This window comes from Sturnus vulgaris, chromosome 3 (genome assembly GCF_052056855.1).
Source record: "Sturnus vulgaris isolate bStuVul1 chromosome 3, bStuVul1.hap1, whole genome shotgun sequence".
Classification (NCBI taxonomy): domain Eukaryota; kingdom Metazoa; phylum Chordata; class Aves; order Passeriformes; family Sturnidae; genus Sturnus; species Sturnus vulgaris.
In genome coordinates, this window is record NC_142245.1 from 26,420,386 (window position 1) to 26,706,317 (window position 285,932).

Below are 285,932 nucleotides of genomic sequence, written 5' to 3' on the forward strand. Positions count from 1 at the left end.
CTGAAATGAAGATAACCCTGGGCATACAGTGGAATCAGCTCATGCTTCAACCAGGATGCAGGTGGTGAGGTGCAGTATCCCTCTGCTCCATGGCACTCTGCTGGGAGTGTGCTTGGCAATCCCTCCACTGAACAGGAATCACAGCACACCCCTATACTTGACACAGGCAAGCTGTCAACAAATAAAAAGGCCCCAAGAAGCTGAGAGGATTAGGGAGAAAAAAATCAAAACTACTAATTCAATACATTTGAAAATCCCCTAATGATCATACCAACCTGTTTTAAATCAATCCCTATACTGAGACCTATACCATTACATCAATTTCTTTCAGACTATAAACTAAAACAAGCATGCAAGCCTCAGTCCTAACCAATGATTAGTAAAGCCCCCATTTTCCAGATCTTTAAAGTAATTTTAAGTGCTACAGCTATTAAGAGATCTATCACAACTCTGATGGGCAATAGCAGAAACCTTAAACTTCCTTAAGACAAAGCTCTTGAAAAAAAAACCAGTTTATTTTTACACAGTATTTATCAATTTATTGCAATGTATCAGAAAGTTCTGAATGGCCTGACCAGCTTTACATGCTTTGCTGAATTTTGAAATGAAAGCAAGAGAACATTTGCTTAAGTCAACAACATAAGTCACCAGTTTAAAGGTTAACACTTGATTGTGCAGCACAAGAAACAGACGCTTTATCTTCCCAGTTCAAGGACTCCCAGATTTCTGAACAGCAGAACATTAACACTGCAACGGGCCAGGTTGCAGCACACTTTGGAGATACAAACAGAGCAGGGTGCAGCACAGAGGCCTCAGAGTGTCACTTGGGAAGAGAGCAGCTCAGGCCCAGCTGTCCCCACGCACTGGCATGCCAGCAGCCAGCTGGGAGACACCGCTGGGCCATCACCCATCCTGTCCTGGCAGCAACTTTTTAACACACTGAACACTGGCACTGACACCAGCGCGGTTGTGATTCATGTGGGGCAGCTGCTGTAAAGCTTCCAGAGCTCCTCTTCCAGCCAGGAGACACCAAAGCCAAGCCCAGCACCCTCACCAAGATCCCATTCAATCAACAGAAAACCACAGGGAAGATGGAAGTACTGCACTGATGCGAGTACAGCTGTCCCAGATAAGGGAAATATAGAAATAAATAAGGTCCTTATCTACTGCAGCAAGAAAAAGGCAGGCTCAGGGGAATGGGTGGGTGAGTGAGAGAAGCAAAAACTGTACCTAGAGAAGAAAGAAAATCTGAAATTAAATGAGGCATGCATTCCTAATTAATGCAGTTTTAGTGTGAAAATTAATCTCAAAATCCCAGAAGTGAGTTAAGACATCAGCTTAGGCACTGGTCAAACCAACAGCCACCCTCTGTTCCTCCAAAACACTGGCATGGGCCTGCTCCTTCCAGCCAAAGCATCTGTACCAGAGCTGCCTGGGGAAGGACCCATCACAGCTCAGTGCCACTGTACAGACAGTGACAAAAAGAAGTTTCATCAGAAATTAGTCTGGGAATCAAAGGGAGCAATTCTGAGCCAAAATGTCAAACTGGATCCATTAAAAAAAAAGGTGATTGCTGTAGCTGGGCTGTGTTGTCATACATTGCTTACGTTTGTTTTAATTTTAAACTAAGTGTCAGTCCAAGGTTTGTTACACAAACATATGGCACCAGTATTACATTCTATCTTGTATTTATAGAAAGTGCTGTGGCAGCCCAGGCAGTGCAGAAATGCCATAATGTTAACAACATTTATTATTAGTATGACAAAAGAACAAAAATAAGCCTGTAGAAATCGTGACTTAAAAGTTTTTAAGGGACCGATTGGAATAGGGTGCCAAAGTGTGGAGATACTAACTAAAATTCTTCCAGTATTAATACTCATACAGCCCCCAGGCTGCCAAGTATTTAGTTATATAAATACAGCCTCGAAAAGGTAATTTGTTTAAAACCCAAGCCCTGAAAACTGATTAGCACATTTAATGCTAGCCCGATTAACACAGATATGCCCTCAGCTGGGTGATGGGAGCATTGAGGCAGAAGTCCGCATTCCTGTAAGTGAAGAGGAACAAAGCTTTTGGGACAAAGGGTAAACCTTAATTATGCCTTTTTATTACCCAAACTGCCACTTCCTCCTTACCCCAAACAAGGCAAGAAGGCTAATGGCACATTCACATAGCCCCATAAGCGATGTGATTGATAAATGCCACTACTAGATTTTTCCACTCCAGCTGTTGCACTAGAAGCAGCAGAGGTTTGATTCCCCAGCCTCTTAAAAAAAAAAAAAAAAATTAAAAAAGAAGAAAAAGAAAAGCAGGATACAGTACACCGCTGACATTCCCGAACCTTCTGGAAGCGTTTATTAACTTTGGCCACCGACCAGCGAGGGCTGCAGGAGCAGCCTGGAGTGGCAGTGCAAACTGGTTAATCTGTAGCTAGACATATCTGTGATTGGGGGGGGTGGTGTTTAGCATGAAATACTCCTGCCTGGCAGCCAGGGCTTCGGCACTTGGAAGGGTTACTGGTGTTGTTTTTTGTTTTGTTTTTTTTTTCCAAAAAATTTTATTGGGAGAACTACAAAACATTTACAGTACAAAGTTTACAGTCTCACATAATCTGTAGTGAACTGACTCCCGAAAAATATATTACAACTCAAGTTGACTTATCCTTTAGTTACATTCAAAACATACTTCTGTTAAAGTAGTCCAAAAGAGTACATAGTGCTCAATCTGTACCTATGTACAAACAAAACTAAGCTACTGCTCATTCATCCACCGTCCAGGAAACTTTTGGAAAACTCCCAACTTTCTACAATAGGGAAAAAAAAAATACAGGTTTTGGAATTCAATAAACAAGATATGTTCCTGTATTATAGAAAGTTTCAGATCCAAAGATGGCCTCTGTTCTTATAAAATAGAGTGGCGAAATTTTGCTGTACTTAAAACCCATCCCTACATTCAAATTATCTCAAGCATTAGGAAAAATACTTATTTGGTTGAGAGATATTTAAGGCAAGCATGGACCCTCAAGAAGGCACTGTGAGACATAATACTGGGACCCCCAATTATTGCTACATACTTTGAGACTATATCACAGTGTGATTCGTGGAGTTAGGCAACAAAAATACTTTTTGGTTATTTTTAACAAGTCTGAATTAGATTTGCCACTTTGAAGTCTGATTGCTAAGTCAGTCTTTTTTTTTCTTTTTTTTTTTCTCTCGTTTTTCAACTCGGACGGGCTACAACCATTTACATTCTAAAAAAAAAACCCATAGAAATTCCGCAAACTACTTCCACAGCATCGAGACCGATTTCTATAAAGAAACCATGCAATCTTTCAGATTTACGTAAACAAAGAAAGAAATTAATGAAATAAATATTACATACCATCTCTTAAATTAAGAATTTTACTCATTTACAATAAAATAACCAAGTGAAGTTACAAAAAGGCATATATTACTGTGAAAAGAACACACTCCACATTTTGCCGATTAATAATGAAAATCATAATTTAAACATAATAAAAGAATATATATCTATTGCTTTTCATCATACCCGATAAATACAGTATGAACAAATTACCAATGTATACTTTTCACAAGATAATAAATAAGTTAAATAGTTTCATATTGAGTTGTGTGCAGTGACTCATACATGCAATCAACTCAAACAGCTAAAAAAAAAATTTAAAAAATCAGCAGTTATTCTCCAACAATTACAAACTAAACTCAGTTGAGTGCTTCCAAATAAAGCAACAACAAAAAATTGTTCTAAAAGCCAAACATCCACTAAGTGGTGGCAATGGAACCAATATTAAACTTTGGAATGAAGGTTTTAGCATTTGTTATAATAATAATATATAGATATATATAAAAAAGAAGGTTGTTATCAAGGCATATTCTTGGCAGGATGTTGGATTTTTCTTTTTTTTTTTTTCCTAAAAAAAAGCTTATAGGTTTAGTATGTTCTGTGTTTTTATTTGAACTGGATTGAAAGACAAACTAGTTTGTAACTTTTTTTCTGTGTGTCTGCAGGATTGGAGGAGCTGGGCTGGCGAACCGGCGCTCCCCGGATTGTTTGTTGCTTTCTGGTGCTGTCTTTTCTAATGCTGTTTTGTTTTTTTTTTTTCGAACACAGATGGAATGGCTGCTGCTGGTGCGTATCATAACTTGTCTCCAAAGAACGACAACAACAACAAAAAAAAACCCCGAAACAAAAATCCCCTTCTTCCAAGGTCTCTCTATAAAAATAGGTTTGTTCAGTTCGTGTCATTTGCCCTTTTGCAAAATGCTTTGTTTCTCGTTTTGTTCAGCTCTCGGTGGATAGATAGATAGATATATATATATAAAAAAAACCCAACCAAAAATAGAGAGGAAGGAGAGGTTTCGCTTTCTTCGCTCGGTAACTTACTTGCAGGGCCGCCGCGGGGCCCCCCCGGCCGCTGCCCCGCGCTCCCTCAGTCGTCGGAGATGGAGAGGCGGCTGAAGATGGGCAGGCGGCGGCCCGAGTCCAGGCTGGGCGACTCGGAGCCGCTGAGGGAGCCGGAGCTGAGGGAGCCGCTCAGGTAACTCTCCCGGTCGGAGAGCGAGTCCGGCGGGCTGGGCGGCGCGTCGAAGACGGGCGACTCGGAGAGGCGGCGGAGGGGCTGGAAGCTGAAGGGCGGCGAGGCGGGGGGCGGCGGGCAGGCCCCGCCGGGCGGCGGCGGCTGCTGCTGGCAGCGGTAATAGGCGGCGGCGGCCGCGGCCGCGGCGGCGGCAGCGGCGAAGTTCTGGGTGTGGAGGGCGAGGGGGGCGATGAGGCTGCCCAGCTCCTGCCCCGAGAAGGCGAACGCGTTGTTGGCGCAGGGCGGCGAGAGCAGCTCCTCGCAGTAGGAGGCGGAGGCGGGCGGCGGCGGCGTGCGCGACCCGCCGGGGCTCTCCAGCAGGGCGGCGTCCAGGCGGCCACCGGGCGGCGGCGGCGGCGGGGCGGTGCCGTGGGGGTGCGGGGGGTGATGGTGGTGGTGGTGGGCGGAGAAGCCGGAGAAGCTCAGGCTGTGGTGCAGCTTGGGCCGCTCGCCGCCGCCGCCGCGCGGGTGCCCGAAGCCGCCGCCGCCGCCCAGCGGGTGGTCGCGGGGGGCGAAGGCGCGGAGGTCGCCGGTGCTGCCGGCGGGGTGCGGGGCCGCGTGGTGCGGGTGGTGGTGCGGCCCGGCTGCGGCGGCGGGCGGGGGGGCGGCCGTGCCCCCGCCGGGCGCCGGGCGGCGCTCGTCGGCGTTGTGGATGAAGTGGCAGCGCGGGCCGTAGGGGCAGAAGCCGATGGTGTGGAAGGTGCGGCAGAGCTCGGTCTTGTACTTGGGGTGGCGGGTGAGGCTGCGCAGCTCGTGGAAGCCGTGGGCGAACTGGCACTTCTCGCCGTACTTGCAGGCGCCGCTCTCCTCGAAGGGGCGGCACAGCTCCGTCTTGTAGCGCGTCGAGTTGATGGGGGCCCCGCCGCCGCCGCCGGAGCCGCTCCCCTTGCCGGCCGCCTGCTGCTGCTGCTGAAGCTGCTGCATGAGGTGCTGGCTGCGCTCGCCGTTCTCGCTGAAGGAGCGGTCCCGGAACTTGTTCTCCTTGTTGAGCAGGGCCGTGGGGCTGCTGCTGCCGCCGCCTCCGCCGGAGCCCGTCTCCTTCAGATTGCCGAACGAGGAGGAGGAGGACGACGACGAGGAGGAGGATGTGGAAGAAGAGCTGGAGCCGGTGGGGCTGGGGAACTTAGAGCCGCCGGCCAGCGCCGTCAGGTTGCTGGTCGAGTGCCGCCGCAGGAAGCCCGGCGCGAAGCTGGAGCTGGGAGGGGTCACCGGGGTCCCCACGGCTTTCTTGTCCAGCATGCTGCTGAGGTTGGTCAGGGACTTCTCTGTCTGCCGGGGCGGGGAGAGGGGAGGGGGTGGGGGAGACAGCGGGAGAGAGAGAGTGTGTTGCGGGTGACCGCTTGCCCACGGCCACGGCTCCCCACGCAGCACCGCCGCGGGAGTCGAGGCGGGGGTCGCGCCGCCCGACCAACCCCAAAGCGGGTCTGCCGGCAGCGCCGGTGGGGCAGGACAGCGCTGGGGAGAAGCCCCCGCAACAGCTCTGCTGCATTTACAACTTTTCTCAAAAGTTCCTCCTGGCAGCGCAACACGCGGGCAGGGGCTGCGGAGCGGCCCGGCTCCCCCGCGGCTGCAGGACCAGCCCGCCCCAAACGCGGCGGCCGGGACACCACGGGGCGGCATTCCGGGGCTCGCAGCCTTGCGTCAGCCGCTGTCCCCGGGCGGCTGTCAGACCGTGACCCGCCCGCAGAGCCTGGCCCGGCACGGGCCTCCCGCCCCGCCGCGCTGCCCCGGTAGCCCCGAGCGTCGCTCTGCACATGGCGGCGGCGGCAGCGGCAGACCGCGTCCCGCCCGGCCAAACGCGGTCTTCCCTACCTTGCACAAGAAGTCAATGTCGTAGAAGGCAGATAAAAGTGTCGTCGACATTTCTAGATCCTGTAATGGTCGGATATACAGGAAGGACCGAAAGATCCCGCTCTCCTCGGAGGGTTTGGAAAAGCCACGACTAGATAGGAGAGGGCCGTCTGCTTGAGATCCGAAACGGTCCCGACTCCTTCCCGGCGGGACGGCGGGTGCCGGGCCGAGGCGGCGACGGCGGCTGCACAGCAGCGGGCGAACTGGAACAACTCAGCGGCGCCCCGCGCTACTCCCATATAAACGCGGCCGCGGCTGCTTCGCGGGGGGCGGTGCCCCGATCCGCCCGCCCCGCGCCGCCCGCCGGGCCCGCCCCGCTCCAGCCCTCGGGCCGGGCCGCTCCGACTCTTACAGAGGGCGCTGGCAGCGGCGGCGGGGCAGGTTCGTGGGGAGCGGCTGTGCTGCAGCGAGCCCCCGGTCCCCCCGAGCGGGGTGCATCCGCAGAGCAGGCGGGGGGAGCGGGGAACCAGCCAAGGCAGCGCTCACGGCGCCCTACGGGCTCGGCCCCTGCGGAGCGCCCCTCCTCGCCCCAAAGACCCGACGCCCCCGCGCTGCCGCTGTCCGCGCACGGCTGCCGCCGAGCGGAGGATGCGCGGGGCCGCGGTAGAGGCGCGGCAGCGCCGGGGACGCTTCTTCCCCCCGCCCCGCCGAAAATAAACTTTTGCCACGTAATTGCTCGAAACAAAGGTCGGGACCTCGTTGCCCCGGTGCGGCTGCCGGGACGGGGCTGGGCATGGGTTGCGCGCCCCGCCGTTTCTTCCGTCTTTTCGGGAACCTCGGGTTTGGCGCTTACTTTCTCTCTGAAGTTTCGGAGAGGCTGACGGCCAGGCGCGGAGGCGAGGTGGCGTTATCCTCGCAGCGACCTGGCTGATGAACGACCCCCACCTAACCCTGTCTGCATCTCCCTCCCGCGCCCCGCACCCCTGCTACGTCTCTCTTCCACGCTCGGCCCCTTCCCCCCTCATCCCCGCCAAGGTCCTGTGACCCACCGAGTCCCCCGGCCGCCGCCCCAGGTGGCCCCCACCGCCGGGCCGCGGGCGAAGGCAGAGGCCGGTCCCCGCGGCGGGGCTCCCTCCCGGGACGGAGTCGGCCGCGGGCCAAAACACCCCCGCCCCCCCCGCGCCGATAAGGCCGCGCAAACACGGTGTGGGAACGGCGGCGGCGGCTCCTCTGCGCCCCCGTCCCCTCCCGCGTTTGCTCGGCCCCGGGACAAATGGGAAGGAGAACAGAGACGGGCGGACGTGTAAAGTTTTATGGCTGCTAAAGCCAGCAGAGGCGTTTGATCCTCTTGAGCTTCCGAGCCGGGATGGCAGTCCCGCGCACTCCGAGGGAGCAAACCCGACCACGTCAGCAGGAGCGCGGCGCTGTGCAAACACATTTGCCATGGACAGAAAGCCCGGGCTGGGGGCGGGGGTGTCACCAGAGCCCCTTTGCTTCCTCCCCTCGTCCTGCACCTCCCAGGCCGCTGCGGGAGGGAGGCTGCAGGCGGGACCGTGCCCGGACCCCGCCGCGGCCCGGGAGCCGTCACCCACGGCCGGCCGAGCCCGGAAACCGGGATAGTAATCTCCCGGGAAAGACGAGGAGCTGGGCGGCGGAAAGCCCAAACCTCTCTCCCTCCCGTGTCCCGGCAGTCCCCTGGGGCCCGTCCCCCGCTCGGCGGGCGCTGACGGACTCGGCCGGGCAGGCTCCTGGCCCCGTTCCCGGCCCCGCTCCGGTGCCCGGCCCCTCCCGCTGCCCGCGCGGCTGGCGGGGACGTGCCGCCCCCCAGCGGCCGCGGGGCCCGCCGTGCCGGGACACATCCCACGTTCCTGCTGCTTCCCCTCCTCCCGTCCTGGCCACGGGCGCTGCCCCGCACACGGGGAGCCGCCGGAGCGCGGGGCTGCAACCATAATGTGCATCGCTTCCCATAACCTTCTCCAGGGCCGGCCGGAGTCGCCTCCGGGTCAGTACCCGAGTTCAAACTCTTCCTCCTCCCACACAACTGCGATGGCAACATCACCTCGGAGTTGATCCTGCCCACCAGCCAACCGAGGGAACAGTTTACTGTGACAATCATGCACGGATCAATGTGTCAACGCCATTGGGAGGAATACTTTGATAAAGTGACTTTGATCAAACACACGGCCGATAAGTGCTCTGACATTAGGTTTTGCTAGCTCTCTCCTGCAATCGCTGCTCGGGGTCTAAAGGTTCTTCATTGAGTAGTTACACAGTAACCCGTCATCAGCACCGTGTGGTGAAATGTATGCGCACTGATATAATTCTTATTTGCTCTCTTATAAACTCGGGCGGGATGACAGAGGTTCCAGTTGGATCTTAAAAACACAATAAGGAAGACTGAGTTTTCGAGCTGTTTTGGTAACTGATTAACCAAGTCCTCAAGGCTTCACCAAGTTTTACGGTCACTGTGGGTCTACTCTGGGTTACTGTGCTGTCTGCATTTATCGATTTGCCAGTATCAAATATATATGCATACGCGTTTCAAATTCCACACAATTAAAAAAGATGCCAACGTTACTGGAGCGTCTTATGCTACCCACTGACACGAGCAAGGTCTCAGAACTTTACAGTGATTTTGATACATACAAAGTACTTTTTTCTCTCCTACTACAGAAGCTAGTTCAGAAATGATGGAAAGATGTGGCAAAATCAGCAGTTGTTAATTAATTGTACAGGTCTTGCGTATTTTTTAAAGGGTGGCTTCCAGACACAGTCTGGGCTATTCTTTCCCCAGGAGCTCTAACCAGATGCATACAAATTAATTTTTAGCCTAACTCGCAGAATGGCTCATTAAGCTGGATAGCGGGCATTCTGCGAAACACCATTTCAGATTCCAACATTTCTCTTTTGTCTATTGAAGCCTCAAGTTTCACCATAAATTACTTTTTATATAAGTAACCCTGAATCCTGGAAACTTAGAACGAATACTAAACTTTTATTCTTAAGTTCTGTTTGTTGGGACTTTGTGCAGTGTACAGATGTCCACTGGACTCAACGCGGCAGCTTAGCTCTATTTAGAGCAGAGTCTATTTAGACTCAAGGGAGTCGCCTGCTATCGGCTATGGGGCACCGCAGCACCAGCACTGCGAGCACCGCCGGCCCAAGCCTTACCCTGCCCCGGCTGAGCCCGAGCCCGAGCCCGAGCCCGGCCCGGAGCGGCGGTGCTGTGGCGCCACCTGGCGGCCGCGCGGCGCAGCAGGCCGAGCTGCTGCGGCGGGCCCGGCCGCGGGACGAGCGCCCGAGCATTACCGGGGCGTCACCGAGATTCAGGGCTGACCTGCGCTCGGACACCGTCAGCTGGAGAGGCCGAAAGCAACCAGGCGTGCATCGGACGTGTTCTTCTTCCAAGGACACCGAAATCACGGCGTACAGGGCCGCACATCCGTGTTGTGGCGGGCCCAGCCACGCTGCAGCCACGAGTCCAGTCGCAGCCCGTGGCTATGGGAAGGTAACACAACCTTTTCACATCAGCATTTATTTTTGATGTCTCATTTTCATATCGGAACCCAATTCCAGTTCGCAGGAAAAAACCCCAGACAACATTCAATGTGCAATGAGCTTTTTTGTGGTTTAGACACAGCAAAGACCCCGGAGCACTCAGAACAGTCCCTGCAGCTGCCCCACCTGGTGAGAGCATCTCCCAAAATCGAGGGCTGCAGCACAGAAACACCTCACACTCCTCGGCTGGACCTCGCTTTCCAGGCCTGCTTGCACTGCAAGGTGTTTGAAGTAAAGATGAAACTGTTTCATTTTCAATGGAACAGCTGCTTTGTTTCGAACACAGCAAGTCTTCATTTTAGAGCCATTTTATGAAAGCAGTTTTTTGATTTGAAGGAGAAAAGAGGGATACAGAAATCTAAACAATGGTGTTTCCATGTGCAAAACAAGGTTACTACCAAAGTGAAAATCTTTGTCTTCCTCCAGAGGAAAATGCAGTAAAATTTACAATGTACTCTAAAAATTGCCATAAACAAAGAAGTCTCGGTTTCTTTTTCTATTAGAAACACTTAAAGACTTTTTAAAAAGAGCATATTAATTTAATAATTAATATGCTACATCTTAAAAGGAGACCAAAAAAACCCCAAACTTTTTCTTGGTATTAAGATACAGGAGGTAAAAATGTGGGACAAAACATAACAGAACTACAGGTGGCCTGCACCTGGATGAATGGAAAATATTAGGTTTAGCTGCTTTACTTCCTACAGTAGCTGCAATAAACAATGCTTAGCTGAATGAAATTAGCAAATGTATTTAAAAGGAAAAGTCTCCCACTGCATGTCCCACCAAAAAAAAAAATCAATGGAAATTAACCAATACAAAAAATGTAGCTCTAGCCTGAATACTGAAGGTAATGCAAGTTTCCTGAAGTCATCACAGCAATCCCTGATTCCTTGAACATTGCTGGAATTCACACTCCCTGCCAATCCAGTAATGTGTGCAGCTCCCTGAAGATGAAATTTTACTAAATTACTTTTCCAGATTTTCATTTTTACAAGTATCATCAGGCTTCAGCAGATTTAATATTTTAAGACAGACTGATATTCTCTCCCTTTGAATAGTCAATTTTGTGAATTCTGGAGTCCTGGAGAACTCTGGAACCAGAGGTAGAGATCCAAGAAGTTGTTCAGTGCACTGGGCTTGGTCCAGTGCTATTCTTGACAGACGATTAAGTTCCTCATGATCTAGTAAGGTGAGATGAGTCACTGATATAAGATGTGAAAGGTGCTTACTAAGTTGTCTCACATGAGTCAGCTTTTCTGCCCAAAAATTCACTTCCCCTTTATCAAACAGGGAATCATCTTCTTCCTTAACAAAAAGAAAACCAACAGTGATTAGAAAATGACTCGTGGTTTGATAACAACAATAATAAAAGATAATAAAAGATATGAAAAAGGATATATATAGAAATGATGACAACAGAGGCTGTCATAGAACAGCTTTTTATATTAAAAAAACAAGGTAAACATTCATACACCTTGTTTTTAAAGGTTTGGGAAAACACAGTAAAAAGGTTCCTACTTTGCCAAAGAAATTTTACCTTCAAAAATCAGGCAGTTATGGCACAAGTCTTGGGAAATACTGAAATAGTAGGCCTAATCCTTAACATGTGCTTGCCTTCCCCTATGAAGCAGTATTATATTTCACAAAGACCTCTGTAAGCAGTATGGTGATTTGCTATATCATGGAGCTTTTTGACTGGATTAAATGAAAATTGTATCAGTCAGTGAAACATCAGAAATGCACACCTAAACTACAGGCTTAAGAAAAGATTCATGATATATTTCATGAGTCATATTAATTGCCAACAAACTTCTCAAAGACGTAGCTGCTCCTGCTCCTTCCAGTTTATCTCTCAGCATTATTTTGACTTTTACTATCTTTTAAAGACAAAAAGAACATGGTGTATTATACAGTAATAGCTTTTACATAGCCAGTGTGGCAAAGCTCGTCTTTACAGAAACAATCCTATAGTCAATGACTGATGTAAGCAAGGCTGTTTCATGTGTCGTGCAGAACCAGTCACATGGATGATGGCATAATATTAAAATATTTAAATGCCATCTCTGGGAAAGCCAGGATTGGTAGAACACTGGTCTTGAATGCCCAGATATGCCTGGCACCTCCAACAGCAGTTCAAATTCAAGGGAAGCCATCATCTGCAGTAATACTGAATGTATTTACATTGCAGCCTCAAGATGTTTCAGTCAACAATGCTTTGTGAAGTAACTCTTTATTTATTTCAATGTTAGCTTATTGATCTCTTTAATTTTATGTTGGTATTAACAGGAAACAGACATAAAACTCTTTTCATTCTAAATAATATCCATATGAATTTTTAAAAGATTGTAAATCAGTAAGTACTGCAGTAGCAATTATCAGGTTTCATCAGATGAGACATTTCATTCTATTCCTACCACAAGACTGCAGAACTGTAGTGCTTCTAACATGCTATAGCAACTGCTTGTCAAAATTACCAGGGCAGAAGTCTCCCCATCTCTTTGCAGGTCGCTGTCTTCTCCCAAAAGCCACTCCAGTAGGATTGGGACACCAGCATGGACCTCTCCCCACCGCTGGAGCAGCTCACACACTATGCCAAAGGCTAAATCCAAGGCCATTGGAGCATTCACTATCCTAAATGCAAACTCTGTTGAGAGAAAATATGTGTAAGAATACAGAGCAAGACCACAAACATTTTCAAATAAAATCAGCACAAAAATGGCTTCTTGAAAACAGATGCTGAACTTACACAAACACATGCAGAATGATAAATTATACTGCAAATAAATTAGATGGATGTTTACTTGTGTGCCACTTGGGGCCTTCTCTCAATTCCAGAATAACACATGAAGCAACTGAAAATGCTGATGCTTAATTTTTTTTTCTCCTGCCCATGTAGTGACATTTATTAATCTAGGTTTAAATATACAGATACGTCTGTTAGAAACATCTCCAGACAGTCACTATTACACGGACTATTTTTGCTAAACAACAGCTATGCCTTAGATCTCATGTAACATTTTCACTGGAACTCAAAACCTACAACACATGATATGTTTTTAAAGAGCTGGGATATAAAATGAGTAATTATTTGGTGTGTAATCTCTTTATATATAATAAGATATACATACACACACGTAAGAGAGATCAGGCACGAAGACAGGCTTAGAAAAGATGTTTGAGAAGGGAAAGGCAGACACTGTTTACGACCCCATCACAGAGCTATATTTATACAGGTTTTGGCATCATGCCAGAGCTGTACACAAAGTTATTATCCACACTGTATTTCTTCCCTGAACTTCCTCACTGCTCTCATTTGGGGAGATACTGATTTAACTCTCTGGGTCCTAGGGCTGCCTTTGATAACAGAGTATATAAAAATGCCACAAGTCCTGTGTGTCCACAGGTAGGACTTTCTCCACTTGTAACTTTAATGCAATTTTTTTCCATTTTTAAAAGGGGTGCAGGAAGAGGACCAGAAGAGGAGAGCTAGTGGACAAGCCTCTTTAATATTCCTATGGCAAAATTAATCCATGTCCATAGTCACCAGCAAACTGAAAAATGTTCACTGAATGGTCTAAGCAGTGGTACATAAGGACATGCCATTCTTGAAGGCCATAATTTGGGAGCAGACAACACAGCAGAGTCAGAATTATTTGTTAAGAATCCATACAGATATGGAAGGTACACGTTACTTTGTGTGTGTGACTGTATTTAAGCATTTCTCCTGGAAGAGAACAACCATCTACATGGAAGAGGCACAGCAGTGCAGCCAGGACTTCTCCCTTACAACCCACCTCCAGAGCTGGAGCATGGACCCCTGTGCTGTAACCCCTCCCGAGGCCTCAGGCCAGCTGCAGGTTTTCTGGGGTACGTTGGCACAGCAGACAAACTCCCATTAAAACACCAGGATTAGGCAAAAATACACATGCCAAGGAATAAGGAAACATCTAAGGGCATAAGAGACTGATGGAAAGATGAGTATATGCACCTGACAAGCCGGGCAATGTACCGAGGACATTGGGGAGAATGAATTAGTAGTTGGGATGATGAGGACAAAGGACCATAATAAGGAAGGGAGTGAAGGAGAAAGAACAGATGGTCCCTTCTTTATCTTGGAGTTAGATGAGGGTAAATGGAAATCTCCTTGAGCAAGCAACAGGAAGGCAGGCAGTCAATCTCTTCGTGACACTAATAATGTTACATACACAGTTTGTCTCTGCTAGACAGTAAAATCAAATGATCAAATCTGTTTTCTTCATGTCAGGAATTATCACGTTATTAGGACACCCCTGAGCTTTTTCCGTGAGGGAGTGCTTGACAAGTTGTGTAGTGCAACATTTCCATCCCATTTATTTTAGATATTGGGGTTTTTAGGTATTGTTTTTGCTGACATTCCTTTCCAGGAATTTGTTGGGGGGTTTTAGTTGTTTTTTTCTGGTGTGGGATGTGTGTTTGTTTGCTTGTTTTTTTAAGACCCTTGCTTTCCCTGTTGCTGTGCCCTATTTGGTACCAGTCTGATACTCTATATAATAGACACAATGGTTATCTTCTTTGTTTTGTTTTGCTTAGGTTTAGGTAGGAAACAGTTTCTTTCAAGTGCCATAGAGACCTCAGAAATACTGGAAATCTTCAGAGATGAAAAAACAGAGATTAAAATGGACTGTGATGTTCTGAGCCTGAAACAAACATCCTGGTTATGAATGCTTACAAAATTTTAAACTCAGCTCTTTTGAAGTCTGATGATATTTTTGAGTTTCATGATGATTCCTGCATGCCTACAATTGTAAGTATTTATATAAGGCCTCTTCCTTATGTGACTTTATTTGTATTTGAATATTTAGCAAATTAGGTGATGCTGGGAGCTAAAAACCAAACATGATACTTCCCATTGCTGAGTTAGCTGTTGCTTTGGAGGACCAGTTATAGATAGCACTGAAGTTCTGGGGCCTTTTTAACATTTAGCCTCCTTAAATATAAATGCATACAGTGATGCTCTCTTTGTGAATGAGAACACTGAACTGCTGAGAAATGCATCAAGAAATAGATTTGGGCCTCTAATTGTGGTATTACGTGACCATGCTGAAAACTACCAAGAGGTAGCCAAACAAGTAATGCTAAGGTTCAGCTTAGACTAAACTTGCTTGCTAGCAGTTTTTCAACAGCATGACACAGAAGAAAAGGCAGTTTTGTGGTCACACTACAGCAGTCTTGTAGAGTATCCTACAAGTTGCAACAAAGGAAATGGCAAGTCTTTTTTGTTGCTGTTTTTCTTTTCTTCAAACTAAAAAAGAGAAAAAAATACAGGGAAAACATGCAAAGGATGTGTAGCACCCGGGAAGAAACATGAAGATTCTGAACACACCGACTACTTTTTTGTGAACCACAGATGCCATTTAACTGATCAACAAAACTTGTGTTAGTTCTGGTGTTGAGACCAGAGAAAAACAAAGCCACATCACTTTGATAACACTAAAACTTTGGGTTCCCAAGTCTGGGTAAGAGCCTGCAAGAGCTTTGTGTTAGAGAAGCTAGCACAGCAGCATCTTGGTACTTTAGGGCTTCACAGAGACTCAACAACATACCAACGTCTGGAAGATGAAGAATTTTCACTTCCGCCCGCTCATTCCATCCCACTCCTGCAGAGTACCAGGAATGGCTCCATGATTTCTGAAATGCTCCCTCAGCTGCTGTTATTTACAGAACACCCTGATATTAACTGACTTTGATACTGGTTTACGCAAATTTGATGCTAGAATAGTTCAGGATTAGATTTGTGGACTATCAATGCCACCAGGATAATGAAGAGATATACCATATATCCAGAAGAAGTATATTAACTCTCCTAAGGTTGGAGTGCTGAAGTAATGCAAATGGGTAACAGCAAGCAAAGTTATATAGGTATTCATGATTTAATAGGTAAAAACCACTTTCACAGGGGGAAAATGTTCTACTGTTTTGATGGCCCCCAGCTCTAAAAGTAACTGCCAGGGATGCTGTAAGGATGCACAGAATCTTTGAAGATGCCCACCAAAGATACGTGTCTTCTCAAAAGAAATGTACGGTTCTCACTGTTTACAAGTGCTCCTCACATCATTGCCTGACTGCAAAGGCAGGGCTGATTTTCAATAAGCCACATATTACACATGACGCTGTGTCCGTGACTCATGCTATGACTTCAGAGAGAGCTCTGAGCAAGATGCAAGTTCACCAGGGGCAAAGAGGGCAGGTGGCTCCCCTTTCACCACAGCCCCCAGGCCCCTGATGCTTACCTGGGAGCCAGCTCGGGTACTCTGCTGATCACCTGGTAAATTAAGGCTCAGAACAGCACAATAGGCATTTGGCACGCAGCTCTGGCGTGTGGGCTCTTCTGCTTGGCTGGCAAGCCGAGCTGGTTACCCTGCGGTCAGAATTGGTGTAGCTGGGGCCAGGGAAGGGAAGATCACAGGACAGCAGGAGGAAGGAAAGAAGCCAAAGGGAGAGCAAGACCTCCCCGTTCAGCAAGCTGTTAGCCCAGGTCAGCTATCATCCCAAACGTCCCCATCAGAGCCTTGCAAACAAAACGCTGACATTATTTAAATGACTGAGTGTTAATGGCCTTTCCTAATGCAACTATTTAAAGTAACTGAGTAAAAAAAATTCAAATAGCCTGGGCTCACAGCTGATTACCACGAGAGGAACTACACCTGCAAAAACCAAACCTAAAGATGTATCTAGTGCTATAAACTGAAAATACAGCAGAGCTCCTTCCACAGCCGCTCTACAGACTATTAAAATTGTGTTAAAAATATGAAAAATTTGAAAATGCGCATATGTTCCAACATGCAAAAACGTCACGAGCAAGATAAGTATCTTAGTAAATAAACCACTACAGGGGCTGAAATATCAAAAAAATTCTCTATGACTTAAAACAAGTAGTTACAAGCAGAATATTTAATAATTCTCATCGAAATGAAAAATAAAGATAAGAATCAGGTACTACATACTTTTTTCATTTTGAGGAATTGAATTTTCATAAAGGGAAAGGGGTTAAGTACTGCAGTGTTTTGGTCTTTGTGAATCCGCCCACATAAAAATTAGACCTCCCACATACACATTCATATAGTCCAAAAGCTTTGATCATGCCAGATGTAAATATTTCTTCTAGTAGCCTATTACATGTCCTCCAACTATACAATTGCTCTCTGTTAAAGCCTTGGTGATATTATGGAGAACTGAAAAGATGTATTAAGAGCACATACACAGATTTTAAGGACAACCATGATAAAATATAGGCAAAAGAGAAAAGCAGAACATATCCTTGCCTAACAAAGCATTTTGTAATTTTTGTACTACAAATTGTTAATTGAAGTTCATTCTAGATCAAAGAGCAATGCAATTTTTGTAAACATAAACTTTGTTCAGGACAAACAGAAAGAAAAGTGACTCTGCAAGGGAACTTCATGTAACAGAGAGAAAATCTCACAAAGACCAGTGGACCAACAGTAGTAATATTTTCAAGGAAAATATATAGGGTAAGTTCTCCAACTGAAATTACAGAAAGTATTTTAGATAGACCACTACCATCTGAACTGGTAAAATATTTTTTACTTTCTTGCACAAAGTGCTGCCCATCAAGTTATAAATATTAATACATTACTATCAATATTGTACCTCCTAACACCCTGGTAAAATGAGGTAGTATTCTTACTTCAGAGGCAAGCATGGACATTTAAAGCAACAAAGATCACTGAATGTTTGCTTGGCAAAACTGGGGATCTATCTCATGTTTTCTGATACATCACTGTAAAAGATGGTGAGTATCAAGCAAGATATCAGGTTCTCATCCAAATGATGGCAGATTCAGCATCACAGTCACTAATACCTGTAACATTAGATTTGCAAATGGAAAATTTCACCTAACCACTAATCACCTCTTTGTTGTATAAAGGTTGTCTTCCTTTTGGTGTTCAGTAATAATCAAGCTTGTTCTATTCTCAGCATATGAAATCTAAGAGAGCTGAGTGAGGAAGTGCTGCAGATACATTTTTTACTTAAAATGCTGTGTTTATGTATGCCTAAACTTCATAAAAAAGAAAAAAAAAGAAAAAAATCCCATTGGCCCAAAGCAAGACTTAAAAGAGCTGGTATATAAAGTGAGGCTAGAAAATGTATTTCCTATGTTGAAATAGGTTCTGCTTTGAGGTAGGCAGGAATTGTGCAACTGCAGAGCAAGACAATGCATAGGTGTCTTGCCATCAGAAAAACAGCAGGGCAGAATAAAAGTAAGTAAAGGGGTGTTCATACCCCCCCAATCTCCACAATAATGTTAGAGTGCAATCACCCTTCTGGGCACTAGGATTAAAATAAGACAAGAGAAGCAAAAGCAAAAAAAAAATCTCCAAAACCAAACCAACCAACACCGGAAAGAAAGAAAATATAAAAATGGTAACTGTTGCATCTGGATGGCTGGCAGATGGCTCTTGCAATTGCACTGTGTCAATTTAAGTTACAAACATCAAACTTTCCACTTTTTAAAATGACCATTTATGTAAAATCTAATATATAAGCAGATTCCTTTTCATAGTGCTTCATAAAATCAAAGGCAATTAGATCATTTCTATCCTCTCGAGAAATACCATTCCCTAGATGACGTACAACTGCTTCATATGTTTTCCATTTCCCTGCCTGAGTCTGTTTTATAGTGTGCTTTTCAGGATGGCTTTAAAAAGAGGCCCTTCCTGACATCACGCAACACGATGTCAAAACACAACACCATTACAAAACAAACTAATCAAAACTAATTTCTTAATAGTTGCAGTCTCTGAGTAGAGCGGCAGCGATGCCGCTCTCAGCTTTGACTTTGATTATAAACAGATCTGAGTTAATAACATGCCTGATTAGCATGGAAACTTACAGCTCAGGACTGAGCAGAAAATTAAAGTCCCTTCTTGAGCAAAAGAGCACACACATATTCATCATCTTTTCAAGCCCTTTTTTGGAATGTGAAGCGAACAGTATTTTTCAACTCAGTTGAAAAATAACAACGTTATTTTTCCTTTTTACATATATATGTCTGTATGTATATGTAAGATTTTCCCATGTGAGCCATGCTCCTGTACATGAAGGGTTTTATTACAAAACAACCACGGCTCACAGATCTGTCAGAGGAAATGAGCATTCTGACTTTACCTCTTACATTACCACTTTTCCAGAGCCTCCCCCCAGCCCAAGCCATGTTCTAATTTAAACAGCAAAAAGACAGTATCTCCTGCCTAAACCCACAGAACGCATACTTTTCCTTTTTATTAGGCAAAAATATTATTCAGCTAAATTTTAAAACAATGCCAATGAGACCATATGGGTTTTTTTAAACTCAAATTATGTATTTATTGGAAAAAAATGAAGGTAAATACAGTTTCAAAACTAGTAGCAATGACTAGATTCAAATGTAAAACTGAAGACTCTTGTAACTGGCATGTACCAACTATATACAAGTTTTTGCTTAGCAGTGATGAAGGTTACTGAATGTGAATGAGCTGTATGTTAGCTCTGCTGTAGGAACACAGGAGACACATTTACTTCTCTATCATAGATGGAATTTGAGAGTGACATCTGGGTAACAATGGTAAGAGGCTTATTATTTAAAGGATAAAGGAATAAGGAAAGAATGGGTAATGAGAACAAAAAACTAAAAAAAAAATATTCTCCCTGAAATACCTGTAAACCGTTATAATTTGGGTAGAACATCATCAACAACAACAACAAAGCTATTTTAAAAGCAGTAATAGAAAGGCAAACTTTCCTTTATTGCTATGGAGCCACAGCCATGACCATCACAGCCTGCATGAGGAGCCTACCAAGATCTGTAAGCTGCTGTCCTGTTTACTCACTCACAATTAAAACGCTGATTAGAAAAAACACATTTAATAGATTATTTACATGAATACTCTGTTTAACATTTACCACTTCCAGACTCCAGCACTGAGTGCATAAAATAATTTTTCATGTATTCTTTCTTAATTTTTCAAGCATGACCTTTACATAACAGTGCCACTGAGTAATTAATAGAGCTAAATGAAGCACTGTCAGTAAATAATCAGTAGCCAGTCTTTGATGGATGAGCTGATTCTAATTCAGTCCATTCACTTTCAGCTTTAATTAGTGGCATTGTATTCTAGAAAGCAAACAGTTCCTTCATCCATGTGATGATCTAATGTTGTATAAGTGGGCTGGCAACAACTTGTAAGGTGTTGACATAAATTTGGGAATACAAAGTAAAAAATCACAGCGCTTACACATTTTCTATATAGTATAATTCTTCAAAAAGAAGTAATATAAAGTTCCCCCTGCAAAAGCCACTGATTTTAACAAGTTCCAGACACAACAGTAAATCTTGCTAAGACAATTACAAGTCTCAGTGCAAAAGTTCTCTCTCCTTCTTCTTTAATTAAGCCAATTCATGTGAATTATTACGTGTATCTTGGTGAATTTTTTGCAAGACACAAAAACAAGCATGAAAATGCTATTTATTTCTAGATGAGTACTGACACAACACTAAACTTTTTTGGTGCTATAACCCTTGTTTTGATGCAAGCTTGACTCAGCTGATGACAACTGCCAAGGAAACTGTACTTTTGAATTACTGGAATTTAGAGTAATCTTAGATTATTGAAAAAACTTCTGATTTTCAAGGCCTCTTAGGTTACAACATGTTTTGATCTCATTCTACGCTTTCTCCTAAATGTTAGTTTACATTGGTATTTCTCATCTTTCTTCCAGCAGTTCTCTTTAAAGGGTGCAACAAGGCAGATTCCTGCAAACTGTGACTATTGAGCACATCTGAGTAGAGAAGACACTTGCTAACTTACCACAGCACATCTGATTCAAGTGTATGTGTGACTTACTGAAGAAAGGTATTTTTGAGCAGAATAGCAAAAAAAACCAGCTCGGAAACCTCCATAACTCAGTCTTTGCATCACTTCTGATACATTTTATAACATGCTGGGACACTGTTTTTAGGATGGTTTATATTTAATTTCTGTCTTTGTTTCATATTACTTGTTAATAGAGGGTGACATTTGAAAAGAAGTGGCCATAAAATTGCTCTTACAGAAAGTGCCATAAATCTTTGTACAATAATTTATGTCAAATATGTTCATAATACAGTCTCAGCTTCTTTACTGGCCAATTTTCTAAACCCATTTCCTCACCATGTAACAGAATACACTTAAAGAGCAAAACCCCACAGAAACCATTCACTATATGAATGCCTGATGAAAAAAAGCCCAGCCACCCTTACATGAAAAGCTTCCAATACACCTTTACATTAAGAGCTTCCAGATTGTCTGTTCTTATGCAGATGTCACCTAAGGGATGAAATATGTGTAAAGAACAGCTCATATTGTTTTTATCTTTTTCCTGATATATGGACACAGATACACAATGCTGTGAAAATACAACTAAATTTGCAAATGCTCTGTAATGTAAGAAGCTACCAGGACCACAAAACATTCACACTGCAGGTGCTAAGTACAAACGACCAAGAGAATTTTCTTGCTTTTTTCTGTCAAGATCAAAACGCCTTCCAAAGCCTACTTGCCAATTGCTTTCAATGCAGTATAGTGGGATCCGTTGTAAGTTTTCTGGCATTCCAACAAAAAAGTCAGCCAGACTATTGAGCTGCAGTCATATAGACAGGCAGGTGCTGTTTATCCTATTCAACAACTCAGTGATTACAGGTCACTTAGGGGCAGTGATCTAAGGAGAACTTAGGGGCAGTTCCCCTGCAGGTGTGTAACAGGTAAACAGCCTCAAGTCCCAATTCTGAGTGGAAAATATCTATCTCCAAAGATTTTTTCAAGAGCATTTTCACTCCAGGAGAGAGCCACTGGCTATTTTCAATGGGAAGATGACGTACCAGCGATTTCACTTGAGAGCAAATTGGTTTTTGCCTTTCTTCCTCACACTACTACCACAAGTTTTGATTCACAATAAAGACCTGCTGATCCTAACCACCCTATTGGGACTGAGGAATTTCTAGAATCAGGACTCTATGTTTCTTCCCAACGTGATGCTCACATTAAAGAAATCCTAAGGAGTGGTTCACATCCTTTTTCCTTCACACAGTTCTTGCCACCCAGGTGACTGCTGGATTTTGCACCTTCGGTGACCCAGGACACTTCTATTTACACGGGCAGGTCTACACCTCTCTGGAAGTCACATGACTTATTTGTATCTCTCTGACTGAAATACCTCAGGCTCTGGCATTTCCATACAGCTGTACTCTAAATGTGTTAACAGCTGGCTCAAGATTTGCTAGGAAACCTCTAGCTGTCATCAGGACATCCTCCAGCAGGCTCCAAGGGTCTTGGATAATGTATCTCCATCTCACATATCAGTGGGGCGGCTCCCTGCAACTTCATCTGCATCTTCAGCAGACATGGCATTCCAGGGGCCTTGGCACACTCAGGTGGATCAGTAAATTGTAACAGTTTGTGTTAATTACTTCAAGGACTTCGTCCAAGTGAATTTATGTAAGGAGCGGGAACTGCTTAGTTTTGCATAAAGTGTAAATATATACACAAACTCTGACTGATAAATATCATTCAGTCAGTAATCACAGTTCTTCAATAGAAAATCCAACACAGGTACCAATATATTTGTCTATTTACTTTTCCATTTCCTTTCAAGTTCTTTGAGGAATTGGTTTGCAACTCTTCAACTGAGAAGGAACTAAATGCTGAAGTGCTCTCCCCAGTGTACTGAATGGCAGTGTTCCCTGCACAAGACAAAAATTTAAAACATTTGTGTCTCACATAAGTAATGCAGACATGAACTATGCAACACCAGGGACTTCCCCATCACAGGGAAGAAATCTCTCTTTCTATTCTCTACACATTTAGTACATGGCTTTGAACCTTTCTTATTCAAAATATTCCAAAATATTCTAAATAGGCATGGAAGACAGAATGGCTAAGTAATCTGGGGCTCTCAGTCATTCATCGTGATACGGAGTGCTTCACAAATCACTTATAATGATGTGCACAGAGGGAAGGAATGGCACTATCTATTCTGCAGGAAGACCAGACAGTCATGAAGATATTTAAAAAATCTTAACTGGTTTTAAATGTCTGATCTGAGACATTATGACATGTTTCACTGAGGAGTCAGCACCCCAATGCTTTAATATTCAAAATGCACTTCCCCCTCTGGCTTCAGCTGTGTGTGCTCTGAACTCCTGCAAATCATGCCTGCAAGGTATCCAGCTAAGCATTCAGCATGGTGACCTCCTTTCCAAACTCTGCTTGGTATGACTTGCTTACCTGCACAAAACAGCTCTCTGGGAGAGGCGGGGACAGAAGGCAAAATCACAAGGGCAAAACTAATTAGCTTTAGCATGTCCCTTCTTGTGATCCTGGTCTTATTCTGTTTATCACATTCAACTTGCAGCTAAAGCAGTAGTGCTGCTTGAGATGATAGTTTCCTACACTCTATGTTCCTGATTCACCACCAGAGCAAATCTGCACTGTCTACTGAACTATAAAAGAACTTCTATTAAAAAACCCAGGCAGTGAAGTGATAGCGCAACTTATCCTTGCTTCTTCATACATGCCGCATTACAATGCTGAATTAAAGTTGAATTTCCTAACATTTGTATACCTGACCTTGCAATCTTCCAAATACTCTTGGTGTGGGGAAAGGCTGGAGGAGGAAGATGGCAACATATACTTATAATTTGCCAAGGTCCAAAAAGAAAAAGAAATCTATACCTTCATCATTTCAAGTATCTAAACACAGTCTGGACCAGAGCTACCTACAGCCACGGCAGTGTTCCAGGCACCGAGCATCCTCAATAGCACTGCTTGGAATGCAGGTAAGCATTTCAGGAACAGAGAAATTTAAGCTGCTTTGTGAACGCAAAAATCTTCACAGGTTTTAGCTTTTAGGCTCCTTTCAATCTCTATTGAGTGTGTGTGTATATATATATATATGAAAAGTATAGCATTTTATAGTTCTATTTCTCAAGCAAATTTGTGCATATTTTACCAAAAATATCCAGCATACCCAAAGCATACATGTGTAATAGCATTCAAAGAAAAGGCCTTCAATCTTTTTCACAGCCTGCATAAATATAGTATTTCCTCATAAATTCATATGTAGAATCATGTCTACAGTAACAAAACCCAAATAATTAAAGTGTACAAAAAATACAAAAATACTCACAGTATAGAAAAATCTCAGTACCAACTACCAAGGATTAACTAGTTGAAAACCATCATTTTATAATGAGGGGTGTGAGGCAACCCTAATAATAACAACCCATCAACCCTCATAAAAATATTCAGTTCACACAATTAAATTTACAAAGTAAATAACAAAGAAACAAATGAAACAGAAAAGCAGAAGGCTGTGAGGTTACAGAGGTCAATTAAAGATCTCTTGAAAAGGTGAAAGAACCACGGAGGATGAAATGTGAGGTCAGGTAGAGAGGAAGGGAGCACTCAGTGCACAGAAAAGAATAACAGCTCTCGTATATTTTATTCAATCAGATTGGCAATCTGAAAGAATAAACAACACCAAAGGGATTTCCCCCCCATTTTCAAACAAAACAAGGAAATCAGGAGGCATACGTCTGTGTATGTTTTCCCACCACAATTTGTGAGCCAGTTTCAATACAGTTTGACAAAAAAGGATATGGGAATCTGAAACTGAAATTAAGTCTTGTTTCTATGAAGTAGTCATCTGGGTAAAGAAAAGAGACCCTATTGCTGTCATGCCTATCAAAAGGGTGAAACTTGAGTCATCAAACATGAGAAGATCCACTTACCTGCAAAACAAACCCATGAAAAAAACCCCCACCAAACCTAAGCTTCCTTCACTTCACAGCTCAAGGAACTTTTTGCTTTTTCTACTTAGTAATGCCATTTGAAGTTGCAGTCCACACAGTGACTGTAACATGTGTCTGTAAGATAAAGACTCCTTCTGTCTTTAGCATCTTATTTTTCCATCTGTATATTTCGAATGGGTTTCCTTCAGGAAACGCCAAATTCTACTTCACTTTGCCATGGATGGCACTAGGTGAGCCTTAATCACAAATTGTGAGAATCAAGTGAAACCCCTAATCTGGAGAATTTACCTCTACCCTGTGACAGCCTTTCACAGTGACACACAGATGATCATGCTAAAAAACAAAACCCATTGCAAAAACGGCAGCTAACAAGCAAAGGCTGCCTGTATTGCCTCTGCTCCTATGAATTTGAAATGAAACCATTGTTAAGTTCTACAGACCAGCCTAGAAAATAATTCAGTTTGTGTATATGTAAGTACTACTTCACCCTGAGATCATTTTATCCCTAGGCTCTCCCTACACCCACTATAATTGAACTCCAAGGTCTGTGCTGACCTTGCTTTAGGAGAGCATTAGATCACTGACTCCAAAGTATCAAATCATCTTTATTTTGATATATAACCTTAAAGATAATTGCCCACAAGTATGATCTTGCCTGATTAAACAGATCTACCCAACACACGTTGCTTTCACAGAATCCTCACGGAAGGGACCTCTGGAGATCATCTAGTCCAACCCCCAAGGAGTTTGTTTTAGGGGATGGAAACCAGTATTGTGAACATCTTTTCTATAAGGCCCTTCATTAAACACAGTTTATGTGATCCTATTGCTATTAAGCTTCAGAGAACATGGCATGTGCCTGTTTTCCTGATGTTTCTCAGAGGTGGTGGTGATGGAATTAGTATTCTCTACTGCAAAATGGCAATTGACTGGAATATTTACATTTGGGGAATTTTAATTAAAGAAGAAAGATATTCTGGAAATTCAGTTTTTAGTAGTGCTTCTTAATGCATAAGACAGCAAGCTTTCAGTAAGTATGAGAAAATACAAAAAAATTAAAAGATCTTTTCTTTTATAGTAAATATAGGTTAAATAGAGCACCTAAGTGTAACAATCTATAGTCTTGAAGGTCTACTATTACAATATATGGATTCTGGAATTAGGGAAGGTTAGTTTTGTTTGGGTAGTAACTTGTAAGTAGAGCAAGGAAAAGTCTAAAAGTGTAACTACAGTCTTCAACACAAAGATGAAATCAGGCTCTGTGTGTCTGCCCATAAGGGAAAGTAAAAGGGTAATTAACACAGTACATGAAAAAATGAATGGGTTTTATTAGTTCTGGTAACAAGATATTCTAAGTCTAAGCTTCACTGTGATCAAGCCAAGTGTATAAGTTAATCAAGACCTTCACTGAAGTATTTCTGTTAACACTTTCATCTTACCAGTGGGAATTATTTATAAAACTGTTTTCCACTGGCAGCATGACAAGGTGATCATTAACACAGCACAGACCATGTGAAAGAACAAAATTAAAAACATGCGAAAGTGGCATTACACTGGTACTGTAAGCAGCTGCCATAAATAATTCTGCTCCTCAAGGTGATTTCAACAGTCTTGCTCTAAATCTAATAAATCAAAAGCCCTTTATAAAAAGTCTAGTTCTCCAAATTTAAATTTCTAGGCTTCCCAAGGATGTTTAACTTTACTTTCTCAAGCATGAGAAATCAATTTGTTCAACCAAACCAGTTCCGAGTTGTCCCTGTAAGCGCTCATTTGGAACTGATTATAGAAAAAAGAGACGTTGAGTTTTACACATCTCGGGTTTTGAAGTAAGAGCCCATTGTGTCCCACAACTGCTTCCCCCCACCTCCCCTCCACCAACACACCAGGAATTAAAGTAACCAAATCAGTGGGAAAGCTGTGGCACAGGAAATCAGTAATATAATAAAACCAACTTTCATTCTAAGGTGCCGCTTTGACTCGGTCACAGGTAGGAATTATCTTGGTCATTAAAAATTTTGAGTGCTGACTTACGTGAAAACAAGGTGGTGGTTTAGGTTAGTTTGCAAAGGTTATTTATATCCTCTACCTCACTTCCACCAACACACAAATGAAATTCTGTGTGCAAAAATGTGCTTGCAGGAATGGATCATCTCCTCATTCTTGGTGAAATACCTCTGGGATCTGACAGGCATTCCAGCTCAGCCTTTATAAAGAACTCCATGTGTGTACGGGTGTGCCTGCCCAGGGCTCTCACAGGTCCTTCCCTTCAGAACTTCTAGCATGCAGTCCTCAACTGCACTGTGTGGGAAGTTAATATGCAGGATACAAAAAATATCAGAGATACTGGTCCATATCCACTTGGACTCCTGCATCTTAAGCAATTTGAGGAGGAGTGGGGCAGTCGCAGGCTATGGATAACCAATGCCTTTTTGTGCACAGTCCTAGTTAGAACAGCACCCTATTTGTTCAGCTTTCACCTGTGCCAGGTCACAAAGGATCAAAAAGCTACCACCAACTTCCATATCCCAGCTTTTAACTATGTCTAGCCCTTAGCTGGATGTTCTGAGAAAGTGAGCTCCATTTAAAATGAAATTATTTTCTCTTAATTTGTATGCAACTCCCCTTAATTCCTCCAGTATTCTTTCCCTTATTCCCTTTTCTCAATTCCTAACCAATGAACAATTCTTCTTGAAGTAACAAGATTTCTTTTCTATTGTTGCTTGGCTACTTTCAATATAATCTAGCTTTAAAAATTACTTTTTAATAGTACCTGTCCCCTATACCAATTTACTCAAGTAGCCATTGTTTTTACAAAAATAAACTGCTTGGGACATCTTTACCCTTTCATAGTATCAGTGAAACAGAAGAAGCAGTATTAATAAAAGAACTGCAGCAACTGGTGACCAAAATAACACAATTTGTGCCCAGACTTCATTTTTACAGATAAAGGACAAGCTACAGCCTTGTAAGTGCAAGTCTCATTTCAGTATTTTTTAACTAATAAAACTGGAGTCAATTTATTCAAATAAAATATTTGAACCTTGGTGTAACAAGAGCTGAATACAGTAGCAAAATGCCATAGAGACTACAGGCCAGCTATTGCAAACTTCTTGTTCACAGAACTACAATTACATCTCCAAATAGATCTGTTAAAATAATATTTCACAAGTCTAGATATGATTTAAGAGCTTAACATTTTTCTTGATTATTAGCATGCCCACAATTAGCGATGTAGAATGCCAGCTACAAAAAGCAAGCAAGGAACCAAAACAGCAAAGCCCCACAACTCTTTCTGGCCTAGCTGTGAAAGCTAGCCAAGGTAGGGTGAATAGTACAATTTCTTTTTCCCTGGTCTTCCCTGACAATCTGTCACGCTCTTGTGGAGCAGAGTACATTTGCTCCAAAGCACTGAGTCTTCTGCACTTCCAGCTTGTTTAGAGCAAGCACAAAATAGCTCTATTCAGAAGAATATGATCAGTCCTTCCGTTTTTGTTTATTTCTGCAGAGGCTGATTTCACACAGTTTACTGGCCTAGTTTGCAAAATTGCTTTTTCAATGAAGATAATTAAGACTGCTCCTTACTTCTTCTATAATTAATCAGGAGTAAAAATCAAAGCAACTTTTAAAAAAAACTAAAATACCATAGATCTCTCTCAGAAATAAAGTGAAATGCTTTCAAAGCAGAAGATGATCATTGATTATGCTATTTTGTTTATATCAAAAGGGCACACACTTGTTAAGCTAACAGGAACAACACATACACTTTTATCAGAAAACCTGGCTTCAAAAGCTTTGGACGTTTCATAAAAAACTGCAGGAGTGTGTGTATTCACTTTGGCTTCAAGTCAATGCTTCTTCATTAATATTTTACTCACACACAAAGACTCAAGTTTAGGAGGTAAGCTGTGGGTAACAAACAGCTTTACTCTACACTGGCATCAGAAAGGAAAAAAAAAAAAAGGCAGTCAGCAAATTCAGTGATGGGTCCCTGAGCCCAAAGTAATCACTAAAGAGTTTTCTGAACAAAAAATATTTAAGCCGTATTTTTAGCCAACTCTTCCTCTGTATCTAAGGAAGATAGTTAAACATTATTCAAGAGTCACCATTAAATCAGGAAACAATCTTACTACAAATGGACTTTTAAGACCTAATTGCTTTCCAATCAGAACTTATGAAAGTTTTCATAACAATAGGAGTTATTTTAGGGATGCAAAAGTAGAATGTCACACATAACAGAAATACTATTACAAAGACACAAAACATACTGATTAGCATAAAATATAATGGAACCAGGCTACAGGTCAAATCTACTCCTGAAACAGCCTTGAATTTATTCTAGTAGAAAGACCAGATGAATTAGTTTACACTCCTAGACCTCAATTCTTTCATCCTTGTAAGTGACCGGTAATTGTTACCTTCTTAGAATTACTACAGAAGATGTAAAAACCCCAAAATTACAGCTTCTAGCCACAGTAAGTGTTTCATAATCTCTACCACGTGTGATTTTGCTCTCTGGAAGAAACCTTTTTAATGTGAGGTCATCATAGTCATCAGGCAGTCACCAAATAGCACAGGTATTTGACACTTATTTTGTTTGCCAAGATTTAAATGGTCATTGTTACATATTTATCTCTCCACATAAATCCTTCTCCATGCAGGTGCATGTAAAGTATTGACCATTAAAAGCTTGGAAAGGATAAAATGATGCAGCCAGAGCCAGGGTCCCTTAAGCAGAAGGTTCAACACTGCACATGTTAAAGATCATTTTTTCTGTTTGAACCCTGCCTACTTATGATCCTACAATTACAGACAACTTAAGGGTGTCTATCAGTGATGCTCCCTTCCATGGTTTACACTACTCTTCAGTAACATGTGGTGCACTTCACCCTGCACAGAGTTCTGGTCATTCCAGGCAGCACCCACTGCCTCCTTTGGCAGGGCCCAGGTCAGACCATTCCCAGAATACACACACAGCTGTGTGACCTTCCCCCTGTCCTCAACAGGTCTTATCTAATGGAACTGAGGAGATGTCATCACCTTACAGTGTCTCAATACAAAGTCCTACACCGTGTTTGAATAGAACACTGCAAACTGCTGCCACTGCTTTACACCTCTCCACTGAAGCCTCAAGATGTATGGCTTGTAACAGGGTATCACAGAGAGTCCATACACAGTCTTTCGAAAATAAACTTAAAATTATAGAAAATCATTCTGCAACAGGAACAGCTCTGCTCTGCTGTGATTTTTTTCTGCTTTTGACTGCATTGCATCTTTTTCATAATTTCTTCTGCCTGGATGAGTCTTGTCTATGTCTACTCTGTTTTCTACTGCTTAAAGGCCATTTGGATAAATGCCTCCCATTTAAATCCTAACATCCAGCTCAAAAGGCTCCTCTTTCATAGCAGGCTTAGAAATTCTGTTTAGTGAGCTGCACATCTAGTTACCAGAATGCAGTTTTTAAGAATACACACAAAGCGGAAGAAATCCTTGAGCTGATTCCAGAGAAAAATTTCATTAACCTTCTTTCCACTTGTCCCCAGTACAGGGAACATAAACATATTTTGGCTAATATGATTAGCAGTTTTCCATTAGTAACCCGGACAACACTGTGAGAACTTCTGGACGGTGCCCAAGCACCCGTGGCATATCACAAGATCTGTCTGGGAGATTTCTCTGACCAACAGACTCCAAAATTATAAGCAATTCTCAAGGCAGCTTGAAAATCATAGAAGGCAATAAGGGCATTTTAAATGGTCTTTCCAAACTGCTGCTTTTACCTACCCATGGCATTAGCAAGGACATGAAATTCATCCATTTGAGGGAAGCTGTTAACTTTCCACACCATAGTGACTGTATCACAGCAAGTCACATGTCTAGAATGAAAGTGTTCAGTCTTCTGTATGCAGCTGTAGCCACCCACCCACAGCACTACCAACCACTGCAAGAGCTCTAGGCAGCAGTGTCAGCAAGCTCTTGCTACAGCCACGTTCTGAATTCGTGCTTTTTGTAACTCCTCCATCAAACCTCTAAACAGACAAAATAGAGAAGAAAATGCACAAGTTTGACTTGAATCAAGCAAAGGAAATCTTATCACCTTATGATCTTGCCAGTTAATGCATCTTTAAACCAGTTTGCATATATGCAGTTCCCTAGTTTATGTTTGGGCAATTACCACTTATTCCTCAAAGCCAGGCAGCTGCCAGAACTGGTTTGAAGAGCCACAACTAAAGGAGCTGTCTGGGGCCTCAGAGGCCCATTAGTCTAACCTGAACATCAGGGCCAGTCACCTAGTGCATGAGAGAAGTAGAACCCTATACACTAATCTTTGTCCAGGATCAGAGTAACCTGACATTCGTTTTATTCACCACAGTCCTCCCACTTGCTTCACTGGAAGGCTACTCCAGAACGGAAGTAGAGCAAAAGGTGGTTAATCTATGCCCTAGTTTGGTAAGAGGATGAACACGTCAATCACATGAAAAGGAAAGTTCTGAACAGTTTGCTGGCATCTCTTCTTTATATTTCATGGAGAGAGACACAACGACTTCAAACATGCATATTGCACACAGCAGTGGGGCACAGGTTCTAACCCCCAGTTATTTTCCCATCTCCAATCCCACAGCACAGACTTAGCACTTGGCAAGTAAACAGGTCTGGGGAGGTGGGGGTTAATTTGACATGCTCATGAACTAAAGCTTTAAGGAATCTATTTAATGCATTTACCCAACGATAAACGTGAGGAAGAAAAGCTCCTTTTATTTTGGACAAAGCTGGCGCTTACTTTAATGAATAGTTTGAAAACAGTTTCAAATGCCAACAAGCAGATGAGGCAATGAATAAAGTAAAGTATCTTTACTGTTTCCCATGCAGTATGTGGGATGCTTTTATCGTGCAGTTAAACACCACCAATGTCAATGGTATTTTTAGCATTTAAACACTACCAAGGTCCATTTAGCATTTTAGGTTAGCCCAGCACTTACTCATAGCTGTTTCACTAGCAACTGGAGTAGATGAAATTTGAGCCACTTGTCCTGAAATGCTTCATGGACTAGTTGTAAAGGACATTTGGGGTACAAGTTTTGGGATCATGCCAGTCACCTATGATTTGCTGATATCACCTGTGGTGTTGATGATGACTGCCAGACCACTGTGCTGCATTAACATCACACAGACTACGTTATCTCTTATCTCTTGCTCAAGTGATTTACTAGATCTTCTTAGGGCACATATGTATGAAACCTTTTGCACAGCTTTAGGTTCACCAAGGAAGATTTTTAGAGGACAGGAAAAAGAAAAAGAAACATAAATCTGAGCACGATTTCTTCTCCCCTTGTTTCTTTCAAATCTTAATATAGTGAGTCTGATTGTCCCTTAACTTCCCCTACCTCTGCTAAGGCTTATTTACACTGTCGTTGTGCCAGAAAAAAAACCCACACATAAATCTTCTTCCACACACAATCATGACAGCCACAACTACTCTGGGGTTCATGAAGAAGTTTCGTTTGAATTTGCCTTGACTTTTACACTAAATGATGTGTGAAAAAGAAAACTGAGGTGTAAGCAACAAGCAGCCTTGCTCTTCTCCATGCCGAGATGACAGCATGGTTCACAGAGAAAGGTTCTACCCAGTCAGATGGTTAGGTCTAAAGTCTTTTTAAATCTAGAAGAGAATTCAGAGACACTTTGAAAATGTTTTAGTGCTTCAATCTAATTAAATTATATTTTTTCTTCCCCCACCACTACCCTAAGCAGCACATTTTAACTTCTCCCTTTGCACACATTTATACTCACTGGCCAATAAACAAAATAAAAGTCGCTGAAATGCTCCTACATGCCTGAAACAGTAAGATAAACTTGAAATAGTGCAAGCCACTAAAACAGTCAACACCCAGCAGTGAAGACTTCCACAGGAATCTTAACCCAGTCTGCTCTGTAATGCCATCCCCTTCCCAATAGGATGGTGGAAAATAGTTCAGAAGGTGGAGTCAGCTTCTTTAAACCAGCCAGATAATAAATTTCTTTTTTTTCCTTGCTGGTGAATCAAAAAAAACAGGACACTTGTCCTTTTCACTGATTATCTTCCCCAAAGATAAAAAGTAGAATCTATCAAGAAGAGAGCAACCATCAATAGAAGAAAAGAGAACTTTGCATTGCCTTTTGCTCAGAAACTTCTGGCACAGGAGTATCAGCTTTTGCTTATTTCTTAAGCATGTGAAATGGAACCAAAGGAACAGAGTTAATATATCTGAAATTTTAGCCAATGGATTAAAACTGACTACATCATGCTCAGAATTACTCAAAAACCTAGGCATGTAACAACAACAACATTAGACTGATTTTGATGGTGGTGCTCAGAGTGGGCCATTTACCCATTTACCTGCCCTGGGCTGCACAAGCTCTCCTGCAGCCACACAGCTGAGCCCAGGAGCTAGCCTGCTCATCTCTGTACAAAACTGCTATTTCACAACAAAAGTAGCAGAAAGTTCCTGAAGTCCTCAATTATATTCCAGAAGAGTATTTAGGCTGCTAAATAATTCAGGCACTTTCAAAAGATTTCCTCAAGTTTGCAAATCTAATTGCTCATCTAAGCTTAATTCAGCTCAATTTTAAAAATCAGCTAAATTGGTGTTAATGCTGATGACACTAAAAATGCTCTTAAACTCATTTAAGGTTAATTTGGTAATTTACCAACATAAAGGTTAAGCTGACTAAAGGTGGTCTTTTATATAGAATTTTATAGAATTTCATTGGCTTTGCTATAATGGTAGAAAAATAGTTTATTCTAACTTCTCTAATACTGACAAGCTTATAGCTTCATGTAGTTCTTCTCTAGATTAAAAAAGAAGCCATAGAGAAAAATGACACCAATAAATACAGTTTTTGTACTAGCACAGTTACTTGAATTTTTCAGGATATTTAACAAAGCAATCACCAGCAGGGAAAAAGCCCTCTTGTTTCCCCAACTTAAATCATCTTTCTTGTAAGGAGTAACCCTCTTGTATAAAAAAATGCCGCTGTGAATAGGTCTAGACTTTACACAGCCATGGGTCACTAATTTAATTAGATTTCAAAGCAACTATTCTACCTTTACACTGAATACAATACTTCCTGTACCCTCCCTCATACTAAAAGGAATAAAACAATCTCCCAGAGGTTTACACCTCAATGCATGAGGAAACAACAACAAAGTGTACGCACAATACCTTGAGTTACAGATGGGGTTTATATTGTTCCAGTTATTAGGAAAACCTTAACTACCTGCTAAGTTGGTATTTTTAGCAAGGAAAACAGAAGCTTTTCTCCCTTCTGTTGAGATAGGATTCTGTTTGACCTGCTCTGCTCAGAAAATGACTGCCATCATCCAACCTCAGTAACTTCCCCTACTAAATATGAGTTTTTGCATATACTAAAATCATGAAACAAACTTCACTGTATGAATAAAATAAATGTTAAAAGTGAACTTTACTCATAACAGTAGAAGTCCTTGCCTTCTGTAAGAAAACAGGGCTTGTAGGGTTTTTCCTGGGGGTAAATAGTAGGGTAGAGTGAGGAAAAAAGCCCTGCAGTGTATCAGCGTTTGGTCTTTTGAACTTTTCTCCTTCCAAACTAAAATGGGGACTGCAGTTTCCACAGAATTCTTGTATCACATGTGTTACCACACATTTCTGACTCCACAAGCTTACTGCTTTCATAATTTGAGTGATCCAAAGCTGCATGGATTAGGTATCTGAGGAGATTGGGGGTTTTGCCCTCACCAAAAGCCACGAGGGAACAACAAGAAACCAAGTTCATATTCTCCTCCAGGAACTCATGTAGCATTTCAAAGAATTACACAAGATAGGAGCTGTTACTGAAAGTAAAAGCACACCATAATAGATAGGAACATTTGCCTCCAGTTTCACCACCTATAAATGACGTGAAAATACCTATTATACTGCTATTCATTTGTGCTGTTATTCAGCAACACGCATGTAAAGGAAAACCGTGCTACAACAACTCTATGAACAGTCTGTGCAGATAACTTTGTTACTGTTAACAACATTCCAGCTTCACTTTGCTCTGCTGAACAGGATGCAAATTCAGCCTTGGTTTAACTGTAACACACAAGTACATAACCTTTCCTTCTCTACTCTTCCACATGAAAACAAGATGCCAGCTTGTATCAAACAGGAAGGGCAGAAGCAGTTGCCAGGTTATAATCACAGATTCTTCTGGATCTTAATATAAATGAAGCACTTGTGGCATTGATTCCCTAAGCTGACAATAAATGAAATTATTCTGCAGGCAGCTATAGGTTACTCCTCCCTTACATGCTGTGTACACAGTGAAAAAAGAGGATTTTGTGAGGAGTGGGTATGAAGATGGTAGCACCACAATTTCTGGCAAGTCCAGTGCTTGCTTGTATTTTGTGAACAGCATTCCTGCTCTCTGTATGGCAAATTAACAGCAGTAAAAGGTGAAACATACCATAACCTATTCCTACAGTGCTGCATTTCTGGAAATGCAATGGTTACTAGGACACAACACTTTTGATGCATAAATGAAGCTGTAATTATAATTGTCTCATTACTCTCTTGTGTTAGCTAGTGATAATGTTAATGATATGAAAGTGAAACAATTACAGAATGTATGAAAACAGGTTTCTAAACATCCATTCCTCTTTCTGATCTCAAGTCATCTTTCAGATCTCATGATAAAACTACTGGGCCACAACACTTAATTTAACATCGTATAATGGAAATGAAAAGTTACTTAATTTATGATATCTAGTAATTTGTTATAAATTAAGAATTTTATAGAGACCTGTTTCACAGCTTCTATGAATTTCAGTCTATGGGTTCAGTTCTTTTAAAGTCAGTGCTGTGATGAAAAATCAGACTTTTATGGTATGAAAACTAGGAAAAAATAAGCAGATATTTGAATGTAATTTTAAAATTCCCACGACAGAGATGTCTGGTGATCCATGAAATGTCTAAACCACAGACCCAAACATATTGTATACTCTCACATGCACATGAAAAGAAAGGGGAAAAATGAAAGTAAACAAACAACATACAAAGGTGAGCTTATTTTAATCTGGTCACAAATAAAAAACCACAAGGGCAAAATTGCTGCCCCAAAAGCTAGAAAGCAAAGCACAAAAAGTGAAAAGAGTTTAGTGGGAAAAAAAGATCACAGGAAGGAACAACAATGATGGAAAATGGACATGAAAGGAAATTGAATTATCTCTTTTCAAATGAAGCACTCTTTTCTAGTCACAGAAGACAGACATTCATTTCACTGCAAGAAGTTTAAATGAACAAACAGGAAGGCACACCTAAGTGGAACTAAGGGGTTAACAGAAGTTTGGGGAGTGGGGTTCCTATCCTAATTGGGAACATAGCAAATAAAAATTATTATGTTATATTCTCAATATGGTCACTTCAGCTTTACAAAGTGGTAAGCTCTAAAAGCAAGTGCTGAGGTGACCTTAGTATTAATTAGGAGACAGAGGACAGAGCTCTCATCCAGTTACAGGAAAATATCCCTTGGCACCAGGATACAACAGGGAAGAAGGGAGAAGATACAATGAGACAGAGAGACAATCCAGCACTGTATTATTCCCGAAGAAAGTACCATCTTGAGACACTTGAGGATGCCCCCCCAGACCAGCACTGGGGACCTGAGGCACATGCACACAGAGCCCCTTGATACTCAGAGAGCTGTAGCAGGGACTAAAGAAACTCTCAGAGCTGTGATGCCAGTGCTGGAGCTGTGGGATTTAACAGGAAGATGAAAGCTGTCCATACCATATCCCTCCTTTTATTTTCTTCTACCCCATAGCTCTGTGCCTCAACAGCACCAGCTCAAAACCACACTTGCCACATGAGCAGATTCCTGGCTACTTCTATCTACAGTAGTGGCAAACATAATTTTACTGCCTTTTTTTTTTTTTAAACTACAGAGCTGCTTTATCTCCAGCCTAGCAGAAGTTCACATGGAGAGGGCTGACTAATTTGAACTGACTGCAGACAAGCTGGTACGGGCATTACTGAGTAGCACAGACCAGGGACCACCAGAGAGAGATGAGCTTGGTAGTAAATTCTAATTTATTCACAACACATAGAAGAATGTGTCAGCAAAGACTCTCAAAGTGAAGCACATTAATTAGTTAAGCCTACTCAAGTTTTGTGGCTATTTTAAAATTAACAGGGTTGAGTAAACTAGGGCAAGCAGACAAAAAGGCCCACATCCTCAAAAGCACATTGTGGGTATGCTGTATATTGTCTTTGTTGATCTGGATCTAAATGGATTTCAAGGTCTAATAATGAATCAATGAGTTGAATACTATTTCCTAGATTCCTATCTCTCTGTGATTAGGCTCTTATAACAAAGTGGGATTCAAGGAGTGTCTTACACTGCATTATATTAGACCAGAGCTGATATTAAAGAACTTTCAAACTGAAATTATGTGAATGTTGACTCATCACAGCATGAACCATAAAGCTGAGTCCTGCTATTGTCTTTTTCACATCTCCATGTAACTATATGCAAATTAAACCACAAACAGTAAAAGCAAAATAATAAAGCATGGTGGGCGTCAAATTTGCTGTTATCTTTTATGGTACATATTTATAGGAGATAGATGAAGCACTTCACAGCTAGCAAGAAATTTGTGATGAGAAGAGAAATACTTTTGCCTCCCAAACATTCAACAATATTTAAAAGTAATGTTAACATACCTGTTCCTCCATTACTCTTTTTTTCCAACTGTGCCACTTGTATCACTTCAGCAGCAGCATCCCTTACTACCAAGTCTTCATTCTGCAGCAGTAGAATCACACATTTCCATAGACCAAGGGTATCAGACAGTCCTATATTTATTTGTGGAGAAAAATTAGAGTTCTATTTCTTACATGGATTCAAAGAAGTTAGAGCTCTGTTTCCATACCTAAACACAACACATGAAAAGCACTGGCAAATTGCTGGGAAAAAGACTGGCAATACGATCAGAGTATTTTCAGCGTGTGTGAGCCTTATCTAGGTGGCAGACTCAGCTTGGTTTAAACAGTGGGCAACAGATAAGAGAACGGGCCTCTCTATCTGGGTTCAACTTCAGTCATGAGTGCTCTCAATTTTCTACAATTTCTAGGAGTGTAGAATTCCTGTTTGGCAACAGCAAAAATTTTGTGGCTGGAGATCGATCACTGATCAACACACTGATCATGGATTTGCTGTTGCAATCTGCCTGGAGCAGAGGCTGCCAAAGCAAACTTTCTTCAGCTAGTGCCAGTAGTGTTCTCTGCTGGGAACAGCAACTGACCCCACCTCTCAGGGATCTACCTGTCACCACCTCCTCCCACATCCACCTGTCCCCACCACTCATCAGCATGCCCTGCCAGCCTCACACCCACTCTCTGCTGGAAACAAGTTTAATCATGGGGTGATTACACGTGCACAGCTAAGACTAACACCAGAGAGAAGTGCCAAGATGGAGGTGCTCATCTGGTAATGCCCAAGGCAGACAGCACACACCACGCCAGTGGCAATCCACACCTCACAAGCCATACTTCCCTTGCAAACCTTTGTGCCATTTTCATTTCATGCATGACTAGCTCGAGTCACTTGTCTGTTTGCTGTGTATTTTTCAGGTCTTGTTAAACATCCTGATTAAAGGAATCCAGTGGAAGATCACTTTTAGATGCAGCCAGCTGTTAGATATTACTTTCTAGTAACCACAGACAACACAAGCGTTGTGTTTCATTGCTGGTTTTCTTCTACTATGTTTTCAGCAGGTTTATCAGAGATTTGTATTGCAAGGCTAGCCAGGCAACTGTATTTCACTGCTTGGCCAAAGTAAATTGCTCTAGGCTTTAGTACAGAGGCAGAAGAAGCATTCTTGTATTACCTGTAACTTCCCTATGTGGCAATGGCATGAAGTATAATTATTTCAGAAAGAAGTTGCTTTGTTTTCTAGCATGACAAACTCAATAATGTTATACTGCTACAACTAGGGCAGAATAATTGTTCCCTTACAGATTCAATTGCCAGATTTCCCACCCAGACATGTTCTACTGTATTTCCAGAAGCAGTGGAAGTCTGCAATGAGAATTTGCATAAAGACTTTTTCTGAACCCTCAAGCAGCTTGATGAAGAGATGATGGGGTCACCCAGAACAGACAGGCATTCACCCTCTTTCTCTTAGGAACATAGTAATGGAAGCTCTTGAGAATGACTACAGCTTCATTTCATACAACCACAGTTTCCTTTAACTTCTACTTTTTACTGTCTGTGGTCAAGCAAGCTGATGCAGAAGAAGGCATAGAAGTCAAGAATGTTTATATGCACACAACCCGTTTAAGGTAATTATTCTGGGTTTATATCACTACAACTAATCACCAGCCCATGCCCTGGATTTGTCAAACTCCTCACTGCAGTACTGACAGTTTCACAGTTGTGAAGATCCCCAGATTGACAATTCTAGGTACTAGGAAGGGTCAGCTCTGCATCTTTCTTCCCTTGGATCAATTTCCAGAGCAAAGAACTAATTCAGATGGCTTGCCCACCAAGGCCGTGGGGCTCTGCTGTCTGGGCTATTTGGGGAGCACTTATTTTTGTTTACTTGTCTGTTTTCATTTGTTTTGTTAGGATTTTACACATGATATAAACTGCTGCTATTTTTATTTCAGACCTGCACATCTGCCTGACTGGAAAGCATGGAAATCAGCAACTGTTTTGACAAGATCGAAGAGGAAAGTGTTGTCCATCATCTATGGACCACATCCATAAATAACAACATGATGAGAAGCACAGCATTTGGGAGATTTTTACTCCAAAACTTCCACTGTCTTCATTTGACATAAAATGGTAATGTCTGTCCTATGAAGAGCTTTATCTAGATGGTGAAGGTCAGGATTTCCAGAGCTGATACTATTAACACTTAATAGTGCAATGTCTGCCTCATATAATAGATTTAGCTCTGGTAAATGTTACCAATACCTCTTAAAAGGCACATCTCAAAATAATAGTTAATTTTTCACAAAACCACTATCTACACATCAAGAAATATCCTGTTCTTTTTGTCTAAGAGATACATGTATCCAGTCCACATGGGTGGACTTAAGCTACTTAAACTAAAAGCATACAACTACACTGGCATGAAGTATCACAGAGTTAAAAGTATCTAAAGCTGTCTGTCCTGTTCAGGATGCAAAATAATTTCTTTACCTCCTATTATCACCTATTCTTGCATCTCGCCTGGCCCTTTACTCACAAAATCCCCTATTCTCTATTCACAGAAGCAGGGGAGGGAAAAATCTAAAAGAAAAACTCCATCTATTCTACAGAACAAACCAGAGCTTTACTTAGCTTTGCATTAGTACATTCACTAATGTACTGTTGCATAAGGCAGGGTAGGTTTTCTTTGCTCTCCTTCTTTCCTTGTTTTCTAAAGAGACAGTCTAATGTTAACTTAAGACAAAAATCCTTATACCTGGGAGATGATCCAATAATGTGATCCAATCATTCTTCCAGTAGAATGTGTCTCTCATTTCTAGACTGAAGCATCTCAACATCCAGCCAGCACAGCTTTGTTACACTCCCAGTGTTAAACTAAACTATGCCCACCTCACCAATAGAGTACTACAGAAAGATTCAAGTTACAGAACAATTGCAAGCCAGTAATTCTGTACAGCAATGTATATTGAACTGGAGACCTAACAACATCTCATGTGCCCCTTCTGCAGAGTTCTTGCCAGAGGCTGGGCACATGTGCTTTTTCTACCAGAATTTAAATAAATCTGTATGTTTAGTAATTAAATCCTATTAAAATTTTTTTTAAACCCTGTTTGATGTAATTATGTTTTGACTGTGCATACACAAACAATACATTTGAAATCATGTATTAATGGATTTCATCAAAAAGATCCAGAAAATTACCATCAAGCTACTTACCAAGAACGAGCTTTTCACTGATCAAAAGGAATGATGTTATACTTTTAAGAACTTCAGCAGCTGCTAACAGCATCTCTGTCTCTTGCTCATCTCCACAAAAAAACACTATCAGCTGAACCCATTTTTTCAAGACTTCTTCTGAAATCTGAAGGCACAGAACATGTGAGAAGTATGCTACACAAGCTGGTGTTATCTCTTACCATCACACTGAACTATGGCCTGCCTAAGGGATACTGCTCATTAGTAAATGCCTGGTTTTTCCAAAGTGGTGAATCCCACGTGAACATTTAAAACTTGGGAAATTTTCTTTTAGTTAGAGCAGTATTCACAGGCAAGTCTTTCACTCTGTTCCTTCAAAGCAGGCTCACCAATGACCACACAAGTCAAAGCATATTTTTGTGTGCTCAGGCCTTTGACACATGCAAGCCAAGGACAAATATGCTGGTCCTTTGCTGAATTTCAGAGAGCTCCTCTTGCCCACGTCTCCAGCCTGTCGAGGTCCTTCTGAAGGGCTGCACAGCCCTCTGTGGTATCATCCACTCCTCCCAGCCTTGTGCTATCAGTGAACTTGCTGAGGAAGCACCTGCCCCTTCATCCAAGCCATTGATGAAGAAGTCAAATAATACTGGGCCCAATATTGACCCTTGGGACACCACTAGTGACAGAGCAATGTGACCCTGTGACACTGTTTATGACCCTCTGGGATTTTCCATCCAGCCAGTTCTCAACCCACCTCTAACTGAGGAATAAATGAAACCTCAGTCATACTCTGCCTCATTCTGCCTGGTACAGGGTCATGCACTGCACACAGGGACACAGCCAGAGCATGTCCTACAGATTCTATAACAGGTGAAAACAAAACAAAAACATATCCCAAGATTTTACAATGACTGAAATTTCAAGGAGACACATGGACGGACTATCTAGAAAGACAGAACTTAACCTTTACCTTATGAAAGAAAAAATCCCTTCCACAGATATAAATACTGAATGCAATCTCAAAGAAAGATTTCAGATGGAAAACTGATGTACTTGGTCTTTCCCAAAGCAAAAGCTCTCTGTAGGTATATCTTAGATCTCCCATGGTTTATATGCTTAGTAGAGGAAGTTGTTGTTGCATTTCTAGTTAAGATTTTTACAGCATTTTTCCTTAAATCCTCTTTGTTATGTTAACTTTAAGTATTCACACTATGCCTTTCCTTTAACAAAAAAGATCTAACATCATAATTCATGTTCCTCAATTCTTGTGTGCAAATCTGATTTTGTATTTTTTATAATGAGACACAGTTATTAGCATATAATATGAATCTATTCTGCTGCTCATCCCATGAAAAATAATAGCTTTGTAAGGAAAATAATCTTCTTTTTAAAACAGACCATGAGTTTTTTTTGCTTTAAAGTATCCACTAAGTGTGTTTTGTGCCTTTGAAAGTATTTTTTAAAATGTCTAGCACTAAAGCTGCTTTTGCACTGCTTTTCACATACATATGTGACATCACAGACTGACAATTTCAAATCAGAAGACATCTGAGCTGGCTGGGAACTGCACCCAACCAGTGCTTCAGCTTCGTGCCTTTCCACCCGACATGCTCTCCTGTGGGCTCTCCAAAAAATCAAGAAACCACAACAAAGCTGCACTTCAGTAAATGGCCTGGATTTAAAACAAGCATTAAACACCGCAGGCATTTCCCTTTCCACATTATAGTGACCGTTTTGGATGAGCTCAGAAGCTGAAATTACTCATCAGAAATATTTACATATATATTTAACTTGAAATTATTTTGAGAGGGGACTTGGATCTAAAAGAAGCCACATTACTGCAATCACTAAAATCTCCAGGATTACAAGACTTATCCAGCTCCATTTCCCTTACCTGCTGATAGTTCTGCAAATGGTGGATAATCAATTTGGAGGCAAATTTGAGAGCTATGGTTTGACCTTCAGGGCTGTGAAAACAAGGCAAAGGACATATTAAAAAGTCAGCTATTTCTGTCATCATTTCATCTCTAGAAGAAAACCAGCCAGCTCTTAATTATTTCTGATTATCACCAATGGGTATTTTTCAAGCTGAGCACTTGGAGTTACTACATTAGAGATCTAGATGTTAGCTAAGTTCTCAGCTGACATGCAAATGAAACATGCCCTTACTTTCACTCCTCTCATGTTTATTTTCTATTTATATACTTTTCATAGAAGAACACATTTGAAAATGGAACCTGAGTCAAATAAACCAGACATTATTTTAAATTGTGAATAAATGCATCTCTTGAAGCTGGTGTTTAGCTGCAGGAATATCTTTTCTACAGGTGCTACAAATGCTCCTAGTGCAGAATATGCCTACTGCCAGCTTCCAAGCCTCCCTGCTGCCCAGCAGGATCTAAGGACATGGCTCTTAGCACCATGGCTTCTGAAGCCTATTCCCACCATAGGGAATGGCAACACCTGGGCAGCAAGGCCTGCTACTTCAGCCATTTCCCTCTAACAGCACCAATCAGTGTTATTTTATCACCAGAATCTTACTTCATCCCAGAAATGACCACTCCCCATCATCATCATCTGAACCTGAACAATTTAGTGTAAATCATCAGCAAATATGCACAGCTATAAAATGCTGTTCTACACTCCATACCCTCTGTATTCAATGTTTGTAACACTGGACTGCAAGGTTTACTTGGCTTAAAAAACTATCAGAAACAGATAGAGCCTGGACACTGTAAGCCTGTTTGCCCATTCCACTATGAATGGATGGACACAGCTTCTAATTCAGTAGGAACTACAAACTGGCTCCATATTTTTCAGTGTTTTCTGCTGATTTTACATATCAGGACTGTATAAGGAGTGCAAATCCTAAGGATTCAGATTAACCATTTCTGCCAATCCAGTAAGTTAAATGAGATCTGTCATTCTTTCCATGTACCATCTGCTCATAAACCAGGATAGAAGAGACAGCAGATTCAAAGCAAAAAAAGTGCATGGTTGGATCATTTTTTGTTAGTTCTACAGTAAAGTGTGTGTTTCCCAATTACCATTCAGGAAGAACTATGCTCACTGGCTATCACAAGGCAGCCAGAGCAACTTCTTGTTTAAGGAACCATACTACTGGACATTTCCAGGGTGCTAGTATGATTTGTGGGCCTTTTTAATAATTCAGATAAAGGCCTTCTCTGAAAAATTCTCAAGAACCCACTTTACTCAAATAAGCCACACTCTCTTTTCTGAAACAGATTTTCAAATGAAAGGGCAGTCCCAAACCAACATGTATTAATGTTCAACGTTGAAAGTTTTTAGAATATAAGTATTTCAACATGCATGACAGACCATACCTGCTGGAGATATCTGCAAGGTTTAAACTCCAGGTTAAGAGCTCATTTGGATTCATTTTTATAGAGCTTTCAGTCTTTGGAAGCACATTTCTGAGATCCATATTATAAAGGATTTCCAGCACCTGCAAACACAAGTCACAAACAAAGAATTTACAGACATTTTCAACAGGAATGTGCACATTTGAGATCAATAGAACACTGACTTAAGCTTTACTCCAAGAACACAAATAGTTTCTCTGGACAGTTCTAAGAAAGTAAAGAGGAAGTTCTTGCATTTTTCACAAGAACATCTGTTACAAAATTATTGCATAGCTCTTGTTCAGTGTAAAAAAAAACCATCAGCTACTCATCTACTATTTAAAAAGTGTAATGAATGTTTGAAATATATTTTTGAAACTTACAAATATGATCTAAAAATTTAAAACATAATGTACTGAAAACATACAAAACGTCAATAAAAAAAATCACCCTCTTACCTTGCAAAAACACTGGGGATTTGTCTCCTTCAAAGCCATTGTGAGAAGAGTGTCTTCCAAATCAGTGAGTAAACATAATACACCTCGTCTTCCTTCTGCAATTTCCTTGGAATTTCTTTGTTTCAGCCACAGCAGTATTGCTTCCAATGCCAGCAGACGCACTTCATGGAACTCACAGTGCAGGAGAAGAGCTACTGACAATGAGGGCTTGGCCACTTCCTTTGCACCAGCTGAACCACAGCTCTGGGTGTCAGGACCTGCAGCCACTGATAGCACTGATATTACAAGTCTGGTGATGCTCTGCAGATACTGTATCAGTCCTGGTACTGCAGAGGAGTAGGGAATACCAGACACCAATTCAGAATCTGAAATGATCCTTTTCATCTCTTCCCAAAAGTCAAGCAACTGCATTCCTGGAATGAGAGTAACACTTAGTGAACAAATCATTGATGTTACCATCTGCTCCAGACTATGAAGTTGACAAATATCAAGTATGCAAAAGGTATCATAAGATAAATTCAGGCATGAAATGAAAATCAGAGTTCTCCTTCATTTTAACCTGATTCCAAATTATTAAAAAGCTTTGCTAGATATCACATGTATTCGTATTTAAATCAAAAGAAGCAAGGACACAAAGTTTTCTGAGAATTACAACTGCTCAACACATGAGCTGAAAGTTTCAAACAACTTTAAAAAATGCTACAGTACCTTGCAGATTGCCTGCAATCTTTACCAATTACATCTGTTTGGTAAGTATTTCTTTAAATCAAGCTAGTAATACAATATTGCAAATTGTACAAGCCTACCATTTCTACCACTGCAGAACGTGATTAGCACAAATAAACTATTAAATATACGTGGGAAAAATTTAGATAGTTAGTTCTAAAATCAGAGACCAGACTGAACAAAGTGCTGTCTGTCAGACTATTCAGCTGCAACTGAAATCAGGAGAAATTACAACAGAGGCCATTCTGATAACACTGAAAATCTCATGCCTTCATAGTTTTAGTCAGAAAAAATTGCTATTAAGAAGGTGGCCCTTCGAGATAAATAGACCTGTCCTGTGTATATCAGTCTAAAGAATTTACTTATTAAAAAACCCAGGATACTTTTCCTATTCTTATTCATTTTGAACAGTTAATATAGCAACAAATGAGCTGCACTGTAGCCCCTCTTATGTATCAGCACAAGAACTGTGACATTTCAGCCATTTACATTGGTGCAACCTCATCCAAATGGCCCAGCATAGTCTGAGAACCTTCTTTAGTGCTTGGCCACCTCCTGGAGCAAACAAAGAGGCCACTGACATCTGTGATACAGAGGGTTACAGGCTTTAGCAGAGCTGGCAGTGTAGACAAAATGAAAGAAAAAAGTCATCAATGGTACTATCTCACACCCACATACACTGAAATACTCATATGCCTTGACCTCGACCTTCTTCTCCATCAGCAGGAATGAACCATTTTATAATACTGAAACCATCTTGCCCAGTTCAGAGCCTGTATAGGTTGTACCACAAGTAAATGAACATGTTATACCACACAAAATTCAAATGCAAGCAGAGAAAATCACAAAAGAACAGAGAACAGTGCCACTAGTTCTAGGGGATGTTGGAAGTTTAGGTTTTTTTAAAATGTAAAAAAGGAATAAAGCTAAATACAAAGATTAAACAAACTTACATTTCTTCAGTATCTGCAAGAAGACAATTCATTACCATATAACTTTGCTATTTATAATTAAACACTGAGCACTGCTGAAAGCCTGTCTAAATAGTCCTTTCTAAATTCCTGATTTTGACATGAAGCCACAGCACAAATATAGATTCATTTTGTTGTCCATGAAGACATTTCCCTAAGCCTTCTATTTAGAATTAAATATCCTGCCCTTTCATATTCAAATTCTTCCAAAGCCATCCTAATTTGTTTGACATTTACACTGAAAGTTGAAATGGCTGTACACTGTTTACCACATTAGACAGAACCATTTCTGAGTAATTCTGGATACGCTTCAAAAAGATCTAGTATTTGTAAAAAAAATCTCAGACATACTGCCCAGCCATCAGCACTGTCATTCACATTTTTGCTGGAGTTTCTTTTCTGAAGGGACTTGATGCAGCCAAAGGAACTCCAGTATCAGTGAGAAGCTGTCTCACAGTATTATCCTCTACATGACACAGCTGACTTCCTCTCATGGCAATGCAAACTTGTATATTTTATTTGCTACATTTGTAAACCCCCTCCAAGCACTGCTTTTACACACTGGCATCATAGCATAAACTAGCATTAATGCCCGTGTCACACGACACGTATACAACTGCCAGAATTCCTCAATTTCGGAACTGTCTGGTTGCCTTGGAGAGGGATTAGGCTTCGCCTCAGTTATTACACAGCCTGACTCCACAGACAGCAGTTTAAAAACAGAAATAATCCCAGGCAGCTGAAAGAAAAAGGTTCAAGGTCAAACGCCTCAGTTCAAGAAGAGACACAGCTTCAGTTTCAGAGCACGACACCTTTTCAGGTTCTTACCTGCTCCTGTCCACCTTGCTTTACATTGAGCTACACGCAAGCACTAATGGGAAATGAGACAGGATGGAAGGGTCTCAAAGCTCCAGAGCAGGGAAAGGGAGAGTAGCATTAGGTGCACACAGGGAGAGATAGAGAGGGAGCAAGAGAGAAAGAGAAAATCAGGGGAAGGGAGAAGGGCATCTCCCATTTTGTTGGTGTCAATGCTGCCAACCTTGCCAGAGCCTGCAACCCAGGATCAGAGAGAGTGGTGACCCTCCCATGGACTCCAGGAGCTGGCCACGCACTGACTTTCCAACTCAGCAAACTTTCTTTTGTATTGTGCAAGGCCAGCGCAACTTCTCTTTATGTCTTCATCTTTGAATATAAATTGAACTTTCATATAAAAAACATAGCAGAGCAACTCACTCCCAGAACTACTAGCTTGCAGAGACTGTGACACAAGAGTCTTTGGCAACAGACTCTCTTTTTCTGCATATATCAAATACTTCTGCTTTGGAAGCCTTCTGGATGACTTTTTTCCCATGCAATTGTGAAAGACTGGATGCTGTGGCTCATCTATTTTACAGAAAGTCTCTTTAAAACTGGATGTCTCAATGGCAAGGCTGTCAAAAAAGACTGTCTGCGTATTTGCTTAGCCTCAGCACACCAGAAAGCAAATCTTTCTGCATTCATCTTGTGCTCCACACGCTTTCCAACACTCTTTTTTCACACAAATATGTACAAAAGGAAAGAATGCCCCTTGTCTTAGTACAATGCTGTGGAAATATTCCTGCTTTCAACTTCATCACTAAGAAATCTTTCCAGGCTTTCATGTAAATGTTTTCTCGTCTGCTTAGCTTTAAGTAAACTCTTTCCTTTGGCTTACATCAAAATATCCAACTAAACCAGAAAACCACACTGCTTCATAAAGTAAATGTCAGCCTCTGTTGTTAAGATACAGTAACGACATACTTTTGTTTACAAACAAACATCACTGTACAGTTTGAATGACCAGATGCTGTGAGAAGGAAGAACAAATTTTGGCTGACCAAAGAAGGGTCCTGGCAAACAGCAGTCTCTCCAGGATGCTGACAGATGCAAAAGAGCCCCCAAGAATTAAGTGGATTTAATTTTATTTTCCCCCTTAAGGATTGCTTCATTTGTGGGACAGGAAGAATTTCAGTCTGCTTCTAGTACAGGAGACATCTTGCACAACCACTTGGTTCTCTTCAACACCCGACACAAACATCCTCAATCCTTTTGTGTCCCCCACACTGATACATGCATACATCATCTATGTCACGGCATCTAGCTTTGAGGGGCTGTTTTCTTTAATCCTATTTGTGATCAACTGATGTTCTGTCATGTATATGAAGTAAAACGGTCTTTGACCATCTGAAAATAAAGAGGAAAGGAAGAAGAGCACAATGGAATTAGCAGAATGGATGAATCTCGAGTTATAAACCTCCTCAAAATTCAGCAGCTCCCAAAATTGCACCCTGTCTCTCTTCTGCTCTTCCCTGCAGTGGCAGGCAGGACCTGTTCAGTCTGTTCCCACATTAAGTAGATACATAGAGCAAGGACAGAAAAATGTCCCTGCTCAGGGAGCAGCAAACCATCAGCTGATGGACAGCTCAGCTGATACTTCATCTCAGAGGCACTACAGTCTGTTCAAAAGTGAGAGAAGCAATCTGAATTCCTTCCATATTAAAATCCAAACTTGCTTCACCTCCTTGCAGGGTTGATACACTTCTGTAGGATTTGGTAATTTCACAGTGATTATTTAGCTACTGCCAAGTGGACAACTCTCCTGATCATCAGGTGTGCTGTGTGAGGGGCTTCCTTCTGTACATGTGGTTAGTACAGCTCTAAGTATTTGCAACTTCTAGATAAATATTGAGATTAAATCCTGTATGCAGGCCCTCAAGCACCCAAACCACCTTCCATATTCCTACCAGAAGCTCCAGGAAAAAGGAACAAAGCAGGAGAAAAGGGGGGGGGAAGTTTCTACCAGCATCAGAAACCTTACTGACACTCTCCAAGGGCAGACAAAAAAGGCAATAAAATGCTGCTGTGCCTGCAGTATATGGTTATGGGAAGGGGCTCTGAGCAGCAAAGATCTGGATATCCATCACTATTCAACAAGACCTGCAAGAAAGCGCAATTGTTTATGAACTGAGGTTAAAATCCGCTCTCAAACTACCATCCATGGACATCTGAACAGATCATATGAATAGGGAGTAGGCTGAGAGGTAATCAGCGCCAAGAAGAGATTTTCCTAGAAAAATATTAAGAAGTATTTTCTTTTGTATTTTTCCTTTTTATTAAAAGTGGATTAGGCAAAGTCACTGCTAAATGGAAATAAAACCACAAAGAGGACAGAAAAGTCTGCTTCATTACACAGCCATACTAAGGTGACTGTTGATGATCATAAAATTGATATTTTAAGCAGGATGTTTTCTTTTAAAGACATCTGCAACTTCTTCAACATCAGAGACTAGGCATCACAACTCACAATAGGATTCAAAACTACAAACATGACTAATTACCAGAATCCATGGATAATTTATTGTTGAGGACCCAAGTATCCCATTGCATTTTGTACAGCATAAGGGAAAGTTTCCAAAGGAAAAAAGAAGGGGGAAAAACCCCAATATTATATCTGGACACTGAAACAGTTATTTTTTCTTACAGGTGTTTTTTCTTACAGCTTCTCTCTGGCCCAGCACTGAGTTTTCCAGTATTTTGCATTCATATAAAATCATAAAACCCCACAGAGACAGTGCAAGTCAGTCAGTGGTACATGTTGGAATCTAAAGAGAACCTGCTTTTGAAAGAACAAGCAGTCTCTGTCTTCACGTGGGAATAGAATTTTAACTGCTAACATTAATAAACATGACCAATTCCACTTTCCCCTAGTGTCAATTATTTCATGGAACACCTTTCCATATTCTCAGCTCAACACAGCATTCCAGCAGTATTGTGCCTACCCTCCACAGCCCTCCTCTGATCACTGCCACCATTCTAAAAACACTTTTACTCTCCTCCTCCTCCACCTGTGTCACAAGTTCTGCCTCCAGTGTTTCTTTGACAGCTGTTGGTGTTGTACATAACCCATCTCCTTTCTCCAAATAATTGCTCTTTTCAGCCTTGGCCCATTTGTTTTGTTCTTCTGTCTCACACTAACTTCTGGTCAGTCTGTGGACTACTTCAGCATCCCTCACTGGTTCTGCCTCTGGCATTTTACTGTCCAGGCAACTCCCAGTCACTCCTTGTGTCTTGGACTTCCAACAATGCCACCCTCAACTTCTTCATTCTCCTGTATGCATTGAATTAGAACACTGAGTACCTAAAAAAATTTCCTTTTGATTTGTCCAATTTAATGTTAGTAGGCACAGAGCATTTAGATGATCCTGTAAATATGTTTCAAATCTTTACCTTCCTTAAGTCAAAATAAAAATATTTACCCACTGCCACACTCAATACACCAGCAAACTTTATATAATTTCTGACAACATACACAAAAACTGCCTTCAATTTATTAAGACTGAGTTTAAGTTTAAGGTAATTAGACCAAATAACCAAAACATGTGTTAACAAGCTACCAATGCTTTTATTTAAATATTTCTTGGCCACACTTCTTAAGTATCTAGGTAAAGAAAGTTAAAGTGTGGCTAAAATAATCAACCTAGTTATCCCCCTGTCAAATTTTTACAATTCTAAAATCATAATTTTTTTTTAAAGTTAGCCTGCAGGAAAAACACTCTATCAAACTGCCAAACAGGGTACCATTTACCTTCTTTCCAAAATAAGAACAGATTAAGAAGTATGATACAGAAAAAAAGTGGGCACAGCTTTCAAAGGCAATTTAAAAGTCCTAGAAATCACATAATTCGGGCAAACATTTAAGAGATTCCTATGTAAAGACTAGTTTGTGCTTTCCTTGCAAAGCACTGCAAAGCATCCATAAGTTTGATAATCCATATTATTTCTATCAATGTATTTTATAACTTCTAATTAAAAAGGACATACATAACCAAGAGAATGGTATTTGCACTGTATGTTATTTAAAACAATATTTTGTATTTTAGGACAAAACCTGCAGACAATTTAAATAACAGTCCATGTTTCTGATCACATACACACATACATGTGCAGTGCACAGTATTTTTTGCAACCATTTCTTTAGATTGTAAGCAGCATTCAAGAATCTTAACCAAGCAACATCTAGATACTTGCAAGACAGCAAGAAAATGGAAGTATGTTTTTGCAAAACTCTAGGAAAGAAAATAAGTAAGAGTAGAATACAGGCTGCTCCATTTTGGTATCAAAACAATCTCTTTACTAGCAGGATTAATCATGTAAATACTAAGTAACTGCTCCCATGTTTGACAACAACACTGGAGTTTGGTTAATTTGAAGAACTTTTATAAATCCTTCCACCTCAAATGTGGAAAGGAAAAATGCTTGGTTAGACTACACGAGGCATCTTTTCCTAAATAACAGATTCATCCTATTTGACATCCTTTTAAAATGTTTTCTCTTTCCCACCAAACTCGAATTTTGAAGACACTGTACTTGACAACAGGCCAAACCAGTCAGCAGATTGACAGCATATATACAGGATAAAGCAACAACTTGGCAGGATTATCTTTAGCAAAATTTTGTTTCATCTTTTCCTTCTTCTGTTCTACATCCTACTTCACTTAGGCTGACAGGGCTCTATCAACAAGTGCCATTTTTTGGAACACAACCCTGGCCAAAATGTGCTTCTATTAGCCAAGTATATTATGGAGAGTTGCATCCATTTTCCCTTCATGAAATGACAAAATTCTACAAGAAAACTTTTCAAGATGTGAGCAAGAAGGAAAATGTGACCACCCTGTCTCGTGGCATTCTTCATCTGTTACAGGGAGACAGAGCATCCCAGATGTGAGCTTTCACTGCAATTCAACACTCTAGCTCCAGCATTACCAGCACTGCACATCACAGTAATATTCTCACCTTGTTTTGCTTCACATACCAATTAGATCTGAAAGCAGGAATATCTATGACAAGTCCTCTCAGAAGGTCACATATTCACCAGAGGAATCTAGTGAAACAGTGGATCACACCAGAGTCCTGTATCCCATCTCTGAGAGCACAGGAAAGCATGTACACTTGCACACGTGGATCTGGAGCTCTACAGACCTCTGCTTCTAACTCCTCCTGATCAAAACTTGTGAATTTGCAAATAATCATATACACAGCTAAGGCTGAACATGTTCTCACCTGGCCTCAGGGTCATTTTTCCCACCCCAATATGCCTACAAATGTTACTTCATTCCCCTGTAATATTTGAAGCAGGGCAGAAGTGCCAGAATATCCTCTGCAGCAGGACTGCATTGTTCTCCCATGAGAATGAAAAGGCCCTAGACATCTGTGATTTCTGATCTGTAAGAACAGTTAATGTGGAGAAAATACATCAAAGAGGTTTGCAAGAACAAGTTCCCTGGGTGCTATTAATAATTATTAATAGTGACAATAGACATTAGCTCATTAAATAATCCTATACCTGGTAAGAACTTTCTTTACTCTCAATAAAGAGTAAAGAAAAACAGTATTTCTATATTTTAACTTTTCTCCTTTTTTTAAGGCTTGCTTCCAAACACAACTAATAACAGAATAAAAATATTTCTAAATTTATATAGCCTTGGTATTATGTATTGTCTCAGCATATCTGAAAGCCCTCAGGCACATCAGGAGCTGAGAAAAAAGTTCTAGATTTTGCCTATCACCTCAAGGAAAGAAAACTGTCTTTTCCCAGTGACATGAATCAGGCAACACTTCCATCCAGTCCAGCAAATAGGAGTAACTATGGGTTTGGGTTGTTTTGTTTTGTTTAAGATAAATAATCATCATTTAACCAGCAGTAAATTCTCAGCTGGACAAGATGCTTTTGGCATCCATTACTCCCTGCCTTCCTTAGCTGACATTTTAAAGCTGAAATTTTTTGAATATGTGAAGTAAATTCCCTAAGGGCTGTCCTGCACTTTAAGAGACAGATTTTATTAATTGAAAACAACAAATCACTTACAGAAAATAATCATAATGTAGGAAAGGCCTAAGCAGAGCTGTACTCTAAAAACCTCTTTGTAATTGTAGCCTCTTTTAGACAGGCATAATCAATTAGAAGTGGTCTGATTTTAACCAGTTGCAGGCTCATTACATTGCATTCCCATTTCTGTTGATGAAAATCAGTTTCAGCCTGTGGCCTGGAACTCATATACAGCACTTCCTGGGGCCTCTTAGATAAACACATCAAGAAACAGTTTTATTTGGATTTGTCCCTCACCCTTTATTCATTGAAACAACTTTACAAATCAAGATTAGAACAGAGAAAAATTGGCTCATAACCAGAGATATGCATATATGAGTAAGATATTTAATCTCAGAAAAGTATAATGCTTCAATTAATAATCATATCTTAAAAACATTTAAATGGGAGACTCAAAACATTTTGCTTTAACTGGTGAGTTTAGTCTTTCTCTTACTGTGTCATGAGACACTCAGTTTCTATTTAATATAAACACAATACTCCTTTCTTTCAGAAGGGCTTCTTGCCTGTGATACATAAAATTGTCCCCAATGTATCTTCAAGTTTTCAAAACAGTACTTCCAGCCTAAGTTTTTACTCTCTGTAGACACTGCCTGAAATATGTAATTTTAAACCTATGTTTGTAGGAATGAAACTCTTAAGCAAAACAATACTAATGAACTATACCCGAGCAGGAAGAATCTGCAAAAATAATTGCTTTTCTTCTGCAGAAATTGTACCTTACAGCACCCAGGTTTGGTACAGTCCTCAAGAGCTTTGAAAAATAAATTAATTCACTACAGTTGGTAATCCAACCACAGCATGGTGCAGTCCCTCAGGCTCAAAGGGCTATTCACAAGTCAGGGGCATTAAAAAAAAAAGGACGGGAGTTTCCTGGTGTGGAGAGGTCCATAAAAGCTTTTGCAAATGTGCAGCAATTGTTTAAAAACCAGAACAGACAAAAAAACCCCAAGGATAACTGAAATAGGAAAGAGACTGATAAAGGAAATGCAATGCCCACTAAGTAAGCAAAATGAGGAGCCCTCCCCTGCAGTACTGGCTGTTCCTTCCTAAAAGAAAATACAAAAACAGAGCTGAAGGGTGAGTGACAAGAATAATCAAAAGATGAAAAAAACTTCAGATGAAGAGAATACAGAAAACCCAGGATGATTCATATCACAAAGGAGTTGAACAGTGCTAGAGGATCATGATTAAAAAAGTAAAAATTAGTATTCCCAGAAGGATCTCTCTTTTAAAAAGTAATATTCAAAATAAAAGGGTGATGAGCCCGAATATGGCTGAAGGAGGCTTTGGGAGTTGTTTTTGTTTATTTTGTAGTTGTGATATACAGCTAGACTTTTTAATGTACAGCAAAGGATTATCACTAAGGCCAATGGCATATGAGGATTTAAAAACATTTTTCTGTAGTAATAACAAAAAAAAGAAAAAAAAAATAATGTAAGAATTATTGATGGTAGATATAGCCCCACAAAAACCAGTAAAGGAGCCAAGAAAAACATTATCCCTAGAGACATGTTATACTGAAACTGCTTTAGATAAGATGGTGCATTCCATCCTAGAAAGCATGTGGCCCTTGCCTAGTCACTCTGTATGTCTGTCCTTCTGTTGTAAGAGCCAGTTCTGCATCAGCCTGTCTGAAGAAGTTAATTTCAGACATGTTCCTCATCAATTTGCTTTCCTAACAACTATCACTATTTGAACTGTACATTCACGAGAAATCACACCAACAGCAATTTTAGAATTAGAATGGAACTACATCAACTAAAGGCCTAGGCAAAAAAAGCAAAAAGAATTGGTTTTAAAATCAATAGTGCCCACAATATGACTAACTGAAATAAAGAACAGTTCCAGTGACTTATATGTAGTGTTAAGAATTGTAATGAAATTACAGAACTATTCATTAATTGCCTTCCTGGACTGACAAGGTAATTTATTACTCACTTGCTCATAAGAAATGAACAAAACAGGCCCACAAGGAAGCCACTTACAGCTGACTGAAAGCTGCCTACACACTGGCACATGTGAAAGGGTGTCCCTTCCTCCATACCTTTGTTTTTCTTATTGTTCACAGCTTGTTCTGTACTGTTGCTAACTATAATCTACAACATTAAAACCACTGATAGTGCTCACCAGTCCTTAAAAAAATTCCCATTGATAAGGAATCAAAATGAAAAAAGAAACTGAAAGAAGCTCTCAGAGTTGTTTTTTATAAAACTTCTAAACATCAAAAAACACTTTACTGAAACTATTTCAGGTGTCTCACAAAGGAACATTTCTGTGGCTTTCTGGAAAGGTTAAGGTTGGATTTTGGATCAAAAAAACATTTTGGAACATGGAGAGGATCTTTTTCATTGCTAACCATTCTAGGACTAGGAGTACTGCAAGATCATCACCTCAAGCCTTGACATGGAGCCACACCTCAGTTTTCCCCTCAGCAAAATCTAGGACTAGCTCTTGAGAAGGCAGAATAAAGGGCCTTCTATGAAGCAGCTAAAGGATTCCAGAAGTCAGCAGATATCTTGAGCACAAGTAATATACTCTTGCTTATCCAGGTTCAACAGAGCTCAGAAATAGATACAAATATTAAATCCAATGTATAGAACAGTACATTTGACTTACCTTGCTTTTGAAACTTCTCCAGGTGAGTACTCAACATCACAAGGACATCAAGATAGGCAGCTCTGGTAACCAAACAAGGATTTAGCCTAAAAGAAAAAAAATCAAGTTTTTAAAGCTTAAATCCTTATAACCTTATGCTCAGAAACAGCAGTAAAACAAACTTGTTTGGCGTATCTATTCTTATTAATGAAGATAAACTACTGGTCAAATTAGACTGCATATACAAAATAATTAGGCCAAGTTATCTAAGCTTCACTTCCTGGTCTATTCTGAGTGACAGTCTTCCTTGCAGAACAGCAACACCTTCCTTCTCCAGCCAATTCCACCAAATGGCAGTTGATACATTTCATTATTACTGGATGAACCAGCTCATTGTAGCACCTACTGCATCTTTGTTTTGTTTATAGATAATGTGTGTAACTAAATGCATCAACAAAAAGAAGTCCTCAGTTCTCACTGTTACAACTCGTAAGAGAAATTTCCCTTCCAAGGTACCTGCTACACCTTTTTAATGGTCATAGCTCTCACTGTTCTGATGAAAACAAGAGGTGTTCATGTTTTTAAAATCAAGTATTTCTTTTTCCAAACAAGAATATTTGGGATTTTGTGTATATAATGGAAATTGATAATAAGCTTTCTGCTCTACTTTTTCAATTTGCAAGTGAGAAACATCTATTTTCTCCCCAATTAAAAACATAAAATTAGGTTAACAACTTCATTTTTCTTTGTATTACTATCACTGAAACATATTTAACTATGAAAACTTTTAAAAAATACAACTTAAAATGTGAACAAACAGGAAATGTAGTTCAAAACACAGAAATTATTCTGAAGAGCCCAATGGGACTTGTACTAAAACAAAAAAACTTTCAGAATCAAGCAGCACAAGCTTGAAGTATGACTAATTCTGTTCAGTATTTTATTTTTATTTTATCTGGCACTTTCTTTGTATGCTTATCTTGAAGTTTGAAACTTTTCAAAAATTGTTAATTAAAAATGTTCCAACACACATTCTGAACTCTAACATCCTGAAAATTCAAGAAAAAAAAAAAAGCTTTTTCAAGTAAGATATGTGATCATGACATAAAAATGAAAGGTTTGAGGTTCTTACATACTTTGGCCGCTGTATTTGCCTATGGAAAGTTAGCTTATGAACCTATTAAAAAAGACAACTTTAACCAGAAACATTGCTCTCACCTGCAAGAAGCCTAAAATACTTCTGCTTTCTTTTATGGCCTACAATATTAGCCATCCACATTACACACAGCAGAATATGTGCTACCAGGATCTCTCTTTCAAAGAGTTTTTTTTCTCTGTTGCATAAAAAGAGACCTTTTGGACACTTTCTTATTAGTGAAGTAGTCTTGGTTCATATCTCCTCAAACTCCTTCATGCTTGCCTCCTACCACTTGCCTTAAAGCACAAGAGCTAAAAGCTGCCTGCTGAGAAGATGCACATCAACAAGAACCAAAGCAATTTTAATATTGCCTATTTTTGAAGAGTCATATTAGGCAGACTGAATTTCTATCCACCCTGGTTAAGCAAAGATCTTTCCTGTTGTATTTTGGGCATCCAGCTGCTGCCTAAGTTGTCCTTCACAAATGTGTGTGGAAACACCACCAAGGAATACTCACAGAGTTGGGAGCTGAACCCATGAGAAAACAGAGGGACTGATCAGTCAAAGGCTCAGAACAAAAACAAACCACAAGAGTTCTCTCACAAAAAGCAGCCACAACAGTTTTCAGCCAATATGAGGAATGTAATGCATCTACTGCACTTCAGCTCCCTCAAAAAATGGAAGACTCACTTATCATTCTGCGTTTTCAGCGGAAAGAAAATCTCCAATGTACAAACTGTGCCCTGGGCAAAAAAGACTGATGCAACTTTTAGTGAAGAAGAGGCAACAGCAACACCAGCATGTTTTTTATTCTGGTCCAGCTTTTAAGCACTTACCACTCCATTTTAAGTATGTGCATATGCATGTTTTGATTTTGAAATGAGACTTTTCCAGCATAAAACATGCCAAACGTTTGTCCTTGCCTGGTTCTGTTGCTCTGGTGATGCTAGTGAATTCTCATCCATATGTGCCAGACAGACACAACAGGAAATTCAGTTTTCCAAAACCAAGAAACTTCAGTGTTGTTCAGAGTGTAGCAGAAAGCTCAATCTTGAAGACAATCAAACTGTGATTTACGTAACGGATCTGACAGCCAAAAATCACAATGCTGAACATTTCAAATGATCCTCTGCACAGTATTTAACACGACCTGTTCGTGCAGAACTTCAGCAACACGAGTGGGAATAGTACAAGATGTTTCCTTTTTAACACCAATACCAATAAAGTGGTGTTCTCATAAATGAGATTTGAGGAAATCTGTCTCCAAACAAGAAAGTCACGGTAGCAGCAAAAGGTGAGAGCTCCAGACATCTGGAACAGCATTCCTTTTTTCTGTCCAAAACCCTAAATTATTTCATTTCCCTTCCAACCTGGTTATTAACGGAAACAAATACATCACACGCTCACTCCAGATGATAAACTGTACATGACTCTTAACAGGGTAGAGCTAGAGATGGTTAGGACTCTCATATCTAAGAGTATATCCACCCAGAAATATAAAATAGCTATCAAAACAATATTCACACTATTACACATCTGCACTAATAGCAGGCTAGTGATGCCAGGGCACATACCTGATTAAAGCAATGCTTTGTTTATGCTAACTAGTAATTTAATGTAACAACAGCACATCTGGAAGTCAAAGAGCTGGCACCAAAGACCCAATGGCCACCTGACACATTGTGTCCAAATGCCCTAAACCATAATTTTCAGAAATTCAATTTATTGCTTTTTGTTTGGATATAGAGCTTATAGCCAGCCTGCTCCTGGAATCTTAGTGCACTTAGGAGCTCACCCCACACTTTCTAGTACTCCTTCCTAAGGCTCTCACTTGGAGCTTGACTGTCCAGGTGGAAATAAAAATCAGGTCATAGGCAACTGCTGCGTTAAGTTTCACTAGCAGCTAATACTGCAGAATGTTTTAACTCATCTGACCAAAGAGAGGTCAAAGGTTGTCTGCCCTGAGTGACATGTGAAAGTCAAGCACTGCCACACACTGGACCTGTCAGGCAGAGGGAAGGAAGACTCCTGCAACAGGCAGGAACAAAAAGGATTACTGCTTTGGATTACTACTTAGCAAGGACAAGATGCAGAAAGAACATATTTCTAATTTAATCAAGGAGAAGAAAATGATGATGGGAGAAGCTGCTGTGTCCCTACCAGATCATCCTATGAGGACAGGCTAAGAGAATTGGGATTGTTCAGCCTCAAAAAGATGGCAGCCTTCCAGTACCTGAAGGGAGCCTGCAAGAAAGACTTTACAAGAGCCTGTAGTGACAGGACAAGGGGGAATGGGTTCAAACTGAACGAGAGCAGGCTTACATTACATATTAAGAAGAAATCCTTTGCTGTGAGGGTGCTGAGGCACTGGAATAGGTTGCCCAGAGCAGTTGTGCATGCCCCATCCCTGGAGGTGTTCCAGGCCAGGTTGGTATCCAAGCTCACAGCAGAGGAGTTGGAACTAGGTGATCCTTAAGGTCCCTTTCAACCCAGATGATTCTATGATTCTTGAACTTCACAGAATATACGAGGTCATTGAAAGAACACAAGTCAAACCAGTTAGAGGGATGGAAGATTTTAAAGGGTTGACACTTTGTTTTGTTGTTTTTTTGTGGGTTTTTTTGTAATTGGCCCAAGCACCAGCAGTATCTTCAGTATGGTGGAAATAAGTGTCTTTTTTTTCTTACCATTTTTAGGTAGGCTTGGCTAAACAGCAGAAAATCTGAAAACACAGGTGACATTTTGCATACTACTGACACTTCATAGCAGATTTCTGCATTAGATCCTGAAAATAAAAGTCTTCCAAACCTACTCAACTTCTTGTCATTAATGCTGAACAAGTAATTTGGGACAGAATAGACAGACTTCTTTGCATTTTCAATTCTGGCATGTGACTATAGAATTTAAAAAGAGTTCAAGACACTTGCAGGAGGAAACCTTTTGTTAGGTGTTAAGAGTCCAGGGACTTTTTCTCAAAGAATAAGGTTAATGGAGCTGAAGAGCCCGTTACAATTCCCAGGCTCCCGTTCAAAGGCCTTTGAAGAGGCCTAGGTTAAGCACTTATGGAATATTATCTGACCAGAGCAACAAAGAGCTATTTGTTTTCAACAAGGAACTGCCTGGTAGGTGAATGAGGAAGCATACCCCCTTCAGGAGATGTAAATCAGATTGGGCAGGTTCAGAAGCTCCATGTGCAACACTGGGGTTTGCTCCAGCTGGCTTTGGCTACCCACAGTAGCAGTAGGGCTGCTTTGATTTCTGCTCTGCTTTTACCTCCACTAAGTACCACTGATTGCAGCTTAGGTCTGTGCAACTGAAATCAATCCTAGACTCTCACAGCTTGAAGCTCTACAAATATTATCTTTAAAATGTTTGATTCACCTTTTAATAGTTAAGTCATGCTGAATTTGAGATAGTCATTGGTTTGCTTATTTTGGATGGCAGATCTAATGCAAACCAAACTGGCATTTATTGAAGAAATCAGCAATATGTGGTCACAGACCTCCTGTGTACTTGGCTCCCACAACTTCATTGCTTCAACTCTATCAGGAACACATGGCTTAACTTTTAAAATTAAGCTTCTCCTGTATTACTGTTTAATTTAAACAAGATCAACATTAATGAATTACTGAGCAAATTACCTTCTTTTCCAAGAGAAACAACAAGGAGCAAAGAACACGAAAAGCTCACACATTTGGCCTCAATTTTGTTAGAATACTGGGAAAAAGACAATCTCTTGCTTCTGTAACCAGTAAGGTTTGCAGAGGCCCTTAAACAGCATTTCTTCTTATTAAAGGACACCATTTATAGCCATCCAGATTTCTGTATTAAAGTCAGGATGCCAACACCCCTTTACAGCAATTACCAAAGAATTTTTATGCATAACTTGTATAGATTCTCATTATCCTCCCAAACTCCCAGTTTTCAATGACAGTTAGATGACTTCAGAAGCTGACAGCTATTTTATCCTGGTTCATTCCTCTTTTTCCACCTCACTTCAAGATGACCCAAACAACAACTGCAACATTAATTTATTGCATTTGTTACATAAATAAGACAGATACAAGCTAGTGATTATGAAATCAAAGCAGTTCGTGTTAATGTTTATTACATTAGCTATTGGTTATTCTAGAAATTCAATGTTTTCCAAAGAGGTAGTTTCTTTTGCTTATATTTTTCCTCATTAGGAAACAGATGTTGGAAAACTATTAACAGAACAAGCACTATTTAATATACAGCAACTTACAATATTTACTAAAAATTTAACAACATAAAAATCAAAGCATATTTCCTCAAACTCTCAACGAGCACAAAGAAATTACAAATGCAACCTGACAATTAATGTCTCTTAAATAAAAATCCATAATATCTCTCCTGAGGATGAGCTTAGCTACAGGTATCTTAGAATAGTTAGCTGTCTTAGGGATTTCTAAAACCTTTTTTAAGAGGTCTCAGAAAAGCTCTGCATTTTGCAGTCTCCAAGCTTTTAGAAAAGTCTGAAAGACTGCAAATTTTTTACCCAGTGCTGCTTTATGAATCTTTTAAACTATTAATCTTATTTCTGAAATGGGAATATAACTTTATTAATTAACTAAAAAAACAGAATTTCCTCCTAATAATATAACATGTATATTACAGGTCTGGTCACAGTAAAACAGTAAATAATTAACAATGTCAGACAACATTTTTTTAATACAGTGTTTAAGTAACTCTTAGCAACTCAGATTGGTTAATGTCAGCTCCAAACTTTAAAAACTGATGACAAGATTTGGCTAATGAATCAATTTGACATAGAACTTTAGTCAAAATTATACAACTTACAAAGTCACCTAAAACCTTTGTATTTTTCCAAAAACGTCACAACACACACGTAAGCATCAGGGTAAAGATACCAGAGCTGGTGAGATTACAAGGGCAACCCCTTCAAAGGTCAATTCACAGCTACCTTATGAAGAAGAAGAGATTCATCTTAATGACTTGCATGACTGTTTTCATTTCAATTTTCAAAGTGATCAATTAATTAAATCAACTGCCTACTCCCTGTCTGGTCTTCAATGAAGAATTCACTCTTACTGTAATGCTGTAATGTTTCTGGAGCCTTTGAAAAGGCTATAAAGGACTAAAGTTCCTAGAAGGAAGATGTTCTTATGATTATACCTATCAATAGCATTTTAGTAAAAGCCCCATATTAAAAGAAACACTATAATTACTAAACACTGCCCTATTCTTCTGTGTAAATACCATGTCATTGTCCAATAAATTTGTATTTTAGCCAGCAGAAAATAGATCAGCTTGCTAGTGATTAATTTAAACGCCAAATTCTCCTACTTCCTAAGCACTAGTATTACATACAGTTTTTTATTCCAACAGATCAATAGAATTTGTTTCCTGAACATCATATTCAAGTTAATGCACAGGATGCAATTGCACAAATTCTTGTATTTCTGACCGTTATAAACATTTCTGATAAGTCAAAATTTTAGGAACAGTTGAGGCTGGAATTCATCTTTAGCTCTACATAAACACAGGAATGAATTTAGATTAAGTCAAACAAAACATGTTACTTGGTACTTGGGGACGGGATCTGTGCAACTTCCTGTTATGAGTTTCCCACTGTGCCTTTCTCTTCCATAATCTCAGCTTTTGTGGCCTGCACACTGGCAATTAAATTTTGGGTTTATAGTTTATCTTTCCCTCTCTATTAACTCCCTTGCTGAAGAATGGCAAATCTCCAAAAGCATTCCTACTTCTGGTGGCCAGATTCTTCTGATATGTCACCTGCCATTGTGTCAGCTAAAAAATCTTCTAAATGCACCAAAAAAGCTCATCATCTGTGATGTCCTGAGTCTTGGTACAATCAACTCTACATAATCCTTGAGGGCTGTCCATGGGGAGCTCTCTCCTTGGAGGGTTGCTGATGAACCAGGCCAAGCTGGCTTTGCACTGACCACATTTTACCTGCAGCATGGCCTGGTAAAGGATCAACTGTCGTTTATGGAGGCGACAAAGCTTATGGAAATCACTCCTACACATACAGCAGATGATTAAAAGATTAAATCTTCTGTTGTTTTGGTTATTAGCTTTCAAATTCTGCAGTATTCCAAAGACTGAGGTTTTTGGGGGTGTATTTGTTTAGAGGGCAGCATTCATATTTTAATCTATTTTCTCTCAGAGCCCACATCTGTAGCACTGAATCAACATGCATGGCCTTCCTCTTGTCTTCTTAAGGAGACATTAATAATGCATTTAATTATTAAACTTTGTCCATAGCATTTTTAACCATGTAATACAAAACCAGCACATCAATGAACATCACGGCCAACAGACCTACATTTAATGGAAAGCATTTTAAAAAGTAATAATGAAGCCTGCACTACCAAGTAAACCTTGCTGAGTTCCTGGAAGCACAGGAACACCCGCATAGAAATAGAAATACAAACATTAGTAACAGTGCATCTGCTTGCCTACTTGGTGCTGTTGAGATCTTCTCTGAGTAATTACCGTTTGCACAGTCCCCTCACTTGCCCATTCTATAGGGCCAGCTCATCCAGCATTAGAGCAGACATTGTCTCCAAAGGGAGTTGCAAGTCTGGTGATTTAAGTTTTTCTACCACTCTCAAAGCCAGACTATTATGTTTTTATAGGTTTCCCTGGTAAAGACAGAGAATTTATTGCTTCAAAAAGAGGCTACACAAATTATTTTTTCATTGTGACACCATCAAGAACATCCTGAGTTTCAGCTATTAAGAAAAACTAATTTGTGCTCCAGCTGTCCTTGGTGAATGATACTGAAAGGCTGTGTTCTGTTGGTGTTGTTTTTAGCATACCTGATTGATAAAATAATCCTGGCTGTTCTCTTTTTTGTTCTCTTAATGAGAACATCATGTGATTCCTGGGCAACATCCTAAAAAACTTAAGAGGTCAAACTAATCCCATGTGTAAATTTAATGAATTTTACACAATTAACATCAGGGGGCTTACTTTTAAAGAGAAAGCTATGAAAACTCTTATATTTTTGAAAAGCATTTTCAGATATAAGTGAGGATTTATGCCCAAAATCTGTAATTGTACATCGCTTCTGCCTACTCCAAATGTTGCACTGGTGGAGGGAACACCTTAAACAACCTGATCCAAAACTTAATATTCCTGGAATGTTCCTATTTAAGTTAGGCATATACCTATGAACCAGAGTCAAATACTATTTTATCTTAGGCAAAGTACATCTTAAACTTCAGCCTGAAGTCAAACATCTCTACTGATAACCAAAGTGGGTGATCCAAAACAAGCAATCACCAGCTGCCTAAATAAACAGTTTGTAGCTGTGTTAAGGATACTGTTATCAAAACTGCTGAAAGAGTGGACTTGGAGCAGCACAGAAACCTAAATTAGCCTGCTAAAAGCACGTAAGATTTAACTTAATGCCTCCAGGAATACATTTATGAACAATGACGTGCTATGACTGTTCTCAAAAACAAAGACAAACCAGGCTAAAACACGGCCCATGGGTTAGAACGTGCAGATTAACAAATTACTGGTGAGTCAGCACCAAGCCTGACAGAGTTCAAGAAGTGTTTGGACAATGCTCTCAGGCACAGGGTGTGACTCTTGGGGATGGCCTGTGCAGGGCCAGGAGTTGGACTCTATGATCCCTGCAGGTGCCTTCCAACTCAGCTTATTCTGTGATTCTGTGAGCTGTTCATACTGGTACACTCCATTTTCAGCTGGAACGGGACAGCAAAAATTTCCCTTCACGTTTTGTGTGTCCAAGGGTAAACACATGAATTATTGCTCTAGCTGACAGAAAGTTTTCAATTTGAAACCCGGTAAATAAACTTCTGAAGAGAAAGGCTAAACTATTTTCAACTTTTGAATTTGGCTGTACAATGCATACAGATCACTAACAAACAAAGATAATTAACTGCACTTCTCAATGTGTAGGTTTTAAAGACAGAAATGAAAAAATGGAAAGGTTAGAAAACAGGAAGATGCCAAGTGCAGACATGGCCTTGGAAGGACAAGGAGGTTCATCTTGATGTGGTGGAAGAAGAGGCAGGAGTACTAAAAGAAGAGAAGGACTTCTCTCTCTGCCAAGGAGGATAACCTTACGTTCTCCTCACTTCTAGCGTATTTTAAAGTACAAAAAAACCACTTCCAACTCCTAAATAAGGACCACTTCAAAAATCACAGAGGCTGCTTGCAAAGCTGCAGAGAGCCATGGGCTGTTTGCACCTCTGTCCAGGTAAGCCTGCATGTGCTCCTGTTTTGTCTGTAATAGTCTGCTCACTAGAAGTTACCAGTGTCTCTCCTAAAAGGCAATGAGAAGAAAGGCATATTTAGGTTACAGTCTGAGCATTGAAGTCCTGAAACCACAAATTCTTGCTTTCTACACAGATGGCTTAAATGCACGCTGCGTGAAGTTCCTCCCAGGAAGGACCTAAGACTGCTCATCTGCCTATTGTCACTCACATAGTGCTGCCAAAAGCAGAGGGGGAAAAGGGATAAAACAGGCTTGATGGAGTGCCATGGCCATCAAAACTTGGCAAGTTATGATACTCTGTAGGGCTATAAAATACTGATGAGATTTTCCTCATTCAAAGCAGTCATAGCTGGATCATCGGAGAGTCAGCTGAGGGAAACCCAAGAAGCACATATCTCAGTGAACAGTGAACCTCATTTTGAGCCCGTGCCTAAAATAACTTATGCATGGATTTGTTGTGTGAGCTTGAATCTTGTGCAGGACCCATTTGTATTTTTAACAGTGCCAACCATAAAGCAGAGAGCTGTAAGCAGCAGCACTGCAGAGCACGGGTTATTTGGGTTATAAAAACATTGCAGGTGGCCCCCTCCAGACGAACCAGCGACTCCTTGCAAAATGCAAAGCCAGCTGGTTTTATACAAGGTTGTTCCACACAAGTTAGTTTCAAGAAAGCCACCTTCTTAGAAGGAAACTCTCCCAGCGCAGACAAGCTCTCAGCTAAGAAATGGCACATGGCTAGAGGTTAGCAGAGTATGTTATTTGGTTTCTGGCAGGACCTCAAAGTCTTTTCCCCCTCCTGTGGTCTCCAGTAAGTAGGAAGGCAGAAAAAGAATTCCAACTCAAAGTGCTGAAAAGCAGCATCCTACAGCAAAGTCATGCGATGACATGATTTCTCAAATTTTCCAATACCAATACTTTTGTCATGCCAAAGGCTACAAATTAAACAAAAGAGATATTTGTGGGACTTCTGTACAACACATTACCAAATCCAAAAGCTGCTCTTCTACTGTTCTGTATTTATGAAGTAGAAGGCAGCAAGAGTTAGTCTCGTAACTCCCTCTTATGCAGCTGACCTATAAACTACTTCTTAAAAAAAAATTATTCATATGACAGAGCTTTGAACTCTTTCAAAGACTTAGCTTGATAAACTGATCATATTTTACAGCTTTCATCAGACTAATTTACATCACTTTGTTCCATCACCTAAGTTCTCCAACAAAGCAGATTTTGTAAATGTTTTTGATTGTGTTCTTCTCAAACACCCTGCATCTCCCACATTTGCAAAAAATGCAGTAAACTAACACTGGTGTGAAGGTGAAGGAAAGTAGTAACATTACTAAACCACTTTAGACTAACAAACAGATATATTCCAAAACAAAATAAAAAAATATCAAGCGAAGTATAAACATACCATTAAAGTAAAAAGACTCAACTATCACCTTGAGAAGTGGATGGAAGGCAGGTCTCATTCAAAACATCAAAAATTAAAATACTAGTTCTGAATACACAGAAAAGCTAATGTTTTGAAGATATTAAAAAAGCCAAGGAGAAAAAGCAACCATGCCCCACCAGTATGAGAAGTCTGCCTTCACAACAGACATAAAATACCAGTTGAAAAAGTGAATGCTTTATGAAATTCGATTTGGAGGATGTGACCCATTATTTTATTCTCTAAAGGAAAATCAGGTCATAGCATGGAGAAGAAAAAAAGATATTAGTATATTACATGGAATGTGCAATAGAATCTTGAGCTATTCTACACCAATAAATTCTGATGAAAGGAAATTACATTCTGGCCCTGAAAAGGCAAAGAAAACCCTAAAACCAAAACCCAAACAAAAAAAAACTCCACCCAGCTCAGGAAACCACTGAAGAACGATAATCTTTCCTCCAAATACACACACATGACAACTGAGACTCATTTTTAAGAACTACATATGCAATCCAAAGTTTTGTAATTCAAGATTCTCAGAGAAGTTTGTTCCATAGTACAAAGGAAGTGCATAGTTGAAAGAACACTAGCAAGAACTTTACAGAACTAGCACAGAAATGTGACTGAAAATTGATGTTTGGAAATTATTCCCTAGATTCACAAACCACTTTCCTGTTATTTTAACTTTTTAAAAAACATTTAAGATTAATAGTGAGTGCCTTTTATTCCCTCTTTTCAAACAGTCTCTGCCCTGCAGTACTGGTGACATGGTAAATTATCTCCTTATGAAAAAGGCAGAAAAACCAGATGGGGATCCATTAACTTCTCTCTGTGGTGCTCATTCTCTTTGCCTGAACAGAAATAAGGTAAGAATGTCTGTACATGACTGAAGGTCCACCCAGCCATCACCCTCTCTGACAGCAGATGCATACCAGGAAGTCTAACAGCACAGCCAGAATAAAATGCTGGTTTCCTAAGAGGCTCTCCCAACATCCAGAAACCCACACAGACATTCAGTTTCAAAACTCAGTTGCCACCCAACCTTCTAAAACTCAATTAAAACAAGAAAAAAGAAAAGCAACAACAAGACCCTCACACTCCAGAGTTGATCACAGAGCAGTTGTTCACCCTTACCCAGTCAACTACCAACAGTAAAATTGAACACCGAATGGGGGACACTAAAACCACCAGAAAACACCACTTCAGTATCCTTGTTTGTTTGGGTTGCTTCTTGGAGGTTTTCTCCTTTGCTTTTTTTTTTTTTTGAATGACACCACACTGAATACATTTATCTCAAGCAAAGTGAGGAGGGAGAGGAGGGAGAGGAGGGAGAGGAGGGAGAGGAGGCAAGACCTTACTCGAAGTGTGCAAGAATGACAAAGTCCATTAGAAATTTGCAAAAATGGTTTCTGTCAGTTAAAACCCCCATACTTTAAGTTACTGTTGCAAGGCTGCATGCTCATAATACAAAATTTTACTGTCTGGAGAGAAAGACATTCTAAAACCCTTTATGTATAGCATTAACTGCATTGTGGAGAACTATGACAAGGAGGCTACAACAAACTGACAAAACTAAAATGTGCTGCTGATAGGGAGTTAATATCAGCACATATAGCTGTGACTTTTTACAGGCATATGAAAGAGAAAACACATCTCTTCAGGAAAACACCTTTATTGTGCACAAGAATTTCTTAGAGAGGGCCTGAAAAGTTTTCGTTTCCAGAAATGATAATAAAGTAATATAAAAAAACTCACTAAAAGCCCAACCAGTCGTTAATCAGTGATTGATTTATTAAAAAGGGCAGTTGTGAAAAAATACTTTGGAAATAGAATTTACTGAAAATCTGTAATGAACAGAGCCCAGCCTTCACCTATTTGCTGCAAGAGAAAGAGGTCTGAATTACTTAACATGAATGTCTTTCTACTGAATTTGGTCTCTAGTGTTTGGGTTTTTTTACTCTTTTTAACAGTATCAGTAAATTTAATTTAGTTATATAAATTAACATTCTCATTTAAACACTTAAAAATGCTTATGTTGATTCAAGTGAAAGGGTCCACCAAATCCACCATGATGTCTCCAGGTGGGGCAGATGCACAGGAAATGGAAGCATAACCAATAGTGATGTTTGCCAAAACCTCTTGTCTCAACCCTCAAGGTTGTTAAAGAATTTCTTGAGCCAATTGTGATGTCTACATACTCAGTAACCTCACTGGACCTTCCTTCCATGATTCCATTAAATCCTTGTTTAAAAATTCAGACAGGTTTAAAACCAAGACTATCTTATATCATGGAGTTCCACAGCCAAATTAAAATTACATTAAAAACTTCATTAGTTCATTTCTTTTACATCTGCCACTTTGGACAGAATGCTCATTTCCTGTCCCTTTCTATGTGACTCATATTTCACATCCCTCAGCTGTCCTTTTTCCGTGATTAAAAAAAATAATAATCTCAGCCTATTTAATCAAGCAGAAACTGTTCTATACTTGTCAGTCTTTATACTGCTTCTGATTCCTACTGTATCTTCTTTGGGATTTATACAATACTTAAATATATAACACAGATTAATACACAAACACAGACAGGTTTTCTTCATTCTTTTTATGATATTTTCCCCCTCCCCTACTGGGCATTACCAAGAACAAGAGTAACTTCTTCCAAACAAAAAAATCTGCTCAGTCAACCACTCCTTCCCCAGGTAAAGTCCAGACTTTGTTCACGAGCACCATTTTCCAATTATTTGAACCAAGTTTTACCTGCCATATCATCACTCTCACACTTTGAGGAGACACTTCTGTAATTCCAAAGATTCTGTCTTCATTACCCAAACTCAGCTAACACTGATAGATTTCCCCCACTAGACACCCCCTCTTCTCTAAACCTCTAACGATTTTGGTTTTGATGATCAGAAAATGACTCACATTTTATCAGGGATGCATACTAGCTGCACTGGTGGCCTCATGCCACAGTGCAAAATGTGGGATATTCCCAGTTATCTATCTATGAAAGGACTTGTGCTCTTGTTCACAATTGATTCCTTTAGAGTTTTGGGCAGGAATTCTCATGGGTAGGAATTCTCAATAGCAATTGCTGAGAGAAAATAGAGAAGAAAAGAGGGAAAGAAAGGTGGAAAGGAGAGAGGAAATAAAAGGGGAAGGAAAGGAAGGAAAGGAAGGAAAGGAAGGAAAGGAAGGAAAGGAAGGAAAGGAAGGAAAGGAAGGAAAGGAAGGAAAAAGGAAGGTTGGTTGATTATATGTAGGTCACCTTAACATAAACTTATGAAAAGTGTTTCCAAATCTATCTTGGATTGTTTGTGGGCAGCTAAACACTTTTAGTTTAAACAATTGCTATGACATTTCCCTACTAATTTTCTGTAAAGGTCAAAGTCAGAAAAATAGTAACATAAAAACCTCATATATGTGGTATATTTTTCTTAGTCAAAAAGCAATAGTTATCCTCAAAATGTCTATTTCTGTAGGAATGTTCATTCAGTTATTTTTTTCTTTAATGACTAGACTACAATGTTTTTCCATCCTTGCTTTTGGAAAACAAAAATCACCTTGATTAAAAATCAGGAAGCCAGTAATGCATCTAACTTTTTCATATTTCTAGACAAATAAATCTGTCCATCTTGCTAAAATAGTAATAACTTAAAAAATCAACCAAGTCTTCCATGCATTAGCAAACTGTGTTTATAAATCAGGTATTTTGTGTTTTATCTTACCTTTTAGCCAGCCACAGCTTGGTTCCCATACAGGTAATGATGTCACCCAGTCCCTGCTGGAAGTCCAAACTAATAAACTGGTTTGATTCTAGGTATGACTGCAGCAAATGAAAAACCTAAATTAAAAGAAAAAAAAAATCAAAAAAAGAGTTTTTAACCACTGCTTTTCCTCCAAATAACTGAAAGTTGTAACAGTTGCCTGCAAAATGAACAACCATTACTCAAGGAAAAACATATATTCATTTGGCCTTGCAGCAGATAGAATCCTTAAATCCTTAAGTTGCCTGGTCTTTAAAACACTTTTTTTTGCACAAAACAACAGAAAGTGCTGGAAGATGTGAACCTCCATGAAGTGAACAGAAGGCAGCTGGATGAACACTGCTCCTCTGGCCTTTTCCAACTTAAGTATCACTCAACTTTCAATTTTCTTGCTGTGCCACTGCTCCCCAGTGCCAGCACAGCAGCCCGAGGAGCAGACTGGCAGCTTGGCACACTGGATGGAGCAGGGCTGCTTGCACTGTACATGTACAACCAAGGAGACAGAGAGGAGAATTACAATCTATAACCACTCTGAAGTGCTGACAGAAAAGTCAGTCTTCCTTCCTGCTCCTGAGAACCTGCATTCTAGGCCCCAGTCAAACACTGTGGCCAGCTGGGCTTCACAGAGCAGGGAGATGCTCACACTTTCTCTTTCCAAGGACTGAGCTTCTGCACTTTCTCCTCCAGAGTTTCATGTAAAAGCCTAATAGACATGTCCCAGCTTTGATGAAGAATTCAAGGTACCAGAATAGAAAGCAAGACCCACGGCTTTCTGGTCAGACAGTTAAAACAAAAAATGTACATTCTCAGAAACCCTCCTTGCTATTTAAAAACAGTTTTTTCCAAGTAGCACTGAATATACAGACAACTGTTTAAAAAAAATAGAGTCATTTAAGCATGAAATGAAAATACTGGGTAGTATAGGAAAGCTGATACCAACTGCACAGTGGAGAGGGGCTCTCCAAGCGCAGCCCCTGTAGTGCCCATCCTGCAAGTGGCAGAGGGGACATGACACATACTTGACACAAGTGACACCCCCTTATCATCCCACTTGGTTTTAACTTTTCCCATTCACACACAAGTGAGCAGGAAACACCTGGGTGAGGTGATGTCTAAACAGAAACACATGGAAATGTGTGTTGCAGTAGTGAAGCCTAACGGGAAAGATCTTACTCAGCATAAGAAATTTTGCCTTACAGCCTCAAAATCGGAAATTCTGTTCGCTTACACAGGAAAGTTACATTTACAGAAAGGGCTTCTATGCAGATTACAAAGTACATCCCCCATTATTTACTGAAACTGACCATGTACAGAATTTAGGAAGCTTAAGAGGTATTATCAGACCATTTCTGAAAATACACTGAAATGCATTTGATATGGAAACACTCTTGACATGTGAGACTATTAGCACTTCATACTTGCAAAGTGACAATTTAACAACTAATGGATCAATCTGGGGCCTTCACTTCACTTTGGGAAAAGAGAAACCTTTGTATCCAGATTTTTAGATCTCAGATCTTGATTTTCCACATTCCAGCTGTCACTTGCTCCGGGGGTTATATTTTTTTGTTTGTTTGCTTGTTTTGGAAACACAAGCACTGCCACATAGCATTAACTTGACACAATTTCATCTGGGTTATTTTTTGTGAAATCATTCAAGTGGAAAAACAGCTGCAGTCGTTTCAAATAAGCACAGAAACAGAAGAGATGTCAAGAGACTATCTAATCCATACAAACACTGAGGCAGGGTCTAAATATTCTTCAATGAAATAAATGCCTGACTGTCCTAACCCTCAAAACAGCCAAGGAAGCAGAGTCTGGAACACTTGTATGCAACTCCTCTAGTCTTTCACCCTCAAAATCCAAGCTCTTGAGGTAAGGTGTTCCTGTCTGCTCCCACCCCTGCCCTCACAGTAAAGAACTGTTCTCTGGCCACTATTCAGTCAGTCCAGATTTTTTCCTAGTGAGGCACTTATTAAACACAGAGATCCCACTGGGGCCCTTTGACAGGAACAATGAAATAAACTCCTGTCTCCCTTTGTTAGCAGGTGCACTGTAGGCAAGACACATCCTGGAGAAGTAGCTTGTCTTTTGTTTTTTTCAAATCTTCTGAACATCATTTTGTTGATAGCATCTTTCTAAGATGGCGTTTCCAAGGCCTTTTTCTACAAAACACTTTGCAGAACTGCAAGCCTGACAACATTTCAAAGTGTCACCAGAGATATCTACCTTGACTCCTCTCCTTTAGTCTGTTCTTGACAGTGCAAGTGTTTGCTTATTAAAATGGTTTATGTAAGCACCTACTCAAATTAACCTTCTTCATGAAAACCAATGCACTAAAGCTGCCACTACTAATAGTTTCTCTGTATTTTTTGTGGCTTGCCCTTAATCCCTGTTAAGTCATAGACACGACGGAAGAAGAAGAATGCAAATGGAAAATAATATTTATGCAGAAGCCCTTATTGCTTTTGATATCCTCTGCTAATTGAAAACCATTTGGTGCCTTAACCTTTCCAATTTTATTCTTCTGTTCTTGTGTTCATTTCCAGGAATGACAATGGATTTACCCCTAAGCAATAACATAAAATCTTTCACAATTATGAAGGGGCTATCATATTTTTTTCCTAGAAGCTTAAATTAATTTAATCTCTTCAGCTCTGAAAACAACTCTCAAAGTGCCTTCCATGTAGAGGCAGAGGAAACCTAAGTATGGCTCAAACTAAAGGTCTTGAAAGAGAAAGAACTGTGTATACTAAGTGAAATTGGTGGATTTAAGTCTGCCCAGGTAGAAAATACAGTACTGAAAATACAATCAAAACACCTCTGAAGTTAATTCTTTGTATGAACCAATTCTTTCAACACTATTCAGATGGTAAAAATCACAGGACACGTGCCCTGTTTAAACAGTGGAATTAGAAGGTACAATTCATGTGAGAGTTTGATGCACTCTTGAAAAGTGCTTGCATCCATCAAAGAAAATGTTCAGCTACAATTTAGCCTGCTCTGACATTTTTTGACATTTTTTTAAATCAAAATCCTGATTTTCTTGTTATTTCATTACAAGCCCTCTATCTTTTATTCAGGCACCCTCAGCAAATTTTAGACACCTAGAAAGCTTTCCCCATGAAGAAATTCTTTTCTCAGCATGAGATTTTAGAAAGCCTAAGCTAAAGTGGAAATTGTAATTAACACCAGCATGTTTTATACAAAGCCTTACTTTATGTAAGCTAAAACCAGAGGCAACCACACAAGCAATGTGCAAAAGTTAACCTTGGTAGTTCTTCACTTCCATCACATGTGCCATGTCATTCTTTGACTTCCACATGGCTTCCATGATCTAAGACTACAAGCCAGGCAATATTTGCATGAGGAGGTAGCAAGTTTTATGAGACTGTTTGATATAGATAATAAAATAGACAGGCTTTCCAGCACATGGCTCTCCTCAAGTCCAAAATACTACATGATTTAAAATCCTCTGCTGAATTCCTCACACATAAATGCAGTGAGGTCATGGTGTTCCTTCTGTATGTGGCACTATTTTTTTATTACACAAAGACAATATATTAATGGTATTTTTTTAAGGTAGTTTTACCAAAGATTTGCACTGTCTGTGGAGGAAGGCTTGTGAAGCCTTACTGGCTGATACTGGTTCTTTCCAATAGATACAACATTTCACTGAGACAAGGTATTGTCTGTAGTTCTGTGGAATCCTGCTTAAAAGATGGTGAGTTCAAGGATGCCCAGAAACCTTTCCCTCCTCTATGCAGGCTTTTCAAGAGCCAGGATAATACACAAACAGGACAGCAGACACTATCCATCAACCTGGTCAAGAGTTGTTAAAACAGTGCAAGCCATGGGAAGTCCAGATACTTGGATACATGATGGCAAGTGTCCAGTGATTGATCTTCTGAGACCACTGAGTCCACAAGGTTCTGAGTCAGCATGTCTTATGCTGCTACAGGTAAAACTACCTGCATGGGAGGACTACTTAGTGCAAAATAACACAAAAAACCCAAACAAACTCCAGCAAGGCAGCCCAGGTGTGACACTATATCCCAAAGAGCAAAACCCAAGGACTCAGAATTCCAGTGAAGCCATGTTCTGCTCTTCAGCCATTTCCAATTTCCAGTACCTTCCTTGGAGCTGTCAATGTTTCAGCCTGGTCTTTCAGCTGTAGAAGCCCAAGAAAAGGGGAAAAAGTAGAGGAGGGTGGGGGAAGGAAGAGGAAAGAAGGAATAGCCAGCTTGGTTTCCCACTGGTCAGTCAGCACACATATCCTTCTGCTCTGTTCACATCCAGCCCCCACCCAACAGCGTGCTTTCAGATGCAACACTCGGCTGCCCTGTCATGACATGAGAAAGTTGAGTGTTTTCTTTGTACCCAAGTAGGCCTTAAGACACAACATCTGCTATTTCTTAAGTTTATTTTGGATGATTAAGTTAAAAAAAATGCACATTTCTCTTTTTTAAAAAAAAAAAAAAAAAACAACGAATACTTAAATGCTTAGACATCAGCTAAGTCAAAAATGTAAATCGTGAGAAGCAGGAAGAGACAATTTTTCCCCCACATTAACTTTCATATGATATGCAGCAGATCATTATCTTTAGAAACTCTCATATCAGCTTGAATTGCTGGGAAATACACAATTAAAATGAAGCAATGTAGTGATAGAGGAAAACTTTTATCAAATACAAAATTTACCTAGTGCAAATTAATTTTGATGCCCCGAGTTCTCCTGCATACATACAGAGACACTGCAAACACAGCACAGCCTTTCAATACCCACAGAGTTGATCTAGCATGACACACTTCCTAACAAATTCAAACTAACATTTTATAGCATCAGCAATAATTTTATAGGAGGAACTAAGGTTTCTGAAATTCATAATGAACTTTTAATTTCTGACATAAAACAATGATTAGGTGGATACCTGGTGTACATGAGCACATGTTTGCATTTGAAAGAAAGCACAGACTTCAAGTACCTTTTTCAAACAATGAGATTTTCCAAAAACAGGAGGTTATCCAGTTGCACACCTCTCAGTGAAGTAGCAACATTGGGCTTTCCTCCCCCCTTAAGATGACCTGAAGCAATAAAAACTTTTTCATGCGTGCCCTCAGCTATGTTTGGCTGAAATTAAGTATACAGTACAAATATTCACATTCCTAAGTGCAAAACTGAAACAATGCTCCCAGTGTTCATTGAAGTGCTTACTGGGGGGGGAAAAAAAATACAAACCAAAAAACCAAACTGACATCACCCGAGACTTTACATTCTCAGCATATATCCTTTAAATCCCTAAAAAAAATACAAAGAATACAGATGTTTCAGCAGCTGAAAGAAAACACTGTGTAAATACTGAGCTTTCAAAAATATGCCACTCACCAAGCTACGAAGTTTGAAGTAACATGAAAGGCACAAAATAAAAAAGGCATTTGTAAAACGGCAGCAGTAAGAATATTTACTAAGCTAAATAAGAATTTTCAGAATAGTCCCATCAAAAGCTTTTGCCTGAGTATTAACATGCTAGTAAAAAACCCTCAAACATATTTTTTTTATTCTCTCATTTAAAGGCAGATAAAATTTTCTTCTACTTCTATGATAAATACAACTGCCAAGTTATCTCTGTATTCTGAAACTTAGGTCTATTTTTTTTTACTACAACCATGTAGATAAAAGTTGGCAAGCTGCTGTGACAGGTGAAGGCATTTTTGTAAGTATGATAAAAAGTTCAAAGTTACAATAATTAGCTCTAGGGAAAAACAAGTCTTAAAAAGCTCCTATTTTTCTTAAAGATGAAAAGTGCCAGTGTGATAATTACAACGGGACAAAAAACCTCATCTACCACCCTCAATTTTCCAATAAGATATCCATACAAAAATAGATGGGAGAGTTTATAACTATCTGCATACCACCCTGCTGTGTTAAAAATTGCTATTTGTGGAAAAGAAATAAAATATTTTATCACCAGAGGGTATGGTATGAACAGGTGCCTGCAGTCCATGCTGATCTCCCAGTCAAAAGCAGCCATGCACATTGCAGGGGTTAAAATGGGTCCAGAACCTTGGGGCACAAAGGTGCTGCACCAGGCACTGCAGGTGGCACCCTGTGCTCTGTGTCCTCATGGCCCAGACTCTGTCACACTGAGATTTAGCAACTCTGTGGATAGATCAACTCTATTACAGCCATTAAGGATTTTCTTCACCTGAGCTATTTAATTATGAGAGAAGCTTTTATCTGGTGCCTGTGGGAGAGAGTAAATATTCAGAATTTATTTCCCCATTAAAATGGCAATGTACTGAAGAGGAATTTCAAATGTTTATCAATTCTCTTGTCACGCACAAACAAATATGTTAGAAAAGCCATCATTCTTCTCACAGTCCTAGATCATTTAGATAAATCAAATTATTAAAGGCATCACCCCTTTTGTTCCTACCATTTCCTTTCTTAGAAGTCTTTCATTGCATAAGAGTGGTTTCACAACTAACAGATCAGATTATTATTTCTGCCAGAGATACATTATATGATTGCATATGAATATTGCTTCCTTAAATTTGTTTTTGTATGGCCTAATAAATTCAGTCTGAGGTTCAACTGTTTCCTTCTGCAAACAATTTTATGAAAACTGCAGAAAATCTTTTTCTTTCTTTAAAGCAACAGCTGGCTCACAGTTCAATTTATCCAGAATTTTAGCTTCGTTTTGTCAGCACATTTCATTATCTAATTACCCGGTTTTGCTTTATTTTTCATGAGAAATTATGGGACTTGAATCTTTCTTCCAAATATATCCACCAAAATTAATGAAGCTGGGTTTATACATTAATTAAAAGTTGTTTCAATTAGAATGAAGGCAAGTATGTTTTGATTGAATTAAGCAAAAAAAAGGCTTGAAAACATCTAAATTAATGAATAAAAATACAATATCAGTTAACTCTGTATAACTCAGCAAGAATAGCACAGCTATTTAATCATCTGAAAATTGAGTGTGCCACAACTAATGAAAGGGAGAAGATGCCAAAAAATACCAAAGACGCTTTCTTCTCAGTGACAGATATCTATCACAAAACATCCATCCTTAAAAATGTGTTTTTTACATTTAAGATAAACCCGTTTTTGTCTCAAATGAGCCCAAAAAATGTGGAATTTCACAGACCAAAATTCTTGCAATACAATTTTTATTAGGTTTTTCTTCCAATTTTAGTCAGGATGAAACTTAATTGCAGCTTAAAATTTGTGTATGTGATTCAAAATTTTCATCAGGAGAAAACAAAACAATGAGAAGTTTGCTGCCAGGAAACAGCAGATTCATTTTACTTGGAAGACCCAGCTGAAACTTCCCTTAGAAATACACAGTTTGCCTATTCACACAGAAATCTGATACGAGGTCTCACTTTATCATTATTAGGATTTTTTTGCCATAAGGATTTAAAATACTTTTAAAGCTGTCATTCAAATAAAGATACATGTGCTGGGCAGAGAAACCCAACCAGAAGGGTTGATGAGCAAAGTGAAAACCCCAACAGGCAGACAGGGCTAAGAAAAGGCAAATCTGCCTGAGTCAAAGAAAGGGAAGGCAAATCTGAGTGGGTCTCACACACATCCTCCTCACCAGGAGCCTGACCAGAGATGAAAGAGGCTACTGTGGAGCTGGTAGCATTTCCACTCTCTGCAAACATCCCCATTATCTTCCAACAGCAAGTATCCAAAACCTGTAAGTCTTGAGAAATGAACAAACCAGACTGCTGGGGACAGTTGAGAATTGTCCTCGGCCTGTATTTCTGATCAGAACAAGCAGCAGGAAGGATACAATGAAGTCTCTTCTTCCAAATTTATACTCTGCCATCCTAAAAACCCACCCATCATTGTCTTAATCCAGCTACCTCAAAGGATATAAAGCTACACACATACACACCCCAGCTTGCTTTTCTCTCTTCCTTTTTTTTTTGGGCTGGGGGGAGGGGGGTGTGGCAGTGAAACAATTTGAAATTATTTTTTCCCAGGCTATGTCTTCATAACAGCTCTCCTGTACAGGCCCACATGAAGGAAATAAATGGAAACAAAAGACCAATGCACACATTACTGAGAGATATTTACAATTAGGAGGAATATTGTCAGCTATCCCACTGACACAAAGAAGCTGACATGGTCACAGACACAGTATGAACATGTTTATCAAGAGTGCTCAGAAGTACACTGCCACTTGACCCTGCAGCCCTGATTGGTTTCAGCAGAGGTGATCTTCTGCCTCAGGAATGCCTGTATTAACACACAAGTTGAGACAATAATTAGAAGTAAGCTAAATCAATTTGATGCTTTGAGTTTCCAAATTTGAATTATAAAATAAAGTGAAGTAAAGCTTGCAGCTACAGAAAACTATTTACTTCTCTCAACTAACGATTCTAAACTTACAGAGGAGAAAACACATATACAGGTCTCTCTCAAACAAAAATATTTAGTATTGTTAGAGTCTGAGGAATAATTTGACACACGAAGAGTCCCAGTGCAGCTAGCTATAACCATAGTAACAAAATGAGGTGGTCTTTCAAGGGTTTATTACAACTTCTGAAGGCTTTTCCCCACTCGTACATTGTCAGTCATAACCTGTGACTGTACATGTCTCTATGCATGAGGATCAACTTCCATTGCTGCTTATTTATAAGAATTTTGTCACCAGTAATGGATCCATTTGCACCTGAGGAACTCAGTATTACCAACTGCACTCTTTTGTTTGAACTCTAAGCCAACATTTCAAAGCCTGCTGAACTTAGTTTGATTGCTCTTCAACGGCAAGGCTTGCTGCACCTGAATGCAAACAATAGGGCAAATGTCCCTCCCTTAAAAAAAATTCTCATACAGTTAGATGCAGGTAACAAGGGGAACATTGGGGGATACAGCAATGCAGATCCATCAAACACCATCCTAAGTTGGTGCCCAGACCCTCAGCTCAAATGCCAAACTCCTCTGACTCAGAGCAACACAGCTGAATGCAAGTTGAACTCACAAGAATTTTCCTCCGTCAAAATTATCCCTATAAAAGGGAATATACAATGAAACATGCAATAAAAGTAACTTTATGTCTAGACAGCATAGCTGATGGGGTGGGCTTAATTTGCAGATAAATTAAATTGAATTCGAAGTGCAAACATTAATAAGGAGTTCAGCTTTACAAGGGCAGTACATAAGACAACTGGAAAAAGGAATGTGCATTTAATGCAAACTCTCTCTTTTTTTCTTCTTTTATTACAGTAAAATTTAGAAATTAATTTGTGTGAGAGGATCCCACTTAGCTATAACATGTGAGATAAAAGACAATCCTCAGCCCACCAACCCTCCTGTATTTTCAGTCTCATTGGACTCCATGGCAGCAATGCTCAGCCCAGGCATATGTGGATACAGACACTTCCCAAGGAGGATCATCTGAGAGGAAAGAGGACTGGTTCCCTGAAATACACATCTCTTACTTATTTTCCATTAATGATGTAGAAATAAAGCTTTTACTTATGTAATCACATATTGTTCCTCAATATGACCAACCTCACCCATATTATAAAACATTATAGAATAAAATCTTGCAGGCAAGGAAATAGATTAAGTGATTTATTTGAAACAGTCAAAGGATTCATCTCAGAGACTGACAATTCAGATCCTACAAATTTCAGTTCATAGATAGTAGGCATCTGCACGAGTATTTACGGGGAGAGAAAAATGCCAAAATTATGCTTTAAGTATACTTTTTTGGAAGGACTTGGCTCTTCAGAAAACACAGAGGGAAGAATACCGAAGTGTCAGTACAATATAGATTGTACAACCAAAACTGCACTGAAAATACCAACAGTATTTCCTCAGAGTTCTGTCAGGTTTGGACCACTGATCTTCCTGAGGTTTTTGAAACTACAAAGTTCACAGAAACATAGAAAACTCACAATGAAGTTTAAACTACAGCAAGTACATGAATCATGCTACTGTTGAAAATCAGCAGATTTTTGCCTTACACATATGGACAAGCTATTTATAAATTTTCACTTCCCATCAGGCTCAGCATGATGTCAGCTTACAATAACAAGTTAATGTTAATGTTTTCCAGTAATTTCCACAGTGCCATTTAACTGCAAGTGCCCCAGCCAAGGTAAACTTAAGGGCAAGGAAAGGGCTAACTGCATAATCAAAGAGCAATGTTAATGAATTTTTCATCTCTGCTTTGAACATTTGGAATTCTACCTGCAATGTATTTGCCTTTTGTTCCCAAAGTTTAATCTCACTAGTCAGCTGATTATATCTCCCCCAAACAGCTCAAGTATTCCTTCTGATTTTAATTAGTGACAATGCTTCATCGCCTTGTGGATTTTTCCCCCAGACAAACAAGCATCCTACGCTGTCGCAGCAAGTGCCAAACTCAAAGCTATCAAACATTTTCCAAACTCCAGTAAGATCATGCACTTTGCTTTACAATCAGTAGCACCACAGCAGATGAACACTGCCTTTCTGAATTCACCACTAACAGACAATATCCAGAATAAAATGATGAAATTTCCCAGGGCTCTTCTCCTCAGAGGAATTAGAAGCTGGTCAGAAAGATCTGTTCTTTATTGTTACTTTTCCCCCTTCTCTCTTCCACTTCCATGCAATTGATGTGTTTTTGACATAAGGAAATATCAACAGCAACAGTTTTTATGTCAGAAAATATTTTTTTCAAAAAGCAAGTTCTTCCCTTACTCAAGGCCACCTTCTCCAACATTTGCACATGCTTGCTTTTGATGTTATTGTCCCAGAGGAGTACAGCTGTTTCATTTTCTCCAAGAACAGATTTTTGAAGCCACTTAACTCTCGACATAGCTTTGGATATGGAACTGCAGAGGTTGTTGCCTTCTGAACACAGTGGTGCCAGTGGCAAATGTTACCATTCCCACCACTTTTTCAACACCATATCCTGCTGCAGTTTGACAATTTCAAACATCCTACACAGGTTTCTAATGAAAGCCAACTCCCCATTCCCTTCAGTCACATCAATTAGGTTAGCAGAGGCCTGATATTGAAATTGGAATATTTAAATTTATTTAAATAACATCCATATATTTAAATCTTATTTGTTTTTGCTGAAATGGCTCCAAGAGGATCACCAGCTGATCTGTGGCAGCTGCAATACCCAGCAGCCAGAGAAGTACTGATGCTCAGCTGCATGTGCACTGCTGTGCACAAGCTGTTGGCAGAGCATGAGCCTACATGCCTACACAAACCCTCTGGCATTAGGGACTCAAAACCGGCAATGAGAACAACAACTAGGCACCCATTTCACTAAATGCCAGATTGGCTCAAAGCAGCTGAAAACCACCCTGCAGTCCCTTCACTGATGGAAGGGACTATTAGGACACTTCATACCCTTTTTCATTCAAATAAACACCAAACACAAGTGGTAAGAGTATCTCAATGGGTTCTTCACTGTGTTATCCGTCTGCAATCAGTACCAATCTGGTTGTGCTTGTGTTCCCCTCCACAGGCCACTCCTGTCTATTTTACCAGTGGCTGCAATTGCAAAACCACCCACTAAAATCAACAGTTTCTTTAGTTAACAGATTAAGCACTTTATTTTACTACCTTCAGATAAACTAAACCAGAATCCAGGGAGAGCTTGTGGTTTCAAGTCACTTCACAGTCTGAATTTGGCAGAACAGAAATGAGTGGAAGGCACTGCTACCTTCACTCATGTTTCCAGTACTTTGTTCATGATCTCTGACACAAAGCAGCTAAGAGGTGCCACACATTGAATGGCTCCTCATCACACAGATCTTGTGTGAACCTCTCTTATCACCATTTCTATAGAGGTGTCTGTTCCATACCCTGTCCTCAATCCTGATCACAAAGTATCCATTGGTTATCAACAGATTATGCTGGGGTTTGATGGTTTATGTTGAAGAACCATCCCACAAAGCTGCATATTTTTTGGTTTTTAAGCAGTAAAATCTACTACAGAGCTAACACTACAATAAGGCACATATAACAGCATGAAGTACGACTGCTTCAAATAAACTCACGTGCTAAAACTATTTCAATTTGGCAAAAAAAGGAAACAAAACGAACTAGCAAGAACATGTCAGAAGTTAGGGAATCCACAGAGGTAGTTTAGGAGTCTACTAAAATTCTACAAAATTCCATGGTTTAACTGCACTTGGAAAAACAAAATAACTTGATTTGAAACCAAGTTTCCTCTTCCCTTCTCCAAACACCATTACGCATTTACTGTGCACTTGATCAGTCTTGTTAGCTTTACAAACATTAAAAATTATCAACCAGTTGCAGCAGGTGAGCCCACCTATTTATAAATTTATTTACTTGAGGATGAGTTCTCTTCTAGTTACAGACAGAATAAAAGCTCTTTGTTAAACAAGTTAAAAGGTAAAAATAAATTATTTATTGGTATCATTACAGTTTTCACTACATAAACCTGTAAGAGATACCCTATTGTGAAAGAAATGAAAAAAATCTTCAAATTTATCACCTTTGTTTTATTTACTCTACAAACTGTGAAAATTTCATACTTGTCACCCAAAATAACCTATTTTATTCACAAGAAACCAGGCTAATTAAAGAGAAAGACCCAAATCAATTTTGTCTAATTCAGTTCTGTGACAACACCTCCTGCTCACAGCACCACAACTGAACAGCATCATCCAGGGACACCTCCAAAGTGCTTTATGCTTCTATAATTGCAGCACTGCCACTGTTGTGAGGATTTTTATGGTACACAATCATGGTGCTATAATTCTGTTCAACAAAGTTGTCTGTGTAAAACCCCAGGATTTTTTTACGTAGATAACCTCATTATAAGCCTTGTTCATGACTGAATGCAAAAACATACGACTGACTCCCAACTTCTAAGCCTTTTTTCCTGTTGTCCAAGCCAATCTTTATAAATACCATTGATATAAAACCAAAGTAAAAGATAACACGTGGATGGAACATGAATTCCTTTGAAAGGAAAAGGCTGATGGGAAAATATGAGCAAGACTCAATTAGTCAAAGAGCTGATGGAAGAAAGTGTTAAAGGCTGTGGTGGTTACAAACACCTCCCTTTCTAAAGGAATCTCATAGCTTACTGCACTCTGAAAGCAAAAAACCCAAAAAGTTACTGCTGTAATAATTCGAGAGCAGGACATGATAAATTTAGGAACATTTGTAACTTGACTTAGGAAATATTTAGGATGAGGTCATTTATTTGGACCATGTGATCACAGAACTTCAAAAATTCAACTTTACAGGAAATTAACTTCAACTGTTCACAAGTACCACATCATACAAGACTGGAAACAGCTTTAAATGTCATTAGAACTATTAAACTCTTGTGCCAGGTTGGTTTAAATGACAGTGCTATGTATTCAATGTATTTGTCTGAAAGACTAACTTAAACATTTTTTTCATCTCTATAAGCACAATAGGGCTTTTCAGAAAAATGAGTAATTATGAAAATGAAACAACTGTAAAGAGCTACATTACTTTGTAGTTATATTTCCTTCTTTAATATTGTGTTTCTTTCAACAACACTTCCTATTTTTTTAGGGAAAACAATATTCTCCTTTTATTACTAAAGGCAGTGTGATGTCTCAAAGATAGCACCTTATCCCTCACCAGTGATCTCTGAATACCAAGAGACCATATTGTGTATATTTCAAAATTAGTTAAACATAAAAACCTCATTCTGGCTTTTATAAGCTTTTTTCCACTTCCAACAACTGAAGCTGCTTGATGCTGCAATATAATTTTTCCATGTTTCTAATTATTGTACAATAATCTAAGAGAAATAACTATAGGCAGAATCATTTTCCCTCCTCAATTCCTAATATCTATGAACTTTTTATTTTGATTAATTTTAAAATAATAGCTTAAAATATGTTAATTCAGAAATATAAATTATTGTCTTAAACCAGCAAATTAAAAAAGGGTGTTTCTATTGCTGGAAGCCCTTGATGCATTTAATTCTATTTATTGACACTTTCAATATTAGTACTGCCATGGAGGTTTGAAATCCTAGGTGCTCAACAAGGCTCTCATAACAAAGTGGTCCCCAAAGTGATTAAACCAAGTCCCTTCCTTTTGAAATGCTTCAGGATTTTCTATGGGCTGCAGTTATATGCTGTAAGACAGGATACACACACAGATCAAATGTTTTTTATTAGATGGCACATCAGGAAATAACAAAGTCTAACAAAAATCTGGCAACAGGGTGCATATGTGAAGTCTTTTAGAGTGTTACTTTGTTCATCTCTACATCTTCCTGAGACTTTATAGAAGTGGATAGTATTTACTCGATGGGAAAACAGGAGAATCACCACAGCACATGCATTTTGATGCTGATTTTACTTACTTTTCTATTAACATAATAACCTAAACAGTATTAGGCATGTAGCATGTTTCACAGAACATACTGACAATGTGATTTCATTTTTCTTCTTTGTCTTGAGTTGGTTCGGGTTCAAAAGTGACTTCATTCCAAAGAGTGAAGGCTCTACCTGGTTATTTTTTACGGCACAAAATAATTCAATAGGTACAAAAATCATGCATGCACTCAAGCATGGTTCCACCTGTATTTTCTGTGGGGAAAAAAAAAGTGAGTGTTGTGCTCTTGACATTTCCTGTTCTATTTGCCAGCAGCGTCTGCTTCACCAAAGAAACAAGATGGACAGAAACGTGCAAGAATAAATGAAAGATTTTCTGCACTTTACAAACGTGAGATGAGCACATCCCAGGTGTTTTGTTTGCTACAGAAGTGTTTTGTAGGGAGCAAGAGAAGCTGGCTTTTCCTAGCTTAATTTTTTTCTCTTTTAAGACTATATATTAAATATAAAGCTAAACAAACGCATGCATTTGGACTGGTGAAAGGAAGAAAAGGTGCTAAAAGAATTCAACTATACTCAAGTAAAACTTGGTATGAACTATAAATGCTCAGTATCTCCCACTTATATCAGATGTTTTAGTGTTGAATTCATAAGTGATTTCTCAAAGTGAAATGGAAGGTTTAATGTTGTTAATGCATTTGCACCAAAAAAGGATGAACCAGGTTTTCAAGATTTAAAGTTTTCCCAACACACACTTCTGTCACAAAGACCTTTCTGCAGCTTTGAAAATATCTGTGTCTATTTGAGGGGGGGAAATTACTAACTATTGCTTATTTTTCACAATAAAAACAGACCAGAAAGAACTACAATCTGCAGAGGTTACCTGCCAAATAGAGACTGAGACATTAACTGCAGATGTGAAGATGTACTGAATCTGAAGTTTATGCTTTTGAATACAAGCAATCAACAGATACATTTGGCCTGTATTTCTGACAGCATGGTAATTACTCCAGTGCAATAAGGAACAAAATACCCCGAGAGCAGCTATTCTGTAAAAGAGGATGAGGTCCAAAACAGAGATAAAAAGGAGCAAACATCTGAAACCAGGGCTGGTGGGAGGGAGTTGATAGTGAGGGTGCCAGAGGAAACAGGGTAGAGATAACAGAGGCACAAGCTTGAGAAGGAACTAGGGAGGGCAGAATAGAAGCACCTGCTGCTTATCATTCCTTCAGAAGTCTTATTAATTCTTTGGTTGCTTAAAGCTGTGGGGGAGGTTTCCACACTCCCAAACATCAAGGAGATTCTGATGGTCCAAAGACAACTGGCACCTTTTATGAAGTAGAAAAAAGGAGGGATCTTGACAGGTGATAAATTTAGAAGCATCCCTCACCCTCTCAACCTCTCCCCTTGCTCTCTTCTGCAGTTAGAGCACATCTCGGCTGTTTCCAGCACGTAAGGAAGGCTCTGCAGGGTATTGCAAGTCCAAGAGCTGCCTGCAGCTCCATTAGAAGCCACATTTTTCATCAACCAACTTAGAATTCACATTATTATCACTTCTGGCCTTGCACAGGATCATCTCCAAGAGTCACACCATGTGCTTGAGAGCATTGTCCGAATGCTTCCTAAACTCTGTCAGGCTGCTGCTGGCACCATTCTCTGGAGAGTCTGTTCCAGTGCCCGGCCACACTCTCTGCTGTTTTCCTGATATCCAAACGAAACCTCTCCCAACTCAGCTCCATGCTGTTTCCTTGATTTCTGGTCACAAGAATAAATAGGCCAATGCCTGCTCCTCCTCTTCCCCTCACCAAGAAGTTGCACACTGCAGTGAGGTCTCCCCTGAGTCTCCTCTTCCCCAGGCTGAACAGACCAAGTGACCTCAGCCACTCCTCATACAGCTTCCCCTCAAGGCCCCTCATCCTCTGGACACTCCCTAATAGTTCCATGTCTTTCTTATATTGTGGCACTCAGAACTGCACATAATATTCAAGGTGAGGCTGCCCCAGTGCAGAGCAGAGCAGATCAGGACAATCTCCTCCCTTACCCAGTGATGCTGTGCCTGATGCCCTCTGGGACAGGGCTGTCCCTGCTGGCTGCCAGGGCACTGCTGACTCATGTTCAACTTGCCATGGACCGGGACACTCAGGCCCCTTTCCAGGGAGCTGTTCTCCAACTTCTCATTTCCCAATCTGTACACACAACACTGCCCTGTCTCAAGTGTAGAACTGGGCACTTGTCATTGTTAAATTTCACAGAGTTGGTGGTTGCCCACCTCTCTAATTTGTTGAGGTCTCTCTGCAGGGCCTCTCTACCCTCAAGGGAATTGACAGCTCCTCCCAGTTTAGAGTCACTGGCTTTTAGTTGAGGGTTTTAGCAGAAATTCCCCAGAACAGGAAGCATGTTGTACTAGACAGTGGAAAACAAACTCTGCTTCACTAGAGCTTTGCTCCCCACATTGCCCTGAAAGGCAAAACACGCAGACAGATCCTTACAGCAAGGCACCGTTCCTGCTCCTCCAAATAAACTCTCCACCACTAGGTACAGCCTAGGTACAAGCTTCTCCTTGTTAATCGTACACCCACATAAACCTTCTGTCCCAGGTACTTTCTTTCTGTCAAATTTCTGTACAGCCCTTCCTAGCCCTGGATATCCATTTACCATTGTTTTCTGGCCTCTGCCTAAACAGCACTGGAGGAACAAAACAAGAGGAACACATTTACAGAGTATGTTCAAGTTCAGATTCAGTAATTTTGAGCCTCAGTACAAGAAAAAACACACTTTAGGTCAAACAGCTGTATGAAAAAAAAAATCCTATAAAATTTTAGCACAACAATAACTACTTCAAAAATGCTGGTATTTTAAAATACTTAAATATATAAAGGCAAGAAAAAACAGTAGTAAGAAACACTACTGCAAGAAATGGCTGTAACATACAAACATTTAAAAAAAACAAAGCAATTAACAATCATGAAATTGGTTAAGACAAAAAAATCACACTATGTGATTTGATGCACTAACACTCTTGATACCTATTTTCACGCACTGGAAAAGTGTCTTATTCTTGTTTTGGTTTATTTTGTCTCACTTCTTTAGATTTCCAGGTTTTCCCTCCTCCAATTTTTTAGCCCAGTATTCAAGATTCTTGCATCCTGGTCTTCAATATGGGTAAGTCCTTACTGAGTAGTTACCCACTTACAAACACTCATCCCTCTTCATTCGGTTCTCCCACTCGGCAATCTTTTGAAAGCCCATTTTCCCAGCTTTTTCATCCTATCATGGAGGATATTCTTCTCTTTTGTGAACAGGCTGAGAGAGCTTCCAAAAACCACAGAAAGCACCTTCCCCTATTTCTCACTATAGCCTGAACTTCTGAAAACAGAGAATAGTAAAAAGGCCTCACTGTATATAAGTATTTTTCAGACATCCTTGAGCAGTCAGAACTTATCATGGATGGGTTTTTAAATGCATTTTTAAAAGTATATCCAGAAAGTGTATTCAGGATTTTCTTTCTTTTGGCTCCTGAAAGTTTTAAAGACATGGGTCCTAGATGAAAAGAAAGAGAAAAAAAATCCCATGCAGGTTGGATGGAAAAGATGTTTTTGGAGATGAAAAATGAACTCCATGGGGTACTAAATTAATCCACTGCACCACCTAGGAGAATATTATATCTTCAGTAAGCTTCACAAGTTTTAACTTTTCCCTTCCCAACTGTAAAAACATCCTCTGCCAATGACAGAGTGATAGGATTGCTTTCCTGACTAATCATGAGGGATACTCATAGATTCATAATACAAAACAGGTGCAAGAAATTCGCACAGAATGGAACACTTTAAAATTCAGACTTCACAACAGTTCAATTGTTGTTCTGGGAGGTCTAAATCAAATTACTCAGCCAGTGCCTAGCATAGTTCAACTCTCTTCAGGAAGACTTCAGTACTGAAAAGTAAAACACTGTGCTGACAGTTGCTTCTTACATGTCCATCATTTAAAGACAAAATAATGCATCCACTGTGAAAACTGTACCTATAAAGAGGATTTCTCTTTGTTAACATCAAAGTTCTTTTATATAACCATATTCATAGATAGTGTTTTCAGTTACTGCACAATTATCCACAAACACAACTAGAGATGCCAGGCTCTATGGATGTATGGATGGCTGTAACTGAACACCAGGCAGGGTACCTCAAATGTACACACAAGCACCCAAAACCTCTGCTAGCAGGGTTACAGGAGCTTTTACTGATAAAGGAGTGGAACTAGGTACACTAAAATAGTAAGGCCAAAAGGTTTGCAAAGCAACTACTTACCATAACCAGAGTAACAAGGGTCAAAATCTAGGTATGGGAGAGAGGGAAGCAGTGCATCCATCAAGGCATCCTTCTCCCTTAGAGAGGGCATCTGGCACACTCTCCCTAACACAACCCAGCATAATCATTATTATAGTTATCTTTCAATTAGAACAGTCATTTTCACTGACTGATGACTGTTGCTTATTCTGTACTAAACAATGCTTTCTTTTTTCCTTTTTTTTACTAGAAAGATGTGACCCCACAAGGTTTACATCAATAGCATCCTTGCATATCCTAAGCTGCTATACGAAGAAACTCAAAAATGATGCAGAAACTGGAAAGACCCAATAGAGTTGTAAGAGCTGTGTACATCTATGTCCTTTTGAAAAGTGACATCTTAGGAAGTCAGAGACAATATTTGGGAGCATTACTAATTACAGTTAAAGCAACTTCAAAGCAATGTATAACTAGCAGGGCTGTCCAGTCAATCAGATGGATTACATGTCTTTTTCTCGGTTTGTTTTATTTAATTAAAAAAAAAAAAAAAAAAAAACAGCTGAAAGAAAACCTCTGGCAAAATCTCATCAGTGACTCTTCCAGAGACTGCCTCCTCCCATTCCTGGAACCCAGCTACATTTCTGTTGCATTCATAGATACAAATCTCATTCTCAAATGCTTACTGCCTTCTTGTATCAGTGTACCCTTATGTAACAGTCAATAGAAATTTACAACATAAAGAAATGAGACAACTGTTCTGTTATTGCCAGCTCCATATAAGTGAATGTTTCTAACTTGACATCAGTATTTTTTTTCTGTTTGTACTAATCTTAAAAGTAAGGCTTATCTTGAACACTAAAAACGGAGGTTAGAAAAGAAACAGCTGAAAGGAAGTTTTACTGGAAAACATTTAATTTTAGCAGGTTTATTTCTTTGATCAGTAGATAATGTAAGGTTTGTTTACTATATTGAGTTTTTATAAGCCTATATTGAACTGCTACACTTCAAACTTTATTGCCAAGACAAATAAAATATAATTCACTATAGACAATGTTTCTAGGCTACTGAATAAAGCCAAGTAAACAATACACTACTTCCACATTCATGCTCTCAGAATCTACAGATCTTCTGTCTTCAAATCAAAACAAGAAAAAAATATGGCCACTGACAACACTGCTGCTAATTCACAGTAAGGATTTTTAGGTGAAACTAATAAATAGTACACCTCTCTCTTTTACCCAGCAACAAGGACCAGCACCCAGTAATGACCTTCAAAATGTGTTTGACTTGTCTCCTCATATTCTTGCACCCTAGTCACTGGAGTCTGTGGGGTTTTATTACCTATTCAGTCCAATAAAAGGAAGGTCCAGTGACTGCTTGGGAGTTCTCCTTCATGCATCATTCTTCCCTGCTTTATTTTCAAATTATTTAAACTGCATTTAGTCCTCTGAGAAAGTATTCCAGTATTAAACTCATAAAACACAAGAGTGATCACAATCTGAAATACCTAAAGCTTGACCTTCTTTTGGAGCCATTTCAGCTAAAATCTTCGTCCTCTCAAAAGGAAGGAAAAGAGGAATCCACATTCATTAGATAGACTCTACTTTCATTACTTTCATCAACAATAACCTGTCTTAACTCTGCCAGATAATTAAACTACCTAACATACTGATGTTTTCATCACGAATTGCTGCTTTTCATTAGTACAACCACGTACTGAATTTTTATCTTCTGAAAAGTCACATCCATACATCTCTGGCTCAGAAGTGCTGGAAGCTAAGACAGCACAGGCAGATGTTTCTCCAGCTGCTTCGGCTGCCTTACTCTTTTTTCCTTGCTGAAGGGAGGACCCTCACTCAGACAAATCTTTACATGACACAGTACAACTGTTTTAAGGTTGTGTTCTTGTCCTGATTTTCTTGCTGCTCTAATGAAGGCTCCAACCATCCTTTAAATCAATTATTTCATCTTTAAATCACTTCTTCCAGCTCTCCATTAAGATTTAATGAATCAGCATATCCAAAGAGTTGATACAGATAATTTAAAAAGTCTTACTATTGCACAAACCTTGATGTATTCAATAAACTCCAGAAATTAAAAAAAAAAAAGAAATAGTACATGACTTTCATAGTATTCAAGGCCAGGCTAGATGGGTCTCTGAGTAACCTAGTGTAGGAGAAGGTGCCCCTGCCCTGCCCTCAGCAGGGGGGTTGGAACCTGATATTTAAGGTCTCTTCCAACAAAAACAATTCCATGATTCTATGATAAAAGTCCTGTACAGAAAAACCCACCCTGCAACCAGGCAAGTGTTTTAATAATATTATTATTTTTTTAATACAACAGCACTAGATGCTTCCATTTTAAAGAATTTTCAGAGAGATGGGGCTAGTTCTGTAAGATGCTGCTATTCCCTGAAAAGTAACTGCCAACTTCTTGACCCAATGAAGTCAGTAGGAAGCCTAATTTTTAAAATAAATGTTAAATAATGTAAAAAGTTATGAAGACAAATATCTTCTATATGTCTAAATTCTGTCACATGCAACTGAGTCAGTGTGACTCATTCTGTTCTTCAGATTTGAGCTGCAAGTATTGCTTGTTTCAAAAATTAAACAAAAAAGGCTCAAAATCTCAAAAGAACATTCCTTGCACAAGACTTTGCATTCATATGCTTAACAGAACTGTTTGAATTAGTGATCACAAAAAACAAACAAACAAGAAAAAAAATCAACCTCACACACACTTCTTTGAACCAGCTGGCTGCTCTAACATCACAGAATTTTGTGGATAAAAATTAAGTTTGGAGAAAGTTTGAATATTAAGCATAACAATTTGTGAAGAGCAAATGACTGTTGATTGCTGACACGCAAAACAACATTAAGTATGTGAATTTCCATTTTTATCTTCATGAAGTTTTAACCTTGCACCAAAGCATAACAAATTCTCCATTTCATCTGCCAGTTATATTTTGCATGTCTTTAAGAACAGATCCCCAGAGAGAAGGAATAGAGTTTTTCTCTTGCAATGCAAAACATTGGCATATGCTCAGAGAACAAATCTCAGGATAAATCAGTAGGAGTGACAAAGTAACAGGAATAAGTGGGAAGATGAGAGTGAGAAGAAGAAAAGCTACCAGCCAGGCCTCAGATGAGAAGATGGGGGATAGAGAAAAAGGTTCCTAGGGACCACAGCAGAGCAAGCAGAATTTCTGTGACTTTTGAGTTACAGAAGTGACCAAAACCAACCACAACAGGAAGGATCCACCTGCAAGAACATGACAGACCAGCAGAGGATTTTTTTTTTTAAGTTATTCTATATAGTTGTTTGATTGCTTGTACAAAGTACCACCAAAAATGTAAAGACTTATTATGACCAAAGCAGATTCCAGACAAATTTTTCTTTAAAGTCAGGAACTTCTATCAAAAGCTTTATCTTGGACTGTGCAATCCATCTCCTGGTGGAGGCAGCAAATGGAGGCACACAGACAAAGTCATGTAGTTCCCCTCCATATATAAGCAGCAAGGGGTAAGGGAAAAGTCACTGAATCCTCCTTCCTCCTAATTCAAACTCAAAAAAATGCCAAAAAGATGCAAAAAGCTCTCCAAATAGAAAGGCCAAATAAGAAAAGCAAACTTTTCTGTACTGGTTTGTATCTCAATCTCGAGCTAGAGACTGTCAACATGTACAAAGTAAGGCAGCACCTTCAACGTTTCAGAACAAGGCACAGACAAGTTAATGAAAACATAATGTCTCTTTTAATAACTTTCATTGACCTAATCCCCTGTGTTCTGAAAATATGTAACTGTAGGCTTGCCAAAGTGAATGTGAAGATCAAACTGATAAAACACAAGATAATGAGTCAATTGATGTGCAGATTCATTCATTTGAAAAACAAATAAACCTTAACAGTAATTACATCTGCTCATGATTAATGGCAGCTGCCCAATGGATTCTTCTTTATCTGAATGGCATGTAAGGGTATATACACTCTCATTGGAGTACAGATTTTTCCAGCACACAAATGTGAAATAGATTTCTGGAAATTTACGAGTGCACTACTGTGACTGAAAGCTCCAGTCATACTATTGCTATTCCACAGTACTTAAAAACAACTAGATTCTCCATCTATGAACATCACACAGGCTTAAAAATCCAGCATCAATCAAGTTAACCGATTCTCTCAAGATAAAAACAAAAGCTGAAGTCTAACATCTGCTTTCCTTGGCAAACCAATCTGAAAGTTTATGCATTTAGGAGGGTTTTTTAATCATCATAAATAACCCACAATCAGATGAAATAAAGGTGCTGCCTTGTTTTCTGGACAAATCTTTATAAGGTCCCTGTAACTCTTCTTCACTTTGAAGCACTCAAAGGAAGGGTTTAAAGAATTAGAGGAATTAAAAGGTCTGTGTGCAGATGCAGTCTGTGATCTTTCTGGGATCATGGAGACAAGACAGAATAGCTGACACATTTGGAGTATTGCAATGGTGGGATACAGGTTCTTTAGGAAGGACAGGTAAAGAAGATGAGAAGATGAGGGTTGACCTCCACAGCAGAAGAACTGGAATGCACAGAGCTTTGCCTGGGGATGGATGATGAGCCAGCTGAGAGCTTCCAGCTAAGGACTGAAGTGTGGGAGACACTGCAGGGAGTGTCTGCTACAAGCTGCCAAACCAGGCAGAACAAGTGGACAAGGGCTTCTACAGACAGCTGGCAACAGCCTTGTGTCACCAAGCCCTGCTCCTCATGGGGGGCTTCAACCACCCTGGCAGCTGGGGCGTGACCAACACAGCACCATGTGAGCGACCCAGAGGCCTCCAAGAGAGTGATGGTGACAACTCCCCCATAAAAGCAGCAGAGGAAACAAGGAGAAGGAGCTCTGCTGGAACTCAAGCACAGCCAAGGAATGATTGATTTGGGATGTCAAGGTAAAAGGCAGCCTTGCCTAGTTCATTCTGAATTTCCCAATTTTTCTGGAAAGATGGAATATATGCTGCAGAAATTCCAATTCCAAAGACGCAGAAGGTCAAAAGAACATTTGATCCTCTGATAAGGAAACCTCACTAACTTCCCAAATATTTATAAGCTCCTTGGCAACTGCCAAAAGTCACAAAGACTCACAAACATAAAGCCTTCCCTAATCGAATTTTGATACTCTTCCAGAAGTCCCTACATAAAGCTCTGGGTGAGCTCTTCCTTTCAGTTGATCAGCTAAAAAGCCGAGATCTTAAGCCAGAAATGTTTCATTATTCAAGAAAGCTAGTACAAAATTTCTGCAGTTTCTTGTGAATTAGAAAATTGATTTCCTTCCTCCAACCCAGGCCAATGTGGACTATGGAGCAAAGCAGAAACTGTACTCACAAATGAAACATTAAGCATAGAAAAGATTTTTTGGTTGCTTTATTCATGCCAGTGCATTTGCTTAAGATGCAGAACTGCCTCTTGAAGAACATCATCAGATCTCCAAGTGTTAGAGAACAGCAGCCCCTCAGGTAATTCTTGAAAAATAGATACTGTGTAAAACCTGTAAAGCACAACATTATTTTATCCTCATGGACATTCATATTCCTATGCAAACTGAGCCACAGTTAAAACACTATGGAGAAAAAGATACGTTTTCACATAATGCAGAGGTCTGAAGTTAAACACAAGACATCCACTGTCAAAAAAAAACACTTCTTGGCAATCTCAGCATTTTGAAAACCAAGCTGTGTCTAGACAAGCACTAAATGCTGAACTGTTTTTTGAATGATCTTTCTATAAATTAACATTTGGCTTGCAACAGATGAAGTGATTACATAACTCTGAAACATAACTGAAATATACCTTCACGATTTACTACATCTGGCACTGCCACCTAATTCTGAATAATTCCAGCCTTCCTTTTCAGAACCTGACAGTATATGAACACTGAAATAAACTCAAGCAATGAACTTAGTAGCTTCTCATGTGACCGAACAAATGAAATTAGTGAATTTTATTTTCATAAGATATTGGCCTTGTATTGCTGGAAAAATGTGTGTTTCATTGAATTTTGTACAGACTTGCTCTTTTTTAGTAGAGATGTTTGTTTTGGTTTTGAATCAAGGAGGGTGATAAATCCTCCACTGTGTCATGGAAAAGCAGTGCAAACAGTTTTGAACACTGCTAGATCACCATCTCTTCAAGTAAGCCTTCTAAGAGACAGTGCTTTAACCAATAGTCCCCGTAACAATTTTCTGCATTTCAGTAAGCCTTATCAGCAGATTTGCAAGTCCCAATTAATACTGATAAAAAGAAAACTGAAACCAGGCATCCAGCAACCCCTAAAAAGTCACAATACTCTCCTCTTTGTACCACTTACTGGAGGTGCTTACTACAGGTTGATCTACCTGCCATTGGTAATTTGGAGGTACAAACACCACTGCCTTGCCTTCATTTTCTGCACATCTTTATCACCCTACAGCATTTCTTCTGAATGTTTTCTTATTTTAAGCTAGCAACAGATAGTTGCCATACATGTCAGCCATACATTAAATTAAATTAAGCATTAAATCAAGATTTTGAGCACCTCTGCTTCATAAGCGATAACAGCAAAGCCCAAGACAAATTTGAGAACCAAACCACTGAATTGACATTTTTTGGAAAGAATATCATTCCCTGACTGGTCTCTCCTTGTGCACTACAAATTGCACTAGTAGCTCCTAGCAGCTGCTCAAAACTGATGAAATCTTCAGAGCTTTAACCTGATTTATCTCCCACCTCACAGGTATGGAAAGCTCCCTATACCTATGCATAAGATCATTTTAGCAACACAGAATTAAAAACTAGATCATCCTTTGGACTCTTTCATATCCACCCTGCATGATGATTACTTTTTATTATCTTTTTTTTTTTTCCAGGTAACTGAAAAGAAGGCAGCTAACTCTATACACGACTACCAGTCCACACCCTCATGAGAAGAATTATAATCATTCTGGATTGAGAAAACATTTCATTGTCACTGTTGGAACAACCCTCTCTTCCTAACACTTCAGGAGCTGTGACAAAGCAGGGCTGCACAGCTAATTTCAGGATGGCAATCTCCCATTCCCACACAGACACAGCAGCTCACAGGTCCAATCACTTGCATATATCAGGTGCTTTTCAGAGCACGAGTCCATCCCACATCCTGCAAAACCCTTCACTGTGACCAACCATCATCTAAATCCAGATTCAACTGCCTGAAACCCTTTATAGATAAAGCTGACATTTACAGCCATAGAGGGGCTTCACTCATTTCCTGGATTTCCTTAAAGTCTTGATTTTAAAGGGAACTAATATGTTGGAAAAGATACAATTAAAAACCAAATCAAAACAACCATACACACCCCAGCACACAGCTTACAGTGGGAATGTGTACCTAGAAAGTTTGCCAACTAAGACAGACCAACAGAGCTGATCCTGTACAATATGGCTTTGTTGGAGGGTTGCTTGTGAAAAACAGGCAATAAAAATCAGTAACTTATTACTATGATAGCTTAAAAATGAAACACAGTGAACTGACTGCCATAAATCATGGGAATGATATATGGAGAATGAAGAAATTTCTGATAAGTGGGCAATGTTCCAGAATGTTTCCAGAAGACAACTGTATAAAGTATAAAGCTTACCACAACTTGTACAGCACACTGACAGGAAGCTGTTGGTGTAGCAAGAAAAGCAAATGAAGTAATAAATAATTATGTGGGCAAGTGGCAAGTCTGAATATATATACAATGCTATTGGTGCATGGAGTCCAGCTTTGCCTTGGATTTGCTCAGTCAAGTCACACAGATCTCTCTGTAAATATGTTCAGATAGGGATATTTGCTCTCAAAGCACTTTAATCTCTGGAGATGAAACATTATATGAAATGTAAATGTTACTACTTACAGCTTACTGCCTTCAAATGACAGCTGAAATGTGCATTCCACATTTATCATCTGACAGAACCAATTCAAAAGCAGTCTTCATGTATGTTTTGACAACGTGTGAAAGTTAAGCACAACTCATGGTATGTTATCTGCCTGTCAAGCATGACCAAAAATTCTTGAAAAACCTCTACAGTAAAATCAAAAACCCCTGACAAAAGAAGAGCAAGCCAATGCAGAAGAAGCCTGCCACGCTTACTTGCAGCAGGGTGCCATGAACACTGTTGTGTCTCACGCCAGGCGTGGCCGAGTCTGGGAGCCGCCGCAGCAGGGCCAGCACCGTGTGCGCGGCTTCATTGGCCATGACGAAGGGAACCAGGGCGCGGCCGCACATCTCCCGGCACCGGTACACGGGGGACTGCCCACACCTGCAAGAGGGAGACACACCTGTCATTTGTCACCCAGCAAACCACCGGGCTGCCTAAAACACAGCAAAGCAAAATGCAATGAGAACTAAAATGTATTCTCACAAATGCAATATTCAGTCTTAGTCGTGAAAGATAAGTCACACTAGAGCTGTGCCAGCGGTTTTTCATGCACAAGTTCTGGTGTTTACATAAAGGAAAAAATGCAATTATGCCATTAAAGAGTTAAATATATAGCATCTGTAGCATCTTTCAGGATGTTTGTGTCAATTACTACTCACATGCAAATGTATATGAGTTTGACTTAATCTGCTAACTCCATCTTGTTAATCAGATGTTTCCATAAGAACACAACATGGTATCTACTGAACTTTGGGGCAAATGCCCCACTGGTTTTTAGAACACATTTAATGGCAGGAAATAAAAGTCCCATTGGAAAATAATTTTCCCTTATTTATAATCCGTATCTAAAAGAAAAGTACTTTTTATTTAAAATTAACTGCTAAGATGCAAGACTCTATATAAAGCAATTGCCAAAAAAATGCAAGACTCTATATAAAGCAAAATGCCTTCTAGTGCTATTAACGTTTTGATGACTGGCTGTAGATTTATGAAAATATATACAGAATGAGCTAACAATAACACATTAACCAGTCATATATTATTTCAGTAGTATGCATACTGAATTGACATGAGTAAGTCCTTAATCAGCTAAGTAGGTTAGCCTAAGTCTTTCGAAGCCAGCAATTCTTGCATTGGTCAATTTTGGTAATGCAGATACAATCCAGCTACTCAGAAAACTGAGAAAACTACTAGAGGGTTTAGACATAAAAGTCCAAATATCTTAGGTGATGGAAAATGCAGTACAGCTCTCATAGCTCCCAGATGATTGTGATGATTCGAGAGATGGCCTTCCCTACTTCAATACTCCCACCCATTTCCTGAATTGCTTCCTATGTATTTTCAGCTTACACAACCCCATGAAGATGAGATTATCCCCTGCCAAAATGACTTTGATCTCTACTGAAAATAACCCAAAAGGCCCTGGAGTGTAATGCCTACATATGAAAAAACTAAAAGAAATTAAAAGGTATTCTAAATTTTCAAGTATCTGTAGTAAATTTAAATCAGTACTCAAAGCAGTAGTTTACTTGAGTTCACATGAAAGAAATACAGAGAACAGGTTCCATCTTGAACCAGCAACCAAATTAAGAGGGTTTTGAACACTAAGAAACTGAACAGTCTTAACTATATATCTATATATACTATGCCATGGCATGCCTGAAAGACACAGATCTCCTTCAGAGGAACTAGAGAGAGGAACTGCCCCCTGAACAACAGGTTTTTGAGGCAATTTTCACCCTTGCAAATAAGGTTGTATGTTCTATTATGATTTTTACATAGACCATCTTTACATTTTCTTTTCACAGACTGGCCATCCTTCACAACAGGATGCTAAATCAGAACAGTCACTATTAGAAGTTCTGCCATAGGGATAAGCTTCAATCCTGTGTTGACAAGGTGCAAGAAGAAATTGAGTTTGGCTATTCCTAAAAGGACTTCCTTCTTTTTTTTAAGCAAAAACATTTTAATTCTACTTCATAGTAAACTGAAACCTAAGAAGTGATTTTCTGCAATCATTCTTTCAGCTCTGCTGAACCACGTTTTCTTAATTTTGTTTATGATGTTTTACAGATCCCAAGGAATCTGACATGCTTTCACAGGAGGAGTGGAAAATGGGTAAAATTCCAGGGTTTCCTCTAATTTGTGCAAGGGTACTTTCCAACACTACATGCTTCAAGAGGGTTTTTTTTCCTCAGAAACAATGCAATGAGTTACTAAAAGTTTTTAAATAACCTGTCTTTAACTTTTTTGTCTTGTAAAAACTTCAAAGACTTATGTATATATACATATATGCATCTACATATATGGAGATAAAGTATTTTGCACACCAAATTGGGTTCCACTCTATTATTTTATCAACTATATTACAAAAATAGAAGTGACTGCTCTGTATTTAGATAGAAGAAAATAGTTTCACATTACAGGCAAAATTTTCTCAGCTGCCTAAAGTCCTCCTGCAAAGCAATCACACAGGTGTCCAGTCATGGAGAACTCCCCCAGGACGCTGTGGACCAGGCTCTGCAACCTTCTGTGCCTGAGGGAAATGCAATCCCACAGCTCCTGCCTGCCCAAAGGGCAACCCAGCCACCAGCCTGCCACTGTCCTACACACCTGCTATGCATTCATGCACATTTCTCACACTCCAGGCTGCCACACAGGGTGCAGGGATTCACACCTTGCTGGGAACCCTGGGAACAGCAGGCCTATCAAGTCCGTACTAAGGAACAAAAGCATCACAAAATTTTAAGAACAATAAAGTATTTGCTTTATAGGAACATGTATGGGAACACATGGAAGGTATTTCACATCAACAAACAGCTTCCCAAATCTGGGAGGGATAAAGTTGCCTACTATTTCATCTCATTTATTTAAAATATTTATTTTTAAATCTAACAGTTAAAGAAAATCCGTTGTTTCCAATCCCCACTCCCCAGTAAGAAACTGACAATATTTCAAAAATACTCCTTCTTTCACATGCATATGCCAGATGTCATGCCAAGTCACCACTAGTGACCTGTCCCTGAACTGCTGCATTCCCTGAAGGCACTTAGGTGTACACCTCTCATGTTTTGTAGGCACTTGGCTTCGTTCCTGAATCATGCAAGAAGTTTGCCAGGAGAATGTCAAAAAATACACTAGTTTTTCCATCCTCTAGCAGCACCCTAGAACAGAGTTTTGATTTTTACTGGATCCCACTGACATTTAACCTCTCACCTGTAAATAAAACTAAACAGGACCAATTCTCAAAAAGGCATAGAAAGACTGAATGCAAATAAAACAACTGAGTATCAGAAGAAGAATCTTTTACCAAATTTAGCAATTTTTTTTTCTCATTGTTATACCAAGCTCCAAACCATACACTTCAATACTGGGTCACTATCTGTATTGTTAAAAATTTTATCTTGAATTTAGCAAACATTATAGGAAGCAATCTCACAAACTGCATCAAGAAATACTATTGCACAGTTTTGGCAATCACAGTAACTTAGTAACTTCTATCTGCAGCAAAACCCAGCAGCCTAAGAAAGCATTTTATGGCTGTGGAGCTAGTCAGGTTACTCCTCCTGCAGCAGTTTAGTACACTGCCATCCCTGAGATGAGTTTCATTTATGTGACAGCAGTTGTCTTTGTTGGGACACTGGCAAAAAGGACCTGCAAACCTTGCACTTCACTGTCCAGACTCTGAGCTTCACCTGGCAACAGCACAAGGCAAATCTGCTGCAGGCTCATCCTCTCTGCAGGAAACACAAGCCACGGGGTCTTGCATCCATTTGGACAGCATGGATGTGTGTGCAAAGCTGATTTAAAACTGACCCATCTCCTTTGATTTGAAAGGTGCTTGGGGTGGTGAGGGGAAAGTGTTTCAATTGCATGACACTATCTTTACAGGCAGGTCTGACATAAGCAGACTTCAAAATCCAGGATTTTTCTAAAATATTGTCATATGTAAAAACGAACATTATGCCAACCTAATTTTATTATACTTCAAGGTAGCAACAAGAACAAAACTTGCAAAATCCTCATGTGATACACTTCTATTCAATCCTGAGGGCTATTAACAACTGTAGTATTTCACCTTGAACTCAGTACTGTTTATCTAGGTGCATGAGGAATTGGATGTAAACATGTTTACTTGAAACAGTCCATGATCAAGAACAAAAAGTCAATAAATCTGAGAAGGTTTCGCTCTGTGTAACCGTAGATTCAATTCAATGCATTTCCACTGCTCCGTTCCAGCTCCAACACTTAGATCCTGAACCACCCTCCCAACTGACCTGATTTATGACCAACTCTCATAAGGCACAAAGATTCCATACTCCTCTGCACACATCAAAGTATCTAATTTATTACTCTGGCTGCAAACAACAGAACACTAGCTGTAAATAATAGTATCTTAAGTTTCTTTTGGAAAAAAACAAAAAATAAAATCAAAAACAAGCCTGCAGGTGTTTCCTATGTGCTTATTTTCTACCCTTTCTTATTTCTCTCCCTCAGACTTCACATTACCCAAATTAACAACGTAAGTAAGGATTACTTGTTATATAAGGGTCACAGGAACAAATGGGTAGAATTAATTTGAAAAATTACACCTGTTGCTGAAAATATGTTCACTATATTAAATGATTCCTATGGTTATGAGAAGGACAACGAGAAGAATGTCTATTTCCAGGTTTTACTTGCTCTTGATACTTAATCTGTGCATTAATAACAATATCATTGCTTCTAATAAAACCGTGAATGTTCTGCAGAAGAGGCCTCTGAGCTTCTAAGCAAAACCAAGTATCCTAACACCATCACAAAGAATTTGGGAGAAGAGTGCAGCATGAGGCAGGAAAGGCCTTGCAATTCAAACCAACCACCTCTGCCTGCAGGTGAAAGCATTTTAATAGCCACTGGGGCTTTTGAAAGACAGAAGTGATTGAAAAATATAAATAAAAATCACAGAGATGGTAACTTTTAAATCCTCAAGCTAGCTGTGCCATAAGGTCCTAACAAATGCACTCTAAGAAAAAATTGTGGTAAGTCTTCTGTCTGATTCTGTATAGACACAGATAGTATGAGAAAGATTATTGTGTCTTTCCTCCATGACACAGCTATACAGTCCAAGTTATGTCATCAGTTCCAAATCAAGAATTAAAACCAAGAAATTAGAGCAGGGGAAAATATGGTGATCACAGATCAGCGAGAAAAGTATTTAGCAACAGATTCAGCCCCTATTACAACAAGTTTGGTTATTAAGATTCAAAAGCATTGTATGCATTCCTCAGTATTATATACTAGTTCTTTTTTTCCCCTTCAAATTATCTCCTAAGAGAGTAACTTTAGCAACTTCAAATGCAGTGTGACAGGTTTCCAAGCTAAGTGAGGTCCAAAAATAGAATTCAAAGTAGTACTCATGCTTCCACAGAATTAAATTACTTGGACTTCCATACTGTAGATGAATGAGCAGGACAGCACCTATTTGTTAGTGGGAGAGTAAGGTTTCCTGCAATATCAGTGATAATTGGCTACACAAGTACCTACAGCTTCTTTTGTTCATTTATTGATTTCCTTGATTTGTGCTTTTCTTTTAAGGAAACATACAACCATTTTCCATTTTGTTTTTTCATTTTTCTTAGCAATTAAACTATCCAAAGCATTTAATTGTAAAAACTTATTTATCTGTGAAAATCTGTATTGTAATTGGCCAGAAGATAATTTTTGTTCTTTTATCTAAGATTTAAAAAAAAAACAAACAAACAAAAAAAAAAAAAAAAAAAAAAAAAAAAAAAAAAAAAAAAAAAACACCTCAGACTTGATATAGCTTCTCAATATTTACCTGAAGAGTAGGAAAGTATTATAGAACTGCCAACAGTTTGCTGGAGGTTTTAGATCTATAATCAACAGATAAATGTAGCCCAGAAAATATTTGAACAAAACCATGGACAGAAACAAGCCAAATTTAATTTCACATTATTTATGTAGTACTAAACCTCTAAATTCTTATCTATTTCCTTTAAAGTAAAGTTAATGGTTGCCCAAACTTCTAGTCTCTTTATACACTGTGTTAAGTATTTTATTCTTCCAACTTGGGCAATTAAGATAAAACCTTATGTTTTTGTAAGGGCAGTATTTTCCACACAAGCACTTAATGAAGCAGAGTAGCCATAAATATTGCAGAAAGAATGTAGGCAAAGTACACAGGCTTTTATTTGTGAAAGCTGTCCACAAGCTCTGCCAGGAGCTGTTTCTCCATATGTTTCCAAGGGCTTTCTAAGGAAAAATTATAGACATTTCTCTCTTCTTGTCACCAAGGTCCAGGTTAATGTAAACAAGTGGCCAACTGATACCAAGCTGAATCAACATCAGAAACTTGAATTGTTGTGGTTTAGCAAGCCAAAACACCTAGGATCTCTAACATGTGAGTCTATGAAAACTATGACTAATGCTGGGTATAAACTTCAGAGAAACAGAAATACGTTCTTGTCAAATGCACATTTCCTATGTTACATGCTGACACAATTTATATGGCATCTGTTCTTGAATTCCCATCAAGAAATCTCAAAGAGTTTGTCTAGGTAGGAAGTCTCCAGGTTTATTTAACTATCATTGAAGTTACTTGAGGGTAGAGCCTCCATTTTGGTTCACAGCACTCTACAGAAAAAAACAACTGCTCATAACTCAAGATCATGCAAAAGACAATTTCATTCACAACTATATTTCTACTTTGTTAATTTGTGAATAGTCATCATGATGTTTCACAACTGCAGAATAACAGAAAGAAAAAACACACCGCTTACTCTCCAAACAGTTGGGAAAAAACCAAAACAAAGCCTGCTTTCTGTCTTAGCAATTCTATCACTATTTTGAACTCTGTGGAAGGGAAGTTGAATGGAAAAAAATCAAGTCTCAGCACCTTGTGATGATTTTCAAAGCTTCAGATGCTTGTAAGCAAAACTGCAACATGTGCAATTTAAAAAAGGTATCAGACCCATGAAAACATCCAAAGGATCTGGGTTCTCAAAGACACTTCCCTTTCAGCCATCCCACCAGAAGTACCTAGCCCATTCCTAAAAAGCCTTCCCAGTATTGACGCTTCTCAAACCCAGACGGTTCTTCTTAAAGAATACTGGCTTTTTAAAATACCATTGTATTTGGTTTCCCTTGTCATCCTCAAGATACTTAATGCATTATTTCTCTCCATTTTCATGTTCCTTCCTGCAAATACTTTTCCAGAATAAGCTAAATGTTACTTTTTTGATACTTATCTTGACCAGCAGATCACCTACTGGTTAATTTTAAGCACATAAATTCATAGTAAAATTATTTCACCAATCATATGCTGACGGTTCAGCACCCCATCATATTTTTTACTAGATCATGTTTCAAGTAAGTATATATCAAATTCAACATACATCAAATTTTAACCCAGGATCCCAGCCACCAGTCCTCTTCAAGAGTCTGCAACACTGGAAAAAGAGAGTTACTCTCAGTGCTCATGAATACCTCTCTGCTGGATGTCACCCTTTATTTCCCATGAATCTGACAGCTCCCTGCAGTTTGTGCATATTTCCTAAACTGCTTCAGACAATAATCTGCCGATGACTGATGAACACAGTGAAAACTGCAATAAGAAATTAATAACAAATACCTAAGGGTTGTGTTATTTCCCATCAGCACCATTTGGATATGACACACCCGTCTACAGCTTCAGAGGAAAGACAGGAATACAGTAAAGAATGTAGAAGATGAATAAAGAGTTTTAGTAGATCAGAGGATCTTGAGCACCCTACTGCCAATCAAGCCTTTGGCATTCTTCCCTAGCACTACAATTTGAACTTAATCAAATTGGAAAAAATTACAGCTTGTTTACAATTTGTTATTTAAAATTGCTAAAAGGAAGAAAAAGATTAAAACCCTTCTTATTAATAAATATTTACAGCGACCCATAAATACTTTTACAGATCAGTATTAATCACTATGCAATCAGGATTGCACAGAGAATAGACTAAGTAGAAATGGGAGACTTCCAAGACAGTCCCAATTCATTAGCGATAAGCTCAGTGGAGAAATGAATTCCTGTCCTTCCCTCCTCCTCCCCTCCCAGCTATGCAAAATTTCCACTTTAGATGTCAGGCAAGAGATTTAATATCATAAAAACCTAATAAACAATGTATGCTTTAGGGGTGCACACTGCTGCTTTATTCCAAATGTCTAGGCCAGTCCATGTTTTGAGAACCTTGCCCATAATAAAAAGGATATCTGTCTTCATCTAGCAATGACTGGTCAGCCCCACGAGCTTCCTCAAGAAGGACAGGGCATTCCAGTGAGTCAGAGCCTGCTCCCACTCTCACAGGGATTCCAAATAATGCAGTATTTGCAGACAGTTATAATGCTGAGCAGTCATACTAAACAAACATTAGAAACTAAAAAAAAAAAAAACAAACCAGAAACAAATTTAAAAAAAACAGAGACCAAAGACTGAGAAGATGTGCAATTGATATGGGAACCCAGGGAGATGTTTTCATAAACAACTGTAATCAAAAGCAGCTATTTTAATGCAACAAGGCTGCAACAAACACATGTAGTTTGTTTTTAAATCATATATGAAAAGACATTCCCACAGAAGTTCTTTTCTTATCAGACCCCTGGTAAGATTCCCAGTCTTACAGAAATGACAGCTGAAACCAGGGAAGTTTTAATATTAATTCTCCTAGAGCTGCCATGCCACACTAAAATACAGAGAAAAGAGGAGAAAGGCAGAGGGAGCACACTTACTTAGAGTCAGCTACCATGTTTACCAAAAGGTAACTAGCGCTCAGCCTACAGAAAATCAGATGGCTACTTTCAAATCTAATACAGGATGATGTGCTAAACCCACACATACAAGTGTACATGTGTGAAACAAAACAAACACAAGCAAATCTGCATTTAAATTTACATAAACAGCAATTTCAACTTACAAAATATATATTCATGAATTATTTCCACTTAGCTCTTCTTAAACAAATTGAGATCTTGTTACTAGAACTTCACCAATTGCCTGTTCCTTGTGCTGTTTATTAAATCTAAAATTTAGAATTTATTGCAAAGTCTCACAGAAACATTTGATTTTACATTTGAATTTTGTTTCTTAATTATTCCATCTCACCCTAGACCCATTCCCATGAAGCCCATACAGACTTTGTCACAAGGCTGCAGTGGAACAGCACCAGCCACCTGACAGACTGGATATAATTCAACATAATTAAACACAAAACAGAGCAATCAAACTTAGAGACACAAGTCAACAAAGAGTAATTTTTTCAAATGAGCAACCTACATGCAAGTAACATGACTGATTGGTGAAAATTTAAATTCACACTACCTTCTGCAATATGAATACTACTACATCTGAGTCCTTTTCCTTCAGAAGTGAGCTCTCTCATGAAATAGGAAGACACAACTGACACTCACAGAGAGCCTCAGAATTCATGGTCATCTGCTCTGCTTGCTAGGAACCTAAAATATACCCAGATCAATCTATTTCCAAAACTCACAGATAAGAATTTTCTCTCTCCTTCCCTAAACACTCTGTTAGGAATGGCTACAGCTTTTTAAAATTATCTTAATTAACAAATGACAAGGTTTCATCCCACAGAAAATTTTTCCTCCCCACACACGGTTTTGCTTTCCAGGCATTTTAGTGTCTATCATTAACAATCACAGTGATTATCCTTGTACATCAACAACAAGCTCTCAAGTGCAAAACCAAAACCCAGTCAGTCCAGAGTGGTAGATGGAGAAGGGTAGAAGGGGAAAAAGTACAGCTGTAAAGTGCTTCCCACTGCCACCCTCCCTGGTGCCTGACTGGAAACAGCATCAGGGCACTTAGGAATTGAGCTCCTCCATCTTGCACGAACATGCATTACAGATTACAAAATTCTGTCCAAGAAAACAGTGTCTATTTCGTAACTCTTAATTTCATGGAAAGATGTTCACATTTCTTGCAACATAATACATCTAGAAGTAGCACTGTTTTGACATCTGTCTATTTGCTGAAGTTTTAAAGAGGAAATTTCATGAAGAATTAAGTTTTGTCAAAGAGAAGCCAAGGCACATATCTCCAAACAAGATTTTAAAACCTTATATTGTTTAATATTTTAAAGCTAATTTTTAAAATCCACTTTCTAAAAGATTACGAAGTCAGACTCTTAAATAGAGGTAGACTTCAATTTGTGAAAAAGTATTCAAGTTAATAAAGCAATACCCATTTTACTCCTTCAGAGCATTCAGCCCAGAACATTTAATACTAAACAAACACTCTGTCAATGCCATGGTAGGAGAGGACATAAGGTAACTCAATTCTAGATCATTCTGAAGAGATTACAGGTCTCTGAAAAAGGGAGAGGGAGGCAAAGGGGAGGCTATGTTTTTGTTTCATACTTAAAACATTACCTCCCGATTACCTCCCTTGTTAATCAAAAACATGCTGTACATTCTTTCATCTTAGAAAGTAACCATTAAAACAGACATATCTAGCTCTTAAAAAAAAAGTGAGGTAATAAGTTGTGAATCAAAGTGTTCCCTTCCAAATAAAACATCTGCAGGGGGAAAAATAGCTTAATAGAACTGCAGATAGGTAATCAAATGTCCTAGTTCAACAGGGAGTAACAACTATGTGCACAGTGATTGAGATTTGTCCTTGCAGCATTTAATCCTGCTCATATTGTGCAATTCATCTCGGCACGGTCAGAGCAACCACAGCTCTACTCCCACTAGATGGAAAATTCCACTCGAGCTTAAGTGAAACTCTTCAGAAGCCCAACTTGAATTCTTTCTGCTCAACCCAGTTTTGTTCACAGAACTGCTCACTTGCTTGCAAACATATTCTGTTCATCTTCTCAGTGCAACAAGTGAACGTCACCTCACTGCAGGCTCAGCCCTGAAAGGGGTATTAAGCCAGCAATGGGTCACATTCACCTTTCCTCTCTCTGTACCACACTATCCTTCCCTGACACAGGTACACCATCCTAAACAAACATCTCATGGTAAGGCATGGCAATTACATGTTATAATTGCATTGGACTACCATGTAATTATATGTATATGCAGATGCTATAGAACACAACACTGCACTGAGCAATTCAAAGAAACATTTTAGACCCACAATTTAACGACTTGGTACACAGGGCACTTGACCTTCTCTTTGATCCCCTTTAATCGGTTACTTCACAACAACTTTCACTACCACCTTCTGAAGAACAACCAAATTTCATTTTTGTTCATTTGCTATTGCATAATAAAAAACAGAAATGGAAGCGAAAGGTAAATAACATATTTGTTTTACCCAGATAAATCAGTCATGTATATTCCAACAAATGCAGTCAGAATGAACAGAAAATAGTCATAGCATTCAAAGAACAAGGGTGTAAGAATTGTAGACAGAAATATAGCCAGTAAAAACACACTCAGCTATATCATAAATACATTTACCTCTGCAGAATCCTTGGTATTGTCTCCTGGCAACCATAAAATTTTCAAGAATTTGCTAAGTAACAAGACAGAAAATGTATGCCTGTACATCCACCACCAACTTTTTGTCACAAACATGTAGTAATTTTATGCTATTTTTACACCTGCATCCATAGCATTTACTACTAAAGTCAATGGAAAGGAAATGCAGAAAACATCTTTATCTGCTGCATCATTCCTCTTTAGGAACAGATTTAAAGGAAAGTAGGTCCAACAGTACAGGTCTCTTAACTATTCCAGGTTCTTACCTTAAAGATTTTATTGGGGTTCGCCCCGGAGATCTTGTGAATGCATTTAAATAACCTCAAAATAATAAGCTAGCTAAGTGTGAAAAGTTATTTTGCTGGTGTATGTACCTTGCAAAAAGTAGTGGTCATAACAGAAACAAAGACGAAACTAAAAAGCCATAACCGAAAGTTTATCAAGAGTTAATCTATTAGCAATAACCAAAATGATGCTGAAACATTACATTTAAAAAAACAAACCAAAACCAAGCATTCTCCTGTGCATTAATAAAGGCATCAAAACAGAGCCAATTATTGATGTAACAAATCGTTTTAAACATTTACCCAAAAAGCATTTAAGATTCAGATATGGCAGAAAGCCAAACATATTTAATTGCTAAATACAGTGTATTTAAAAACTCCTACTACAGGTTTTTTCCTTTCAGAAAAAATAGTAATTAGTATTTATTCTTGAAAATTTATAAAACATCGCAGAAGGCAAGAGATACATAACATCTGCTGTGAAAATGAGCAGACAGAGATGCTTTTTCTAACAAACAGTCGTTTAAAAAAAATTAAAAGATCTTAGGATAACAACTTTGTCTTGTTCCACTACTAGATGAGCAAAATGAAGCACACAAGTTTCTCACCCTGCTGCACTGAAGCTTTCACACAGATAGCAAGACTTCCTCTCAAACACTAGCAATGCTCATTTCTCCCTGCCCTCCACATCCCTGGTTCCCTTATGAGGTTCCTAATCCCAAACAGGAGGCATACAGAGTAGCAAAATATCTGCTGAATATCTTATTGTAACCACCATATAAATGAAAGTTACACTGTATAAATATTTGAAAACTCATCTTAGGAACAAGTTGGATAAAGGACAGATCCATATCTTGATCTAGCTATGTGTATTCATGGATGGATATGGAAAGAGATACATACACACATCTACAAATCTACATATTAAACATTACATTCATTTGTTGCAAACAATCATTCTGCAGCACTGAAAAAAAACCATCAGAAGCTTGTATAGCAAATCTTGCTAAAATCTGTCAAACTCATCAGTTTTAATCTACCCTCTCAGTGGCAGCAGGGATGCCATACACCATTTGCAGATGAAGATTTACAAACAAGTCATACAATGATTTGCATAAGTCAGTATTCCAATTCTCCAAAACAAGTATTAATAATACATGAAGTCCAACCAGTGAATACCAATTTTTCCTTTAAGGATTAAAACTGAAGAGAAGCTTAAAAAAGTATTTTATTTAAAAGAAAAATCTGAAGATTCAAGAAGGAACTCCCTTCACATAAGAGACCACTACAAAATCACCTTACCTTATAATAAAGGGAACAAACGGTGCTGTGCTGAGTGCTGAGTGAGAGCCATCCATTGGAGATGGATACAGTCTTCCCAGGATTAAAAGCAAAAGAAACAGGCTTGGATGGATTTTCAACTCTTCAGCTTCACTAAATAAAAAGGTGTAAGAAGCATTTGGTGAAAAATAGCATCCTCCTTCATGCTAGTCTTGAGCCTGTTCCCCACAAAACAGCTTTCTGCATCTCTGGTTCAAGGAGTTATCCTAGGCTGATCATTACATGGGAGTGCAAACCCTGCTGAGATCAAATATGGCATCCAGTTCTTCTGCAGGGGACCCCTCTAATGAAGGCACTCATGGCTGAACTGCCTTCACTTTCACACATTATTCCAAGCCTCCTTTATTCCCAAATGTGGTGAGCTGCCTTCATTTATAAATAGTATTAAAAACCTGCACAGATAATGTTTCTCTATGAACCAGGAAACTGCAGAGAGCTGACTTACAAAAAGGTGGTTTTAAAAAAGTACTTTTATTAGTTTGAAAGGAAATGTGTGTTTAGTAAATAACATGTTTTACTAAAGGATAGTTCTTGTCATTGACACCAAGGGTCTACTATATAAAGTAGACCCATCGTATAGTAAAAGACTATTTATATAGTAAAAAGCATCAGAAAACCAAGTTAAAATCAATACTTTTTGATTTATTTAACAACTAACAATAAGATACAAGTCTTCATCCAGACTGAAAAAAGCATACAAGACCAACATTTCACACAGCAGTTTTCAATCTTTTTCAACTGAAAAACTTGCCAAAAATTGCCAGGGACGACACTGTCACATTTTATAACAGGTAGAGTGGATTGCTGTGCAGAATATACAGAACCTCTTTTCTTAGAGCAGAGACTGCAAAACATGGATTGACTGGTCAAACTCCTGCTTCCAAGTGTCCACCTTAGGCCCATTAAAATCAGCTGAACCTCACCCATAAATCAGCTGCTCAACTTCCACAGTTTATATCATAGCATTTGAAGAAAAAACAAAGCCAGTGCTGGTTTACTTTACAAGTTCATGAACCTGGAGGTAACAGCGTCATCCCAAATGGTATCATTGCATTGATCAAATTGTAGCTCTCAGCCACCATTTGGGGACTCTTTTAAAGAAGATCAAGGACCTTTCCTAGAGTCAGTGTGCCACAGGCTGGGAAGTGTTCATGTGGTGTTACTGGAGGCCTATGACCTCCTATCACTTAAACATGCTGGGAAGCCTCATTGTTAAATGTGAGACACTCAAGCACCCGGGTTCTGTTTCCCTGAAAAATGTAAGTTCCTTAACATCTGATCCTAAGAACACAGCAACCCTTAATTAGTCACTAGTAGTTCAATCTTCAGAAACTTAATGCAATATGCCAAAGTTAAAAGAAAAAAGGCTTAGCAAAAACATTAGAACTGTATCATTTCAAGAAGCACTGATGTTTACAATGGCACTAGGGTATGTATATGACACAACTCAGTTTAACTTTTTCACTTCATTTTGTATTTAAAAGTTTTCTCAGAAATCATCTTACCTGTTCAAAGTGCTGGTTACAACCTCTAACTGCTTGAGAAGGAAAGGATAAAGGCTGGGAAACCGAGAGAAAAACTCTCTTCCTGTCATTCTGCAGAAACAAATGAGGAAGAGTCATAATTAGCATTCTGCAGTAATTAGTTACACTCAAAATATCAGTTTATTTGTTGTATTTCTGATGCTACAGTGAAGCTGGAGAGGCAGAATAATCATTCACAAACAATGAACTCTCAAATAAGGTAAAATGTTTTCATGAAAAACGGTGGTAGAGTGTCATTTACACAAGTTAAGTAACTGTCTCTGTGCGTGCTCACTAACATTTTGTCATTAGGTCTTTCTGGATAAAATGGATCTTAGCCCCTTAATAACATTAAAAAGATACAACAGTTTAAATTCTGACACTATTTTTAACAGTACTGTAGTTGAACAAGAGAAGACCACACTTGCTTCGGCAAGGTTCATGTCCTAAATAGAATATTCTTAACAGACATGTACTAAAAGATACTCATAGATTGCTGATACTAAAAGACACCTCAGAATAGTAATTCACAGATTTGTAAAATGCAGTGGCAGAAGAGTCTGATCTTCCATTAGCCCTCTTTCCACAGTGCTGCTTCCAGCACATGGCAGTAGTGACACTGCAGGCCACAATTCTGCCTCTGTAGATGGAGCAAGCATGTTCAAAACAGAGCAATGCACAAACACCTCATGAACTCATCCCTAGGCAGAACCAGTAAGGTGGCACAGTTAAAGCTGCAACAGCAATTCAATCCAAGCTAAAAAGAACATAAGTAGAAATGTTCTGTATTTGTTTTACAATCTTTTGATCAGATAAAGGACGGCTTCATGGTTTGTATGAAATCATTCAGCAACACAGAAGCAAGAACCACTTGAATGTTACCATTGGGAAGCTCTAATTAGACATCTATGGTATGCAGATAAAAAAACGCAAAACTTTTTTTAAATAAATGAAAGGCCATCATTTAGAAAAACAAAGCCAGCTGCAGAGTTTGCTTGCCACAAGATCAACCAAGATAAATGTTCCATGTTAGCATGACTCCAATGCAAAGCTTCCAATAGGCAGACAGATCCAGGTTTGGAAAAATAACACGATGAGATGGGCAAGACTGAATGCGTGTAAAAATAAGCAGACAAAAAAAAAATTAAAAAAAAAAAAAATCACACATGAGTAAACGAGCACATGGCAAACATCAGCACAGCTCCTTCCAGCACTCAGCTAACATAACATGCCTTAGCCACAGGCCACAGAATAAACACAGCAAAACCAGACTGTTAGGTGGAAACAAATGTTCACACAGGGACAGGAAACTTTCCCAAGGCACATAAGAAAAATTCTGTGAATATATATACAATATAGTGAACTGCTAGAACTAAAAGTAAGGAATCTGCAGTAGCTGCTATAGCTACAAAAAATATTTCAGATTTAAAAATTACATGGAAGCATTAAAACTGTGAATTAATATAAACTGAAGCACTAATGAGGACGGTTTAAAGACATCAATATTGATAATAACTGGTTATTCAAGCAGAAGACACCCATGCAATTTTTTTTAACAATGTCCTCAAAACTACTTCAATTTTTTTGCACATGTAGTATGTAGCAAACTGAAGATGCAAAGCCAGAGAGAGCACAAAATCTAAGATCTATCAGGTCAAACAGCCCATCCTACTGAGTTTTCCTACATAGCACATTAAGACCTCAATATTTAAAAAGTTCTATCCAAAAATCCTGTGACATCTCCATCTCTTGTGCTACAGAGTGCTACAGGCAAAAGCAGAATCGGGTTCAAGTTTATGGAATGGATGGCCACTGCCTAGAGATTTAAGAGAAGACTACATACAAGTAGCACCTCACAAGTACTTTTAACCAGGTCCATTTTTAATGTACTAAAAATTCAGCAGCCACATTTGAATCAATATTAAATAATGGAACTGAATACCCTTATAAAGCCTCAAAATTCTTTGCAATTAGCATGGTTTCATAAATCTTTTTGACAAGGAAAGAAAATTATAACTACTGAAGTAGGTAACTTATATAACCTACATAACCTCCTATTTGCTTTACTGCTCCACAACTTATAGATGGGAGAAGGCAACCTAATCAAAATCTCTGACAGGCAGTATCTGCAGAGAAGATGTCCACAGGCATCTTCAGAAAAAAGGAGACAACTGTCTGAGCACACTGTTAAAGGGCCTCCAGTTCAGAGGGGAAACAAGAAACACTACACATTACCAGAAGTGCTACAAAATTAAGAAGTGTGCTCAAAATAGAAAGCATTAATTTAAGTGTGAATCCACTACTTGGGGATGTCAAGGCAAGGAGAAGCACAACTGGGAATAAGCAGGAAGCAAAACAGTTAGACAGTATGGAAGAGAGGAATTTAGTTGTTTCATTTTTTAATGCTGACCATGCTTTTTCCTCCTGTAAACATGTGCACACAACTATTTCTGTAACTGCAATTGGAACAACAAAAAAGTATAATGCTTCTGCTCTTCAAAACTCTTCATGACACTAATCCACATATTTCATATTAATTTCAAAAACCATACTCCTTTGAAAAACAAATACCAGAACTTTGAGATACACCCCATTCATGCTAGTGATATAAACAGATCCATGCATGTACATATGCACGCAAATCTGAGTTAGGCTTACAAGTAATAAGCTATCCATATCTTTAAAAGAAGACAAATCCCTGACATATCTATAAAGGAACATACCAAGTAAATGTGAACTAAAACAACCCAAAAGCCACTGCTAACAGTTTTCATGAAACAAACTTTTTCTTCTACAAACTTCTTATTCTGCAAGAGATCGGACAGCGAACAAGAAGTTTAAATTAAAAATACAGATAACTACCTTCCCATTAGTCACTGACATGGTTCAAACAGAGATTTCTGGCAACAGAGATACCATAATTAAATTCTTAAAGCAAACATTCTGCAGATCATAAGATTTTACATCTACTCCCCCTAAAATGTGTTTATAAGAGAAGTAACTGAGAAGAGCCTCAAGATACTACTATTTTATCTCATGTCCAGCTGAAACTATTTTTATATTGCTTCAGAGATGATCTTTAACAATATGTTCAATCACAGCCTCTGTAATAGTATTTTCTTTTTTCCTGTTAGTAACTCAAAGAAGCACAATTTCACAATCCAGAATTTCAGACAAGGTTACTGATACACAAACAATGAAGTGGTGGAAGGTTATTTACTGAGAGAGTAAGTAGAGTAATGAAACAGGAAAGTTATCAACAGGCTGCTGATCATGCTCACAATAAAATCCCTCTCCCCAGTGCAAAATGTCATTCAAGTACAGAATTAAAACGATGCTTAATATAGAAAGGCTGAGAGAATCTAATGGGAGCACTCATATCCTCCTAAATTCACTTGTAAAAATAATTTGAAGAACTGTATACATGCAGAATACTGCAGTACTTAAGGAGATGCAATATTTATGTGTCAGAAAGTTTCCAGTTCAACAATGTTAATGTTTTTTCATGCAAGCAATTCTGCACAAAAGTCAGATGACAGACTACAATCCATTCACAAAAGGTTTCATTTTGATGGCTAGACACAGCAGTCATGGTTTAGCACTCAGAACAAAGACAGACAAAGAATGTTTATGTAGAGAGGCATACATGGGTTTCTTAGCCATTTTCATTCAGTTCTCCCCACCTGAAAAGATGTTCCATTAACAAGAAACAGTAATACAGAAATATTTTCTGTACCGTGTCAATATGGAATCAAGTGACACCACCCTCTCCTAACAGTTCTCCATGCGCCCTTGAGTCAAACTCTTCCTCTAGATTCTGGAGCAGGCAGAAGGGGGGAGGAAAAAATCCTTCACAGAATATAGAAATCACATCAACTGGCAAGAAGTTTCTTTGAAGGCATGTGATGCTAGGAAAGACAGAATTTAATAGCTATAGCAAAAAGCACTTGGAAAATAACTGAGTCACAGCTATGTTACAAAATACCAACTAGTGATAACGGTAAAAATTAAAAAAAAAACTCAAAGCAGACTGTAAGTCTATGAAAGTTCAAGGGAAAGTCTGATTTAAGCATGACACACAGTTCAGAGTATTGATAAAGCTTCTTCAGAAAAGATGCAAGAATCAGTTATACTTTTTTCTGAAAAAACCTTACCCAGAAGCCCTCATTATCCTCATGAGTGTCAGCAGTTCTTCCATTCACTTAGTACCAGTTCTTTGGCTTTACCACTTTTCAGAGCAGAACCTGGCGTGGCTTAAATTAAGCCAAGAATCGTGTGGTTTAAAGTTTTCATGTGCTTTGCTTGAGGAGGTATCAGTAACATCAAACTTCAAGAACCAGTTCATAAATGCTGCTGAAAACTGTGACATCTCCCATGATTACACATCATGTGTGTCTCAGAAGCAACTTGATGCTACACAACTCAAGCGTTAACATCTATGTTTATTTTCTTAATGTCTTTCTAACAAAATATTCCACCTTCAACAAATGGATGGATTATTTAAATGCATTTTAAAAATGCATTTAAGAATAAAACCATGGATGTTGCAGTGTTCTTTTTTAAAACTGTGTTGTACACTTAAGAGAACACTCCAGGAGTTTAAAATTCTGCTGTGACACTGGGACATACATATTTTACTGTGACATGTGTCAGGGATTACTTGCTTCTGTTCTTTCATTTATTTTTCAGAAGAACAAAGCTTTATAACCTTGTAGGCTGTTTTTAGTAACTGACATGTAAAAGAACATGTGCAGCAAATATTTTCATGTTTGAGTATAGCATAGGTGAGACTTAGAGACAACCTTCTGAGGGTAGCAAGGGCTTCTGGTGTTCTTTCTGAAACACAAATATTGCTAACATCTCATGTCAGCTGACAAATGCATGGTCAGATATTTGACCGAGAAAAATAACACTACATTTAAAAATAAAAAATAGAACTGGAATGATAGACAAGACACACTTAGACCAGGACCAAGAATATAGTTTTGATGAAATATAGGAATATTTTTGCCTCTTGTAAAATCTACTTGTGTGATACGAGTCCTGACTTTGGAATCAGTAACTACATCAGATGATCCTTTATGTTAAGGAGCAGTAATGCAGAAGCAGAACCCAACTTACTTCTGGCATTTCAAGGACAAGTGCTGCTGAAAGAACTTGAAAACCAAGACCAGGCAAAACTGTCCTTCAAAATGACAGATTTATATAGACAAGACACAATATTTTACATACTTGCTTCTTCTGACATCACTGAATTATGAAAAATCTCACAATACAACTTTACTAGGCTAACCTGACTAGACTAGGTTTTAGTTGCCCATTTGAACGTTTGTGTTCTTTCCCTGAACCTTATCCCTGATTTAACAGTTCAATGCTGTCTCAAAAATACAGGAAGCACATTTCCCTGCTAACAAAGATAAACTGCAGAAGCATAAATTCAAAATAAATGGGAAACGGATTTTTTTTTTCAACTACACAAAACACATCATGAAAAAAAGTATGGCAGATTGATTTATGCTAAAGTTATGGTAAAGACCAAAGCTAATTTCAGACATGCTTTAAGAATTACATTAAGTTTTTGCTCCTTTAATAGGACTAAATTATATGACAATCATCTACATACCGTGACAGTACAAATAACAGCAGTAAAGGTACAGAAAACAGAAAGGTACTAACTATAGGGGAAGCAAAACTCAAAGAATTTACTATATATGACTCAAAGGGCAATTTTATCTTGTTATTTTAGAACACAGCAAAACTACAAAAGGTAAATATATAATTATTCAAAAGTGGCAGTAAGGAGAACGATTCATAAAACTACAGATTTTGCACATGGGATGAATAACGCAGAGCATCAGCACAGATTAAAAACCGACTGGCTCAGAAACCAACAGCCCCAAGGGAAAAAAATATATATGGGTTACAGTGGATGCCCAGCTCAGTGTGAGCCAGGGACACATCCTTACTGCTCTCAGGGCAAGCCACACATGGGACTGTGTTCATTAGAACAAAAGCAGCAGATCATTGAGGCTGCACATGGAATCCTCCATCACATTCTGGGTTGCCAAGCTCAGAAGAGATTGGAACACACAAGAGAGAGTCCAGCAAACAGCTGCTCATATGGGCATGGCCTACAGCACATCCCCTGTACGAAGAAGCTGAAGGAACCAGGTTTGTTCTGTTTGACAAAAGAGGAGGCCCAGGGTAGATCTCAAAGCAGCCTATAAGCACTTGAAGGAATCGAAGACTAGAGAGCTAATAATCTTCTTGCAGAACCTGCAGGGACTACAGAAAGAACCAGTGGTCACAAATCATAGCTGGGAAGTTTAAAACTGGGCAAGGGGAATGAAGCACTGTTACTCAGAATAGTTATGAAATATCCTTGAAACTCTGGAAGTTTGAACTCGTCCAAAGACACCACTGACCTGATGCAGTATTGCTAGCAGTCATACTCTCAATGGGAATCAAGGAAACAGGACAGAGATCCCTTTACAGTTTGTATGGTTCCACTTAGCTACTTCCCACTCTGTCACCACGGTTTTAACACTGCCTTCTTGGAAGATCAATGTTTTCCTTGTCTTCCTGCATTTGCTGGCCATCACAAGCCACTGCAAGTACAGGAAGCAGGAGATCCTGCTCAGAACAAAATTCTTCAGATTTAACAGTTTTTATTAAGTTAATAACTTAGTCTTTAATTCAGAACAAACTATTCTTTTTCCCACATTGTATGATAGTATTTAAAATACTACCTTGATGTAGAAATAAGAATTATCACTTAAAATTTTTTTTCAGAACTAGTGTATGTTTATGAAAGCTCTTGATTATCAGTCCTTCTGGATGACCACCAGAGAACCATCATCATTCTTACTAAGAGAGAGAGACAATAGCAGCAGCCAAGTTCCTTTAGAAATAGAGATTACAGAAATTTTAATTTGCCTCAGCTAATTTTGTTTTAAAGAACATACCTAAGAGTTAAATTCCTGCAATCATATACTGTCTTAGGACTCATGACAAACTGCTTTCAATAAAACACTACACACACAAAAGAGAATTTTAGTGCTACCATAGAAGGCAAAATGGTCATGTAATTTTGTGGGAGGCCACAATGAAGCCTGGAAAAAACAACTGTAAAAAAACCCCTGGTGTAGCATATTGGCTAATAAGCCCAAGAGCAAGAATACAGAAGATTATTGCATACTTGTTATTCTAGACCTAACATGATACAGGAAAAATCTTCTGTGACAAAAAGGCACAACTTTTCTGTAACCTCAGTTAATCAGTTACAAAAACCAATACAGATTTCATTTTTACCCCACACGAAATGGAAAATATGAAGGAGAAAGAAGCATCATCATAAAGATGTGGGGTTTGGATCTTTAATAAATATGTGGTGACTGTGTATCTTCAATAAATCTAACATTTGTTTTGTTCGTAATTAGAAAACACTTAAATCCCAGAACAGTAAGCAAAATAGTTTTAAGTTCACTGACTTGAAAAAACATTCTTTTATGCTACACAGACCTAAAATAAATACTTAAAAGGAACTAAGAATATGCCACTATATCTTGGTTTTCATTTTCCTTCAGATAGAAGTGCTAGAATAAACATTTGTACTAGTTTACATTGCTGTGTTTTTATGAGGTTAATAACTGAACTGCCAATCAAAACCTGTATAAATACAGTAATTAAACACCTTCTGCTTTAGAGGCACTTTTATTTACAGGAGAGCTAGCCAAGATTTCCAAAGGACTGCATGGTCTAGTTTGCTTTGATCTCTTAAGCACAAGTTTCTTTATACCTCTTGTTTTGCTATTTATTACACTCCTTGTGTGATCAGGTATGGAAAGAGCACCTGCATAGAACAAATAGATCAGGAAAAGTGTGACTTAGGAGGAATAATTATGCAACACACAGTTCAGTAAAGGAACTTGTGAAGAGCACTTTAGCATGAGCACTTCTGCTGCCATGCTAGATAGAGAAGTATGCATGCAATGGGCTCAGAATAAAAACAGGGGACCAGCACTTAAACCCAACATCACAGATACAACCTGGCATCTATAGCAACATGTTAATCATCACTCAACTTTGATACACATAGAAAAGTGTACTTTTACATATAAGCATGTATATAAAACTACATCTAAAACTGAGTTTGAAATATTTTACATATAATTACTTTTAGCAAACTTTTGAGTTTTTTTCACATTGAACTGTGCATATGAGTATATGTACATACAAATGTATGTACACAAACATAACTAAAATTAAGAGATAGGCATATATATAATCTCCAAGAATTCTGTTCAATCACTGCCTACTATTATCTTTAGTCTCTTACCACAAATTTAGCATTGTAAATTTAAGCTCCAATAATCCACACTTTCCCTCTGGGAGTATTCTGTGAGGAGTAACTGCTTTTCACTTAGCATAGTGAAGTTAATGAATAAGGGATATGTATAATATGCATGGATCAAAACAGAATAATCACCTCTATTCATACTGAAGAAAACTTTTATCACTGCAGCAGAAACTAAACTACCTACTTGTGTGGCTAGCATATATATTTTTAGGATGTTTCACTTTGGGTCAACTTTCATTCAGGTCATTTTACCACGTTCACTTTCTATTTTCTGGTGCTAACTTAAGACAGGATGTTATGAAGGTACACATTTGCACACCAATGATTTAAGTGTTTTAGGCCCCAAAAATGTGACTGGGATTTATGTGGGTTATTGCTTTTCTGACTCTGCATAGACAAGATATGATCTTGAAGTAAAAATGCTTCTGTAGATTTTGGCTATTTTATCAAAAAAAGAAAGACACACTGTGTTCCTCAAACCAGCAGAAATCATGCTCAGCCTCAAGTCCCTATTTTCTGCTATAGGGGATTTTAGAGTTTTAGTTTAGACCTGCAAAACAAACAGAATCATTAAAGCAATAACACAGAGGGAAACAGATTTGTTTAGGATCTTGTTTTCAATTTGTTTCTGTTTCTGTGCAAAGCTTTCATAAATTTTACCTTCAACTTACAAGTTAATAACACCTTATCATCATTATTCTTGTTATAAAGGCACTTAGGGAACCTGTTCAAAATAATGTTTAAACAAGCATATTGTTATTGAACTATTAATCAGCAAAAGCCATAACGGTTATCTGAGTCAGCCTGAACTTTTGCATGTTTTCTTGAGACAGTTCTAAGATTAAGTCTTCTAAATCTGTCAAAGTCAATTTAAAAAAAAAAAGAGAGCCAGAGTATTAAAAACAAAAAGTTGAACAAAATAAATGTGGCCTATTTTTGGCACACAGAAGGGCAAGGGATTTTTTTTCTTAACAAAAACAACCTCTTCACAAGGCAATGTACTGCAACAAATCCTTAGGAACTACTTTGAAAGCATTCACCAGAACAACTGAGGTGGCATGGAGGGAACAGGCTGCAAAAAGGTGACACAGAAGGAGCCAGAGGAAAAGCACCAGAGGCATTGAAACGGCTCAGTCACCTCATGAAACCTCACTGTCACTGACACAGTATTTTAACTGAAGAGCTGCAACAGGCCAAGGCTGCCAGAGAAAATCCACGAGGGAATCACTAACAAGATGCAAGATGAAGCAATCCCAAGCCTTGCACAGCATGCAGTCCCAGAGGCACGGAGCTCAGCGAGGCCGGGTTTGTCAATCGAGCCGTACATGTGCATCCCTGCTGCAGCCATGGCCACGGTCACCATCCCCTCACACAGAGCTGTGCCTCAGCTGGCACACAGGAATTCTGCCACTGGTGCATCTCCATGTCAGCACTGAGCATTGCAGGGCTGGAGTCACAGTGAGCATCCCCTGCAGGGAGCTCACCTAAGAGCTATCCTGCTTTACCACGCTGATGTGTCACTCAGCCTGACCACCTTATAGTACCACTCATGTCCATTCTGGCTTACTCCAAAACAGGACTGGCCACTCCTCTGTGGGCAATACTGACCCATCCCACATGTCCTACAGAGCTTAGTATGAGCCACTGAAAATGACTAATAAGTTTGCTGTTGAGATTGACAAAACATCCTTGATGTCAGACAGACTTTTCAGGTGCTAAGTTAGAAATACTGGAAGTGTCAGGCTGCCAGGAGTAGAATATATAACAGGAATCATGTACTTACAATGCAGTCTATATATTTGAAGCTACAATTCAAAAGTAGCTTAAATAAAAGCAAGATAATATCAGATTAATTTAATTTAGAGATGTTATGAAAAGAGAAGTCTGCATGGGAACATTCACTTTCTAGTGTTTTCCTCTAACTTTTCACAGCATTAAATGTTATTCTTTATGGTTCTTTAAAAACTTTAATATAAAAGAAAAAGCATGTAATTTAGAAGAAAAAAAATAGACCAACTTAAGTGTTTTTAGAAGGTAATTTGATTTTAGTAAGTGACCTTCAAGTGTGCAAGCAACCACTTACTGAGAAGTGCTGAACACTCAACTTGCAATAAAAACAAGGAAAGTAGAGGGCAGTCATGAATGTCGACTGCCTCACAGCCAGCAGGGCATCTCCATAACCTCTTAAATCTACATAGTTTTCATCTTATTGTCATTAGAAAGATAAGTTTCCCCTTTCCAGAGTTTGAAGCCATTAACATCTATTGATAGCTGTAAATGAAAATAAAGACAAGGTATTATGCAGATGGCAAGAAAAGTTTTCTTTCTTTTCAAATAGATCTAAACCAACACTGAAAACATGGCAGCATTCATATTCAAATTCCAGGCAGGATGAGTATTAACTCCACAGAAAATCTGTGTTGACAGCTAAACATTTTCCTGCATATACATTATCCCTCCACTACACTATAAATACATAGGAGCTACCCTCCTTCCAAAATGTGAATGTATACATACACCAGCTATGAAACATAAAAATCATCAGGTTGCACAGTACTGTTTCAGCCTTCTTAAAACTCTGGGTTTTAATTAAAGAGTTGAAGCTTTTTCTTCTTGAAACCTCCTCCACCAAGGAGAGAAGCAGAGGGAATTCTCCCTACTTTCCCACTCTTTCTTTTAATCTCAGACTATACGTAAAGGCCATTGGTCACTCTTCCTAAAGACTATGCAACATTTGTATTCCAAATCAAAAAATTTCATTTTCAGATAAACCAGGATGATCCTTTTTTATTACCCTAAAGACAGAAGCTTGTTCTAAGTCAAATGGCAAATTGCCTCAAAGGCAATTCCTGACCATGCTTTTCGTTTGGGATGGGAGAAGAGGGGAATTTTAAAAAAAAAAAAGAAGCCTGAAAGACCAGGAATTTGATAAGAGGGGTCTCATCAAATGTCTGATGACAAGTGTCTTCTTCACTAACAAGCAGTAACAGCTTTAATTAGCATTGTACTACAGACCAAAAAGGTATCTGACAAACATATATATACGAAAGTACCACTATTATTACTGTAACTCCATTGGACAGAAGATAATTCCTCTATGACGAGAAATTTAATTACATTTCAAAATTAATTTGAGTTAACTGTACATATAAGTTATTCTGACTTTCACTTTGATTTTCAGGTCTGCATTAACTATCACTATATTATTATATATATATATCTATATCTATAGATATATATATATAACCTTCATATCAAGACATCCTAATTTCTTATGTGACACTGGAACCTAAAATCAACTACAGCAAAAATTTACTTTAGATGATCTGCAATCTGTAGCAATACTAAGAGCAAAAAGAAGCGACCATGAAAGAAACAGAACTATGAAGCACACACTACGTATCAGCTTCTTTAAAAGTGCATGGAATGAACAAATCTACACTGCAAATTGACTACACAGGAAAAAAAGAAGTGGCTATTTAACCAAAAAAATAATTGGCCTACACAACTCACTGCTGTACAAAGTCCTATTCAATCAATTCACATTCAACCAAGCACAGTACTCAGGTCTTCAATGAGCCCCTCAGGGTGGTGCCTCCCAGAGAGCTGAAGAACTTTTTACAAGGGTGTGTAGGGATAGGACAGGAGAGAATGGCTTTAAATTGAAAGAGGGCAGGATTAGATCAGATATTAGGAAGAAATTCTTCACTGTGAAGCACTGAAACAGGTTGCCCAGAAAATTTATAGATGCTCTGTCCCTCAAAGTGTTCAAGGCCAGGCTGGATAGGGCTTTGAGCAATCTGGTCTAGTGGAAGGTGTCCCTTTCCATGGCACAGGGGCGTTGGAACAAGCTGTTCTTTCAGCTTACTTCCAACTGACATCATTCAATAATGCCAGAGCAGCCAGAGGGAGGATGTGCCTGGAAGCTGGGACCCTCTCCTGAGTCACTGCCTGGGTGGAGGACAGATCCCAGGGCACAGTTAAAGTGCTGAACAACAGTGGGGCTGGGGAACAGCTCACAGCTGATCCCACCTTAGCCAGGCAAGCTAGATGCAGGCACAGCAAGTATGAAGTGACTGACTGCACCAACATAAACACCTGTGCTGTGAAGGGCTCGGAGAAAGGGGGTATTTTCTATAAAGCACACATGATGTATCTGTGCAGAACACTCTACCTGTAACCAAATATCAACGGGCACAATGCAAAGACTTCTTTCCAACCTTCCTCACTACTTCAAATTTATGTGGCTACAATTTAAGTCCAAGTTTTGTAGATTTTAAATTATCATAGCATTTAAGAAAATTGTATTGCCAAATCAAGTATATAAAATCCAAACTAAACCCTCTACAAGCAAGTGCTAACTGGGCCATTTTACAAATGTAAATTCTCTGAAATTCAGAACATCATTTAGCCAAATACACACACATACACCCATATACAGACACTATCACACATACTTGCAGCAGCATTAGAAGTTTTGATACAGTCTTTCTCAGAAAGAGTAAAGCCAGAGAAGAGTTCTAAAAAAAGAGATGCAACAATACTTCATGTTCCAGCAAAGCTTCCTTCTGAAAGACTTCACAAACTACCTCAATTCTATCAGTATAATAGGAACCCTTCTTGAGAAACCAGTCACAAAGTCCATTCTTTTTTAGACAGGTGCCCAAAATAGCCCAGTATTAGCCTAACTCCCTGTTGACACAAAAGGGACAGATTTAACCTCCTAATATAAAAATCAGGTGAACTGGAAACTTAGGTAGGGTCCTGATGGGAGAGTTGATCTCTGGACAGACTATCCCCTAAAGTAAACAGAATAAGCAGTTTAAACCCAGGTGACTTTCAAAAGCTCCTATAGATCCAAGTTGCTAAAATGCCAGTGAAGTGGGGAAGAAATTACTTGGTTTTAATATATGCATTCTGTTCCAGCAAAACACTCCTTGAGTTTCAAGCTCCCAAACAGAAGTGCCCAAGCCCAGCTGCATGCAGGGATGAGGCTGCAGGGAGCTGTGCAGCAACGGTGACACCTCGTGGTGCCAAGCCACAGAAACACAGACTCATCTCTTCCCAAACACAACCCACCTTACACCCACCTGTGGGGCTCTTCTGCAGAGACAAGGGCTACAAATCAAATCTCTGCCTGGTTTTCACACCTCCTGTGTCTCACTGACCTGTCTTAAGAAGTGTCTTCCCAATCCCTGTGTTACAGTCTTGACAAGCGCACATGGAAAACAGCAGAAGTGATTACTTGCTATGTTCAATGCACAACTGCTAAATGAACAGAGGAAGAAAAGAAAGCCAGCCCAGCTCTAACATCTTTTGGTTAAAATTACTATAGAGAAATTACAAAAACAAAGGCTGCAGAGAAGCAAGTCAACAGGGCCAGTTACAGAAAAATTAACGTTGTCATTAATAAATTTAATTCAGCTACCTAAAAGATGTTTTCCTTCCTTCTGCTATCCCCCATCCCCAACAGATGCTCAAATGCATTACTTTCTGCAGCTTCTCAGATTCCACAGATCATCACACTGTATGTATTTGAGAAATCAGTTTGTCTACCCACTGCAGAAGTCAATGACAAGTTTTTCCCGAAGATACAAGTTTTAAAAAGCTTTCAGTAAGTGCTCAATATAAAAGCTAAAGAAAAAAAAACAAATTTAAATGCTGCTATAAAGTAGGAAGGCAAGAAATGAAATGCACTTTTTTATTGCTCTGCTCAGGCTTCAGGAGGGTTACAGAAGTGACTTTAGAAGTGACTTGGGTATGTGCAAAACAATAATTTCATGCAGTAGAGCAGCTAACACTTCAAATTGTTTTGGGGGAAAGAGTTGTTTTCTAAGGGAAATCTCCCTCCAGTTTCCCACCTGCATTGTTCCTCACGTTCATACACGCACAGTAACTAAGTTTTTCAAGTGACACTTGAAATCAATTATTTCACACAGCTAAAATGGCACCCATGTAGCATCTAAAAGATGATACCAGTATCATCCCAAGACATTTAGTTTTCAAAATATGCATTCAAATTTTATTAGTTACACGGATCAACAGCAAGGAACCACTATAAAAAGGGTGGAATTTCTGAAGGTAAATTGTAACAATTGCCCTCTTTCAGAAACTGCATGCCTTGCCTGAGATGTGAAAATCCATTAGGAATTTCTGATATGGTTACCATAATATCCATACCGTGACCACTCTATGGCCCCACGGGCTTACCCAGGAATATTTTTTAATGAGTTTATTCTACATCCAGGGTTATTTTCACATCCCTCCTAGAGCAGAAACCTCAGTTACAGAGCACAGGCCATGGATATGCTTCGTTTGCTGAAAAAGCAAAAGGAAGAAGCCAAAGAAAACATGGGGGTCCTTGTGCAGTAACTGGAGGGTGCAAAGAAACTGGAATGCTCAGGACTGGGAGTTTTAAGAGTCAGGGGAGAACTGGTTTTACATAAAGTGAAACAGTAAGGGATTTGAAGCAAGACTACAGAATCCAAGGGCAGGATCCCTTGGAAGACTGCAAGATGCAATTTTTAGAGCTTGGAGGAAAGAGATCTCACAGCAGAAAGAATAAAGAAGAAAATCTCAAATTAGTAGGGGTGAAATTAACTCCAGACTTGCTCTAGAAGGAAGGGAACATGTGTAACTACTACTCCTCTTCTCTTTCACCCCCTTTCTCTTTGCTCTCAAGAGCAATGTGTCTGTTTTGTGACCATGTGAGCCCCTGGCTTTCAGAAGAGCCACTGGTAGCAAGACCTCTCAGCAACACTCCACTCCTGTGAAATTACACATAAGTACAAATTAACACTGTGTTTAACAGCAGATGTTTTTGGCCCTTCCACTTACCTCTTGGCAGCACGGTTAAGCACAGCTAGATCGTGATTCAAATATATCCATAAAGCAAGTAACATTCTCAAATTACTGTTGGCTAAGGTCGTTTTTCACAAACTTATAACTGATATGAAGAGAAGCTTACCGATTTTTTTTTGAATTTTCGTCTTTCCCTCTTTTAACTCCAAAAATTCTTGTAATCAGTGCACTAAACAGAAGCGTAGATGAATTTCGTACCTAAAAGAAAAAAGGAAATAAGAACTATGCTTTAAAAATCCCTTTGAAATGTACTATTTTTTTTAAATACAGCCACTAATGTACAGTCAGAAAGAATAACAGCTGAGTGAAAAGCATGCTACAGGTCAGCACATAGAAATTATTAATTTAGAGCATCCTTCCAATGAAGATGGTACTACTGGAAAGTTCAGGTTCTGTCTATCTTTATTATAAGGCATACATCCGAATTTTTAGTGGTTCAAAGCATTCACCCTTATGTATAGCAGATCATGAAGTTTTCTACCTGAATATGCCATATGGAATCTTTAATTCAAGAGCAAAGTAACAGTCAGAATGAATGCAAAGGCATTTCTTACTAGCTAAGTGCGCTGATTCAAAATTTAAGAGTCAAGAGAGATTTTAACCTATAAGGAAGGCAATCGCTGCCCCTACTTTTTGTGGATATCAGCACTTCACATTAAGAAAAATTAAACAAAACCAAAAAAACAAGACCAAAATTATGACTTTTTTGCAAGTCTACATTATTTTTACTGTACCTTAAAATATTACATTCCAGAAATTTTGGTACTGCAATTTACAGACCTGACCAAAGCTTCAGTTAACAGGACCACTCTGTATCCTGTTAAACTAGACAAGCAGAATTAAGAATTAACTTACTGCCCAGACAGGTGACATAAACCCTAGAATTGATGCTTTTATTCCATCTGCAACATAAGGCATGATGTTTTCACCTAAACGTGTATCCCTATACAGGGCCCGGAGGATGTTTAAAGCATGAACCTGTGGTGGACAAAGAAATATATGAAAAATAGAAATTTATTAGTAAATACCTTAAATTTAGTTTATGCTTTATAACAGCAAACATTGCAAAACAAAACAACAGTGAACAGCGAAGCAAAAACAATCTATACCCACATTTACAGCACTTTATTTTCATATTAAATACAAGAAACACTGCTGCTTAAAAATGCATTAAAATAGTGCAGCAGTAAGCACTGTTAATAACAGTTACAGTTTAAAACCATATTCCTCTAACAACTATAGCCCAGGCATTGCAAGTGAAGGCCAACATTCTTTTATCCTTAGCTTATCATGGCTGTAAAAATAACTTTTGAAGTTCAGAATCATCTTTTCCAACATTCTTGACACGCTGCAGACACTGTGAGAAAAAATAAACTACAACTCACAGGAGGGCAATATTAAGCTAAAACTGACAACCAGGCTCACCTCACCATGTGGAGCATTTTCTGATATTTCTCTACCCTCTGTAAGGGAAGGTGGTAATACATGTAGCTTCATCGACTTTGACAAGGCTATATAAATTTATACCAGCAGAAAATCTGGCAGAGTCATTAGGACATCCTTCTGTGTATTGTGAACAAATTATGGCTTGCACTTATAAACAGAGAGAAAGTAAATGATAACATGTTGAAGATAAAGGTCTTGCCTTTAATGTAAGCTATTTTAGTATTCCAAATGCATGTACTTAAGTTTTAGAAGTTACTAAAATCAGTTTTCATGTAGTGTTTTACTATGATTCATGCATAAATAATTCATTTGTTTACTTTAAATGTAAGCAAAGCTTGCTTGTTCATTTACAAACTTGTAAAAAGGAAGTTACTTATCTATCTGTTTAGAAATATACTCCTGGCAGTAAATTGCTCATATATGACTTCATTTGCTGTACTAGAAAAAAAATATCTATGGAATTATGCCCAATCCATTTTTTAATATGTTTTACAGTAACTTCATAACCTCTGCACATGCAAACACATATTAAAATTTAGCTATAGATAGTAAGAACAGAATATTCTCATGAAAAACACACTTTCCTTAACTGTTTGAAATAGCATAAACACACTTTTGACATTTGCCTTTTGATGAGAGGCTGAATTTTACCTGTGGAATTACACTTGAAGATTCATTCAAAGGTGCAGCTAGAGATATCAATTCTTTCATTGTCATTTTCAGCAAATCGGTTTTGCTCTTCTTTGGTTCTGATGCCAACAAAGCCTACAGAAAGGAGAAAAAAAATTAAAAATCAGCTGTTTCTAGACATTTTCCTGTGCTACCAGTTCTGCTCTCATTTCTGTATGTACCATACCACAGCCTAGCTTCTGACCGTAGAGAAGGACTAAAAAATTTGCAAAAAATGAAGTTTCAGTTTCAACTCAGCATTGTTTAAAGCTTCTCAGTATAAAAATCACAACATTTTGGACAGCAAAAGTATCTGCTGTACTACACATACTTACACTTCCTAGCATGCTTTTGTTTTTTTAAGATAATAACACCTATTTGAGATGGTAAGGGCTGGCCAAAGAATAAATTCTGGTTTGCAACACAGGATAAAACAAGTAAAGAGATGCATCCATCTCCAAACAATATTTCAGATAGGACATCCAGCTGAGATTAAAATACTCTAAATTAGTTCTCTAAAATTCAGGACTGGATTTAGAACAGTCTTTTTATCTCCTAGCTCTTGCTGATTTTTTTCCAAGTTAGTACAAATGGATAATCATAAATCATTTATTACCAATAAAATATTATTCTTCATTTGTGCTTTGGGGCCTAGAGTCTGTTCAGCATCAGTAAGAACCAAATTAATTACAAAGTTTAGGCAGAAACCCAGGAGTATTTTCTATCAGTTTATCAGTATCTTTAATGACAGAAGAAATAGAGAGGTCAGGTGGGGGAAAAAAGGTGTTCATAAAGCATAAAAGAGAAGAGAATGACCTGAAGACTAAAATTTCATAATGTTAAAGCTGAAAATTTTATTTTCCCCCCCATTAACTGGAGCTGCACCTTTGCACTATTCAGTAATAACATTCCTATTTTAAAGGGTTCATGGAATGGTTATAACCTTAAAAATTACATATTCTCATTAAAATAGATGTGTTTTAGGTTAACAAGAAGACATCACAAGATGCAAATAGCAAAGAGACCACACTGCATTAATAAAACAACCTTCTTTTACTATTGTTAGGATACACATTATAGTTTGCATTTTTATTATCTATATGCCACATGGCATTGAAGCTTCAATTAATTTTACTGAGTCATCAGGCACATTCGAAACTACTACCAAAGAATGCTACCACCTCTCTTTACTATAAAATTACAATTTGAAAATAGTTTATTTCAGACTAATCCCAATATTAATTTCAAACTCTTCTATTAAATGACTAGACTTTGTATTTTTCCAGAGCTGTCAAAAATGAAGCCTCTGGCCTGTTTATCCACAGAGCTGAGGCACAGTACAAGTTTTGCCCTATGGAGTCAGTAGGCCAACTGCAGAATACACATTTTCTGCAGTGGGATATCACTGGGTCCACCTAGTCCTTACAGTAGCCTAATTTTTACATAAAAAACTGATTCAAACATGCTTTTTTTTTTCCACGTTGTCAAGATGAAATCTAGATAAATGTCCACCAGATTGAAACTGTGTGGTGTGAATGGGGAAACCAGAAAACACGAAATCACCAAATTCCTTCTGCAGACAACTTAGTCTTAGAAGCGAAAAAGATATTTAACTGCTGAAACTGAGCAGGAAAAATGTCTCTAAAACCAGTGCCCTACTTCTGATCTGTGCTGCCTTGCACACACATCCAGCAAAGCCAGGAGCAGGCTGTGAGTGACAGAAGAGGTCAGACAGAAGCCGGCTGCCTCAACTTTCTCAGGGCAAACTCGGAGTGGAAAACAAGCAAGATGAATGATTCTGGCAGGGAGAGCTTGCTCCCAGCAGTCCCTCAGATCCCTGGAACGTGCTTGAGACTGTACTTCAGAGAGAGGAGAAAGTTACAAATCATATAGTTACTCTTGGACTCCTGTCTTAGAAAACTGGTTGAAAATCAAGGAGGTTAATTTAAGGAAAAGCAAATATGGCTGCTTTAAGGAATAAAGGAATGAAAATAAGTGAAGCATAATCTGCAAAACCAACTCTGCAGTGACTGACCCCACAAGGATGTAGATGAGCTGCTGCATACTAATGCGGGGCACTCAGCAAGAGGTGACACTTCCAGCAGAGACAACACTGCCATCCCACCATCAGTTCTGAACTTGGCAGAAGCCAGAGAGGCTGGGATTAATGGAGCTGAAGGTAGCAAGGGAGTGGGAAGAATGTGGAAACATGGCCCCACATTCACAGATAGAAGTCTTCAGTAATCTACTCCTTCATTGTACTTGAGACTGCCAGTCAACATCAGTTAGTGTGACACTGTTACTTGTGCTTTACGGCTGTTGATTGGCCTTCCCAAATTCTTTGCAGTATTTAATAGGCCACCACTTTACAGTTCTGTGAAGGTCTATTCATATTGTACCACCCTCCTGCTTTGCACTGAAGCAGCACATAGTTACATGTTTAAAACAAAGCCTTACTTAGTCTGTGAATTAACCTATGAATTTCCCAGAATTATTACAGTTGTAACAAAGCCTAAACAGAGTCTTTAGAAATGCCATTGAAAATTACCACAAGCCAAACATCTCAAGAGTCAATAGAACTGAGGTGCCCAAAATACAAACAGCTTCTTGGTTGCACAAAGACAATCAAAGTCTGTATAAAATGAAACCAAACAACTGTTTGATCAAAAGGGGCTGAAGTGGAAAAAATAAATATGTAATGTCCTTTTTTAAATACCCTTTCTGGACAATACATGTAAATCAGAGGCAGTGACATCAGTTGGTACCTGTATGTAGAATGGAATTCCTGCACTCCGTCTGGTTGCACACAGTGAGGAAGAAGGATCACAAGATTTGATTTCTTCTAACACAGAGCTTAGCCAGCGCTCTGGCATCTTGTGCAGACTCTCATTGTTACATCTACATCAAACAGATACATAAGAAATATGAAACAAGTGAATAAAACAAGGACAAAGTCAAAGAAGGTATTTAAGTATTTAGCTACCTATTTCATACTGTATGTTAACATCTCCAAGCACATACACGGATTTTTATTATGCAGCAAGATTAATTTTCAACAAGATTACACGTTTTTCCAGTGTTAGTACAGATTTAATTAGTAAGTGCCACTAGCAAAACGTATTTAACTGAACAGAAAACAAGATTCTGTGCTTTGCTGCAGAATTATCTTCTGCTAAAAATTATTACCATGTTCTGGAGAAAAAAAGACAAAGACATATGCACATCAGCCCCTGTGTAGGAAGTGCCACTTCACAAATTCCTATCTTTGTTGCCATATATAGCTGATGCGTGCCCCTTATACTAATTAATATTCATGTTTATAACCATACAAACTGAAACCCCTCAAAGTACACATTATGTAAATAACCCTGCAAACCTCAGAGCAATGGAAGGAATGGAAAAACAAGACATACTGCTCTTTTCAATACTAAATCAGTCAAATTATTCATAAAGCACCTAAATTGCTCTCCTATCATCAAATACTCCTCCTCTGCAGTTGTAAAACTCAGCATTGCCTGAAAGCAAAGGACTTCCAAGGACAAAGAAAAATTCAAGTCTACTTCAATTATTGGTGCTGTTCAGTTCAATGAAATGTACCACATTCCGTGTGCCACACCAGCCCATTAATCTTATGTCAATGCTCCAAAAGGATCATTCACTGGTACAAAAATTTCTATTAACAGGACATTGTTATTAAAACCTGTCACACTGGTTTGACATGCGATTCAGAGCAGTAAAAATAATTCATCACTGTGGACAATACAATTGCAATTATCTCAACCATGCAGGACTTGCCTTACCTAAAAATATAAACTATAATTAAATTCATGATTAAGTAGGAGACTTTACGGTAAGACTACAATCAAGTTTTCTACCTGGGTGACTTAAATAAAGAATTTAAAAGAAAAGGTAAAAGGCAGCAGGTACTGATGCAAAAACCAAAACCTAATGGAAGGTCTGCATCTATCCTCTTCTTCATCCTCCTCTTATTAAAGCAAGAATTTACATAGACTAAAAACCTGATCATGAACAATACATGAGGCTTTAATCTGTAGTCAAACTCCTTATTTTACAAAATAAACAGAAAATTAGCAATGCAGAAACGTGAGGTCACAAGAAGTACCAGACAGGTCAGCAGAAGACACAGGACACTTGTTACTCTTGAGCAATTCCCACAGGATTTCCACCACATTTCCTACACTGCTGCCAGGCATTCTCCCCACTTTAAGGGCAGCACCTCTTCCAAAGGGCAGTCAGAATGCAAACCACCAGTCCAGAGCTCCTGAGGAACCAGGCTGCACAAGCAATAGATCACCTCCTACCATGGCATGGAAGAAAGGAACTTCCTGCCTCAAGTCTATGACATTAGCAATCAGATTAACCTGGAAACTCAGAGGGCTCTCTTTTCTTTAACTATTCTCTTTCTTTTGCTGATAAGTGGCTTCCTTTGCTTACTTTCAGGATGCATTCCTTTGCTCACTTTTGGGTACACAATGAGGATACAACTCTAGGATTGAGACCACACAAAACTTCTTATGGAACTCCCCCATGAGCCTCAGCAGTTAAGACACTACTTTGCAGTTCTCTTCATCCTCATCAACACATTCTGCAAAATCTGCTCCTTCTGATCATGGAGGCACCTGGTCTTACCTCCCTAGCTAGCAGAAATTAAATGTCTCCATTCAATCATGCAGAGAACAGTGCTCATCTCTCTTCAGTATGTTATCTTAGTATTAACATGAACACCCCATGAGAAATACCTACATCTGCTGGGGTGCAGAGAAGCACAAAGTAAAGCATTAAGGAAATATTTATAAAGTTGCTATGTAGCACACTGAATATTTTATTCTTAAGTAAACTCAAGGATTTTTCTCCTCTCAGTATTAGTAGAAAAAGGAGAAGCATACTGAAGTCAAATAAACTTCAGACTCCCTTAAAGTCATATTGCTTTGATCTTGCCACAAGTAATTCTACCTTCTTCAGTCACCCACCAATGCACTTTTATTTATTAGAAGGTGAAAGAGTTACTGCTGTAGAGTTAGAAACATTAGAGACTATTGACTTTGCAATGGAGATGACTACTCCCTTCCATTTGGCAGCTCTGTCTCCTTGTGGTCTGGCAAGAAGAATATTGTCATAAGAAGCAGGTGGCCCTAAATTTTAAGAATAACGAAGCTTTACAATAAAAAAATTAAAGCCTCAAGATCAAATGTCATTTTCCAGAATGAAATAGTAATGATTTCTACCAGATCAAACAAATACTGTTGATAACGAAAATAAAACACACTAAGTTGATACACAAATTACTTAAAATGCAGTACATTAAATGTAATCCACAATTTTCTGTCTGTTCATCTGTCAGTTAAAACCATTTCATACATGCCCCAAGCCCTTTCTGTGGTCAGTATCAATGAGGACAAAAGACTGGCAATCCTAAATTAAAGCTAAACTCTTCACCCTAAGTCATAGCTCTATTTTCTCCTATCTGAAATTAATAGCTTGTTAACAATGCATCAATCTTGAATTTGGCCTTCCTGGATGCAAGTGCCTTGTGGCATAAACATCACATGACTAGAAGCATTCTTCTACATGTGTATATTCAGAATTTAGTGTTTCCAGTCACTGTAAGCAGTTCTTATCTAGGGAAAAAGTGGGTTTCTTCCATCACTTTTTTCGCTCTCAACATACCTGCAATATTATTCTTTTTCACGTAAGTAATGTGATTCCCATTTTTTATAGACACAAAACTGCCCCTGCTACTTCTCAGACCAGAATCTAACCTCAAAAACACATTACTAGTCAAGTTGTAAGTCTGGTTTTAAGAACAACTCCTCTGAAACTACTAAGTCCTCTTGCATTTTCCTTTTCATAGCATCTGCTCTACATGAAACAAAACCTTCCAGATTATATTGGTGCATTGAGAAGAGTCTGAGGTTTCTCTATCAGTAAAGCAGAGCAGAGAGAATACCTTGGGTGGCTTCAAAATTTCAGAAAGACAGTATCATTACCCCATCTCTCTCTCACAGCAAGCAGGAAAAGAAACTGGAGGGGAAATATGGACAGTGTTAAAAATTAACACATCTTCAACCCGAGCAGTACCTGAACATTGTATCTCATACTTCCTTATGTCATGTATTTCCTAACACTACAATCATCTCAATATATAAGAATAGTTCTTCTCCCTCACTTTCTTTCTCTTCCTTCACTCTTTCCTTCACATCTGTGATTACACTTTTGCTGAAAAGTTATTTACAATTTTGGTTAGTTTCACTAGAAAGTCCATTAAGTGGTATTTCCATTTTACAAGTCTTCCTGGCACATCATAGCAGGCTGGGAAAGCAAAGAGCTACAGTCACTTCAGAGCAACAAAATCAGACAGAAGTAGAATTTACTGCAAAGTATTAGCAGGAGTCTATTCCCAGTTCCCCAAAAGAAATGTTACAGAAAGTCAGATACTGACTAGGTACAGATAAGTAATTTTCACTGATACTGACAGGTTAAACATTTTTTAAATAACTATTTTTATCTTTCTTTTACTAAATTACAGTTTTAATGTAGTTTAACATTTACTGTATCCCCTAAAATAGTGCTCACCCTGTTTAAGTTCCAATCAAACATTGTAAAGTGTTCAAAATTAATTATTCCTAAGTAAACACATTGCACTGCATGACATTACTCTTCCCAAACCTTATCCTTGCATTCTGCAACTTTAGTGAAGCAAAGCACTACCTCCATAGCTATGCAATACCATTTCAGATTTCCAGAAATCTACCTGATCTCTCATCAAAGATATCACTGAATAAAAGAAATGCAAAGCAGGCAAAATGTCATTTGGGACCAAGAAATTGCTTGAGTAATAAGGATGACAGGAGATTCAAGTTTTCAAGTTTAAAACAGATTTCTGACTTTCCTGAAACACCATGTTATCAGACCAAATGAGCATTTTTTAATTTCTCCAGGCCTTTGACAGGAAATACTCTTTTTAAAAACACATTGCTTATTTCACTGATATGAATGTTGCTTGTTATGTAACTGTACAGTTTTCTGAAGGTACAGCTGCAGGCAACATTTAGCAGGCATGACAAAGGGAGCACTACACTCCCAGAAGGAGTATCAACAGAGAAATAGAAGAATGGTAACTTGCATATTAGAGCAGACTCAGCAATTTACATCCAAATTTCAAGACAGATCAATTTCATCAGGTTTGTAAGCAATCTCTGCAGAGGAAATATTTTTCTTTCACCACTAACCAAACAGGTCTGAATACCATCATTCTGTCTAGAAAAAAAGTCTGCTCTTGGTTCTTATAAAGACTGGTGTTTAAGGGTTATACAGCTAAAAGCAAGCTCAGAAGACACTGCAGCATAAAGCTTTTCAAAAGTGCTTGGCTATAAATAAGTGAAAGACTATATTCAATTGGAGTCATTCATAAATACCTGGGAAAAAGATCTGGCACAGTCCTAGTGACAGATTTTTAACGGTGTTCTACAGAAAGAACAAATTCAAGTGTCAAGGATGCTTCTGCACATCTTGAGTTCAATCCAGTTCAACAAGGTATCATGCTAAGCTGCACGTTACTATGAGCTACCCCAAACAAAAGCTTTCTCCTCTGGCACTTGTGGACACAGCAGTAAATCAATAGAGATTCTAACACACACACTTCAAGACTGCCCCTGAGCCTCTCAGCTATGGAGAGAAGTAGGCCAGTTGAGATTCACGTGCAGAATGGAGCCCCAGCTGCAGCAGGGGACATGGAAAGACTCCATGACAATCAACAGACCTGCAAGGCAGCTGCATTCATGAGACTTAATTCACCCCTTCTGGAGGAGAGTCAAAATACTCCTCATATCCCAGGAGTACCAAATCAAAGAGTCATTTCCTGTTCTGGTATCAGTCTCCTTTCTCCTTTGTTTTAAATACAAATATAAGCCTTGAGATCTGTAGTTCCTGGAAAATATTGTCTTTCGTTGAAATGAATGTACTTCCACAGAGCTGCTCTCCAGTTCTTATAAATCTTTTTTCCCAAAGGGACACTTGCTCTCCTTGAAATAACTTTAAAAATGTTAGGCAGTATGGATAACCAAAAAAATTGTAACAGACAACTGCTAATTCAGAAGAGAAAAGTTGCTTAATTTTGGAGGGCTTTTGTTTTGGATGATATATACATATCACTTAATGTTTGAATAATTTTCAGGCAAGCAGGGTTCTCTTGGGTTTGGCTCTTCATTTTTCAGTCTAACATAAGGTTGCTGTTAAGTGGATTTTGCTCCATTAAATACAATAGCAAAAAGCAGGAGAGGCAACAAACACATCAACAAGTCTGTGTAGATTTGCTCTACTCTATTTGCCTCAGCTTTTACAAGAAACTTAAAAACTGAAAATCAAAGAAAAACAGTGAGTCTGCTATAAACTGACTGCATGTTTTATATGTTTTCCATTATTTCCTGCTTTCCACTTGGCCTTCGCTGCAAGACAGCCCTGCATATTGACTGAGATCAGACTAGTGGAGCTACACCTGTTTGGATTACCTCCCTTTTCCTCTCAAATACACTTGTGGTAGCAAAAGGTCTGTTTGGTGGTTTTTTTCAACTGTCTTACTCTGATGGCCAGACTCCCTCTTCACCTTGCCGGGAGAAAACTTACATGACCTTAGAACTTCCTGAACCAAGTTTTCATGGTATAGAAGAACACCCCAATATCTAAACAAGTGTATATAAAACATATGGACAGGCAAAAAGATAAGCAGTAAGTTTTGGTTTTCTTCTTTTTGAGTAAACTAAGTGTACAACCAAGTGTAAAGCAAGGTTGTGTGAGTGCTCAAACTCCTCAGGCCAATTTGAAATCCCTCAGATTGCTATCACCTGAAAGAAAATTATGTACCTTGGAGAGAGAGAGAGATCCCCAAGAGAATCACAGCATGCAGTTTATCATCCCACTGGCACACAGAATGAACACCACCACGTGTCAAATACCATTATTGTACAGCAGTGCTGGTACACAGATGAGCAGCCTCACCCAGCACCCTGTAGCAGAGACCAAGCCTCAGTTCTGTCGGGAAAATTTTCTGAGGGGACACACAGTGAACCTGAACTTGATCAGCCAGCCAAGTCTGTACCAAAAGCACCAAAACTGTTTCCAGTATGAAATAAAAAGAAACTGATCTGCATCTCAAACTGGCTGGCGTGGGGCAAAAGGGGAACATTGGTTACTTAACCTGGCATTAGTGTGAAAATCTGTGGTCTTTCATATTAGAAAAAAATCCCAACAAATAAACCCCACCAAAGTCTACCTAGCCAGTAGAAATTTGAATTTGTCTTATTTAAACATGGATGGGATATAAACACCGTACACCAAAAAGAAACATAACCAGCACTTGAAATCAGTAGCTAAGCATGTAATGGAAATTCCAGCGATCTTGCCCAGACCTCAGGACAATTCTGTTCATTTAGGTCTTCTAGGAAACTATAAGGTTACAAGGGGAAAGAAGAAAGCCAGAGCACCTATCACACCCTGTGATGCACTGTCAGGTTGTCTTCCAAATGTCACAATAACCAAGTCACTGACAGGTACTAGACGTTTCCAAGAAAATGTTCTGGCTAAAGTAAAAAAAGTCTGGCACACATTTTCATAAAGGACCACAAAAGGAAGAACTCTACACGCCTACTTTTCCCAAGAGTTTTTAAGAGCTGTTCCGGAAACTAACATGCCAGAAATGAAGAAAAATGCAGCAAGCATTATATGTCTGTATCATTTTTCAATGCCTAAGCACCATCTCTAACCATAAGTATTCTAGTCCAAGTCACAGACATCATGTAACTTTCATAATCGTGCCTACACCAAACTTAAATAAAATCCACATGAAAGCAAGGATCTGCCTGCACAGCCAGTTTCAGGATCGATGCCAAAATTTGGTAAAAGTTATATGAAAAACACAGCAAGCTGCCCATCTACTACCTGGAAAGCATTTCTGTAAGTTGAACAAAGCCAGCATATGCCAATTCAAATGCACCCCTGTGCCTTGATTGCAGCAGATGATGTTTAAAGTAATCACCAATATTTTTAACCTAAAAAAGAAAGGAGAAAAAAGTTACTAAGCTATTTAGAATTATATATACATAATTTATTTACATATGCAAAATATTTTGCAGTTCAAAGCAGTAGTCCTCCCCTGGTTGGAAAGCTCACTGGTACAAGCAAAAAGCAATTAGAAGTCCTATAACAAACAACCACTTACTTTAATGACAACAAATATTATACTCATTTTTTTAGGTTAACGGGGTAGTTCTATATTTTTTAAAAAGTCCAAAAAGATAAAGGACATGAAATTGCTTATTTGTCTGTGATGGACATAATCAGGTTTTAAGAGAAGGAAGGGACAACTCTGAGTTTCAGAAGAAATAAATGCAGAATCCTTGTTTGCCTACACTCTTGCCTAAAACCCCAAAGAAAATGCCAACTAAAGCACAACAGCAGAAAAAAAAAATCTAAAAAGAAGTTAAGATATGAAATTCAAACTCCAAAAATTACACCAAAGAGAAACAAATCCACATTCTATTAGGCAATACATAGATAAATATTAATTTCTAACGTTCTAGAATTCTGCATAATTGCTGTTGACAACTAGAAATAATTTTTAAATGAAGATGTGTTGTAGTAATGTGAGCCATTTTTAAAATAATTAAAATTGCAAATGTGATAACTAAACTTTCACTTACAGTTATTTTCTAGAGCTCTATTACAATACAAAGCTTTTAAATATGTCTGGAAGTTTACAGATCCACACAGTCTCATTCCATGAAGTATAAGCTGTCTTGTTTATTGGTTTTTTTCTTTTAATTCTCATCAACTTTGAAGGTCTACATCAAGTTTCCTACTTAATGGGTTTAAAATGCATATAGCACATACTTAATAACCTTATGCAAAATTTACTTCAGGAGTCTCTCCTAAAAGTTCTCCAGTAAGCTTCTTTAAACCTTTTATATTAAAAAAAAAATGCATAAAATCATGTCAAGTAGCTCATAAAATTCTGCTTGTTCTGTTACTTGCACAATTACTCTAATACTTCAATAGTCTGACAAGCAATTAAGTTATCAGGGAAGTTAATGTCATATCTACCTTTATGATTTTTGAATCTCCTTAAGTAATTTGTATGACCCAAGCAATGAGATTCCAATAACTAAAAAAAAAATCTGAGACAGTCTACATATTATTTCCTGCAGCTAAAACTTAACAAATGTGAAACACACAATAACAGGAGATATTTGAGCTAAAAAAGTTATTTCTGAGTGGATTTTAAGGTAACTTATGTAGCCACAGGGTTTCATTTCAGCCTTCTAGTCCAAAAAGGAAAAGTAAGTGCCCTTTATTCAGAAGGAACTGACCCACAGACAGGGCAATTCTCCAGGTGTATAAACAAAACCAAATCAAGAAATCCATACACATGCAAATCAACTTACCAGCCTGCCCCAGCACCACGCTTACACTTTTAGAGTTCATATGAATTTATTTTTCTTTAGTCAGGAAACTTCCAACTTTACTATTTGTACTTCTGAGCTTCTTGCAGCAGCCACGCTGACTAGAAGCTTGCATCAAACTCAACCCACAGGCTAGAAGCAGCACTACCATAACTCAGTTCTTGAATATAATATAAATTTGGAATACAACAGGTGAATCTTATTAATTCAACAACGTGCAGGGCCACACTTGCTGCTGAGGGAAAGAATCTGGGTATTCAAGATACAAACTCTCTCCAAGATGCTCCAAAAGATTAATACAGACCATGGGACAACTAAGTCTTTACTTCTGCCGCCTGTTTGTTTTCACTTTGGCACACAGCTCTGGCACATCTCCCAAAATGGTCTTACAACACTACAGGTGAAATAAATGTGAGGAAGAGTTAAATGTTCCTCCAGACTGGAGGCATTCATGATTTGCATGTCATATGACAAAAACAACACAATCTTCGTTAGCTCTTGTTATATTACCTAGTGATTACATTATACTATTTATATTGATTTTCTTAACAGGCAGAGTTCTGAGCCTGCCATCTCTGGACTTTTAAGACCAGAGAGAAAATGAAAAGTAGAATATGCATTTGAATAGAGAGATTCCTCCAGCTATACTGTACGCTCCCTATGTCTATTATTTCTAAAGGCAAGGCCACCATGTAAAACAGCTGATGTTTTGACGACTGCCACGTAAACCAAACCTCCTACTCAAAAGACAAGGAGAGTGCAAATCTGATGTTATCCCAACTTCCTGCAAACAATAATAAAGTATCTGCAGGAGCTGCCTCCCTGCCAATCTCTCCCCTACAAGTACACAGCACAACAGGCAGCACTGCTGCTGCTAAGAGTTGCCCCCCAGCACCACACTGCCTGCCAGGAAGCAGTTCTGCTGTGCCATTCCCTCATGCACACCAGCACTGTAAGACATTGTCTTTCCATCTGCATGCTCCATTAAAAATGCAGGTACAATCAATCAAAGACGGTGAGCAAATTCAACACTCACTGTGATCTTTTGGGTGATTAAGTTATGACAGCACTGATCCCCTAAGGCACAATTCAACAGTTACTGACCTAGATGTGGAGCACGGTACAACAGGAGGAAGGTTTCCAACAGGAAGACACACACTGGCCAAGAGATTGTTCTCAACAATTACTTAGCCCTGGCTCAAGGCAAGCTGACCAAGGTTTCCCTCAAAGTTTTCCTTCTCTGTATTCTTAAATCTCTTCCAATAGTTACAAAACAAAGATTTGGTAACTTGAAAGAAAAGCTCTACATGCATAAGATAACAAAATCCAATCTGCTTGTTTGTTAACACTGAAAAGTGTTCAATAAGTCTGAAGCCCCAGCAGTTATGGCATTGACATTTTTTGTCACTTCTGATTAAACTCCTTTTTTTTTGTAAAAAACACAGTAATGACCTAAAGTCACAAAAAGTACAGAGAAAATGCCTGCATTCTTCTTTGTGTATTTCCTTACAAGCCTGAGGAAAATCAGGATTTCAAACTGACTTCTCATCCATTGGAATTCTTCAAATGATAATGCAGGCCTTCCTTTTTACAAGAAGACATCAGAAGCATAAACAAGCTGAAGAGGCATCTATAGGAAAAGAAGGTATCTTTACAGAGTCACAGAAAATCTTGAGCTGGAAGGGACCCACAAGGACCATGGAAGTCTAACCTTCCTTCATAATGCATTATTTCTGAAAGAGCACCTATCAATGTCTGCTTTCCAAAAACAGAGATACTACAGTTAGAACTGACTCCTTCTAAAACATCAATTCCTCTTTGACTTGGTGCAGATTAAGGAACATAATTGTGGAAATGCATATCTGTTCTCTCATCTGCCCTCCAGACCCCAGCAACAATACAAGCACAGCTGTTCACCAGATGAAAACACGAGGACTGGAGACAATGCAAGAGTAAAGACATCAACATTATTTCCATGGCACCACAACATCAGATAAGAAATAAAATCTGGAGTACAAAGTATTATTTTTTTATTTAAAAAACGTAAAGTTCTAACACCTAAGGAAAAACTAAGTGTTTTCTGTTGGAAAGAAAAAGAGGTTAAAAAGTAGTTGGTCTTTCATATTTCAGTCTTCATGCAAACTGGCTTTGTTGAAACATATGGAAATGAAAAGATCATCAATTAAAACAGAAATTTAATAAACACAAAATATTTCCCAAATAAATGCCTGTGGTAATCTAATTTCTTGCAAACACTGAACTCAACATTTTGAAAGAGACCCAGATGGCATATTAACATTTCTGATCTCTCATATCAAAAAAATCTGAGGAAAAAGATAGAGTCACATTACATACAAATTATAACAATGGATAGGAGAAAAACAAGACTAAGACTAGTCCGCATGTTTGACTTCAGGAACTCTTGACTCTGAAGGCCAATTAAGGAAGAGCTTTAAGCAGACTCCGGATATGTAGAGTCCAAAATGACACAAAAGAGACTTTGAATATGAAGTCAGTTTGGAAGATTTTTTAGCAATTCTATTAGTAACTAATATATCCTGAGAGAGAGACAACAGGGAGGGTGGCAGGCAGGCATTGGTATCCCTAAACACAGCACACATCTCATAAATAACCCAATACAATCAACATGAATGAGTTTGTTAGTTATGTATAGTAACTTCTTCACTTGTCTGTATCTACTGTAGTTACACTTTCTGAATACCATTGGATCAAAACAGGACTGATAACCAGGTATAACAAAGAAAATCCTTGGACCATGGCAATTAAAAGTAACTTAAAATCCACAACTTTTCCCAAATATTACACAGATTTAAGAAAAAGTCTGAAAACTGCTTTGCCTCACCACCACCCAAGAAGAAACAGCAGGTTTTATAATGAAATTTATTTCCCTACCTGTTCTACAGTTATCAACCCATCTGAAGGTTCAGATGTAGTGTGTGAAGGCAAAAGTTTACACAGCGTCCCTAAGAGCAGAGATACTTCCTTCATGCTTCTCCAGCAACATACAAGAACCATTTGAGCTGTGACATCACACGCTTGCCTGTCTTTGCCTTAAAAACAAAAAAAAAAAAACAACAACGCAATAGTGTAACTCAAGGTTCTCAGATGCAGGTGTGTAATTTAAACTTCACTTAGCCTGTCTTACAAAACACAGTTGACTATGAAAAAACGTCTAAACTTGTCTACTCAAAAGATACTTCAATCCTGTTGACCCTAACTGCTTTCCCTGCTCAACAGCTGCTTTATTTTCTTGCACTTGGACAAGGCAGTAGGATTAACATTTGACTAGGGAAGTGATGTTTTAAAGAGCAGACTTCTTTCGGTTCCAATTGCTCTTCACCAGCACACCGAGCTACAGAAACACGCACAGCTTGGTAGGCAGAGGGAAAGCCGTATTCCCGCATCCGCGTCCCTCGGAAGGTTTTCCAGGCGCCTCCCAGAAGGAAGCGGCGTTTGTGACGCACCGCCGCCACCTGGTGGCCACTGCGGCACTTGCACGTGTTTATTCACCCCTTTTCCCCATGAAAGGAAAAACACCAAACGATTTCAAACGTAGGAAAAAGCAACCGGGGAAAGGAAGTTCAAAAGCTGGCATAAACTACTACATTTTAAAATGTACGGATATTCTATCAATTTATTCTGGCCTACACTAAAGATGTCAAAGTTCACTATTTCTTTATTGTAGTAAGGTTCAGTTTCATAGCTGGTACTCATTCAGACACAAATGCTACCTAACATTTTACCATTGGAATCTTTCCAAGTGAAGTTTCTGCTCATGTAATTTTATGCAACAAATTGTATCGCATGAACACAGTCTCCACTAGCCTCGTGTACACTGGAGAGGAAAATCACAGTAACACTTCTCAACAAGAATTACATTAGAAGCATTGCTTGAGAGAAAAGGTGTTGAAGATTACCTGGCCAGTGAAGTAAAGGCAACAGAGTCTAAGCCAATATCAAAATAATTACTTTTCACTTAAGAGAGATTAACCACAATCTTCCAGAAGCATAATGAATTAGCCTTTAAAACCATGCCCATGGATAACTAGCTTCTGACACGTAAGAGCTGAAACATTACACAAGCAAGTAATTTCCAACTGATCATCCACATAAAACCCTCTATAAAAAATATCCTGATTTAATTACTAATATAGCCTTGGATTTACCTTTCATTTCCATGCAAATATTCTTCGTTGGCCTCTGGTCAGCCAGCTTTTCAGATTCTTCTTTGCAGTGTTCTTTCAGAATTTTTGCTTGCATAAAATAATCATTTGTGTCCTGTGGTTGTATCTCGTGCAGAATCATCTGCAGGCGACCTGCACTTTCTACACATTAAACAAGAGGAATATTTCAGATAGTTTTGTCTTCTAGTTCTTTATACTGATGTAAGTCATTTTGGGTGTATGAGTCCAAAAAGCTACTAGCATTAAAAAAAAAAAAATCAAGGTTCTATGGTGATTAGAACAATCAAGAAAAAGAAACTGAGTTCACAGTCCCATGTTTTGAAAGGGATGCAACAACACAGTCTGCAAATGTTTGTGGGTTTTTCAGTGAAGAAGTCAAGAAAACTATCAGAAATTAAAAGAGTGACCTAAAATGATGACATAAAATGAGTAGCTGAAAGGAGGGGTGCTCAGTCTAGTTCTTATTGACTGCAAGATAGAGACCTTCAGGAGCACCAGAATTGATAAGAATTCTTTTGGGATTCTGTTTGGTTCTTTACCTGGATCACTGTCCATTGGAATAAGACCCTCTGGTGATGAGCTCTGTACTACTGGTGATACTACAGCAGAGAGGCTGTATGACATCAGAATGAGCCTGGTCACTATTTCCTTCCATTCAGACACCAGTGTCAAGTCTCTTAAGAAAAAAAAAAAAAATCAAAATCACAACCAAAACACAACACAGATTAAAAATAATTTTCTATTTAAAAGAAAGAACCAAAATTACAAAACACTTCTGCAACAATATTTAAGAAAAATATAAATTGATAGAGATTGACAAGTCTTAAGGCTGAGTTTAATACATATAAAGGAAGTATCAAACACTGCAGCACCCAGAAAGTGCTCTAAAAGCCACAGGTTTTGGATTTCCTTATAAATAATACTGCATCATTTTCTCTTCTCTTTAACTGCTCTTCCACTGCACTTAAACATGGAGTTACAACTTCCCATTTAGTATGTTTTGCTTAAAACATGGAGTTACAACTTATTTAGTATGTTTTACTTACTTGAAGGGTAATTGCTGCAAAGCCCCGGTTATACAGTGCACTCTCCCATACATGGGGAATGATGCTGCTGCTTGGAGCAGAGATTTCTTAGCTTGGAATATTTCTTCTTCAACATTCACCAACAAAAGCTTGATAACTAAAGTATTTTAAAACACAGATATGCACTGAACATTCATATACTGTATTTTCTAAGAAACAAATCTGCTTTAAGAAACAGGAATAAAACCTGTGTACACAACAATTCAATAGAATATACACATCAATTTCCTTTATTATACTTTTCCCTCTTTTGTCATTGAAATATATGTTACCATTAATTTTCAGTAATGCAAGCTCCAGCAATATTTGTTATAGTCAATTGAATCTGTCTCTGAATCAAATGGCAGCTGTGAAAAACACAACCCACATCCTATGGTCAGGGACAATCCCACAGCTCATGATGCAGTGACCTACCCCATAATGCAAGTCAGACTTCAGCCTTACAGCCACATTAATATAATGATGAGTACAGCAGAATATTCAAGATCCGAAGTTCACCATTATACATTTGAACCTTATGTTTTCCACTGAACAACCTGACCAGTTTTCAAGGATACATGTACCCTATTTTAATTCTATTTATAGCTTGTGACACTTCAGTGCCAGATTCGGAACAAATTACAGATTCTAACAAGGAACCATGGACCACCACCAGCAGCAGATACCCCAGAGCAATGAGACATGAGCTTATCCACACATTTCCTTCACTTATGGCAACCACAACCACGTCTCAAAATTGTTATTTCTCTGCATATGAAGAAAGCATTAACAGGCATCTGTAGAGAAGCCAAGAATGGCACAAAAAAAGTACAGAAGTGAGTTTACTGCAAATTACATAAGATGTTTGATTATAAATAATGAACTTCAGTACTTTAGTTTCACTGGAGATTACTTAACGTAGAGAAAGCTTGATTAACACGTTTGCCAAATCTAGAGCCCTGTCATCTTTCATCCAGGGATGAAACCCAACAAGTATATTCCATATGGGAACAAAGCCTCATTACTGTGGATGTGCATTCACAGTACTGCACATCACACAGAAAAATGGGTCCAAGTGAACAGAGCTCTAAGGGGCAGCATTGCAAACATCAAGTATTGAAACAAACACAGACCACCTACAGCTGCCTTCCCTCTGCGTAAGTGAGCTCTTAGGGGAAGCAGAGGGTCCTTTCCTGCACCTTATGCACTCAGCTTCACCAGGCTCACTGCTCGGGCCTCCATAGCACTTTCTAATGCCACTAGTCAAAATAATAATAAAAGCCATCTCATAGAATATTCAACAACTTCAACACAAACAGGACTCGACTAAGATCTTACTAAAGATCCTGGCTTCTTAACTGCAAAACACAATATACTTAAAAATCCTGTTAGAAATAAGCATCTCTTACTAAGTATCCGGCCAAAAACCTTATGGAAAAGCAGCAAACTTTCAATAACTAAATAAAAAAAAACGTTTCCCCCAAAATCTTACCTGCCAAAGTGTTTTTCTCCACTGTACTCACTGATGTGTTTTCAGCCATCTGGGGGTTATGCTGAAGCCATTTTCCTAAACAAGTGTACTGCAGTCCTTTGTGATATACTAAAAAGTTCAACAAATATGAAGCAGTGACACAATCGTATGGCTTGGTGCTTGTGCTAAGATCAACTGCTGCTTGGAATAGAAGATCCAGATTTTCAGAATCCTGAAAAAAAACCAAAGCAGTAATAGTTCTCATTTAATTGAGCTTCCAGATTGATCTAATTAAGTTTCGTACCACCCTAGAATCTGAGAACCTGCTTTTCATTAAGTTTGCTGGTACATATTTCTTAAGAAACACTTACTTTGTGCACTGATCACCTTACACTTAAAACACACATGTGCATGTATTTAGCAAGGATACAATTCTACAGACATTGAGGATGGAGATATAAAAAGCATATAAAGTAGTGTTCAATCACACTGCACCTCAAAGGAATTTTTTTTTCAAATTGCTGTGTTTAATCTGCTAGTGGGCATTAAAGAGAATGGTAGCAGTATTCGTTCATCTGTACTAATGAATTTAAAACTAACTTTTCATAAGTTATTACAAACAAATCAGTATCAATTCAAAGGCCAAAATTTGTGAGAAATCAAAAATAAAAAAACCAATCAGATAATGAAATCTGAGATCAACTAGAAAGGAAATGAAACAGGGAGCTGAATTTCCCAAAAGTACAAGAGTAACCAAGTCAAAATGCCTCGATCATCTACAAAGGGAAGCCACAGCTAAGCCAAGGGCTTGCATTAACTATTTCTCTGATAGTTCAATGTCATACACAATGAACTTCCCAAAGTCCTTCATCCATTAGTGAAACAAGCCTCCTTAGGCAGAAGCTGTGTAAAAATATACAGAAGGTGATAGTGATGAACACTACTGCAGGCAACATCTAAGCTTCAGGATTCCTGCTCTGTACCTAACACAAGCACCTGGTATACTACAGAACATTCATCTTCCACAAAATCACTCTCTCTAAACTCTTCAAGTTCATACCTGTAAATTCAATGCAACATCACGTAGTTTCATCAAAAGTCGAAATGCCAGAATTTTTATTTCCTCAAAAGTACTGGCAAAACACTGGATCAAAGTTTGGACACGAGCAGAATCAATCTCCTGATCCAACTGAAAAACTGGTGCTTGGCCTGTTCAAAGAAATTAAAGCCTTAGATAGTTGTGCTGAAACTCTCTCCAGAATAAGCACTATCTTCCCATTCTGTTTTGCTACACTAAAAGAAGCATTGAAATTTTAGCTAAATTATTATTTTAATATTACTTCTCTTAATAAGTCTTAAAAGACCATATTTACCACTTTTAGGAACAAAGCTTACCTTGTTTTTAAAATTACTCTTAGTAATATAGAAGATAACTTATTGTCAAAAACATAATCCATTTACTCCTTTTCAATTAAGCATTAAAAAGAATCTTTTAGTTTTGCTTAAAAACTCTTTTCCTGTAAGTATGTAATATTACAAAATAATTCCTTTCAAAAAAGAAGTTGAAAGCTTCAGTGTGTTTTGAATTATTTTGTCATAGGAATAATCCCTTAAAATGTGAGCCATTACCATTTATTTTGGTTTGAATTTAGATATAAATGAGTTGTGAATTCTGGTGACTTAATTCTGCAAAGAAGGCAGAAATTTTAGGATGTCAACAACTGCACCATAATACAGCACAGAACACAACAGCTGAATCATCTTTATAGAAGTAATGTCTAATTTATAAAATCCTCAGCTGCTATTATAAACAACTGAGGATAACTTCCTCTTTTTTAAAAAAGCCATAACAATATACTATTTGTAATAACATTAATGTGTTCATTTATCAAGGGGGTTTTAGAAATTATTTAGCAAGATGGCATTTTGTTATTCCCTCTCAAAATCAACTTTAATCTTAGACAACTCATTTCTTTAAAGAAAAGTGTTACAATTTAGGATTGAAACATTTTTATGTTGGCCATACGATCCAAAGACAAGATTTAGCAAGAATATCAATATTCCAAGGCTCTAACAAATACTTCTTGAATTAAGATTGTCATAAAATCATGAAGAAAACTTAAAATAACACCAGCACATCATCATTAACTGGACGATAAAACTGGTTTTTATTTAGCATAGTATCATGAGGATATGCAATCTTTTTCAATCAAGAGTTTTTGTGAATTCAGCATTTCAAGCTATCAACATATATGTGCAGGAAAAAGGAGTGAAGTTACCAAATACATTGAAATTTGTCCAGAAGTTTTCCTCATAATAAAAATAATCTTCCTAAAAAACAGGCTATGCAAGAAAATCCAAATTTGTAGAAGATATGCCACAGGCATTAATTATTTGCATTTACTTCAACGTTCCTTTCTCCAATAAAACTTATTATCCTCCCTTGAGGTAAAACAAAAGCAACCTAGCAAATGGCATAGAAGTTAAGCACTAATAGCCTTTTACTTTGACAGAAAACTGACTAGCTGGCATAAAAGAAACTTCAATACCTTCCATTCCTACAGTCTATTAAAGTCTATAAATTAGATTTCTTACCTTTTGGAACAGAAAATATTTCTGCTATTGATTCCAAAATACTTAGTGCAGAAAACCTGGTTGGGTGTGATGAACCAGGAAACAATACCTCAAAAAGTCTGGCACATACAGATGACATGAAATCCTGGAGGAAAAAAAAAAAGGAAAAAATAAAGACTGCTTACTTGCTGCCCTACAAACAAAAGCTTAAATAACTGAATTCAGGACATTCTGCTTTACCCCAAAAATTATGACCTCACAGTTAATTTTGGAAAAATAGGAGGCCAACATTCACAATACAGAGTTTCTTGTTTCTTAGAGTACAGTGATGACTGGACAATCATTTGGGTTTTTCAATACAACAGTTTCCTTCCCCATCCCCACAAAAAGATAGCCACTGTATCAAATCATGAAAATCAGCTGACTGAGAACAGGAGAACTCAAGAAACTGAGTTCCTTGACACAAAGATAATGATGATGTGAGCCTTTAAATAGGATAAAAAGGACCAACACAAAAGAAGTCCTCATGCTTAAGCTCTTCGCATTCATTCTCTCACACAGATTATTCTGGAGAAAAAGACTGAAGCTCAACTGATCTCTATTTGAAGTCCAAATAACACACATTATTTAAAGCTCACTACTAAATGGCCAACAGATGACAAGACATTTTTTTTCTTTTTCTTTTGATTGAGGGTACATCTCCAGCCATTCCTCACTTAATGCACATCACAGAGCAATTCCTCATAAAATAACCCGTATTGGTTTCAAACAAAATTTACCTTAAGGACACCCTCCAAATACCAATGGGCATCAACAACACTATATTCAGTCAAAATAAACTTGCACAAGTCCATCACAGTGGACAAGCTCCTCAGCACTGTTTGGCTTCACAAGTTTTCTTCTTCTGCACTGAACTATTGCCTAACACACACACAGAGCCTAACTCACCCAGTGGTGTTCAGGAACAATGAACTCTCAGAAATGCTATCCCACCTCTATTACCTGCATCTCTAGCAGTCTACTTACTTTGTATTGCTGCAAAATCCTCAAAGGAGGTGCTCTAGTTAAGTTCTCAACTAACTCTTGTTTGGTTTTATTTTGCTCCAATTTATAAAGCACTTGAGAACTTTCTTGTATCCTGCAAAATAACTTTTAAAACAAAAGAAAACATAGGTGAGACAAGAACCATTGACAGTGAAATAAGGGAAAGGCACATTTTCAGCTTATTTTCCAAATCATACTGCTTGTAATTTTTAGGAAGCTTGCATACCATGTAACACAGAACAGATCTCTCCCTCCTCACTCCAAACCCAAGGTTTTGCTTCCTATCTCTTTTGTGACCAATTTTTCCTCTCCTCCCTCTATACCTCCAACACCTTCTTCTATCTCCCTCCTTAAATTCATGCCAAGCCTTCTCCTCTTACCTCATTTTCTGTGGAACTGTGTTCATCTATAAAAAAACTCAATGCAGGTAATTTCTGTAGCCTCAGTGTCTCTTAGAATTTGACTCACATCAAAAGTGCTTCCTCCACCTCTTTTACCACCCATAAATATTTCCTTTCTTATCACACTCCCATTTAGCACGACTTTTCCATCTCATGCTCCTCAGTCTGCACCGATTCCCTCATTTCTCCCCCTTTTCAAATGAATTATTTTCTCCTTCCACATGGCCTTCTTTTGCCATAAACATCTTCCAAGATGTTCTTTATACGTATGTGGTCCCTCATTTCTCTACCATGAGCTACATGTGACCTTGGCAACTTCCACCAGATGGAGAGACTCATTCCCTGCAGACTGTAACGGCACAGCCACATCATGTTGAACATTCCTCCACTTTGTTTTCCCGGTCAGGTTTCCAAGGGTGATGATGTGACTGAATTTTACTGAGGTGTGACAAGTCTGTGTAAGCACAGCCTTAGACCCAAGAAAAGGCAACACAAGGTTCACTGCTGACTCCAGGGCACATTGCTTTGCTGTTAGCAAAGTGTGCAGGAGCTGACAGGTCAAGCAGCACCCACCATCATCCATGAAATTACCATGCCTCTGCCACTTAATATTTTGTTTAAGCCATCCTTGGCTGTCATGACTTAACACCATCCAGTTGGGTAATACATAAAGCATAGTCCTGGTCTTAGAGCTTCTACTCTTTCCAACGAGCAACTTTATAACATGCTCATTATTTCTTTTTAAATGGTTTTATAACTAAGAGGCACATTAGGCATTGCTCTTAGTATGAAATTACCTTTCTCAGCAGAGATACGATCTGTTGCCTTATGGAAGGAGACTGGTTGTTCAAGTTGTACATCATAAAAAATTGAATTAGTTGCATTTCTTCCAGAGACACAATTTCTGTAGTACGATGGGTTTCACAAAGTAAACCTAAAGCATCAATGCAAACCTGAAAGATATTTAAAAGTTCACCACAAAAGAGTTACTGACAACTATGATGACACCTTTGTTTTAATACAACACAGTTAAATTATAATAATTGCTTTGATCCTAATTAAGGATACATAAATGTTTGTCCCTTTACCTGGCTGTGTTGATGAACGAGACCCTGTTTTATACACTCAGTGGATACAAGACCACTGCTCATGATATTTGAAAGTTCCAGGTGTCCATGAGCCCTGGCTGTTCTCAAGCATGCCATTAATGCTCCAAGAGCTCCTCTAGTACTACAAGAACCTAAAGAAAATGAAAAACAGTAATAATTAATGTTTGATTAACACAAGCAACGTTCTATTCGCAGTGCTTGTCAGAAACTCCCAATACTTTCAACACATGACCCATCCCCTTTTATTTCTACTCCATAAATCCCAAAAGACATTGCTGCTATAATTAAACTAGTTCTAAATCACCTGGTTCCCAAAAGGCTTCATCTCAAATATGTCACATGAAAAAAATACCTTGTGAGGTCTCACAAGCCATTATTTAGGTCACTAAATTACTTCAAAACAAGAGAATCATAAGTCTTGTATCCACACATTTACAAGAAAAAACATGTTACTGGACGCACCTGTTTATGAAATTAAAAAAAAAAAAAACAAAACAAACTAGTAGACAATATAGAAATTTAACAAACCTTGGTAAAGAGAACCATAAGGCAACCATAGAAGGATTTTGCTCATGGCTCAAGGAGACACTTAACGATTATTATGACTTTCACTTTGAAATACTAATAGCAATAATAGCCACCAGGAGTTTTTCGCCCAAATTAATTCTAACAATAATAATAATAAACCAGAAAACACAAAGCTAAGATTTTTCTTTAATACAAATACAAACTTTATTTTCTTACCCAGATTAGCATCTGCAGAGGCCTGAAGAATTCTTATCATGTAGCTCAGACTGTCAGGATTACATTTGAGCAATTTTGGTAAATAGTAATCTATTATGTAAGTAGTTTGGTCATGGTTCCCTTCACAGAGTATTACCAGAAGAGGAGAAACCCAGATGTTGTGCCACTGGTCAATCCAGGAGCCTTCCTGAAAACTCAGAGTAAAATGGGCCTTGTGATTTGTAAACATGGTTTCCAGAAGATCACTAGCATAAGGGGCAAGAGACTGATCACTCATCACATCCAGGATTTGTACTGGAATTGTTCTGTCCAACTGCAGTATATTTTCAGTGCCCACACATTCCACCAGACAGCCAAGAGAAGCATATTTCCCTTTTACATGCCAATCCAAGCTCAGTAAATGCTTTATCAGCCTTTCAAAGAAAGGGTCTGATTTTCCATTGGATCCAGTAATGGTGGTTTGGTGTATCTGAAGAAGATTCTTGAAAATCAATCTGGTTTGGTGTCTGATGGCATCCAGAGGATGGTCCCAGTGTGTATAAATGTATTCCAGCAGCCTCCCAATTGTATCAGAGTTGCCATTAAGTTTGATTTTTAGATCTGGAGAGCCTGAAACAAGGGCAGCCAGTGCTGAATTAGTCCAAATAGCAAGGATTCTAGACAAAGATGTTGCCACACTGGATTCTTTTAACCTTTTAAAAAGAAAAACACAAAAAAGTTCATTATTTTCATTTATCAGTATTTTAAACAAATACATTTTGTATTTAAGAATAACTATTCATCACATTCATTTACCTTACATGAAAACAAGTTAGGAAACACAAGCCATTCATGGAGGAAAAGGAATGAAAACAGAAGGGATCAACCGGATGTTGCCAAATACATGCTTAGTTACCTCATTTGCTATTAAGTGGTTGCAGCTAAACCTCCCAACAAACGGGAAAAGAAACCATACAAGCCCCACAACAATAAAACAAACAAAAAAAAACTTCTGTGCACCTGCTAACATTTCAGCAGCATTATGTTGTTGCATGCTTCTTGAAAATATAAGGAAAACTTTTCATTGCCATATAAAACCATCAAAACTGAGTATCCTATGTGCAAAAACAAAATCACGAAACTGACCTCCAAGCATAATCAAATGTTGGACTGTTTTAATCTCCAACCCAATAGTGCTGGTGGGCCCTTAGATGCAAGCAGTCAATGCTTGCAGACAGAAAAAAACAACTAAAACTCATCTTACTTCAAGTATCACCCTCACTGGCACACTTTGCTTTCCTCTGAACTTTCAGAAGGAGAGGACGTGATGTCCTGAAACTGAAGTTTATCTGTCTACATAAGAACTGATACACCTTACCATAAAGGAATTGATACATTTGTCCCATTAATGTTAGAAAACAAAATTTTAGCATGCAAGAAAAACTGAAACTTAGAACTACATATGCAATGCCATTATATTTTTCAAGTTTACAGAGTTTTTATGAACATCTTGAAAAAATTGCATGATGTGTGGCAAAACCTAGTATCATTACACTGAAAACATCAGAGATATTGCACCGGGGTCATGCAAAAACAGAATTAAAAAGATAAACCTCTCTCCCCAAACATGAAACAAGACAGATTAGAACACAAACTTACTGTGAACTCAAAGACAATAAGACTGATGCAATATCTAATAATAGTTTCTCTCCATTTTCCCCCATGCTGCCACTTCTCCAATCCAGCATAGCCAGCGCTCCATGGCAAAGGAAGAGCAGCACCGAGTCCGGGAGCTCTGCCGTGCACAGAACCCCACAGTTCCTCACAAACCATGCCGGCACACCCGAGTGTTCCATTGTCCCAAGGAGCAAGTCACTGATCTGGAATACCAAAAGCACAGCAGAAAACTTGTTTTGTGCATGGCTTAGAAGATCTGAAGAGATTTCTTGTAAATACTGTTTCTCAAATTCAAAACCCAAGTCTTATTACTTCATATAGCAAGGAGAGCAGAATTATACTCCAGGTAAGGGCTGACAGAGAGGCTGGCAAGCCCTGGAATCTGCACCAGCAAAGCCTCCCAAGAACACTGATAGCACAGGGTAACACCACGACATTGCACAGTCTTCAGCCAAGAAATACACTTACCAATGAAGGCAATTCCTCAACTGGTTCATACATGGCTCTGGTAAAGAGAATAACAGCCAGTCCTGAGGTAGTCTGAACAGTCTGCAGGAGCGTTGCTACACAGCAGAGACATTTTACATTAGAATGTAGCAAACACTGTGTGCTAGAACTACGTAGGAAAATTATAAAAGATGATATTGGATTTTGCTACACTACTTGTAGTTGTATCATCACAAATCTGTAGTGTCGCCCTGGATAGCAAATATTAATAACTTTATCCTCCAGTGTAATAAGGAACTGCTAGTACCTTTAGCAGAAGAAAACACAGGACTGTACATTAAGGTAAGGCGAGTTGTAGCAGACACTACTGACATGTCTTAAATTCTACTACATAAAAAGTCTGTATGAGAAGAAAACACTGTTAGTTATGGTGTGCCCATAAATAGTTCTGACAGTGTATTTCATAGAGGTGTCGGTGCTTCTGATAGGCACAAACATTTGGTGACTCAAAAGCATTTCTGTTAGTTTTTGAATTATTAATAACAGCATTAATCTTGGTTTTTGTAGTGGGACAAGTTACAATTAAACTGTACACTCTAGAACTGCAATCTACAAATCACAGCTCACCAAAAAACCAAGTACTGCTCCTACTCCCATTAATCTCGTAGTTCAATTTCCATGCTAGCTAAACTAAGTTTTTATACATACAGGTTGTTTACTACAAAGACAACAAGTTAATAAAAATATTAGGGTTTGAATGTTACTAAACTTACCATCCATTAGGAAGTTTGTGGAACTTTTCAGTAAACTACACATACTTTGCCAAACAAAAGATTCACTGTGTTTCCAAAGACTTCCCTGGATATTTTCTTGCAATTTTTGTACAAGCATCATTGAAACTTTAATGGCTATCAGTAAATCGTGCATCAGCTGAGTCTGAACAATACGATTTCCATGATTCTTTCTGTGAGAGAAAGAGACAAGCAAGCACACAAAAAGCAAATTAAAACCATTCCTCACCATCCCTAGAAAACCATATTCTGCCAACTTTAGATAGAATTAATGATAAAAATTAATTTATTGCTTAAGTTGATCATATACGTAACTATAGGAGAACAAGGAGCAGACTCAAGGCTAGTTTGTTAAAATGAAGTTAACAAACAAAAATGAGAAATTCTGCTACATTTTCTGGAGGTTCCTGTGACAAACTTTCATTCATATGATTCTGCCTGAGCAGACCCGAACTTTTCCAAACAGACGAACAGAATGCACTGCTGCTCTTTTCTAATTTTTCAAATAGTTCCTCCATAGGATATTTCTATGATTGGACTTCTTCTAACATGAAGACAGAAAATATCTAAACTTTCAGTGCACAAAATACTTCATTAAGTGCCCTTCTCCTCTCAGTACAGAATGAGAGACTACAGTGAAGAAGCCTCAGTTCATTAAATGCTGGAAAATGTCAAGTATATCAACACTGAATTAAACACACATGGAACATGAAAGACTTTTAATCTACCCAAATTTTACATCTATTAATTACACTGTTCAGTCATAATTGAGAAAGCAAAACCTCAACTCAAAGGCCTCCCTTAGCAGCAGCTCTAACAGCATCAGTGCCTTACCTCTCTTACCATATTGCCACAAAAGAAACAAAACTAATCGGTTTTTATTTAAAATCTGCATCACTGTAAAATGATATTCCCATCTTTCATCAATGTATGGCTACCAAAGTGGTATTTTAAACCAAACCAAATTATCTTGCAAGAATCAAATAAAACTAGATAAAGTAGAGCTTCTGTTAAAGTCACTTGCCTGTTTTCTTCCTGTATGTCAAGCAGCACCTTCTGCAGAAACTGAAGAACTAGTGAAAAGAAGTATGGTATAAATTTACTTTCTAAAAGAAATAGAGCAGAAAATTTCCAGCAAAGTAATCACACATACCCAGCTACAGTGAATAGTTATCCATACAGGGGTGATTCTTCCATTCCACCAACAAATTAAACAGTTATTTCAGTATAGACAAACACAAGCAATGCTAAAATTGGCCCAATCCTGTGAGATACTGACTCTCCCTACCAGAACTGCTCACTGGTACTCAGCATCAGGGTTGCCCAGTAAGGCAAAACTGACCCCTGGAAATTAAAGGTATAAATTGAAGTCTTGTCTCTCACAAAAAAGTACAACTTCAGGATACTAGTTTATTGAAAATTAACCAGGAGGAAATCAGATCTAATAGATCCTCATGCCTACTTTATGCCACTTCTCCACACACACCCCTCACTCAATAACCCACAGTGAAGCATATTTCACTGTAAGTGTGACTTTACCTTCTTGAAACAGGTTCTTAATACAGGCTCTACCTAGAGGAAAAGAAAATACATTTTAAGTACAGAGTACTAGCCAGCACTACCTATTTTACATAACTGCAAACATTACTGTCAGGTGTGGTACCAGTGCTGAGCAAGTTTAACCAGAAGACATTTGATGTCACCTGTACCTAAACTGAAGTCCTCCATACAGGAAGCAAGGTTGTCCAGTACTTTTCTGTATAAATACACATCTGTGGTTTTCAGTTCTTCCCGAAGGCAGCACACAAAGCTTTGCACAGCTGACATCATCAAATGTCCAGGAAGACCATTCAGTGAACTACAATATGAAGAAACAGCACATTTAGTTTGCTTTTCCTGAGGTGTCGTAACATCCACTGCACCAAAATCCATGTCAGCTAAAACTCCAGTACACAGGCAGATGCTTCTTCCTGCATGAAAGCATCATCTGTTTTAAAATTAACATGAACATTCTCAGCTTGCAGCTAGAAAACCTGTCAGAGGGGTGCACAGCTTTGAGTGGCTTCAACCAAATCCAGGATGGAAGCCCTGCATCTCAGCAGGACAGTGAATGCTTTCAGATATAGAAAGGAAGGCAGCTCAGCACCAGTTCCTAGAAAATGCTAATGCTATAAGAAATTCACTAAAGAAATACAGCAATAATTGTGCAACAAAAAAAGTTTATAGGCACAAGAAACCACAATTTAGCTAGGATTCCTCTGAATTGTCTTCTCTTGTCAAAGCTGAGATTGTTTTAAATTTATATTCTAACATTGGATTTTAAAGTTCAAACTGCTAATTACACACTACCTTGTCTTTCCAATAATGAAACGGCCTAAACAATTCCTCACTTCGAAGTTATTTATCCAATGAGATGTTATTTATAATTAAAATTTTTAACTCAGAAAGGAAAACAGTACATATGCACTTATGCATATTAAGTACTGAAAATTTTCAGTAATTAAATTGCAGCAATTTATAGTGAATGACAAATTACTGACTTATAGATAAGGAAAGCATTTTGAAAAACTAAAGGCTAACTATTCCATCTTTTACCTTGCTAATACTTTCTTCAAAGGATTCTTTATACCCAGTGAAAAATACATCTCTCCCAAAACATCCAAACAAGCTTTAACCATGGGATCACCTGCAGAGTTCTGATCCATCTGCTTCACCAATGGCACAATCTATAATCAAAAGAACACATGATGAACAAAAACCTCTGGATATATCATTTTTAACAGTGACAGATTTCCCTCTCATCCATGTATATGGTGCAAAACTGTCCCTTCTTTACCATTTCCCCTTGAGTTTCAAGTTTAAATAATGTTCCAAAAGCATCTCTAAAGACAAACAAACAAATACATACAAAATAGGAAACTTGGTGTCACTTTAACATGTTCATTAACTGTGGCCCTTCTAATTACATACTAGAACTACATTTCTACCCAAGACATGTGCAATTGCTTTTTCTGTGTTTCCAGGAATGTACAGAACATTAAAGGTTTATTTTAGAGCTGTATTTGCCATTAACAGTGCACAGGACACACTCTCAGTTACCAAAAGCCACACTAACAACAGTGAAACCGAACCTGTTTAATACACTGGATCTGCTGGATGCCATTTCTCAGCTGTGCACCGTGCAGAAGCAGAGATGCCAGATTTTGCTCTTCAGCTTTTGAAAACCCTATATTTCGAAGAAGAGGACCTTTTAATAAAGTAATTACAATAAGCAGTACAAATAACACATAATTTATAAGAAGAAGAAATTACTGCTTGATTCTTAGGGCTTTTTCCAGTTCTAGTACAGCCACTAGTGGCAGAAACCCTTAAGTCACCTAACAACACCTTAAAAAATCAGTTTCACTGGAACACAACAATAAGGGACCTCTGGGAGTCATCTCGTCCAACCCCACTGCTCAAATAGAGTCACCTGGAGCTGGCTGCTCAGGACCATGGCCAGGTGGCTTCGGAATACCTCCAAGGCTGGAGACACCCTGACTGCCCTACTGAAGCTGTGCCAGTCTGCAGTCACCCTCACATTAATATAGATATTTAGAGGGAATCTTTCGTGTTTCAGTTTGTGTCTGTGCCTTCCTGTCCTATCACTATTCAGTACAGAAAACACACTGGCTCTGCCTCCCTTATGTCCTCCCTTCAGGTATTTTTTACACATTGCTCTTCACCAGGCCAAAGAGTCTCAGCTCTCCCAGGCTTTCTTCATAGGAGGGATGCTCCAGGCCCTTCATCATCTTAGCCCTTAGCTGGAGTCTCTCCAATATGTCCTTACTCTCGTACTAGGGGGCCAAGAACTGGACACAGCAATCCAGGTGGGACCTCACCAGTGCTCCCTCATAGTAACTTAAGTAAAACAATCTTGTATTACTTTGTTTCAGGTTTTTTACAGTAAATAAGTTTCTCTCATCAAACCAACAAAAAATCCCCACAAAACACCATCTGAACAAAAGCTTTAAAACAGATTAACTACAGAAAACACAAAGACTGGGAAACCAGAGAACCCTTCCAACCTCAATCATTCTGTGACTCTTGGAAATTCAGTGTTATCCCACATATTAAGGCTAACACATCAAATATCACTGAATTACAGGCCTATAAGTAGGATTACAAGTAGGACCTTATACTACCTTCACACCACAGATAAAACAAAGTAAGGAGTTTTCAAACCAAAGCAATAATGCTCTAAAGGATTTTTTTTACCCTGCCAACAAGTCATTGTCATTACAAAATAAAAACAAACCACAGCACAGCAAACACACCTAAAAGTCACAAAGCAAAACCACTAGAAATAAAACATAACAAGCAAAAAAAGATCAGTTTCAATAACTACTCCAGGCAAGAATTCACACATTAGTTCGAAAGAAACACCCGACTTACTCTCAAGTTTTTCAAGCTGATGATGATCAAGAACAAATGCATCCACCTGAATCTCCTTCTTCTTCTTTAAAACCATTTTAGCTGATTAAGAAATTCCTGCTTAAAAAAACAAATAATAAAGCAAAAAGTCAAAACAGCAGGTCACATGATTTTAAAAACATAATTGCAAACAGTTCTTACACTAATGGTCTTTCCACTGTCCTACTCTCTTGAAACAATATTTGTTGCATTATCAGTGTAATTTTTCTGAAGGAAATTGCTCTCTTTGATTTTAACAACTTCAACTATTTCCAGCCTTTCATCCAAAACTCACCCAAACTTCACGATGCAAAATGGAAGCAACAGAAAAGGGGAATTGCTTTATGCATGACTTACTGTCTCACTGGAGTTTTCACTGCACTTGTTGCATAGTCTGTGACATGATCCTAGATTACCGTTTGGAAACATCATGCAGGAGCAAGGAATTAATGCCACAAAGCTTCCCTTGCTGAGTTTTACTGTTCAAAACTCATTCAACTTGAATTAATGTCAAGTAAGAACTGTGCAGCAAACCGAACGGCTCTGCTACTATGGATGTACAAATAGCAACTACTTTTCCGAATAGCAATGGTGATTTATTATACACCGCAGTTTCACTGACTTGAAACTACGTTATCGTGGAACAGCTGAGGTGGGAAGGAGCCTTTGGAGCCCATCTGGACCAGCCTCCCGCTAAAGCTGGGCCACCTGCAGCCAGCCTACCCAGGCCCATGTCCAGATATCTTCTGAATGTTTCCAAGGATGGAGACCCCACATCCTCTCTGGACCATCTGCGCAGTGCTCGGCCACCTTCATTCCACACCTAGTGCTTCTGATGGTCTCAGAGACCAGCCCATGTTTCAGTTTGGACCCACAGCCCCCTGACCAGCCGCCGGGCACCACGGAATAGAGACCGGCCACATCTTGTTTGCGCCTCCTCTGCACATCCTCCTACACTCTGGCAAGCTCTCCAGCTCCCTTGTCCTGGCCCGGCTGTGGCACCCACCGCGGCCGCCCCCAGCGCCTCCGGGCGCTCACGGGCAGGGCAGGGCAGGGCAGAGCCGGGCCCCGCTGCCCGCGGGTGCTCCGCGCCCCCCGCCCCAACAACCGCGCGTCCACGGCCGCACCGAGCGCTCGGATGGACCCCGGGCCGAGCCAGGCCGGGCCAGGCCGGGCCACGCCACCTCCGCCTCAGGCACCCGCCCGGGGCCTCCCTCGCCCCGGCGGCAGCGCGGGCCCGGAGCATGGCGGCGCCCGCCTGGGAACGCAAACAGAACGGCACAGCAGCACGCAAGAGAAGCACCCAGGGAACACCGCCCGCCCCGCACCCGAGCGGACCCTCACCCGCGGCGCCGCGTCCCTTCCCGGTGCCCGCACCCCGCCCCACCACGTGCCGGCCGCCGCCAACCGCGGCGCTCCCCGCCCCCGGCCCGGCCCGGCCCGGCCCTGCCGCGGCCCCGGCACCGCCTCACGCCGGCACCGCGCGGGGCCTCGGAGCGCCCGCAGGGCCGCGGTCCCGGTGGTGCTGCGCGGCGGGGCCGCCTTTCCTTGGCAAATACTTGTCCTAGATGAACCGGCGTGAGCCACCGAATCACAGAATTGATCAGGTTGGAAAATCCCTCTGAGATCATCGCGTCCAGCCCGTGACCGATCACCGCCACCATGGAACCAGACCGTGGCACCGAGTGCCACATGCAGTGTTTCTTTAAACACCTCCAGGGATGGTGACTCCACCACCACCTCCCTGAGCAGCCCATCCCAATGTCTAGTCACCCATTCTGTGAAGCAATGTTTCCTAATGTCCAGCCTGAACCTCCCCCGTACAGCTTAAGGCTGTGTCCTCTTGTCCTACCTTTAGTTTCCTGGGAGAAAGGGCCGACACCCACCTGGCTACGGCCTCCTTCCAGGCAGCTCTAGAGACTGAAAATGCCGCCCCTGAGCCTCCCTTGCCTCCTGGGTAAACAACCTTGTCTCCCTCAGTGGCTCCTCATAGAATGTGTGCTCCAGACCCTTCACCAGATTCTGGACTCACTCCAGAATCACTGGACTTTGTAAGACAAGACTATCTTTCCTTATTTTAAATGTATTCTCAATTTTGGAAAAAATTGGTAGTAACTTTGACGTATCCCATGATGGCCTTAGCTTGTGTTTCTTGCCGCGAAGCTACTCCTCCTCCTCAGTTCCTGAATGTCCTCAGCCAGATTTAAATTAAATGGATGCTGTATTTTTCAGAGCCTAATCTGTGCCTTTGCTGCACACAGTGGTTGGTCAGCCTTTCTCCAGAGCCAACCACATTTCAGAACCAGAGGAAGCAAATGCTATTTTGAATCAAGCTGCTCTAGTCACAAACTTTTTTTCTAAGGAGCAGAAAGAGGCTTGACTACACGCCTCACAAAAATCCAATAAACTTCATTTTAAAAGCGTGCTCCATTTGTTTCCTCATAACCATATCTCTTGATCCTTTCCAGCAGTCCCTAATTTGCCACCACTTCCTCATTTTCTAAAATTGTAAAATTATGAACCAAACCCAGCATTTTTTATATATATATAAGCATTTATACATTAATAAATTTTCAAGTATCTGAAGGCAGCCTACAAGAAAGATGGAGGTGGAGTATTTACAAGAGCATGTAGTGACAGGACAAGGGGAAATGGATTCAAACTAAAAGAGAATAGGTTTAGATTAGATGTTAGGAAGAAATTCTTCCCTGTGAGGGTGGAAAGGCACTGTAACAAGTTGCCCAGAAAAGCTGCAGATGTCTCATCCCTGAAAGTCTTCAAGGAGAGGTTGGATGGGGCTCTGAGCAACCTGGTCTAGTGGAAGGTGTCCCTGCCCATGGCAGGGGGTGTGGAACAAGATGATCTTGAAGGTCCCTTCCTACCCAAACCATTCTATAATTCTATGATTTTTAGCCAGAGAAGATTTTTTTTTTTTTTTTAAGTTTTAAACATCTATGTTCTGTGCTTTTCACAATCCTCCCAGGTGCCACGTGAATATAATGTATGTAATAAGTACATAATTTGCAAGTCATAGATTATCAAATGGGGACAGCCTTTCCCGAGTCTGTGAGTTGTATCCAGCAAAGATACAACTTTGGCACTCAATGTGAAAATGGTTATTGCAGAAGTGACTATTGTAAAAGGACAACTCAATATAGCAGTCATGCTTCCATAAAGATTGAAGAGCACCAATGTTTAGATAAGGAAAAAGTGGAAAATATAGCAAAACTCATTCCTTGCTAATTGACTTTCACCCAGCAGTGATTTTCTTAACAATCTAAAGCAGCCAGAGGCCATTTAGGGTCTGCTCAGGACTTTCAACAGGATCCTTCTTTAGCACCAAAGGTTCACATTGCCTTCTGACTTCTGACATGGTAATGGCCAAAGGAATTGAGACAAGGTTTAACCACATACAAACATATAAAGAAAGTAATTTGAGTTTTTCGCTGTTGATTCCTTGAGTTTTCCCTGTTTTGCATTCAGCCATTTCTAGGAAACTGACACAGTTACCTGTCCCAGTGACCTACTCTAAATGCTGGATTATCTTCAGCTCAAAGAGAGAATGAATGCTCTTAAGTGATTTAGCCTTCCAGACAAATCAGAAAATTATTCTCATCCTCATTTAGTGCAAGCAAAGTCTCCAGCTCCTTCAGCCCAATTCAATACCTACATATTTTACATTCACTGTGATCCTCTTTCTATAGACTGGCCAGTTTCAGGAAACCTTTCCAAACTTCCAGCTCTATGTATTCCAGCTCATTTTCTGTAACATTATTTCTAGTAACTTTCTCATTTCCAAAAGAGCTTAACTCTTCCCGAGTTTTTTCCATTAGGGGAAACAGTGCCAGGGAGCTGTCAGGTAAAACCTGAAGAATCCACATTTCCTAGCACAATGAAAGCAAAGAGGCATCTAGAGAAATGAAATGATAACATGCAACACCCACACACGTCAATTGCTCTGTTCTCTGAGAGCACCAAGTTTCCAGTACTCAAAATACCTTACTCAGAACTAGCTCACACACCACTGCTCACCAGGCAGGGGTTATGAGGCTTAACTACCTTAAAAAGGTAAGTGACGCTGTTTTCATAATACCTGATCTGCTGGTGAGGAGCAACAGACCTTTGAATTACTGATGCTGTGGCTGTGCTGTGCTCTGCTGTTTGCCACAAATCTTGCCAGAGACCAGAAAAGCCTCGTAACATTTAAAATTGCTAGGGAGAGAATAAAAATCAAGCAAGAAAGCATCACTATGTGGCTGGATAAACACACGTACACTTCGAACACCGTGTACACAATGTGGTAGGACTGCCACAGGTGTGAGGTAGGGTACGAAGGATGACCAAAGATAGTGAGGGGCTTCTCTTTGTGAAACCATTAAAGTGAATTCATAACTTCACTCTGAAAGAGAAAATGGAATATAACAGAAATTTCTAAGAACATTTTTCATTGTCGCTGCAAAAATTTAGGGGCATCAAGTGAAACAAGCCAGTGACACGTCCAAAACCAAATTAATTATTAAAACCATGGAGATCATAATTTTAGGACACTTTGCATAGTGAAAAATATGTTTGTTCAAAAGAGGAAAAAAAAAAACAAAACCAAGAAAAGTTTCAAAACTTCTAGCTTACAAAGTCCCTGAACCTCTAGTGACTGGGACAGTATTCTGGGGTAATGACACTTCCCTGGGCACTGTCAGAGGACACTGAAGCGAGTGGGTACTGGACTGGCTGACCAGGTACAGCCATTTTCACTGGGATGTCTCAATATATTTCTGCAATTCATCAGAAGGGGGTTTTTTTCTAACCACTGGGCTTGTGCTCACAAACTTTACAGTTTTGACAAATCAACATCCACCAGTGAAAATTCTCCTCAAAAGAAATAATCTAACCCACACTCAGAAACTTTCATGTTTAAGCTGTACATTTTAGCCCTCTTGAGCTATGCCTGTGCCAGTAAGTAGAATATTTTATATTTTATGTTTCGTTCAGATGGAGATGAATATAGATATATTACATTTGAAAACTCTCAGAAATTGATTATTTAGAGCAATATAGAATTTTACCACTCTGTGGCGCCAGATAATTAAAAAGAGGTTGAGCTTTTAAAGGGAAGCCATGGACCTTCTCATAAACTGTAGTTTTTTTAAGTAAAAAAAGCCATTATTAGCAACTGAAGTAACTCCAGATTGTTCCATCCAAAGGTACCAAAGCACAAATACGACAGGTTATTTAGATAAAAGGTCCATTTTCTGTCACTGAAAGACAAGTCATAGCCTTGAAACAGCAACACTTTAAGTGTTCTCACAATAATAATATTTGAACAGGAATGATCTTTCTCCCTTCCTCTCCTCCTTAATGATACCTTAAAAGTTTTCTGTCAAGAAAGATCAAGATCTTTTAAATTAATTTTACCATCACCTGAAAATGATCAATTTATTTATATCACAGTTTTGTTCTTGCAACTAGTGTAAAAAATGGGAACTTTTTCTCTATTGCAAGTCTCAAATATGTCACCCTTTCACAGAATACAAACAAACACTAACTTACAGAAGACACTGCAGAAGCTAAGATTTTAGAATCACTATATATATATATATATATATATACACACATATATATATGGCATGTATCTCCAACTGTAGACACACATACCAACCTGAAATACCTAAACTTAAATGGTTGCAATATTTTATCGATGTGAGAAAAGACCGGAAAAAGCTCCTTTTGTCATAAGAGGGTAAGGTCCTGGTCCAGCATGTCAGAATGACGTCCTACGTACGCAGGAAAGTCTCATAAACCCGAAATTTTACATTCTAGTTGCAGATTTGATGACAACTTGATCATTTCTGGAATGAAGCTGGTGGCCTTTTTTGGATTAGCTTTCGCACACCAGAGTAGATGTTTTGCAATACAATGTTCATAATACTTTTTAACAAATGAGGTTATTGTTTAACAAGACAACTAGGAACTTAGAACTTACTTTCTTGCAAAAAGTCAATTACAGATAGTAAAAAAATCTGCAACATCTTCAGCCCATGTGGAGGCTAATATTTAAAATTCACATTACAGGGAGAAATATTTCATAACATTTTTTGTTTCACTTCTGCAGGGCGCCAGCTAACAAATGATCACTCCAAAGTGCAAATACCGGTCTTGAAGTTTGTTTCTACAATGTACTGTGTATCAGGTTTTGCATTTTCTGCACATATTTTCAGGAAGGTGTGCAGATTTATTACTGCTTGCATGCACATTTCATCAGCAACAATCATAATGAGGAAGAACTCCCTGAATATGTACTTACATGTACAATAGTTTTCTGTGTCTGTGCCTGGAAGATTTATGGCTTTCCCCCTTGCTTTCTATTTCCAAAATAAAGTTGTATTTTGTTCTATGCATCCCAGTTGTTCTACTTGTAATTCTATTTCCTTCAGTAATGGAACACAGATTCTAGCCGCCTCTACATACTTCACTGTTAAGGGCAGTTGAAAGAAAATCCTGAATATCCCTATTCCTTCTTCCAGGATGGTTTTTTCCAGCCTCTTTCTATATCAGTATCGCGAGCTCCATGACTGTTGAGCATTTTTATTACTTTGAGGGCAGTGAAAATGTCAATCCACCATAGGAAGCGCAAGAAACCCTCATTGAGCGAGCAGGCTTTGCTCTCCCTCTTGCGGTCCAAGCGCGTCATTCCCGCAGCCTCCCCCAGCTCCGCCACTGAATTCAAAGGCTCTGCGCACTCTTGGGAGTATCCAGAGAGAGCGAGCGTGTCGCTGTTTATTCAAGGAAACGATATGGACAAAGTTTTCATTGAACCCCGATGCTAAATTTTATATAGCTCTCGTTAGGAGCCCGATGATGATTTTGATTCTTTTGGCTAAATCTTGTAATCCAAAGAAAGGTTTTTCCAATTTACAGTTTTTAATGTAGCTTGAATACTCTAGACAGGAGGTATCGGGTGGAACACAACGCACTCCTTGCTGTATCACCAAGCGTGTTTTTGACACTTTTCAACGAGCAGTGCTTAAAAAATACATGAAGCACTTAGGAAAGTACCAGCAAATGAAACAGTTTCAGTGAAGTTGTTTGGATACTCTAAGGTCATTGCAAGCGGGTGGAAAATTGGAGCCTGTACTGAACTGAATAGGAAAAAATGAAATTGTGTGTATAACCAGATGGGGAATATTTGAGTTTCTAAGACCTGGGTTGGTTGGGTTTTTTTATTTTTTTTACAAAAGAGAAAACTGCACTTTAAATTACTCACAGATGAATGTGAAAAAGCAGTTTACTCTGCACACCTACATCATAAATAACCCCCAGAGGAATGGTGCAGTGTGGTTTGTTTATGCACCAGAAGAGTCTTGTGAAACATTTTGCCTCCATAACTCATAATCCAAACAAAAGAGAATCCCTAAATCTGAGTCCAAATGGTCTAAAAGAAGATGTGTATGAGGAAGATTCCTCTACGTGCCCGCCAACACAATAATTACTTCTTCCAAATACTCTGTAATACTTGAGTCAGTCTTCTAGAAGAGACAGACGGCTGGTTACCTGAGATGTACTCTCAGCTCTTCTCAGCCGGAGGGGACCGAGCGCCTGCTGCCAGCACGACTCAGCAGCACATGCACCTGCTGCTTTATCCCGCATAGAACTCAAATACAAAGTGTGTTGTTGCCTATCGGATGGGGCAGCTCAGCGAGACCCATTTAGCCCACAATATCCTCAGCATTGCCCCGGGGACCGCACGGTTCCAACCCTCCGGTTTGTACTTGACACATGACTTTTCACAAGACGTGTAATTTAAATTACAATAAGCTCCGGTGCTGGAGCCGAGGAACTGCACAGTAAGTGGATGCTTTTTCCTAACATCGTCTCCGAAACTAAGAGGAAAAAACGTCTAATTCACAAAGAAACTTTAAAAACGGCGATGGGAAAGGGGTACGGGCAGGCCGTCTCCTCCTGTGACCTCTCGGCCAGCCTTGCCCTCGAAGCCCTCCAGCCTCCAGCCGGGTCCCCTCCCCGGGACGCCGTCGGGGCCGGAGCACGCGGGGGAGGCGGCGGCCCCGGGAGCGCATCCCGGCGGCAGGGCCGGCCCGGGAAGGGCCCCCGGCTCGGGGCCGCTCCTCCCGCCGGCTGCCGGGGCCGCAGAGCCGCGCAAGCCCCGCCCGGGCGCCCCGCGGGGGCGGCCCCGCTGCTCAGTGGCCGCCTCGGCCGTCGCTCAGGCGGCCGCGCCGCTCGCCGCGGGGATGGTGGGGCGGGCGCCGAGGGGCGCGGGCAGCGCCCACAGCCCGGACGGCGCCCGGCGCGGCGAGCCACGGCCGGCCAGGTCTGACCTCCCTTTCCTTGTCCCCTTCCCTCCGTTCGCGAGCGGGGCCGCGCCCGGGCCGGCCCCCGGCCCTTCCCGGCGGGGGTCGCTGCCGGCGGCGGGGGCGCGGCGGGACGGCAGGCGCGGTGCCCCCGGGTGACAGCGGCGGGCGGCGGGGGGCGGAGGGCGATGCTGGGGCACATCACCGCGGGGTGTCGGGTCACGGCGGGACCCCGCGCTGTCCCCAGGCGGTGTCCCCGCCGCTGGGGACTGGCGTGCCCGAGGTCCCGTGAGGTCCCGTAAGGTCCACGCTTCTCTCGTCCCGCTGGCAGTGCCGCGCCGCATCCGTGCCGTCCTCCCAAATCTAGAAGAGAGAGAACAACACAACTCCACAACAAACGCGCAAAATTAGGATACTTTTGAGATCGGCTACCTTTCAGAATTTCAAGACATTAAATTGGCACGTAGTGTGGTGTCACACTGCGACTTAAAAATTGCTGTCATCAGGGAAAGGACATAAAATGATCTTGCGTGCTTTAATCTTGTGTGCTGCACGCATTTGACACTGAGAAGCCGAGCAGGCAGCAGTGAGCTGGGAGGGGGCAGCCTGGCCCCTGAAATCGGGGGGTTGCGGGGCTCTGCACCCGGGGCTGGGGTGGGCAAGCACTGGCTGATTGCATCACTGCACGGGAACAACCTCATCAATACCTAGGAAGCAGCAGAAAAAGCAGTCGTAAATTGGATTTTCAGGGAAGTTTTAAATAGCGCAGGCAAGTTTGTTTGAGCATAGAATTATGTAAAATGAGTCAAATGGAAAATAAAGTTACCAGTGTTTGGAGGTGAGTAAGGGCCATGGCCAGCAACAACTCTGAGAATGAGTTCCTTGATTCCTACACAGGTCCACTTTGTGTCTCATCATTTCCCTTCTCCAGTCCAATCTTGATGGCACCAAAAATATTTTTAAGTCTTGAGTTTGGATGAAAAAATAGAAGAAAGGGACTTGAAATTCAAGAAGTATGGTCCAAATGCATTTAGGCCAGTAAACATTTAAGGATGGTGGAGGGAATCCACAATGCACTATGCACTAACCCACGCCTCTTGAAACAGAAGAACTTTCCAAACTTTCTCCAGCAGAGAAGGGACATCCAGAACATACAGACAGAATATGAAGCGTTTAGTTAAACACTGCATTTTGTTAAAAACAGAGGAAAACACTGACAGTGTGATAAGGAATATGTAAATTTTTTTAACACTCTTCAAAAAGGTAGAACATTGTTCCCTCCCCCCTGAAATGTATTTTGATAATTTCCAAGCAGACGGCAAAGAAAAGGAAATTATATCAATCCCTTTGGGTAAAATGTGACATTCTGACTTCTTGAAGCCTAGAAAGAGGTTTATAAACTTAAAAAATGAAAAAGACAAATTTAATCTTTCCAGACTTGTCAAACTTGTCTCAATTAATTTTTGATGACATAATTAGAACTTAAGGTTTTAATGTGTGCTTTTTTAGTTTACTTTTCAAAAGATTTAACTTTTTAAGACTCAGGGGAAATGGAGGGCTTTGCGGTGGGAACTGGAGCAGGAAGAAGGGGCGGACTCTGTGTAGGTTTGAGTGCTGATTCAGAGTACTCTATTAAGCCAAGAGAAGATGAACTCATTTTTATCCTCCCTTGGGGAACCAGACAAGAAACAGGAAGTCATTGATTCTAAGTAAGATCATTCACTCTGTAATTGTAAACAGTGTCTTATGTGCCGGTAAATATTTCCAGAACCTATTGGCTCGTTGGAAAATACAAAGTAAATTATTACAATCTCTAGCAAAAAAAAACCACAATAAAAAGAGTTATTTTCAATCCTTTTATACATAATGTTTATGCAGTGGAATATTAATGAGTTTGGACATTGAGAAACTACTTGGCTGGACACAGTGTTCACTGCCAGAAATCCATCTACTCAAATGTTTTGTCTGTTGAAAGACAAACATTTTTAACTCCACCCTGTAATATTGCGCCCTACCAAAAAGCAAAAATTCTCTCATTACTTGACCCGTTTGTGTTTTCACTGCCACAAACACTGAAATATCCCACTGTTAACCAGATGTTGGCCTTGTCCATTTCTGTTTTATGTAGCTGCAATTAGATAAAAAGGAAAAGCCTAAAATATCCTAAATAGTCTAATAGTATGTTGCCACTCCTCATTACTTAGGAGAGCAGAATTCAGATGAATCTGCAGCTGAAATTACTTCTTCACTGCAAAACAGGAGAAGCTGCTGCTTGGCAGTGCCACCTTCACCCCTTGGACAGGGGGATCCTGGACAAGCAGAGATGAGCATGGATTAGGGACAGGACAACAGTGAGCAGCTTGCTTCTCTCACAGTCCAGGGAATTTTCTGCTAAACTTAAAAAGAGAATGGCAAAAGACATTAGAGGTGCCTTGGTCACCTAGAAGGACTGCAGCTGAAATGCTTGTGTTTAGAATGTGGGTGTTGTAGGATTGGCTTAGGAAACTATTTTAATAATGTACTTAAATCCTAGTGATTCCATGGGGATTCCTGAGTGGGAGATTGCTGAAAAAGGATAGTTGTAACCTCTGACTTAGCAGCTTGAATCCCAGCCTCCAGGACCAAAGGAAGAAAGAGCAAAAAATGGAGCATTTCCATTTTATGGAATGGTTGTCCTTTCCTTTAAGTTAAGGTATGGAATGCAAGAAATAAGGAATTTAGGGTATGAGAAAGGAAAGAAGGTTTTGACCCAGCGTTTTTCACCTGTTAAAATGAACTTGAGAATCACATGAGACATGAAACTTTAGAAGAGAAATAGAAAATATTACTGTAGCAAAGAAAAGTGAAGGACTTTTTGGAATTTGCTCATGAATTAGATCTGTCTTGTGCTGCTTTTCCTTTTTTCTTCCTGTTGTCAAAAGCAACGGAGAAGATAAATTCACACCTTCGTCTCCAGCTGAGGGGTTTCAAGTGGGGCTGCCTCTTCTGATGCAGGAAGGAAGGGAAGTGCTTGAAGCTGTGCTTCTGGAGGCCTGGGATAGTCATGGGAGGGGGGCTCTCAGTGGTGTCACTTATTCATCCAGGCTAACTGTGTCAGGACTTGCAGTGTGGAGATCTGCATTAGCCACAATCTTCCTGTATCAGCCTCCTCCATCATGCTGAAAACAGTGGCTACTTGCCTTTCCTCGTCAGTGTCCCACTGTTCAGGTGACAAACATCCAATATAACCTTATGACTTGTAGTTTTTTTCTTTGTTGTGATCTTCCAGCAGCCTTCCACTGAATGATGTTTTTTACATGTTTATTATTTTTGAGATAAATGTGATACTTCAGAGCTATTTAGGCTTTATTTTTAAAGCCAAACCTAAGTGTCCAGAACCCTGCAAAGGCCAGGCCTTTTCTTAGCAAGGGATCTTGGACTGAATGGTTACATTCAGCCTTCCACTTACTCTATTAAACTGTCTACAAATACTTGGGGTACAACAGAGCCCAGTCCTTCTGCTTACACACAGATGATTTTCTTGGCTTCTCAGACTCAAACCATGATGAGCCAGCTCTCATCCTGAGTAATTTTTCCAGAAATGCTTGTCCAGAAGGGCACTGAGGCTAATTTCCAGAAGGCATGAGCAATTAAATATGGATAGAAGCACAGATTTGAGCCTGAAACATGCCTGAACCAGGATGTCCTGAGATCTGTAACAGCTAATGCAAAAAGATTGTTTTACACATGGGGGGTCCATTAGAGACCATTTGCTCACCCACCTTTCCATTTGGAGTCAGAAACTCCCCCTTCCATCTCGTTAAGGATATTGAATTTTAAAGGAGATTTGATTAAGCTGAATTTTAAAAGACTTTTAAAAGAGTGGTCTGCCAGATATTAAACTTGCATAAAACCAAATGTGCTACTAACTCACAGGCAGTTACACCTATGTAAGGCATTTGCCAAGCTCAGTTCTGAGTAAGAAAGGATATATGCAGTAACTGAAGATTAAAATGTGAGATGTGTTTCTGCTTATCAAGGAAAAATAATTGCAGCCACAGGATAATCAAAGAAATTAAAGTACAATAAACCTAAATATTATCAACACAGATTTCAGAATTTGATAGTTATGAAAAGGGCTTCAGAAAACTAACATTTTTACCATGTTTTATGAAACTGTACTTGTATAAAATTTGGGGGCATTCTTGAGATTTATATAAAATAGGTTAGTATGCATATTAAAATAAAGTCAGACATTAAATACAGACTGAATTTGACATGGGGATTTTTTCCCTTTCTTTTTCCAGCATAAATATGGCTGAACTTTCAGAGCCAGAAGGTACTGTAAACTGGAAGGAAAGATGTTTAACTTTGGAGTCACAGTTAATGAAATTTCGTCTCCAGGCAAGCAAGATCAGAGAACTGTTAGCAGAAAAGGTAGGTCTCATGGGATGAATTTTAATGATGTTTAAATTATTTTATTTTATTATGGGAGTCGATCACAAGTCATGGTTTGAGATTACAAGTACTGAGATTTTTTCAGAAAGAGAAAAATAGCCTTTTACAACAAAATATATGGAAACTATGTATGTTTTAATGCTGTGAAAGAATTTTACACATCAGAATTGCCAGCAATAAATGTTCATTTTCAAGTAAGAGCATGCTGGCAACACTCCTGCAGAAAAAGATATGTATGCAGTAATAACTTTTACAACACTGATGTTAATATTTAACACATTTATTAAGTATTTAAGATGTGATTTAAGACACAGAAATTATCATGGAGAAAATCCAGAAGTATTATATTCCTCAGTATTCTTTATTGAATCATATAATCTATCAGACTCCATTTTCTTATAAGACATGGCTCATGATCTAAGTCTCTGGATCCAAAAAGTTGAAAAATATTGTATCATTTAATTTGAAATATATTGTTTAAATATTTATTTTTCAATAGAGAAACATTTCACTTGACATATCAAATATGTGTATCCCAACAGTCAGTTGTAATTGCATCCATATCTGAAATACAAAATCTTCACCATTTTATTTACCTGGTAATATTTTGATAAAGTAAGGCAATTAAAAGAGTACAAGAGAAAAAATCTTAGAGATTTATTGGAACTATGTCATAATTAAGATTTACTTTAGTGAATTTCTAATTAAAATGTTCTATTTTAGTGACTCTTCTATGAGGTAAATTTTCCATCAGTTGCTCCCCTTAAAGAAAAATAAAATAAAATTCAGATAACCTGATAGTATGTAGGCAAAAATACTTTTATTTTTTGCATGTAAGCTAATGGTTCTCTTTTGTAGATTTATCCATTCTCCCTTTGAAGCCATAAATACATTTGATCTCCACATTTAGTCCTTTATGAATCATTCCTACTTTATTATGTTTTGGTGGGGGCAAAAGCTAAATAGTATTAAAGCAGGAAGAAACAGATATTTTTGTATTTACAAAGAACTCTGGATGATGTTCTAAGTTCCAGATGTGTTCCAGTCCTTTCCTAATAATGCTTACCATTGTTTTCTTTGACAGCTAAATTAAAATTAAGAACTGAGTCTGTTTCCATGGACATACCTGTCTTAATTCCAGGGTCTTACTCAAAGTCCTTCAGATCCCTATGTTATGTGCCATCTATTATTTTACTGACTGTCCACTAAATCTTGTAAGGACTTGCATGTAAATCTTGCTTGTCAGAGAGCTTGTCTTATCTTGAATGACAAAATACCACCAAAAACTTTGTCACTTCACTGCTCAGTGTCCATTACCAAATGTCACCCTTGAACAGCAGTGAGCCCTCAGGAGGTCTCTGTAGCTCTCCCCTGATAGCTGCTGGTCACTGTAGGAAGTAACCAGTAATGTATATTTTTATTGAGCCCTTTCTGTAATTCATGGAGGGACATTCCCTCTTATCCCATGGCTTTTTATTTCCTTGAAACACTGCAAAATTCAAATAATTATAATAACCAGATCCTTCAGCCTTGGCGATCCCCTCAAAGCCTCATCAGCTTTGTAAGCCAATACCTCTCTTTTTAAGGGCCACTTTGACACTACCTGTAATGCTTTTTCACATACACCCTAATTTTGCTGTTATATCTTCTACTGATTTGCTTACTACAGTCATCAGACTTACAGATCAATAGTTGGTTCAACTATGTCGTCCAGTTCTTGACTGAATAAAATTTGGCAATTTATTACTATTCATTTTATCTCTTCATGGCCTTATTTGTTCTGTGGAGGCACCCAACCTCAATTTGAGATGGAAAAAAAATGGAATAAAGAAATTTAGTATTTTCTGTATTAGACTTATTTTATTGAGTAGGCATGAAAATTTACAGCAATACAAAAGAACTTCTGATAAAAAACATTTTTCATAGTACTAAATTCCACTGAAATTGTATTCTTATAGTTAGTACTCAAAGTAGTTCTGCTTTGGCATAGCTAAAAATATTGCTGTTAGAAAGCAGTGTAGTTGAAAACTCTTAATTTTTTTCCTAATCCTGCAGTTTTTCTGTATGGCAAACTCTTATTGAAGAGGTATTGCAGAATATTAGGTTTGTGAAGAATAACAAACTGTGCAAAAGCCATCCTTTGAAATGCCATTTAAGAACTAAAAAAAAAAAAAAAAAAAAACTGAAAAAGGAGAACTACCTGTGCCTGTCATTGTAATTAGCAAGGCTCAAAGATGAGCAAGTTATTATCACCAGTCTTGGGGGAGAATATCCATCCAAGAGTACAATCCTGGCTGCTGGAACAGCAGATCATTGGATGCTTACACACTCAGAGCTGTTAGGTCAGAGATACCTGTTTTGTCTCTTTACCCCGTTTGGGTCACTGCATTTTGGGATGGAAAGTGGCTGAACGCTGGACATGACTTTGCTGGCCATCTTCTAGCAGCCATTACTACCAAGTTTTATGTGGCTGCTGCTGATTGTAGTTTTGGCAACCAAAAAGTTAAGATTGATGAACAGCACCTTCGCAAAACTATGTAAGTTTAAAAAAAGATTTGAGAAATTTGAATGCTTGCTATTTGACATTTCACTTTGTTCATTTACAGTTTGCATTTACAGGCTCCTAACTGTAATACCCTCTTAAATTCATAGCAATGTATGCATAATCATATAATAATCAAATATCAACATAAAAAACTCCAGAGTAAGATGGAGAAAACCACAAGTCTTCAGCACCGTGCTCAAAAAAACTTATTCAAAGGCAAATTCTAATCTGTGAGAAATATTACTCTGAAATAGATTAAAAAATCTTCAAAACTTGTTATGTTACTGCCCTCTTGTTTTAGTTTGCCTTACCTTTCTCAGAAATTTTAGAAAAAGCAGTGATTACAGGAGTTATATGGGAGAAACATTTTCTGTTGAAGACCAGGGGTCCAACAGGTGTTCAGTTGGGATAATTCGACATAATGCTCTCCAGAGCAGAGCATTAGCAGACTTCATGAAAAATGATCCTTCTCCTTACTGTGCCACTTTGACTTTTTAATACGAATCTTTCACTCACAGACTGGAATTCAGTTGGGACGTGTATCAAAGTCTGGTCACAGCTTAATAAAATTTGATCGTATTCATCTGCAAATTTAGCAATTTAGCACAATTCAAAAGCAACCATTTTCAAAATGGGCAATAAAGTCTTTGTATGTATTTCTGAGTTGGTTTCATTTGGCAATAACCCAGTAATTATTTTTTCACGTTTTAATTTTTGAAATTATACAGACAGTTCTCAGAATTGGTTAAAGGAAAGATACACCCACACTAGTTTGAAGTTGAATTGCATGGAATTGTTACTCAAAAATATGTTTGGAAAATAGTAAAGTGAGCAATGAAGACCCAATTGGCCAGCAGTTGATGGTCATCCTGATACTAATGACAAAAGAATAATGCATCTGATATCAGGCTTTTTAGGTACTTTCTGGATTTGTTACTTGTTGTAGAATGAAGCACATTGGCAAAGCTCAGAAATAATTCTCATTCTTACTTTGATTAGCACCAGCTTTTATTCGTGGTTTTGTTTACAATCATCTCTACACTATGAAATGTGTACTGAAACATTGAACAATAGCAGCAGTGTTCCACTTCAAAGCAGCAACAAATTCACTGCACTGTGGTGTGACAGACGTAAAACCCTGTGGGTATTATACTGTGTAATTGTAGTAAACAGAGTAGGAATGATACTGTGACAAAAACAGGGAGTCTGTAGAGGAAGACAAGAGAAATGGATTGGGGGTAATTCTCCAGCCTTCCTCCTCTGCCTGTGTTTGAGAGGTGTCTCTTCAAGACCAAGGATCAGGGAAAGGAGTTTACATCCTTTACACCTATGTGTAAAACTTGCCAGAAACTGCCATTGGGCTCTTCCCCTTACATTTGTTGTATAAGGGATATCTTGAATCTAGTCATTTCCAGTATTTGTGCAGGATCTGTGTGAACCCGTAAATGTATTCAGGCTGGATTAATTAAAGTACTTTTCTTATACACCAGAAATCAAATACCTTTGCAAAGTTATTTTATTTAATAGTGTCCCTGCAAATAAATGAAGAATTAACATGAAAAGTCTTGAGTATATTATTCTCACGTGTGTCGTGATTCAGAAAAACAGAGTATTTACTGTGTTCTGTAAGTTTAGGAAGTGGTCATCCTTGAAACTCAGTTGAAGAGTTTGAGAAATTTGCCTTTTAAATGTGTTGCAGCAGTACAGCTACCAGAGCTTAAATTTTTTACTGAACTTGAGGAGAAGAGAGAGAAGCAAGGGAATATACAATGTTTTAGAAAACTTAATCCATTCCCTGTTGTTTGTTTTTAATATTTTTTCATTTTGCCAAGTAAAGAGTCTATATTTATAAATCTAACGTGCAAAGAAAGAGACCTTGTTGAAGTTTTAAGCAGAAGCTGCTGCTGTAAGTGGGAGAGGTCTTTACAGGAATTTAAGGAATGATGTTAGAAAGTATCCTAGTATGCCAAATTTAGGATGGCTGTGAAACTGAGCTTTAAGCAGAAGCCTGTATTTTAATGCAGCTTGAGTCTTACGTATGTGAAGAGTTTACAAAAAAAACCTTTGTGGAGTAAAAGATTACATGTTTCTACTGCAAGTTTAGCTTCCAGCTGGCATTTCAAGTCACAGGACAAGTTGGTGACCTTCATTCTTTTCACAGTGCATTTTTCACCTAGAATATACATGCAACATGAGGTATAAAGTTGATGTTCTTCCTACCAACTACATAGCTGTGTTAAATTCCCACTTGGGCAGCCTCCACTGAATTTCATCAGACCCCATAAGGACTGAATATGGCACAAATCCAAATGCTGCTTTATGGGCTGTCCAGTAATACTCAACCATCCTATGAATGTCTCCAGGTTTGTATCCTGCAGTGTTGAGGGTCATTATGTTATGCTTTAAGTGGTTTTCAACAAATATAAATGATTATGAGAGAGAATTCTTTTCATATGTATGTTGTTTTAACCTTCCACTTGGATATTCTCTGTATACATGCCCAGCTGGCAATGAGTGTGTACATCACAAATGTAGTATTATTTTTACTTTCTGAACAGATTATGAAAATTGAATTATAATAAATTTTTAGGCTAAATGCCATTTTCAGTATATTCCAAAGCATAACACATTTTGGACTTTATCTTACAAGCCAACAGCTAAATCCATGTCCCACTATATTTTTATTCCTTTCACAGTCCTGTTTATGGTATTTCATTTGACATTTGAAAATGAAGCAGATGCAATCCTTTTTGTTATCTCTGGCATGGCAATTTCATGTTTAATGTTTTTAGAGGAAAAGTCAGTAACACATTGGACTTACACAGTCATTGCCAATATAAAAATTGTAAAAAAGCACAATGAGTATTTCCATTTGCAATCAAAGGATTATGAAGGGTAAAGAGGAGCAGAATACAATTGAACAAAAATTATTCAGGTGAAGGTTATTTTAAAATATTTAGTTGTCCTTAAAAATCTTTTCATTGTGGGGAATAATTCAGTTGCAATTATGAATGCACAAATTGAAGAAAGCAAGGAGAGTTAAGGAGAATAAAAGTTTATCTGAATAGAGAGTAGGTTTGTTTATACCTTTTTAATACCTACACGTTTCTTATAGTTTAATTTTTATCCCTTGTCTATTACTAAGTTTATGCTATGCCTTTTTAAAATGGTGGAGATTTTTTTTTTGTTTTTTTCTGGTTTTGTACATCTTAAAACTGCATTCTTTCTAAGGAGGTTGAAAATGGAAAAAAAAAAAAAAAAGAGAACTCAGGAAGCAATAAATTAGCTGTTGTTGTAGAGGCATAGCTGGGTAATGGCATGAAGAGCACAGCCTTTGCTGGGAGGATTAATAGCTCCTCTCTGGTGGTATTCACTTCTGTTCCAGCCCACCTGATATGGGGAAGTTGATGAAGTTGTGGAAACTGTGATAGTGGGTCCTTAGCCAATCTAATACTTATTTAGCATTTCACTTATAGGAGCTACCAAACTTTTTTCTCTATTTTTGATGGTAAGAACTCTTCTACCTCATTTAATTTTCATTCTCTGGGAGTGTACTTTCTTGCTTTAATTACATGTCTTTAAAGTGCAACATGCTGCTTTATATATATTTCTGGAATCTCTTACTCCTTTACTATGGGTTTCCAAAGTGTCCTATACACTTCAATGTCATGAATAAATTCAGTTTCAATCAAGTTTTCTTTTTTAAAATGCTGGCTGTGAGTGGTACCTTTGTTTCTCAAGTCATCACCTCTCAGGCAGTGGCATGTCCTGTTTCAGGTGGCTGCTCATGTGACTCTAATCAGAAGCCACAATTCAGTGAGACACAGGTAGCAGAATTTCCACAATTGCAGTACAGTGATCAGTACAAAACAAAGTAGATGAACAACCAGTTCTTGATATGTTTGTCTTTTTCATGTGAAGTACTATATGAGATTTCTTTTTCCTTGCCTGCCAAAGAGCTTTGGTACCTTCTTCCCTCTTACTGAACAGTATCTTCAGTCCTTTCAAGATTTTGAATACTATGATAATGCCTGTGCTAAGAGTGGCCATCTGCCTAATTTATGTTTGTGTCTCTGCAATTTAACTATCAAGACAAGATCTCAGTTGGGAAAGATGACTGCCAGAAAGAGAGAATTTCCTAGTGGTTTATTACATGCTACTTAATTGTCCTTCACTACACTGCCTCCTGAAATCCCACTGCTGAATTTAACATTTTTAAATCTGTATGTTTGCTGGCACATGTCCTAGACTACCAGTTCTGGAAGAGTTCCCTCTCTGGGCTTTTCTGTTTTACATTTTTAAGTTATATCGTTTCCCAAAGAAATCATTCATTTTACTACAATGAATGCAACTGAGATGTGATTGTTTTTTTCATAGGTGCTTTTCACTCATTTAATGACCACTAGAAAACCCTTTGAGCTAAACAATTCTTACAATCATGTTTAAGTATTGAAACTAACTTGAAAGAAGTAAAATAACTCACTGGTAAAACTGGTCTCATCAAGGAGAGCAACAGAAATTTTGAGCTTTTTTTTTCATTTTGGAAACTGAGCAAATAGAGACTGATAATTTTTGGAGGTTTCATTTCGTTCTAAGGAAAGACTTTTGTGCTAAGCACAGTCGATAGGAATGAGCTGAGTTTATAAAAAGGAGAAGTAAGAGAGGCTTGCAATTAAGAAGTGACTTTGGCCTACCTAGGAAAGCAGAGCCAGAAGTTGCTGTAGTGAGAAATGAACAGGACTGTGGTTCTGCATATGCAAATTGTAGAACTGCTGGTCATCTGCAGAAGTGGCTGTGTGTCTATGTGTGGTGTGTAACTTTGACATCAAAGAATCAAATTGTTTTTACACTTCCTACACTTGTGTGACAAAAAGGAATTGGTTAGACAGCAAATTCAAATAGGAATGGTTGACAGTGCTTTGTTCATGAGAAGAGTTGTGGCCTTTTACCTGTTAATTGGTATTAAAAATGAAGAAGATGGGAGAAGAAAAACCATGGAGGAGGTGGAAAGTGGCAGCTTGCAAACTGCCAGGTTGTGAGCACTAACCTGTGTTGCAGTAGTCATAGCCTAGGTGAGCATTCAGGCAGGATCTGAGGGAAATACAAGGCTGTAGCTTTCTTAATTTAATCCAGGTGACTAATTCTTTATCTGAATTTCTTTTTCATATAGGAATGAATAACAAACCATAAAATTTCACATGCTTGGTCTGTAAGTAGCCTAAGGAACATTTGGGCCCCATGAGACTTTGCCTTTAGCATTAGCCCTTTTGGGGAGATCTGTGACAAAAAAGAAGATTAGGTTCAGAAAGCAGTTTTTCATTTTGAGGACTAAAAAGCTGTATAATATTTTCATAGGTTTTGTATTGTTCTAGGGAAAAGCTATTGTGCCAAAATATAAATTTTTTACTGACAGCATATTTAATTTTATAAGTGCAGGTGGTCTGAAGTATCACTTCCTAGTTATTTAACAAAATGGATTTCTACTACTAAGTTAGATGCAAAGCTGTTCAATTAAAGATAAGTCTCACTAATTATTATATTCTCTTTGGGATAAAAAAATCATTCAATAAAGAACAAAGTATTTTTTCCCCGAGGCATGTCCTCATTCCTTCTTTATAAATTATCTTACTCTTTATTTTTCCAATGAAATGTTAGTATATTTATTTTACATCTTTCTTTAGGTGTTTTGTCTATATGGCTTAATTAGTTAGGTCATATTTTAAAGTTTGTTGTAGCTTATAAAGATCTACCACTGCCCTTATAAAGAATACATAATACATAGAAAAGAAATGTCAAGGCAGAAGGAATAATGTTAGAAAATATGGATGGAACATACCTAGTCAGCTTTTTAATAAATAAATTACAGACCTAGGAGGAATTTTACTGTATTTTCCTAAGCTAAACCACTAGAAGAGAGAGCTTTTTGTGAAAAGAGTAAATCATGCTTCTAGAACAGTTTTACCATTGCTTTTAACTAAAAAAATATGTGCAAGGTTTTATATGATTGAGCACAGAATATTGTAAAACATGAAAAATGATTGTCATCAAAGCCATTGAGAAGCAGATTACTTGCTTTTAAGAAGTACTGACTTTTCTTCTAGAAGTGCAGAGATTTGTTGAAATACTTAGGTCCAAACCTAGGAATATAGAATCCAAAGGGGAAATCTTGGTCAGACAGCTGTGGAATAGCTGGCAGGTATATTCTTCAAACCATTTTGAAGTTAAATAAATTAACTTCACACATAAATTACCAAGTATCACACACACACACAAAAACCCCAGATCTTTTGTCTTCATAGCTGCTATTAGAAGGCAGTTCTAAAATATTTTTTACTCAATGTGAAAGATGAGTGTCTTCTAGTTGCCAGCCTGTGTGTATTCATCACCTGTTTATATGTACTGGCACCTTTAAAAGACAGTTGTAGATGTGTTTATCCCTCAGTTGCTTTTAATATTTATTTGTAGAAGCAACCATATACCCATGCCTCTGGTTTTGGTAAGTCCTTTGTGGTGTGAGGACTGGTAGTTCACTGTATCTAAAAATGGACAGATTTACTGCTCTCTCTCTCTTTTTTTTTTTTTTTTTTTTTTTTTTTTTTTTTTTTTTTTTAATGGGGAACACTATTTCTCAGCCACAAATAGTTTGGGCTTTCTTTTCTGATGATGAAGATTCGAAAAACTGAAGTGCAAGGAAAACAACAGACTCTAAACATACCATTCTCAAATCACTGGAAGTTCTGCATTTCATCAGCTGACAAACTGTTCAGAAACATTAGGCTTTAACTCATTTTTCCTTTTCAAAAACTTTGACCTATTATCAACATGTTTTGAAAGACATACAGAGAAGTGATGCTTTTCTTTTTGTTCATAATTGGTTGTATTTTTTCCAGAAAGATGTATTTCAAAAAGATTTCCAAAAAGTCTATGTGATACAACTGTGTTCTTTATAATATTAAAAACTAGGAGACATTGTATTATGCACTGATTATAATGTAAATTTCAAGCATGAATGGGATAAATTATGTTGAATATTGACTTGGATAAAAAATAGGAGTTTTTCATATACATAAAAATTTTTTAGATTTCAAAAAGAAACTGATTACAACAATTTTAATTTTTAAAATAAAAGTTTCCCTTTAAAACTATTAAATAGCTATGTCAAGTAACAGGAATGTTATCAAGTTAATGCTGTAATTTCTCTCTAATACGCACTACAGGAATAATGATCTCTGTATAGAAATGGAAGTATAGATACATGTATATGCATACAAAAGGTGTACTTTTGAAATCTGTGAGTGATGAATTTTGAGTTTATATCCTTTGCTGATTTCATGTCATATGTGCTTTACTCAAATGACAATTTCTTTACTTGCACAAAAAAATGTATGTTCAACATTTCTGAATACAGCCACGAAACTTCCTTGAACAGGCATCCCTTTACTGTGTATTGTACAAAATTCCCAGTGACTGTGTGTTGTACTTCAATGTCCAGACCTCCCAAGGCAGTACACCTCTGTTTTTATTGCTGCCATGTTCCTTCAAAGCATTCACTATTTATTCACATGTGGCATTTCTCTGTTGTTTGAACAAAAATAGCTCAATTTGATGAGTGTCAGATGTAGAGAAGTTATTTCCTTACTAAGTTTAAAACCAAATCTGTTTCTAACAATAGAAGCTGTTTTCTATAATTCAGTAATTGATGCATCATGTACTAATCTGTTTTCTGGAAACTGTAAGAGGATTTTTCACTGAAAGACAGAAGGAGAAAGTGTAGGTTAAAGTAGCATCTGTTTCTCTGTACCTGTGTTCTTTAGTCAATATGCATCTATTTTTTTGAATATTTTAGACTGTAAAATAAAAACCAGTTTAGATTATGACAAAACATAATTCTTACTGAATTTACACCAATCCAATGCGGGTGACAAGAACAATTCTTTACAAGAGGTTTGTTGAACTGGGGCATTATTTCAACTTTATTTAGGACATAATAGAAAATTAAGCTTAAATATATTTCACATGCCAAATGGTACCAATAATATGATGGCCCTCCATGTTTCTCGTGGGAAGCCAACTTCATGTCAGTTGATCCTTTACAGACTGTAGTTCATTCGAGCAATGTCTCACCAGCAGCTGATACAAAACATTTTGATCCAGTGATTCTGGCAATTTGCTGAGGTGTATATAGAAAGAAGTTGGTGGGACAGAGGTCTGGTTCAAGAGAACTTTCTTTTTTTCAAATGATGTTCTTTATAAAGTCAGAGTTGGTCATCAGTATCCAGGATGTTGCCACAGGTGAGAGTTCTGTGTTTGATATTTGCCTCTAAGCATGGATACAGCTGTCATTACCTGCCACGTCCATCCTCAGGTTAAGGATTTTTTTTTTTTTTTAATTTGAAGATCTTAAGCTATCAATGCATGGTCTGAATTGGCCTTCATAGTCTTTGGTAAAGAAGATTTAGCACTGCATTTTATTCTCGATGAGTTCAAAGCATGACTTGATTTAAACCATTAGATATTCGACCAGTCTCATATTTCCACCTTCTCTCAGTAATGCGGTGATTACTGCTGAGAAACTTGTCACTCACTTTAGAAGAAGGTTTAAGGTTAGGTTTTGTTTGTGAAGAAAAATCCTTACCTTAGAAATAGTTTCAGTCTTTTGCCCAACAAGTTTGATAGCCTTCAGAGTATTCTAAGGTAGTCATTTCTTCTGGTTAACTTCAGAGGCTTATAAACAAGCAAAGCAGTCAGAGTATAGATGTAAATCTAATTTTTCAGGCAAAATCATTTGGTGGTTATTTATGCAAATGGAAAAACTATACTTTTAAAGTTTCATTATTGTTACAGTAGACCTTGCAAAACAAACCTATATAAACTCTAAATAATAGGGAAATCAGGACTCATTTAGTAATTATTAGGTAACTCCAAAATTATTGCAAATCTGGCAAATTTAATTTTAATGGAAGTGTTCATGGTTGGTAACCATGATATTTGATCATTGCTGAATAATACAGATTACTTTTTTTTTTTAACAGGAGTCTCCTAAAAGAAATTGAAGACCCTTTAGAGACTTTGTACATAAAATCTCACATTTAGTTGTTGCCAGAAGCTGATTGACATACCCATATTGTGAGACCACACAAAGCTTCTTAGCACAACTTCTTCAAATAGTTAACTATTGAAGAGGCAAAAACAAACTTTTTTTATAATCTTTATAATCTCTGAATGATCTTTAGCGTGATAGTATTCTCTCAGCTTCTTTGGACCCTGGCTTTACATTCATCTTAGCAACAGCTTTATTCAAATCATATTCTTTGTCCCAGTAGTCTGCATTAATGGATGATTCTGTTCCTGGCCCTGTGCAGCAGTGTGTATTCCTAGCACGAGGTGCAGTGTGCAGTGTCAGTGCACAGCCGTGGCAGGGACTCAGATGGTTGTGTGGAAGAGCAGCAGTCGCTCAGTGATCATTGGATGCTGCTGGAGAGAATAGCTGTGTGCAGGGTTAAGCCAAGCTGGACCTGGTTATGCTGCAGTGGCAGCTGGGTGAACTTGGCAAGCAGCATTTTCAGGTTTTAATTCCATTTACTAAATCTGTGACATTTCTGATACTGCCTTACAGATGAAATGACCTTAACTTATGGGACATAAATAAATTGCCAGTTGCTGCCATGCATTTACAAATTGCCTGTGAAAGCTGATGAATAAGTTGCTACTCATCAGTGAATTTCACAATATAAGTATCTGAAGTTTTCTGTCATAATATTAATAGTTTTCTGTCATACTATTAATTGAGTCAGAACATTATAGAGTATAAGTTCATTATTAGTACCTGCACTTCCATTATGTTTAGCACAGTGCCTTTACTACAGTGGAATGTTAGCTGACCATGTATTCAGAAATAACTTCAGTTTCTGAATCGCAACTCACTAAAAAATAAACGTCTGAAAAATTATATTAAAGTGAGTCTTGCAAGCCAAACTTCTGTTTTTGAATGTAAAACCAAAAAGCCAGATGGAAAGTAACCTTAAAAGCCAAAATTCTAGAAACGAAACTCAAAGTTAAAAACTTAACATGAGGTCATTTAAATATGAAATTAAATTCATGTGGCCAGAGAGGAACAAAGAAGGCTTATCTCCCTGTCCATCTGGCAAATGAATGACTGGGAAGATCTTAGAAGTGTTCTCGCAAAACAGCTCACTGGGGACCTGACCAACCACGTGGATTGTGAAATGTTTGTTACTCTTGTATCAGTGGTGTGCTGTGGTATTATTATGATGTAGACTTTGGGGTTGTGTATTGTATGAGAAAGTACTGGAAGGTGAGTCACAGCTTTTTTTTTCTGTTAGTGAAAACTCATTTTCTCCCTTTTCAGTAACTGATTGATAGGAAATGATGACTCTGGCCTTGTATGGATATGGTGCTAAATGTTTCATGTTATTAGCAGTATAACTGGGAAGAGAAAAAAAGAGATGGAGAGTGAAAAAGAAACTGAAAGATGCCAGAAATTAAGTACAAACAGGACAGGATGAAACTGATTATTTTAAAACCATGCAGTAAACTGAAGAAGGAATAAATGGGTTTCATTTGCATTACTTGCATCATATGCTTTTCTTAGAGCAATTTTCAAGCTGAATACTGAGTATGGCAGTATTAATTATTTGAGCTTTCATTCTCTTCAGATGAACTGAGGTCTTATGTAGATATTTCCTGAGAACCACTAAGTCCTTAAGTCATGGAATATCTTACGAACTTTCAAGTGTTACTTCAAACCAGGCCTTACTTTATAAAAAAGGTCAGCAAAACCAGACAAGAGAGCTCTTAACAAAATGTAAAGTATATCTTTCTGGCCTCTTCTGTCTGTATTTCTGGGAAAGCCTTCAAAATAAATCCTATAAAATGCAGGGATTTTCCAAGGCCCTGGGCAAAGATTGAGCCCATGATTCATTAGGCATCGCTATCAAGTAAGAGAACAGGGTCTCCCCCTGTCAGAGGTGACCATGGAAACTGGTTCTGTCTTCATCCACTGCTGCTGTGGAGCACCCGAGGCCACCGTGTCCCTTCTGCCACATCCTGCCTTCTTTCGTGCAACAGTGGAGAAGTCTGGGACAGTCCTTGTTGCATATTTGTCCAAAACACTGACTTTATCAACATCAGAAGGATTAGCAGCCAAGTTCCCTCTTATCTTGCCTCTTTTGGAAGGACATGAGGAAAGTTTCAGGACTATTGTCCAAGGAATTTCTGCTCTTGGTAGCATGGGAGAAAAAGCAGTGTGTCATATGGCAGCCAGAGAATTAATTATGAAGAAAAGGTGTATATATTTTTTCTGTTGAAGAGTATTTACAACGTTTTAATACAGTCATGATGGTGAATTCTTTTCCCAGTATGGCACACAGTTTATCCTTTTATTTTTATGCTCCTGCCCAACACGTGTCCTTTTCCTTTTCAAAACAGACCATGAAAATACATTTTTCTGATGAGGGGCAGAAGGCATGGCCATTTAACTGTATGTTTTTATGCATTTACAGATGCAGCAGCTTGAGAAGCAAGTTATAGATGCTGATCGTCAAGCAGAGAGAGCATTTCAGCAGGTAATAAATGGAATAAATATCTCCACTAGCTGTGTGCATGTGGTACTCTAATGAGGTGAAATTTTGAGGAGGCAGTTTCTTTTCAAGTCTATTGACTTGTCTTAATGGAGAGTTCTAACACCTTTCTTTGCTCACTATTCAGTTCAGTTCAATAAAGTCAAAGCCAACATCACAAATCAAAAGTAGATACATGTAATGAGCTTCTTCATTGATGCCTCATAAGTCTTTGATATGTGATGCACGTGGAAACAAAAGAGAGAGGAAACAATGACCTGTTTTAGAAGATCTGTAAGAAAATAAAAGGAGACTACCCAAAACAGCCTCTAAATAGAACTGTTCTGTGTTGTTTGTTCCTCTTGTAGAAGTTACATCATTTACAGAACGAGATCATGGCTAAATATTTAACCAAAGTTGCCTTTTGGCCCCAAATGGCAGATTTAGCTAGTGTAGGTATTTTATGAACGTACCTCTGGTATCCCTGAAACATTCCTCATATCTTACTGTGAGACAGACAGAAACAGAAAATTATAAGACTGAAAAATGTTCATGTACTAATTTGGAGTTAGAAAAAATTCCTGACTACAAGCCAAGTATTTTTAAGCAATTTTTTAGAATGCTACTGATAATTTGCTGGGGTTTTTTACAGTGTGCAATTGTTTATTTATTAAAACATTGTTTACAGCTCCCTGTAGATAAATTGCATTCTTCCCATGCTCCTGTTTTCTAAAAGCTTGTGTGTTACAAAACCAGAAGCGTCTCATAGATACTAACAAAATCTGTGTAAAATCCAGTGTTTTGCCAGTCCTGTTGGTATTAAATGCACGGGGACACATAATGAAATGTCAAATAGGCTTCAAAACTTTGCAGAGTTGTCTTGAATCTTAAGAGTGGAGGCAATTTTCAGTTTATTTTGTGATTAAATTACTACCTTTGACTTGGAGTGTTATGTTCCTTAAATTTTTGTATTTGACTTCCCAAATAGGTACAGATCATGGAAGAGAAATTAAAAGCAGCAAATGTTCAAACAAGTGAATCAGAAACCAGGTTGTATAAGAGATGTCAAGATCTGGAGATCCTGATACAAGATAAAAACGATATAATACAAAAATTGGAGCAACAACTTGAAGAACAGGTTAGGAATAATGGTGTTACAAAAGAGAAACATCCAATTCCCTTTTTAATTACACAAAAAGAAAATAAAAATTTAGACCAATAGAGGACAGAAGAGTTTAGCATTATTTCTGTTGTTTGATTAAAGAGGTTCCCATTGGAAATATATAATTGGAATAAAGTTTATTCCTTTTCACATTATGCTCTGGCTTCCACTGAAAGAACATCTGACTTTTAAGAGAGGAAATATGATCTCCCTCTTCGCTGTCCCCCCTGAAGAGCTTTCATTTTTACTAGAGTAAAAGAGGAATAGCAGCCTCTGTGAAGTCCCTATTCCTCATTTTTTAAAAATCACCATGTATTACCCAGGAGTCCGAATTATTTCAAGCAATCTTAGGATTTGTGTCTGAAGATACTACTCAGGCAGATTATATTACTCAGTGAAAAATATGCTTATATGTCAATTTTTTCCAGAAGCAAATAAGACTGCAAGAAGCAAAAATCATAGAAGAAAAAGCAGCTAAAATAAAAGAATGGGTGACAGTCAAGCTTCATGAGGTATAACTCTTGCTACAATCCTTACACAGAAAATATAATGGTGTGACTGGATATCCCTTAGACCTTTTGGCTGTTAAAGGCCTGTGTGCCATAGGAAAAAAAGTGCTTCCCAGTTGATCCCATTGATTTTATTTGCTGGAAAGAGGAGAATTGAAAACAACGGCACAGAGAGCAGAGTGTCCATGTCACCTGAACTCTGATGTCTGATTTGGTCAGCCTGTATAATCTGGGTCCTCTTTCTGGGCTGCTCTCTGCAAGGTCAACTTCTCCATTAGTTGAGAGAGCTTAGCTGGCAGACTGAGCTTATTGAAGCAGATGCCTAAAGTGTGAATAATCCCCAGAAAGCCGACCAAGCCTGCTGGGTCCTGGCAGAAAAAAGGCCTTGATCATTTTTTATTTCACAATGCCCACACTACTCTTAGTCATGAATAGTTTCAGGGACACCAGCTCTAGTTTCAAGAGACCAGTTTTCTCCCTTTTTTCTCTGCTGTGGTAAGATAACCATGTCTTTGCCCTGCCTAAGGCTGCCAGCTTTGGGGTGCAGCTGTGCTTTCTCCTCCCTGGGTGTAGAATTTGAAGTTGCCTGTAAAAGTTTAAATCTTCTCTCTTTAGTTAACTGGAAGTTATACTCGAGTTGAAAAACAATTAAGTAATTGTTTTTGAAGTAAGAAACTAGAAGGTTCTTACATAAAATATTTATTTTTTGTCTGTGAGGGCTAAAGTAAAATATTTTTAAATAATTTAATAAAAATGCCATTAAATTTAGCTAAAATTACCATGAAAAAATTGGACAAAATCAAGTATGACTCAAAGTATTTACTTACTCTTTATGGAAAATCTCAAGCTAGTTTCACAGATGTGACTAAGTGTCACTCAGTGGGAAGTGGAATTGCTGGCTCCCTTCTGTGTGACAAGGGATATTCAGATTCAAATGTTTGCCCAATCTGGAGCAGGAGTTTGAACCAGCATCTTTTACCTCCCAGTGGTGTGCTACAGCAATGGGTTGTTGTTTTTTTTATTTCCTCTAGAAAGATTTTTGCTTTGTATAAAGTTTGTTGGCACCTATTTGTTTTGGGGTTTTTTTTCAGTTTTTGCTGTGGGATGGTAAGGAGGAATTAGGACCATCATTTCCTCTGATTGCTCTGCTCACTCTTGGTTTTGCAAAGTGGCACAGGAGTTTGTAATTCTGGCCTTCTGCTTTTATTAAAAATGCCAATGCAGTTTTCATTTTCTCTTATTTATTAAGGATTTTTAAAACAGTCATGGGTTTGCTTGGTTGGAATGATTTTGGCAGAATCGAGCAAATAATCATTGCAGGGAATTTAGTTGTTCAGAATAAAGAGATGCCTAGACTGGTATTTAGAGAAGTAGCAGAGAGGAAATTATTATTTGAACTAGCTCTATCCTTAGATAAGCAGAAATTCAGAGAAAATGTAAATGATGAAATGAGTTTAAGATTTGTTTCACCAATGGATGAGATTACATTTATATGCTTTTAGTTAGAGGTGGAAAATCAGAACCTTCGCTTGATCAACCAAAAGCAAACCAAAGAGATGAAGACAGTACAATCTAGACTGCAAGGTAAATGTATAAATCTTCTGAAAACTTCTCTCCATATGGCATATTTCTTTCTATTCCCTATTAATATGACCATCTACATGATTGAAAATATTCTGTGAAATCACAAAGATTTCAGAGAGTATGAACTGACGTCAGAATGACTGTACATGAATATGTTAGGAAGGAATCATTTGGTTTTATGCTGAAATGACACACAGACAAGGCACAAGTGGTTTTTGTGGGGTGAATGGGTACAGCTGTTACTTAAGAGGTTCTGCAAGTAATATGATTTTACTGGATTTAGGACAGGTCTTTGCTTTCACTTCTTTATAGCATAGGTGGTCATAAAACTATTAAAGAATACATGAATGTCAGTCTGCATTTGCTTTTTCTAGCAAGTGGTCAGCTGGGAATCAGAACTCCAGTCAGATATTTTTAGTTACTACCTTTGACTACAGTGATCCAAAATCTTAATTCAGACCCAGTATCACCAGGTTCCTCTCCAAATGGGTATAGTAAATTTAAAAATTAAGAAGTGTAAGTAGAAAAAAATAATATCCTCTCCAAGGAACATTATTTCACATTGATCAAAATTGAATTTTATTCACCACCATGTTGCCTGTTCACCAGCTTTCTTAAGTGTGTCTGAAGGTTCCCATTGCCCTCTCCATACCTGGTCGATCTGACAATTTACAGATATTTAGAAATCTGTGTAGCGAAGTGTGTGTGTGTGTGTACAAACATAATATGCATACTATATGAAAATACAAAAATATAAAAATTCATTTTAAGTTAACAATATAAAGTTTTTAAACTAAGATGCAATTTTCTGTTAATGAAGAAACTGGATAGTTTTGCTTCTTTGCTGTCTTTTGATAAGCAGAAATTCCATTCATTTCTAGTCATTCTCTTCACAGAGATACATTTACAGGCTTTTTGAGACCCTGTAGTTTCCAACACACAGTTACTGATATGCCCAAAAATACTAAATTTATTACTATTTGCAGTGTCCATGCTGGTGACAGGCTATAAATTATGAACACACGGTACTGTTTTATGCTGTTTTACTGTTTTAGAGGTAGGGTAAGGGCCTCCTGGATATGCCATAGAGATTTTTATGAACAGAGATGGACAGATTTAATGTTCAAGGCAGTTCATCAATTTCTGCTTTCACTTTCTCTTGAAGTCCTCCTCCGTATAAACCTTCTAAACTTGTAACTTACTCTTCTGTATTTCCTGTGAAATTGTTCAAAGACACTTTTCTTTCTATTGTTATATCAATTTTTAAGAACTGGAAACATTGCTTTGAGTTTCTCCTGATCTGGCGAGATGTCAAGTAGGTTTTTTTTCCCTATAATACGTTTCTTATTACCTTTTTTTTCTAAATTTTAGTTACCTTTAAAAAAAACTGCACTGCAGAGTAGAGAGAAGAGTTGCATAGCTTGTTATAACTCACTAACACAAGATTTCTGAATTACTATTCTTCAGAAGCTGCTGGTAAGAAATCTCTTACTTCAGCACAGAAACCTGGAGAGTGTCAGCGACTAAGCAGTTTGACTTTTGGATGCTTTTCAAATAGAGCAAGAAGTCCTCAACCTTCTCCTAAGCTTGAAGAAATAAGCAAGGCTTCATCTAAAGAGTCAGACTACCCTGAAGGCAAAAACATGCCAGGTACCTTGTCACCAACACTGCCATTTTATTCTGACACAAGTGGGAAACTAAAATCAACAACTCTGCCAGTGTATCCAAACCAGCTGTTCTCAAAGTGCATACCAGTACTGCCTCCCTCTTCACTGCTACTCTTCTGTTACTCGGAAGAAATCATCCTGTTGAGCACTATAGTCTCTGTAATACCACTGATATATTATTTGGCAGCATGCAGAGGCTCCTGGGTCCTTTGGCTGCAAAGTAAAGATGTGGTTGTGACCTTTGTTATTCTTCTGGTCCTTTGCTTGAATCCCTTGTACTATTGATGACCTCCGTTTTTTCTCCATAGTTAATCGTGGTATCCAAAATGGCAAGCTGAGGTCTTTTGAAAATCAGAAACTGAAAGATATCCTATGGATATTTTGTGTATTGCTATCACAGCAAGTAATATGAAGGTGGCTGTGTATTATTACTTCTCTTTTTACAGAGGAGGGAATTGAAGTAAGAGTGATTTTTTTCAAGGGAAAGGATAAGACATAGAACCTTAGGCCTGCCTAGATGGAAACAGATAATTTTGAGGAGTTCAGTTCTTTAATGTGAGTGAAATTAAAATCTTTGTCTTAGTCACTCTATTTTCATTTCACACAGGTATTTAACATAGACTTTTCCAAGTGTCTGTGTAGAAAAACTCTAGTTCTTGCATCTGATTTAATTTGGGAACGTACAGGCCTCACTAACATGTTGCAAGCTATAGCTCTCTCTTGCAAAACCAGGTAAAAGTGAAGAGCAGAAACAAAGCTATTTTTAACACAGTGTCTTTCCTGAAGTACTTTCCACTAGACTCTCTTGGATATATTAAGCACTCCCCATTGGGAATACATTAATAGCTTCCAGAATAAATTTATGTGTATAAACACTGTAGAAATGCTCAGAAAACTTGATTTGTTAATGAAAATTCTTTCTGACAAGCTTTTATTAAACTTTAATTTTCCTTAGATTTGATAAAGCAGCTAAATTTTTATGCCCTCTTAAGTACTCGGCTTTTTGTTAGTTTTGTTTGTTTGTTTTCACACATACACAGCTTACTTTTAAAAATGGCTCCAGTCTGCTTATCGTTATATTTATTGCCATTTTTAGTTCAGCTTGAACTTTGAGTAATGTTTATTACAGTTTATTAGCACACATAATTTGCATTCAGTCACATCAAAAAATCTATAATCTTTTTCTTAATGTTTATTATTTACAATATTAAAAAACATTAATGTTCTCAGACATTTGAAATTATTACCTACTTACTACTTGCAGGCATGATGAAAAAACCATTTATCAGTCAAGTTTGCTAAAGTAATTTTCTCATGTTCATTATATTTCTCCTCTAGAGAAGGATATCCTGGAAACTACCTTTGCTGGTCCTGTACACGAGACAAATAAAGGTCAGAAGTCATTGCAACAAAGTTCCTCTGGCTCAGAGCAAAATAAAAATGTGAGAACAAGCTGCTCATCCAAAGACATAGACAGTGACATGTCAAAGAACTCGTGCACTACTGGGAGTGACTGGAGCTCAGATGAGGATGGAGGAGACAATAAAGGACTGAAATCCAGGTGTGCATCGACACTTTCAAGCCACACATCTGAAGAGAACACAAGGTACAGTAGAGTGGGAAGTGAAATGTATTTGACAGCGTCTGATGACAGTAGCTCTCTCTTTGAAGAAGAGAGTTTTGATGTTAAAAGGACTCAGCAAAAGAAGCTATACTCGTGGCAGCAAGGGTCTCAAAGAAAAGGCCTGAGCAATCCAGGTGGAAAGTGCAACTCTGACTTCGCAAGGAAAAAGAAAGACCAAGATAGTTCTTCAGATGAACTGAATAAGAAATTTCAATCACAGAGGCTTGATTATTCATCCTCATCCAGTGAGGCAAATACCCCAAGTCCAATTTTAACCCCTGCTCTGATACCCAAACACCCAATTCTAGCAACTTCTGCAGGTTCTCAGTGCCCAACTCCATCAGATTTTCCCTCAAATTTGCCACATCCAAAGTTACGGACTCCTAATGTCTTTAGTCTAAATTCGGTGCTAGCAAAGAAACACCTAAGCCAGCCCCAGCTGAGTTCTGACAGAATGTTTGGTAGAAATAGAAATGCCATCAGCATGATCCGTCCATGGAGACCTCAGGAAACAGACATAGATCTGGTGGATGGAGAAGATACTGATATTTTAGAGAGAATGGAGATTGGCTGTGATGAAGGACTGTTTACCTATGACTGCACTGAAGCACAAAATGCTGAAGCCCAGGAATTTTGTGATACGACAAAAAAGGGTGCCAGCAACAAACCTCCAACACCTCCATTACATCGATTTCCTTCCTGGGTAAGTGTGCTTATAGATATTTTTCCTGCTGGCAAAACTAACTTATTTTCATGATTCTCTTCTATGATTTTTGTTGCCTCTATTTTAATTACTTTCTGTTTAATGACAAGACAGGGCATTACCTTAATCATAACTACAAACTCAGAACCTAGTTTTATTTTCAGCACAGTATTCCTGCCATTGATAAACATGGTCTATATTTTATAGATGAAACCAGGGCTTTTTTCATGTCACATCTAAGTTATGTATGTCTTTTTGAGTGTATCCAAGGATGTAATGCTTGTGACTGCATTTATTTATTTATCTGAACTCTAACATAGCCCAAGAATGCTGGTGTCAAAGCCCTTGCTGTAACCACTGTACCAGTAACAATCTAGACAATTAAGTCAAAAGCAGACAACTACAAATTACAGAAGTAATTGATCACATTTCCAAGTAAAATTTTAAAGCCATCAGTCAGGATATTAAAATAGATATCAAAATGTCTTACACAAAATCTAAAATTAACTGTGTCAAGACTCGCTTATTCTGCAGTTTCAGAGATTTATTAATTAATAATTTATTAAATATATTTATTTACTAATTATTATTCAGAGTAGAATAGTACTGTATGTAACAACTTCTCTCTATATATATTTTAGTCAAGTTTTTGCATTATACGTTTTCTTATAGTAGCCTTGTAACACAAAATGGTTGAAAAGTTGTCTCCTAATGGCATTTCTCTGCTCCTAACACACAATCTTCCATTAAAAGACATTGTTGCTATAGCTTCTTTGGCACCTGGTAATAGTATTTTTAATAAGTTACTTATATTGTATGAAAAATGTCGGAAAAGGCTATGGCTATGATGTGTACAGCATAGAAAAGAAGGATGCATTTTTCAGTTGCTATTGACAATGTCATTTTATGAACCATTTTATCACATAGTTGCACTACCACAAAGACTAGAAAGGTAAAGAGAACAAAACTAATTCTTGTGTTTTAATTATCTACTATTTAATCCATTCTGCTTGTATAGGAAAGTAGAATTTATGCTGTAGCCAAATCTGGTTTAAGGATGTCTGAAGCTTTCAGCATGGAATCTCTTAATAAAAGTAAGTGGTTTAGTTGTTCATTATCCCATCAACAAAAGTTCTCTTCTTATGGTGATTTGTGGGCAAGGACCTTGAAAATATTTTTAGACAGATTTAGTTATCAGCTATTTAAAACCTAGAAGATCATTGGTTATCTTTCCATTGTCTTCTGGTACCTTACATCTTGACTTTGCACTGAATTTGTACTTCGTTCACTCCAGTTTGCTTTGCATTTCACTACTTTGAAGATTCTATACTGGGTACCAATTTAAAAAGTTCTAGTGTTCATGACTGCAATTTTATTTATGTTTTTAAAAGCATTGGAAATTTCAAAAAATATTTAAATCTCACATCCAAAACACTTCAGGAGTTAGTTTGCTTTTTGTAGCAGTTATACAACACAAAAAAATATTACATTTTAATTTCATTAATTGGGGGATGAATTAGGAAGGCAATTTATAAAATATGTTGCTTTTTTAGGTGCTGTTTCACTAACTTCATGCTCCATATCTGGATTATATACTTCTCTGATATATAAGAACATGACCACTCCTGTCTACACCACTTTGAAAGGGGTAAATGTATTACTGTTTAAAGAAAAATTTTAAATACTATTAGGCTTCACATCCAGGAACTTGCTATTTTATATTTGATACTACTATGCCCCAAATATGTTGTAAGTTGATGTATAGAGATCAAAGACCCTCAGAAGGAATAGAAATGTCAAATAGCTGGGGAAAAAAAATACTGCCTATAAAATGTTACTGGCCTAGATCAATTCTTCCTAGGTTCCTTGCTGATTTTTTTCCAAAGGCTTGTTAATTATTAAGCAGAACCACATGGTGCTCAATGTCATAATTAAAAGTGTGTGTATATGTAGAAATGGCTTTGTGTCAGTGCCAAAGCTGTTTCTAGTCACACAGCCAGCAGTCAGCAATCACAGCATTGTTTGTTTTCTGGCAGCCTTTTGTGATGTGGAAAGACCCATGCCTTGAGCTACCTCAGGTTTCTGTTTTAGAGTATGGGTGTGGTTGAGTATACGGAGGGCAGAGGGAATTCAGTTTCATGTTAATATTTGGTGCCAAAACTCTCAACCCAGGCAAGAACAGCTTTGAGTTTTATGAAGCCAGCAGAGCCCTGCCACAGTATGAAGGAAATGACTGACTACCCTTTAAGCAAGGTATGAAAGGATGTTGTGTTCATTTCTGCAGAAAGCAACTCAAATAAGCAACAGCCCATTTCTAGATGAGTCGTCAGGTTCTGAGGAAGAAGACAGCTCTCGCTCCAGCTCCAGGACTTCTGAGTCTGATTCTCGAAGCAGAAGTGGCCCAGGGAGCCCTCGGGCTATGAAACGAGGTAGGCAAAACCATCTGGGAACTTTGGCAAACTAGGCAGTTTCCATGATTTTCTTAGGAATTGTTTTTTTTCTTAAACAGTGTGGACATCTAAAATCTAGGCTCTCAAAGCCCAGATCTATTACTCAATCAGGAAAAAGGACTGTTATAGATGGCTTTCTTTTTATTGCTGTTATTATAGATACCTTCAAGGCATTAATCTGGTAGCTGGCTGTTGTCATGGGGGAAAAGTGACTTGTACATTTAAAGCAAGAAGCACCATTCTGTCTATACTCTGTCATGCCAAGGACTTCCTGTGACTCTTAACTGTAGAAAAATAAAATATGACATAGAAAAAAAATCGCCATCAGAAACAAAACACACATATATTCAAGTTTATAAAACAATTTCATGTGATCAGAAAGCAGGTGGAAAACTTCCCTCAATAAATTATTTGGTTCTGTCACCTCAGGCACTAAAAGTGTTCTTTGATTTCTACAGTGATTGTCTTAAGGTCCTGTGCAAAGATTGAGTTAGAACACTTGAATCTGGTAATGCTTTGTGTTTTGTGGAAGACAAATCTCAGAGTTCTAGGTGACTGTTTTCTGTCTGCAAAATGGAAATAATAATGTTTCATAATATTGAAATATACAGTCCTTCCTCATTAGGTGACATTATCAGTGCTACATCTCTGTGCAAACCAAGAGAGACCAAGATCCCAGTGAGGCCAAGTGTTAACATCCTTCGTTTTATATTGCTTTAGAAATGCTAAATAACATTATTTGGTAGTCTCAATTATACATGTAAAAATCCCAGTTAGCAGGATACCCATTCAGTGACCCTGGAGCAGGTTGACAGAGCTACTGGTCCCACTTGGCATTTTCCAGTGGCAGCCACAGTCCTGTTTCCTATGATGTAGTTTTGCCACATTAGTATGAAAAGGACCCACAGATCCTGCTTCCCAGCAGCTCCATCCTGCTGAGCAAAAACCAGTGCCATGGCTGCAGACATAACTCATATTTTGGGCTTACACAACAGGAAAGCTGAAATGGATAATTTAAAAGCTCGTTTCACCTGCACTTTATATCTGTGTTTGTAAAATAGAACCATTCCTTTTGCCCATGCTTTCCTCCCATAAAATAGTGCTTGCACTGTTTCGTGTGTGGAAACCTTTCTTAACCACAAAACACACATGTACATACCTTTGTTGAGACCACATTCTTTAAAAATCTAGGCAGTCACGTATTTCACCAAAAGCATGATTAGCTCGCTGCAGTTTAAGGAAGATCCACCATGAGAAGAACCCACTCCGAAAGTCTTGGTGGCAAAGCAATACATGAGAAAAGCCATTTTTAAGAATAAAATTGGCAAATGAGTTGGGAAATTCTTGAAACAAAGGAAAGGCCTTTTTATTTCAGTTTTGGAGAGTGTAACACTGCAGAGTGGAACAGCAGTCCTTACAAAAGAACACGTTTACATGCATGGAAATATTTCTATAATGGATGAGGGAGGAGTTTGGATTTTTATTACTGATTGACTAGAATTGAAAGCAGGATGCATTCTTTTTCAGGATTAAAGCTAATAGACTCTAAAACCCCCTGAAACATGAAAATCAAACTTTTAGAAGACCTTGGTATACAAATTCAAACTGATTGCAAAACACAGTCACCTACAGCTTCAACACAAAGCAGATGTTGAGTATGACTTAGTACACAAGCAGTTGCTTGAGAAATCTGGATGCTACAGTGAGTGAGAGAAAGTGCAGGGGGAAGGTTGCTTAGTTTAATTAAAGATCCTGGGGTTTTTTCTAGACAGTGGGTATGATTCATGGCACTAACTCTCTCCTTAAAGAAGCTATGGTAATGTAAGATATGATAATATACAGAACACATTTTTTTGTTGTTCCATTTACAAGGGACTTTAACTGTTTAATTATAAATACAATGAGAATTAGCACTGTGCTAATAGTTCAGTGTGCTGATATTTAAAAAATCCTTGGTCCCTGATGGATTTATGTTGATACTAACATTTGCCTGCAGATTCTATTCAGGTGCTCTTTCTGCACGGCTATTCTGATCTCAGTTGTTTCTAATGTAATAAAAAAATACATTAAAAACTCTTTTTTCTTTTACCACAGGCGCATCTCTGTCTTCTGTGACCTCGGAAAGTGACTATGCTATTCCTCCAGATGCATATTCAGTAGATACAGACTATTCAGAGCCAGAGCAGAAACTTCCTAAGACCTCATCCTCATCTAGTGATAATGGAAAAAATGTGAGTACTGAAGTTCTGTGAAGAAGTGCACCTTAGTACTGTGTGTATATTTATGTTCAAAGACTGCTACCAAACCTTTTCATTCAGTCTTGCTGACTCACAGACTGCCTTTTGAGTACAAACAGCAAAATATACCAACAATGTTAGCCAAATAAGACTGTAATTAGTGAAGGAAAGTCGAAGATAATGCCAAGCTTTCCTATATAGTGAAAAAAAATAGATGAACAACTCCAACAATTGAAAATACTTGAGATTTCCTTTCTTGGAACCAGGTCTGATACCAGATTGCATATGAAATACTCAAAACAATTTAAAATTATTATTTGAATAGTGAGGTAAATAGAAGGGCATTCCAAGAAGGAGCTGAAGTCATCAGTGGAAATCTATGTGCAGAAATAAGTTTCTATCCTTTCCTCATAGAGGAAAAACATCAGAGAAATCCTAGGTAGAGTAACATGTGAAGACAGGTTTCTTTTTGAAAGAAACCAAACCATTATGAGATATTGGTCAGCCTCCAGGAGTTTTTTAACGGCTTGTGTTAGTAGTTAGTGTCTTAACATACAAGTGGGTTGATTACCTGCTGATGGAAGCTTTCTTCACAGAGCAAAACTGTGACTCTATGCTGCAGATGTACACACTAGAGGTTTGTCTGTGAGGAGCTCAGAATTACAGTGCTTTATTTCTGGTTTTTAGGTTAGGACCTGGACTTGAGAAAAAAATACATTTATCTTTTATTCATCTTGTTCCTTGTTTAATATAAACAACTAGAAAGTAAAATGAGAAATCATATTCTTCATTCTTTTGTATAGTTTGGGGCACTTATTTTCCTTCATGTACTATAACAGTAAGTAGGGATATTCATTAGTCATCCCATGTGCATGACATTTGTCTTAATTGATGCTTGTAAAAATGTTGTCCTTGGATTAAAAGTCTCATGCAATACTATAATTATTATTTAGCATGCTTTTAAGTTGTTAATATATCTCTCTGTGTGTATTTATACATATTTCTGGGGGGCAGAGGTATATATGTGTATCTAACCACTTTTTATCTAACTTTTAAACAACCAGGAACCTTTGGAAAAATCTGGATATCTGTTAAAAATGGGTGGTAAAGTAAAGACCTGGAAACGACGGTGGTTTGTGCTTAAAGGAGGTGAATTGCTATATTACAAATCTCCAGTAAGTACGTGTAACTTACCTGTTGTTTTGTGTTAGATTGTTTACTGCTAATTTAAGGCTGCTAGAAGGAAAAAAAATGCACTTCTGGTTTCTGAGCTGTTAGAGTGATTCAGTACTCATTTCCTTAAAAGGTGTACAAGGTACACAATGTCTAACTAGAAAGTATTTATCAAGATTAATGTTTAAATTAGTCCTATATTAATTTATTGTCGTTTGTTAGTAGATTTAAAATATTCTTTCTCCATTCTTTCCATACCAGAGTGATGTTATTCGAAAGCCTCAAGGTCAAATTGAGCTAAATGCATCCAGCCACATTGAAAGGGGTGATGGAAAACAAACAATTCAGGTACCTGCTTCTCTCCTCTATTGCTGTTTCAGGATTCCCTCCATATCCAAAGCCAACTCCTTGTTCCAGTTCCTACAGCACTGGAAGTCAGGCTTGGACTTGGAATTAAAGAATCAGTGGCTTTTATTTAAAACCAAAGAATTGTTTCAGTGACAGAAAATATAAAAAGACTTGCCTGGAGTCTTATTTGTATTGCCACAAAGGTTAGATTATCACATATGGGATATAAATAAAGATAGCAGTTGTGGGGTCAGCCATTGGAGTAGAGAGAATTCATTTGTCTGAAAGGAGACTTGACTTTTCTCAACTTGCCATCATAGAACTTTCCAAATAAAGATTTAGAAAGAGTCTGTCTGCTCTGTCTGGTCATGGAATGTTTAATTACTAAAAAGTACTTCAGGGAAGATAAACTCCCTGAAGTTATGAAGCTACATTGGGTGGTGTATGTTACAAATCCCACACTGTGGGGTCAAATATGTTAAGCTCTTGAAGCTCAAGACTCTTTGTTACTACACAGCTGACCACAGAGAAACGAACATACTACCTGACTGCAGATTCCCCCAACATCTTAGAGGAATGGATCAAAGTACTGCAGAATGTTCTTAAAATACAGGCTGCCAGCCCACTCTTCTCACAGTCTGAAATCAAGCCAGCCATGAAAGGATTACTCACAAAGGTAGGAAAACACTTCTTCTCCCAGTGTGCTTTACTCCAACACTGTTTAGGCCAACACTGGCCTTATGATGCTTTAGATGAGCATCTCATCTAATGCTCTGATTCTTATGCCCTTGAAAGAATTACACAGTTTTAATTTTATGTCTAGTAATGTGGATAGGAATTTGAACCAAGACATGCATTCCCAATATTGCCAAAGCTCAAAGATGGTGAAAATAGTCAGTATTTCTCTATCTGTGGTTATTACTAGTGTTCTGTAATTACAGGTGAAACATGGATATTCCAAAAGGGTTTGGTGCACCCTAGTCGGAAAAATTCTGTATTATTTCCGTAATCAAGAAGACAAGGTAGGTCCCTTTCTTGTTTCTTCAAACAGTAACCTACAGCTTTATTAAGGTACAGTTGGACTTGGTAATATACTCAGATTGTCAACTTGGAAGATTCAATCTAATAGCCAGAAATCCAGGCCACACCCATGGGTCTCTTTCTACAGGAAGTGATACATATTATGCATGTTATCACTAGCTGAAGGGGGACAATGGTTTGCCTGGAGTTCAGGTGTCCCTTTCTGACAGGCATAAGAAAAGACCCAGCTGTTACCTGTAGTTCTGGATGCAGCCCCTTTCTTATGTCTCTTGCAGTGGGCAGTCACTGCAAGGTACAAGAATTTAAATGTTCTTTCTGTCCCTCAGCTGACTTCCAAATCTTGTTCTTTTGTATATTGCTGTACGTTCACAGTGCTGCGAGAGCTAGGACACTTCCTAGACATGATTTTCACCTGTTCCTTTTACTCTCATGGCATTGTATTTTGTCATCAAGAAACATCTTTTTAATGGAGGCAAGTGAGAAACAGGATTTTGAACAGTCCACTGAGCCATTATAAAAAAAAAAAAATCAACATAAATTCTTGTATTTGTACTTCTGTTTTAAGAAGATAATCACACTGAAGCCAGTAATTCATAGCTTTTATATAGAGCCAGTTATTCTCTTTGTCATCCTTTGCTTTTATAGCCATTTTAAACCTCAACAAAACCCCATTTCCACAACTATATGAATAAGATAGCTGTAACCATCCATCAAAACATGTTTCTATTAATTGCTCTTTAAAACAATGTAAAACAGGGTTTGGGAATCAACTGGCTAGAGTATTAATCTCAAGATCATCATATAGAGACAAAATTAACTTACAGCTTCTCCTAGGGAAAAATCTCTGTTTAACATATCTGAATTTATACATTTTTACCACTGAAGATTTTGGCATTTTAACATGCTCTTTAGTTAAGAATTTTGCTGGAATCTTGGGAATATTTCCTTCACATCTGGAAGAAGTTTAGCTGCCCTTTTAAAGTAAAATTGAAACTAATTTGCTAACTTGGAACAGAATGAGAATTCAGCTTTTGTAAGCAGAAAATATATGAAAAGTTTTCCAAAGCTACTTTATTTCTAATGTTCAACAATACACTAATTGAAATCATGTTTTCTGTAACTGACTTTGTCTGTGCAGAAATAAATTACACAATCTGCAGTGGTTAATACAATAATGGAGTCCATTTAATTGACCTCTTTTCAAAATGGAATTCAAACTAAAAAGTCAGCCAATTGTGTTTTAGTTAAACCTGGTGAATAAATCAATCTTGACTACTTACATGTGAAACAACATCCTTTGATTCTCAGATTCTTATTTTATTCAAAAAGTTGAATGTTTCAGAAGCACTACAGAAAATACGAATCACCACATCATTTTTTAGTGTTGCTATAGAAAAGGAGTTTAGTGTAGACTAGCCAGTCAGCCTCTCTCAGTCCTGTCACCCAGTTGTGGAGAGATTTCATGCTGTATTTATGTTTGTTGAGGCTTCCTGTTGATAAAGGCTATTAAATAATTCCTTCTGTGAAAATTTCCTCTTGAATGGGTTTTTTAGATAAAGTATTTCCTGATAAATTATACTAACTACATAAACATCTCAACACTGAAGTTCTGTGATCTCTCAGACTGGAGAAAGAAACCAACTAGAAGGCTTATCACACAAAAAAATTTACCTTTTGAATTCAGAGTATGAACAAATCAGATACATCAAAAATACATTCCTGTCCTCTAAAATAACAAGATCCTAATTAAAGTTCTAGGCTTTACACAAGAAATTTTTGCTTTGAACCAGGTTTGGGAACTCTAAAGAATGATTTCTCTCACCCTAGCATACATTTATTGTGTTAGCTATATAGAGAGGCCGACCTGCAAAAGAATTTTTGAGAGCCTCGTTTTCAGACTTTGGCACCTATCATTCTCATTTTGCTCTCTGCAACATCTGGCATATCTGACATTCCTTGGCAGGACTGAAAATGAGTAAATATAAATGAGTATGGACAGTAGTTCATGTTTTAATTTCTATTTGCAGAATAAGAAAATATTGTGCATAATAAATATAATAATATGTAATACAAAATCAGTGTGCACTGAAACAAACATTACCCCTCTCACCAATTTTGATATTTACTTTTAGTTTCCTCTTGGTCAAATCAAGCTTTTTGAGGCAAAGGTTGAAGAAGTTGATAGATCCTGTGATTCTGATGAAGATTATGAAGCCAGTGGTCGCAGTTTATTATCAACCCATTACACTGTTGTTATCCACCCCAAAGACCAAGGACCCACTTATCTTCTTATAGGATCCAAACACGAGAAGGTAAAAAATGGATATTTTTATTGAGTTTCAGTAGCACATCTATAAGTATGGTGCTGTGATAAGAATATTTCTTGAGGAGGACAAGGACTACAAGTCACCTGGTTTGCATTTTGATATAATAAGGAGAAGGTTCTGCTTTATTAACATCAGAGTTTGTCTGCAAATCAGTGCTAGTAGGTAATCCTTGTTAAAATAGACAAAAATATACAGGCTTTCCTACAGAAGTAGATGGTGCAGAACATCTTATATGCTGTAATGAGAATTTTGCTCACATACAGTAACCTGGAGACAGAGCTGTAGCTGAGAGGTTCAGGGTGCTGGTATCCATTTTCACTGACAAGACTAACATAGCACAGACTTGCCCTACTGCCGTAAAGGAGCAATGAGAGGTGGGGTTAAAACCATTTTTATTATTGTTGCTTCATTGTTCTCAGGTAATCTTGTAGGGCTCATTTTGCTTTCTGGCCTTATCCCCAGGTTAGCAGGATCTGGCAGTGATAAAAAAATTACTTATGTAAGCTTTTGGAAGAGGAAAGGAAGAATGCCCTGATAACTAGACAAGGTTTCTGAGGGTAAAAACTTTTGAAGAGAGCCCTGTCCAGTCTTCCTTGTTTAATATTTGTAACATAGAGACCATGAATGCGTGTTTATTCAACCAAAGGCAAACTCCTTTGGGCTTCAAAAGGAGTGCATGGTAGGGTTTCAAGTTGAGAGCAAAATCTTGATGAAGCAGCTCCTTCCAGCACGGAATGAGTGAGCTGCTATGTTTTTCTGCTTTAGGACACGTGGCTTTATCATCTCACAGTTGCAGCTGGAAGTACCAGTGTAAATGTTGGATCTGAGTTTGAACAACTTCTTTGCAAATTATTAAATGTGGAAGGTGATGCCAGTAAGTTTATTTTCATTTCAACAAACTGATCTTCCAATGCTTATTTAGTAAATGTACTTACAAACTGAATTAATTGCAAAATGTATATATTTTATCTGTTTAGCTTCTCAAATTTGGAGACATCCTACCCTTTGCCATAGCAAAGAAGGAATTACTTCCCCTCTTACAACATTGCCATCAGAAGCTCTGCAAACTGAAGCAATTAAATTATTTAAGGTAAAACCATAACAGATGCCTTTTTTTATTAACTGACTATTTTAACTCTTAGCTAAAGAAGGGCTGTTATTTGGCTTACTAGAAATATTCAACAGATTAGAAAAAAGAAAAGAGAAATTTATTTTTATCTTTAGTGGAGGTAACTAATGGAGAGCAGCAAAATGTGTCCATGTTACCTCACCAAAGACTATAATTTCCAATATAAAGATGAATTTTAGTTGTGAGGGAGCAGTTTAGGCTTCAGCTTTTCGTGTTCCTACTTATTTGATAAGTTATTGACAAAGTGCAAGTGAGTAGAAAAATCCATGGCCACCATGAGTGATAACATTTTTACCTTGAAGTTCATAGTTTCAAAGAATCTAACAGCATGGACAGATCTCTGCATTCAGAAAACTGTATCAGAAACACTATTTATTCAATTAGATTCAGGAAAAGAATCATAGGCAAAACTTTTGTTGCAGATACATTTAAATAATCAGGGAGATATTTTCAAAATCAGAAGAAAAAGCAAATTTTAAGTTTAGGCAAGTCATGGATTATTTAAAACTGAGATAGAAAGCAGAGATTGTACTGCTCTTTTTAATAAAAGAAAATACTTTCATATGAAGTAGATATTCTTAAAAGACCAATTATTCAGTAATACAAATTCTAGAGCAAAATTATTAGAAGTATTTCACAAGAGTTCTTTGAGTTCACTTTTAAAGAGCCTCATAGATCTTTAAAAATAAACATATATATATATGTCCCAATAGTAAAAATGCTGTATGATTAGAAGGCACATACTGCTTCATAACCACTGGGCCACAGCTAAGTTCTTGAGAAATTCAATCTGCCTTACAACTTTCCCAGTTGAATGCCAGGTAGGCAATTGATGCCTGTGAGAGGGAGTATGCTGCAATGCCATTAACCTGCTCCAGGCTATAAAGTCTATTTCAGACACAAAATAAGATTTTGCTGTTCCTTTTTCTGTACATTCTGACATAAATTACAAGTTGGAAAGCATGGAAGTTGGATAAATGAACTTTCTCCACAAAACTTACACAAGTCTAAAGAAGGAACTCCCTGAAGCATCAATTACCTGGAGAATTTTGATGTTACGGTTCAGATCTAGAGAAGAGTTCAAGACAAGCACTGTATGTTTAGTCATGGCCACTTTTAGGCACACTTTCCAGCCTGTTTCTCTGGAATGTTTGAAGCACTTCAAAAAAGTACATCCATCTTATTTCTGCAATCCTGCTGCATGAAAATTTACAAGGAAATTTACTTCTTTGATAAAAACAAATTTACACCTACTGGGAAATCACTTTTCAGACCTCATTCTAATAAGACACTTGCCTAAAGTAAATAAGAGATAACTTGTATGACCTTTATTGAAACCTTGTATAAATCAGCTAAGAAGTCAGGTAGGGAATTTATTTAGAAACAGATCAAGTCATGTTTCAGTTATCCCATTTATGATAAAAATAGACTAGAAATATATCGGGCTTCCAAACAGTTCTTGTATTTTTGCTTATATCCCTTAAAAATTCAGCTGTTGTATACAATAAATGCAATGAGTGATACATGTGCTTTCTTCTAACACAGCACAACAAATGCTTAACATCTGGCTTTCCTGAGACAGTACTGGGTATAGGAAAGGTCATACTTAACCTACAGTAAAAATACCATGGAAAGCCAAGATGTAAGTCAGTGGCTCTGAGTTATGGATTTTTTATTTGTGTATATGCTGCTGTGTCATGCTCACTTACTTACAGAAGCATTTTACTTTGTCTGGCACTGGGAGCTGTAGACATTGAATTTCCAAGTCCTGTAGAGGGGTGAGCTGTGTTCAGCATGTCCTTAAACTTGCCTACCCACAATTGTTCCAACTCCTATTACAGTTCACTCCATTGGATACAGAGTGAAAAGCATGGGTTGTAGGAGGTGTTTTATCTCAAGTCTCTCTGTATAGATTTTCATCCATTCTGGCCCCTTTTCAACCCACTTTGCAGAACCAGCAGGGTTTTCTAAGTTTACTGGTAAACTTACTAATTGTGATTTCAATTAAAGTGCACTTTTGATATACAGAACATCTTAAAGATTTATTGAAGCTCCCTTGTATGTAAACTCACTTGCTTATTGTTTTACATCTAGACCTGCCAGTTGTTTATAAATGCTGCAGTTGACTCTCCTGCCATTGATTACCATGTATCTTTGGCCCAAAGTGCTTTGCAGATCTGCCTCACGCATCCTGAACTTCAAAATGAGATCTGTTGCCAACTTATTAAACAGACCAGACGTCGACATCCACAAAACCAGGCAGGACCAATACAGGTAACCCAGTATTTATTTTAATGGTATTGATTTTGGCAATGAAGGAACTACACAGAGTGTTTAGAATGGTAGAGGCTCTGCTCTTCTGCAGCATCTGCTAAGTTAAGATCCAATTCACTGCTGCTGTGTTTTCCTAAAGCAAAGCTGATGCTATCCTCCAACAAAGTGGTAGAGTATATCTCTGCCCATGCTGTTTGTAAAGGGTGTCTTCATAAAATAAAATGGGCTGTCTTCAAGTCAAGCGTTAAGTAAGAATGTATGAAACCTAATTCTTTTTTACTGCTTCTTTCCTAAGAGAGGTGCTGCCTCAGGAAGCTTGGTGGGCTAAACCACATGGCAAATGACTCACTAGCATGAGTGTGAAGTGAAGCTGTGGTGCCATGTAGTCGAATCTTAGATAAGACTCAGGGCTCCTGAGAGATCTTCCCTCTTGTCTGCCATGCTGTTCTGCATTCACCCTGCATGCTACATTTTTAATACATACTTGAAATTCTTCCCTTTGTCCACTGCCAGCTATTCACTGCTATCCAGATAAAAAATAGCTTGAACTGGAATTGAAAGGAAAGCTAATACTTGGAGCTTGCATAGAATTAACAGAACTGGAACATTACACTTATGATGGAGCAATGCCTACAGAACTAGGAGATGGATCAGAAAATGAGAAAGGAAGTTACCATATCAAGGCTTCTGTTTTAGACATGTTCTTCTCTTGCCACAGAAAGTAGAACATGACCATCAGCCATACCCATAACCTAGAAACAGCCTGTATCTGGGACATGGCTGGTGTGTGGACAGGCACTGGAACAGGTTGCCCCGAGAAGCCATGGGTGCCCCATCCCTGGAAGCTTTCAAGGCCAGGTTGAATTGAGCTTGGAGCAGCGTGGTCTAGTGGAAAGTGTCCCTGACCATGCAGGGGGTTGGAACTAGAGGATCTTTAAGGTTCCTTCCACTCTTTGATTCAATGTATGCATTGCTGAAAAATTCACAAAGCTTTTGTAACAGACAGGGTACATTAATGTCAGTTAGCACACACTGAAGCTACATATGGCTGATGGAACTTACTATAACCCTTCTTTGGTACTCTCCTTAGCATTGGCAAGGCCCTCCCTCCGGTGCAGATAAATTGTTGTTATACTAATGCCCTGGAATGATTTTTAAGAGGTAATACATGCAGTAAAATGTTTTTAGCCTTACACTAAGTTTTTCAAGTCCTAAATTCCTGCTGTAGTCTCCTACCCTTGCTTCTGCTGCAGTATATACCTTCAAGAGAGCCAATGCTATCCTCCATCGAAGTATAGATATTTGATGAAAGGGAATATCTGTGCCAGTGCTGTCAAATTTCTATTTAGTACCAGGCAAGTCAGATAAATCAAGAGAGAGAAACAACAGTTTTTAAAATCTCAGTGTGAAGCATTGTTTGTGATTGATTGTGAGGAAAGTAGTTGCAACATTAGTAAGTGTATATCAGGATACATGAGAGCACTCTGTATTAAGTGAAACCAATGGATACATACTGAGCAACAACAATATACCAAAATATTGAATAATTGTTTTTTTCAATAGTTACTGACAATTTGGTAGGAGAAAAAATGTCTTATGTGTTGCTTCATAATATGTGTAACAGGAGAGTTGAATTAAAATTGAACAGGCTTCTCTTTATTTCATACTGCTTGGCCTTGCAGCTTCAATATTTCTCTTCCTTTGTACTAACTGCTTTTTATACAAACTCAGCTGCTTTCCCATTTCCAGCCCCAAAAGAAACTTGGTGTGCACATGTAAATAGACACAGAGTATTGGGCCTTTCAATGAGGTGATATGCTTATTTACTCAGCTTTTTCTCTGTGTTCTCTTTTTTTTAATTCCTATTTCAGCAGTCTCAAGTTGGCACAGTAAGCTGCACGACTGGCTAGCAGCCACAGCAGGAAGTTTTATGTTGTAGGATGTTTAAAACAGTGAATGTATTCCTTTTGTTCAGGGCTTGCAGCTCTTGGCCCTCTGCGTTGGACTCTTTCTGCCCCAGCACCCATTCCTCTGGCTTCTTAAACTCCATTTAAAGAAGAATGCAGATTCCAGGTGTGCCTGAATATTATTACCCAGCTAGTCAACTGGGCTTTCTGAAGTACCTTGTTTTCAGCCTTTCCTGTAATATATCAGATCTTTTGACATATATTTTAAGATGAATTTGAGTAGAATTGCTACTAAAATATAGTACATGTTACTTCTGTGCATCACTTGGGAAAGCTCTAAGTTTTTTCAAAAAATACATATTTTGCAGTGCATACTCTGACTGTATGTTGCAAAACAGTGAAAACCAAAATATGGCAGTTACACAACACACCCTGAGCCATGTTCATCTTTGGCACAATTCTGCTGCTCTCAGTAGACCAATTCTCTTTCTAATTCCATGTGAAAAAAAATGTGTTGGAAATCTCAGCAAAATCTGAGTGCTCCTCCCATCTGGCCTCTCCAGAAATATTCACTCACAGTTTACTATCCGTTCAACCAGTCCCCAGGAATTGCCTTATTTCTCTTTTTGCCACAGGACTGAATTTGGGAAATATGCTATATATTGCCAGTGCTGTGTAGAACGTACCCAGCAGAATGGAGACCGAGAAGCCAGACCTTCCAGAATGGAAATCCTTTCCACTCTCCTGAGAAATCCCTACCACCATTCCCTGCCCTTCAGTATTCCAGTTCATTTCATGAACGGCATATATCAGGTAATGTCATGCAGGCCACGAAATCTGAGCTCTCCCAGCCCCCTGCTGTCAGCATATGCATGAAACAGTACATCAAAAAGAGAACTTTAAGGTAAACATGGCTCAAGTTTCATCCTGTGTCAGTGCCAGCAACGCAGGCATAAAGTACTTGTGATCTGATTTGATCAACTAAGAGTAAAGGTTTGGGAGAGAATCTTGAAGAGAAAGAAAAAAGTAAAACCTTGTAAGAGTGAGAACTGCCAAAACTCTATTTTTTATTTAACCTGACCAGCAGATGAATGAATGAGACTGAAGGAAAAGGAAAGGCATTAAATTCCACTTCCTTTCACCAGACATCTTGGAAGTTAAATATCTCAGTGAAGGTCTGGAAGTACAGCTGTAACTCCCATTATCAATCCTGAAGGATAACCATATTTGTTACAGAACAATCATGGCTCCGTTCTTAACTCTTTGGGGATGTCATTAGTCAAAGGCTGTAGGAAACCAAATTCCATGGGCTTCCGAGCGTGCTGCTTCACATCCTGGTTTGTATTTCCAGCTGTGAGAGATGGCTGAGAAGAGTTTTAACAATTCACAGTATTCCTAAATAGAAGGCAACTTTTTGAATATGAAATCAAAGCTATATCAAATAAATTTTTCATTTCAGGTCACAGACGAACTCTGCATTTTTTCACCTCTAAGTTTCTTAATTGTTTACTGTTTGCCCAGTAAAACAGGACAAAACCAACATCCTTTAAATCATCTTAAAGGGTTTCAAAATTGAAGTTTGGAGAAGAAAAGGAGTAACTGCTCATTAGTTATTTACTGCCCAAAACTGTATAGTTCCAAGGGCTAGGAAAATTGTAATTAAAGACATAAATTACTTCAGTGGGACCAGCAAATAACAATTACACTGGTATTAAAAACTCTTGTATTAATCTCTGAAGATTTCTCAGATTTTACTTTAATGCCAGCCACTGAGAACTTCAAACAAAAGTTCATGATCCATTTTCAAGACTTTTTTTTTACCAAAAGATTTTCAACATGTCAAGTAGAGGAAAACACCCTCAAATACAGATTTAAGTGAACATCAGTCATATCTGTAAAGAAGCCATTGCCATCTCATGCTAAAATGCTTCAATACCAGTCACAGCAGACAGAAGTTCATATTTGGAGAAGTAAAATTTACAAGGTTCTGTATACTACTGACCTGTGTAATAGTGATGAAGCAACATTCATGAACTATTTTGGATCTGCCAGTGTAGGTCTGCCACCTGATACCTCTCTAAAGTTTCACATGATGAAAAATGATTAATTGATCTCATTTGCTTCTCCACTACATTGGAAGGTGCAGGAAATTATAATCTTCCTTTTTCAAGTGGTATTTGTCACAAAAAGCTCAGAGACTAGACTGCTATCTGTCATATGAATTCTGTAATAGAATTCCAAGTGTAGCAAGTGCAAGGAAATAAATTCCACTAAACTGATTTCCCATGTGGAAATCTTTTCCAGGCCCTTTATGGCAAGTTTTAATTTCCAATGACAGTAATGGATGGAATGGGTCTTATAGTCCCACTGTTATTCTAGAGGTATTATATTTCAAAATCTTAGATTTAAGGGGGGGAATGGGTATGAGTTTGATAGCAAAATACATTTGGCTGCTTTTTTAGGTTGTTGGGTTTGATGCTTCCACCACAGTAGAGGAATTTCTGAACACTCTGAACCAAGATACAGGGATGAGGAAACCAGCTCAGTCAGGATTTGCACTGTTTTCTGATGATCCCTCTGGCAAGGACATAGAGCACTGTCTTCAAGGAAACATCAAGGTAAACAAAAGCCTTTAATGAGTTGTGCATATAGAAAAGACAAAGTACCTTCATTTGACAAGAGCTCTCCTCAGACAATGTAAAGGAAAATATTTTTCAGGCTGAAAATTGTCTTTGTTTCTTAATGTGAAAGGAAAGATTTTTATTTTTTTTAAGATCACTTTTTCAGTTGCCAAAATTCATTCAGTGAACTCCAAGAGACACATATTATTCAGAGAAGTAAGAGCTGTTTTAAAAAACAAAAAGTAAGCTGTTACAGTTCTTTAAAACTAAAGAGCAATTAGAGTCAAAAGTGGATTTAGAGATTTCAGTCAACATTTCTGATATAGCTCCAGAAGATAACCATGTGAGGTCCAAGAAGTCATTGATACTGGGGTGAAGATCCTGGGAAATTAAAACAAGAAATGGTTCCTTCTCTAATACAGAATGGTTTTAGGGCTCAGTTTAAGAAATTTCCAATTTTTGGCTTGCCATTGTACTGAATTCTAAATGTTAGCTCCCTCTATTGCTAGAATTAAATTCTTAGCAGCAAAGAGTGACAAGACGCAATATAATCCGTGCTTTAGTAAAATACTAGACACTTTCCAAGTCTTTTAGCAACTAATGAACTACCCAGTACCTTTTTGCACCCTTTGGCCAATGTTCAGAGCTGCACTTTTGAGTTACAAGGTGTGGTACAACCTGGCCTTAGTGATAAACAAGTGGTGTCACCATGATCAGAAAAATTACCATATGGAAAGCAAAATTTATAAAAGATGTACTTATTTTCTAGGTAACTGTAACTTTAGAAACTACTCTTATTATTGCTTCCAGGAAGGCTCTTTTATGAAGGAGTAGTGACATGAAGCCCAGCTGGGCTCCTAGGATCTCTATTTCACCTTCTCCACATCTGCCCACTTACCCACCTACACAGTTGTTGTGAACCACTTCTGGTGCAATTTATAACAAACTTCATGCCAACTTTATAGCAGTTACTAGAAAGGACCTGAAAAACTTGGGCATGCAGCAGCAGGAGAAGGCAGAGACCAAAGGCATTTGATTAATTATATAACAACTCACTCTGTATTATTACACATTCATTGGCAGCTGCTAAATCAAGTATCTGGCCTTTCCATGTTATGGCTTGTTTCCAAAGGTAGTGCATGTGTTTCAGGATAAACAAAAACCAAAAATGTTAATTACTAAACACTTTGACTAAAAATGCAAGTAAAGCTGTACTTCAGTGAGTTTAAAATTCAAGTTGTGTATGTTTCTAATAGGTGATAGGTAGAGGACATTAAAATAAGTTTCTATTCAGAGGTGTTTTCAAATAGGAAGACATGGCAAATCAGTTTTGTATTGCTTTCCTTCTAGATCTGTGACATTATTTCAAAGTGGGAGCAAGCCTCCAAAGAACAACACCCTGGGAAATGTGAAGGCACAAGGACTGTCCGCCTTACTTACAAAAACAGGTTTGTTTAGCAAGTGTAATATCTCTGCCTTGTCCCAAGATTTGTTATTCAGTTTCTGCAGTTTCTTCATCTGAGAAACACTGGCTGACTTGAAGCTTGCAACAAAAATAATAAATGGGTGTAACTGGAGAATATTTTTTTTAATATAGTTACCTTTTTTTAGTTCTTAAGAGGTGAGCAGGGCTCCAAAAACCTCACTGAAGTCAGAAGACTGACATTAAATATTTACCCACTGGTTCAAATACAAGTGTTGCTCTGCTAATGTGTTTTGACACTGAAATAAACATGTCACATTCAGAGCAGATACTGCTAATCCTCAGGGCTAATGCATTTCCGTATCTTCTTTATTTAATAACGTTCTGTCTTTTCTATAGGCTTTATTTTTCAGTTCAAGTTCATGGGGAGACAGACAGAGAGAAGCTGCTGCTAGTGTATCAGACAAATGATCAAATAGTCAATGGACTTTTCCCTGTAAACAAAGAATTAGCAATGGAATTGACAGCCCTTTTAGCTCAGGTAATCTTTATGCACGAATAACTCACACAGCAGTTTTTCAGGAGAAAAAAAAAAAAAATCAAGGATTGCTTGACACTCAGTTGACCTCCACCTTTTACATATGAGTGTTCAGGAAACAGACTGGGCTGGAATCTTTGAGTAAGGCAGTTCTGGACTGGAGTGGAAATGCTTTACAGCTGGCACCAGTGTGGCTAAAATGTGCTTTCCCTCTTACACAGCGAGGCCCACTGACATGAAATATAATCATGTACCATTTCTTCATTCACTGTTCCTTCCATTATTTCTGCATGTTAATTCTCCAAAGTAACAGCTCTTCAATGAAAGTCTAAGACTCCTTTACGAGACAGGGTCTTGATGTTTTATTTAAAAAAAATAAAAGCTCAATTGAAGGGTTTTGAGAAAGTTATTTGATGATGTTATTCAATAAATGTAAACTGATTGGTGTCAGCTGGAGATTTAGCAATCTAAGAGCAGAAGTAATATCTTACAATTGGTGTTAGATATTTAACTTTTTTCCATGGTAGACAGAAAGTAAGAAAGATTTTAAAAACTTTTTCATCAGTGAACTGTATACATTATTTGACAAATTTGTTTTCTTTTATACTTGGTAAAACATATCAAAAGATAGTTCATAATACCCAGCTAGCAAATTACTCTGGAGTAAAAAAAATCTTTTCTTCATGGACTTCCCCTTAGGTAGAGATTGGAGATTTTGAACGGCCTTTCTCAACTCCAGCAGGGCAAGTCACTTCCCAGTCCAAGTCCAACCAAACACTAAAGCAAGTTTTGGAGAGATTCTACCCTAAGAGATACAAGCAAGGTTGTTCAGAGGAACAGTTAAGGTGAGATGGGTTTTTGATTCGTATTCTCTAAAGAACTGGCAGTGAAACAAGGAAGTTTGATATTGTCACTGGGAATAATGTACTACTGTTGGGCTATATTTGTCTAAACCTGTGTTTGAAACTCATTTTCTCACTGATCTAAAGAACCCATTTCCTCTGCATGTTTCTAATCTAAACAAAGGACCATCATTAATAACACATGCCAGCAAAAGCTGTACCAGTTACTACACAGTGTTACAAAACCCAGGGATTTTGAAATTCTCATTTTTCTTATTCAGCAAATCTAAACTAGGTCTGTCTGTGCACAGACTAACGAGTTACATGAGGACATGATCTGTTTGTTATTCTAGGGTGCAGTCTCTGGCAGCCAGTCAAATTGGCAATGTGTAACTTAGTGGACTACTAGTAAAGTCTCACTTTATTTAAAATTAATAACCTGCAAGGCTTTTAAATCAACACCTACTGACATGAAAACAACAGGAACCGTGTAATAAATTATCCAAAGTCAGTGATACAGTGGTTTTGAAGTCCAGTAAACATCATAGAAGTGTTCTTCAATACAGAAAATGTTCAAGTTGAGAAAATTTAGAGCTATTATTATATGCACATAGTAACATTATTACATACTCAGAAGACAATGGGGCATTCAAATGCCCCAAGTTACGCAAATAACTTCAAAGAACAAATTATGAAAGGTGTCCAATTAGATTTACTCATGGAGGAAAAGTGAGACACCTGTTGAACTGTTTAAGTAGTCCTACACTACCAATTGGCAGAGCTGGAGATATGTGGCATGGGAAGAATCACTCTGTGCCTGCCCTATTGCCTGAATTCTTTTTGCTTAGGGTGCAGTTTGACTTCACAAACAGTAAGACCAAAGCTGCAAATGCTGGATCTCCCTTTACTATACATTAGCTCTCCCTTTTCTTGGGCTACATCTAATAACCTTATGGCTGCTGGGTAAGTCATCCCTCCAGGTCAGTGTCCTAGAAAGGTGTTCTGGGCTGGGGTCTTTTTGAAAATTAGTTTTTCCATAGTATTGAACCAACTCACCAAGGAACCACAAATTCACAAAAGGAGCCAGAAAAAAAGCCCCAGTGTGAACACACTATGCATCACAAGCAGCCTTTTGGGTAGCAGTGCCCAGACACACTAAAAAGGAGCAGTGCTAAGCCACAGGTAAAGATATGTGCTAAGCTGGATGGATTTTTGGAATGATGGCTGACATAGCTGTTGAGTACTGATAAAGGTACATTGATTCTCTGTAGAGACAGGTTAAAAGCTGTCCCAGACTTTCTGCCTTTATGCTGCGACTGCTACATCAATATTTAATCATAAGGTTTCAGAAATTAGAAGATACTTCATAATTTTCGTGTGCATTAAAATAGTAAATGCCATTTTGAATTTATTTAATACTGTATCAGTGATAGTCTTTGCATTAACTGAAATTATCATTTTAAGACATGGATTCTTTTGTGGGCAAGCATTGAAATTCCCTTCAATAAATAAAATCCATCCTTCATTTCAACAGACAGCTTTGCCAGCGCCTGTCGACAAGATGGATGGCTCTCCGTGGGCACAGCGCCGCAGACTGCGTGCGCATTTATCTCACCGTGGCCAGGAAATGGCCCTTCTTTGGGGCTAAACTGTTTGCAGCAAAAGTGAGACATTTTAATGAGTTTGATTGGGACTTAAATATAAATACAATTTGCAAATATTAATAAATTTTTGTTGAAAATAACTGTGTATACATGAGCAGGTTGAATCTCCTGTCAAATTACTTTTTAAGTCATACACTGGTAAAATACAATAGCCATAGTGTATCATAACAGTAACTTTCCAATACACTTACTGCTTCTTTTACATTATTGACCTGTATTTCCATTTCCTTATATCTTAGTTCGAGATAGCCTTTTAGGTTTAGACTCTTTTTACCTGATAACTAATAGGACATTGAAAAGGTATCATTAACTGGCTGTGGAAGCTGAACCTTACAGAAGTAGTAAATGTGGTTAGGAGTATTTAGAGCACTCCCTTCTATGCTGGCTTCTCTCAATTTCTCTTAACCACAAGTATCTTAATTCTCTTGATTCAAATAACAGGTCTGTTAAAGAAAACTGCCACCTCATGCCTTCAGTTTTAATAGATAAACTGTGTGTGTAAACATATATATATATATATATATATATATATATATATAAAATTGCTTGTCAGCACTCTGTTCTTTGTGTATTTAGATATATGGGCTAGTGGACAAATTGTAAAACACTATTTTATTTATGAAACTATGTATTTTATTGGACTAAGCACTAGGGTAGGTTTCAAGTGTGTTAGTTTGAGTTCATCGTTCTGCCACTGGCCACCTACATGGCTTTGGGCAGGTATTTCAATTCCTTTACTGAAATTTACACTGAGAGGGAACTGAAGTGAGAACTGTGGACGGAGAGAGGTCTATAACAGCTGAGAATTGATAATTATTCATATATTGCCCCATTTTGAAGTAGTAACTAAAGAACATTTCTCTTTGCAGCCTCTAGCAACAGCCTCAGTTGAGAAGTCCTTCATATGGTTTGCTGTCCATGAAGATGGCATAAGCATCCTGGATTACAGCTCCATGGTAAGTGAAATTGCTATTTTACATTTGGTCAAGATAGATTTTAGTACTCATTATATGGAGAGAGTCACCACCATGCTGTCTAGAAGATGGCATTAGCTTTCCACGTTAAGTTATCTAGTCCTTCACTTAAAGCAAAAATTCATTCCTTTTAAAATGCTTTAATGTTATCATCATTACAGTAGCACTAATAATAGAAGTAAGTAATGAATTCTTTGCACAGAATTTATTTTTGTTTATCAGATACAGTTTTTATATCATTTAATGAAATGTCAATGTTTTAATCATTCAGATGTCAGGAAATCCATAGTTACTGTAATGTTATTACAATAACATTAATTTTCTTTTCCTGGAGACTTAATTTTCCAATATTATTCATAATACATACACTCTGCAAAGAGCAGTTACTTTAAAAGATTGTTATTTTCATTGTATTATTTTTGTTTAATAGTAGGTAATATAACCCAGTGTTATTTAATTATGTCATTTTAAGCTCTGATTTTTCTTTGATTTGCAATACAAGTTTGCACAGAAAACGACTCGTAATCAGTGTAAAAAGCAATGCCTGAGAAGATCCCTGCTTTCATTTATATCCTGCAAAGAAAAAGAATGGCATGCTGCTATTAGCAAGTGCTAATATTGAATATCAGAAAATTAAAATCTCAGCTTTATAATTGTGCTGATATGGGCCTTTTCATTACATTTCTTTGCAGTTAAAGAAATAATAAGACAAAGAGCATGAGGAGAGCAAACAGCAGCTCTCAGGGAACAAGCAAAATGTGCTTGTGTCTGACTGCAGAGAGCTCTACAAACCCTGCTCCTGGAGCTATGGCATTTCTGTAGGGCATTGCCAGGTTAGGTACTGGCAGACCTTACTGGACATTCAAGGAATGTTCAGCTTCCAGGGAACATTGGGATTTTCTGTAGGAAGGATCAGGAGTATCAGGAATGATGTTGCGAGAGGTAGAGATAATACTATTTCAAAACTGGGGCAAAAAGAGGTTTACTGAGGAAGGACACTAAGTCAGTTATTGTAAAAATGTTGTCTGACAATGAATTTTAAATGCAAACATCTGCAACAAATTAATATGAGGTGTAACAATAAATTAAATGCTGATCTTAACTCGAAGGCCACTACTGTGGTGTTAAACACTGAACAGTAAGAATTGAGGGATGAAAAGCTGAGGAGCCTTGAAGAGCATTTGTGTTTCATCAGAGATGTGAGAAAAAAGAGAACAGAATTTAATTTGTGTGTTTGCAAAACACATCACCGCACAAAAAGAATACCTGGAGTTAAATTCCTTCAGATGTCTCATACTCTGCCATTTAATTTATTTAGACACTGCTTAAATTTCAAATGGAATTAGTAAGATTAACTTCTCTCAAAGTCAGTCAAGATTTGAGTAAATGGAATTACACACTTGAGTTGAAATCTTCTTCAATCTTTTATCTAATTAATTTGGAATAGAAACAGAGGTCAAACTGAGAAGAGTTATCATCTACAATGGAAATTCCTCATCATGAAGGTCTAAATGAAGCTATCCCAAAATTCACAGTTAATTTCAAGATTCACAAGAGGCTACCTCCATTGAAAAATATACGTGTAATTATATTTTTAAAAGAAGAATTTGTTATAATCTGTTTTTTCCTGCATTGTCCTGCCTAATAGCTTTGTGTTTTGTTCTGGGGGTTTCCTTTTTTCAGCGACTGACAGTTACATACACATATAAGAGCCTGATGACTTTTGGAGGCTATCAAGATGATTTTATGCTGGTTGTTAACAATGCTCAGACAAAGGACAAATCAACTGAAAAACACCTTTTTGCCATGACAAAACCAAAGGTTGGTATATTACCTGAAATAGTTTCCCACCATCTGCTTTTGTGCTCTCTCTAGTGGGTAATCCCTTACAGATGTGAAAGATAAACACCTTTTTTTAATCCCAGCCTGCTCAGATTACTGATTTTTGCCAGATGATTTTAGAGAGCAAATAATTAGTAACGTTAGGGCTAACTGTGACACTAATGATGTGTTTCTGTTCTTTTCATGTCCCTGTCCATACCATTCCAAATTTTTCATAGAAGGACAAAGAAGGCTGATAAGGACAGAAATAACATGCAGTACCTAAAACCTAGTCTGTTTGCCTAATCGGCATCAGAGATAATTTTTCACAAAGTACATTTAGGATGTAGAGTGAAATTGTAGAACACATCTGAAAGATCAGTCACTTTTTAAAAATCCTAGGATATTATTCCTTTTGGTAAAAAAAAAGTCCAGCTTTTTAAATCTAGAGTCTCCCCTTCACGGTAAGACTGACTATATTTAAAAGAAAAAAATAAAACCAAAACAAAACAAAAAAACCCACAAAGGTTTTGCTGTTAGTTTGAACAAATTTATTAAATAATACAGAATTCCACATATAAATTTGGTTCAACACATGATTCTTCATACAAATAAGCTTAGTAAAATACACGTGTTGAAGTTTCCCTCAGATTGTGCCCTTATAGAATCACAGAATGGTTTGGGTGGGAAAAGACCTTAAAATCACCTAGCTCTCACCCCCCTGCCGTGGGCACGAATACCTTACACTAGACCAGGTTCCTCAGAGCCCCATCCAAGCTGACCTTGAACACTTCGAGGAATGGGGCATTCACAGCTTCTCTGGGCAAGCTGTTCCATGTCTCAGCAAGGTTCGTATGGGTCACAAAGAGAAAATACAATAAAAACCTCCCTGAAGTCTTTATTCCCTTCATCTACCCTGCATCTTGAGTTGTCTGAGCACTAGATACTTTCTGGCAAAACTTCTCAGAGCATCATCTTTTGGACTTCAACATCTCTTTCAAAATTAAAGTCATCTCCAAATTATTTAAAACTCTGGAAGACAAAGTATCTTTGATACATCCTGATGGGAATAACATTACATTATTTGCAAGGAGCAGTAAAAAAAGCTTTATTAGTTATCTCCTCTCCCCCCATCATTAATTTGTTAAAGTACAAGTACTTATCCAGTTGATGGTGATTGTCACTTGCTAAAAAGTTAGCTATTTTTTCAGCAGTCAAAACACATCACTGTATTTTTCAAAGAGTTTTGTATGTTCCTGTTATAGATTCTTGAGATCACTCTACTGATTGCCAGCTACATTAACAACTTCCATCAGCTAAAAGGAGCTGCTCATCACCTCTCTGCTCCAGCATTACTGGCACCTCAAAGTGGACAGAAACTCAAGGAAATGGGGAGCCAGCCACTTCTTGCAATCAACAGACCAACTAAATGTCCCACTTTGTTATGAAAGGATTGTGTATCATGATAACGCATCCTCGTTAGAGGGTTTCTACATGGACTGAAAACCTTCTGATGTAGAAGATGTAGAGCATAAGCAGCTCCATAAACAAAAGGAAGGTGGACAGGTTTACATTCATTCAGCCAGCCCTTTAATTAAAGCTCTGGCCTGAATTGGAAGGATGATGAGTCAGTTTAAGGGTTGTGATTTACTGGGGGTTGCTTGTGCCTACAGCTCAGAAAAAAATACATCTGTTTATAATGACAGAGAAAGGTGTCATTGGAAACAACTGTATAGATTTTATTGTTTTACAGATATATACTCAGGGACCAAACTGTCTTCAACTCTTCATCTCTATTTTTCAAAATTAGACCAGTTGTATAACTTTTCATTTTGAAAATGAATTTTTGTTTAGAAAAGCAGTCAAATACAAAATACTTTCCACTTCCAGCACCATCCTTATTTGCAATACAAGTATCATGGGACTAAAAGGAACAAATTGTGTATAATTGTTTCTCCTTTGAAAAAAACCAAACACATAAGCACATCATGTAACTATTACAAATTTAAAGAGTGTTCTCATGATACACTCTAGCCTTTGTTATACAGCTGTTTTACTTGGCAAATCTTCAGCCTTGGTCTGGTAAATTTCTACATAAACCTTCTCTGCTCCAGCCTTTTGAAAATAATCTAAATTGGATAGGTACTGCATTTAGTACAGTTTTGTTAAACAACACCCTGTACCTAATTTCTCCTTTAATCCAGAATAATAATATAATACGGATGGCAAGAATGACTCACAATTCAGAACACAAGAACAACACAGAAAACAATTGACTGAGATGTTGTAAGTAAACTTGGAGACCTAAAATCCGTGTACAATATGTGCAATGTATATAAATTGAGTCAGAATAATATTTACTTCCTGTTTTTAATTTGTATCTATACATTTCATATTATAGTACTAATATAATGTTCTTGCACACTGAAGACATGATGCTGCATCTGCACTACTGGACCTAGGAGCACTTTCCAGTTGCCTTTTTCAGGTGCAAGCCCCAGTGCTACATAGGTCAAATGTATAAAAATTACATCCATTGTTTTTCTTCCAGTCCTCTCTTTTTTGTTCCAGTGCAAATAAACCACTTCTGCAGGCTCATTTCTGAAATGGATCAGCACCATACTCTTAATAGATAATTTAGGTACAACCATGAAGAAGGTACTGAAACAAATCACTGATTCATAGACATTTTACAGTTTCCACTTTAGCTCATGTTAATGATAACGGATCGTTAATCCCTTACAGCCAATCCTCATTGGCTTTTGTTTGATTACTATTTAAAACCGAAGTAATTTCAGAATGAAAAATCTCTGGGTTATGTTCTTTCAAATGCTCATACTGAGAGAAAAAGTATTTTCAGCCTTTTGCCCCCTATTAAAAGTAGGGAGTATCCTCCTAAAGAATTAAAATAGATTGGAAGGGAGATACAGGCCATGAAGAGAACATGGTCTTAGAAAGGGGAAAGGCAGACAGGCAAGCTGGCTTTCTTTAGAAAGCTCTCAAAATCCTGCCACAGCTGCTGAAGTCCACAGGACTTAAGCACCACTTGATGAGTGGTACCAAGGGCCAATGCTTCCTCTTGAAAATTACAACCAAACAACACATGTACTATATCCAGATGCTTTCAGTTTTATAAGGTGGAAAGAGCTTCCTGGTAACTTCCACCGTTTGGTGGTGGCTGGGGCTCTGGACCCTTCTCTTTCCGTGAGGCAGGGCCAGCAGCAGGAGGTTTTACCTCCTCCTACGCAGCCAGTCCCCTGCCATCATCCAGGGAAGCATCTTGGCAGCTACAAGAGACCAACAACATTACTTCTTGTGTTGCACCCCATGGGAAGTGATACAGATCCCATGGTGAAATTAATTTAGGAATTAATACCCCTTTGCAATCAGCAGAATAATTAACTTTCAGATTTGAGGGGGGAAGGGTATTTTCAAATGCAAACATGTTACTGCATCAGTTAGGTCACAGTATAAAGCTTCTCAAATATGATTAAAAACTTCAATTTACAAACCAAAAGTCTTCTTGTAATCATTAAATTATGATAACCTGGAATACTCCAACTTGTAGTCTTTCCTAATTGTCCGGTTTCAAATGAATGTAGAAGATCACCTTTTGTTATTAGAAGGCAAAAACGTGGAGCGTTTGCTAAAGAGCTTGTTCATATAGTTTTTAAGATCTTAGTTGAATTTTGAGACAACGTGATAATACAAACTAGCTGATGTGCACATTTGGAGATTTTATTAACAACATTACAAACAGTTGTTTTATAAAGACCTGTGCAGTCTATGAAGCAGAGTATGACCTTCCTGCCTGCCTTTGGGTAGGGAACTCTAGACACTGCTTTGCTCTTTTTTGTAGAGCTCTTGCTGCTGCAGTATGTCCCTACACCATTGTAATCGGAAGCAATTCATACATTAGTTCCCCTTTTTCGGCATGACTTTCCAGACTTTCTAACTCGTTATAGGTCACCATTAATCTCACACAGTCACATGACCAGAAATGCTGTGTTATTTTATGAAATAAATGCACTCACAGTTACCGTGACAACACTGTGTAAAACAATGGAGCTGCTTCCAGTGTGATTAGCAAGAGTGAGTGAGGTTTCTGTAGTGACAGTGGCCTCAGCAGACACCTCCCTTCAAGGTAACAGGGCCAGCAAGTGGAGTCTCTTTCACATGCAAGCGCACTTCCAAACACAGCTCTGCATATCTCAGGGCCTTGCTCCACGGTAATCAAGCTGCAGAGCTACTTAAAGAATACCACACAATGCAAGACAGCAAGGCTGAAAATTTCACAGTCAAGCAGATAATCTGTTCTGCCTTCCCCACCTGCCCAAGCCTCACAAGTGATCCACATCTCAGTCTTAACCTTAAGTCATCCCTCACAGAAATTCAAACTATGCTGCCTAGTCCACGACTAAAGCCCAGGTAGGAACCTGACCTTTCTCATCTCAGCAGTGAAGACACAGTGGGAGCTGTCAAATGAGCAGCAGCTTCTGGGACTGTTGCTGGAAAACTTCCCATGCTCAAAGCTTGCAGAACCTGGGTTGAAAATATATTGGCAGGATGGGATTAATATGTTAGCACATGCAAGGAGACTTCACCCTCTGCCATCAGCTTCAGAATACTTTTCATGCTTGCTCTGAGTTAATGGTCAGAATCAACAATCCATGTAAATGATCAATGAATCTGAGCTTGACAATGGCTGAAAAATCACTGGTAAATGTCTGTATAAACAATCACATTGTTTTGAGAAGACTATTTGGAATGCAATGTAAATTAATATATTACTTGAACTTCACGTTGCCTTGTCATTTTTTGAGCAGCAGTATTAGCAAGAGAACAGCTGATTTCTAGAACAAGCAAGACCCATTTATTCCTCTAGCATGCCAGGCAAAGGATAAAGCTTTAAGGTTTTAATACAATCCATAAAATTAATGAGTTTTGTTATTTTATATTTAAATTTTGTTTAAATTTGAAATAAAAGCATATATTTCCCTATGAAAGAAGGCTGGTAGGTATTTGGTGTTGGAGTTCCTTGTTAGAATACCAGTTCTCATAGGTTTTAATGGTTCTTGAAGGAAGAAAATCATTCTTGCATAAAGGAATGAACCACTTAAAGCTTTAGGTAGAGCTTTAATAGTCCATACAGCTTAGTGCAATCCATTAGTTTGGGTTAATTTTAACTAAGATGATAAGTAACTCAGTAATAATGAATTAGGGGGAAAAAAAGTTTTATGTGTGTGTTGTTTCAGAGGTTTTTTTACCGTTTATTAGGGCAAAAGAAACTGAGAAAGCTGAAACATAAAATACTGAAAACTCCAATTTAAATTCCAAATTAGGTTTCAATACATTTACTACTTTTTACTGTGCTCAGATCTGTACTGCAGCCTCTTGCAGATTTGCCACCTCTGACAATGAGTAAATCACTGCAGAAATACTTTATACTCTTGTTGTTGCAGTAATACCTGCATAGGTCATAGTGCCAGGAGCAATGCCTAGCATAGTTTTGTTCTCTTTGGCAGAGCAAGAGCAGCTTTGTCCAGGGATTTTACTACCTCTAGATGCTGATTACAGATCAGCACTGGCTTCATGTATATACCAAGATATCAGAACTATTCTGTTGAACTGAAATTGATTAAAAAAACGCACTTAGACCGACATCAGCATGATCTACACTGTACAGCACTACACAATTAAGTTTCTTTCTGGATTTTAATTAGCAAGACTATGGTTTCCATAAGAGGTTAGCAAATTCCTGATAATATGCATGTAAAAACCTGGAAGTAATTAAAAATAGACCAAAATAGCCATATAAAGACTTCTGTGACTGAAGCTGAGTGATTATGCAAGCTAAATTTAGAAAAAAAAAATCTTACTACAGATTTAACATTAATTAGAGTCAGTGGAAAGATACATCAGCCTTCTTTGGGTAAGGAAGAAGGAACAGTTAAAATGAAATCTGAGTTAATCATTATGAATGAGGCTGCTTTCCTGGTTGTGAACAAACACATAACTGAATTATTTTAGTCAGGTTTTTCTGTCTCCACTCTCTCAAGATACAAAACAGCTCCTCAGCTACAGAAGAGAGCTGCAATTGCTGTCCTGGATTTTGGGTCACTTTTCTGATGTAGGACACTTTAGACTTGTCGGGTTCACCTACATCCTATGCCCCCCTTTCATACTCAGGGTCATCCTGATGTTTTACTGCAACCTTTAAATCCTACTTTCTAATCCAAGCCCAGCATTTTTGGACTTGATTGTTTATCATCTTATTTGAAATAATCCAACCCCCGTTTGTTACTATGTCTTACTTGTATGCCTCTTGTAACTACGAAATCACAGGATCCCAGAACGGGTCAGGTTGGAAGGCACCCCAGTGGGTCACCTGGTCCAACCTCCCTGCTCAAGCAGGGTCATCCCAGAGCACAGGGCACAGGATTGTGTCCAGATGGTTCCTGAATACCTCCAGTGAGGGAGACTCCACAGCCCTTCTTGGACATCATGCTCCATTGTTTGGTTACTGCACAGTAAAGAAGCTCTTCCTCATGTTCAGGTGGAACTTCCTGAGCATCAGTTTGTGCCCATGGCCTCATGTCCCATTTCCTGGCACCACCGAGCAGAGCCTGGCTCCATCCCCTGACACCTCCCCTCGGTCACTGACGGACTTTGGGGAGGTTCCCTCTCGGTCGCGTCTCCTCGAGCCTCAACAGCCCCAGCTCCCTCAGCCTTCCCTCCTAAGGGAGATGCTCCAGTCGCTCACTCACCATCGCTGCCCTCCGCTGGACAATAAAATAATTACACAACAATTTTTGTAAAATAACTACACTTACTGTGTGTTACACAGCAGTTCCCAGGGAGTTGGAACTACTCGGGCCTCGTTTCATCCCCCCGCTGATATCAAAGCTCACTGAGGGACCATGAGTTTACCAGGAGCCAGTGCTTAAGGCCGAGGTCAAATAAGACTCCCGGTGGTGTTGTTTACTTATCCCTGGCTTCCTCCACAGCTGGAGCATTTTGTCCCCTCACAAGAGGACAAGAGTCGAGATCTCCCGAGCGCCCTCACAGTCGCACTGGTACCAAGGCGTGAGAACCCTGAAAACCGAGCCACGAACAGGAGAGCGGGCGGGACCCTCGGGGGAGCCGCCACACGGCCCCTCCCTCTGTGGGCGGCCGCGGGCCGGGCTGGGCTGGGCTGGGCCGGCCCTCCCTCCCCCCGCGGAACTACAGCTCCCGGCGTGCCCCGCGCCGTTCCCATGGCCACGGGCAGCCGGGCTGGCGTCCCGCGCGGCGATGCCCAAGGCCAGGTACCGGGAGCCCCGGCCGGGCTGGAGACGGGGAATGGCTCCCACTGCCCTGGGGAAGGGGCTGGCGGCCGGGGAGGACAGCTTGGAAGAGGGCGGGAGGGAGGGAAGGAGGGCTTAAAACAGGCCGTTCCGGCCTCTAACCCTAAAGCGAGCGGGACCGAGGGCAGTGGGGCAGGCTTGGCCCTTGTCCGGTTCCTTCTGTAAGGAACCCCACATAAACGGGGTCTGCAGGTGACCGCGGGTGAACTGGAGCACGGGGAGCCCCCGCTGCCCGAGCAGCAGCTTCCCGGCACACCGAGAGTAGGTTTGGAGCTCTCCTGAACCTTTCAGCCGTGTCCGGCTCCTCCGCTAAGCCCGACACGCCACACGACCTTTTAAAGGTATCCCAGTACCGCAGTGGGCTGCCCGGGAAAGAGCTGGAGTGAGGTGTTTCAAGGAAAGCCTGGACGTGGCACTCGGTCTGGTGGCGTTCGGTCACAGGTTGGACTAGGTGATCTCCGGGGTCTTTTCCAACCTAATTGATTGTGTGATTCTGTGATTAAGTGTACTCCAAGCAAAGCCTCTCGCTGCACAGCTGGTACGTGCTCAGTATGTGCCACAGGTGGCTGATGGGGTAATTAAGGAATGTCACTTCAGCTGGTTTGGTTAGAAATACTTCGACAAACAGGGAGCAGGTGATGTGAAATAATAATAATAATCTACACCACAATAACTTTCATTTAGATGTTTTCAGGAATTAGGGCCTTAGGTGTGTGTTTTCTCTAATTATTCTCTTCTTCCTTTGTTTTCTTCCAACTAGTGATACTTTATGGGATCTTGCTATAGCTGAAGTGGAGAAGAGAGAAAATCCTGAAGATGATGGTGTCAAGTCAGGGGAAGTTTGGGAAAAATCAATATTATTTATGGGAAACAAAAATGGGGTAATCTAAATACAAGTCTATGCTTTTCAAACATAATTTCTGTCAGGGAAAACATCTTGTATTTTAAGATGTTGAGGTTCACTTAATTTTAAAGACATAATATCTTGTGGTCTCATTCTACAGAGGTCTAATTGATCACTAGTATCTGTTTTAAGTACAGTGTTCCTATTACTATATTTGTCATATCTATTAGTTTATACTTATAATACTGGTAGTGTAACTTGATTCTGATTGAAAGTAGACTTAATTTCCATTCTAAGGCTGCATACAGTTACATGCATTTGCAGTTTTCTGGAGCTTTATTATTGGAATGTTAAATGAATTTGACTTAGTGGTACAACTTTATGCTTTAAAAACAGTACAATAGAGTTCCTCTTTGTTTTTAATTTCCAGGGAAAGACCACTATCATACTGAGATGCCTTGAGAGGTATGTGTTAAATATTTTAAAGCACTTTGCAGCTGTAGATTAAAAAAAAGGCCTATTGTGTGATAATTCATAATACATGTATGCAGATGTGTTCTGTGACTGGTTGATGACTTATTTCATTTATAGGAATGAGCTTATTTCTCTTCATTATAACCTCTCAGGTGACCCTTTCAGTCCTTTTCCAGTGTTAGCTGGAATTACTCATTTCTATGGGCTGGTGCTGCTGCTTCTCCTGTCTTCAGTACTTGACACCTCCTGTCTACAAGTGTCCTCTCTGTACTGCTGTCTCTAAGCCAAATTCTGAACTGACTGATAAATACAATTTAGTAACGGTAGAATTAACGTCCTTTCTTTAGAGGATCTTGACAGAATTCATTACTTTTCCTCTAGGGAAGAGTCTCCAAAGCCGACATTAGCCTTGGAATATACTTTTGGAAGAAGGGCAAGGCGACCCAATACAGTGAGTATAAAGTGTAATTTACCATATCTTTATATATACGCACACACACACCTAAAAATAACATAAAGAAACTCTTTTGCAGCCTAAAGATGTAGCTCATTTTTGGGAACTAGGTGGTGGAACTTCATTAGCAGAACTCATTCGAATACCAATCACTAGCCACAACATAAGGTAAGTGTAAATATTACAATTCCAGAGTTAATTTGAGCTTTCCTTCAAACATTAGTAACCTCTAGACCTTTTTTCTTTTGTGGAAACCTCTCTCAAAGTGTAAGATAGAACATTTAGGGATTTTGCTAAGAATCACTGTAATACCATGATGTTTAGCTTTGATTTTCTTTTTCATGCTTCTCTCCTAAATAATCAAGTTGTAAGTAATCTCAACAAAACATGGAGGAAGCAGGTTAGACTTAAGTAGATAGAACAAGAAAGGCAGAAAAAGAGAAGACAAAATATCTTCATGCTCAGTGAAGAGCGAAAAAACAGACTTGGGGGACATATGAAAAATTAAATCTTGCTTCCTACTTCTGTGCACACATAGGTGCTCTTTCTGTGACAGATATTTTAGGGTGAAAAACAAGGCCAAAAATTGTGACAAAAAAAATCTCTGGATTTTTGGGAAATGACCTTTTAATGAGAAAGTCATTTCCCAACAGAGAGATGACATTTCCTGGAGGGACTAGAGCTACTGAAATTATTTGAAAACAAAAGGAAACAAGAATTTTGATCAAATTAAGAAAATGTAGTGAGAAAAATCCATTAAAGTCATGGATAGCATAAGAAGAAGAAATGCATGAAAAGTTGCATGAAGAAATAACAAGGTGATAGGAGGTACTTTTTATGGTTTGTTGTTAGTTAAGAAGATGGGAGTTGAAAGGGGAGAGAAGGATCAAAAGATGAGTTTTATATTATGATATTGCTTTATTTAATTGGTATTGAGCTTTAACTTCTGTGGGGAAGAAAAAGGAGGGATGTAATTTTTATCAGGTACATTTGCTCCTGTTTTGACTACTGGAATAATGTCATTATTTGCTGAGAGACTAAGAGGGAATAAAAATAAAACACTTACCGCATATGAAGCTCCTTGTCTCTAGAAGAGCTTGTGAGAGAAAAAATTAAGTATAATTTTTCAGCCCCTGACTAAATGTAATTAATTGAGCTCTACCTCCATCAGTCTTTTCTTCCTTTTTTACTAATAAGGGATTTTCTGATGTGGAGAATCTTAAGTTTCTTTGCTGGGATAGCAAATTGTTCTGTAAGAACAATTTACTTCTGTTTACAAGGCAATATTTTAACATGCCAGTAAAAATTCTACTATTTCAAAAAATATAAGTGCATTTTGCTGGTTTTCTCATCACTGTAGTCAAGCAATTTGCTTATTTAAAAGTTCCATAAACTATATCTAATTTCATCAAGAGACTTTTCACCAGATTTTTCTTTCTCACAGCATTTTAAAATGGAATTGAATACTCAGTTTGTTTCATCACTTTTGTAATACCACTCTGGTCTGGGATGCCCTTTTTCAAGTCAGGCTGGAACTGGATAGAATGATGGCATCCATTCAGATTACTGCATTTGCAATGATCTTTACAGTTGCACTTAAATGCAGCTGGTGTCTTGGGAGGCAGGGTTTTAGAAACAGGACTTCAGATGTCAAACATGTCTCATCAACAATCCACCTTTAAAAGTCTGGTAGTCGCTAAGGATGTCATGAGTACTCTTATCTTTCAAAAGACTTTTCATGCACCCATTCAAGGTTCCAACAAACTGTCACAGTTCGTGACATGGAATATTGTCCTTAACCAGGTTTTCTTCATTTCATATTAGAAAAGAATAATGGAAGTAGGGAACTTCCCCAGGTATACAGGGAATACAGGTAATAGTTAGGAAAGATCCTAGCTGTTGGCTAACATTGCTTGGTCTGGGGTTGTAGTCTTATGATGTGGCAGGGATACATAAAAGCAGAAATCCTCAGTCATACAGGAAGGAGCTACAGGGCTGAGCATATTTGCGTATTTTACTGTTTGAAGACAGTCCCCAAAAACAATACCTGATTGAAAGTTGCCAAAATAATAGTTCTGAACAAGAGACGAGGGAAAGGTTTCTTCAGAGTGCAGAAAATCCCTAAAAGCCGTCTTGCTTTGCTGTCACATTTAATTCTGTCTTAGCAATTAGATGTTCACCTTTGCACTACAGGCGTGATTTTGTATGAAAACGCTGAATGCCTCATGCACTAAATATGTGACCAAATAATGCCTATTTAATAGGTCATTTGCTGTAGTTCTGGTATTGGATCTTTCCAAACCGAATGAACTCTGGAATACTATGGAGAGCCTTCTGCAGGTCACCAGGAACCACGTGAACAGAATTTTAACCAAACTAGAAAAGACAAACGCTGAAGTAGCTGCCGAAATTAAACAGAGAATGTGGAACGAACTGCAGAGGGATCACCCTGTAAGTTACTTCTAATATTTTCTCCAGATGTCACAGGCCTTTATACAGTTAAAGATAATGCTTTTGAAAATCATAAACAACTCTTTTAGATTTTTATGCATGACTGAAAATCCATTTGATGCAGATGAACCTGTTCACTGGAAAATTATAGCAATTTAATAAAAATTCAATAAGAGCAGAAACAAGGAAAGAAGGTTTCTTATATCTTTTTGTTAGATATCTAATGTGATTGTTATGGCATGTTACACCAATCAAAAGAAATAGTTTTAGAGTAGCAGTTTGCTTTTTTTCCCCCTCATCTTTTTAAAATGAAGATGAAAACTAGAATGTACAAAAGTCATCTAGCAAGAGACTAGCTGAAGGTACAAATTTAAGCAAAGAATATAGTTATAACAGCCATCAACATGACTATATACTTTGCATTTATTTAAATGTCTATCACAAACTCAATGCCTTTTGATAATCTGACAACTAATTAAATTATAAAGTTTCAGAAATGTTAACATCAGTCCTTTAAACATAATTGCTAACTAAATCTCTGGAAAAGCTAAACTAGATTATGCGCAATAGAAATGAAAAGTCATTGTGCATTAAACCTCTGCAAATGTTGTGTGTATATAATGCATAAATAAGTATTCAACAATTCAAAGACATGGCATGTAAATCTAGTTACTGTAACTTCTGTAAAATGCTTCAATACAGCAAATGCTTGTAGAGCTCAGAAATTTAAAAGTAACTCAAAATATATGAGAAAGCAACACATGCAGCACTCCGGAGATTTAGCATATGGGGATTGTTTTGGTTTTTGCTTCTAGAGAAGATAATTCACAAAAAGGTAACATCTACATGCACACCTGGCAGTAAATTATGACCACAGTGTCTAGTTTCATATAGAGGTTTATATATCAGAAAATTGCAAGCTTATTGCAATAAGGAAAAATAATAATGCTATTAATTGTTAAGAAATTTGTTACTCTTGCACTGGAGGAAACACAATTATACCTTCTGAAGTAAAATTTCTGTTTAGCTTCCATTATCAAATACATCAATAATGCAAATAAAATATTATATTACTGCTTGGTTCTCTTCTTACTTTCATCACTGTTCAAAGAAAAATTGTGTCAATTTATTAGAAGACAATACTATCTTTTATAGTCAAATTTAATGACAGTTTATGGAGATCATTATGTGCCTTTCAATGGCTAAACATATTTTTATCATAAACTGGAATCAATGAAATCCTTATATTTTTTAGGATTAAGATCTATTTCATCAGGCTGGCTAAAGAATTATTTGCTATGATGCTAAAACATATCAATTGCAGAAATTGCAGACCTTGTTTAAAAAGGCTGGATGCATCTAAAGTACTCCATAGTCAAAAATAAATTATGCAGTCAAAACATGAATAGGGTTCAATACACTAGTTTTAAGGTTTCTGATGTTATCCCAAATTTTGCTCTTAGTTATGAAAACTATTTTTTTCAGTTTTATATTCTATATACTCATTTTTAAGTTGCAATAGATTTGCGCAAAGCTTTTGCTTTGACAGTGCATGAGTGAAGCCATTATATCTCCTCTCCAGGTAGAGGATTTTCAATATGTGCAGCTTCTATCAACTTTCTGTCATTTAACCTGCCTGTGAAATACCTGGGGTTAGGAGGGAACAGATGGACCAACTTCTGATATAACACATCTTTCTTGCACTGCTGCAGCCAAAGCAGCTTGAATAAATAATTGCTTGAACATACGAGGGGATTCTCTCATTTCATATGGACTACAGCAGATCACTTGAGAATTCTTGTAATTCACATATTAAAATTTTTATCCTATGTTACCTATTTAGCACTTAAGTCTGCACTCTCAGACCGGTTTAACTCCATTGATACTGATTCATGTTTTCAAGATTGTTGGAGGATGTTTCCTCTTTGTGCTAATATCAAACATTTGAAATTCACACTAAATATTATTCGTTTGGAAAATATGATGTGGGGAGGACAAATTTGTGACACAAGCAAATCATTCCACTTATTTTTCTTGAGATTTTGTCTGTATTCTTTTAGATTTTATCCAAGGAAGGTGAATGTGTCAAAAAGCCAGTTGCAGTAATCCAGCCTGGCAGATGTTCTGTGAATGCATGAGGTTTTTGTTCTCTTCCTTTCCTATCTAATACTGTAATATATAGTGTAAAAGCCCTTTTATGCTAGGAACTGTTCTGACTGCTCAGAGGGATTATTTCCTGACCGTTTAGGAAGAAAATGGTAGAATATAATACGGATATTGCAATGAAGTTGATTCCTCTACCTCAACGTTTGGAAAACCTTGTCTTCTATGAATTAATTTTATCCTCTTTCAGTTGCTTTAACAGTTGTAATCTTCTATAGTTTGTTTACAGAGCTTCACTGTCCTATATCTTTTTAACAGGACTGTGCCTTAGTTGACCCTTTTCCAATACCCTTGGTGATAATTGGAAGCAAATATGATATTTTTAATGTAAGTAATACTTAAGTACATTTTTAATAATTAAATTATTCTCAGTAAATATTCTGTATACTAAAATTTCACTAATATAATAGTAATCTTTTGCACTAAAGCATGGACAGCCAATCTTCTACCACAAAAAAAATCTTTCCATTCAATGCATTAAGCAAGGTCTACTGTCATTCCTTCACAAAACACTCCCAAACTGATGATTTTTGAGATGTACTTAGAAAATGTTGAGACACAAGTTGCCGCAGACCAAAAAGGGAAACAAAACAACACCATGTGGATGATTTCCTTTTATAATGAGAGAAATGCAGCTCCACATGTTCCTTGTGACAGCAGCTGTAAGTTTATGGCAGTGAAAGAGGGGTATATCTCAAGTCAGCTGATCAGATTTTTTTGGTAGTTGTGGCAGCTTGGTCTGAAACTTTTTGTAAAGTACTTCCTAAGTTTCTAGAGACAAGTGAGTACTTGCATGTTTATGGAGGGGAGGAAAGAAATGTCATAGTACTGCTGGATTCTCTTCCAGGACATAAAAACCCCAAACAAATGCACACTCACTGCACTTATCTTGAGGAACTAGGACAGTACGTTTGATTTTCAGCAGTCATGCTGGCAGCCTGTGCTTCTCTGGATGGCTACACAGTGCACTTTACTTGGCTGACTCTGAGTTACTGAATTCTTTATTAATAAGGGACTTGCCTTCTCTCATACTGAAGCTTTATGCTAAGCCACGACCCCCTTAAATGACTCTCATGTAGTAAGGACAAAATGCCAGCCTGATTCCTTTGGGGATCTATGGATTGACTCCTGTAGGCATCACTGGGACCAAGTTTTCATCCATTTTATCCAGGGAAGGCCACCTGTATGATCTTAGATTAAACAGACATGAATGGAAAGGTATTTTTATACACCTTTCCAGTCTTGCAGGTATTAGAATTTAGACAGCATATACCCAAAGATTTACTTAAATATTTTCACAAAAAAAAAAGTCCTTATTCTTCTAGTAGGCAGCATTTCTACTGGTAAAAATTTAAAACAGGATCAAACAAATACATTGAAAATTAAATGTGCATTCTCAATTAAAAAACTTTTCCTGGACTAACATATTGCCTGAATTAGGCTCCATCTGTAAAAAAGAAACAAAGAGAAATTGTGACATTTCTTTTCAGAGTAGGCTGTTACTGATTCTGTCTTAAGATATAATTATGCTGACAGCTGAAAGTCTTATATATTGTAGCATTGCAGTTTATATAAAAAAATAAAAGTTCTAACTGTAGTATTTTGGGTTTTGTTTCTTACATCTATGTTCCACTATCAACTTTTCCAGGAGTTTGACTCTGAAATGAGGAAAATAATAAGCAAGACACTTCGATTTGTTTCACATTATTATGGAGCATCATTAGTGGTATGTATATTCACTTCCTATTTTAGAATAGAGATGAACAATATTTCTGTTACAAAACAGTATTTTTAAAAATACTACTGTAAAACTCCTAGAGAAAATGGGATTTCATTGGTTTTACAGTAGCTTTCTTCATGAGACTATCTGTTGAACAGATCACTGTACTGGCAGGAGATGGATGGACATGCCTTGTGAACAGACAAACTACACAGTTCCACAGTTCCCAGTATCAGCAAAAATGAAATTAAGATAGTTACCTGTTAGCCAGCTTAGTTCCTGCATTGAGTTTACTGCATCTTGGACAAGTTTTTTTGGTACCGAAAAGGAAAATGAGCAAAAGTGATTGCCTTAGATTGATTAGATTAGATTGAATTAGAGAACTGGCCCTTTTGGTAGAAGCATGAATTTACATGAAGTGACTTAGCTTTTGAGATTTAAAATCAAGGGATTGTTTTCACAGTAGTTCATGTATATACTATATACATATGCAGACTGCTACACTTAGGGTGTTGAACAAGGACAGGAGATTCCTTACAGAAGTGGGTAGAAAGATGCCAACATGAGGACAATGAAGTATTTATTTTAGCTTGTCAGACCAGCCTCTGAATAAAGACAGAAACATGTATGCAGAGATTCACAGTCCAAAAATGCTGCTTCTTGGGCTCACTGTGCATCAGAAGATGGGTCTAATTATATCAACCATCCTTTATGTAATAAATAATATCTAGTAATAGCTTAGTGATTTTCAAAACAACTTATGTTTACTTTGAATACTTACAATTCCAGCATGTCCTTTTGCATCCAAGTAAAGCTTTTTCACTCTGACACATGAATTTGTCTTTTGTTAACTGAGATTACAACTGTTTTGGTTGGGTTTTTTTTTTTAGTATTTAAGCATTATTGTAATAAAAAAATTAAAATTAGAATATAAAGCTCTTTGTCTGCTAAATCCTGATTGTCATTGAAATGAGAGGGAGAAACTTAATTTCCCACAGCAGGGATCTGACTTCTTTCTCAAAGACACGAATCTGTTAGGATACAAAAGCCCTTAGACACGAAGAAGCATGTTGTTTGAGAATGTATTCTGAGAACTGCTTTCTGATAAATCTCTAACATTCTGCCACTTTGAAGCTGTTTTTATGACAATTAAATAGTTATTCATTACATTTCTAAATGTTTATGATATTCTGGATAATTTTTAATGTAATTCAAAATCTTAACTCAGTCTCGGGCAAAAGATTTGTGTCTCATAATGTGCGTATTTCAAAAGTTTTGAATCAGTATTTTAAAAATTATTCTTTCATCTTTATTTATGCTGCTTTTTAATATTTCTTGATTTATATTTTAAATATCAAATATATTCATGCTTTTGAAAGGGAATGTGAAATTTTTATTCTTGTCAATTCAGTGAACATGTACCGAATTTATTAGGGTCAGGTATTAATTAGGAAAGCTCTATCCTCTTTGTAGGTGGCAAAATGCAATATATCTATGATGGAAGTTCATAATGTATATTTTTTCTGATTCATTTAGTTTACCAGTAAATCTGAAGCTCTCCTGCTGAAAGCCCGTGCTCTTATTAATCACTTGGCATTTGGCTACGATAAAAGGTAACATTATTGTTCAACTATTAAATGTCTTGCTCAGAGCCAAAAATTACTTAATATTTTAGTAATAAAAACTTATTTTTTCTTAAATATTATATCTGAAAGATTTTTGTTCATAGACTTGGACTCCTGTGACTCAGCTGCCTATCTGGGCTAAGGACAGTGATAAGTCTTTAGTTTTGATCCTGAAACTGATGAATGTAAAACGTGGTTACCACTGGAATTGAGTGCTATTTTATTTATATATATTTATTGCAAACCCCAGTAATTCTCTAGTCTTGGCTAGAATAATGTTGCTTTTTGTTGATTGCTAAATGCTCACTTCATACATTTTCTTTTTTTCTGTTCAGCAAGTCTGTATCAGTGGATCCCAGCAAACCTCTCTTTATACCAGCAGGCCTGGATTCCATGAGCCAAATAGGTTAGAACATTTCCTGTTCATTGTTTGTTGCTTAATTCTTTTGAAAACAAGAAAAACATTTTAAGCAAATAGATAAATTACAGCACATCAGTATCAATTTTAACAGATTATTGAAGGAAATAGCTTATAGATTTTAAAATTATGATCCAGTATATCACTGAGAATTATTTGTGCAGGTAGTTTAATAAAGTCTCTGGACTATGTAAAATAGTAAAGAACCAATAAGCTTAGATCTGAAAGAAAATAAAATATACACAACCTCTCAGCCCATTTCATGGAAGGAGATCAATGTTTTTGTCAAACTTGTTGCAGTTTGTCAGTGTAGAAGGTAAAATACTAAATTAGATGGATCATTATGCATAATTACTCTGTGATTTATGTTGTTATGACAACACACTTGTCTTATGTGTGCTGTGATCCTCAGGACCGCCACCCGCCTCTGACAGTGATCTTGGAAAGATCACTGCCAACACGCCTTTGGAACTGTGGAAGAAAGTATTTGAGAAAACATTTCCTCCCAAGGTAGGGATGTATATGCCATGCACACAGCTGCTTTTCTCAGAATAGCAGCAATATCCCTGCTCCTCTTTGTCTTTCAGGTCCACTGACCAGAATTTCAGTCTCACTTAGCAGTTAGTTTCAATACATTTTTAAAAGATAAAGACTTGTATGTAGTTAGTGCTTCTACATTTTCAGTCACCTTCTACATTTAGAAATTATGAAAGATGCTGTTCTCAGTATAAAATGCCCCAATATGATAAAGACTAAACTTCTCAGAAACTATACAGAAGTGTTATTTTTCATGTTAGTTTTCCTCATAGCCTTTAAAAATACTATAAATAAATGCTTCCTCCTGCACCCACCCCCTCCAAGAACCCTCTGAACTCCCCCTGAAACAGCTGGAGAAAACACTTCTCATCTTGCAAGCTCCATTGCTGTTCATCAGTATATCAGTCTAATTAAAGATTTAAACATTTGCCAAATAGATTCACAGTCTCCTGTTTTGGTTCCACAGCAGGCTTTAAACTTTGAAGCTATTTTTATGCATAGTAAACTTCTTTTTCCATTGCCTCACGTAAGAAGTAGAATTCTGCTTTGTTTTATTCCATCACTGGTATTATTGCATTCTTGCTACTTTCCATTTGATACGATTAAAGAGAAGTGTGCAGGACAATATTTAAAAAAACCCTCCTCATTTGATAGCTTTTCTTACCATTAGTGTATTTGCTTCTTTGGAATTCAAGTTATAGTTCACTCAGGACTAGGAAATGAAAATTCAGATATTTGGCAAAGATAGCAATCAGTTTCTCAGCTATTGAAGTAATGCTTCTGATAACCAGAACTGAATTCTAGTCATGAGTATTAAATAGTTTAGCAAGGGCAACCTCAACTGTGCCCTAATGTCACGGACCAGAAAAAATATTTTCTTTTGATGCTCAAGGATAATAACCAACCACCATATAAGAGTATTTTCTGCCCTTTAGAATCTAGCTGCATTACTACTTTTTCTTCATTTTACTGATAGAACAGCCTTTTCTTATTTTTTTTAACTAATTTGTGTCCTGTAGCACAAAATTGTTCTGTAAGTGCAAGTTTTTAATATATTTGTATTAAAAGCAAATACTTTCACTTCTGTAGTGTGGCTTTTTCTTATTAAAAGAAGATAAATTCTATCATTTGGGGTTTTGTCTTTTTTCCTTTTAGAGTTTCTGTGATTTACAAGATATCAAGGACCCTGCACAGGACAGTCAATATGCTGAGTATGAAGTTGATGTCATGAGAGCTCAGAAAAACCAGGTATGTGATAATTCTCCAAATGCTGTTCACAGTCAGGTGTTCCAGAACCACCAGCAGTGCTGAACTAGTAGCATATACTCGTACCACACCTTTGAGTGTTGACTAACAAAGTGTAGGAAGCAATATCAAGGTCTGTGGTGGGGACTGTTTACTTCTCTTTTTCTCCTTCAAAACTTATTTAAACGGGAAAGATACTGAGATGATAACATTTCTAACTTGAATTTGAAGGCTACGGATACTTTATCTTAAACAGAGTGAATGGAATTGTTCCAGAGAGCGATGATAGGTGGCTTTACCCCTGAATTCCAGAAAAGACATTTAGTGAGGAAAGGGTCTTCTATTTTTTCTTATGAATTTTGAAGTGTTTCTGCCTTTCCCGAGATTAGTGAGGAATTAATTTTATCAAAACATTCTGTGGCAAATTAGATGAAGGTTAAAGGCTTGCCTTAGAGCTGTCAGTATATAACATCAGCTGAGTAGCAGCACTGTATGTAACAGTTTTCATCAGTATCATAGATATGGGTCTGTTAAAATCAAACCAAGATTCATCCAAAGAATAAAGCAATTTCAAAAATCCCCTGTAACCTTTGAACTTGCACATTACCTGCAATATCCTGTTAATGTAGATATCAGTTCTGAATTTCTATCACATCAAGAGCAATCTTAGAAATCATTAAAATTTGTAAAGCATGCTGCTTTTGGAATTTATAATAGAAACACAGTATAGCTACATATCTCAAAATAACTATATAGTGTACTAGGTTTGGTATTTTTACATAATAATGTGTTGCAAAAGAAGATACTGGTATGTATTGATTAAATCGTACAGGAAATTATTAATTTTCTGGTTTTAAACAAAAGAGACAGGCTTTTAAAATCTTAATCTGTTCAAGGGCATTGAAAACCATTATAGCTTCTTTTTGTTGAACTACTACAAGTAATTTGAGCATTAAAGAGAAAAGTACTTTTGTTATCTGCAGTTATTTCCTAAGTTTCTATCACGAAGTTTAATTTTTACAAGATTATTTGCACATTATTAAAATGTTTTATACCAGGAATTTGAAATGCATCAAGCTAGAAATATACATCTAAAAGAAAAGAACTCTGTAGTTGCTTGTTTCTTGAAGTGTCCTTCTGTTTTCCAGTTCAATGGAAAGCAGCACAAAAATCATATTTTTAAAGCAACTTCTTTAATTCATCATGTGTCTGACATTCTTTATAGAGTCTCATGGTATCTGTTGTGTAGGAGGACCAGTATATTAAGATGGTCAATATGCAACGTGTTGCTAATGCAAAATTAAAAGTATCATGTGATGAATGTTTTCATGCTATCATTTTTCCCGGTTACTTTCGGTTAATTAATGTTACTTTGGACTCCAGGTAATATCCTATTCGCTTATTTATCTCAAAGATAAGCTTTAAAAGAAAAATAAGCACAAAACCAGCATAGGAAGCAAAACACAGTCACTGTCACTGTATCTGATTGAAGAACCAGCAATACCTGAGTGACGCAGTCTTGGTCAGGACTGCTTGATAATGCTGTAATAGATTTAGAGATAACTGTGGCAATACAAAGTTTAAATAAATAATTTCCAACTTTGTAATTTTGATTGAAGGATTTATCTTCAAATGTCTTCTGCACTCTAGCAGAGTAAAAGACTGAATTCTAATTCGTGAGTATAAAAAAGAGAACAGTTAAAAAAAAAAAAAAAGTCAACAAAGTCCCTGACTGACTCTGATGTACTGTCAGCCAGCATTTATCTGAGAAGCTGTTTGGTTGTAGAAGTTTAGAGTCCAGCTCATCAGCATGCTGACATAACTTTTCTTTTAGATCAGATTATCCTGCCTCCTTAATATTTTCAGAGTTAACTATGAGATGTACCACTTCGCTTCTAAACATTTTGCTCTGGAAAGCTCTCTGAGGCTGTCTTTTCCTCACCATGTCTTTCTTCAAGATGGAGCACATCTCTCTTTCTCAACTGTGTCTTTTCAGAATTCTTTTCCTAGTTATTGCCCCACAGACATACATTGCACAGGTTTATATCAAATAGTGCTGTTGGAATTGTTTAGTGATTTTTCATTCCTTGTAGTTAAGCTCTGAAAGAGAATACCGCACCAGGGACCCTTCTGAAATTTCTATTTCTAATGTAATTCTTAACTAGCAAATTTTCTCCAGGAATTACTGAAATTTTTGTGGTTTCTGTGGGGCTTTCAAGATTTAAAAAAACAACATTCTGCACAGTTATTAGGCCTTAAAGTCTAGGTTTTGGTTAATTTTTCATACATAAACCACATGGCAAACTTGTCATCCTCTATCCATTCCCTGTTAGCTTTTTGGCTTTTGATGCTTTCAGGTCACCTTAGTTTTGTTTTTGGTACACACATAAGTTGAGTGAGGTTTTTTTAAAGCAGTATTTTTTATTAGAGCTACAGATATACACCTGCATCTGTGAGCACCTATGGGAAGCATGAAAGTCTTGTTCTTTAGGTTCTTCTAAATGTTTGTGGCAGCGAGAGCCTGGCACCTATGTTCTCTTTCCTTTAGAAATGCTCTCTGCTACAGATGCAAGTACTCTAAGGTGTATTTTTGAAGGTTTTTCTTTGTTTCCTATTATGCCTTTACTGCTAATATTCAAAATTGGTGCTTGGACCTGTTGATCTTGACATTTGACTGCAGCTTCATTCATTGATGCAATAGATAAAGCTCAACCTTGAGCTCAAAGAACTGGACAGCCTCCAACTCAAGTGCTTCAGAAATCATGCAGTGCCAAAGTTCTCAGTGACTGGTCCTTGTCACATAGAGCTATTACTTCAGGGATTGGTGCCAGTTCTAGCAGAAGCTGTGACATAAAGTCAGAAGAGTAGATGCCTGGTGCCATTTGATGTCAGCTAACAAGTCGTGGAAGCAGACCTTAATGGACAGAGATGTAACTGTTACAACTTTAAAAAGTCATAAACACAAGAAGATTCTACATCTCACAAGGAAGGATAGTTGCACTTCACCTAAAATTGCAGCAACCTAACCAACCATGGCACTCACAACCAAATATCACCTCTGTATCAGATCTGCAGCTGACATGGGGACTGTGTTGGCCAACAGACTGAGAGCCGTATTTTTTCAGCATACTTTGCTGGCATGAACATATTGCTGAACTTCAGGAGACCATTTCAGTATCATTCCACAAAACAGATTTCATACTGTGCCATGAACCCTTGGTCACACCAGTGTTACTGGGCACAGAAATATAACAGGCCCCTACCTTACCCTGAGTAACAGAGCAGTACCACCTTTTATTTTCTCCACAGGAGGACATGTGCTAGTCTTCATAAGAGAAGTTATTTAGGATATTTACTCAGCTGCCAAGAACACGCTTTCTTGATTTCACATGAAAGCATGTCCAAATGGATAAAAAAGATTTCATTTTTAAACCAAATTAAATAACATTATTAGAGCACTGTTATTAAATTTTTTACTAAAGTTTGTGTGTTTAAGACTTTTAAGTAGTGTCTCAGTACTTGGCTTTCACCATGTTCCAGATTGAGGGCACTTGCAGTAAGAAACTGCATGAAAAGGAAAGTTGAAGCCATATCAGTAACTCAGAACAGAGGAAATGCAACAATTAAGGCTTTTCCTACAATCTTAATTTTTCCTTCTTGTTTGTAGACATTGTAGTATTGTCTTTAATTACATGATCATATACTATTTTGCTGCTGCCTCAGTTCAATTGTTCAGTATTTCTTTTCATCATCCTTATTCTTTATGTACCTTATTTTTCAACCTGCCATTCAGACACTTCAATGAACACAAAAGTATTAATTTTTTTTTCCTCTGAGAGTGTGTGGTAATGTTATCTTATCTGAGTGCCTCACAAACATCAGTTAAGTCTTTCTTCCCAATCCCTTTATGAGATTAAGTGTGATCTTCCCCATTTGACAGATGAAGAATTTACAGAAACACAGAAGCATTAATGTTTAAAAAAAATTTAAGCCCACTTTATGCCAATGTTGAGACATCTGTGATAAGCTGCTAGCACTAATTACGTTTAAAGCATTCGGAGCACATTGAAAGCACATTTAAATTGCAATTATTTTTTCTTTGTATATCTGATCTCTGTCCCCTACACTTGCACCTACAAAACAAGCATAGCATAATGCTGGCATGAACACTTTGGTGTACTTTAAGATATATTCTTTTGTAGGATCTTCTTTCACTTTGGAGAGATGATCTCTCTCAGCTGACTGTATCATCAGTCTACTCTAGAATTCTGCTTATGTTTGCAGTAGAGAACTTAACGAGGAGGAAGGGGACCTTTTTCCAGAGGGTCTCTGGAGTGATCTTTAAGTAGTGTTTGAAAGAGTTTTGCATTATCTGATTGATGGGGATATATTTTATTTTCTGGTTTGCATAGAAACAAGGTAAGTGTACTTTTCTGACAACATTTTCCCTCCTGAATCACTGACATTTGTTTAAAAATTATTTTTTCCTAAATATCCTCTCATTTAATAAATTTTTCTTTTTTTTTTTCTCATTGTTTAAATGTTAGCCTTACTTAGATACACATAATTTTGTTCTGTAGTGCTGTAGGTAGTGGAGTAGCTATATGGCTTTAATATATACTGTGGTTTGACAGTTTGCATGTTTGTTTTGAATTACCTTTACACTGAATTGCCTCCTAGGCTAGCTAAACGTACAGCAAGATTAATTCTGCTAAATTATCTGCCTCTTTCTTGAAAGAGTTTAGTCAGATGATAAATCTGCAAGGGTAATTATTTAGCCAACACCTGTAGACATGACCCCCAAATGGTGTTGTCATTATATGTAAAACCTGGCTATCTAATTTTACCCCTTCCTGAAGCCTTTGAGAAAGTTTTTAAATGAAATTACTTAGTATAAAGCAGGTTTCATGTGCTCCTTAAAATATCACAGTATTCTTTCTATTCCTAACTGTTGGCAAGTTTTCAACAGTTCAGTATGTTTCAAGATCATAATTACTTTACATTAATAATGAGGGAGGGAAAATACTGAATAAAGACCAGCTTAGAGATAGAACAGTTTGACAGTACTGGAGTTGTAGCTAATAATGCAACTTACTGGCTTTAGCCTAGACACAATATGTTCTGTGTCAGTCACCCATGGAGTTACTTCACCCTACCAGTAGACTTCTACAAGCATCAGGAAGAATGTGCACTAACTAAAAATCTTCTCTCTGCTCACACAGCTGGGGTGCTTTCTGAAAACTTTGCAACTCTGACAAAGCTGCTGAAGTTACTTCCTGAGAGAAAATTCCCTTTATTATTTCCATACAATCTTAAAATGATGATTGTTTTGTTGTTCTGCCCTTTAATTTCTTCCTCTTCCCTCTGTGCTCTAGACTGATAGTTAATACTTCTGTTAATTCACCAGGTGTGAATTTTGTTATTTTTGTCATGCTGATACTTGCATGCCTAAAGCAAAATCTCTTACTCTCTGAAGTCCTTTCTATTAAAATCAAAATAACAATTGTAAAACACATGTCCATTTCTGAAGGTCTTTGCTACATTTATCCTAAGCACTGGTTTATGTCCACCTCTTTCCTGATCTAAGTAAGATATGGTGAGTTTTTTTGTCTTGCAAGCAGTATAGAGTTAGGTCTAACAGTACCTCATTAGAGCATCATCTTGCTGTAAATTTGCTGGAAACCTTACTCTGAAATAAATTAAAAGCCATCCTAAACCTTCCTACATTATTATTTTTTGCTGAAAAAAATCTTTAGAAATTATTTCCCCTACATAAAATTCAGCCAACTGTTGTCTGTAAAGGTCCTAAAACTTTCTGTTATAGGCTTCAGTGCTCCCAGTGGACTGAGATGAGATCATTTGTCTACCTTGCTAGCACTCTACTGATCTAAAGTACAGCAAAATGTAGCTCCCTACATGACAGCACATGTGGCAAAATTCATAGCACTTTCAGGATAATTTTGTTAAATATAAAAATGCAGTACATGTTTTCTACAGTGAAAAGTGTTTGTACATACATATATTTGCCAAATAAATATGTGAAGTTTCTGGAGACTTTTAGTAATGAGAAAATTAGCTTAATATGTATTTATATTTCTTTTTTAGGAACTTGAACAATACAAAAGAAATGCCTCCAAATCCTGGAAAGAAATGGATTTTGACTCCAATTGATGAACTGCTCTGTCTTCAGTTTAACACCATTTACAAAATTATTTTTATCATTTTTACATTACATTAGCAATTTCATCTGATGCAGTTGAAAATGAAACCATGAACTTAGTATTTATTAAGCACCCCTGTTGTTATTTTTCATAAAAGAAGCTGTTTATTCGCTCAGTCCAAATTTGTTTATCTTGGCACCGACAAAGATTAAAAAGTGGGGAGAAGGGAATTCTAGATTGCTCTCAGATGGATTTATACATCAAGACATTAGTCAGTTCTATGTATTTTATAAGTTATAACACATTATTTGATTTACTTTTGAACACTTCTACCCTAAGCATATATTTAAATATAAACAAGTTATCACACCCAAAATATGAAATTGTATAGTATGCTAGCCATCTTTTTGGAGTTCAAAACCAAAGCTTAAGAAATACTTGCATAATTGTTGGATATATTTGAATAAATAAATAAAACTAAAACTGGCAGAATAAAGTGGAGTTAAAACCATCTTTGACCTGAATTCAGAAGTGTACTTCCTCTCTGTCACAGAATCATGCAGTTTAATATAGGACTTATTTCTCACAATGTATAATGTCACACAGAGTTTAGAAGATAGATGTTTGTCATATATTCAAATGCCAGGAAGTCAGTCTAATTAATTTGACAGATGCTTGGTTAGTGCTGAGAATATTACTGATTCACATTCAGCCTCAACTAGGAATAGGTTTTTGTCCATGCACACTTCACTAGTGTGACATGCAGTGAGTGTTCTGAGAATACACAGGACAATCCAGATTAAAGGCAGAGGTGTCTCCTGAGAGCTCAGACTTTACAGAGAGTGAATGTCTGAATAGTCACTTGGCAAACCAGATCAACCCTATATGTTCATAAAAATGGGCGAGACAGACTAATCTGGTATCTTTCCATCTATTTAAAGCTACTTGTTATTTTTAACATATTCAGTCACCAGATGTTTTTCTGATAACATTTATAGCTCAGAATATTTTACATAAAGATATTAGAAAAATACACTTAAGTGAAAATACTGTATTACCTTGAGGATTAGATTTAAAATTCCTTGTTATGAACTGCCTCATCTAAAAACTATCATATAAAACTAGTTACATAATTATAGAAATTTAAGATAAAAATATACTTACGTCCTTGGAGAAATCTATCTCTCTGCAAAATTTCTTCACAGAACAAGAAAATAAGATACAAAATTTAGGAATTCTATGTCTATTATGTTTTCAATTTTGAAAAGCCCATGAGAATAATTTCCGAAGATGAAAATGGCATTGCTTCTGACACACAACTTTTATACTTTTTCCCTAGTTAAATTGACATTTTATTAAATAAAACCAAAACATTATTAAACAAACATATTTTTTTCCTTGTCATTCATAAACTGCTTCCAAAACAAGATTAGAACTTGACAGTGAAAAGCAAGGTTATTTATATAAATAACCTATCTTCACTGATCTACCATCATTTACAAGGCAAAAACAAGTCGGGTAACTTTGATACTGCTTCAGGATCCTGTACTCATCAGTTGTATAGTGTGTATAAGATTAAAGTAGAGTGATTTCTTGATTCTGTCTTTACACACATTTGGTTTGTTTCCTTTCCACAGATTCCTCAAATGGTATCAAAACAAGGCATAAGACTGAAAATACAATTCTAGAAATAAGATTTACTAGCAGTTGGACCCCTCTGCTTATTAGTAGTAATTAAAAAACAAAATAGTGGGGTGATGGAGCACCGTTGCTAGTTGTTAAAAACTGTCAGAAATAGCTGACTGAATTAAATCAGAAAGCCCTTTAAAACATAAAATATGGTTTGATTATGGCTGATCTGGAAATCAGCCACAGGAGAGGTGTGCAGAATACCAATATCAGGACTCATTCACACTCTTAAGAGAATGTTGGTTTTTCAAGATGAAAACAAACATGAGAAGATGAATATGTTTTCTATGTGTAATCACTTAAATTCAATCTAAAATCCAACAATATAAGTCTTCGACCATAATGTAGATACAAGTATAGTATTAGAGACTGTTGGAATTGCTACTTTTTCATTGTCTGTCAGTAATTCTCTCTCTTAATTTAAAGCTTAGAATTGCAATAATGGCAAGTACTGGTATAAAAGCATACAGTACAAGGAAATCGACTGTGAACCGGGCTAGTGCCCCAGGATAGTTTTTTTCAATGAACCGGATGCCTTGGGAGAAAACACACGCAGCATTATTTGCAGTGGAACTGTTGGCTCCACCTGTCAAAAGAAACAAACAATTTCTTTAGCAGGTAAATCAGTGAAAGTAAAACTCAGGCTCCAGTCTCTAGCTCATGCCACTCCCTGACATCACTCCCATGAAGAACCAAACCCACAGCAGTATTCTCATCACTGTGGGATAAAACCAGACAAGCCCTATGCTTCTGTGGTTAATCCATAATCAACTCTTTGAAAGGAAGAACAAAAGGCACTAGGAGCTCTCTCTTTTGTTCATGCCAAACAAAGATTAATGGTTTTGCAGACGCATTATCTGGAGTGGCATCAAGAAGCAAGTCGACCCATGTGGTAGACTTACAGTGTTCATATGTGTTGAGGGTTCCAAAATGCAAGAAATAGAGACTGTATGAAGGGCACATTAAAATGAAGCGTTCATTGGTACTAACAGAGTCATGGATTAGTTTTTTAGCAGTTGTTGATCTTGTAATAAAGAGAGATTAATAGATAAAAAATATGTAGCCTTGGAGAGGAGCACAGACACCTGGCTACAACATGCCAAATATCCTAGGGTAGGTCCAAAGCTATAAGTTTTACCCCACTAATGTGTATTAGCTACTAACCCTGCCACCCTGATTGATTGTCTTGTTTTGCAGGTTATTTTGCTCACAACCAGCAAAGCACAGCCTGACAGACCCAAACTGCTCAATAAATACCATGGAACACATTTGAACTGAAGCCTCTCTAGTATCAGAGGATACCTGGTCAGCTGGTTTTTACCTCTCAATACTCCCTCCAGTGATATTTGATCTTAGATTGTGCAATTCTCTTGATTCTCTATTTGTGTAACATTGCTCAAAAAAATTTCCAGCCTGTCATAAACTTAGCTTCCAAAATTCCTCCAAAGAGGGGGTAAGAGAACAGGTGAAAAAGAAAGATGGAAGAACTGTAAGAATGAGAAATGGTTGGAACAAAACAATCAAATTCTGCTTGCTGATGTGGCGTTATAGTCTTTACTAATTAGTAAGTTCTTTTTAGCAACTCAGAAGTTAGCTTTATTTTATCAGGATACATGTACATAGAAGGAAAATAAGCATCAACATCTCATTAAAATTACTTATAATGGACTTTTTTTGAACACTTACCACATGTGAAGTTTAAGCCATAAAATTCATTGACTACAAGGACTTCACTGCTGTATTTTTGAAACGTAAGAAAACTGAGTAGTTTGAAAGGTGTTGGCATATCTTCAATGGTCCTTAAAGAAACAGAGAAGTTAAGCTGGCTTTTACTACATATTAAGAGCCCCCAAATTAAAACAAGCCCTTATTGTTTGTAACCTGTGACAGAAACAGTTCTTGTCTCTACCTGTAGGGTTTCTTTCAAACATAAAGTCTAATTTTAGAGCTAAGTGATGAGACAACCACGAAGGCTGACTTTGGTACAGTGTCACAACATTCAGCCCTGACTTGTTTATGGATGGTCACAAAGAATTCTATGATTGTTTGCTGTTCACATGGCAGTGATAAACTGAAAATGACAAGACCCAATATAAACCTTACTTGCCAAAATGTGTTGCTTTCAAAGTAAGAAACCACCCCTCCCTCCATCTTCAAAACCAAGTAAGACTGAATAGCAATTCATTGCCACAATAATAACAAAGCAAAAATGAAGCAAAAATAATGAGAAAAAACATTCAACAAGACTGGGCAATTTCAGCACCTAAAGCACTTCAAGACTTATAATTCAACGACAAAAAAATTAACAGAAAAAAAACCCCCAGCAACCTAAGTCCCAATGCTATTTTTAATGTCCTTTGTTGCTTATGAAGATGAATCAAAAAGATCCATAATATGACTGAGCAAGGTCTGTGCTGTAAAATAAGGTTAGAAACCACTCTAATGCTTTCAAATTATCATTAAGGCATTAGACTTTGGTAGCAGGAATAAATGTCTTGCCACTATAAACACACATCTTCCTGAAATTAGACAGAGACCAAATAATTAGACATTAAACTAGCTTTATATCATAAGTATAAGCTGAGATCTACTTTAAAGAGACAAAGCATCATCAACTTTGTGAAGATTCAGATAGTTTTCTTGAGGACAACACCATCTGTTGTTAGGCTCACTTCATTTTCATTGGGAGGGTCTCAGGTAAGTATATACTACTTACTCAACATCCTAGGAAATCTGCTTTTAACAATTACACATTTATGCTGGTATGTTCCTCAAAAAAACCAGTAATTTCAGTGTTGACAAATACAAGAGGAAAACTGTTCAAACTTCATGCAATTAGAACACAAACCCATTTATTTGTACACTAATAGAGCAAGTAGATCACAATTTTCCCACATATTTACTACACTACTTAATAATTTTTATAGATTTCAGTCTGTATGGGCAGAAAGAGTAACTGAAAAATTTCCTGGCTAAACTGGATAAAAATAATACTAGTAAAATAGTTGAGAGCAACTGCTTTTTTATACCAGCATTACCAGTGCTTAATGTCTGATAAATTCCAGAAGTAACTAAAAGATGTAGGAAGAGGGATTTTTGGTAGGCTCCTTTAATGAGAACAGCATTTTACAACATCATGTCAGCATCAGAAAAGAATTAAGGTTATATTAATTGTTTAGTTTTATCTTCAATGTATTTGCAAAAAGTGGAGTAAATCCTCAATGTCGTTGTTGATATCTAAAGATATTATTAAGTATCTGTTTTCTGTGTTTAGTACAAGACCCAACAAGATTAGGTAGTTCTGCCTCTGAAGGAGCACAGCCGCTCTTACTTTTCCATTGCTACCTGTGCATTACTGGATTTCTGCAATTTTCTGCAACTGTCCTAGAAGCTCTTCCACAGTCAGATCATTTTAACAGCAACACTGTAACAAAGTAAGATTTTTTTCCTACCTGACTAGTCCCGTTCCCACTACCACACCAGCTGAATTAAGTAGCACCACGCCACTTTGGACTATATTTGGGTCTTGAACCACGCCAAGTATAACAAGTGTTAGTAGTTCACCAATCATGTGAGACGCTAGGACAACAGCAAAGAAAATTCCAAATCTGGCAGCATCAGGATACAATCCTGTAGTCCTGTACAAAGATAAGCAAAAGAACAGTTAAAAAACAATGTTTGGGTAGTAAACTTGGAAAGTGGCTTTTACTTTTGTTTGGAATCTTAACACAAAGGACATCCATTTACTGTCATGATGTAAGTGCACATACATGAGGTTTTCTCCATCTAGGTTGAAGGGGGTTATGCAAAGATGTAATTCATGTAGAAATCCAGGCTGTTTCAAGACAATCACCACTAATCTACTAATTAATTAATTGATTAATTAACTAATCTGCTTCTTCTTGTAGAGTCTTTGCAGTGAGAGTCATCATGTAAGTCACATATTAAAAGAACATCTTTATGCAGGTAATTAACAGGTGGGATTTTGCACTTCTGATAATGTGCAAGCAAACATAAGTATGGATATACTCAATTAAATGAAAAACTAATTGAATTCACCACCCATATAATTCATACCAACGCAATTTCCCCCATACTCCTGCATTCTTTAATGCGACATGCTGTTCTCAGTTTTCCCCTAGCTAACTCAAGGGAAAAAGTTCTCTCAATCTGTACTCAAGATGAAAAAGTTAAGAAAAGCCAGCAATTGCTTGACAAACTTAATTCAGCCTTACAGTGTATGTGACAGATGACAAAATCTTTTATTACATTACTCTTTTAACACATTACTCTTTTTCCAAAATACCTCATACCAAAATTGCCTCACACTAGGTGCACAGTGAATGCTTTGCTTAGCTAACAAGCAGCAATTCAACATTTAATTTTCTTTTATTTGTTGCTCAGTGCAAGACCCTATGTCTTTTTTTTTTAATCCACCATGTTCGAATATGATCTTGAAGTAGAAATTTTCTCACAGGCTTTCCGGTAGCGTTTTTTGTAACATCGGAATAATTAATAAATAGATGGATGAACATTGACTCTTCCAGTATTAAACACTCAGCGAGCTAGCAAGTATTTAACAACTTTTAAGTACAGATTGGTGCAGAAGAAACAGCTCTCCAAAGTCCTAGCAGAAAACTATCACCTCTGAGCTGCTCTAATACTTAACACAGAGATATGGAGACACAAGCTAGTAAATCTGGGGTATGAATAAAACAGAAGAAGGCCTTAACAAGAAAAACAGCCCAAAGAGAGAATATTACAGCAATACAATAACAACATGATGTGAACTGTCAGAAGATTTCCCAGAGGTATATTCAGCTACGAAAATCTGCATAGACAGGACATTTACTTGATTGCAAAGAGGCTCTCTTTGAGCTTGGCCAGATCTGCCTTGTATCTCTGATCAGGTCAGAGTTCGGGTCTGCCCGACCCAACTGTCTGACCCTACAAACTCTATGAGAAACAGCTTGTAAGCACACATGCCAGAGGTTGTCAAAGCCTCTCAAAAAATTAGTCCATCCAGCAAAGTTCAGTCCTGCATAACAACTGCCAAAATTTCATCCAGAAACTGCTTGCCCTAAGAGGTCTAAGAGCATTGTGAAATCACTTTGACACATCCCTAGAGGCTTCCAAACAACTGCAATATTGGAAAGATAATACCTGTAAATATTATCCATTAACTGGAGACTCACTATTTATTGTTGATTGTGTTTGAGCCAACGAAAGCACAGGGGCAAAGTCTCTGCTCACGTGGATTCCCTGTTTGTTACGGAATTGAGCGTGTCATTGAGCCTAGGAGGCTGCTTTCCAAATGGCTGCTTCCTCAGCACCAGTCACAAACAGAAGATCAGCACAGCACTTGGTGGAAGAGTAATTTCTGTCTGTCTGTGAAAAAAAGGCTTCTCAGGGAGCCCTGCCTGAAGTAGGCAGCACTGACAGCTTGCAGAAATAAAAGCCCAAGTAGCTAAGGGACAAAGGTGGCTACTTTTCATATCAACACCAAACTACAAAAAAAACCTGCGCATGCATGCAACTCCTCACACCTGGAAGAGCAGAAATCTTCTCAGGGATCTTCTCATTTCACTGAGATTTCAAGTGGAAAGAATTAAGTAAATGATGAGCACTGCCCCTCACTGCCTACTATAGACCTGATGGAAGAAGAAAATAGTTATCCTTTTCTGAGTTTTTCCAGATAGGGGAAAAATGTTACTACAAAATTGCCTGGGCAGAGATTCTAATTCAGAAGTCCAAGCAATTTTGTGTAGTCCTACTTTATCCATTTTCCATCCATCTTACTGGAAAGTAAGAGCACTAACATGCATAGCTACAGCAGAATGGCTCCTGCACTTTAGCTCTTTTAGGAAGATGTATCCACTTACCAATTTTGAACAGCTTATCAGAGAACTTGCAACCACGACACAAACCAAGCCTGCTCATCACTTGTACACGTTTGTACTACAGACTGCCAATTGACTGCAACTGTCCCAGGAAAACTAAAATTAACTTTGGTACACTAGACATCTCTCAATATTATTAAAGAAAAAGACTGAAGGACAGAAATTTGTGCTTTTCTTTGGAGGGTGTAAGAAAGGGATCCAGATTTCATCACTTCCATATGCTGTAGTTAAACCCCAATGTCCCAGGAAATAAAAGTTTTGTTACTGTCATGTACCTACAGGTGACTTCCTCACTTTGGGGTTTTTTTGTTTTTTAAAAATTTCCTGTCTTTCTAAATGCAATGTAAAATGACACTTCCTGCTTTCAATATGACACAAGGATGATAACTGTCCCAAGTCCATTAAATCTTTCCAAGTTACCTAGAGAACTGGTAATTTACTTACTGGAGAAGTGTTTTCAGTTCTGCCTGAAAGAGAAGGGCTAAATTTGTGTCATCTTTCCTGATGCTTGCTGTGTAATCATTTTGAGAGACAACAGCAGGAAGCCATGCCAGGAGGCCCTTTGCTGACATCTTATCTGACACTGGTAACAAAAAGAAAATGACAATCCAACAGATGGTCTAAATGCTTACCAGTATATGAAGGTGCTGAAAATGGCCACACTGATGACACTGAAGGGCAGGAAATGGACTATGTAAGCCACAAGCATTTGCCATTTCTTATACAAGCCATCTTTACTTTCTTGGTCACTGATAGCACGTAGAGGTGGGACTGAATTAGATACATAAGAAATAAAGTAAATTACGATTAAACAGAGAGAGCAAGACTTGTTAGCAGAATGATCTGAAGCACAGAGACAACTTTGAGAATATATCACAAACACTCTGCCTAAACCACTCCAATCACTTTTTCCCCCACTACAAATGCAAAGCGTGCTCCCTGCAGATTGCAAACATTAGTAAGTTTAATGAAAGAGGCCTAAATTATCAGCATGCAGGACAGCCTTCTCTTTTTGCCTATACAAATTAAAGACATGGGAAAACTTCTGTCACTGGCTAGTTTATGGAGGTGCTCTGATTTCAAGCTGATGACAGCAGTGTATGCTCCCTACATGAGCAAAACAGTTTTTAGGGCTGTAAATGGAAACTACTGTTGCTTTCACCTGTAAGAGAAAAATCCTTTAAAAAACTGTAATCATCACATAATACTCATAAATCCAATAATGCTTAATTGCTGTCAAACTGTTTTGTATTTCTATCTTTTCCACATGTCTGATTTTGAGCTCACTTAGATATTAACGAGACCTAGACTTTGTCTTGCCTGTAAAATGCCACACACAGGCAAATCTCTTGCATAGTTTAGAATAAAGCCTTCATAGACAGGTCAGCTGTAAAAAAGCAAGACAAGGATCAGGGCATATTCCCTTAAATTCCATTGAATGTTGTGCTTCTGTATCAACTCTAACATTATCTAGAACAGTGAAGATCCTTTAAATTACTATCTTTAAAGCATACTTTTTCTTATTTAAGACCGAGGGGCAGCAACACCTGCTGCTGCACGTAAGACAGGACAGAAACTCACACAGGGCCACAGCATTGAGCATCCCTGTGTAGGGGGGGGCACTCACGCACTGGTAGACAAGCCCCACGCGGTCCTGCACGGCTCCCTGGGTCAGGTCATTCCTTAGTCTAAGAAGGAAAAAGGCTATAAACAAGCCAAACAACAGATTCTGGAGGAGACGCATGATGATGCCTATCTTATCTCTGGAGAGGTTTCTTGTTGTTCTCCTGATAATGAAACAAAACATCAACAAAAGTCTTGTTAGCTACAAATGAATACATGTTGGTAGGGTATTAAGCTTTGTACAAATCTTAGATATACAGTGTCAGCATAGAGCTAATATATTAAAAAGATAAGGGACATGTACAACGGGAGATCAAAACACAAGGAACTGCATCTATGCATGATGGAGGGGAAACCTGAAAGATTATTGCAGAAGATAATTGCTTTAAAAATGGGGGGGAAGCCTTACCGTAAAAGAATCAAGATTTGGTAAAAGCCACTGGGCGAGTCTTTATTTTTGAATGGTATTGGTGGCAGCTCCTTCACACACTTTGTTTTTTCAATGGCTGCCAGTGCTTTGCTAAAAATCTCTGAGTTTCTGTAGGCTGATACAAAGTCCTGAACCCTACTGTAGGTTTCGAGTTCATGTTCCTTGCTTCGGGTGTCCACAGATGTCAGATCCACTGTAAAAATTACAAAGCTTTTACTTTATATACACATCACTTTACCTTCATATCGTTTTTTCCCTTGCAACTAACATCTTCTTGTCTCTATTCTAAAATGTGCAAAGATGAAAACGTCCATTGAAAGTGTTCAAGGATTCTTCCTCCCTTCTGTTACATGCAGCATGAATTAATTAACTGTGTAGCCACAAGAAATCTGTGTTTTGTGGCCTCTGTAGGACCCTGCAGTTCAGGTCTTTGATCTGGAAATGCAAGGCCTGAGCACTGTGGAACTCGGGAAAGGTAACTACTTCACAGAGGTAACATTCCTTTCTAACTAGTCCACCTAAACATACTCCTGGCACCTGCAATTCTTTCTCTGGCAGATAGGAAATATGCGTGTTCCATTTCTCCAAGTCATACAGATTCAGTAATAGTGCTAAAACGCCTTAGGAATTTCCCTTTTCCCTAACAGCAATGAATTAGCCAAGGTTTTGAAAACTGGATTGTTGTTCTCAGAAATATTTGTTCTTACCCAATTTTATATTACTCTTCTACATCTGGTAAGATGACTTCATCAGTTATTTATTCCTAAGGTTTCTCTCATCCTTAGATTTCAGTTTTGCAATGTTCTGTTCAATTTCAAATACAAATTCAACAGAAGGAGGCCTTGTCCAAGATTTGTAATTTGTCCTCAAGATCTGAATTAGGCTTATGAAGTTCCCTGGTGTTCTAAAAGCTGGAATTCAGCAGAATTGTCTTTAATGGTAAACATTTCCAAAATGAACCCTTCACTTTTACAAACATGAACATCCCAAACGCAGAAACAATTTTTAAAACTTGGCCAGTGTGACTTGCTGGAATGGCAACAGGGTGTGCTTTAAAAGAATTGTAACACTGACTACTAACTAGACCAACTAGCTAATGCCTACCATGCATTAGTACTTTTTATAAACATGTGACAGTTCAATAATATAATCCACATCAATATCCAGGATCTATTTTCCTCTGCTTCTGGTGTAAATGATATCAGAATCTGTCCCTTCATTCACATCAAATCACACAAAAAAATATAAACTACCAATTTTCAAAAGACTAAATATTCTGATGATTCTTTGCTCTAATCTGTATTTTTTCCCTTTCTTGTCACATTCAAAGGTTGACATTTGAAGAATGCAGTACTCTCTTTACCAAGCTTTTTTAAAAGTGGGTCTAAATCTCAAATCATCTATGCTTTTCAAGACTATTCAAATTTATGAAGGCAAAATTATCCTCACTGTCATACCAGTATTTTCAGCTTTATCCCATTCCAGCTTCATGTCAACAACCATCCTCTCTTCTCACTGAGTTTAGAATGCCATGTAGACAATAGGAAAACAGTGCCTGCTCTGAATGCAGATTTTTGGATTGGTCAAATTCCCTGGTTAGTGCTCAGCTAGCATTGCCAGAAATTAACCTAACATGTTGGATTTAAATAGAGTTACATACATGGCTGCATATCCATACACAAACAAACACATCCACATTCTCTTCAAACTTGTGCCTGTAGAGATCAGGGACACGGATGTCCTGCAGCAAAACCAAGCCTCATTTCCAAAGTCTCCTGCTGACCCTTTTTTTCCATTCTGAATTGGTAAAACAATATTCTCCCGCTTATGCCAACAGCTTGTTATCATCATCTCCTGAAGTATCCATTCTGTTCCAGTAGTTCACCCTACTTTCAGAAACCCAAACTTTCAGAAAACTCAAACTAAGAATTCCTGGAAATTGATTCCTCAAGCCATCCCATATTTATTTTACATCCTTCTCTCCATGCAACAACTCTTTTCAGTTGTTTGGCATCATAGAATCTGTAAGAGCATGGGATTTTCCACAGTTTTGGAATCAAATTAATTTTCCAACGTCCAATGCACAGCCATAGGACAGGTTTCATGAAGTTGAGATTCGTTTTTTATTTGTAGTTTATTCAGTTTCTGCAAATATGGCTCTTTTATTATAGAGTCATTAGGAATGACATGGGGCCAGCCCTCTCTCTGAGCTGAAAATAATTTAAAAGTTGGAGCAGAATTCAAACATATTTCTATCTCTGGAAAAAACTAACTTGGGGAAGAAAACAAACTGTTTTACCAAAACAACTTAGACAAACTTACCATAGAAGTCAAAAGGATTTGATTGCTCAGGACAAGAATAGCCACAGTCACTAAAAAATGTGATCATTTCCATAGGGTTCCCACAGAAAACCATTTCTCCAAAGCTCATGATGGCTATTTTATCAAATAACTGGTGGGGGAAAATTAATATATTAGCATTATGTATTAAGAATCACAGAACATGCTGACTTGGAAGGACTCTATCAGGATCATCGAGTCCAACTCCTGGCCCTGCATAAGACACTCCAAGAATCACACCATGTGCCTGAGAACTTTGTCCAAAAGCTTCTTGAACTATCAGACTTGGTGTTGTGGCCACTTCCCTGGGCAGCCTGTTCCCAACCACCCTCTGTGTGAAAAATCTTTTTCTAATATCCAGCCTAAACCTCGCCTGTCACACGTCAGGCAATTTCCTCAGGTCCTGTCACTGGGCACCACAGCAATCAGAGAAGGAGTGCATTCATTCTTGAGTACAGCTACTGTCTTGGCAATAGAAATGCTTTGATGGGAAAAATAGTTTTGACATGTTCAAACTTCCTTACTGTATTTCTCTCTAAAGAAGTTTGTCTTTTCTTTCACTCCTCTCATTGGTGATTATGCAAAATGACACACCTTTAAGCTCTAGTGGTTCTCAAAACTGTCAATGACAACAGCATACAGAGGTAATCCACAAAAGAGATGTGGCTTTTTGACTTCACTTGTAACGCACCTTCATTCACTGACTGACCTCCTGCTTAATAGCCCCAGTCTGTAAAACCCCCAAATTGTTGGCAAGAGTATCCTGAAGTGCTTGAGGACTCTAATAGCACTGCTCTTCAGGTGAACATTTGCCAGGGCAAGGTTCCCATTAGCTATGATCAATCCAGGCTCTCAAGACACCAGGGCTGCTTTCATTCCAGAAAAGCACTGTTGCTCCCCTCTGGCTCCAGATCTATTTACACTCCATTCAGCCACCCAGGGAAGAGGAATTTTGCATTTATGTGGCATTCATGTGCATAAAAGCAAAGTGAGAAACAGTAATGGGAAGGGAGAAATGCTCTCCCCAACACAAACAAACCCTGCAAGGCCCCCACTTGACCAAGGTGTACCCATATGCCTTGCCATGGCTTCTCCCAGTGGTTTTGGTTTGGGTAGCTGCATAACACAAGTGTTAGGCACACAGCCAGAGTCCTGACTATTTTCACAGGGCAATGTGTGTCCCAAAGTGACTGGCATAAGCCCAGAGGTGCAAAATTCAAGAGAAGCCTCTAATTATGCACAGGAAGGGAAAAGAGGCAGCTATACTGGATCCTGTACTTCCATCCTGAAAAGAACCTAAGTACTAAAAGGTCTGGTGGAAAAGCCAAGAGTGAGTAGGTATCATCTACCTTGAAAAGCTCTGAGCGAGGCTGATGGATTGTAAGAATCACAATCCTGTCTCTGTGTGCAAGCTCTGAGAGAAGCAAGACAAGCTGGTTTGCAGTCAGGCAGTCCAGCCCAGTTGTTGGTTCATCAAGTAGCATGACCTCTGTCAAACAACAAGGAATAGCTTTAAAATTCAGATAAATAAGGAGCAAATGGCATAGCTTCTGCCCTTAAAGCTAATTCAGCAAATAACAGGGAAATTATTTTACAGGTGAAGTTCCACACATAAAACAGAGTATATGCATTGCCATGACATGATCTTTCAGTTTTAGTTAGTTTCAGTGGTTCAGGTGCAATGACTAGGAATCAGGACGTTGAAAATACTTCAAAGAATAATACTTCTTTTTCTAAATTCATGTGAAATCTGAAAATTACCAAAATAGTTTTGATGCATACATCTGCTTCTAAGAACAATAATGATAAATTTCAGCATGTACAAAATTGTAAATATAAGCGACAAAATTAGCTAGGAGTTATATATTCTGAATTAAAATTTATATATACACACAGAATTCATTATGAACAAACCAAGAATTGTTAAAATACAGCAGATGCAATTCCATAGATTGAACCAGATGTTACTGCCTTTTCTTCATTATTTTATTGCACATGAAAGGGAAACACTTATAATCAAATCTATTATTTTTATAAAGATGAGACATTGCACAGACAAAGGCAGTCCTACCTTGATCAGGGTACGAGGGGAGGAGAGTTTTCACCACAGGTTTATCTACACAGAACTACTACAGTGTTTACTATAGAGTTTAGTGAGGTCCTGAGCAGCAACTACACCCCAGGAGCCACCAGCAGCAGGGATGTACTTCACTGTGCTACTTAAACTCCTTCCTGCCTAATATGCAGTTGTAGCACACCCACATGGCTACAAGGACCCCAGCATCCAATAAATACGTGCTGTACATTCACTCTGTGAGATTCTGGCACCTTCAAGAAGCTCTCTCAAAACTGACAAGATTTTTCCCATGGATAATCCTTCCATAGTTACTCAGCTTTGATTTCCTTTCATTGGAATTTTTTTGGCTCTGGAACACATATGGCTGTCACACATACGCAGATCAAGGGCAGCTACTCCACTGCAAGGCTTACTGCTTGCACATGTATGGCTCTAATGTACTCAAAAATGATAAATTAATAGGCCACAACCAACATTTAGGAAGAGTGAACACAGAAAGACTTAAAGTTGATAAATCCAAATCTAAACCTATGTTCAGTCCCTAAGATTTTTTAATTTCTTTCCAAGATCAACTAACAGATCAATGTCAGACCTCAGTTATTGCTTATTCTTTTCTGTTGTCACCAGACTGGCTTCTGCTGAATTAAAGAATGCAAATGCTTTTGTATTTTAAAGTGGTTTATGGAAGCCTGTGGTAGGAGCACGAAGTGACACAACCTTGTTTTATTTTGAGAATCCATGCAGTGGTACTTACTGGGATCTTGCAAAAGCTGGGCTGCAACTGATACCCGACGCCTCTCACCCCCAGAAATTCCTGCAACATTCCGGCTTCCAATTACTTTGTCAGCAATGTGGCTGAGACTCAGCTCAGCCATAACTGCATCTACCTGAAAAATAATTACAATTTCAAAAGACTAAACACAGTCCAACTCAGACACCTGTGTGCAATGGTAAAAAACAGCCAAAAATAGGATGCAATTTTAAGTTAAAGCTTTACCAGTATCCTGCTTGCATCCATACTAGTTGGACAGTATCTGACCTAATTTCTATTTGATTATTTTTAATACATTATTTAACTCATTATTTTAAAATTTTTATTTCAATGTATTCTGAAATGAGAAAATTTCAGCTTCACTTGACATTAAGAGATGAAGAGTTCAGAGGTAGGACTAGAAGTTAAGGTATGGAGTATGCATAATATGCTGCTCTGGCTTCCAAAATCAGGGAGCAGGAAGACACTTCAACTCTGGGGAAGTATAAAGTACTGAGTGGAAGACTGGGGAAGAGAGAAGACAGAAAGCAAGACCCTCTGGTCAGGAATATCCAATTTTACTTTCAACAGAATTAAAAAAGAGCCCTTTAGATAAATCTGAAACACACTGATTTTATCAAGAAAGCAGCTTGTAAGGGGCTTGGCAGACCAGTGCTTTTTTGAGCTGTTGTGTTTAGTGAGAGATGTCCTACAGGAGACAGAGTGGTGCCAAAATCAGTTGTGTTGTCCATGAGACTTGCCAGCACACATGGCCCCAAATACCCCAGAGAACCGAGGCTCCCCTCTGGGGAAGGGGAACTGGTCTCAATACCAGGACGAGCATCTCCTGCAGTAGTAACTGCTTCAGCTTTGGGTGGGAGGGCTTTGTCCCAGCAGAATCGTGATGTCCTGGGGCACCAGCACAAGCCCCTTGAAGACTTGGGACCACCAGAGAGCTTGTGTCCTACTCCTGTCCCTCAGCAGGGGGATCTCTCCCCATGTGCAGAATGAGGATTACAAAACCTCATAAACATAAAACACAGCCATGGATGGAAAGTGCTGCTGGTGAAAGCATTTCATGACATCCTGTATGACTTTCTGTTGGAAGACTGTAAAATACTGACCTTCTTTTTGATGGAGCTGTTGGAGGAATTCTTAAGAGTTAGTAAAGCTGTGTAGGTCAAAGACTCCCGTATGGTGAGAAAGCTTAACAAAGTGTCACTCTGAAAAAAAAAGTGAAGAGGAAGAAGCAATTAGTGCTGTAGTAATTAAAATTCTGTCCCTCTTCATGCAAGCTTAATCACTCATACAGCTTATGAACTGATTTGTTCCAAATATACTAGCAAAATCACACTCACATTACACTACTCCATTACACTAACAACTACACAAAAGGAAGCACAGTACTCAAAAAATAAATGTAGAAATCAACCTGTGGCACATAAGAGAAGCAATCTCTGAACTGTTCCCTCTTCAGCTGATGGCCATTCAGATACACTTCACCAAAGAAGTTGTCTTTATATCCCAGTCTTCCTGATATTGCATCCAGAAGTGTTGTTTTCCCAGATCCTTTCAAACAACAAAATTTAATCATGTGCTGAGATGAATTTTATGATTCCAAGAGTAGTAGTCTGACTTACGGACACACATGAAAAGTACAAATTTGGATTTTTCCTCAAAAAACTTAAAATAATAGGCCCTGAAAATGCAGCTAATTAAGAGAAAGTAAACGGGAAAACTAGAATGCAAATTAGCATTTAATTCATAAAGAATTCACACTTTGCAGTGAAACATTTGAGTTTTGAACTAACCTTGTCTGTTATTGAAGTTGTAATTGTTAGTTAGATGACAGAAGACTGAGGTCTGAAAACCAAGCACCAGTTTTACAAAGCAGAAGTTAAAATCAGCCACACTTTTATTATTTAAAACACAGACCTCAGTCACATTCATGTCACTGTAGAAATCACTAGTATTAACTGTGATCTTATTTCTTTTAAAGTACTGGAACAACTTACCAGAATTTCCTAAAATCCCCATAATCTGGCCACTTTCTATGTGAAATGAAACATCCTTAAGTATTTGCCGGGTCCATTTTTTACAATATAAAGAAAAGTTCCACCATGGGCCAACACGCTCTCTTGGAAAATAAACATTAATAAAAAATTAGAGAGAGAATATGTAAAAATTTTGCATAAAGCAAGTGAATGGTTCATAGCTACTTGCATGTGGGATGGGAGCTGCAGGTATTTTAAAATATGGAAATATAAAAATATTTTCCCCCTTTTCCCCTCCATAAGGCTTCAACTTTGGCATTACCTGGACGAGGTCTGACTTTTCAGAATGATTGCTAAGAGGTTTTCGGACCACAACCAAATGGGGCAAACGTGAACTGTGGCTTTATTTGCTGATGATGTTTACCAACATTAATTCACCTGTGCCTTTCCTTAGGGCCTCGTGTTATCCCTCTGGCAGCAGCAAGAAAGGCAGCAGTGCACAACGTTTGGAAACCTCCTCTAAAGCATGTCCTTCAGGGAAGGAGATGTGGAGAGGCTCTGGAGAGCTCTGCCCTGAAGATGCAGGACCCAGTGCCATGAGGGGGCCTGGCCCATGAGGGGGCCCGGCACCATGAGGGGGCCCAGAACCATGAGGGGGCCCGGCACCATGAGGGGGCCCAGAACCATGAGGGGCCATGGCATCACGAGGGGGCCCAGAACCATGAGGGGCCATGGCATCACGAGGGGGCCCAGCACCATGAAGGGACCCGGCACTATGAGGGGCCATGGGACCATGAGGGGGCCGGGCACCATGGCCATGCTGGGCCGCGGCCGAGCCCCCAGCCCCCGGCCCACAGCCCAGCCCCCGGCGCCGGAGCAGGGACCCTCCACACAGCCCTCCCAGCCCTACCTGATGGTGTAGGAGACGCCCTGCACGCTGATGCTGCCGGGGAGCTGCCCCACAGCCTTCCCGTCGCATGCGTGCCCGATGCTGCCGTTCTTCTCCAGGGTGGGAGACGCTCTGCCCGACATCCTCGGTTGCCGGAGCTCCGCAGCCTCCCTGCGTCCCTCAGGCTGCCGGCCGGGTGCCTGCCACTGCCACTGCCACTGCCACTGCCACTGCCACTGCCACTGCCGCCGCCACCATTCCTCCGTGGCACCGTAGAGGGGCCGCTCCCGCTGTCCCGGGTCAGGGCAGGTCGATGCCCTCGGCACTTGTCACCTCGAAGAAAACAGACGCGTTCCCTGTTCTCTCGTTTTCCAGAGAAGAACTGATCAGTGATTAGCTGAAGCCGCTATCTGATGTACCTTTAGCCCGAGCTATTAGTGTCCCAGAGGACGGGAGTATTTCCCTGTCCACGGGGTCATGTCAGCTGCAGAGACGCAGCGCGCCAGCAGCAATGGTGCTGCGGTGAGGGCGCCTGGAAAGGACCGCGTTCCAAACCAAGAGGAGAAGGATTTCCGAAGCCTTCACAGAGACCACAGTCAAACCACTGCAGGGAGGGGGACCTTCCAGCACCACCACCATGAAGGAAACTACTGACAATGTCTCTCTGCACGATGCCAGCTGGAGCCAGGTGATGTGCGAGGCTGCCTGTGAGCGAGAGCCGCGTGGAGTGAGTGGGAAGGAGCCCGGCTATCCCGCCGGCATAGCCAGCTAGCCCTGGCCAGGAGCTGGGAGAGGCAGGCAGCCATCCTGCCCAGGGCTATCCCAGGTCAGCGAGCCCTGGGCTGCTCCTGCTCTGAAACGGGAGCAGAAAGCATCCTCATCCCCACCGGAGCACACCGGGCATGAGGCTGGGGCCATGCAAGCCCTGCTCAGGTGCCAGCGTGGTGCAGCTGAGAGAGGGTCTCCAAAGGTGTGGGTGGAGGAGAAAGGTCCTGAGCGTATCCTGGACCAGCTTTCCCAGGAAATGCCTTCAGGCTGGATCTCCACATTTGCTGGGGAGCACCTGTTTTTAAAAATTAGGTTCAGCATAAGGAATGGCTCAGAGTGCTTTGGTAGCAGGGGTAGTTTGGAGGGCTTTCCTGTGGCTTTCCAGGCTGCTTGGTGTGATGTTGCTTTCTGCTGCGTATCTTAAACTGAAAAAATTAATCAGCCTTGTTTGCTGTGAGGGCAAGAGGTGCACGCAAAGATCATGGTCATCCTCTGCCAAAGATACCACAGGCATGCATAGGGTATGGTACACAGGGAACAGGTACATTTGCCTTGGCCAGGGTGTGAGTCTGACAAGCAGGAAAAGCACAGAGCTGTGGGAGAGATACGGCTGGCTGGAAGGAAAACTGCAGGCATGCACACAGAACTAAACCCAAAGCCAGAAAGCTGCCTCGGCTAGGACTTCGTAATTGCAGCTGTATGCAAAAGGGCCGAGTAGTCTCTTGTTATCTTAACTGATATCTCAGAACATTAAGTTCCAGCTGATAAATGGTGAATTTAAAAAAACAAAAGAGAAGAAAAAGTGGCTAGTGGCTGCACACCTATTTGTTCATAAAGCCTCCAAGTCTTACAAGTCCATATGGAATTCAGTAAATGGACATACCTGCAATGAAACTTCATTTTTAGCTGCCAAAATGCATCAATTACAATATGTGCCATTTTGATTCCGTAGACTAATACTGCTGAAGTAGTACGTCTTTCTTTCTCAAAAAAAAGTTTAATCTCTTTGTAGTGACATGATCTTTATCTCCATTTTGAAAGTTTCCCTTTTAGTCTGAAAGCAACTAGAAAAGCACAGCACAGCATGTTTGTCCCTCACACATCACACTGATTAACAGATAACTGATAACTCATTTCAACCTTTCAGACTTTTGCACTACAGTAACTCATCAATAATGCTGTTACATCCCATAAATAAATTTCCCTTTGTGCTTCATTTTTTCTGAACTCAGACTTTAGCAGCACTTAATTATTGTAATTAACTCTTGTAATCCACCTTTTAACAACTTTTCCAGACCAAGACCCAGGATACTATTTTTCACACTGAAGAAGATAACAGTCTTTATTTCACATACAGTGGAAAATCAAATGTTCTGGAGGTCAAAGATCTCAACTACCAGGTAAAAAGTCATTTGTACATCTCCCTTCAGAAAGAATATCCAGCAATGCCTGTTTCTATACCCAGGCCATTTAAAAAGCAAAATAAAGTTGAAAAAGTTCACAAAACTGTTGCACACTCAGTTTGTGAGCAGAATAACACTCTTGGCTGCAGTATTGACAGCAGACTAATTCCTGTATTGTAAATTCATCCAGTAAAGTTAAGAGATAAGACAGGAAGAGAGATCTGTTTCTAGGCCCTGCTTTGTTTCAGTCTTGAGCAAAATTATTCCTCTGAGGGCTGGAGCAGAGGGACTTGCTGTTCAGCTAGGGATGAAAGGAGCTCTTGCCAGCAAGAAAAGGTACGTGGAAGGGGATAAAGAGAAGATTACTAACAAGGAGGATTTCAATGAATCAGTGAAATGTTTCTTCTCCTCCTCACCATGGCATCTGAATAAGATTTCACAATTTAAGTTTCGTGGAATTTCTAATTATATTTAAAGTTTGAAACATTTAAAATTTACAATAATAATAAATTCCCAAAGTAACAAAGGACAGAGAGAGCTTTAGTGATTAACAGAACAAGAAGCAAGGCAAGAAAGCATAGGTGGCTGCAAAAGAACTTCCTTCTATGTATTTCTGAAGATGAGCAATAATATTTTAATATATGCTTTGCTTGTAGTATTGTAACTTTGAAGTTAGTTTATTGTTGTTGTTAGTTTATTTCTTGAATTTAAGGGACTTGTTTCCTTCTTTGTTAGGTTAACATGGCATCCCAGATTCCCTGGTATGAGAACCTTGCTCAAATGAAAATGCCCTGGACCTGGAAATCAGATCCCCGTTCCCACGTGTCAGTAATCCAAAATCTGAATCTAAAAGTGCGAAGTGGTCAGATGCTTGCAGTTATAGGAAGCACTGGTAAGAGCAGCCACATTTCTTTATATGACCAGCTCTCAGATAAAATGTACACAATCAAGAGCAACACTCTGCAGTCTTTATAATGTCAAAATCTAGTTGAGAAAAACTATTGGATGTGCCACTAAAATACATTATTTAAGTGACATGATGAACAAGGAAACAAAGATACGGGGCGGAAGAGAGGATGAAAATTTATTTTCAAACCAAATTTTGTTATGCTCTGCACACGTTTGCATTCTGTTTCCTGAGGTGTAGTGAGGTATTATTACAAGTGTGGCCTTGCAGCCCCAGATCTGCTGGACATGAATCAGTTTCATGGCTCAGATTCAAAACAGGCCAATTGCAGACCATGCTCAGATAGCAAACAAATGAGGCCAGACCCCATAAGAAAGATCAGTGCCAACTTGCATAACCATAAGCAGGAATTGCATTTGGACTGAAACAATTCTAACAGGATAAAATATTGCATTTGCATTAATTAATAGAAACTTACAGAGAAGAAAAGACAGTTGTTCTTCTGTCTGGTGTTACTGCTTTATTACGCTGGGGTTTGTTTTTTTCTTCCATTTTCTGGTGGGACTCGTCAAGGGGGACACAAGAAGTAGACACAAGACCTTTAAACTGAATTAAATGTAGTTGGGAGGCAAAACCTCCCATGGCTGTGTCTCCACTAGAGTCTTACATTAGGTTAGCTCAGTGAAGATGCTCTCTCTCAAAGGCAAGGCATATTTTCCAAAGCAGTTTTAACTTTATTCCAAAAAAAAAAAAGAGATTTTTCTTCCCTATTGCCATGGGAATTTTTCCTTAGCACATATTCTTAATGCAAGTGAAGCTTACCTTAGAGATTCTCCTGATAATAAAAGGAAAAGCTTTGTGAGATGAAATAACATACTGAGTTATAGATATAGCACCTTTGTAAGGCAACATACACTGAGCACAAACCCCTTTCAGCAAACTAGTCAAACTATTTTCAAAAGCTGTTTATCATCTATTTCATCAAATGCCTTAGTAAAATGGATTAAACTGCTGATGGGTTTCACATTGTCAATGGCAATCAATATGTCACTCTTAAGCAGAGCAATACGTGGTTTACAGATGGATGGGTTTCTTTTTTAAGATGTATGTATTAAGAAGCAAGTGTGGAGTTAATCTTTCAACAGGGAGACTAGAAATAAATGACATCTAATCATAAGAGAGTTCTGTGTGTTTACATACAGAATCATACAACAAAAAGGAAAAATTCATTTGCTGTTTAACTCTAAATCAGGTTTTATTTTCATTGTTTTACTTTTCTTACCTCTGGGTATGAGCCAGCTTTTCTTAATTATTTAAATGACTTTTTGTCTAATTTAAGTCATAATAATTTTTATTTCAATTGTGATTAATGCTCTTATTGTCTGTATAATCACTCATTACCTTAGTCATTGAGCTGATCCAGCTGCTATTTCTGAATTCACAAATCCCTCCACAAAGAAAGCTCTTGATGAGCATTTGGGTGCCAGCCCTGCAGCCAAGACAGAACCATCTTTCACCTCTGTTTCAAAAGTGAGAGTTTACCAGAGATAAGAGACACTTCTTGTGTTCATGAAGCTGTCCTCAAAGCCCAACTGCTCAATTCTGCTGAGAAATGATAAGGATTTATATACTCCATTCCAGAGGGGAGAGATTTCCTGAACAGAAGCTTATAGTCAGGGTTTTCCTTGAAGATCACCCTGTCTCTGTGACTTTGGGAAAAGTTTAGGAGGGGTTGGCGAAGAATTTTTTATCCTTAACATCTCTGTCCGTGACAAAATAACTTTTCAAAACCATCCCTTGGAAATTAATTTTCAATTTTTATTTTTCTAGCTGGTGGAAAGACATCCTTGCTTGACGTGATAACCTGCCGGGATCATGGAGGCAAAATCAAGTCTGGTCAAGTCACGATCAACAACAAACCCATCACTCCCCAGCTTGTTAGGAAATGCATAGCACACGTGAGGCAGGATGACCGACTGCTCCCCCACCTGACTGTCAGAGAAACACTATTGTTCGTTGCCAAACTGCGCCTTCCAAAGTTTTTTTCAGACTCACAAAGGAAAAAAAGGGTAATTAAGCTGTTGGGGAAAAAAATAAAGTTGTCAAAAATGTGTCTGACAGGAATTATCCAAGAGATCCTGTGTGTTTGGAGTCAGAACAGCTAATCTGGCATTTTTTTATGTAGATTATGAATTATAAACCTTTTTCATCTTTCAAGATAGAAACCAGCAATTGTTCCAAAGCTCATAAAAATGACACTCTAGAGAAAGCATTAGAGAGGCTGAAAGACAAACTAAATTTTTGATCGCTGAGTCTTTTTAAACGTTGCCTCTAAAATCAAGATTTGTTTTCACGTGTCTCTAGCAATGAGATATCCAGATGAATTTTACCCATATTAATCATATTTTCAGTTTCATCTATGCACGAATGTGCAAATGAACTCTCTCTTGACGCCTGTCACCCTTGGATCCCCGCAGGTGGAAGATGTGATCGCAGAGCTCCGCCTGCGGCAGTGCGCCAACACCCGGGTGGGGAACGAGTACCTGCGGGGCGTGTCCGGGGGAGAGCGGCGCAGGGTGAGCATCGGCGTGCAGCTGCTCTGGAACCCGGGTGAGCACAACTCACACCTTCCTGGGGCCCACCACACTGCTCTCGGGCACTACGGGGCACTGCACGAAGATGGAAGTTTTCAGGGAAGAGCCACACACTCAGTTGCCCCCAGGGCAGCTGGAGGAGTTCATACTCGGGACACTTAACAGGCCTTTCACCACCCTCTGCCAGAGGCTGCCTCTCCACAGCACAGTTAGTGACTGCTGCTGGTCCATTTGCTTCAATTGCAATCAATGCTGATAACAGATAATACTGTAATTATCACAGGAATAATTCTGTAAACAGAGTGTTTCAGCAGCTGACACACTTTTGTTTCAGTCGCCTTTGCCAGTGGAAAAGCAGAGACAGACCAAGGCAGGGCCCCCAGGAGCCTTCACCCATACTCTCTAAAACCACCACCACAAAGATTACTCAAAGTTGCCTGAAGTTACTCTCACAGCAGTGCTCTGGTTTGTACATATCAGTATGGATTTGAAAACTCTAGAAGTATAAAGCTATACTTGTGTAGCTATGGGGAAAGCAGGTTATCGCTTTTGTAAGAAGTGATGCTCAGGAATGGAAGTACTGAAGTAAAAAAAAAAAAAAAAAAGAAATTATTATTTTCTTTAAATTTAAAAATAATGAGTGAAGTTTTATGCACTAGCACCATTTCACTTAGAATATATTTTCCAAACCAAACATGCTGCTTTCCACAGCTAAACTTACTGTCTTTGGCAGGAATACTCATACTTGATGAACCCACATCTGGACTGGACAGTTTTACTGCACATAACCTTGTGATTACATTATCCAGACTGGCCAGAGGAAACAGATTGGTTCTTCTTTCACTTCATCAGCCTCGGTCAGATATCTTCCAACTGTTTGATTTGGTTCTTCTGATGACTTCTGGACTCACTGCCTACTGTGGAACAGCTAAAGACATGGTCCAGTATTTCACAGAACTAGGCTATCCTTGCCCAAGGTACAGCAATCCTGCAGATTTCTACGGTCAGTATCAAGAACTGTCATTAAAAAAGGATTACTGGAAATAATTTGCTTTCCTAAGTGGCTAGGTGATGTTGATTTTTATTGACCATGATTGTCTTAGAAATGCCTTGTAACTAACTCAAATCAATATTGCAGAAGGTTCAGTTTTTAATAGAATCCTTATTTGTCAGTACAGGAAATGTAGCAAAAACAAGAGGTACAGATAAAACTAATTTTAAAAATGCTACCTCTAACCATGCCAGATGCAATAACTTGTTGACATGTTTAGCATACTTATCCCCATGTCTTAGCTGGTTGAAACTTCTTCTCTGGGAAAGACACAGATAAACTGATCAACTGCTTTCTGTAGACAGTTCTCTGATGTCTAAATTAAGAAAATGTGGAAGTTTGTTTCCCAGAAGCTAGCTCCTAGTCTGAGACAAATCTGCAACAGGCAATGGGGAAAAGGAGTGCTGCCCTGCAGAGCACACTGGAAGGGAGAAAATCCTAATCCAAATCAGTAATCTTTTTACTCCTCAAAGAAAGTTGACTTGGTTTCAAATCCATCCATCCATCTTCTGGTTTTTTGCAAGGTGAAAAGGAAATCTGCCTGTTAATCTAATGGCAGGAATCTCTGAACAGAGGCTGATTCAATTCCAGCCCTTAGATCTTTGCACTCAAGTTGGCCAGCAAACCTGGTACAGACCTCAGACAAGCACAATGCTCTGGAGTAACCTCTTCAGCTGTGCGTGTGTGGCAGGCAGTGCCAGCTGCGCAGAGATAAACACAAGTTAACCTTGGTGTCAAGCCCCACAAAAAGACCTTTGTCACCATCAGGGTTCAGAGCAGTCCTCAGCCAAGGACAGCCTTGGGGAAGGCTTGCAGCACCCCTGTATGGGAATGGAGAACGAGAGGCAGCCCTGGGAAACCTGTAGTTACAGCCTGTGGTTACAGAGACAAACCCCAGTGACATGGAGGTGGGGAGGGCAGAGAGGCAGGTGGAAGATCATTGAATGGTATGCACTGAGTCAGTACCCACAGGAAAATAAAGGAAATATGGGCAGCAGGAAGGTGGAAATAGGACAGGATGGCAGAGCATCCACAGCAAGAGGGAGCACCTGATGGAAACACACAGATGCTGGCTGTGTATCTGACAGAGAAACAGGTGACCAGGGCAGAAGGGAAAGCAAAGAATTTCTGATGGACTCCTCCTAAGAGTGGCTGAGCAGACACGATCAGCCCAGTGCAAGGCATTAGAAAATGTGCAGTGATGGTTCTCTCAGAAAGCGTCTGTAAAACATCAGGTATTGTCAATCTATACCAAAGGTCAGCATGAGGAAATACTATTGTAAGTTTAGATTGAAAAAAAAAAAAGCTAAGTCAACTATTATTGGTATGACTGTGTTGTCCTTAGATAACTTCTTTTGGACTTTCTCAGTATCAGGTAAATTTTATGGCACCTCTGTAAGATACAACTAAGACAGGATAAGATACAACTAAGACAGGAACTATAATTTTGCAGAGGAAGAGAAAAGGTGATTTAAGTCAAAGTCACATAAAAGACTGTAAATACCTACATGCCAGGAAGGAAATTCAAACTCTTTTTCTCAGCACTGCTCTCAAGGTGCAAAATTTATAAAAATCTGAAATAGTAGTGTATAATACTATAATAAGCAATTATGTAATCTCTCAGTGATTCATTGAGTGACTAGGTAAGAAACATACGCATTAACAATCTGTTCATCTCCAATTACCTAAAATAACTGATCCTTTTAACTGTTGTAAGTTAGTGCATGTACACAGATTGGACTGTTTGCTCCCAATGAAATCCCTGATTCTGAACACATCGTAAAGTTATTTCTTCTATAGCACATGGACTCACATCAAGTAATGTCTTGCAGTTGACTTTACCAGTATCGATAAACAGACTGCAGAAAAGGAGATGGAAAGCCGAAAAAGAGCAAATGCTCTTGCCAACTTGTTTGTAGAAAAGGTCAAACATTTTGATGATTTCTTATGGAAAGCTACTGAAGGAGACAACGCTGAGACCACAGTCATCAAGCAGAGGTAAAGAAAAGAGTGTAATACAAAACATCTGGAATAACAGCTACACCTTGTGCTAATTTCTTTTTTCCTCTTTTTCTTTTGGCCAGGAATTCAGAAGAGGTTATCAATATGCCTCACCATTCAAGTGATCAATTACCAGGAGCCTTAAAGCAGTTCACTATATTATTAAGGTAACTTAATCTTCAGCACAAACAGTTATGTATACTGCCCATTTGTATTTAAAATCATCAGAAAGAGGCACAGAACGTCCCACACCAATTGTCCTTCAGGCTTTCAGCATTTCAGATCTGAAATACTTGGTGGCTACAGGTGCTTCATAGGTTTGATTAGGTAAAATCCTTTACAGGGAGCCCAACTCCTGTCCTAGCCAAAGCCAGCAAGTTCCAAGAACTGATTTTAACACTGTTTGGGGCTATGTGTCTGAATATAACCAGCATTAGTAAGTATTATATCTTACGGTCAATATTGCTGTTTTCCTAGTCGTCAGGTCTCCAATGACTTCAGAGATCTTTCAACATTATTAATCCATGGATTTGAAGCCCTTCTTATGTCATTACTAATTGGATTTTTGTACTATGGCCATGAAAAAAACGGACTCTCTATTCGTGACACAACAGCACTGCTGTACATGATAGGTGCCCTAATCCCATTCACAATAATTTTGGATGTTATTGCCAAATGTAAGTGTCAGTCTTCTTGTGAATGCTATAAGGAATCAATATAAAAAAATTCTTATATCTATTAAAAAAAATAGACTTATTAATACAACTCAGTGTGTTTGTTCCTACCCTGCAGGTCATTCAGAAAGAGCAATGCTTTATCATGACTTGGAAGGTGGAATGTACTCTGTTAGCCCATACTTCTTTGCTAAGGTAATTGGTTTTGTTGCCAGGAAATACAAACAGCTGACTCAAACGTTAAACAACACAAGCAAACCAAAGCCTTGTTGTATAAATAATCACATTCATATCAGACTTTGTTCTGTTGTGTCTGCCAGCTAAGGCTATCAGTCTCGCTTCCTTAGCATTTATAGATTAAGCCTCACACTAGTTTAGAACTTTGCCATAAGTCATGGCTGATATCACACACAGAAAAGCCAAAGAAGAACTTTTCACTGGGTTCTTTGGCCAAAATGTGAAAAATCTCAGATTTCCAGGTTTAGACAATTTTTACATAGCTGCTTATTTAATTCACTTCAGCATCTCTGAAAGTTTGCTTACATATCTTGATCTGTAAAACAAAACACTCATATCAAATGCTAAAGCAGAGGTAAAACAGAAATGACAAAATGCTGTGATATTTCCAGTAGTTGTTTGGGCATGTATTGGTCTGAGCTAAAAAATGTATTACATGCACAAAGAGCCAGAGTTTCTAGAATTAAATTTAGAACTTTTTAAAAAACTACATTCTCTTTTTCACAAGGGTTTTGAATAATCCCTCTTTTGTGATGTTAGATGAGTTCTGCCTGCCATGGCATCTGTAATTTAGGTTTCCATTTCTGCACAAGATTTTAAATGCTTATTAGTGGTTGCCAGAGAAAAATATTCTTTGCATTGTGTCACAAAGATTGCAGATTATTCACAGAGAAATCGATGTAATTTGTTACAACCTTGGTATTAGAGGATAGTAGCAACCCTCTTTGGAAGAACTAATACTTTCTTTAGATATTTCAGAAAATCCCAGTTATGCTTTTGCTTTACAGTGAATCAAATTGCTTACAGGACTGCATTGGGGACAAGGTGGTGAAAGGACCAACAGCCAAATTTGTCTCAAATTTGATCTCACAGTAGTTTCAACCAAATTGGGACAAAATATTCAGTTGTCATGAGTCAGTAACAATATTACTGTTGCCAAGCACACCAGTTCACAGCAAAAGTATATTGTATTCTTAGAAGCTCCCAAACTCTTTAACAAAATAAACTGTAACCATTAGTTTTAGGCATTGTCACAACTGGAGAAAAAAATTGCAAGGTTTTCTTTCTGTTGTGGATTGGTTTTGCATGTCACTGTCAAGCCCTAACAGGGAGATGATTTCATTCTAAGGGAGTATTTCCTATAGCTCTTATAAACTGTCCATAAGTACATTAAGGCACATCTCGTATTTTTGTAATTATCATTCACCTTTTTCCCTTTTTAAAATTTTTTATCTTCCCAAACAGATTTTGGGGGAGCTCCCAGAACACTGCGTTTTTGTTATAATTTATGGGGTTCCCATCTACTGGCTGGCAAACCTTGTTCCTGAGGCAGAGCATTTCCTGCTGAACTTCCTGTTGTTGTGGTTGGCTGTTTACAGTGCCCGTGCCATGGCACTTTGGGTGGCAGCTCTGCTGCCGACGTTACAGCTCTCGGCCTTCCTTGGCAATGTCCTCTTCACATCATTCTACCTGAGTGGTGGTTTTGTGATAAGCCTAAACAGCCTCTGGACAGGTAAGACAAAGCTCCCACCCTCCCTCCAAACTGAAACATCGATGGCTTTAGTCAGTGACAGTACGTCCTGTGCAAGAAAACTCAGCTTTATTCTTACCTGTGTAATTATCTTCTTGGAAGGTGACAGTGCAGTCAGGTCATCCATTTTACATTTACATTTTACAGTTTCTCCATCTGAAAATGAGGCAACGAGAAGTTTGGTCAAAAAAACACTAATGAAAGGCTAGCTTCTTATGTGATTGCTAAATTCTTCAGTAAAAAAAACTGTATTCAAGAGACGAAGATGGAGCTCCAGGAAGACTTAGTTGACAGGGGGAGTTTGATGGATATGGATATTAGCTAACTCCTGATTTCCCATCTCCATGTAACTATGTAAAGTATATCTGCCATTTTGTCCCATAATAAACTGTCACATGTTTACAGCCTCTGGCTGTCAAGAAGTGAGACAAACCTGCTGTATTTGGCAGCAGCACAGCAGTATTCGAGGTCTCAAGTTTTGTGTATGTGTATCAATTTCTGTCATTTTCTTTTTCAGTTCCTTTTTGGGTTTCAAAAATCTCTTTCCTCAGATGGAATTTTCAAGGAATGATGCAAGTTCAATTCACTGACACCACATACGAAATGACTGATCGAAACATTACTTATCAAATACCAGGGAAACTTGTAAGTTGGTAATAAAAATTGTTGCACACATTTGGTAAGAAATTGGAATGCTCTTTGAAAGCCTGTCATACTTAAATAGATGGTGTAGGCCTCAAATTCGGCAATCGCCAGATCAACACACCAAGTGTTGATTTACGTGGTTGTAAATTTGTTCCTGAAGATGGCCCTACAGCAGTCACTCCTTCTTTTAGTTGAAGAGAAAAAAGAAAATAATAAAGGGCAACTCTTTCCTACACCAACCCCAAATAATGTACTTTGCTGGAATTCTTTAGAAGCTGAGCTGTGTTCTTCTGAAATAGGAATAGCATAGCTGCAACCCTCTATCAAACCACCCGAGCTGGAAAACACAGGGAGGTAGGAGAGGGCAGGGAATCTGACACATAAAACACACTTCACACATCCAGCATGAAAATTTTGTGTCTTTTCCTAATTTTGTGTTACTGGTCACTGCAGGTCACTCAGGCTCTGGACCTGGACTCCCACCCTCTCTACGTGAGCTACCTTGTCCTCACTGGCATCATTTGCAGCTTCCTGCTTTTATACTATTTATCTCTGCGCTTTATCAAGCAGAAATCGACCCAAGACTGGTAAGAGCAGCGGAGGCAGCAGGTGACGGCCGGCCCTGCAGGAAGGCAGGGGATGAAGGCTCCCGGTGCGGGAGCCCCGGCAGCCGCCCGGCAGCGGGGAGCGCCGGCAGCCACAGGATGGCAGCAGAACCCCAGGAGTCGGGACGCGGGCAGGAGCCTGCCACGGACCGCGGCTGCAGCCTGGGATTGGGGTCGGGGGTGGGCTTGGGGCTTTTTGTTTGCTTCACGTACCGTCTGAACGAGTGACAGGGCGCTTGTGAGTCCCGCACATCTGGAAATAGTCTGAGCTATGGGCCACCGATATAAAAGGAGCCATGGCACTCTGTAATAAGAGCTGATGTTTTTGTCCATAATGTTTGAACATACGGTGATAACGCTTAATTCAGAGGGCTGCAAGAGAACAGGATCAAAGCACTTTCTGTGGCATATATGACATTTAACATATTAAGTACAGCGCAGAGGAAAGCAACACAGCAGATTTCACAAGTGCTTCAGGAGAACATGCAAGGATGGAAAACACAATTGTTAACTACTCTGTGTTCTAACTGCTTGTGTGTCTTAAAGCTTTATTTCTGTGTTTTAAAGCTTTGCCTTTGTGTTCCAGCAATATGCTGATGACGCCCAAAACAAGTATTTGCTCACTGTATAGATGAGATCTTGTAATAAATAAAATTATCTCACCTTCTTGGATTTATTTTTACAATATAAATGCATACCAACTGATGGTTATTAATGACATCTTTCTCTGCTGCAATACACATCATAGCAATTTGCCAAGCTTGCTTCCTAAGGTTCTCAGGTAGAAAACACCAACCTGCCCCTAAGTAATTAAAAATGTAACGATGCAACAACCTATTAATGCTTGTCATAGTGCACCTAGTTATGTTCAGAAAATGAGTTATCGGTAAATAAATGGCTGTAATTCACAGAGGCATGGTAAGTGCATGTGCAAATTAGGTGTACAGTTGCTGTGAGCATTTTGTTAGATTAGCTTGCTCGCTTTTAAAAGTTTAGATGCATATCTCTGTTCTTACATATAGAAACCCAAAGCAGATTGTCTGCTTGACTTTCATTTGCATGCTGCACACAGTGGAAAACTCCTAGTTAATCGGCTGTTATGTCCCATAGACTTGTGAGGTTTGGTTGGTTTTGGTTGTTTTGGTTTGGGTTTCTTTTGGTTTTGGGGTTTTTTTGTTTGTTTGTTTGTTTTTTAAGAAACAGGAATGAAAGAATAACTGTGTTATATTATCCTGTTTGGCAGTTAGGACTGATACATTTCTTTTCAAAGCTTCCACATGGTAATAAATTCCCAGGAAGACCCTGGTCTGTAGATGTTAAGCAGGTCTGATAAAATAAGGCCTTCAGCCCCAGGCAGTAGAAGGAATCCAAAACACTCCAAGGTTCTTCTAAGGTGCATTCTACCATTTCGTACTCGTTCTGCTGCATTGGATTTCAAAAAAACCCACTTGATCTGATCTTAGTGCCATTTTGAAATTATCAGATTTTCACTGCCTTTTAGTGGCAAAGCCAATTCTTTCAGTCCAATTCAGCATCATTAAATTGTCAGAATAGCAGCTTCCTATTTGATTCTTAATTATTCCTTTTTATTATATTTAAGACACTTAATTTTTTTTAAAGTGGTTTACTCTTCTTTGTAATGATCTGTTGTGATTAGAATCTCTTTTATATTACACTGAAGTTTTAAGGGTATATATTGGTACTTCTAGTCTAAACCTCTATTTTCAAGGTATTTAGAGGATTAAATTCTAGGCTGACTCTCTGTTGTGAATTCACTTTGATGTTTAATAAAAAAAAAGGAGCGACACAATGGGAGAAATTAAAGACATAAGGGACAGCTCTGAATTTTAGGGGCATATTGTCATGCACAGAAATCTTCAGGCATCTAGATAAGAATATACCATAGCCTTAACTTTGAATTTCCTTCCTTTTGTGAAATTAGTCAGGCTGCTGACATTACTTAAACAGCCTTTTTCCATTTAATATTCCACCCTCTTACCATTATGCAGCAGGACCAAACGGTGTGAGTGTTTCAGAGGTGGTGTTATGACAAGGGTGGATGTATCCATAATGGGGACTTGAGCGGTGAGCCGAGGAACAGCCCGCGTGCAGAGTGTGGGAAGAGCTATCATAGGATGTGGCCAGGCCTCTGTTTACACAGAAAAAGCTCATATTCTATATACTACAATTACATTAGCACACTGCCTATGATCATATCTTGTTTCCTTGATGCCGAGAGATGGGGAATATAGGCTGTGATTATTGTTACAGGCTTTAGCAATAAGAAGGTAGGAGCCTTGAAATACCAGCAATTAGTGTTCATGCCTAACAATAGCATCCGTGGGGCTGTGTATGGAGCAGAGCTCAGGGAAGAGTGGGTGGATGACACACAACCTGCCCCACTCTCACTGCTGGCACTTGCAAATAACACAAGTTTGGGGGAGTGATGCCCCTCTCAGCCAGTGAAGGTCGTGCTGTACACCTTGGCCTCTGCACACGCTTCCATGGCAGAGCTGCTGCTGCAAAAGCAAATGGTTGGTGAGGCAACTGAAGTCTTCCCACGGGCTCCAACCAAGGCTAGCAGTCGTGCCTGAATATCAGCACAGCTTTGCTTTCCAAGTTTGAGAGAGCCATTCTTTTTCCTTAGATTGCATTCCTCTATCAGCAGCAGCTCACTGTGTCCTCCTGCCTGCACTCCCTGTAGCAGTATAACCAGAGCTGCTGCAGTCCACAACCATCCCAACACCGAGACTAAACAACACAAGGAAGACACTGCCCAAAACTCACTGTACTGCCCACTCCACAGGGCCAGCACCATGTTAGGGACTTGAGCAATGTGGCAAGGCAGATGTGCCACTCAGCAATGCCCGCCTGTCCAGCAGCGCCACCATCCCAAGGATTCACCAACTGCTGTCTTTGCTCTCTCTATATCCTCCCTGGCCAGCTTTAGAAGGGATCTCCTTAGCTGTAAATCCCTGCTCCTGCAGGCAACCAAGTCAGTGCAAAACTGGTTTTGAACTGGCACCACATTTAACTGGTTACAGGGTTTGCAGGCTGTTTGGTCCAACTACTGTTTGAACTGTGCACAACCCAGCTGCATCAGTCTAGGGGGCTGCCGTGTGCAGATGTGTCCAATTTGGGAATAGGATTATCAAATATAAGCAACAACGACATTTGTAAGGAATATTCACCAAATTTAGAACCACAAGAGTCGTTGTTGGTTACATGGATACTGATCTATTAAGAAACAGATTTTAAAATTCCCTTTATTAGTTTGGTATTTAATACAGCAAGAGATGGGAAGTTCTTCCCCAATTTCCACTCCAAGTTTATGCAGTCTCTCCACTACACCAAAAGGACAAACTCTTTTAGCACTGGAAAATGGATTATAGAAACACTGCCCTTCATACTGGCTCATAGGTAATGTTAGTCTTCGAAAATATTTTTAACTTCTCCTTGGGGAAGGACTTGCTTTCACTATGGCTAGCCTAAATTAATAAGTACTTGCCAAAAGTTTCATTTCATATTTGTTCGTTCCAAAAATCTCTTCAGAAATGCTAGGTAAGTAACAAGTATCAATAGCCATTCCTTTTAATAAACAACTCAATTGAATTACTTAAAAAAAAAAAATCACAGACAATACGCGTGGAGATTCTTTGGGTAAGAAATTGCAGGTGTTGGTGTGTCCACTTGTACCAGAAATAACAAACCTTTCAGGTTATAGCCACAGTGATTAATTTTAATGGCAGTAGACAAGAAACAGTGTACACAGAGCTCTGTGACATGCTGCTTTTTTTTTTATATACTCTGAGAGCCAAGACAAGCCCTTCATGTGTTAGCAGCTATTAATTAAGGCAACAATGTTTAAGCAGTGGGTTGAGGTAATTTTAAAACTGCTTAACCCTTTTCAGAACTGCTGAGCTTTAGAAAGCACATATATATGTGTTCTCATACTAATATGTAAAAGTATCTGCATGAATGGATTATATACATATGTGTGTACACATATAACTAATGCCTATGACTGCTCTTTTCATTTTTTTTTGTAGGGAATATTTAAAAAGCAGTTCAAATCCATAATTTACAGAAGTGCTGTTGCCAATTTATATAATTAATTATAATACTGTTTGTTGACATTTATTTTGTCATTAAATCAAACTTAAAGGCTATTTTGAATTGCAAATCTTGTTGGCATTATTTTGCTTTCATGGTCACAGTTAGATACTTGTAATGTTTCCAGTGCTGCTAAAACCCCTGCAACTTCAAACCCTCAAAATTCACACCATGGCTTCAGAATCAGCATCTCCTATCAACAACACATTCATATGTTTTGCTCCTCTTTAAGCATCTGATCAGATTTTGCCACGTTTTCTACTGCATCTCAGCACAGTTTCTGCCCCATGTTAGTTTTTGTGTTGAACAAGTGGGTTTAGTGGCCTAAGTGTTAAAGTACTGGCCAGAACTACATGGTGAGTAAACAAACAATGCCACTTGTCTGAAAAAATAATTTGTATTTTTTGCACAAGCAAATAAGCCTGAATTTTCAAGCAAATGCAGAGGGAAATCTATGAACATTCACAAGTAATCAAAACCAAAATGCACACAATTTTCAATAAACCCACAGTGCCTTGCAATAACATACAACCATACCAGGTCACAGGTAACATCATTAGTCTTCAAGACAGTACCTTTGCTCACTTTCACTTGCTGGAGGATGGGGGAAGTGTTTAGAAAACACCAGAAACTTTCCTAAAATAGAAAACCTTCCCCTTTCACTGAGAAAATCAGAAGGAAGAAAACCAAACAATGTAGCAGCACTGCTAAGCCTGTCTGGGCTCCACCAGCAGCTCCTCCCTGATACAAGTAAATACCATCCTTCTCACGATTCAACACCGTGAAGATTGCCCTAAAAGAACTGAGTATTATCTTAATAATTGCTTTTCAACAAAAACCCAGATCTTCTATGACTCAGTTAAAAATACCCAATTGCCTTGTGGTAATGCTTCATCTGACTGTAGAAAGGCATAAAGCAAAAAAATGGGAGCTCCAAACCAGGCAGTAGTAATATGTGCTGTACAGAATGAAAACTTTGAAGAACAAGATGTGTAGTGCCCTTATTAGCTGCCACCAGGTACTGAATGTTATGTTACACAAGGCAGTCACTGGATTTCCAGGTGGGAAAGCTGCAGGCCAAATCTGTGACCTGGAGGCCATCAGCCCAAGAGACTCTGATCTCAGCTGAGCAAGGCAGAACACCAACTTCTTTGCTTTTTCAGCACCCCCTTGATAGAATCATTTAATCAACTTTCTGGTTTGTAGTTCTTAGCAATAGGAGCATGAGCTGCCACCCCGCCCCCAGAGCCACAGGGGCACAGTCCAAAAGCTGCCAAGGTCTCACCAGCCCAACTGTGAATATGCACACAGCACTTCTGGCAGCTCACACCACAAGCTGTACCTGCTTCCCCAATTCCCCCCACAACTCCTACAAATAATCCCGTAAAAAATGCATTTTGGCCAGGTATTATTGTTAACCAAGAAAGGCACACTCATCTGGTTACAGCAGAGCTCAGCACTGCCGAAAGCTTTTCAACACACTTGCTCCAGGTTCATTCCCTCTAAAAGCAAGGCAAAAGAGAGGTGAATGAGTATTTTTAGCTTTATGTACTTCACAAGGAATTGCTCAGTGCCTCTGGATTAGAAAAACGCCTTGCAGCTCCGTAATATGTTCAGTGACAGGCGCGTGATAAATTTCCACTGGAAAAAAACTCTTGAACATGACTGACAATAGTAAAGCCACAAATTACCGTAATTTTATGCCCCCTGCAGCTAGTGGTGTAAAACATAGTTTTCAACCTTGTTTTTACTTGCTGAATTTAGACAAATTTATAATGTTATTGATGACAGTGAGAAAGACACTCAAATGCAGAAATTGTATTCCTTGGCACAAACACAACTGGAGCACAACATTTTATATGTACTATAGGGGATGAAAAATATGGTTGTCTTTAAATACATGTATATAAAAGGATGGAAAACTATAGTATTCAAAATAATTATTTTTCACATTATATACATATTTATTTTCAGCTATCACACACACACTTGATTGGGTTTTTTCCTCCTCCCTGCAATGCTTAACTGTTAACCAGGTGAAGCCATGATATTACCAGTGCTCTCTCTTGCTGAACACTAATGTTTGAAATGCAGGCTATGTCAATAATATCATGAAGAAATGCAAAAACCTTGTTTAAGCAAGGTCTACAGATACATTCGATCTTCCAGTGAGCATTCACTTTCTATCATATTTCTAATTTTTACAGTGTAATTTTACTTACAAAGGGTTCTGAGAGCCCTAGAACTGGACAATTGCTAGAGATGATCAAGCTTTACAGTTAACTAACCCCACACCTCTGCAAGTAACAAGGACAATTGCATGATTTATTTTTTGGTGTAGGCAGAAAGTTTTTCAGACTATGGCTCAGTAACAGGCTCAGAAACTGGACACAGTTGCTTCAATTCCAACCTTACCTGAGGCTGCAATTTCAGTACCGTAATGCAAAGAAATGGTGACGGCCCCAATGCTACACATGGTCCTGTATCCAGACTCCTGTTCAGCACCACCCTGAATTACACTAACACCACACTTACTCTTTGAATTTGAGAAGTGAGAGGTAGAGGGGCTGCTGGAACTTTGGTATTTCTGGCCTGTGATGATGCTCCTCTCCCTTCAGCCACCCAGCTGTGATGACAGGGCCAGTGCCATCCCGACTCTCTGTGGGGGAAAGGCATGATGGCCAGCTTGATTCAGCAGCTCTGATCAGTCCTTTGTGGCCTCTTCCTTCACTGAGCTGGGCTCAGTAGCCAACACACCCTCAGCAGCCCTTGCTGCTGCCACAGCTGCCTTCTCCAGCACACCTCAAGGAGAAGCAGTTGGAGTCAGCGGGAGCCATGCAAAAGGCAAAGGTTCACAGTGGTGTGTCATTGACACGCAGGCAGCTCCTTCCCCTCATGGTCATTCAATCCCAAACACTCCCAAATCCCAGGCTTAAGGCATCATGCTGAAGCTGCTGGTTTTGTCTATTGAAACCTACAACTGCCATCCTTCCTATTTTCCATGTACTGGCCATCCCTTCAGAATTCCTCTGCACTGACCCTGTATTTTGACAGCCACCCCTCCCAGCCCATCTCCCACAAACAAAAATCCAGCACCCAACAAAACAGCCTTTCAGAGCCTTCTCTGCCAGCCTTGAAGGAGGTAGGCTGGAACAACCCTGTCCTGTCCACACTCTCCTGCTCTCCCTCCAGCCCAAAATGCTTTCCACCTGGAAAGTCCACCCTCAAGACTCATCTCCAACTATCTACAACCCTTCCCAAAACTCACTTTTCATATCTGCCCTGGTCTCATGGACTATGTGAAGAAGAGCAGATGCCCACTACTTGCCAAGCCAAGAATTAAATTTGCTGCTGGTTGTCAAGGCTCATCACTGCCAGAGTTGCTGCTTTCTAGCATCTGAGTTCACTGGCACTTAGAACTGAGGGAAATAAGTGTGAGAAACACAGAGCTACAAAGAGGTTTGTAGCAATCACTGCAGACAATAGCAATTCCACAGATACCAGTGCTTTGTCAGTGTTCAAGAGTAATCACATGAGAAATTGTGAAGCATTAGCCAATTGCAGTATAAAGGTTTAAGAGTATCAGAGAGAAACCTTGCATTAATAGTTTTATCTAAAAGTAGATCACCGTGGAACCCCTCTCTATAGCAGGCACTGCGTAAGACAGTTTCTATTATCTCATTTTCTTAATTACAGGAAACAGTAGAGAAAACTTAAACCTCAAACTTCCATATCTATTCTTATTTCCATATATAATGGGAACCCCAGCACTTTGCTCTTGTAGCTGAGGATCTGCTCATTCAGGAAGATGCCCTCAGATTGAATTACAGTCTCAGCTGGAGCCACTAACTTAGAAGGATATTGGGTTTCCTTTGATTATTGATTCACAGAAGCACTGGTAAACCACCAGAGGCTGCAGCCATGCTTGGAAAGGAAATACTTTTTGCCAGTTAGTTTACACAGAAATTACGAGAATAATTTTAAGAAATGCAGAGAAATATTTACTTTTAAAAAAAGGGCTACATTCAATGACAGTCTCAGCTTTTTCTTACATACTTACTTTTTCTACCTTTACAGTAAAAATAAACGGATGCAGGAAACTGGACATTCTTTCTACATGCTGACAGATTTCTCACACAGAACAGGGAGACCTCCTAGTCACATCCATCACTTCTGTCACTTTCTCCTCTGCTGTGTTCCTGGGGAGTCCAGAAGCATAATATATTCATAAAAAGCACTAAATTCAGTAGCACTCTGGTGAACATACTACCAGTCTATTCCTCTGTCAATATGTGCACTCATGATTCTCCCTTCACAGTTATGATTCTCCCTTGTCATGTAAACTGCAGCTGAATCCTGCTGACTCAGGCATTCAATCCATAAAAACCCTCTGACTCTCACTGCCAGTCACAATCCTTTCAATGGAAAACTCCATTTTCAGCAGTGGGTACATATTAAGAAAGCATGAAGAACTGTTACTAACCTACCAAGCTGCAATTCTTGCCATAAAAAGGGTCTCAGGAGACAGTGAGTTGAACGAACTGTTTCAGTAGATAAGGATAAAACCATAGCATGTAATTATCATGCTGCAAATGACTACATCAGTAGTTAACGAGGAAACTTTTCCCGTGTTGATCTCGAAAGCCCAAAAGCCCCCTGCTTCTGCCCCTGACTCAAGGGGAGTGGGGGAAGAGGCAAATCCATAATGTGCTGCAGGGCACAGAAGTGAGATTAAGTCATCTCAATTCAGGCAGCAAGCTTTTCCCAGTCCTCTCAACCCCAATCAAGATACACAATTATGCAAACACATACACACTCACACAGTTTGCTTTTTACAGTAACATGTCAGGTCATGGCATGTCAGCAGGCTCTCTGCTTCCCACGGAGGCCTCTGGAAAGGCGTGCTTCCATCTCACAGACACTGCACCTGGTCTGGATCTTGCACAATCCCAGTTATCCACTAGCCAGTGGCAAATAATTCTATCCTGCTTTAAAGGGGTGCATGCTGTGGTCAGTGTGACAGAGTGTGTTTGCTCTCAGGACCAGTAAATCACCATGACAAGTTTGCAAGGCTGCCATTCTGCATTTTGTCATCTTACAGGTTCCTCTATTTGAAGATGATGAAATAATGAAACCGTCTACTTATTTGGTGAAGAAATGCCAACCTTCTAAACTGCACTTTTCTTCATGCTTGAAATGGCTGAGTCTCAGCACAATGATGCACAAGAAATATTATCATTTCAAGCGTGCTCTTGAAGAGTCGGCACAAATGCCGATTCTGCAAAACCTTCTCAGTATAACCTTGTTTCAGACTGAGATGATTGTGTCCCAGAGTGGCACAAATCCCTCATTGGCCCACATTTTAAAGACAAGAGAGACTGCACTTCTCTGTGTAATCATTCCTTAACTGCACATTTACTGGAACAGGAAATCTAAAGTATTATCTCACAACAGCAGCCCATCCTTTGAATAATCTCCTTTTTCCCATCTCTGCCACGGAGATGGGCTGGGCTCCATGAGCTCAGGCTATTCCAATGGGATTCTCCAAATGATCAGCATGTCCTTTTGCTCATTTCCCTGTCACTTCTGCCATGAAACCCTGTTCTGTTTGGTCTCATGTTCCTGTAGCACTTCGCTGATGTTTAATCGGCTCCGCTGCTGGCTTTCTCAATCCACAACTTTCTATGAGGTCACTCAAAAGGCAATTTTGGAGCTGAAAACAATTTCACTTACAGGCAATCAAATGTACTTATTATCTCTGTAACTGCAAAAATAACAGGGCATGGTTCCGGCAGAGGCGAACGGGCTCTAAGAAAAATGGATAGATGTTAACTAGCACCAATCCTGCATGGTGAGACCCCATTGTGGGCACCAGCAACACAGCCTTGCATCTGGCTGTGGCCTTGTGTGCTGCTCTCCTGACTCAGAGGGCAGCAGCCAACAAACATGACCCTTTGGTATCACAACACAGACTACTGATAGGTGCAGTACCTGATCCACAGCCTCATGAGACTTCACCTCCTTGTCAAAAAGGGAATTAAGATCCACAGATTTGCTGTTAACTTCCTCTGTGATGACCTGGTGTTTGCTTCAAGTAATATTTTCTTCCTTAATCCATGTGCTAGCTCAGCTCCAGCTGCATCCTGCCCATTTCCTCGAGTTACACTCAGCTGTGACTCCACTTACAGGAACACGGCTACTGCTGTGAAATGGAGATTCACGAGATGACCTCTAAAAACAAGAGCTGTGGCACTAGAGAAAGGGTTGCCAACTAGTTGACACAGTCTTCAATTATGCTGCTATTACATTGAAACACATGTAATGTAGCTGCAGCTTTAGAAAAAAGAACCATCTCCATTTGTGAAATGAAATAAACTGAGTCCTGCCTAGGCTTGCTTTCAGATAGGGCACAAAACCATTAGGCTATGAATGAAATTTCAAATGTTAATGCCTTATCTTGACAAGCCAGGAACAAAGGGTGCGAGATGGTTTGAGCCACGTAGCTGCCTTATGTTGTCGAGTCTATGCTCGTGGAGTGATGAAGGTCACTGCAAAACCACACCATCGAGGAAGCACACACTGCTTGCATTCATCCAGCTCGCCTGAAAAACAAAATTTACTATTCTCCCCCATCCTGATCAGTGAAGCCTCATTTTTAACACAGAGCAGGATTTTTCTGTGTATTTGTTAATATAATAATTAAATTATTGGAAGTTGAACTTTAAAAAAATTAGGTCCCAATTTCTTTGACCATACAAGTCTTGCAAAATTTTGTCAAAACCTTGTGCGTACATATGAATTTTTAATTACAACAATTTTGCCTGCGTAGGAAAACCTAAGAAAGATAAAGTTAAGATACAGCTGAAAATGTAGAGATTAATAAACAAAGCTGGAATTCACAGAAACAATCTTTGATTTAGTTAAAACCTGTTTGAAGTACTCAGCAGGCAATGTGTTCCATTTGCAACACCAATGTGCACATTTGTGAGTTTCCATAACTGTGACGCCTTAAATTTTAAGGCTCATAAGGCTCATTATCTGCACAGAGATAATTGATGTATTTTCTACCTAATATTTAATCTTTGTAACTTAGACAGGTCTTATTTTCATGATCACACAACTCAGGGCTCTAAAACTTCATCTCAGAGTAGCTGTACTCCCACATTCTTTCAAATAA

The 285,932-nt window shown here is 38.7% G+C and overlaps 7 protein-coding genes across 13 annotated transcripts; 4 read left to right on the plus strand and 3 right to left on the minus strand.

The window, feature by feature from the left end:
• Nucleotides 1–496: 496 nt before the first annotated feature.
• ZFP36L2 (ZFP36 like 2 zinc finger CCCH-type) lies at nucleotides 497–6,553 on the minus strand. Its single transcript, XM_014883149.2, has 2 exons — nucleotides 6,410–6,553; nucleotides 497–5,866 (listed from the first exon to the last, which is right to left on the minus strand). Exons 1-2 carry the CDS (start codon nucleotides 6,458–6,460, stop codon nucleotides 4,451–4,453), a joined length of 1,467 nt encoding a protein of 488 aa, XP_014738635.1. The 5' UTR covers nucleotides 6,461–6,553; the 3' UTR covers nucleotides 497–4,450.
• A 1,201-nt stretch (nucleotides 6,554–7,754) lies between these two features.
• Nucleotides 7,755–14,732, plus strand: LOC148224239 (uncharacterized). Of its 2 annotated transcripts, none has more exons than XR_015802219.1 (2): nucleotides 7,755–9,896; nucleotides 13,406–14,732. XR_015802219.1 is itself a non-coding variant. In XM_088161234.1 (2 exons), the coding sequence occupies exons 1-2, from the start codon at nucleotides 9,510–9,512 to the stop codon at nucleotides 13,454–13,456; spliced, it is 438 nt and encodes a 145-aa protein (XP_088017360.1). In that variant the 5' UTR covers nucleotides 8,144–9,509; the 3' UTR covers nucleotides 13,457–14,732. The 2 variants fall into 2 exon arrangements, 1 of the variants encoding a protein (XP_088017360.1); XM_088161234.1 differs by having other exon boundaries at nucleotides 8,144–9,896.
• On the minus strand, nucleotides 9,908–161,599 carry THADA (THADA armadillo repeat containing). 3 transcript variants are annotated; one of them, XM_088161232.1, is made up of 38 exons: nucleotides 161,558–161,599; nucleotides 160,196–160,291; nucleotides 158,893–158,987; nucleotides 158,357–158,487; nucleotides 157,471–157,619; nucleotides 157,301–157,333; nucleotides 156,786–156,834; nucleotides 155,744–155,934; nucleotides 154,992–155,086; nucleotides 154,506–154,726; nucleotides 152,868–153,559; nucleotides 152,103–152,254; nucleotides 151,812–151,967; nucleotides 150,596–150,718; nucleotides 149,591–149,714; nucleotides 148,056–148,204; nucleotides 147,017–147,227; nucleotides 145,507–145,642; nucleotides 145,000–145,136; nucleotides 144,443–144,601; nucleotides 143,169–143,326; nucleotides 138,736–138,845; nucleotides 131,547–131,679; nucleotides 128,764–128,877; nucleotides 127,522–127,644; nucleotides 126,773–126,864; nucleotides 111,429–111,518; nucleotides 109,885–110,016; nucleotides 97,033–97,201; nucleotides 70,257–70,372; nucleotides 55,726–55,811; nucleotides 44,506–44,918; nucleotides 44,030–44,151; nucleotides 42,580–42,652; nucleotides 40,707–40,851; nucleotides 37,496–37,627; nucleotides 12,424–12,593; nucleotides 9,908–11,254 (listed from the first exon to the last, which is right to left on the minus strand). In XM_088161232.1, exons 2-38 carry the CDS (start codon nucleotides 160,269–160,271, stop codon nucleotides 10,916–10,918), a joined length of 5,796 nt encoding a protein of 1,931 aa, XP_088017358.1. In that variant the 5' UTR covers nucleotides 160,272–160,291; nucleotides 161,558–161,599; the 3' UTR covers nucleotides 9,908–10,915. The 3 variants fall into 3 exon arrangements, with proteins under 3 accessions (XP_088017358.1, XP_014738632.2, XP_088017359.1); XM_014883146.2 differs by having other exon boundaries at nucleotides 160,196–160,294; nucleotides 161,558–161,576; XM_088161233.1 differs by lacking the exon at nucleotides 161,558–161,599 and having other exon boundaries at nucleotides 160,196–161,172.
• A 6,853-nt stretch (nucleotides 161,600–168,452) lies between these two features.
• PLEKHH2 (pleckstrin homology, MyTH4 and FERM domain containing H2) lies at nucleotides 168,453–223,896 on the plus strand. 4 transcript variants are annotated; one of them, XM_014883164.2, is made up of 30 exons: nucleotides 168,453–168,536; nucleotides 172,803–172,932; nucleotides 187,021–187,083; nucleotides 188,066–188,215; nucleotides 188,668–188,751; nucleotides 190,251–190,332; nucleotides 191,800–191,982; nucleotides 193,338–194,326; nucleotides 195,345–195,420; nucleotides 195,880–195,974; nucleotides 196,611–196,755; nucleotides 198,871–199,007; nucleotides 200,078–200,188; nucleotides 200,448–200,534; nucleotides 201,052–201,210; nucleotides 201,476–201,556; nucleotides 203,708–203,887; nucleotides 204,668–204,776; nucleotides 204,880–204,992; nucleotides 207,126–207,305; nucleotides 209,281–209,378; nucleotides 209,848–210,025; nucleotides 211,675–211,830; nucleotides 213,184–213,281; nucleotides 213,656–213,797; nucleotides 214,494–214,639; nucleotides 216,171–216,300; nucleotides 217,170–217,256; nucleotides 218,958–219,095; nucleotides 220,361–223,896. In XM_014883164.2, exons 1-30 carry the CDS (start codon nucleotides 168,457–168,459, stop codon nucleotides 220,541–220,543), a joined length of 4,590 nt encoding a protein of 1,529 aa, XP_014738650.2. In that variant the 5' UTR covers nucleotides 168,453–168,456; the 3' UTR covers nucleotides 220,544–223,896. The 4 variants fall into 4 exon arrangements, with proteins under 4 accessions (XP_014738650.2, XP_088017361.1, XP_088017362.1 ...); XM_088161235.1 differs by having other exon boundaries at nucleotides 188,671–188,751; XM_088161236.1 differs by lacking the exon at nucleotides 188,668–188,751.
• Nucleotides 223,897–226,276: 2,380 nt separating this feature from the next.
• Nucleotides 226,277–245,044, plus strand: DYNC2LI1 (dynein cytoplasmic 2 light intermediate chain 1). The gene is made up of 13 exons (XM_014883172.2): nucleotides 226,277–226,402; nucleotides 227,202–227,322; nucleotides 227,716–227,750; nucleotides 228,141–228,210; nucleotides 228,293–228,381; nucleotides 230,478–230,664; nucleotides 233,086–233,154; nucleotides 234,476–234,553; nucleotides 236,084–236,160; nucleotides 236,508–236,578; nucleotides 237,003–237,100; nucleotides 238,283–238,375; nucleotides 244,478–245,044. Exons 1-13 carry the CDS (start codon nucleotides 226,389–226,391, stop codon nucleotides 244,541–244,543), a joined length of 1,068 nt encoding a protein of 355 aa, XP_014738658.1. The 5' UTR covers nucleotides 226,277–226,388; the 3' UTR covers nucleotides 244,544–245,044.
• A 1,455-nt stretch (nucleotides 245,045–246,499) lies between these two features.
• Nucleotides 246,500–261,481, minus strand: ABCG5 (ATP binding cassette subfamily G member 5). The gene is made up of 12 exons (XM_014883167.2): nucleotides 261,359–261,481; nucleotides 260,776–260,912; nucleotides 260,468–260,566; nucleotides 259,347–259,479; nucleotides 257,865–258,004; nucleotides 256,498–256,627; nucleotides 254,155–254,368; nucleotides 253,704–253,909; nucleotides 252,755–252,893; nucleotides 249,675–249,860; nucleotides 247,909–248,021; nucleotides 246,500–246,808 (listed from the first exon to the last, which is right to left on the minus strand). The coding sequence occupies exons 1-12, from the start codon at nucleotides 261,378–261,380 to the stop codon at nucleotides 246,612–246,614; spliced, it is 1,716 nt and encodes a 571-aa protein (XP_014738653.2). The 5' UTR covers nucleotides 261,381–261,481; the 3' UTR covers nucleotides 246,500–246,611.
• A 1,206-nt stretch (nucleotides 261,482–262,687) lies between these two features.
• Nucleotides 262,688–275,297, plus strand: ABCG8 (ATP binding cassette subfamily G member 8). Its single transcript, XM_088161237.1, has 13 exons — nucleotides 262,688–262,953; nucleotides 264,290–264,394; nucleotides 265,133–265,289; nucleotides 267,135–267,373; nucleotides 267,782–267,914; nucleotides 268,632–268,901; nucleotides 270,782–270,947; nucleotides 271,034–271,117; nucleotides 271,428–271,627; nucleotides 271,743–271,819; nucleotides 273,107–273,374; nucleotides 273,910–274,037; nucleotides 274,491–275,297. The coding sequence occupies exons 1-13, from the start codon at nucleotides 262,864–262,866 to the stop codon at nucleotides 274,626–274,628; spliced, it is 2,055 nt and encodes a 684-aa protein (XP_088017363.1). The 5' UTR covers nucleotides 262,688–262,863; the 3' UTR covers nucleotides 274,629–275,297.
• Nucleotides 275,298–285,932: the final 10,635 nt, after the last annotated feature.

Coding starts and splice junctions, on each gene's coding strand:
- PLEKHH2 (XM_014883164.2), top strand. CDS start 168,457: ATGGTGGGGCGGGCGCCGAGGGGCGCGGGCAGCGCCCACAGCCCGGAC. Junction 187,084..188,065: donor CAGAGAGAGCATTTCAGCAG/GTAATAAATGGA, acceptor CTTCCCAAATAG/GTACAGATCATGGAAGAGAA. Junction 203,888..204,667: donor TAGGATCCAAACACGAGAAG/GTAAAAAATGGA, acceptor TTTCTGCTTTAG/GACACGTGGCTTTATCATCT.
- THADA (XM_088161232.1), bottom strand. CDS start 160,271: ATGGTTTTAAAGAAGAAGAAGGAGATTCAGGTGGATGCATTTGTTCTT. Junction 155,087..155,743: donor CACAAACTTCCTAATGGATG/GTAAGTTTAGTA, acceptor TCTGCTGTGTAG/CAACGCTCCTGCAGACTGTT. Junction 147,228..148,055: donor ATGTTGCATTGAATTTACAG/GTATGAACTTGA, acceptor GTTTTTTTTCAG/GATTCTGAAAATCTGGATCT.
- ZFP36L2 (XM_014883149.2), bottom strand. CDS start 6,460: ATGTCGACGACACTTTTATCTGCCTTCTACGACATTGACTTCTTGTGC. Junction 5,867..6,409: donor ACATTGACTTCTTGTGCAAG/GTAGGGAAGACC, acceptor CCGCCCCGGCAG/ACAGAGAAGTCCCTGACCAA.
- LOC148224239 (XM_088161234.1), top strand. CDS start 9,510: ATGGGGCACCGCAGCACCAGCACTGCGAGCACCGCCGGCCCAAGCCTT. Junction 9,897..13,405: donor CAGCCCGTGGCTATGGGAAG/GTAACACAACCT, acceptor CATTTTTAAAAG/GGGTGCAGGAAGAGGACCAG.
- ABCG5 (XM_014883167.2), bottom strand. CDS start 261,380: ATGGGGATTTTAGGAAATTCTG. Junction 260,913..261,358: donor GGGGATTTTAGGAAATTCTG/GTAAGTTGTTCC, acceptor GTTGTTTGAAAG/GATCTGGGAAAACAACACTT. Junction 254,369..256,497: donor AAATCCTTTTGACTTCTATG/GTAAGTTTGTCT, acceptor TAATTTTTACAG/TGGATCTGACATCTGTGGAC.
- ABCG8 (XM_088161237.1), top strand. CDS start 262,864: ATGAAGGAAACTACTGACAATGTCTCTCTGCACGATGCCAGCTGGAGC. Junction 268,902..270,781: donor CAATCCTGCAGATTTCTACG/GTCAGTATCAAG, acceptor AATGTCTTGCAG/TTGACTTTACCAGTATCGAT. Junction 270,948..271,033: donor ACCACAGTCATCAAGCAGAG/GTAAAGAAAAGA, acceptor TCTTTTGGCCAG/GAATTCAGAAGAGGTTATCA.
- DYNC2LI1 (XM_014883172.2), top strand. Junction 227,751..228,140: donor ATACTGAGATGCCTTGAGAG/GTATGTGTTAAA, acceptor CTTTTCCTCTAG/GGAAGAGTCTCCAAAGCCGA. Junction 230,665..233,085: donor AACTGCAGAGGGATCACCCT/GTAAGTTACTTC, acceptor TCTTTTTAACAG/GACTGTGCCTTAGTTGACCC.